A 228,879-nucleotide genomic window follows, 5' to 3' on the forward strand; every position below is an offset into this window, starting at 1 on the left:
GGGTCGTCGGCTATGAGGGCCATCAGAAAGAGGGTACTGGGGGCTGTGGGAGTGGATATAGTTATGGAAACATGGAGGAGAGAAAGGATGTCCCATCCTACTAAAGGAATGGGACACTGGGGCATAACCAGGAAGGAGTGGGAAAAAGGTATGGGATTGTCCTGGATTGTGCATAAAAGGGGAGGGGTTTTCAATGGGAAGATCTGTTTACCTCCTACCCCGACTATAGGAGTAATGGCTGGCATGGTGGGGCCCCGGTATTCTCGCAAGACCGAGAAGGTGGCTCCTGTATCTAGGAGGAAGGAGATGGGGCGACCGTCTACTGTTAAAGTAACCCTGGGCTCCTGTTTGGTGATGGAAATTGTTGGGTGAGAAGACCCCGGGCCCCGTCAATCCTCCTCCGCCAGTCCCACTACGGTGGGCTTAGGATGGGGGTTGTTCGTCCAGTCTCCCCTTCGGGTGGTTGGGCAATCAGACCCCAGTGGCCCTTTTTGTGGCATCTGGGACATGGGGTGGTAGGAGGTCTGGGGGAAGGGCACGCCCTTGACCAATGTCCCTCTTTTCTGCACTTGAAACAAGCTCCTGTGGGGGCTTGTTTGTGGAGGGGCGCCCAGGTTGTGGTTTTATCAGCTGTTCCAACATCTGAAAGTTTGCCTGATCAGCCTTTTGTTTACGGCATTCTGTCTCCTCCTCGCAGTTATGGAAGACTTGAAAGGCCACTGTTAGGATCTCAGTCTGCGGGGTAGCGGGGCCCTGATCTAACTTTTTGAGTTTAGCTTTAATGTCGGGGTAGCTTTGAGCCAGGAAGTATGTCATAAGGACATGTCTTCCGTCCGGCATTTCTGGGTCTAGGCTGGTATACTGTAATAGGGCTTGGGTGAGTCTATCTAGGAATTCGGAGGGAGTTTCTTCCTTTTTTTGAATTATGTCCTGGAGCTTTTGAAAATTGACTATTTTACGAGCTGCCTTTTTCAGACCTGCTATTAAGCAGGAGGCGAAAATATCCCGAGAGTGGAGACCCACGGCAGTGTTATAATCCCAGTGCAGGTCTTGTTCGGGGACAGCGGTGGGCCCAGTGGGATAGGTGGGGTCAGTCCTGTGGGTTTCAGTAGTGTGTGTTTGGGCGACGTCCCAAACTCCTCTACACTCTTCAGGAAGGCTAGGAGCATGAAAATTGAAAATGTCATGATGTGTGAGGCTGTAAGACTGGAGGGTCCATTGAAACTCCCTGATATATGTCGTGGGATCAGTGGAAAAGGAACCAAGGCATTTTTCAAGTTGGGCTAAATCCCCTAAGGAGAAAGGTACATGAAGTCGCACGATGCCTTCGGGTTCCGCCACCTCTCGGAGGGGGGCAATAATTTGGGGAGGCCCCCGGGATCGAGTCTGAGGGGTACTGAAGGGTTCCAGCTCAGTCTGTGGGGGAGAAACAGGTGATGAGGGCAAAGACAGAGGAGGCCCCAGGGACCTAGTTAAAGGGGGGCTGAAAGGCTCAGGCTCAATCCGTGGGGGAGGGGCAGGTGAGGGGGGCGAAGGCGGAGGAGGTGAGATGGGGGAGAAGATGGTGGGAGAGGAAGGGGGAAGGGCTGTTGTAGGAGAAGAAGGGGAAGGGAGTGGGCGGGTGGCCTCTGCTGTGGGGAGGAGGTCGAGGCAGCTGTGACGGCGGAAGAGGGGGGAGGGGTTGTAGGAGAGGGAGGGGCTGAAGGAGGAAGCCTGTATGGTGGAGGTTCGTCAGCTGGGTCAAAGGTAATCGAAGAGGGACTGGGAGTGTGTGGAGGGGAGGGAGATGGCTTGCAGGCTAGGAGAACTTGGGGCGGGGAACAGGTGGTGCAGAGGCCAGGATTTTGGGCTAGGAGGCAAAAAGCCTCGATATAGGGAATCTCCTTCCATTTTTTCAGGCGCTGGCAGTAGTTAAAAAGATCGCGAGTGATGTTAGGATCAAGAGTTCCCCCTGCAGGCCATTGGTTGTGATTGTCTAGGGGGTATGTTGGCCAATCTTGGGAGCAGTATTTACGGAGAAGTTTTGGTTTTATATCAGGCATCAGGGAGAGGGTGGCTGGATACTTGAGCAGGCATTCAAGAGGTGAATCTTTAGGGAGGGATGAGGAGGCTCCCATGGCTAAAGGACAGAAAAGGAGACAAACAGGGGAAGAGGAAAGGAGATCGTCGGACTGGGAGCAGACTGCAAGGAGACAAAGGGCGTCCCCGATGATCCTTGGTGGTCTGCGGAAACTCGTATACAAGTCAGAATTTCTTAGGAAGTGTGGGTCGTCACCCAGACTTCCCTAAGAAGGCAGAGTGCCGGAGTCACGAGGAACCTAGTACTCGGAATTTCGGTGGAAGGAACGGAAGGGGGGCGGGAAGGGAGCGTTCTCATCCGCAAAGGAGCCACCTCGTTTATGGCGGTTGGAGGAGGGGTCTGAGGGTCCACCGCAGCCGTGAAGGCCTGAGGTGGGGAGAGTTCCCTCCTCATCCCCGAGCGTCAGGGCCTTGCCGGACGGACGATCACGGTCAATGGTGCTGCGATAGCTCGGGGAAGAGTGGCCCGCTCCAGGAGAAAACTTACCCAAAGGCCAAAGAGGAGTGGTAAGTGTGAGGAGCCAGCGCCGGAAAAGAGGACAAGGGCAAGCTGCCGCTGGTGTCGGGGGAAGACGGGGCCCAGTTGAGGTGTCCCGTCTCCCGGGTTTCGGCACCAAAATGAAAGGAAGGAGCAACACAAGCAGCAATTCACCGGAGAGTTCCACTTTATTGGGGAAAAGTACTAGGTTATATAGGGAGGGACATAAGCTGATTGAGGTGCCACTTCAACGGGACTGGTGGCTATTGGCCAGGTGCTGGGATTGAGGGGGAGGGGCCAGAGGTGATTGGGCCTCGGGTGGCGCCGGTGGGAACCAAAGACCCGGAAGAGAAGCAAGTGGTTCACCATCTTATGGGTGGGGGCCCTTCAGGGTCAGTTCTTAAACCAAGGAAGATAGGACCCCAGGGGTTATCTTCTTAGATTCCCAGAACTTTCTAGGAATAAAGTACCATGCCAAGGGAGACTCTAGCTGTCAACAGCATCCCTGATATGCTGGGTGCTTGGAGAAGCTCAGGCAAAATAGAAAACATATGGCTCTGTCTCACATCTTTCTTTGGGTAAGCCAGTATATTCTCAGGAAACAGGATGAATGGCCTCAAACTACAAATTAGATAATGAAGTCATTGGAACAATGACATCATTAAAATAATAATATTAGAACATTGTGGTATTATTCACAAAGGCTTCTTGGAGGAGGTAAATATTGAGTGAAGTTTGCAGAAAAAAGGGACCCAATTAAATAGAAAGATGAGAGGTATACAGAGGCAGGCCTTCCTGCTCTGGGCCTGCCTATTTTTCCAAACTTGTTTTGTGCAGGTCTCACTGTGTTCCAGTGACATTGATCCTCTCTCAGTGTCTTGAACAGCAAGTTCTTCCCTGCCTCGTTCCTGTGCCTCTACTTCTATTGCTCTTTTGCCTCCTGCTTATCCTGTTAAACTCTGCCTTATATATGACTTCTTAGAGAGGTCTTCCCTGCCCCCCCACTCAAGTTATTGTCTCACATCACTGTTTTTTTAATTGTCACATATAATAATGTATGTTTATTTTATAATGTCTGTCTCCCTAGTAAGGGAGTAAGTTCTAAGACAGCAGTCTGTTTTGTTTTTCACTGTTCACTTAACACCCAGCCCCGCGTCTGGCACATAGCAAATAGTAAATATTTGTTGAATAAATGTAGGCTCAGAAGGCATGGGAAGTGGGAGTGAAGGAAAGAAAATGTGCTGGGCTGAGGATACAGGTGAAGTTTTATTTGGCATGGGGAGCAGAAGGAAGCCACTGGCAACATCTTCTCCCTACCTACCCATGGAGATATTTACATAGTTGAAGTTTTTTTTTTCTAATTATTAAACATACTTTTTTCAAAAAGTCTATATTGCAATATTGCAAAAAAAAAAAGATTATTACAAGTATTGGTGAGAATGAGGAACAACTAGAACTCTCATATACTACTACTAAGGATATAAATTGGTTCAAATATTTTGGAAAACCAGCAGTATCTACAAAATTTAAAAATATACTCCAAACATAGCAATTCCACTCCTCAGTATTGACCCAGGAGAAATAAATGCACATATTCCCCAAAAAGCTTGTATGAGGATGTTCAGAGCAGCTTGATCCATAAGAGACAAAAACAGGAGCAGCCCAACTGCCCATCAACAGTAGAGTGGATAAAGTGGGGTATAATTATGCAATGGAATATATACAGCAATGAAAAAAAGAACAAACAATGCTGCCAGACACATCAACATGAATCTCAAAAACATATGTTGTATGACAGAAGCCAGACACAAATGTCAGATTCCATTTGCATAAAGTTCAAGAACCAGGAAACCCAATCGATGGTGATAGAAATCCAAATAGTGGTAACTGGTTGACGTAGAGAATATAACCAAGAATACTGCAAGAACTTGACATGGTAATGGAGTAACTGGACTTACTGTGGTGAGGCTCTAGTAATGTATATAATTATCGAGTCACTATGTTGTACATCTGAAACCAATATAATACTGTATGTCAACTTCCAATAAAAACAATTCAAAAAAAGAAGACTGGTATCTTGCCAGTGGGTTTCAGCCCCTGGCAAGTTCATTATGGATTCAATGTGACCAAAGAGATGACAGTAGAATATTCTTGGGGTGAAAGGGTTATGTCCAACTTTATTTCCACGATGACAGGTCAGTCACTAAAATCCCATCCACTCAGAGCGAGTCTGCACGCAGCAAGCCGGTCTCTGCCTCTGGGCCTCTGTCCTCGGCGCTGTCACCACTCCAGCCTCTGCTCTGCTCTCCTGCAGCCTTGCAGCCATGCTGCCATGTCACCAAAAGCACTGGGCGGAGCTCTTCATATAGAGTCAACAACAATATATTGTCCATACATGTGTAGTGAGCTAGCCAACCAGGGCCAGGTGAAAATCCTGGCCACAGAAACTTTCATTTTATTCTCAAGTGGTAACTGGGGGATTATTGACTAGCCTGGAGCACAGGGGGTCTTCTCAGGTTTGGGGAATTCTCTATATTGTAGTGTGGGTGGTGATTATGTATGTAAAAATTCATCGAGTTGTTCACTTAAGATCTGTGCACTTTACTGTGTCCACGTTCCACCCCAATAAAAAATTAAACAAGCAAAAAAGTAATGTATGCTCATCAAAAATTCAAGCAGTGCAGAAGTATACATAATATAAAGGTTTCTTTTCCCAAAGAAAACAACATTTTGATATATGTCTCACTGAACCCCTTTGATATTTTTCTTCAAATTAACCTTGCTATGTCACCCAAACCATTTGATCTATCTGTGTAGCACCAAACCAAGTCACACAGACTTAAGAGTTTCTGCCTTCATGTGACAATGCTCAGAAGCAATACTGCACCCTTTCTTCACACAAAGAGCCATAGGAAATACAAAAATGAGTAAGTCATACCTGTGCTCAGGAGGAATTTACAGGCTGATGGTAAAGACCACTATATGTCAAACAAAACTCCCCAAGAGTTTGTAATACCATGACAGGTATTTAGAGTTTCCCAAGGCCATTAAATGGATTCAAACTGTTGTACAGATAATACCTTACATTTTCATTGCTTAGAGTTTTCAGTTTTCAACATCTTTTCACATATAGGTTCACTATTAAACTTCTTAAGAACCGTGTGAGGTGGTGAGTATAGATATTACCCTCATTTTATAAGTAATAAAGAAGTTAAATTACTTGCCTGGACTGCTAGTGGAAGAGTTGGAACTAAAACCTAAACATTTCGACTCCTAATCCATGGGTACTCTTAAGTCTGCCCCTAGCCCTTCTCACTCCAGGTGTAAACTGCAAACTGACAGATAGAAGCTGAGCTCCGCAGGCCAGGTACTTGTGATGCTGTCAGGCCCCCAGGAGGGAAGCTTCTGTGAGCAGGGCCTCTGGGCCTGAGTGAGCAAGCTCCAGGTGCACTGCTGGAAAAGTGCGTAGTGATGGTCTGGAGCTACTAGGTGCTGTTCCCCCTTCCCCACCTCCCCAGAAGTCTTCCCACCTTTGGGGCTTAAGGAACAGTCTGGGGAAGGCTGAGGGCTCCACGAGCATCCTCACCCTACCTCCAGCTCGTCCTAACACCACCGATTGGGGCGGCTGAGCGAACAGAGGCGGCGCAGCCTAGGCTGACAGCAGGCTGCTTCAGTGATAGGATCTGCATTCACTGGAGGGACAGAGCCTCCCTCCTGCCCAGTCAGTCCCCTCTCACTCCTTCTCTTCCCCTTTGGTCTTAAAAACTCCTTCCTCTCCCATTTGTCAACTACAGTATTCTCCGATCTGCTTTCCCTCAGCTCCAAGCTTATCGCTTCCTTTCTCTACCTTCAAAAGCCTTTAGGTAAACGAAACCTTTCCCGCCGTCCCCACCACCAGAGCAGAACGTTGTTTTTCTTCATTCCACTGCACTTTGTCTTTGGTGTTTTTTTGTTTTTACATTTCCTCGTCTACTTGGACAAGAAGGCGGCGAAGCTGTCTTTAGACCAAACAGCCCACAGCTGCCCCTGGGTGAAGGCTTGGGGGGCGTTCAGGACGTGAGTCCCCTCCCCGACAAGGGGCTGGGCGCAGCTGCTCCGGAGGTTCGACGCCGGCGGAGCGCCGAGTTCCCTCTCCCTTCTCTCCCCCGGTCCCGGCCCGGGGCTCGGGAATGGACATGAACTTGACTTTCTACGTTGAGGAGGGCATTTAACTAACCTAGAGACGAACAAGGCGGCGGCTGGGAGTCACCGCCCTCGGCTGAAGGGAATGTGGGTGGCATCGGTCCCCAGTCCCGACTCCCTGGCTCCCTCTCGTACCTTCCAAAATGAAACCACCTCAAGCGGCACCTCGAAGGGGACTGCGTGACCCGCCCCCCCGACCCTCCACTCCTGTCCCAGGAGGGCGCCTCCGGGGCCTCCCGGCGAGGCTGGGGGCCGCGGGTCCCCTCCCCGCCCCCACCCCCGGTTCTCAGCTCCCCAGATACCCTCCCTTCCTCGACTGCCCGCCCAGCCCGCCGCCCCCGGCGGCTGGCGCGCGCGATGCAGCATGCGGCAAAGCTCTTTGCATAAATTATGCTCATGACGCAGCAGCTAAAAAAATCCAAGTAGCAGAAGGAGGGGGAAAAAAAGAGGGAGGGACGGGGGGGGCTGAGAAAGGGGGGAGAGAAGAAAAATATATATACCTGACCGACCCCCCACTCAAGCTTCCCCTTCCCACTTCCCGGCCACCCCCCACCGCCCAGCGCAGCCCGCAGAGTCCCCTTGGTCTCTGTCCAGCCCGGGCTGGGGGCCCGGGGGCGGCGGCGGGTCCCGACCGGCTCCCGGGCCGAGCCCAGCCCAGCCCAGCCCAGACGTACTGGCTTCTTTGTCTGCGGGCGGCAGCCACCCCGGCCCCGGCCCTGGCCCCCGGCCCCCTGGTTCGGGCTGTGAGATGAATCCCTAATCGGTGGCCGCCCGGCACCCGGGGCGAAGGCGGCTCAAGCTCGGGCTCCGGTAAGTAGCGGGGTCCGGGGCGGGGAGGGGTTTGCACGGAGGGGGAGGGGGCCGGGCAGGGGAGGTTTCGGGTTTGGTTAATATGCAATGCCCGTAATTAGCATAATTTATATATTTATGATAAAGAGAAAAAAATGCCGCGGGGCCGAGGCGCTAGGATGCTGGGCCGCGGTGGCTGGAGCTCTGGGAGCGGGACAGCGCTCGGCCGCCCGCCTGGGGCCGCAGACCTCGGGGCCGCACCCTCGGCCGCGGGCGGGCGGGTCTGGACCCCGGGAGGGGAGGGGGCAGCCGCCAGGTGGGCTCGGTCGGGAGCTTGGACCTGGCCCCTCCCCGTTTCTGCCCCTGGAGCCCAGGTCGCGTGCAGGTAGTGGGGATTTCTGTACACAGACCCCGTAGCAACCAAGAGCGATTTCTCGCCCCATGGGAGAACCCGGACGCCTGGGTGCCCGGCGGTTAAGGTCAGCTGAGGCAGCCAGGGCGACCTGTCGCAATTCCCCCAACCGCAGTACACCGGGAGGACTGGTGGGACCCGGGGTTAGGGACCCGAGCGCAGCTGGAAGGGTGGGGGAGTAGTGGGAGGGTCACCGTGGAGAAAAAGCATGGAGCACTTCATAAATATTTAATAACGATATTATTATTAATAAAGTCATAATAATGGGCTCAATTTGTCTCCTTGGGCGTTCTCACCTGGCAAGGCAGAGGGAGCCCCACGGTGCCATGTAACCTGCACTTTGCCATCGGGACCCCCTGCTCAGTTGTGAGTGGAAGCCTAACCTTCAGAGACAGCCTCTGCTTGTAGCAACAAGGCAGGGGGAAGTGAAACAGTCCCGAAGCCTTCCTGGGCAAATGAAGATTTCATTTAGCAGAGATTTCAGCCTCAGCTCTTCCTGATTCCCTGTTCCAAAAGTAGAGGACTGGTCTTTAATTGTTCATAGACATGTATCTCTCCTCCCCTTGTCTTTGGAAGGGAAAGCAGTCAACATGCACAAGCAGGGCCTTCGGAGGAATAATTCCATATATTCCACTTTGAAGTCCTGAAGCTGGGGTGATATTTCTGTGCATATTTGCGGTAGAACTTCATTAATTTGTTCATTGATCCAACAAAAATACCCTCTATGTGCTTTCCTTAAGCCCCAAGTTCTTTCTGTGTCAAAATAAGGGTCAATGAGGCCCCAGAGGAAGTGGACCTGGGATAAACTGGCCAAGGAGGGGCAGGCTTGGGAATGAGGAGCTGGGCCAGCACCTTGGGTAGGGGTGTGGTCAGAGTTCTCCAGACTTCATTACTACTTCTTTGAAATACTTTTGAGTAGTCTTAGTACTGGGCATGGGGGCAAAAAAAAATTGAGATAGGGTATGTGTTTCAAGGGAGAAGGTAAGAAACATGAAGCAGCTAAGTGATATATGATCTGCTTTATTAATTTATGTTTTCAGCTCATATTCATCAACACCCTGTTAGGTACCAGATACTATAGGAGGCACTGGGATATGATGGGTTAGCTGGGTGCCTTCTTGGAGCTTACAGTTTAGTAGGGAGACATACCTACTTTTTATTTTTCACATTTCATTTTCCCCCTCCCTTCACCCTGCCTGGGATGAAATTAAGTTTGGGTACGAGGGAAAGGGGGCAGGAGGAGAAACTGACTCTAAATTTGTCCTTAGTGAACTAGTCTTTACTGTTTGACTATATATGTCTTAAGAGTACAAATGGTAGTTTGGAAAAGGGAGAATATAGTTGTTTTCTACTTCTTATCTTGTTCCCTTTCCCTTCCTTTTGGCTCATGTGTGTCCTAGCTGGTCTACCAATAGCTTGGCAAACAATTTATTTCTGCCCTTGGATTTGGAGCCAGGGGTGGGGGCATGAGAGTGGTGGTCTGAGCAGAACTGAGAGCTTCCATTTTCCAATATGCCCTGATCCTTGGGGGTCAGAACAGGTCCCATCAGCCTTCCTCCCATTTCTTGAGAGGAGGCTGTGTGTACTGTCAGGAGGGTAAGGTCTGGGGCAGGTGACATGGCCTTGAAATTTGAATCTGCCTATCTTCTGTGCCCTTGGGCAAGTCACTGACCTCTCTCTACCTCCATTTCCCCGTAGACAAAAATGGAGATCATCATAAGAGCACCACGATAAACATTTTACTTACATAATCTCATATCATCATTATAACAACCCCATAAGGCTTTCCCATTTAATCACCATTTGAAAGATAAAGGAAGGTAAGCTTCAGAGAGATTAAATCAAGTTGCTCAAAGATTGCACAGCTATTTATGGCCAAGCTGGAATTTGATCTAGGCTTCCCTCCAAAGCCTATAACTCTACCTCTCTTTCATCCTCAACTTTCTCATCTATAAAAATGGAGATATAATAGCTAATTGTTCTTAGTGTTTTGGACAATAATTCAAAGGTAAGCACTCTTAGTATTTATCCCTGAGAAAACAAAAAGTGAAGTAACCTGCCCACTTGTGAACAGTCATGCAACTGGACAAGCTTCAGTATGTGTTGGCTCTGTGGTCTCATGGGGCTTGTGTCAGATTGAATAATAACAGTTAACACTTCTTGAACCCTTATGCAATTTACTACAACATTATCCCCATTTGAGATACAGTCTCTGAGGCATAAGAGAGGTTGGGTCCTTGTCCAAGGTCTCACAACTAAGAAATGGTGAAATTGAAAGATGAACCTAGGTTCTGAACTGCTCCACTACATTGTAATGAGTTAATGTGTGTGAATTTTTATCATAGCTACCATTTTCTGAGCACTTAACTATGTGCCAGGCTTCGATCACTTTTTGCACACCTTAATTTATTCAATCCTTGTAACAGCCCTGTGAAGCAGATGCTATTACTCTCAGTTTTACAGATGAGGAAACTGAGGTACAAAATCCTGAGTCCCAGAGCTAGTAAATATCAAAGGTGAGATTATGAACCAGGCAATCTGTCTCCCAAAGGTGCTCACTGTAATACTATATGTAAAGGGCGCAAGTGCCAATAAACTATACATGATTATTCTTTAGCTGGTGGGAAGGGAAATCTCTGTCCTGGGGCTAGAAAAGGCGAACATGTAGAAAAATCCACCAGGCAATGACAACTTCAAAGAGATGGCCTTCCTGGAGTCTCGTGATCTAAAAACTGGGCAGATAGTGCTTGGTGTGCAGGATGGGAGGTGGTGTTCCTTCATACAAGGTACTTAAGCTGCGTGAACAAGTGTAGTAATGATAAGAAGTAGGGGATTCTGGCATATTGGAAGAGAGAGCCCGCAGGATTTGCTGAAGGACCAAATGTGAGACATAAGAGAGAAAAGGGTGGTGGGCAAGGTTTTTGGCCTGATCATCCGCGGAAAGATGAAGCTGCCATCTGCTAAGATGTGGAAGGCTACATGCAGGCAGAGCAGGTTTGGGGTGGAAATTAGGAGTTTGGTTTTGAATACGTGGAGTATGAGATGATAGCTCAATCAGTAAGCAGTTGGATATATCAATCTGAAGTTCCCAGGTGAGTACAAGCTGGAGATTCAGATTCTATAGTTGTCCAATTGGGTGAGACATCTAGGGAGGAGGTAAAGGATTGTCTGCAATTTTTGGCCCAGCTCCAGCTCCCAGTCTCCTGCTTCCTGTTATTCTGGCCATTTTGAACTACAGCTCTGCAGGAGGTAAGTGGGTGCACAATTTAAACACAAAAGTGATGTAGAGCTGGAGCTGCTGATGTCAGCAACCCACCTAGCCTGAGGGAATTATAATGTCAAAACTTTGAAAGGTGATTTCCCATAATGAATGTGACTTTCCTAAAATTGAATACCAGTAAAATTAATTTCAGCTTGACCAACCATTCCTTGGAATCTGCTGACTTCACCCAAAGTACCCTTCACCCTCTCAAAAAATGTGTAATTAGAAGGTATTTTATACCTTGAAAATCTCAACTACACTAAGTGGTAAGGGAGTGATTAAAACCACAGAAGTGAGTCTGAGTTAAAAATCTGAATCCTTTGCAAAAAGCTCCATTTTCCTCTATATGGGGTAAGATTTGTCATACATAAAAGTTCATGTCCGAAATACGTGCCACCCAGAAACAAGGGGGAAAAGCCCATGGGAGACTGCATCAGGTGTCCCTCCTGTGGGTCCTCTGCTGCCCTCTAGTCATCCAGCATACACCTAAACATACTGTATTGTAGTTACCTTTTTATTTCCTTGAGTACCAGGTTAGATGGGAGGCTTCTTCACAAAGCTGGGGAATGCGTTTTTTTCCTTGTTGTATTCCCAACACCCAGCATGCAGTAGCCACTGTAATATTGGTTGAATAAACAATAAATAAAGGATGAAGCATTTCAGTTTTCCTGCTAGAATCTCAGGCTATTCTAGGGAGTTCTGATTTGTCTGAGATTCCCCAAAGCTCCTCCTGGGTATCTTGGAATATTGCTCTAAGCCTGAAGCAGTTCTTGGAGGAGAAAGATTAACAGCATCAGGTCCTCTAGATCAGTCCCCATCCAGGGAGGGTCTTGGGGGGGGTCCTCTGGATTTTCAGGTTGTGGGCAAATGCCTCAGTACCCGCAGTTCATTCTCTCCCTGAGGTTGCCTGCACTTTTAAATGTTAGCACAGGAAAGCCAGGGACCATCTGTTAGCCAACCAGGGTGCCTTGCCAGGTTTGAGTCAGGTGTTTTCAGACTCAACTCCCTGGAGAAAGAAGGCAAAGGAGAAGGCTCTGGCTCCCTTCCTAGCTTTAACCAGAGCAGCTCTGCTGTGGTCTGTATATGTATGGAAGCTTTACTGCTGGGGTAATCACAGGTACCCTTAAAACAGACAGACAGCCTACTGTCTCTCCCCACTGACCATCAGGCTGTGGACACTACCTGGCACTGTGAGCTCAAAGGAGGCCATCCAAATGTGCTGTTTACCCCAGTCACCAGGGAAATGGTTGAAAAGCAAACAGAAGATGGCTATCTAGTCAGTGAGACCAAACCACAGCCTAAGACTTGGAAAAACTAAGGAAAGTTCCTCGCAAGGGACTGGGAACAGGCCCAGGGTAATGTCTACACAGATTCCAAGCCAGGGGAACACACAGACATAGCTCAGAGTCAAAATGCTGAGTGTCTACTTATTAGGGGTTTCTATCACATTCGTGCCTCTGATAAGAGCCATCTACAGCTAAGACTAAGGGAGATGAGTAAGGTCTGAGGTCTGGAACAGGAGAGGACTTTGCCTCTCTTCTGCCTGCATTTCTGGTGGGCTGAAGCCTGGTGGGTTAGAGGGGGCCCATGTGAGCAGGATTGACCTTGCCCTTGACACAAAGGACTGGATCCTGAGAACCTGGGTCCTTATAAGCTTGCAGAATCTCAAGGATGTTAGAATCATCTGAGCCTTCTCTACTGCTTGAATCCCTATCATTACACAGCCACAAAGTGGGTATGTGCTTAACAATTCCCTGTGAGGCCATGATTTGCAGCAAGCAACCAGTGACCACAGCAGACTATGAGCAGACTTCTAAGCCCCTCTCAAGCAGATGCTCCCTTGCTCACAATGACTAGTTACTGATACTGCCCACCTATAGGCCTTTGGAATGGGAAACTTCTTTTCCCAGTGAAATGTATGTATCAAGATATAATGGACCCTAATTCACCTTGCACACCTTTCCTCTCCGGGTTTGTCTCTGCTTTTTATTTGAATTGCAGATGACTTGCTAATTGACTTCTATATGTAACAACTTTCATGGATTATCCCAGTTCCTATCCAGAAGTGGTGGTAAATTGCTAAATTCTCTGCAAAATTCATGGCAGGGTCCCATGTACAAAATCTAAAGGAGGGTGTCACCCAGAAATGAAGCTAGAGTCCCAGTGAAATGGGCAGGTGCCCACCAGTTCTTCCAGCAAATTCTTCTGCCCCTCGTGTATCCTTGTCTCACCTGAAAAGGGGAGGCTCTTTTTTCAGATTGCTAGGGTCTTGAATTGCTTGTGCTTCCCTTCATCCCTCTAGGCAGTTAGAGAAAGGAAGGGAGGGATGGAACCTCATGGCTTTCTTGCCTCTTTGGCCAAGGAACATTCTGATAAGGGGCAAAGGCCCTAAAACCCCTGGGGTGAGCCGTGCAATGGCACTTCTAGGTATATACCCCAAAGAATTTTAAAAACAGATATTCAAAAACTTGTGCACAAAGATTGATAGAAGCACTATTCGCAAGAGCTGAAAAATAGAAACACCCACCAACTGATGAATGAATGAAATGTATATCTGCATAGTGGAAATTCTGTTTTGAACATAGGAGTTTAATTACCTGCTAGACATCCAGATGGAAATATGTGATAAATGAATGGAAACAAAGGTCATAAAATTAGGAGTGAGACAGACATTTTTAGACAGTTTAGCTTTAGACATTCACCAGGTTGGACTTTTTTTTTTAACATTTTAAATAAAACTTTACCACAGTAAACAAAGAAATGTGTTAAAACTGACTTCCAGAGTTGTCCAAATTATTTTTTAATCATTTAAAAAAAATTTTTCACATTTCTTAAGATGTGAAATTTTCTTTGGCAAATTTATCCCAAATACTAAATTTTAGAACTTAATTTGTATTTCTATAACAGAGGTGCCCTAAATTGATGGTCATCAGGGTATCTTTCCCTAAGCCCTAATGGTTTATATCTCCCCTTTAAAATACATAAGTATCTTTTAATTACCTTGTTACTCCCAAAGATACTCTAGAGAAAAAAGTTATGAATTAAGCGCCTATAAATTCTTCATTTGTGTTACAGTGGAGCAATTTATCATCTAACCCATGTGGTCCACCAACTGAGTAAGGCTGAGTTTCTTGTTCTCCTCAGACACAGGTAGCTGCAACTCAGAGAGCAATGGCGGGCCTGAGCTTTTCCACTTCTTCATTAACAACTGTAACTGAAACAGCTCATTTTTAATGTCATTTTAAAACATTAGGACTAGTTTTAGCCTCCAAAATGGTCGGTCTTCTTTCTCCTGAACCTGCTTCACCAATTCTTCTCTTTCTTCATTTAATCCTTGTTTGGGAAGATCCTCATTCACAAAATCATTCTGGAGATCACTGCATGTTCCAGTCTCAAGGGATTGAGATTCACATACATTGATTCTCTTGAAGATGTTTTTCAAACATGTACTTTCTTCAAGTTGACTAGCGATGTATTTAAAATCTTTCTGAAATTCCAAACAGTTTTCTGTTGAAGATGCTGGTTTTTCTTCATTCTTTGCTCTTCAGATGTTTTACCATGCTGTAACGGGAACTGAATGAAGATCTTGCTTTTCTTAATTGTTCTCTAAGTGCTGGACTCATAGGTGGTTTTCTTGAACTATGGGTATGGGGAGGTGGTGGATTGGCAGGCCCAAGAAATGCTGGGAAAAGCCACAGCTTTGTTCGATGGACTTTCTATCTTGGAAATGAAATCTTGGTTTTCCTCTCTCTGAGCCATCCCCAGAGAGGGTGGAAAGCCCTCCCAGTGGAGTATTATCCAGCTCTAAAAAGGATGGAAGTACTGATACAATGTACCACATAGATGACCTTGTGGACATGCTGCCAAGGAAAAGAAGCCATACACACAAGGCCGTGTTGTATGATTCCACTTAAATGAAATACTGAGAATAGGCAAATCCATAGCGAGACAACACGTGAGTAGTTGCCAGGGGCTGGGGGATGGCAAAGAAAGGGAGTAACTGCTAGTGGGTATGGGGTTTTCTTGGGGGGTGATGAAAATTTCCAGACTAAATAATGATAACAGTTGCACAGCATTGAGAATGTCTTAAATTCCACTGAGTTGTACACTTTAAGATGGTTAAAATGGTGAATTTTATGTTGTATGAGTTTTCCTTCAATCCATGAAATAATAATAAAAAAAAGAAAACCAACCAACCAACCAACCCAGGGGGGAAAAGGAGGAGGAAGGGCAAGATGAGGGACCCAGAACATTTCTCTGAGCTTAGTTTCTTCATCTGTAACATGACGGTAGTAATGCCCCCATCCCCTAGCTGGCATAAGTAATGCATATGAACTAGTGTTACCTAAATGCTTAACAGTGTAAGCACTCAAAATAAATGTTCATTGTCTTCTTTTCTACTTAAGTGTCTAAACCTGTTTGTCCCCTTTATTACCTTTATCTCTTGTGACTTTATGGTTTATGGCTCTAGTCAGACAACCTGTCCTCATAAGGGCTTTCCCACGCAGTCTCATTGCATTTGGCAGGGTGTTTCGCCATCTGGGATACTGTCCTGCCTTCCGTGTTAAAGGCCAGTATGGTCCTCAGGCCACTGCCACAGAATCACCTGAGGGCTTATTCTATGGGACACCCCTGCTGAATCAGACTCTCCGGATGTTTGGTCTGAGAGAACCTGGAGGTCTGCATTTTTAATACACGCTTCCAGTGATGATCGTGCACATCAAAGTCTGAGACTAGTGCTTTAATTTATTCCCGTCTTTATCATCTCTTTCCGGAGGCCTGCTCAGACTCTTCCTCACAGAGTCCTCCTCACCTGCGTCTGAGACTCTGCGTGGGTCCAAGTCACCTTGGGTTCGCCGGGTCTGCTGTCTTTCGTTGGACTGGGGAATTCCCGGGGACAGATACCTGGCTCTGTCTTTCCTCTTGACACCCTGATTTCTCCTGAATGTAGGTTCTCCTGGGATGCTGCAGGAGGCAACACACTTTAGTTTTAAAGTCCTTAGAATTCTGTTTACTTTACTTTTGCAGATACTTGAGGGGATAAGTAGCTTCTCTTTCTTCCAACCATTCTGCTTCTGACTTTTCAAGATGATGTAGAAATCATGTTACTGTGTCACATCAGCCTTTGCTTTTCCCATTCCATCTTACCCCACAGGATGTGCTAGGTGTGGGCCAGCCCCCACCCCAGCCACAAGGGACCATGGATCCTGGAGCCGGGCCAGAGTCATCTCTGACTATCAATGAGCAGGTATCTTCTGGGGCTGGAAGAGCCGGGCGTGAGGGTGATGGACAAGGGATGTGGGCAAGGAGGAAGACTCCATGGAGCTCCTCAAGGTCTGTTAGAAAACAGGATTTGTCAGGGACTGAGTTTGGGGATTTAAGCTGTGACTTTAAAAAGTAAAATTAAAATGTACAAATACACATACGTTTACATGGGGAATGATTTGGACATCAGGTAATTTATGTTGACTTCTTGCTTATATGTATTTTTTAATTTTTGGCAATGACCATTTATTACTATGTAATTTTTAAAAGGTAAAAAAAGGCTATTATCTCTTAAAATGTAATTGGAGTGAAGCTCCTCTAGGTCAAGTTTGAGTCAGAAAGGGAACTGCTTTGGGGGTTTATTTCACTTGTAAGCCCCTGATGGGTTGGTCATATTGTCACTTTTCCAGCAGAGTCTCTGGCTTGGTCCAATTTTCAGGCTTAAGGATGGCCTTCGGGTACAGGCCAATTGCAAGGGAGGCCTGGCAGGGAGCTTTTTAACATACAGTGTCCGTGATTATTGAATGGCCCAAGTGTAAGCACTTTAGTCTTGGAGGCAGGGAGCTGGGTGCCGGCCACGGAGCAGGGAAGATGGCCACATATTCTGAGGAGGCCCAGGGGCTGCCTGCACCGCTGGGACGTGGCAGCTGCCCTCGAGGCTGGAGCATGCCCTCCAATGGCCCAGCTGCAGCTTCCGGCCCCAAGAGCAGAGCTGCAGCCCAGGGCGGCGGTGCTAGAGGCCTCGTCATGGGGATTCCTGACCCTCGTCTCAGGAAGTTAGTTGCAGGGAAATCTTGGCTTTTACCTGAGTTTTGGAAATAAACGAATCATGAGTTTAAAAAGTTTATTCAACATTGTGGAACATTCATTTCCACCCCTTTGTCTTTGAAAACTTCTATAAGGTTTCAAGAGAAATGAAGAGGGATTTGCTTCTTGGCCCAGCTTAAAATGTGGGTATGATGTTAGGGGCCCTCAGAGCCACCCTCCCACATCCCAGCAGCCAAGAGGATGTCCTTCTAAGGCTATGAGCCGGGCCAGTTACCACTCCCTGAACTAAGTCCAGCAGGGGAAGCAAATAGAAATACCCCCAAGTGGAGTGATTCTGGGGGACTTTGTCCAGCTTGGGTAAAGCCCTTCCCCCCAGTCGCCAGGGCCCACTTTCTGTTAGCAAGACCTTCCCTGGACTCGGAGCTGCAGCCTGCCCCAGGCTCTGGAATTCTTAGAGCACACAGTCCTCTGAACAGGAGGTCTGCCCCCTCCAGTGCCCTCTCCCCTTTCCCCCAACTGTACCCCGAGCTCTGGGCCTCAGAGACCAGATCAGCACCTCCCCGCAGCAGTGTCCCCATCCTCTGTTTGCAGGTCATCGTGATGTCAGGCCACGAGACTATCCGTGTGCTGGAAGTCGGAGTGGATGCCCAGATCCCAGCTGAGGAGGAGGGCAAAGGCCTGGAGGGGGTGGCCGAAGGCGGGGAATCTGCTGGTGGATCTGGGCCAGACAACCCAGATTCGTCTGCAGAGGCAACTGGTACGAGGCCATTGCTGCCAACTGGTATTGCTCTCCTGAGTCCCCTCCTTCAGTTTCCTGGGGAGCCAGCATGAGTCCCTGGGGCCTATGTGGCATTACAGTATTGTCACCTTCCTATCCACTGGATAGCCTCTGGCCACAGCTTGTGCTTCTGGCCAGCTGCTAGGGCTATCCTGCACTCCTTGTCCCTGGAACTTAGTGCTGGTTTCAGTCACTACCAGACCTAACCTGAAATGGGTCAGGGGGAGGTGGGAAGAGGGTGGCAGGGCTCAGCAGAGGGCATTGAATTAGCCTAAGAGAGAGCTCCTAGGTCTAAACCAGACCCTCAGGCCCGATGCAGAGAGGACTATACCTCCAGTATCCTGCCAGCCTTTCCAACTCAGGATCTTTTGTGGCAGAGCTATGAGGTCCCAGGAGCTGGGGATGGGAGGGCATCTTACCCACCCTGGACTAACAATGCGAGTTAGCTAGGACTTTGCAGAATCCCAGCTTCTTACTCCCTGCTGGGCTGCCTGGGGGACTTATTGTGCCATCCTCCAAGGATGGCTTTAGGGCATTAGCTTGATTCTCCTAAACAGGGCCATGGATATGGGTGGTTCACTCACACTCTGCCCCAGTTACCCTGCCGTACAGCAGTGAGACAGCCTGGGCTGCTCTTGAGGACTGGTACCAGGCACTGCTCCCTAGCCGGGAGTGCCCATTCATTCACTTTCCTCATTAACACCTTGCAGAATAGACATCTCCTTTTGCAGGTAGCCTGGGGCCTCCCTTGCCAGTTCCCCCAGAACTCCAGGATTCATCTCCCCTTGCCTTCTGCTTATCTGCCTTTCCCTAGATTGGAGATCTGGGCTGGTGGGGGTGGGCCAGGAGAAGCCAAGAAGAGAGCAAATGAGAGCAGACAGGCTTCAGGGAAACTGCAAGGTCTCATATCCCTTGCTCTACCTGAGCAGCAGTATGCAGATTCATTTAGCACCCTAGTAAAGTGGGTTATTTTTTCCCTTTTGAAAGAAGGAATGACAAGAACGTTTCTTCTGGAAATGTTCTGCTTCCACTTTGAAGCAAGGATGGGGCATCACCTGCTTCCATGGGGCAGAGACAAGAATTTCATGGCATGGATTCTCTTTCCATTGCTTTCCATTTGTGGGGATGGAGCCCCTTTTCAGAAAATTATGGAGGTTTCCTAGGTTTATCCACAATGCCCCAATTTCCCCTTTTACCCTTCTGTCTATCTTCCTGCCTTAATTCTGCTTCTTATCCAAATTTACTCTCAGAAAGGGATCCTAAATCAACTATATCTTAGCATGAGTACTTACAGTAGTGCACATACAGACCTTCCAAAGGTTTGTGTGTTTAAGCCCTTCTCAGAAGTTCTTCTCTGTAAAGGAATTTGAGTCATCAAGCAGGTAAGGCACGTATTGTGATGGTCTCTCCCAAGAAGCTGCCATTAGATTGTGGCCTTGATATGCAATGTTAAGAAGAGTTTCTTCTTAAAACAAAACAAGACTAAGTAATAGGAAACTCTCAGGATGAAAAAAATATCTAGTGATTTGTGCCACTCTAAATTACTACCTAGTCCTTGTCACACCTGCATACTTGTGGCCACCGAGGATGGGTCATGTAGTGTGACACTTACCACCATATTATTTCATGTAGTTATTTCCTTCTTGACATAGATTCACACACCTGATTCTGGTTTGGGCTATGGTCAAACTGGCTTCAGTGCCACTTTGAATGTCTTTGGACTGGTCCCTTAAAAAGTTTTTTCTTCTTTAATTCCTTTAGAAGAGAAATAAATTACTTACATAGGAGGAAGTCATCACATGGAAAAATACAAATCTTGCTGTCAATGAGAGGGAAAGTAATTTGTTATGAGGAACCATCTGCCTGTTAACCCCAGGAAAATAGATAGCGATAAAATCTAAATTGGTTGGTACTGCAGAGAAACAGGTACATGGTTGATGGTTCTGTGAATTCACTCTTTCTGAAAAGCAGTCTAGCAGGAAGGGACAAAACCTCTAAATGTATGCAAACCCTTAGATCCCTTGGTCCTACTTTGGAAGTAATCCTAATTAAATGAACATTTCATTTCTTTAGATGGTAAGCTTTTTATCATTCATGTTTATCACATTCCTATTTTCTCTTGTTCCTTTTTATAGTCCATTACATTTTGTCAGCAAAATGTTCTGTAAATTTTCAGAGGTTCAGAGCATCCTCATCTCCTCCAATTTTTTTCAATAATTAGAAATGTATTTCCCCTCCACAGTGAAGCTAAATCTACCATTTTGTTTTCTCTTGGTATTTGATAAGGCTTTTGTTCTTGCCTGCTTGTCTCTTCAATTCCTTAAACAATCTGGATTTCTTAAAATGCTGTGTATAGTCCTGAGTTAGGTTGGTGCTTTTCCAGATTAAAACGTGGGCTGGGAATGCAGGGTCGGAAGGTTACCTAATTCAGTGGTCCCCACTGTGGCTGTGTGCTGTATCACGAGAGAGCCTGACAGGAAAAAGAGAGAGAGGAGAGATTACTGGCCTCTACTCCTGGACATTCTGTTCAGTAGGCCTAGATTAAGGGCCTGGCCATCTGTGACCAGCCAGTGTTAAGAAACCACTGATGTGGTCTGACACTCATCACCAATGCCTAGATGCCTTTTAATGTCTTGCCATATATTAAATAATAGCCCCCCTCCTTGTCGTGTGGTTTTGGAAGACGTTCCTTGATGGGGGTCCCTAATCCCTGACAAAATCAAGATAGCAAAAGGAAGCTACAACCCAGGTGGAAAGCTCTGGGTCATAGGAAGTTCCCTTAGAAGCTCATCAAAGCTGCTCATACAGCCTTCAGACCTCAGGGATGGGCAGAGAAGAGCTGTCTGGCCTGGAGAGACCCTGTGATCCTGAATGTGGCCAAGACATGGCCATTTTTCAGGAACTGTCACTTCAAGGGCTTCACCTTGCAGAATCCTTGCCCCTTTCCCAAGCCAGCACCTGCATCTGAAAAGCGGCTTGACGATGGGATGAACAGTGATGCAGTTGCTGGACGAGCCAAGGGAAGCTGCTCCCATCCATTCCAGCTCCTTCCCTCCCTGACACATGTTTATGTCAGGCCCCTCTACAGAATATGGGGTAGGTCATGGTGTCCTTTGGAGCCAGGAAATGAGAGACTGAGACCCAACTGTGCACAGGCCTGCATGTTCTTCATCTAGCTGTGGGAAGGGAGTAGTCTGCCTTCCAGGTCTGGCACAGAGACCTCCAGCCTCCTATTCTCCCAAGAGCATTTGGAGAGCTGCCTCCTGGGCCAGGGAAGGCCAGTGAGTGGTCCTGGGTTATGCAGAATTACAGCGTGGGGCTGAGTTGCCACTTCAAGCTGCAGACAAGATGCTATACACCGGTGATCCCTCCCTTCACACCAGGCTCACTCTTGTCCTCCTTTCTCTCAATGCCACATGAAGTGAAGTCACTCCCGGGGATCTCTGTGAGCCCTGCCCCCGCTGTTGCCTCCTTCAGCCAAGCCCCAAGCCAGCCTCAGGCATCGCAGACCCTCACGCCACTGGCTGTACAAGCTGCCCCCCAGGTAAGGGCCACCCCGGGGAGCTGCAGAGAGGGCAGTGGGCAGGAGCAAGGCATGGGACAGCCATATGGGGTGGCCACGGGATCTGGGAAGTTCATGGGAAAGGACAGGGAACATGCTGTGGCTTGAGGGAGGGAATAACCTACTAGGCACCCCTGGCCTCCCACCTGCCCCACATCAGGCCCACTGGGAAAAGCAGATTTGTAAGAATTGCAGAGATTCCATGAACTCTTTCATGCCACAGGCATTTCTGTTTATCTAATGGCTAACTGAGTGAATACCCTTGTCAGCCCCTCTGCTGGATGCCTGGAAGAGTTTATGGGTTGTTCACAGAGTCCTCACTGAGAGCCAGGGGATAGCCCTGCACAGTGAGAAGCTGCCTCCTGGATCATCCAGGGATGCCACGCTCCCTGTGACCTCCTGCTACATGCACAGATCTCTGAGGCATCCATCGATTGTATCCTCCATCAGGGCTTCCCAGAGGCCTCCCTGGGCCCTTGACCACTTAGTTTCACCCACTCAGGCCCTCTGCTTCCTGGCCACAAAGCACGGTCCTTTTGTCAAGGGCCAAGGGAGGGCCTGGGAGGTAGCAGACAGGGGGAAGGGGCCTGTGCCCCATTTTGCTGTCTCCAATTTGGGCTGCCTCTCTGAAGGCAGGATAGTTGGTCCAGGCACTCTACTCAGGGTTGGGCCTTGAGCTAGGGCTTGTCTCTTTCCCCCCATCACGTGGCCTTTTCCCCACTGCCCTCAGAATGCTTGTTTGTGCTCAGCTGGGTCCAAGAGACCCAGTATTTGCGCTGTCAATGTTGATTTTTTATTTTTTCTTTTCTTTTTGAAATCTTGTTTGCTTTTGCAGGTCTTGACTCAGGAAAACTTAGCCACAGTTCTGACAGGAGTTATGGTTCCAGCAGGGGCAGTTACTCAACCTCTTCTTATCCCCATCAGTATTGCAGGTCAAGTGGCTGGTCAGCAGGGGCTGGCCGTGTGGACAATTCCTACAGCAACCGTGGCTGCCCTCCCAGGACTGACCGCTGCTTCTCCTACGGGGGGAATTTTCAAGCCACCTTTGGCCGGTCTCCAAGGTAACGGCAGCTCTCCCCAGGACTGCACCAGGCCCCCCATCGCCCTACACTACCATCCCTGCACGCGTGCTTGCCATGTTGGACTCAGAATCCACAGCCCACCCAGAGCCCTGGAGTCTGGATCCAGTGTCCTGGGCACCCAGCCCCAGAGCTGCCGCGCCACCTCAGAACTCTAGGCCATGACGCCATGCTGGCCCAGCAGGCCTCTTACTTCGGCCAACTGTCTGAGACTGCCCCTCATCCCCTTCGCCAGAATTCACCCCGTGACCAGCCTCCTGAGAAGGACTGCAAGAAGATTCAACTTCCAGTTTTGAACCTGCACATCTCCAGGCCCAAGGGAGGGGGGATGAGAGATGCTGGCACGTGCCACCCCTGCGAGGACCAAGGGAACCACAGCTGCCTGTTCCCCTCTGCCCCACTGCCCCACTCCCTCATTCTTGTGCCACATCCCTTGGGATTGGAGCCGTTCTGGGCTGTGGCTAGGCATTTGAGCACCTCTGTTTCTGCCTTGCTCCATAGCAGCTGCCGTGCTGAATGCCACCCTCCCGGCACCTGTACAAGCTGCCCCACCGGCCCAGGCCTCCTCACCCGCCCAGTCCCGGCCAACAGCCCAGCCCCAGATGCTGTTCCAGAGCCAGCCGCTGCCGCAGCCCACAGCTGCCACCGCTACCGCCCCCACCCCCAAGCCAGTGGACACACCCCCACAGATCACCGTCCAGCCTGCAGGCTTCGCATTTAGCCCAGGAATCGTAAGCTGCTGCCCTCGCCCAGGGCTGACCAGGGATGGACCGAATCTTGGGCCCAGGGTGGAACTGGCCCTTCCTGCAGGGGAGAAAGGAGGTGGAGGACCGGCCCTTGAATACAGCTCTTTTCCAGCACATCAGCAGAGATGGGCTTCCTCTGATGCCTTCTGCTTGCAGCTGGCTGCTCATCCATCCCAGACAAGAGCAGACAACCTCTGCCAGGAGGGCTGGGTCTATTCTCCAGAACCTGAAGCACCGGACCAGCCTTGGAGGGTGGAATGATGTCTGGGGATTGCAAACTTGTGAGCAGTTGCTGAGGTGGAGCTAGAGGCTCACAGCTCCATGCCAGTGTCTGCTCAGTGTGGCTCCTGGCTTGGCAGTGGAGCTCTAGATGGGATAGAGTCACATCAGCCACTCTAAGTCTGGCCCTCTGCCCTCCCAAGCCTGGCCTGAGAGATGAGCCAGACTTACTCTTCAGGACTGTGGCCCCACCCTTCCCTGCTGACCCCCTGCAGCCCCAAGCCCTGGATACTATTCAGCCAGTGGATGTGGGCCTGCAGCCCACAGTCCCATCAGCCTAGCATCCCTGTCTCCCCAGCTCAATGCACTCAGTCCTCCTCCCTCTGCCTTGGGCTCTTTCTTGCCCTGAGGCCTCTGAGCAAGGCTCTTCCTCCACCTACAGATCAGTGCTGCTTCCCTCGGGGGACAGACCCAGATCCTGGGCTCCCTCACGACAACTCCCGTCATTGCCAACGCCATTCCCAGCATGCCGGGGATCAGCGGCCAGATCCTCACCAACGCTCAGGGACAGGCAAGTGCTGAAAGCCAGGGCTGAGGGCTGGGGGCTGGGGAGAAGCTGGCTCGGGGGCAGGACTTGGGCTGAGGGTTGTAGAAACTCAAGCAGGGTGTCAGGCTGCTGTGCCTATCTCCTGTGTGGGAGCTCTCTGGTGATGCTGAGCCCAGACTGGGGCCGAGCCACTGCCCTGCTCACTCCAGCTGGGGGTTTCCCTTTGCGGAGCACCCACTTGGTGGCTAAGCTCTGTGCTGGGTACTTCCTCATACATTATCTCACTTTGCTTTGAGTACAGATCTGTTAGGTGGAGATTTCTGTTCCCGTGTCTGAGAAAGTAAGCCACACAGCTAAAAGGTGGCAGAGCAGGGATTCACATCCGGGCCCTCGGTCCACATTGCAGACCTGTTTCTACTCCCCCACAGCTCTGGAGACAGAGTAAAGGAAGCTGCCCCTAGAGTGTGTATCCTTCACTGTATCAATGAGGAAGCTGAGGTCCCAGAGGTGTTAAATGATTTCAGGCCCCCCCCACCCCCGGCCAGTGTGGGGATTTGGGTTGGGGTGAGCTGGACACTGTGCTCACACCTGGGGTCCCTTCCTGTTTCCTCCCAGGTCATTGGAACACTCCCATGGGTAGTGAACTCGGCTAGTGTGACAGCCCCAGCAGCAGCCCAAAGCCTGCAGGTCCAGGCTGTGACCCCCCAGCTGTTGTTGAATGCCCAGGGCCAGGTGATTGCAACCTTGGCCAGCAGCCCCCTGCCTCCTCCTGTGGCTGTCCGGAAGCCAAGCACGCCTGAGTCCCCTGCTAAGAGTGAGGTACAAGGGCTGAGGTGGGGTGGGGTGGTGCAGGCAGTGCTGTCTCCCTGCAGACTGCTGGGCAGGACCAGGTTATTTCTGGAAGCCTCTGGGCAAGTAGGATAACTCCCCAAAGTGAGGGGAGGCCCCAGAAGAGAAGGCCCATGTGAGCCCACACACTCTGTCCAGGGAAATGACACCCACAGCCCGTTCCCCACATACACCAAAAACATGTATCTGTGCCTTTCAGAGGCCAGGGCCATTCTGAGAAGGCCAGGGAGGAGGCAGTAAAAGTAAACTGGGCCTCGAGCAGCTCCAGGATGAACAGACTGCCAGAAAAGCCCTGGGAGGTTCTGTACCCCTATTTCTCCCCTTCATCCCTCCACCTCTCCACTCAGCGCTGTGGCTCTGATTGTTCATGTATTTGTTCATTCTAGGAGCAGTTTTTGAATGCCTACTATATTCCAAGTGCTGAGATGGGGAGATGACTGAGGTGCCCTCCCTAGCATTGGGAACCCCTCCATTGGAGATAGTTATAAGCCAGCATAACAAAGACGACGCTAGGGGCTTGATAAGGTGTTTGGGGAATTCAGAGAAGGGAGCTCTCAGCAGACTGGGGAGTTCCAAGGCTTCATAGAGAAGGGACATTTAAATAATCTAAAGGGATGAAACGGTTGAGAGAGTGTTGTACCTTCCAGGAATTGCAGAAACTATAGTGTGCCAGCGCAGGGGCTCCCAAACGTGAGTGTGCGTCAGAACCCAGATTCCTACCCCCTACCCCAGAGTTCCTTATTCAGTAGGTCTGGAGTGGGGCCCAAGAATTTGCATTTCTGGCCGGTTCTCAGGTGATGTTGAGGCCCAGGGGTCTCAAATGTATGCTGCTTCCAAGCTTTCTGAATAACCTCTTAGCCTCATTTGTAAATGGGGATTAGAAGAATATTAACTTCAGAAGGTTATGAATATTAAAGGATGTGTTACACGTAAGGCAGTTATTAACACTCCGGTACACAGGAAGCACTTGGAAACCCGTGCTTTTATTGTTGCCACTATTATCAGGTAGCAGAGATTCACTGATGAGGTTTAGCAGGGGATGGCTAATTATGATGTGCATTTAAAGAAAATTCCCTCTGCTACCCAGGTGGAGCCACAACTGGACTATGGTGAGACTTGAGTCCTTGTCATCTGTTAGGAGGCAGCTTAAACAGTTCTAGCAAGAAACAGGGAGCCCTGGACTAAGTCTAAAGCCCTGGGGATGATGAGGGAACGAACTGAAGAGTTATCAGGAGGTAGAATCCAGGGAACAGGACCCATTCTAGAGAATCGAGGACCCATCCTAGAGAAATTTGCACTTTTCAGGAAGCTTTTTATTTAAAAAAACCTAAAAATACAAATTTCATATATTTATAGTTTCTTCTTATTATAAATATGATATGTGATTTTTATACAAATTCCAACATTTTGCATAATGTAAAAAAGGAAAAATCTCTTCTGATCCCACCTCCAGAGATGACTGCAGTTGACAGCTTACTTTCTTTATATGCCTCAATATTTTTTTTTTCTGGGAAATTCGTATGTACTTTCTAAAGGAATTAGTCCATAAAAACTTTTTCACCTTACTTTTTTTCACTTATGTGAGAGCTATGACTTGTAGCTCTTTCCATTTCAATAGTGGAGAGATAGACCTAGTTCTTTTTAAGGTCTACACAGTATCTCATTGTGGGGAGGTCCCATTCACTAGTACCCTATTAATGGACATTTAAGGCTTGGCAGGCTCTAGAATCAGGTTTAGGTTTCTCCTCTAAGGTCAAGGTGGACACCTGGAGGCTTTGCCCAAATGTGCACCACCTGCATCCCAGATAGCTGTGAGCCTCCAGCTTGGTGGGGCATGTTGCTGTGCTGACTTTGGAGGCCATTGTCATTGGGTGGGTGCTAATAAATAGCTTGTAGGCTTGTTTTCTGATGGTGCATAGTAGGCATGTACTAGTGAGTGAGGATTTCATGCCCATTTTTGCCCTGCCTCTGCTCCATGCGGGGACTCTAAGCCCCTGAGCTGGGCAGGTGGGCCGCAGCGGCTTGTTGGCTCTCTTCTCATAGGTGCAGCCCATCCAGCCCACGCCAGCCGTGCCCCAGCCTGCTGTGGTCATCACCAGCCCGGCCCCAGCAGCCAAGCCGTCTGCCTCGGCTCCCATCCCTATTACCTGCTCAGAGACCCCTACTGTCAGCCAGCTGGTGTCCAGTAAGTGGCTCCTGGAGAAGGTTGTAGAGAAGGGGAGAGGTATTGATTTGGACACATTGACCTCTGTAGATGCTGCTCTCCTTAATAAACTTCCTAGAATCCAAAGGGGAAGGGCAGAGGCCCAATGCCAGGAATTGGCTTTTTTAATCCCCATTCCTGCCCAGCTGGATTCCACGCATGGTGATAGTGGAGGCTGCTTAGCTGGCTATCCGACTGCCTCTCTGAGAAGCCACGCCATTGGCTGTCTCTCCTGTAGTCTCTCACCCAGTACTTGAGGAATGTAGATGGCTCACAGGTGTGCTTGGGGCCAGGCACAGGGAGAATGGGAGGATCAGCAGTTAAAGCCGGGAGAATTTGAAAATAGGACCCCACCTCCAGACCGGTTGGTTCAGGCGCCTATCCCCCAAGTCGTGTTTGTATTGGGATGGGGTGATGAGAGTCCTGAGGGTGCATGGGCCTTTTGCCAAGTGTCCTCATGCCTCATTCCTTCGCCAGGCCAGGCCAGTGGGCTAGATAAGCAGTGATGATTACCTGTCTTACACATTCACCCCTGGTCCCTTCCTCTGGCTTAGAGCCACGTACCCCGAGTCTGGATGAGGATGGTATCAACTTAGAAGAGATCCGGGAGTTTGCCAAGAACTTTAAGATCCGGCGGCTATCCTTGGGCCTCACCCAGACCCAGGTGGGTCAGGCTCTGACTGCAACGGAAGGCCCAGCCTACAGCCAGTCAGCCATCTGCCGGTGAGTGAGGCTGCCCTGGGCAAAGCCAGCTCTTGCTCAGGCACCTGGGGCCACTAAGCACTCACAGGCACCAAGGTATCTGGCCCCTTTCCCTGTTCTGCCTTGCTCCTGCCTTCTAGAAAAGGAAGGCTGATCTAAGGGTAAACATACATACCTGGAGTAGCCAAAGACTGATCCAGGGCCCTCTGAAGTTTATCCGCAAATCCTGAGCATTTATATCTCTTTTTTGGTGGGGACCCAAGACCCTAATTCACTGAGAAATTCTAGGAAGAAAGAGATACAGCTTATGAAATTAGTCACAAAAGTGGGAACTTCAGCTCTGGCTTGCCTCTCAGCTGTCACCCACCATCACTCCATCATGCTCCCATCCTCCTTCTAAGGTGTGACTATAAAGCGATGTGGCTGATTTTTCTGTGTGCAACATACAAACTGGTGCTGGTGCCAATATCAAAGGAGGGGTGGCAGATGGTCTCAAACAAGAAAGAGTGCATGGTTCAGGGATGTCTGAAAGGTTTCATCTGCCTGCCAACTCCGTAGATTAGACTAGAATGACTACGAGGCTAGAATGCCATGTTGGGAATTATGTAATCACATCCAGGCTCTGCCAGAAAGAGTAGTCTGACTTAGTGACACTGTTATGAGAGTATGATTGGAGGAGGACGGCACTCATGACATCTTTTGCCATCTCTGAAGGCCTCTCAAGATGACTTCTCAAAGGACCTCACTCCTTTGGGTGTGAAAGTTCTGAAATAGGTCTTCATAAAGCAGTCACACAGTTATCATGGCACTTCTGAACTGAGGTAGTGAGAATCACCTGGGATACAGGACAGTCTGAGGAGTCCGGGCTGCCCAAGGCCAGGGGGGTCTGGGTAGAGGTCATGAGGGGGACATTAGGTGCAGTCCCACCAGCCCTGAAAGGGGCAGCCCCTTGCAGAGAGTCTGGGTGTGCGGAGCAAGGCATCCTCACTGTCCCTTCCCGGGCTTGTGTCACCTACAGGTTTGAGAAGCTGGACATCACGCCCAAGAGTGCCCAGAAGCTGAAGCCAGTGCTGGAGAAGTGGCTGAATGAGGCCGAACTCCGGAACCAGGAGGGCCAGCAGAACCTGATGGAGTTTGTGGGAGGGGAGCCCTCCAAGAAACGCAAGCGCCGCACCTCCTTCACCCCCCAGGCCATAGAGGCGCTCAACGCCTACTTTGAGAAGAACCCACTGCCCACAGGCCAGGAGATCACCGAGATCGCAAAGGAGCTCAACTATGACCGTGAAGTGGTGCGGGTCTGGTTCTGCAATCGGCGCCAGACACTGAAGAACACCAGCAAGCTGAACGTCTTTCAGATCCCTTAGGGCTCAGCCCTCAGCCCTGTGTTCCAGCACTTTGTACTTTTCCCCTGGCACCCAGCTGCAGCCGCTGCCGTGTCGGCACCTGTCATTCCGCCATATGCAGTCGTGCTTGTCCTGGGTCGAGCGGCTCCTCTGTGTGCATGTGCGTCAGCTGCCTTCCCACCCACATCTCCCGTTGTGGAGAGGGCAGAGGGCCCACCTGGGAGCTACAGGCTGGGGGCTGGTCACGCCACGGGACCCCTCTCTTAAGTGGTATCACTTAAAGAAGCACTTTGCTAATGTGGGTTTTGAAGGATGAATTCTGGTTGGGAATCAGAAACTCATCTACTTTGAGGCAGGGCTTTAGCAGCCCCTAAGGACCTCTGGCCCTTAGCTCCTGTTTTCAGTGGCATTCTCTTTCTACCGTATCTTCTCCTTTGCTCCTCTGTGTGAGTGTGGCAGGTATGGTGCCAGTGGAATCACAGCCTCCCCCTCCCCTGCTTTGCCTGCAGGCACTCTGTCCCCATGAAAGGACCCAAGGGACACAGTTCTGAAAAATGTGATGTGCTGCTCGGAAGGTCAGACTCAGTGTCTGCCTTGACCTCAAGGTCAGCCCTAGAGCCACAATATGTGATCTCCTCTCCCACCTCTCTCTGGTTCCTTTGGGGGGACATTGCATTAAAGCAGAACCTTTTCTTTTGTAATCCACATTGGAAAGGAGCAACAGGGAACCCTAGCTATCCTGGAGGTGACTTGGGTCTGCAGCAGGTCAGGAATTTAGTAAACAAGGCCATCCTCTCAGATTTTACTCTAATCTCTTTCATGGCTATCTCACCCCAAGACAGCATGAGTTAGGAGAACTTGCAGCCTGGAAAATCTCACTGGCCAAGCAAGTAGGCACTCTGGAGAAAAATGAGGAAAAGAATTCTGACTGTTTTTCTCTTGTCCTCATGTTCACCACCAACCCAGTATGGGGATGTTCTCAGAAGGGGCAAATTAAACAGTTAACCAGACAGCAAGGCCCTAGGGGAAAGGCCAGCATCCAGAAAGAACTGATGACAGCCCAGGAAGGTCTCTTTTGGAAGGTGACTTAACTCTAATTTTCTTTGTAACTTTAAGCCTCGGATACTGGAGGAGATCTCATCTCTTATTTCATCCAGAGTCTTACACTGTGTATTTGTGTAAACAAGTGAGTCAAGAACACACCTGAACTAGGATGGGTTTTGCCTCTAGAGAGGGCAACTATGGCACATTGGGGGTTGGCATCTCAGCCAGGCTACTAAGTGAGTTTCCCAGCCTCACTGTATCTGGATGGCCCCTGGAACTCAGAATGAGACTCTAGGAGGTCAGGAGAGCATTAAGCGGTTGGCTTCAGTGAGCCCAGACTTGCTGAGCAGGCCATCCCTAAAGGGCCACAGTCACAGGGGCGAGCCACCTCCTCTCTTCACTACTTCTGTCCTTATAGAGCCAGGTCTCCAGCAGCTGCGCTCCACTGCAGCTCACATGATACACCCTGAGGCAGTGACTGTCGCGAGGGCACATTGCACCTGTGGTCACTGCACAGAGCCACCTCCTGGCCTCGCTTCCTCTGGCCCACTGTGTTTCCTCTCCTGCCTCCAGCTATTCCTTCCCAGGCCCTTCAGTGCCAGTGTGGCTGTCCCCTTGGTAGGCCTGCTAATGAAAAGACAGTTGTGTATCAAATCACCACACACACACACACTCACACTGTCTGTCTGTCTTCCCCCACTCCTGTCACACTGCGTTCAGGCCAATCAAACCTGCCGAGAATGCAGGGGGCACCTTGCCTGCCCCAGCCTTCCTGGAAAGAATATGTCTCCAAGAGGGAGGCTGTACACTCAAGTTCAAGGTTATCTACCTGTCTCAATGAGATGATAAGCTCACTTGGAGGGGCATTGTAAACAAGTTTTCAGTAAGGAGAGTTAAAGTACCAGAGTTTGTAAGGGATTCAGTGATTTACACTTCAGCAGATTAGAGAGATGCAGGTTTTCACCCTCAAACACCTGCGTTCAGCTATGCTTTCTTTTTTGGGAGATGAGTGGGTCACTGCTGGTGCCCTGGGAGTAGCATGTAATCCAGGGTGTGTCCATGGCGGTGGGTATACTGGAGGACGCTATCTGTCCTATGTCACTGCAGGAAAAAGGTAATGTACTCCTGGTCTGAATTAGGCTTGGCCACATTTCTCAGCTCCTCCATTTAAATCTGTCTTCCAAGGCTGGGCTAGAACTAAACCATTTTCTCTTCTGCAGGAAGGGTAGGCAGGTCTTTTAGAAGAACTATACCAGGGGCAGAATTTTTGCAGGTGGATTCCCCAAGCAGAGGGGTGCAGAGTGTCCCTGAAGTGTCCCCGGAACAGAGCTCAGGCCTGCCATCTCTGCTCCTGCTCCCCACCACAGGGCATCTGGGAAGCAGTGGGGGCCTGGAGTTGTGTTTCTTATTTTGTTTGTTTTGTGAGCATCAGGCTTTGAAGGTCATTTGTATAAATTTTGTTTTTAAAGCACTTTCTGGACTTAAGCCAGAGCTCAGTGGTTCTTTTACTGTGGAAAGGCAGCAGAAAGGGCAGAAATGCTTTAACTGTTTGTATGGTATTGTTTGTTTTTGTTTTAAATGAAAGAAAAGACCAAAACTCTCTATGGCCCAATGAATCACCTGGGGCCTCTGACCCCTCACTAACTATGGTGTTTTACCCAGGTGGGTCCCAGGAAAGAATCTGGCCAAATGGATTGAGGAACACACTTGAATTTGGAATAAGAGACCCTGATGTCTTGGTGTCCTTGGAAATCCCATCCCCTTCCTATTCCTATGTTCCCTTCTTGTCTCACCGGCCAGGCCCTGACACAGGTTCTGACTGTCCCCTGACATGGGGCAAAGCCTACTGAGGGCTGGAGTGAGGGCTGGGGAGGGGAGAATGGTGGTGAAGCACTTGATGTAGTTGTGTGGAATAAACAGTATTTTTCTTTTGTACTAGTCTGCTTATTTCTTCTCCACCTCTCAGGGTGGGGCTAGCTGTGTCACAAAGCAAGAGGAATCAGGGAGCTGCCTTTGCTGCCCGAGCTTGTGGCCTGGAAAATCCCATTGTGAGAGGGTGAGGGTCAGTGCCTTGGACCTCCACTTCAGCTATGACCCTCCCCGTGGGATACAGGGTCAAGGGAATGGGCTCTTTTTCCGAGACCACCTCCTGGTACCTAGGACCCCAGAATTCCCTGCCAAGCCCATTTTCTGTTCTTCTCTAGGTCCTGATGACATACTGTGTAGGTGTGCCCACTCTTAGGCCCAAGAGGTGACCAACAGGCACATGTTTGTTGGAGAGCTGGGTGGATGACGCTTGGATAAACAGGCTGGAGAGTCTATGCATATACACGAGCCTTTTGCAGGGTGAGATGAGTGCAAAGGGAAGACAAGGCAGGTTGCAGCCTAGGGACTAACCCTGGGGAAGATTCTAACACAGAACTTCAAGAACTCCTAGAAGTCGAAATTCAACCTGGCCTTCCAGTTTAAGAAAGTATGCTATCACTGTAGGAGGCAGGATCATTCACAATTAGCTTGACTTATATTTCATAAAAATGTAGGTATATGGTAAGTGGGCCTTCATTTGTGCTCCTCCCCAAGCCTGCAAACATTAGGAGCAGGCCTGCCACTTTAACTTAGAGCTAGGAGAGCAAGGCTGAAATAAAGGTCTGTGTATACTTGTCAGTTCCCTAGGAGTAGGGTTCATACCATGCTCCCTGCAGCCCTCTCTCCTCCCATCTCAACCTACCTAATATTAATGAGGTCTGGGTTACATAATGTAAACCGGTGAGAGCAAAGACATCTCCTTCAGTGATGGAACCGTGGATGTCTAAGGTTGTGATGTAACCTTAGGGATCAGAGAAATTTTACAGGGCTATGAAATGATGAGGCAAAAAATCTAATAGGAGCATCAACTTACCTCTGCATAGTTCTCATAGCCTTAATATTATCTTCCCACACCAGGCTGTGGCACCGCAGCACCCAGGCACACAGAGAGCTTGATAAATGTCAGATGACTGAATGATTTTCCTACCCTCTCCTTCAAGGAAACAAGGGGTGGAGTTCCTGGCTTCAGGCTAGGGGAGAAAGCAGGTACAGAGGATTCTGCTAGCTATGCAGGAGATAGACTGTGATATGCTGGAATCCGGCCCTGGCTGGAGAGAAGCAGCTCCCAGCAGCTTCCACCAGAAGAGTCCGTGAAAACTGATACCTCTGGCTCAGACCAGTTGAGTGTGGTTCCTGGCAGTTGGCCCAGGAAGGCTTTAAAGGAAGAGGGCTGGGTTTGTGGGGGAACTGCAGTTTCTATTCCCAGATCTGGGATGTTCTTTGGGTTCTGGGACCCAATTGCAGTGTGTGTGGAGGCATCCCCACACCAACAAGCAATTCTCAGATGCCAGCTGGGTATCCAAGAATTCAGCTCAATTCCGACACTATGTACTAGGCGACAGCATCAGATTCCACAGGTAAAGGGTTCAGGCCCACAAGACTGCCCTCTTCTTCAGATGCCTACTGCAAACCCAGGCTGTTACCTGTGCTTCTGACTGACCAGCTACAAACTGGAGGCTCCGATGACCGCCACCCACTCAGGATGCCAATCGTAACTCCAGGTCATTACCTGCACTACTGGCCGTCTGGTTATAAATCAGAGGTTCCCACGACTCTCTCTTTGGGTTCTATTAATTTGCTAGAATAGCTCACAGAACTCAGGAAAAAATGTTTACTCACTAGAAAACTGATTTACTCCAAAGGATATTAAGGGATATGAATCAATGACCTGATGAAGAGATACAGGGTACAGGCCGGAACAAAGGAGTTTCTGTCCTTGTAGAGCCTGGGGCCCTGGCACATTGGCGCATGGAAGGATTCTGGTCCCCTATCCGGGAAGCTCTCCAAACCCCCTCCTTTTGGGTTTTTATGGAGGCTTCATTACATAGGTATGGTTGATTAACTCATTGGCCAGTGGTGCTTGATTCAATCTCCAGCCCATTTCCCCTCCCCAGAAATTAGGGAATAGGACTGAACTATTTGTGCTTATTTCCCCTAACAACCAGCCTCCATCCTCAGGTGCTTTCCAAAAGTTACCTTCATTAAGATAAGCCCGGTTGTGGTGGAGGGCAGCTTGTTATGAATAATAGAACACCTGTTTCACCTTTGTGGCTCTGAAGCATTTTTGGGGGCTGAGGGCTAAAGACCAAATATAAAAAAAAGCTGCTCCCATTGCTCTTAGGAAATTCCAAGTGTTTTGGGTGCTGTGAACTGTGGATTAAGACAAATATATATGAGAAATATATTTTGGTTATCTGAACCACCCAATATATGTATTTCTTATCCACCACAAGATCCCAGATGTCCACTGTGCCGTGAACAGCTGTGATGGACCTTTTACAGACTGGAGAAGATGCGGGCTGGTTTCTAGACTAGAGTTGAGGGATTGAGAACCTGAGGTTACTGGGAGCTGTGTGGCTGGGAAAACTTTTGATTTCCTTTTCTTTCAATGTAGGGTTCTTCAAAGAAGCCAGACTGGGCCTCACACGCTCCCTGGGTGGGAAGTAGGGAAGCTATGAAGAATTGAAGCTAGATGTTCAGTGTCTCAAAAGGTCAGTGCTTCTTCCTGTACCTGGAGGAAAAGGCCCAGTGATTGACTGGAATCCAGCACCAGTGACTGACTTGAGTAAGTAAGTGAGAAGGGAAGCCTGGGGGATGGATGGGTGCTGATCCAGGGACCCGGAGCCCTCAAGCCTGAGAGAATTGATTTGTCTTGAGGTAGGCAGGATAGGTGCTAAGGTTCCCTTTTTGTCAATCCTAATGATAGCTAATCCTTACTGACCACACTGGCTGTATGCTGGGCAGTCTTCTAAAGACTTACTGTGCATTACTTCTGTTAATTCTCGCCATAATTCTATAAAATAGGAACTGTTACTATACCCACTTTACAGATGAGGAATTGAGGCACAGAGAACTTGAGAAATCTACTCAGGGTTGCTTTGTGAGCAGCGGAACCACATCTTAACCCAGTAGGCTGTGTCTAAAGCTTGTGTTCTTAACCTTAGACCATACAGGGTGGGACTTTGGGATTGCTGTCTGTCCTGATCATTCTGGTAGGACTTCCACATGTTTCCACCCACCAGGGTAAGCCCTGTTGTGTTCTGTAGGAGAGGAAGAATTTTTCCTCTACCCTTCTAGGTTCTTATAGTGGTCTATTAATTAAATTGACATAAACAGGTTAACAAGAGAAAAACAAATTTAATTATGTATGTATGGGAGGCCTGTAAGAATATGAGAACCACCAGAAGTCAGCGAATTGAGGCTCACCCCTTCTCCTGAGCTAAGGAGAAAGGGGTAGGGGTCTGAGACTTCAACAGGGAGGAAGACAATTTACAGGACGATGGGAAGAGCAAATGTTTGGAAAACACATGTTCTCTGTAGTTATTTGTGGTGATGGTTTTCTTCCTGGACCAGGCCCTCCATCTAAATTTTTTAGGTAGTCAAGGGGGAAGTAAAAGCTCTTTCTGAGTCTATTGGGCTTTGATTGACTTCAGTTCAAACTAACCCACATGCCAAAGTAGCACATTTTGGGAAAGCTCATTCTGAACCCCTTCAGTATCACTCTAAATAGTGTCTAGTTTCAGGACCTAATCTAGGGAAATGAACCCTTCACTGTGAGCTGTAAGGTCACCCAATGGTCCAGAGCACTAGATTTGGAACTGTGTGCCACAGATACTCTGGTTAATTAGTCACATTTAGTTTGTCTACTAGGGTCCATGCTTTTTGTTACAGGATGAATTTATGGGTACAAAAATTTGTTTATGGATAGGCATTGCTGGATTTGCTGGGGATCTTCTTTTGGAGGCAGAACCCTCAGAGCTTCCCCTGGGATCCCTATTTCTGGCCCTGGCACTCATTTCACTCAGAGTCACACTGGGGAAAGGAGAGGAAGGAAAAGTCCATGCCCCAGTCACAGAATCCCAGGGATGGACAGTCCGTGAAGTCTTCTCCCCTCAGGGAGCTCTGAGCTCCAGGACATATCTCATGTCTGACCTGCATTGCAATTGAGGGCAGCCTAGGCTTAGGAGTCACCTTTCGTTTCACCTCCATTTGTTTTAGAATTAATAAATGGTAAGCAGGGCGTTTGTGAAGGCTTTATTTTGGTTCAGGACTTAAACTTGGGCTTAAACATTTCCAAGAAGTACGTGTCTGTTGTTTCTAAATATTTTCCATGAGCTCCTTAGATATGGTACATTTATCTCTTCCAAACATCTAATATGAACACTCTTTGTTTTATTTTAAATCCATTTTTCCTTTGACCTATTTTTCTGCATATGAGAAAACATGCTTTGTCCAATATTCTTTTATGGGCAAAATTCTCTGAAAATTCCATATTCTTACCTCTACAAGCCCCAAAACTCATCTCAGAAAAGATGAATAGGTAGGAAGCAGATCTTTTATAGGTTATAACCATTCACAGGACAGACTGACATGATGCTTAGATGCCCAGACTACATGGTCAGTGGTCAGTCAGATGTCACTATTCTCAAGCTGGTGACCCTGGACAAGCCAATTAATTTTTCTAAGCCTCAGTTTCTTTATCTATGAAATGACTCTAATAATGGTACCTTCCTTACAGAGGTGATGTGAGGATGAAATGAGATTATATACAGAAAGCACCTAGTCAGGGCTTGGCACTTAGGAAGGGCTTAGTAAATATGAGCTTATTATTATTATTAGCTACCATTTGCTCTGTATCTGTGCATTCCTAGGGCTCTATCATCAGTGAGGAGGCATCATTGTACACAAAGCCTAGCTAAGAGAATCAGGGAGCTAGAGTGTATTTCCTGGTTCAGCTGCTACTTTATATAATATTTCTTACACATGCAAAAGTACATTAGTTTCTGCAATTTATCAAGTGTAATAATAGAACAATCAGTCATGGACCTATCACTCACTTAAGTAAACTATTACTACTGTTGGAGCTACTTTTGAGTTCTTCCCTTAGCCTGCTCCCCTAAGTTTCCTTATCCAGAGTTGTGTTAATCACTTTATTCCTTTTTGAAAGAAGGCATGTATATGTCCCTAAATGATATGTTGCTTAATTTTTCTGAGTTTTGATCTTTAAAAAGTGATGTTACACTGTATGAGGACTCTGCATTTCCCTCATAATTCTAAGATGGATTTATTCATGTGTCTGAGAGCAGCTTTATTCACTTTCACTGCTGTATAATATTCTATTACACTCCAGTTATCCTTTCTCTTGTTGATGTACATTTGTTTTGCTCTATTTGCTGCTATAAGTAGTGCCACCATGAACATTCTCCTGATATGTAGTGTGTAAAAGTTCTCTAGGTATACATGTAGTGTAGAGTTGCTGAATCACAGAATAATTTTCAGGATAATTTCTGAGAAGGCTGTAGTCTGCTTGATCACTCAGTCCTCTTTGAGTCTTGGTTTCTTCACATTAAAAAATAAGATTAAAAAGTTCTGAGGATTAAATGAGACAATATATATTAAAGTGATACTAAAACCCTAACACACCATATAAGATAAGCTAATGTCTTTAAATAGTAAATAATATTAACAGAGAAATGGAAATGAGCTAGTGGGAGACTGGAGCTAACATTTATTGAATAATTACTAATTATGTGGTATCTTGGCACTTCATCTAATCCTCACAACAATTTTAAGAGAAGGTGTTGTTTTCACTAATTTATGGATTAAAATACTGAGGTTCAGAGATGTAAAGTTACTTGCCCAGATTATGCATCTAGTGATGGAGCTGTTGTTCAAACAATGCATGGTTCTTCCTGTATTAAGTGTATTGAAATAATCTGGATACAGTGCTTGTTTACAAAAGATTTTGGTGTATGATATCTCTTTTAGTCTCTGAGCCCAGGACCCATTCCTTTACCCAAAAACACATGTTCTGATATAAAATTGGCTCAAGAGAAGAAAAAATGGCTTGAAGAGATAATGAATGTCCCAGGAATGAACCAAGACTTGAATGCCAGGGCTTATTAGTAAGGTAAGAAGATGGGTAAGCCTTATCTCAAAGAGATAAACCTGTGGCTGAAACTGCTAGCATGCTGTCAACTTATGGCAACTTCTTTCTTTTTGTAAATCAATAAGCTTTGTTAAAAAAAAGTCCTACTGAATGTGGGAACTAGGAGATGATGTTTAGAACACAATAACATAAGCCTGAAAAAGATTTATTCTCTGTTCTTTATATCATAGTCTAGTGAAAAGGCACATGTATACAACTCAAGATAAATTGTAAAAAAAATGGAATATAACAATGAACCAATACTTTCACATACAGGCAATGCCTTGTAGTGAAAATGTCAGGCTTTGTAATCAGCTCTGAAGAAGGCACACCAATTTAGCTCTGGCCAATTTAAGCCCTTAGCTTTCTCTCCTTATTGGTAAAATGAGGGTCAGAATATTTACCTTTAGAACTATAATTCTAGTTATAAGATTGTCTTGAAGATTACTGATAATGTAATAAAGTCCCTGGTATATAGTTGATGCTCAATAAACAATGGACATTACTATTCATTAAAGTTGTAAGATACAAAATCAATAAGCAGAAATCTGTTGCATTTCTACATTCTAATAATGAACTAGCAGAAACAGAAATCAATGAAATGATTCCATTTATAATTGTATAAAAAAATAGTAAAATACCTAGGAATAAGTTTAACCAAGGAGGTGAAAGATCAGTACTCTGAAAACTATGACAATGATGAAAGAAATTGAAGAAGACACAAATAAATGGACAGCTATCCATGTTCATGGATGGGAAGAGTTAATATTGTCAAAATGGCCATCCTGCCAAAAGCAATTTGCAGATTCAATGCAATACCCATTAAATACCAATTGCATTTTTCAATGAACTAGTGCAAATAATCCTAAAATTTATATGCTTTGGATATTAGCCCCTTATCAAATATATCATTTGTGAATATATTCTCCTATACAGCAGGATATATGGGAGTAACCACAAAAGACCCAGAATAGCTGAAACAATCTTGAGAAAGAACAAACCTGGGAGAGTATCATGCTCTCTGATTTCAAGCTATTCTACAAAGCTACAGTGATTAAAACAGTATGCTACTCACATGGTGTGGGGGAGATCATGGGGAAGACAGTGTAGCACAGAGAAGGCAAATAGTGACTCTATGGCATCTCACTACACTGATGGGCAGTGACTGCAATGGAGTATGGAGGGGTACTTGATAATATGGGTGAATGTAGTAACCACATTGTTTTTCATGTGAAACCTTCATAAGAGTGTATATCAATAATACCTTAATAAAAAAAATCTTTAACGAAGAAAATATAAAGCAATTTCAGATTTCAGATAAAAAAAAAAACCAGTATGTTACTGGCACAAGAATAGACCCAAAATCAATGGAATAGAATACACAATAGAGAGCCCAGAAATAAACCCATGCATATAAAGTCAATTAATATATGACAAAGGAAGCAAGAATATGTAATGGGGAAAAGTTAGCCTCTTTAACAAATGGTGTTGGGAAAACAGGAGAGCCACATGCAAGAGAATGAAACTGGATCACTATCTAATACCATACACAAAAGTAAACTTGAAATGGATTGAAGACCTAAATGTAAGACATGAAACCATAGAACTCTTAGAAGGAAACATAGGCAAAAATCTCTTGGACATGTGTGAATATTTTTTTTCTGGATATGTCTGTCTCCCTGGGCAAGGGAAACAAAAGAAAAAACAAACAAGTGGATTACATCAAACTAAAAAGCTCTGTGCCGCAAAGGAAAACATCAACAGAACAAAAAGGCAACCTGCAGTATGGGAGAATATATTCATAAATGATATATCTGAGCTAATATCTAAAATATATAAAGACTCTTACGACTCAACACCAAAAAACCCCCAAGTAACCCAATTAAAAAATAGGCAGAGGACCTGAATAGACTTTTTTTCTAAAGGAGACATACATTTGGCCAACAGGCACATGAAAAGATGCTCCACAGCACTAATCATCAGGTAAATGCAAATCAAAACTACAATGAGAAATCACTTCATACCAGTCAGAATGGCTACCATCCCAAAGACAAGAAGTAACAAGTGTTGGTGAGGATGTGGAGTAAAGGGAACCTGCCTGCACTGTTGGTGGGAATATAAATTGATCAAGCCACTATGGAAAGCAGTACAGAGGTTCCTCAAAAAACTAAAAATAGAAATATGACCCAGTAATTTCACTTCTGGGAATTTACTCAAAGAAAACAAAAATCACTGACTAGAAAAGTCATATACACTCCTATGTTTATTGCCACATTACTTACAATAGCCAAATATGGAAGCAACCAAAGTGTCCATCAGTAGATGAGTGGAAAAATATGTGGGATAATATTCAGCCATAAAAAAGAAAGAAATCCTGCCATTTGCAACAGCGTGAATGGATCTAGAGGGTATTATGCTAAGTGAAGTAAGCTAGGCAGAGAAAGACAAATACTGTATGATTCCACTTTATGTAGGATATTTAAAAAAAAGCAAAAGAACAAAACAGCAATAGACTCAAACTCTGAGAAGGGTCTGGTGTCTACCATGGGGGAGAGAAAGGAGTGGGTGGGTGAAACAGGTGAAGGGGATAGAGGTACAAAGTCTTAATCATAATATAAATTAGTCACGGGGATTAAAGTACAACATAGAGAATATAGTCAATAATTCTGTAATATCATTCTATGTTGACAGACAATAACACTATTTAGGGTGAGCATTTAATAACATAGACAACTGTTGAATCACTATGTTGTATACTTGAAACCACTATAACATTGTATATCAACTATACTTTAATAAAATATAATAGTAAAAAAAACAACAATGGACATTATTATTTAATCCTCAAAGGAGGAAGGTAGAGTAGGTAATGGTTATCACTACTTTTCAAATGAGAAAGTAAAATCTCAGTGAGATTAAACAATTACTCTGAAGTCAGCAAACTATTAACCGAAGACTGCTAGCCCAAATCGTGATCTTCAGACCACCACCTTTTAAAAATCACCACACTTTCACCATTCTCATGCTTTCCTGTTCAAATGCATGAAGGAGAATGCGGAAGATAACTTGTCTATGAGAGAATGGCATTTAAACGGAGTCTAGACCTCCGCAGAGGTGAGTTTAAGGAGAATGAAGATTTCACTAACAAACGAGAACTTTACGGAGCGTCTGGGAAACAGTCGAGTCCGCCAGAGGTGGGTATAGGTTGAGTAAGACTAGAGCGAGGTCTCCACCTACGCCTTAGGGTACAGACTTCGGTACCCAGCGGACGCCAGAACTCAGGTAGCGCTGTGGGTGATGTTTAATCCCGGACACCTGACTCATGCCGGTCAACGCCCACATCGCCCAGCCCACCTGCGCGGCGGAGAGCGGTGGCGTATCTAACCTATCCTCACTGCCCAGGCTGACGAAGTCTCTTCTTCATTGGCGAGCATCGGGATGACGTCACGTTCTCAGAGCCGGCGAAGGAAGAGGGCGCCCGTGATTGGTTGGCGCTGCGGCGGTGGGCGGTACCCGGGACTGGCGAGTCTGGGTTTCCAGCCCGTGCTAGACTTTCCCTTTCTGTGTTTTCAGGCCCCGTGGGGCTGCAGAGGGCGGGGAGTTGGCCCGGCTGCAACCTGCATTTGGTTCTAAGAGCCGTGGGGTTGAGCAGGAGTGACCGGAAGTGATCTTGGGACTGACCGGAAGCGAGGCCTGCAGGGGAAACAGAGAGTGGGTCCCGGGAGGGAGGGGGCTTCCAGCAGCAGGGGGCGGGAGGGAAGGTGCAACAGCGGCGTGGCAGCGCTGGGTAGGCTGCGGGTCGCTGCTGTTGGTCTGTTTGGAAAGCAGTGAGTGACCACCACGGGGGAGTCCGGGGCTGCCTTTGGAGAAGCAAAGGGACCCTCGCGCGGCTCCAGAGAGCTGTGTGGGAGGGATTTGGGAAGTCCCGGCAGCTTAGTTGTGCAGACTGTGCTGGTCACGCTTGTGGGTGGTTGGTGGGAGATCTTGGTTTGGAGTTTTCTACAGTTTTGCCCCCGTTGGGTAGAATCACACTACTTGCCTCTGTGCAAGAAACGGTGTCTCCTGGGGCAAGGAAGGCGCCAGGATGGCCTGGGCTCTGAAGCTGCCTCTGACCGATGAAGTGATTGAATCTGGGCTGGTGCAGGACTTTGATGCGAGTCTGTCTGGGATCGGCCAGGAACTGGGTGCTGGTGCCTATAGCATGAGGTGAGTGAGATTTTTCCCACCCTGCACCTTCGGAGAATAAGAGGGTGGCACGAGGGAGGAGGGAGGAGGTGTATAGCGTTAAAGGAGCTGTCTGCGGTGAAGGAAAAGTGACTTGTTTTGTTGCTTTGAGTAGTGAGTATTGTGGAAGAAATGGAACAGGAGATTATAGACAGTGTCAAGTCTGCTCAAGATCAGTGGAAGAAGGACAAATGACCCTTGTTTAGCAACCAGATGAATGTTGACAGGCAGTTGTGCCAATGTGGGAGACTTGGAGACTCATGGTGTATGTGTATGTGTGGGTAGGATAGAGTGGACCTCTGTCAAGAAGGGGGCACATTGAATGTGTGAGGGATGACTAGGGAGTTGGGGAGTTGAGAGCTGGAACTTAATGATGAATGTTGGTTGACCGCTTGTTGAAAGGAAATGTGAGACCTTGGTGATGAAGTTCACCCATCTGTAGCTCGCCTGCTTTAAGGCTTTACTTAATCCTAAAGTTTCTGACTTTTAAAACAAGCTATGAAATGAAAAAATGTCAAAGAGAACTTTTAGATACTTGTAGACCTTCATGTATCAAGCCAAATGTTGATAATAAATAAAAATCTCCTTTGAAGGCAGCATAACTTCCCATGTAATTTATTTATATGCATTAGCTAGTTCAGTCCCCCAGTGTAGTTTGTTTCATTTATAAGATGTATAAGAATCATGTCTGGAAATACTGAAACATCTGTATTTTAGGATTAGATGGAATATAATTGGGTTTCCAAAAGCATAGGCTTAATTTAAATAAGAGACTTAGAATTTAATACTTTAATTGGGCTTATGAGTTTAGAGGCAATAATGCTTTTTATGAGGAAAGTGGACAAATTTTGCATTGTGATAATGAGATCATCTTGAGAGTTATGTAATATAAACTTCCTTTTTTTATCCCTGCTAAATCAAAGTGGGCTCTCCTTATTGAAGTTAAATTTTGAATCAGAACTTAATACTTCATCTTCAGGAATTTTTGCTTACAGTAAGAATCATAAAGTCTATCCATGTATATGTATTTTAGTGACTTGCAAGAAAATTTGAGTGGTACCATGATACTCTTACTCTTGAGAAATTTTCACTCCAATTTTGCCTCTCCTTATTTATGTAAGTCTGACCATAAAAGTAGAGATTGACTTGGTCTGGAAGTAAATGACACAATCCTGATCTTGCACGTCAGTATCTGACATAATATTTGACAATTTATGCTCTTGTTCCTGTAAACTTTTGCAAAAAATTTGCTTTTGTGTAGGTTATCAGAATTTAGGATAAAGATAAATAAATAATTGTACTTATCAGAAAACATCATCAACCTTGTCACCAGACGTTTTGCACAACTGCTACATGTTGTCTCTATGTCTTGCCAAATGGGTTTCAGCCCTGGGCAAGTTTGCTGTGGATTCAATGTGACCAAAGAAATTGACAGCAATTTCTTTGGGGTGAAAGGATTTATTACCCAGCTTGTTCTCCCAGTGGTAGGTCGAGCACTAGCATCTCTGCCTCTGCCCAGAGCACTGGGCCGAGCTCTCTATATAGTGCAATAATAGTTTATTGCCTAAAGGTGTGGAAGTGGTAGCCTAGCAACAGGTCAGTTACATCATCAGGTGGTTTAAGTTCAGTGAGGATCCTGGCCATAGGAACCCCAACTTCCCCACACTCCACCCTTCCAGGATTCTCGCCTTACAATCTACACACTTTCAGTCTTCCTCAATGGTCCCTGTGCGAGAAAGCTGGAGCACTGTAACCAGATTCCACAACAGTGACAGGAAAACAACAACTTAGAAATAATAACAAAAATTAAGATATAACAAGATTTTGATACAGGTAACAAAAATTACAATAATCCTCAAGCCAGAGGAGGTTCCTAATAATGAAAATTATAATAATCCTCAAGCCAGAGGAAGTTCCCAATCCACAAAGACCTTAGGGGTGGTAAGATACATAGGCAAATCTTGTCCATCAGGTAGGATGCATGCAAGAGAATGGTTCTGTGATAGGACTGTAGCAGGAAGGGGGTCCCTTCCAGATCTAGTATACCATACTTTTACTCCTCTCCCCATGGGGGTTACTCAGGGGTCTGTATATAGTGTTACTGGAGGTGCATGCACTGGCCATAATGATAAAACAAAACTCCCCTGTAAGATGCTCCTACTTTCTGGCTGTTCAGGATATACTACTGTGACCTTTGGGGGCCACTCTGCTGTTATTCCAGGAATACCCAGGAGGCCAGCTTCCAGGCCATGTCCCCAGAGTGCAGGAGAGCGAGCCATCGTTGGTCCATGTATCGAAAGGTCCAAGGCCACATCCACTCAATGGAGTCTCTGGGGTTCAGTGCAGTTGTTGCTGGCAGCAAGATATTATTCTCATTCAGCCCCTGTGTCCACCAGAGCCAGGACACATTGTATGTTCACTGGAGACCAATGGATAGCTATTTCAACATGTGGCCTCCGGTGACCCCCGGTCCCTCAGAGGGAAAGATACCTCGACTTTCCCCTCAGTCAAACTGTGTTCCCCAATCATCTTCCTGTGTGGGCTTGAGTGAGGTTGGCTCACTCCAGCAGGAAGTCTTGCAAACACACAGGCTGAACTTGTGGATCTGTCTCTGACCTCGGCATTTTTGGTCTTAATGGCTGGAACTGCTGCTCTGGTTTCAGTTGTTGCCATAGCTCTAGTAAGATCCTATTTGACTTTCCATCTAATTCCCTTCCATCTGTTCCTGCTCGTATTAAATCAACCCACGTCTGGGTCCTCATAACCTTCACGAGCCCTTTAAATTCTTTGTGTGAGTGGCAGACCTTATTTCTTTCTGTGGTCTCATTGCTTCAGCTGCTCCTAAGTCTGCTACTGTATGTGTGTAGGGAAGGCCCTCCCCCTGTCCCCTACCTTTCTATGAAGACAACTGCCCGCTGCTTCACCCCAGATATGTCTGGCCTTGAGAAACCTGTTGTACCTATGGGAAAGGAGCTAGATAAGGGCCTTGAAGGCCAGATGCCTGGCCATGAAGGCCACATGCATGTGCATCTTAAAACACTTATGTAACCATGAATTAGCAGTATAGCAGTATAAGAAGTACAACTGTGTGCAGAATAAAGTGGCTTTGTTTGAGCACCCACCATGACGACTCCCACTGCCTTCTTTGCTTTTTGTGTTGCCCCAAAACCTCAAAGGCAATCCCCGGAGGTTGACAACGTGTCACCTCGCTTACGGGCTACCCTAAGTGAGGGGAAAGAATGGCCACTAGAGACCCAAAGAGGGGTGTGGGAGCCATTTGAAGCACAATATTTCTCATCCCAGTAGTGAAAATCTCTTCATCTGGGCCATAATTCTCTGGACTATAGGTGGCATTTCTTATGCCTAGCTCTGTTGGAGCTCAGTGTACATCTGCCATCTAACAGGAGAGGATGGTAGATCACCTTGATTGGGCCACACAGCACGAAGTGCAGCCATAAGCCAGTCGAGGAGGGAGTGACTCCCTGGGGTCTGATGTGCATTTTGTAATCGCTGCCTTAAGGCATGCTGCACTGTCAGGGAAGCCAGCTTTCCCATCTTGATCCCAACAGAACAATTCCATCCACCCCTAAGTCCCACAGATGCAGGAGCCAAGCTGATATTGACTCTAAGGGCTTCTGCCTAAACCACGAGCCCAAATCCTCCAGCTCAGCCTGAGTATTGGGGCAGACCATAGAGTGCTCCATGACCTGGGGAGGAGGCTGCTCCTCTCCTTGGGGAACTTTGAGCTGCTGGATCTTTATTTTCTTTACAACCACTGGGCGAGCTTTCAATACAAGAGGGGTCAGTGCTGCCGGCACCACCCCTTCATCCTTCTCCAGTTCTTCCATTTCTGGGGCTGATGGCACCTTTCTCTCCCCTCCCCCAAGTGCCTCCTCTGCTATAACCTTTACCTTTTCTACTGTGCCTCGCAGCAATGCTAGTTCACTCTTCAGCAGCTCTCTTACCTTCACCTCAATGCTTTGCAGCTGACGTTCTCGTGCCACCTCTGCCTGTGCTTCCCTCAGGAATTTCTTTTTCCTTGATGGCCTTTTCCTCCTTCAGAGCACCTGGCAGCGCTGCTGTCTCATTGTGTAAGGAATCTTTTACCTCTTCAACAGCACCTCGGTGCCAGTGTTCTCATGCTGCCTCCTCTCGCATCAATGCCATTTCCTTCTTCAGGGAATCCACAGAAGGTTGCAGCTTGCATTCACATGCCGCCATCTCTTGAGTCTTTTTCAGGAGCATGTTCTTCTCTTCTGTAGACTTTTTTAATACTGTGAGAAGCAGCCAACCCACAGTCCCTGCTGCCTCATGGGCACTCTGTCTCTCAAAAGACCTACTTACTATACCAAGGGCTATCTGTACTGCCTCAGGCAGCACCTCCACTTGCCTCCAGTCCTGGGGTGGGGCCCAGGCTTCTGAGAGGCAAGCCAGCTCAGACCACATACCCATTGGGGGACAATCCACTGTCTCCCCATTCACAGGGGCAGCCTGCTGAAGCATTCCTCCCATAAGGGAAGCCTGTCTTTTTCCTTGGTCAACAGTGAACCCTGCCGACTTCGTCAATTGTCTTGCCAATGGGTTTCAGCCCCGGGCAAGTTTGCTATGGATTCAATGTGACCAAAGAAATTGACAGCAAAACATTCTTTGGAGTGAAAGGGTTTATTACCTGGCTTGTTCTCCCAGTCGAGCACTAGCATCTCTGCCTCCGCCCAGAGCACTGGGCTGAGCTCTCTATATAGCGCAATAATAGCTTATTGCCTAAAGGTATGGAAGCAGTAGCCTAGCAACAGGCCAGTTACATCATCAGGTGGTTTAAGTTCAGTGAAGATCTTGGCCATAGCAACCCCAACTTCCCCACACTCTACCATGTAACTTTACAGCAAGGAGTGCTTTCCTCTGTCATACCCTGAATGGTCATCATAAGTATTAGTAGAAGGGCTTGCATATTTACACATTTAGAATTCTTTTCCCACATCAATGCCGTAAGAGTTTTAAAACGTCACTTTCTTCTTTCCCTGAGAGCACAATGTGCCAAACAAAATTTTAAGTATTTTTTGTTTTTTTAAATCTTCCTCTTTTTCATGATTTTGCTCTTACCACTATTCTCTTGACTCTTACTAAACATTTTTAATAATTGCATTAATCTGTGTTAATTAATTCTCAAACTCCAGTATTCATGAGAGTCATCTAAAATACTTACTAAAGATAGTTTCCAGGGTCTGTCTTTGGTGACTGGGGCACAGGAATCTTATCTTTTAAACAAACTCTAAGATGATTTTGATCCAGGTACTCCAGAGACCACATTTCAGGAAATGCTGACCAGAAGAGTTTGTATATACAAAGGCGATGATTCGTTGCTCTTCTTGTTTCTCCTTTTAATTAGACCTTGTGATTGATTTTCCCACACCTTTTTGAGGGCAAATGTTCTCTTTGACAAGCGATTTGTTTTGGAAAATACTTTCCCTAATGTATATGTTTTACCCTAATTTTGCTTATTCCCTGCTGCATCTTATAATGGTTTTGCTTCAGATGTACTGATTTGTATTTTATAAAGATTCATCTTAACTGGATTTCTGTTTTTGAGTCTTCATCTGCCATTGTATTCAGTAATATTCTTTTCATAAGTTGTGCTTTAATATTTTGCTTACTTTTTTCCTTATAATACATGGTGCAAACTTTTTTTCTTTGCTTTTTTAAATTGAAGTATCATTGGTATACAATCTTATTTTGGTTTCGAGTACATGACACAGTGGTTCCACAGTTACCCATATTACTAAATCTTCACCTTCACTAGTGCAGTTACTATCTGTCACCATAGGGAGATGTTACAGAATCACTGACTATATTCTCCAAGCTACTACCATCCCCATGACCAACTTATATTATGATTGAGAATTTTTGTGCCCTTTTAGGCACAAAATTTTAACATTAACATTTAATGTTCTTTTTGTTAATGTGGTGTGTGATACTGATTGACTTACAAATATTATACCATCCTTGCATCCCTGAAATAAGTCCTACTTGGTTGTGGTGGATAATCCTTTGGATATATTTTTGAATTAGTTTTGGTAATATTTTGTGGAGAATTTTTACATCTGTGTTCATTAGGGATTTTGGTCTGTAATTTTCTTTTTTTTGTAGTGTCTTTGCCTGGTTTCTGTATTCATGTGATGCTGGTCTCAGAATGAGTTTGGATGTACTCCCTCCTCTTCTACTTTTCGGTATACTTTAAGAAGGATGGGTATTAACTCTACTTTAAATGTTTGGTAGAATTCAGCTGTGAGTGTCCTGCCAATGGGTTTCAGCCCTGGGCAAGTTCACTATGGATTCAGTGAGACTGAGAAATGACAATGGAGCGTTCTTGGTGTGAAAGGGTTTATTACATGGCTTGTTCTCCCAGCAATAGGTTGAGTACTGGAATTATGTCTGCATCCAACAGTCTGCAGGTCTGTAATCCTCCTTCCTCTCTGCCTCAGAGCACACTGGGCAGAGCTCTTTATATAGTGACTCAGTCAATAATAGCTTATTGCCTAGGGTGTGGAAGCAGTAGCCTATCAGTAGGCTAGCACATCATCAAGTAGTTTAGGTTCAGCTGAGGATCCTGGCCAAAGGAACCTTCACTTTATCTGCAGGGAAGTTTATCTGTTTTCTCAATGAACCAGCTCTTGGTTTCATTGATTTTTTTTTCTATTGTTTTATTCTTTTCTGTTTTATTTACTTCTGCTCTGATCTTTATTATGTACGTCCTTTTACTGACATTGAATTTCATTTGTTCTTTTTCTAATTTCTTTAATTGGGAGTTTAGTCTGTTTATTTGGGATTGTTCTTCTTTCTTAAAGTAAGCCTGTATTGCTATGTACTTCCCACTTAGAACAGCCTTTGTGTTGTACTGCAAATATTGGACTGTTATATTCTTGTTTTCATTTGTCTCCATGTATTGCTTGATTTCTGTTTTAGTTTGTTCATTGATCCATTGATTATTTAGAAGCCTCCATATGTTGTAGGCTTTTTTGTTTGCTTTATGTAATTTCTGTTTTTATACCACTTGGTATGAGTAGTTGCTTGATAAAATTTCAAACTTTTTAAATTATTGAGGCTCCTTTTGTAGCCTAGTATGTGATCTATTCTGGAGAAAGTTCCATATACACTTGAGAAAAACATGTATCCTGTTGCTTTTGGCTGGAGTGTTCTGTAGATGTCTTTTAGGTCCATCTGATCTAATGTATTGTTCAGTGCCTCTGTTTCCTTATTTGTTTTCTGTCTGGTTGATCATTGATGCAGGTGGTGTATTAAAGTCTCTGACAATGAAGGTGTTATAATCTCTTTCCCCCTTTAATTCTGTTAGTGTTTGTTTTATGTATTTAGATGCTCCTATATTGGGTGCATAGATATTTATAATGGTTATATCTTCTTGTAGAACTGACCCCTTTATCAATTGTCCTTCTTTGTTTCTTGTTACTTTCTTTGTTTTGAGATCCGTTTTGTCTGATGTAAGTACTGCTATTCCTGCTTTTTTCTCATTATTTGCATGGCATATCTTCTTACATCCCTTCACTTTCAGTCTTTGTATGTCTTTCGGTCTGAAATGAGTCTCCTGTAGGTAGCATGTAGATGGGTCTTGTTTTTAATGCATTCTGCTACTCTGTCTTTTGATTGGTGGATTCAGTCCATTTACATTTAAGGAAATTATTGATAGTTATGTACTTATTTCCATTTTATTAATTGTTTTCTGGTTGTTTTTGTAGTTCCTCTCTGTTCCTTTCTTCCTCCCTATAGTCCTCTCTTGCTATTTCATCATTTTCTTTAGCACTGTGATTGGATTTCTCTTTTAAAAAGTTTTTTGTGTATCTTTTATAGGCTTTAGATTTGTGGTTACCATACCTATTATTTTTTCAGAGAGATTTTCTACCCTTTTGTCTCTTCTTCTGGTACCCCTATTATGTGAGCATTGTTTCATTTAAAGTTGTCACACAGCTCTCTTAGCATCCTTCTGTTTCTAGAGATCCCTTTCTCCTCTGTTCCTCAGCTTTGTTGTTTTTGTGTTCTCTGATTTCCATCTCATTGATTGTCTCCTCTGCTTGCAGCAATCTATTATTCATTCCCTCCAGTTAGTGTTTCTTTTCGGTTGTATTCTTCAGCTCTGAGTGGCTGTTTTTCAACTCTTCTATCTTTTGTTGAAGTCATCCCTGAGCTGAATACTTTCCTGAGGTTCAGTGACCATATTTATGACTGTTACTTTCAAATCTTTATCGAGAAGATTGGTGATCTGTTTCATTTATCCCTCTTTCTGCATCTTTGCTTTAGTTTTGTTTGGAACATATTCCTCTGCCTCCTCCTTTTGTCAGAGTTTCTGTGTTTGTCCTTTGTATTAGATAGATCTGCTATGCTTCTTGGTCTAGAGAATAATGCCTTTATAAAGAAGGCCTGCTGTGGTGCCCAGAAGCTCAGAACTATTTACTCTCCAGTGCCGAGTTGCTCTTGGTGGTTGATGGGCGGGCTCCCTTTATGTCTGTCTGCCAGGAGTGGTCTATCTCATTCCCCCATGGTTGGCAGTTCACCTCAACTGGCTCTTTGTGAGCCAAGTAGGCGTGCTTCTGTTGGGATCATTGTGGGCAGGGCTGCCCTCTGCCTGCCCAGCAGCCTTGTGGGTGAGGCAGTCATGCAGCTCTTGGGTGGGCACAGGGCTGGACCTGTGGAGGTGAGGTGTGTTGTCACCTGGCAGCAGGGTGCACTGGGGCTGGAGGTGTGGGCCTGCGGTCAATTGGCAGTGGGTTGTGCAGCAGTGAGGCACCTGGGCATGTGCTTGTGCTGCTTCAGCTGTTTCCCCAGCACTGGGCTCAGCTACCCTTGAGGAAGAAGGAGTGCCCAATGCTGGCTCTTGCAGGTGCCTCCCCAGTTGGGCTGAGGGGGCTGAGAGAGCCCAAAGTCTGATATTGCTGGGCTCAGCAGACTGGGAGTGCAGGTACACAGGGAAACACCTGGGGCTGAGTCACCAGCAAGGGGGATGGTGTGTTCAGGGCTCCCATGAGTGCCTGACCTGTCGGGCTGGAGAAGTGTCGCCTGCCTGTCCTTTCTCCTGTGGAGAGAGCTTTGTTCACCCCTCACCCTCTGGCACTGGGCTAGGCCACCCTCAAGGAGGAAGGTAAATTTTTTCACTGCTGTTAAATCTTTCAAATTGCTGCCTCTGTGTTGGGTCTCAGCGGGACCACTGGAGCATGCCTGTGCTCCACAAGCGGCGGGAGTCTCAGCCTCCCAGAGTGCTCCAAACCTCTCTGGTGTCCAGCCCCACTAATCACCAAAGGCCGATGCAATGCGGATTTGTCTTCCCAGAGCAGATCTCAGGGGCCCGCTCTGCAGAGTGTGTGAGTGCTTATCCCCTCTGGGCTCTTTTCCTCTTCCTCTAGCTTGGGCGCTGGGATGGGGGTAGGGCTGGGGTCTGGATTGCTGTGGTTCTGCCACTTTTTCCTTTTCTGTATGGTCGTTTCTTCTTCACCAGGTGAAGTTCTTCGTAGGTGGTCTGTTCTTCAGCCTTCAGGTCGTTTTTCAGGGTTAGCTGTATTTGCTGTAGTTGCTTCCTTGGTGTGTGTGTGGGAGGAGGTTTTCACACTGCCTCCTACTCCACCATCTTTTTCCCCCTCCCATGGTGCAGAGTTATTGTTAAAATAAAGGTTTCCTGAAAATATGCTGAGTGAATGAAGCCAGCCACAATGTATCACATAACGTATGACTCCATTTCTATGAAATGCCCAAGGTAGGCAAAGCAGTAGATTCAGAAAGTAGATTAGTGGTTGACTAGAGCTTAGGGGAGGAGGGAATGGGGAGTGACTGCTAATGGTACCATTTTTTTGGGGGTGTTGGTGATACAAGTGTTCTAAAATTGTGTTGATGGTTGCACAACTCTGTGACTACACTAAAGACAGTTGAATAGTATCCTTTAAATGGGCGAGTTATGTAGTATATGAATTGTACCAAAATACAGCTGTTACAAAAACCGATTAAAGAAGATAAAATTTTGTGGTCTTTAAAAAAATTTTTCCCTGTCTTTCATTTAATTTTTTGAAGTTGAAGTAGAATTCACATTACATAAAATTAATAAATTGCCACAACATGGAATTATCTAGAGGGTGTATTCTCAGTGAAATAAGCCAGGCGGAGAAAGATAAATACCATATGATTTCACTTATTTGTAGAATATAAATACAAAGCAAAATGGAGGGAATGAAACAGCAGTAGACTGACAGACACTGAGAACGGACAAGTGGTTATCAAGGGGGAGAGGGTGGGGGAGAGGTAGGGTGGGGTAAGGTAGAGGGAGGGTGAGGGGGATAAAGGGGCACAATAGTTTGCAATCACAATGTAAGTTGATCATGGGGATGGTAGTACAGCATGGAGAGTATAGTGACTGATTCTGTAACATTTTCTACATTGATAGATAGTAACTAAACTAGAGGGGTAAAGATTTGATAATGTGGGTGGGTAACTGTTGAACCACTCACTGTGTTGTACATTTGAAACCAATGTAAAATTGTAGATCAATGACACTTCAATTAAAAAAAAAAGGAAAGTGTACAATTCAGTGGCATTTAGTATGTTAACAGTGTTGTGCAACCACCACTTCTATCTGGTTCCAAAATATTTTCATCACCCCAAGAGAAAATCTTGTAACTGCTAAGCAATTACTGCCCATTTTTCCCTCCCCTCTGTTTCTGGTAATCACCGGTTTGCATTCTGTCTCTATGGATTTACCTATTCTGGATATTTCATATAAATGGAATCATGTAATGTGTGACCTTTTGTGTCTGGCTTCTTATACTTAGCATTGAATTTCAGGGTTCATCCAAGCTGTAGCCTGTATCAATACTTAAGTACCTCATTCCCTTTTATGCTGAATAATATGCCATTGTACATTATATATCACAATTTGTCCTTTCATACATTGATGGACATTTGGGTTGTTTCTACCTTTTGACTATTACAAATAATGCTAGATATAGCATTATGTTTACAATGGAAAATGATCATGAACTGTTTACAAACATTTGTGTATAAGTTTCTGTGTAGACATTTTTTATGGAAGTATTATTGACATAATTGTATTAGTTTCTTCACCAAAGTCATAGTTTACCTTAGGGTTCTCTCTCAGTGCCGTATCACTTATATTTGGTTTGGATACATATATAATGACATGTACTCATTATTATAGTATTGTACAGAGTATTATCACTGCCCTAATAATTCGGGGTTCTGCCTACTTTTTCCCCCACCCCCACCTCAACACTTAGTAACCACTGACCTTTTTATTGTCTCCATATAATTGGAATCACATGTAATCTTTTCAGATTGATTTTTTTCACTTAATAATATGCATTTAATGTTCCTCTGTATCTTTTTGTGCTGAATATTTCATTGCCTGGATGCAATACATTTTGTTTATCTATTCACATACTGAAAACTCCCATGTTTTGGCTGTTGTAAGCATCTGTGTGCAGGTTTTTGTGGAGATAATTTTTAACTTATTTGGGTACATAACAAGGAGTGTGATTGCTGAATCATATGATAATAAAATGTTTCATTTTGTAAGGAACCACCAAACTGTCCCCCAAAGTGGCTGTGCCATTTTGCATTCTCACGGGCAGTGAGAGTTCCTGTTGCTCTGCATCCTTGTCAGCATTTGGTGTTGTCAGTGTTCTGGATTTTGGTCATTCTAATAGGTATCCAGTGTGTTAACCTATTGAAGAACCATCAAGCTGTTTTACACAGCAGAGGAACGACTTTATATTCCTACCAGAAACGTTCCAATGTTCCTGTTTCTCTACACCCTTGCCAATACTTATTTTCTGTTGTTGTTATTGTTTTTTAATGAAAGCAATGCTCATGAGTATACTGTGTCATTGTGGTTTTGTGTTGTATTTTCTTAATGACCATGATGTTGAATATCTTTTCCTGGGCTTGTTGGCTATTTGTATATCTTCTTTGGGGAAGTGTCTATTCAAGTCCTTTGCCCAGTTTTAAATTGCATAGTTGTCTTTTTGTTGTTAAGTTGTAAGAGTTCTTTATGTATTCTGGATACTAGACCATTACCACATATATGGTTTGCAGATACTTTGTCCCATTCTGTAGGTCGTATTTACATTATTTTTATTTTTTTAAAATTATGGTATCATTGATATACAATCTTATGAAGATTTCACGTGAGCCACATTGTGGTTTCTACATTCACCCATATTATCAAGTCACCCCCCAATATCTCATTGCAATCAGTGTCCATCAGTGTAGTAAGATACTATAGAGTAATTACTTGTCTTCTCTGTATTCACATTGTTGATCATGTCCTTTGGTTCCCAAAAGTGTTTAATCTTGATAAAGTCCAATGTTAATCTATTTTTTGTTATTGTTGCTCATGCTTTTGGTGTCAACTTTAATAATCTGTTGCCAAATCCAAGGTGTGCAAGTTTACCCTATGGTTTCTTTGAAGAGTGTTATAGTCTAAGCTCTTATACTTAGGTTGTTGATCCATTTTGAGTTAATTTTTGTATGCAGAGTGAAGTAGGGGTCCAACTTCATTTGTTTGAAAGTGGATATCCACTTGTCTCAGCACTGTTTGTTCATTCTTTCCCCAGTGAATCTTCTTGACACCTTCATTGAAAACAAAGTGGCCACAAATGTTAAAGTCTTATTTTTGGACTCTTAGGTTTATTCCATAGGTTAATATTTCTATTCTTTGCCAGTACCACACTGTTTTGATTGCTATAGCTTTGTAATAAGTTCTCAAACTAGGAAGTGTGAGTCTTCCTACTTTTTTTTTTTTCAGTATTGTTTTTGCTACTCAGGGCCCATTGTAGTTCCATATGAATTTAAGAATGGACTTTTCTGTTCCTGCAAAACAAGCCATTGTCATTTTAGTAAGGAGTTCATCAAATTTATAAATAGCCATCTTGACAATACTAAGTTTATCAATCCATATACATGGGATGTCTTTCCATTTATTTAGGTCATCTTTAATTTCTTTCAGCAATGTTTTATAGTTTTCAGTGTGCAGATGGCTCTCACTTACAGTGGTTTAGCTTATGGTTTTTCAACTTTATGATGGTATGAAAGCAGTATGCATTCAGTGGAACTGTATTTTGAATTTTTATCTTTTCCCTGGGCTAGCAATAGATGGTAATATATTCTTCTGTGATGCTGGGCAGTGGCGGTGAGCTGCAGCTCCCAGTCAGCCATGTGATCATGAGGGTAAACAACTAATACATTTGCAACCTTATTCACCATACAACCATTCTGTTTTTTACTCTCAGTACAGTATTCAATAAAATTACATGAGATATTCAAAACTTCATTTATAAAATAGTCTTTGTGTTAGGTGATTTTGCCTAACTGTAGGCTAATATAAGTGTTTTGAGCACAGTTAAGCCGGGCTAGACTAAGCTATGATGTTCAGTAGGTTAGATGTCTTAAATGCATTTTCTACATAACAATATTTTCAACTTGATGGGTTTATTGGGACATAACTTCATTGTAAGTCAAGGAAGATCTGTACAAGTCTTTCAGATCCTTGGTTGAATTTATTCGTATGTATTCTATTCTCTGGATACTATTATAAATGGAATTGTTTTCTTTATTTCATTTTTTGATTGTTCATTGGTGTATAGAAACACAACTGAGTTTTTTATGTTGATCTCATATCCTGCAACTTTGCCAAATCCATTTATTAGCTCTAGTAGTTTTTTGGGGATTTTCTATATATAGAAACATGTCATCTGTATATATAGTTATTTCTTTTCTAATTTTTATGCCTTTTATTTCTTTTTCTTGCCTAATTATTCTGACTAGAGCTTCCAGTACTATGTTAAATAGCAGTGGTCTTAGAGGAAGTGTTTTCAGTCTTTTACCATCGAACTGTGGATTTTTTCACAAATGCCTTTTTAATGTTATGGAATGTTTTATTCTTGGTTTGCTGAGAGGGAAGTGGGAGAGAAAGAGAGAGAGAGAGAATGAATGTGTGTGTGTGTGTATGATGGTGGTAAAATGTATATAACATAAAATTTACTGTTTTAGCTATTTTTAAGTATACAATTCAGTAGCATTATGTACATTTCATTGTTGTGCAGCCATCACCACCATCTATCTCCAGAACTTTTTCATCATCCCAAACTAAAACTCTGTACCTGTTAATCACTACTTCCCCTGACCCATGGCAGCTTACCATTTTACTTTCTGTCTATGAATTTGATAACAGGAGCCTCGTATAGGAATCTCATGTATGTGGAATCATACAAATTTGTCCTTTGTAGTCACAAAGGGCTACCTTATCTCATTTAGCATAATGTCTTCAAGGTTTTGGTTTTTATCATGAAGGGTGTTGAATTTTGTCCAGTGCCTTTTCTGTATCTATTTAGATGATTATGTGGTATATCACATTGATTTCCTTATGTTGAACCACCACCCTTGCATTCCTGAGATAAATCCCACTTGGTAATAGTGTATAATTATTTTAATGTGCTATTGGATTCAGTTTACTTGTACTTTGTTTAGGATTTTTGTATCTTTATTCCTAAGGGTATTGGTCTGTAGTGTTACTTTTTCATGGCATCTTTGTCTGGCTTTGGTATCAGGATAATGCTGGCCTTGTAGAATGTTAGGAAGTAATCCCTGCTCTTTTCTTTTTTGGAAGATTTTGAGTAAGATTGATATTAATTCTTTAGCTGTTTGGTAGAATTCGCCAATGAAGGCATCTGGTGCTAGAATTTTGTTTGTTGGGAGGTTTTGATTACTGATTCAATCTCTTATAGATCTATTGAGATTTTTTTATTTCTTTTTAAGTCAGTTTTGGTACTTTGTGTATTTCTAGAAGTTTGTATTATCTAAATGATCTAATTTTTTTGGTGGATAAACAGTATTCTCTCTTTAAAATATTTTTTTATTAAGGTATCATTGATAAACAATCTTATGAAGGTTTTACAAGAAAAACAATGTGTTTACTACATTCACCCTTATTATAGAGTCCCGCCCCATACCCCATTGCAGTCACTGTCCATCAGTGTAGTAAGATGCCACAGAGTCAGTACTTGTATCATCTATTGCTGGCTAGCTTGCTTTATCTTTTTAAGTTGCCCTATCATTAGTTGTCTTTACTGAAGGTACATGGGATTTTCTTTGCTTTATTAGTTTTCTTGCCCTCTTATAATTTTTATGCAAGATAATCTATTATCCAACAATGTTGTCACTCCTTCCTTCCAATTTGTTACCTTCTTCCTTTTTCCACCTCCTGCTGTCCTGCTCACATTTTTATCTGCTTTGTTCCAGTAGTTTCCATTTGTTACTGATAGTTGACTGACTATGCAGCACCAGGCTAGAATCTAAGAAAAAAATTTGGGACATTGGATACACAGGTGTGATGTTCTGATTTTCCTTTCACTGCTAGTTCATGTTTTTCTTAAAATTGATATTAGTTTCAATTGTACAACACAGTGGTTCAAAACAGTTTGGCACTGGCATATTCTTAAATCCTCACCCTCACTAGTACAGCTACTATCTGTCAACATAGGAAGATGTTACAGAATCATTGGCTGTATACTTCATGCTGTACTACTATCCCTGTGACCAGCCAACATTATGATTGAGAATTTTTCTTCCCCTTTACCCCCTCACTCTCCCCACTCACCCACCCCAGCCCCTCCCCAGTGGTAACCACAAGCCCATTCTCATTGTCTGTGAGTATACTGCTGTTTTGTTCATTCTGTTTTGCTTTGTATTTATATTCCACAAATAAGTGAAATCATATGGTATTTGTCATTCCCTGCCTGGCTTTCACTGAGTGTAATACCTTCTAGATCCATCCATGTTGCAAATGGCAGGATTTCTTTTCTTTCTATGACTGAATAATATTCCATTGTGTATATGTACCACCTCTTCTTTATCCATTCATCTACTGATGGACACTTGCATTGCTTCCATATTTGGCTATTGTAAATAGTGCAGCAGTAAACATAGGGGTGCATATATCTTTTTGAATAAGGCATTTTGTTTTCTTTGGGTAAATTCCTAGAAGTGGAATTGCTCGGTCAAATGGTATTTCTAATTTTAGTTTTCTGAGGGATCTCCATACTGCTTTCCACAGTGGCTGCACCAATTGACATTCCCACCAACGGTGTAGGAGGGTTCCCTTTTCTCCACATCCTCACCAACACTTGTTATTTCTTGTCTTTTGGATAGTGGACATTCTGACTATTGTGAGCTGATGTCTTATTGTGGTTTTGATTTGCATTTCCCTGATGATTGGCGATGTGGACCATCTTGTCATGTATTTCTTTGGAGAAATGTCTATTCAGGTCCTCTGCCCATTTTTTTATTGCATTATTTGTTTTTTTTGTGTTGGGGGCCTATAAGCTCTTTATATATTTTGGATGTTAACCCCTTATTGGATAAATTGTTTATGAATATATTCTCTTATACTGTAGGTTCCTTTTTTGTTCTGCTGGTGGTGTCCATGGTTGTATAGAAGCCTTTTAGTTTGATGTAGTTCCACTTGTTCATTTTTTTATTTTGTTTCCCTTCCCAAGGAGATTTGTCCAAGAAAAAATTGCTCATATTTACATTCAAGAGATTTTTGCCCATGTTTTCTTCTAAGACTTTTATGGTTTTGTGTCTTACATTTAGGTCTTTGCTCCATTTCTTAAAATTGATATTAGTTTCAATGATACAACACAGTGTTTCAAAACAGTTTGGCACTGGCATATTCTTAAATCTTCACCCCCACTAGTTACCCATATTCTTAAATCCTCACCCCCCTAGTATAGCTGCTATCTGAGTTTACTTTTTTTTTTTTAAGATGTAATCATTTATTATTGAAATTTTCAAATACATACAAACGTAGACCAAAATGTATAATGAACTCCTGTGTATGTTATCTCCCAATTTCTGCAGTTATCAACTCAAGGCCAGCCTTGTCTCATCTCTACCCCACTCATTCCCAATGTCTGCTTAATTCTGATGCAAATCTCATATATAAGAACATTCCATTTGTATATATTTTGGAATCTCTAAAAGAAGGGGCCTTTAGGAAAAAAACAAAACAATACCAATTAACTCACCTAAAAAATTAACAATAATTCCTTAATATCTTCAAGAATCCAGTTTGTGTTTCCATTTCCCTAGAGTATCATACATTTTTAAAGAACATAAACTTTACCTAGAAAGTTAATTGACTAAGGTTTATATACTTGATTTCCTAATAAATTATAAATTGCTTGAGCAGAGGGGACTGTATTTTGTTTATGCCTGCCTCTGAGTGCTTTGCCAATACTTATGCCCAGATTTCACAATAAACGTAATTAACTGAATATATGAAAAATGATGAAAAGCTTTATTATACAATTACTCACAAATCAGAAAAAAATCATCATCTTACCTGCCCAGATTTTTGGTACAGAAAATCAGGACAATATAGATTCTCAATTTCTTGAATGAAGTCAGAATGAAAATGTCATACAGAGCGTGATTGGACAATTGCAAATCTGAAACATCTGGCTTCTAAGAATCTTTCTTGATAGCTATCATAATTTCTGGTAATGTGAGAAGTGGATTCTCCAGACAGTGACCTATTTTTTGTCAGTATTTGCACAATATCCACAGTCACCAAATAAAAGAGAAATCCCTGATAGGAGAAAGAGGTGTTCCATGACTTTTAATACACAAATTGAAGGTTTGTCTTAAACCAATGTAAATATTTTTTTTTTTTGAGAGGGCATCTCTCATATTTATTGATCAAATGGTTGTTAACAACAATAAAATTCAGTATAGGGGGGTCAACGCTCAATGTACAATCATTAATCCATCTCAAGCCTAATTCTCGTCAGTCTCCAATCTTCTGAAGCATAACGAACAAGTTCTTACATGGTGAACGAATTCTTACATAGTGAATAAATTCTTACATGGTGAACAGTACAAGGGCATTCATCACAGAAACTTTCGGTTTTGATCACGCATTATGAACTATAGACAATCAGGTCAAATATGAATATTCGTTTGATTTTTGTACTTGATTTATATGTTGATCCCACATTTCTCCTATTATTATTATTATTTTTATTTTTAATAAAATGCTGAAGTGGTAGGTAGATGCAAGATAAAGGTAGAAAACATAGTTTAGTGCTGTAAGAAGGCAAATGTAGATGATCAGATGATCAGGTGTGTGCCTATGGACTAAGTATTAATCCAGGCTAGACAAGGGCAGCAAGACATCCACGGATGCAGAAGATTTCTCTCAAAGCAGGGGGGGTGAGGTTCTGAGCCTCACCTCTGTTGATCCCCAAATTCTCACCTGATGGCCCCCCTGCGACTGTGCCTGTCTTAGGTTGTTCCTCCCTTGAGGAGTCTTACCCGTCTCTGGCTAACCAGTCATCTTCCGGGGCCATACAGGGAGATGTAAAGTTGGTAAGTGAGAGAGAAGCCATATTGTTTGAAAAGGTTAGCTTTTTACTTCTTTGCAGATTTATGCCCTGTGGCTTCTATGCCCAGCACTTGTCTCGAGGTATCTTTACCACCTGGAGGAATTATGATACTCAGTAAATTCGATATGAGGCACAAATTCTATTTAAGGGTTGTAATTAGGAAGGAAGAAGAAAAGCTATAGATGTAGCATATGAAGGAAACATGGGAGGATTGATTATTTCTTTGACATATCTTCTTGTATAGTACCTTAAGTATGTATAGGTTTTAAACTACGAACTAATTTGCACACACATATTAACATAATAGGAATACGGTGACATAAACAAAGCAAATCTATAATTACCATCCATCTCCAGTGAAGCCAAGAAAACCATTTAGGCACCCTAGGCATTTGTGAAAATTTATCTATGATATGATGGATATTGTCCAACTGTATTTGAACCATCAGACAAATTAAAGCAGCCCATTTCTGGGATCTGTTCACATCCCATATGTTCTTTTAACCGTAGATAGTCTATAGTCATGAGATTTTGGAGTGCTACAACTTGCACCCCTCCCAACTCCTGGTTGAGTTCCAACAGTACAGATCCGGTCAAATTCGTTGTCTCACTGTATGCACATGCCAGCCTAGACATCTCCCTCCTCATTTCTATGGCAAGTCCAGGAGACGGTGGGCTGGATGCAGCCACAACCGCAGCATCGTCCGGATCCCTGTGGAGGCTTTTTGATGATCATCCCCCGGCACAAGTCCTCCAGAGAGTGCTGATGCTGGAAGCTCCTCCTCATATCGTATCTTAGTTCATTTTCTGGGTATCCAAGCTAGGCCTTGATCTTCTGCATAGAAACAAACAGACCCTTTGCCCACACTTTGACATGCCCTCTATACCACTGTGCAGAACTCATTGGAGGTCAGCACACAGTAACTGCTTTTTTTTTTTTTTTTTTAATTAAGAGAAAGGAATATTATCAGAAAAGAGTACCTCCATAGCTGATCATCTGACACCCTTTAAGTGATCAACATTAAGGATATTTAAAGCATGCGTTGATCTTTGATTTACCAATAGTTTTATCCTGTTAAGGAGTAATCCCCCTTTTCTTTCTTTCTTTTTTTTTTTTTTTTTTTTAAATTTTTAATCTACACTTACATGAAGAATACTATGTTTACTATGCTCTCCCCTATATCAGGTCCCCCCTAACAACCACATTACGGTTACTGTCCATCAGCTTAGCAAAATGTTGTAGAGTCACTACTTGTCCTCTCTGTGTTGTGCAGCCCACCCTCCCCTTTTTCCCTCCCCCCCATGCATGCTAATCTTAATACCCCCCTTCTTCTTCCCCCCCTTATCCCTCCCTGCCCACCCATCCTCCCCAGTTCCTTTCCCTTTGGTACCTGTTAGTCCATTTTTGGGTTCTGTAATTCCACTGCTGTTTTGTTCCTTCAGTTTTTCCTTTGTTCCTATACTCCTCAGATGAGTGAAATCATTTGGTATTTCTCTTTCTCCGCTTGACTTATTTCACTGAGCATAATACTCTCCAGCTCCATCCATGTTGCTGCAAATGGTTGGATTTTTCCACTTCTTATGGCTGAGTAGTATTCCATTGTGTATATGTACCACATCTTCTTTATCCATTCATCTACCGATGGACATTTAGGTTGCTTCCAATTCTTGGCTATTGTAAATAGTGCTGCGATAAACATAGGAGTGCATCTGTCTTTCTCAAACTTGATTGCTGCGTTCATAGGGTAAATTCCTAGGAGTGGAATTCCTGGGTCAAATGGTAGGTCTGTTTTGAGCATTTTGATGCACCTCCATACTGCTTTCCACAATGGTTGAACTAATTTACATTCCCACCAGCAGTGTAGGAGGGTTCCCCTTTCTCCACAGCCTCACCAACATTTGTTGTTGTTTGTCCTTTGGATGGCAGCTATCCTTACTGGTGTGAGGTGATACCTCATTGTAGTTTTAATTTGCATTTCTCTGATAATTAGCGATGTGGAGCATCTTTTCATGTGTCTCTTGGCCATCTGTATTTCTTTTTTGGAGAACTGTCTGTTCAGTTCCTCTGCCCATTTTTTAATTGGGTTATTTGTTTTTTGTTTGTTGAGGCGTGTGAGCTCTTTATATATTCTGGACGTCAAGCCTTTATCGGATCTGTCATTTTCAAATATATTCTCCCATACTGTAGGGTTCCTTTTTGTTCTATTGATGGTGTCTTTCGCTGTACAGAAGCTTTTCAGCTTAATGTAGTCCCACTTGCTCATTTTTGCTGTTGTTTTCCTTGCCCGGGGAGATATGTTCAAGAAGAGATCACTCATGTTTATGTCTAAGAGGTTTTTGCCTATGTTTTTTTCCAAGAGTTTAATGGTTTCATGACTTACATTCAGGTCTTTGATCCATTTTGAGTTTACCTTTGTATATGGGGTTAGACAATGGTCCAGTTTCATTCTCCTACATGTAGCTGTCCAGTTTTGCCAGCACCATCTGTTGAAGAGACTCTCATTTTGCCATTGTATGTCCAATGAGTTTACTTTTGTGTATGGAGTTAGACAGTAATCCAGTTTCATTCTCTTGCATGTAGCTGTCCAATTTTCCCAACATCAGTTGTTGAAGAGGCTGTCTTCTCCCATTGTATATTCACAGCTCCTTTATTGTATATTAATTGACCAAAATGTATGGGTTTATATCTGGGTTCTCTATTCTGTTCCATTATTCTATAGGTCTGTTCTTGTGCCAGTGACAGACTGTTTTGGTTACTGTAGCTTTGTATTAGAGCTTGAAGTCAGGGAGTGTAATCACCCCAGCTTTGTTCTTCTTGCTCAGGATCGCTTTGGGTATTCAGGGTCTTTTGTGGCTCCACATGAATTTTAGAAATATTTGTTCTAGCTAATTGAAAAATGCTGTTGGAATTTTGATAGGGATTGCATTGAATCTGTAAATTGCTTGTACAGCATTTTGACAATATTAATTCTTCCTATCCATGTGCATGGGATAGATTTCCAACTGTGTCTTTTAATTTTTCTCATGAGTGTCTTGTTTTCAGAGTATAGGTCTTTCACTTCCTTGGTTAGGTTTATTTCTAGGTATTTTATTCTTTTTGATGCCATTGTAAATGGAATTGGTTTCCTGATTTCTCTTTCTGCTACTTCATTGTTGGTACATAAAAATGCAACACCTTTCTGTGTATTAATTTTGTATTCTGCAACTTTGCTGAACCCAGTTATTAGTTCTTACAGTTTTTTTGGTAAAGTCTTTAAGGTTTTCTATGTATAATACCATGTCATCTGCAGACAATGACAGTTTAACTTTTTCCTTACCAATCTGGATGCCTTTTATCTCATTGTGTTGTCTAATTGCCATGGCTAGGACCTCAAATACTATGTTGACTAACAGTGGTGAGAGTGGATATCCTTGTTCCTGATCTTAGAGGAAAACCTTTTGGCTTTTCACCATTGACTATGTAAGCTGTGGGTTTGTTGTATATAGCATTTATTATGTTTACTTACATACCCTGTGTACCCATTTTGTTGACAGTTTTTATCATGAATGGGTGTGTAATTTGCTCAAATATTTTTTCAGCATCTATTGAGATGATTATATGGTTTTTATCCTTTTTGTTAATGTGGTATGTGTATTGATTGATTTATGAATATTACAGCATCCATGCATCCCTGAAATAAATCCCACTTGGTCTTGATGGATGATCCTTTTGGTATATTTTTGAACTTGGTTTGATAATATTTTGTTGAAGATTTTTGCATCTGTATTCATCGGGGATGTTGGTCTATAATTTTTTTTTTGTAGTGTCTTTGGTTTTTGCATTTGAGTGATGCTGGCCTCATAGAATGGGTTTGGATGTATTCCCTCTTCTACTTGTTGGAATACTTTGAAAAGGATGGGTATTAGCTCTTTTTTAAATGTTTGGTAGAATTCAGCATGAAGCCATCTGGTCCTGGAATTTTGTTTTTTGGGAGGTTTTTGATTACCAGTTCAATTTCATTGCTGGTGATTGATCTGTTCAGATTTTCTGTTTCTTCCTGGGTCAGTCTTGGAAGGTTGTATTTTTCTAGGATGTTGTCCATTTGTTTTAGGTTATCTAATTTGTTGGCATATAATTTTTCACAGTATTTTCTAGTAATCCTTTATTTTTCTTGGTATCCGTTGTGACTATTCCTTCTTCATTTCTGATTTTGTTTATTTGTGTACTCTTTCTTTTTTTCTTGATAAGTCTGGCTAAGGGGTTATCTATTTTGTTTATTAAAGAACCAGCTCTTAATTTCATTAATTTTTTTCTATTGTTTTATTCTTCTGTTTTATTTATTTCTGCTCTGATCTTTATTATTTCCCTCCTTCTACTGACTTCGGATTTCATTTGTTCTTCTTTTTCTAATTTCTTTAATTGTGTGTTTAGATTGTTTATTTGGGATTGTTCTTTTTTCTTAAGGTAGCCTGTATTGCTATGTACTTACCGCTTAGAACATCCTTTGTTGTGTACCACAAATACTGGACTGTTGTATTTTTGTTTTCATTTGTCTCCATGTATTGCTTGATTTCTGTTTTAGTTTGTTCATTGATCCATTGTTTATTTAGAAGCATGTTATTTAGCCTCCACATGTTGTAGGTTTTTTTGTTTTGTGTAATTTCTGTTTTCATACCACTTGGTATGAGAAGTTGCTTGATAGAATTTCAAACTTTTTAAATTTATTGAGACTCTTTTTGTGGCCTAGTATGTAATCTGTTCTGGAGAAAGTTCCATGTACACTTGAGAAAAATACGTATCCTGCTGCTTTGGGGTGGAGTGTTCTGTAGATGTCCATTAAGTCCATCTGATCTAATGTATTGTTCAGTGCCTCTGTTTCCTTATTTGTTTTCTGTCTGTTTGATCTGTCTGTTGATGTGAGTGGTGTATTAAAGTCTCCGACAATGAAGGTGTTGTAATCTCTTTCCCCCTTTAATTCTGTTAGTATTTGTTTTACATATGTAGGTGCTCCTGTGTTGGGTGTGTAGGTATTTATAATGGTTATATCTTCTTGTAGAAGTGACCCCTTTATCATTCTGTAGTGTCCTTCTTTGTCTATTGTTACTTTCTTTGTTTTGAAATCGATTTTGTCTGATATAAGTACTGCTACTCCTACTTTTTCTCTCCCTATTGTTTGCATGAAATATCTTCTTCCACTCTGGAAGAAGCCTTTGTATGTCTTTGGGTCTGAAATCAGTCTCCTGTAGGTGTGATATAGATGGGTCTTGTTTCTTTATACATTCTGCTACTCTGTGTCTTTCAATTGGTGCATTCAGTCTGTTTACATTTAAGGTAATTCTTGATAGGTATGTACTCATTGCTGTTTTGTTTTTATAGCTCCTCTCTGTTCCTTTTTTCCTCTCTTGTACTCTTCTCTTGTTATTTGATGGTTTTCTTTAGTATTGTGGTTGGATTTCTCTTTTTTAATTTTTTGTGTATCTATCATAGGCTTTAGGTTTTTGGTTACCAAAGTTTCAAGGGTAGCTTCCTGACTATAGAACAGTCTATATTAAGTTGCTGATTGCTCTATTTCAAACGCAATCTAAAAGTACTTATTTTCTTCTTCCTCCTCCATACTTTATATAGCAGATGTCATAATCAAAACTATTTAGCTGTAGGAACATTTCCATCTACAGCAGTCTTTTTAACATATCCTGTAATGCTGGTCTTGTTGGTATAAATTCTTTCAGCCTTTGTTTATCTGGAAATTGTTTAATCCCTGCTTCAGATTTAAATGATAATCTTTTTGGGTAGAAGATTCTTGGTTGATGGTCCTTCTGTTTCAGTACATCAAATATTACATGTGCTCCCTTCTGGCCTGTAAAGTTTCTGCTGAAAAGTCTGCTGATAGCCTGATGGGGTTTCCCTTATAAGCAATCCCTTTTCTCTCTCTGGCTGATTTCAGTACTCTCCCCTTATTCTTAATCTTTACCATTTTAATTATTATATGTCTTGATGTTTTCTTCCTAGGGTTCCTTTTGTTAGGGGTTCTCTGTGTTTCCATTACTTGAGTGTCTATTTTCTTTCCCAGACTGGGGAAGTTTCCAACAATTATTTCCTCAAAGAGACTTTCTATCCCTTTGTTTCTCTCTTCTCTTTCTGGTACCCTTATTATGCAAATGTTGTTTTGTTTGGATTGGTCACACAACTCTCTTACCATTCTTTCATTCCTAGAGATCCTTTTTTCTCTCTGCTCTTCAACGTCGTTGTTTTCCTCTTCTAATTTCCATTTCATTGATTGTCTCCTCTACTTGCAGCAATGTATTATTCATTCCTTCCATTTTGTTTCATTTCAGTTATTGTGTCCTTCAGCTCTTGTATCTTCATTGAAGTCTTCCCTGAGATCTTTAATACAATTTCTGCAGATCAGTGAGCATATTTATGACTTTTAGTTTGAAATCTTTATCAAGAGGATGAGTGATCTCTGTTTCATTTAGCCTTCTTTCTGGTGTTTCATCCTGTAGTTTTGTTTGGAACATATTCCTCTGCCTCCTCATTTTGTCGGGGTTTCTGTGTTTCTTCCTTTGTATTAGATTGATCTGGTATTCTTCCTGATCTAGAGAGTAATGGCTTTATGAAGAAGGTATCCTGTGGTGCCCAGAAGCTCAGGACTCTTTCCTTTCCAGAGCCTGCTTGTCCTTTGTTATGGAGTCCCTGTTGCTGTTAGTGGACAATGGGCATGTTTGCCTTGTTATCTGTCTGCTGGCAGTGGTTTATCTTAGTCTGCTGAGGCTGGTGGTTTGCCTCAGCTGGGCCTATGTGATCAGAGCAGTGGTTTCTACTGGGGTGGGTGTGGACGGGACCACCCTCTGCCTGCCCTGCAGTGATGGTAGTGCTGCTTGGTTAACAGGGTGGGCAGGGCTGTTTCAGGGTGAGTTGCACAATAGCAGAGTGCATGGGCTCGCATTAGTGACAAGTCACCCTGTTGCAGAGCCCTGAGCTGCTCAGCAATGGCAGCAAGCCATGCAATGGGAGGGCATGTAGGCACGCAGCAGTGGCAGAGGGATATGCAGCACCTGGGGCTCCTGAGAGCTCTCCACTGTGCTCCATTGAGGGAAGGCTGGGGAGGTATCTCCACCTGTCCTTTCCCCTGAGGAGACAGCCCCATCCAACTCTTGCCCCTTTGGCTACCTTCCCACTGCTGGAAAGTCTTTCAAACTGTTGCCTCTATGTTGGATATCAGCCAGACCAGTGGAATGTGCCTGTCCTCCATAGATGGCTATTGTCTCAGCATCCTAGGGTGTTCCAGATGTCCATGGGGTCCAGTCCTGCTAATCACCAGAACCTAATGCAATATGGACTTGTGTTCCTAGAGCAGATCTCTAGGGCCAGGTGTGCAGAGTTCCTGGGCACCTAACTCCTCCCCTTTCCATTCCTCTTCCTCCTGCCTGTGGGCTGGGATGGGGGAACGGCTTGGGTCCTGCTCAGTCACAGCTCTCCCACTCTATCCTTTTCTATGTGGTCTTCTCTTCTTCCCCAAGTATAGATCGTCTGCAGTCTTCAGTTCATTTTCAGGTTTAGTTGTATTTGCAGTAGTTGCGTCCTTGGTGTGTGTGGGGGGGAGAGAAGGTTTCCATCTTGACTTCCTATTCTGCCATCTTGGGGTTGTTAGTTCATGTTTTGTATGCACAGCAAGTCCTGGTTGAGTCACTCAGTTACTAAGCATATTTTTATTCATTCTATAAATATTTGAGTGTCTACTACATGTTAGGTTTTATACAGCTTGATTTTGTAGCTTTAAGTCTTTACCATATGTTCCTATGTGCAGCTGCTGTGTCTAGTGCTATAGTGATTAAAAGACAAATCAGATTCTTGTCCTCTACTTGTGAAATCTTGTGTATTTATATGCAAGTCTATAGCAAAGATAAGACTTGTATATGAATAGATATGATGCACTGTACTGATGTACTGCCCCCTCCCCTGCCCAAAAAAATGCGGTAGGAGTTCAGAATGTAGAAATTTACTTCTACCTCCTGAAGGTGGTGTCTGAAAGAAGAGTAAGATTTGAGCATGTCAAGATGGAAAAGAAGATATTTCAGGCAGAGGATTGTAGGAATTGTGGAACTGATGGATTGTGAAGTTTGCATATCTTCACACAAAATAATGGTAAATTATTTTTCCTGGTATACCTGTAGTTTAAGTGTTTTGGTCATTCTATATATTAGCCGGTACTCTATTTAGTCAGTGTTTTAATCTAGTGGGTGTAGATTTTATTATGGTTTTAATTTGTGTTTTCCTGAATGAGTCTGAGCACCTTTTCATAATTTAATAGCCATTCATGTGTTCTCCTGAGAAGCAAGTATTCAATTTTTTAAAAATTTGGTGGGTGTGGGGTATTGTTTTTCACATTAATTTATAGGAATTTTGAATATGTTTTGGATCCTCATCTATCTTTTGTCAGTTATGTGTATAGCCAGTATCTTCTCCCAGGTTATGGCTTGTCCTTTCACTTTATGTCTTTGGTTCCAAAGTTCTTAACTTAGTGTATTATAATTTATCAATCTTTTCCTTTATGGTGTGACTTTTATGTCTTGTCTAAGAAATTCTCCCTATTCTAAGACTGTAGTGTTATTCTTCTATATTGTCTTATAAAAGTTGTACATTTCTGTTTTTCATACTTAAGTCTTTAATCTACTTAAAACTTATTTTTTTCAAAAATTGATTTTTGTATGGGTGTCAGTAGAAATCCAATTCCATTTTTTTCCATATACATACCCAGTTTTTTCAACATTATTTTTAGAAAATTCCATCCTTTCTTCATAGAGCAGAAATTCATCTTTTCTTATCCTTGTCATAAATCAAATTTCTGTATATGTGGGATCAGTTTTGAGTTCTATATTGTTATATACGTTAATTTGTCTATCTGAGTCAATACCCTACTGTCTCAATTACTGAAGCTTTGAAGTAATTCTTGATATCTGTCAGGGTAAATCTCTTACCTTGTTCATCTTCAGAAATATATTGGCTATTCTTAGTTTTGCTCATTGATAGAAATTTTCAAATCAGCTTGTCAAGTTTGAATCTTTTAGGGTATTGATTGGAATTGAATCTATAGATCAATGTGGGAAAAATTGACATCTTTATAATATTTCATCTTTGAACCGTTGAGCATGATCTGTGAGTCCATTTACATTGTGTAGATCTGGAAGGAGTTTCTGCTCCCGAGTATGAGCTTAATCCTTTAGGTAGTAGGTCTCAGTCTCTACTTGCTCCCACCGTCGGGGCTTAATTATCCAGGAGCACCTGGGCTCCATGGCTCTCTCTGCTCTCCCTGCCCTGCTACCCTTCCCACCCCTCACTCCAGGAGGAACGCTGTTGGCGGGTCGCTGTTGACTGGCAGATGCCTGACCAATTACATACAAGGAACTGAGGGAAGGAAAGAATGGGTGTGTCCTCTTTACCCCTCACCTGGGCAGATACTCCCATGACTGACCAGCAGCTCTGTTGCAGGTTAACATACCATACATGTGTGAATAGACTTTTATTATATACACAATGGGCACTGTTAAGGCCAGGTGGAAATCCTGGTCAGAAAGTTCCATTTTTCCCCAGTGTCACAACTGGTTATTTCTTCAGTTTGTCTCCTTTGTATCCCTACTTTCATTGTTAGTTCAGATTCCCATCATTTCCTCTAAACTATACTGTTGCATTAGTTTTGAACTGATCTCACCATCTTTCATCTCCTTTTTCCTAGAGTCATCCTGGCATAGTGAACTCAGGAACCAGATTTGTTTGAATTCTGGTTCCATCAGGATTGGTCACTTAACCTCTCTTGCTTTTATTTAAAATGGAGATAATATACTTGACCTCATGAGAGGTTGTTTGAAGACTGAATGAGTTGATACATATCAGGTAATTAAGACAATGCTCAGCTGTTATTATTGCTGTGGTTTAAATTCTAGCAGTCTGAATCCAGAGTGTTCCCTTTTAATTCCTATGCTCTGTTGAAAAGAAGATGAACTTGAGATACATTTTATAGGTAAAAATCCATAGGACTTGTTAATGACAATAAGGGAAATGTATAACTCTAGGATGCCTCCAAGAATTCTGGTGTGAGCCTTTCGATAGATTGTGTTGCCATCCAATACAAGGGTGAATAGTGCAGGGAGGAAGGACAGGCCTCCCCAAAATATGCCACTTTGACCTGCAGGTTATTTTGAGTTGAAAACCATCAAGACCCAAAAGACTCAGAAAGCTAGTTTGACAACCCCCTCCCACCCCCCACAGACACACAGATACACACACACAAAGTGCATAAAAAGGATTTGGTGGAGGAACTGCTCCGGAGGAGAGCTACCGCCATAGACAGCTATATTATAATGTAAACTTAGGGGTAGGAGACTGGGAGGGATGTGGCCAAGTTTGTTAAAATTCCTCTCTGTGCCCCATTGTTTCTGTGTAGCTCATCAAGTATTTTGTTTACCAGACATTTGCTCTTTTCATATTCCCATGAATTATCTCCTGTTTCCTTTGAAGTATCAGATGCCTACCCTCATATCCTTGGGTCAGGATGATATTATATACCTCATTCTCTCTGTCTTTGGAATCCATGTCTATGGCTTCCTTGTATGTATGTAATTAAACTTTGTTTTTTTCACCTATTTTTCTGTCTCATGTCAGTTTTATTTTTAAACGGCTAGAAGAACCTGGAGAGTAGAGGAAATTTTTTCTTCCCCAACAAGAGCATGGAGGGAGGCAGACTGGCCAGGTTTGGAGGAAGACAAAGAGTTCTTTTTTGGACCTGGTCCATTTGATATCCCTGGGAGATATCAAAGAGGCAAAGTTAAGTAGGTATTTAAATATGCAAATCTGGAGCTCAAAATAGAAATCTGACCTAGTAAATATGTTTGGGAGTCATCAGAAGAAGGTGATATTTAAATACATGGGCCCTAATGAGATATCTGGGAATATAGAAAGAGAAGAGCCAAAATCAAGTCCTGAGGTTTTGTAGAGGAAGGGGTGTTGCTGCAACGGAGTTGAGGAGATGCTGCTGGTGAGGTAAGAGGAAAATCAGGAGGCCAGAGACAAAGAGTGGTAAATGCAGGAGTCAGAGCTGGGCTGAGTGCTGCTGAGAGTCAGAGTCAGATGAACGCTGAGAAGTGACCATTGACTTGCCAAATGGAAGTCATGGTGACCATGACAAGCACTCGGTGGAGGGACGGTGTGAAAGCCTGACTGTCACCGTCTAAGCAATGAGCCAGAGGTAAGGGAATGGAGGCTCTGTATACAGGGAGACAGAGTTTACAAAAGGTACACACAAGTGTAGCGCCAGTTGAAGGCGAATTTTTTGTAAAACACAGAAGACCTTTTTGTAAAGACAGGAGATATGCAAACATGGTTATTTGCCAATGGGTATAATCCAGTAGGGGAGATTGATGGTACATGCATTGTAACAGTCAAGAGAATAAAGTTCTTGAAACTGAGAATAGACAGATTCTAAGTCCATGGATAAGGATCAACCTTTCCTAGGAGGAGGAACTTTGCCTTCATTGTACTAGGAGCAAAAGGGAAGACAGTTTCAAGTGACTAATCAAAAACTATAGACTGAGAGATCTCTGAAATAAAAGGATTTAGTTAGTCTTTACAGATTAGCCAGATAAGGACTGAGTCCTGGGACAGGAAGTTTCTGCTTCATCAGCAACAATGCCAGTTAACAGAAACAACTTGTCACCAGGCTCAAGAAACAGGGCACATTTATGAGGAGTGTCAAGAAAAGAAAGTTGTTTAAATTCACGTTGGCTACAGATAAGGAAGGCGGGCTAACTCAAAGTGGGGAAAGTCCGGAGATAGGTGGGTTAGTCCATAGACAAGACGTGTAGATTGGTCAGACCTGGTCACATGGAGACGGATGGCGTGGTCCTAGAGTCCTTCTAGGTCATTGTTGAAAAGACTTACAACGTGGAGTTTCTAGTTAGCTACAGCCCACGGCTGTTGACTGATGACTTCCCTTTTCTCTCTCCCTCATCCTCTGGCCCTTATGTCACTTAGTTTAGGACATTTCAGGATTTTTCCCTATCACAAGGTTAGGTAGGTTTGTAGGTTTAGTAGTGGAAGATGCTTAAAAATGTTGTATGAGAGATTTCATTAGTTACATTGTATGAGGAGAGGCAAATGCAAGTAACATGGAAATACTTGGGAGCTCTTCACAGGGGTTGTAGATACCCAAGTGCTCAAGGCAGATTTGATAATAAATGAGAGCAGCATTTTGTGAACTGTTCATCCACAAGTGTAACCCAGTCATATTTGCTGAGTATCCTGACTATAGAGACCCAGATTTTCTAATGGGCTTATTATTATTATTTTAATTATTAATTTAACAATATTTATTGAGTACCTACTGTGCCAGGCCTTGTTGATGCTAGAGAGTGAGAAGACAAATGAAGTCCTGTACTTGTGGAGCTTACATTTTTATAGGAGGAATAGTAAATTGGTAGGTAGACAGATAAGGAAATTTCAGAAAGAAGTGCCATGGTGAAAATGCATGGGATTTGCTTTAGGTAGAGTGACCAGGAATGTCTCTTGGTAAATGTGACAGTTAAGGCCTGAACTGATGTAAAAGAACATCTGTAGATGTGATAATTTAGCAGAGGCTTGAATTGATGAAAAAGAAGCAGCCAGGCAGTAATCTGGAAATTTAATTTCTGGGAAGGTGAATCAACCATTGTGAAGCTTTGTGTCCTTTTACTGGAATCAGTTAATTGACACTGTCATTCTTTAGTATGTATTACACAGATAGCCATGTGCAAGTGTTGGAGTGTATTCCCTCCCAGCCTTAGAAATATGTTTGGAGGGTGAACAGGAGGTTATGATTATATTTTTTCCCCTAAGGAATTTTTTGAACAGGTGCTGCTTTCTGCCAGGCATTGAGTAATAATAAAGATAAATTTAGATAAAACTTGTCTGTTTTCTGCCTCCCCACTGGCTAACAGTACCAGTCACAGAAGTACTCACAAGTACTTAATTGAATGAATGGATGAATAAACTTGGATTTATATCTGCTATTTGCTTGCTGTGTAATTAACCTTGAGCCGCAATAACATTTCAAATTATTTAACATCTCAAGTTACCTGAGCTGCAGTTTCTTCAACTGGTAAAGGAGGAGGGGGAGCCAGTTCCTCCTACCCCACAACATTGTGGTGGATTAAACGTGCATTTATGTTAACAATCAGCGTTGGTAGTTGACTGGGGGTGGAGGAGATCAAGGAAAAGGAGCTAGTTTGCCTGCGGGCAGTTTTAAAAAACGAAAAGAGAGGTGGCTAAGTGTAATGAGAGATGAGTCTGAGAGGTAAGCTGGGTCCACTTTGGAGGTGTCTTGAGAACCCTGTTGGGGAGTCAGCACTTAATCATGAGTTCATTGGGAAGCTACTGAAGCATTGTAAACAGTCGTGACATTTTAGATTTACATTTTTAAAGGTTACTCTGGCTGCACATTGGAAGATAATGAGAAAAATTTATTCTCTTTTTAAATTTTGGTATCATTAATGTACAATTACATGAGCAATATTATGGTTACTAGACTCCCCCCATTATCAAGTACCCTCCACATACCCCATTAGAGTCACTGTCCATCAGCATATTAAGATGCTGTAGAATCACTACTTGTCTTCTCTGTGTTGCACAGCCCTCCCGGTGCCCCCCCTACATTATGTCTGCTAATCGTAATGCCCCCTTTTCCCCTTGTCCCTCCCTTCCCACTCATCCTCCCCAGTCCCTTTCCTTTTAGGAACTGTTAGTCCATTCTTGAGTTCTGTCAGTCTGCTGCTATTCTGTTGCTTCAGTTTTTTTCTTTGTTTTTATACTCCACAGATGAGTGAAATCATTTGGTACTTGTCTTTCTCAGCCTAGCTTATTTCACTGAGCATAATACCCTCTAGCTCCATCCATGTTGTTGCGAATGGTAGGATTTGTTTTCTTCTTATGGCTGAATAGTATTCCATTATGTATATGTACCACATCTTCTTTATCCATTCATCTACTGATAGACACTTAGGTTGCTTCCATTTCTTGGCTATTGTAAATAGTGCTATGATAAACATGGGGGTGCATCTGTCTTTTTCAAACTGGGCTGCTGCATTCTTAGAGTAAATTCCTAAGAGTGGAATTCCTGGGTCAAATGGTATTTCTATTTTGAGCTTTTTGAGGAACCTCCATACTGCTTTCCACAATGGTTGAACTGATTTACATTCCCACCAGCAGTGTAGGAGGGTTCCCCTTTCTCCACATCCTTGCCAACATTTGTTGTTGTTTGTCTTTTGGATGGTGGCCATCCTTACTGGTGTGAGGTGATATCTCATTGAGGTTTTAATTTGCATTTCTCTGATGACTAGCGATGTGGAGCATCTGTTCATGTACTTGTTGGCCATCTGAATTTCTTCTTTGGAGAACTGTCTGTTCATGTCCTCTGCCCGTTTTTTAATTGGCTTATTTGCTTTTTGTTTGTTGAGGTGTGTGAGCTCTTTATATAGTTTGGATGTCAACCCTTTACTGGATCTGTCATTTATGAATATATTCTCCAATACTGTAGCATGTCTTTTTGTTCTATTCATCATGTCCTTTGCTGTATAGAAGCTTTTCAGCTTGATATAGTCCCACTTGTTCACTTTTGCTTTTGTTTCCCTTGCCCGGGGATATATGTTCATGAAGAAGATGCTCATGTTTATGTCCAAGAGATTTTTTGCCTATAGTTTTTTCTAAGAGTTTTATGGTTTCATGGCTTACATTCAGGTCTTTGATCCATTTTGAATTCACTTTTGCATATGGGTTAGACAATAATCCAGTTTCATTCTGTTGCATGTAGCTGTCCAGTTTTGCCAACACAAGTTGTTGAAGAGGCTGTCATTTCCCCATTGTATGTCCATGGCTCCTTTATCATATATTAATTGACCATATATGTTTGGGTTAATATCTGGACTCTCTATTGTATTCCACTGGTCTGTGGCTCTGTTCTTGTGCCAGTACCAAATTGTCTTGATTACTGTGGCTTTGTAGTAGAGCTTGAAGTTGGGAAGCGAGATCCCCCGAACTTTATTCTTCCTTCTCAGGATTGCTTTGGCTATTCAGGGTCTTTGGTGGTTCCATATGAATGTTCCAGTTCGTTGAACAATGCTGTTGGTAATTTGATAGGGATTGCATTGAATCTGTAGATTGCTTTAGGTAGGATGGCCATTTTGATAATATTAGTTCTTCCTACCCAAGAGCATGGGATGAATTTGCATTTGTTAGTGTCCTCTTTAATTTCTCTTTAGAGTGTCTTGTAGTTTTCAGGGTACCTTCCTTGGTTAGGTTTATTCCTAGGTATTTTATTCTTTTTGATGCAATTGTGAATGGAATTGTTTTCCTGATTTTTCTTTCTGCTAGTTCATCATTAGTGTATAGGAATGCAACAGATTTCTGTGTATTAATTTTGTATCCTGCAACTTTGCTGAATTCAGATATTAGTTCTAGTAGTTTTTGGAGTGGAGTCTTTAGGGTTTTTTATGTACAATATCATGTCATCTGCAAATAGTGACAGTTTGACTTCTTCCTTACCAATCTGGATGCCTTTTATATTTTTGTTTTGTCTGATGGCCATGGCTACGACCTCCAGTACTATGTAGAATAACAGTGGGGAGAGTGGGCATCCCTGTCTTGTTCCCGATCTTAGGTGAAAAGCTTTCAGCTTTTCTCTGTTAACTGTGATGTTGGCTGTGGGTTTGTCATATATGGCATTTATTATGTTGAGGTACTTGCCCTCTATACCCATTTTATTGAGAGTTTTTATCATGAATGGTTGTTGAACTTTGTCAAATGCTTTTTCGGCATCTGTGGAGGTGATCATGTGGTTTTTGTCCTTTTTGTTGTGGTGGTGGATGATGTTGATGGGTTTTTGAATGTTGCACCATCCTTGCATCCCTGAGATGAATCCCACTTGATCATGGTGTATGATCCTCTTGATGTATTTTTGAATTGAGTGTGCTAATATTTTGTTGAGTATTTGTACATCCGTGTTCATCAGGGATATTGGTATGTAATTTTCTTCTTTTGTGGGTTCTTTTCCTGGTTTTGGTATTAGAGTGATGCTGACTTCATAGATTGAGTTTGGAAGTATTCCCTCCTCTTCTATGTTTTGGAAATTTTAAGGAGAATGGGTATTATGTTTTTTCTAAATGTCTGATAAAATTCAGTGCTGAATCCATCTGGTCCTGGCATTTTGTTCTTGGGTTGTTTTTTGATTACAGATTCAGTTTTGTTGCTGGTAATTGGTCTGTTTAGATTTTCTGTTTCTTCCTTTGTCAGTCTTGGGAAGTTGTATTTTCATAGAAAGTTGTTCATTTCTTCTAGGTTATCCAGTTTGTTAGCATATAGATTTTCATAATATTCTCTAATAATTCTTTTTTATTTCTATGGTGTCCATCTTGATTTTTCCTTTCTCATTTCTGATTCTGTTTTATGTATATAGATTCTCTTTTTCTCTTAATAAGTCTGGCTAGGGGTTTATCTATTTTGTTTATTTTCTCAAAGAACCAGCTCTTGGTTTCATAGATTTTTTTCTGTTGTGTTATTCTTCTCAATTTTATTTATTTCTTCTCTGATCTTTATTATGTCCCTCCTTCTGCTGATTTTAGGCCTCATTTGTTCTTCTTTTTCCAGTTTCAATAATTGTCACTTTAGACTATTCATTTGGGATTTGTCCTTCTTTAAGTATGTCTGGATTGCTATATACTTTCCTCTTAGAACTGCCTTCACTGTGTCCCACAGAAGTTGGGGCCTTGTGCTGTTGTTGTCATTTGTCTCCATATATTGCTTGATCTCTGTTTTAATTTGGTCATTGATCCATTGATTATTTAGGAGCAAGTTGTTAAACCTCCATGTGTTTGTGAGGCTTTTTGCTTTCTTTGTACAATTTATTTCTAGTTTTATACCTTTGTGATCTGAGAAGTTGGTTGGTAGAAATTCAATCTTTTTAAATTTACTGAGGGTCTTCTTGTGGCCTAGTATGTGGTCTATTCTGGAAAATGTTCCATGTGTACTTGAGAAGAATGTGTATCCTACTGCTTTTAGGTGTAGAGTTCTGTAGATGTCTATTAGGTCCATCTGTTCTAGTGTGTTGTTCAATGCCTGTGTGTCCTTACTTATTTTCTGTCTGGTTGATCTGTCCTTTAGAGTGAGTGGTGTGTTGAAGTCTCCTAAAATGAATGCATTGCATTCTATTTTGTCTTTTAATTCTGTTAGTATTTGTTTCACATATGTGGGTGCTCCTGTGTTGGGTGCATATATATTTATAATTGTTATATCCTCTTGTTGGGCTGACCCCTTTATCATTATGTAATGTCCTTCTTTATCTCTTGTTACTTTCTTTGTTTTGAAGTCTATTTTGTCTGAAAGAAACTGCAACACCTGCTTTTTTTCTCCCTATTGTTTGCAATAAATGTCTTTTTCCTTCCCTTCACTTTTAGTCTATGTGTCTTTGGGTTTGAGGTGAGTCTCTTGTAAGCAGCATATAGATGGGTCTTGCTTTTCTATCCATTCCATTACTCTGTGTCTTTTGATTGGTACATTCATGCCATTTACATTTAGGGTGACTATTGGTAGATATGTACTTATTGCCATTGCAGGCTTTGGATTCATGGATACCAAAGGTTCAAGGTTAGCTTCTTTCCCATCTAACCATCTAACTTTAATTCACTTATTACACTATTATAAACACAGTCTGATGATTCTTTATTTCTCTCCCTTCTTTTTCTTCCTCCTCCACTCTTTATATTTTAGGTGTTTTATTCTGTACTCTTTTGTATTTCCCTTGACTGCTTTTGTGGATAACTGATTTTATTTTTTAGCTTTAATTAATACTTGGTTGTTCTGCTTTCTTTGGTGTGATTTTGTTTTCTCTGGTGACATCTGTTTAGCCTTAGGAGTACTTCCATCTGGAGCAGTACCTTTAAAATATACTGTAGAGGTGGTTTGTGGGAGGTAAATTCCCTCAACTTTTGCTTGTCTGGGAATTGCTTAATCCCTCCTTCAAATTTAAATGATAATTGTGCTGGATACAGTATTCTTGGTTCAAGGTCCTTCTGTTTCATTGCATTAAATATATCATGCCATTCTCTTCTGGCCTGTAAGGTTTCTGTTGAGAAGTCTGATGATAGCCTGATGGGTTTTCCTTTATAGGTGATCTTTTTTCTCTCTCTGGCTGCTTTTAATACTCTGTCCTTGTCTTTGATCATTGCCATTTTAATTATTATATGTGTTTGTGTTATCTTCCTTGGGTCCCTTGTGTTGGGAGATCTGTGGCCTTCCTTGGTCTGAGAGACTCTTTCCTTCCCCAGCTTGGGGATGTTTTCAGCAATTACCTCCTCAATGAGACTTTCTATCCCTTTTTCTCTCTCTTCTTCTTCTGGTACCCCTATAATGCGAATATTGTTCCGTTTGGATTGGTCACACAGTTCTCTTAATATTCTTTCATTCTTAGAGATCCTTTTATCTCTCTCTGCCTCAGCTTCTCTCTATTCCTGTTCTCTGATTTCTATACCATTAACAGTCTCTTGCTCCTCATAGAGTCTGCTCTTAAGTCCTTCCATTGTTTGTTTCATTTCTGTTATCTACCTCTGGAGTTCATCCCTTAGCTCTTGCATATTTCTCTGCAGCTCCATCAGCATAGTTATGACTTTTATTTTGAATTCTTTTTTAGGAAGATTGGTTATATTGGTCTCACCAGGCCCTCTGTCTGGCGTTTGAGTGATTTTTGACCGGACCAGGATTCTTCTGCCTTTTAATGGCGATGGAAGTGATTGCCGGCAAGTAGTGCGTTTATCAGCTGGGAGAACAAAGTCCCTTCCTGCTTGTTGGTCGCCTTGCCCTTCTCCACTGCCTGTGCTAGTTAACTGCACACAGGGAGCAGTCTCTGGGTTAATTCCCTGAGCTGCTATGGGCGGGGCAGTCCTCGTGATAGCCTAGGGCACTGGTGGGGTCGTAGGTGAGTGGTGTGTGTTCTCCTGTGAGAATGGCACCCCTTCATGCCTTCTGGACTTTGTGCCAGCTTCCTTTGCCTGTGCCAGGCAGCTGTGCATAGGGGGCGTCCTCTGGGTCTGGCCCAGTTAGCTGTGCACTGGGAGAAGACTCTGTGGCTCGTCCACAGCAATGGCGGGTCAGCTGGTTTGCTTACAGTGCCAATGGGGGGGAATGAACGGCAGGCTGCTTATCGCCATGATGTGCTTCAGAACTGCGTTGCCAAACAGGGTGTTATGGTGCCTAAAGTTCTGATTATTTAGCAGTCCTGTGCTTCCACTTCCTCCCCACTCTGATTCTTTTCCTCCCGCTGGTGAACTGGTGTTGGGGGAGTGCTCGGGTCCTGCCGGGTCACGGCTTTGTATTTTACCCTTTTTATGAAATGCTGAGTTTTTGCATATGTAGATGTAGCCTGACTGTTGTACTCTATCTTCTGGTCTCTCTTTTAGGAATAGTAGTGTTTGCTGTATTTTCAAAATATATATGGTTTTTGGAGGAGATTTCTGCCACCCTTCTCATGCCACTATCTTGAGAAAATCCTCCAGAAAAAGTTATTCTTGAAAGAGATTGAAGGTTAATGAACTGGGTATCTTCTGCTGTGCATATCCGTAGAAATGCAAATTAATCTTTCTATCTCTAGAAAGGGACCAAATACAGTTCTGCTTTATTGCATCTTTATGGAATATGTTGGCCATTTTAGAGGAAAAGGCCTTTATCAAACAAATGGGCTGAAGGAGTAGGAGGAAAATTTTTCATAAGTCCTACCACTTATGAACATAAAGGGGAAAGGGATAGCTAACATCTTTTTGCCATTTCGTGTACTAGTGTTCTGGTACTTCTATGGTTTTCCAAAACTCATTAGTAGTTAGAGCCTTAAAAAACCGAAAAATGTCTGTGCTTGTCTTTTAGTATATGGAAGAGTGGAGGGACTAGGGAGCCTGGCTTTGGAGCTAAGCATAGTAGCGGAGATGGAATGAGCAAGGCGGAAGAACCCCAAAGGATAGAGAGGTGGTGAGCGATGCTTGCCAGTGAAGGGGAAGGGAAGTTTAACTACAAAAAAAAAAAAAAAAACCCTCAAAACCCAAAAAACTGGTAGATATGTTTTGCACCTGAAAAGAAGCTTTGAGGCTTAGTACTATAAGGGGCTAAGTGTGGTTTCCTTTACTCACAGGAAATTGGAAACAAAAGAGTGTTGTTTTCCCATTTAGGGCATACTGTGATGGTAGACCTCAGATCTTTGGTACTAAAATGGGAGTTCTACTTTCTATGTTAAAATTATCAGATACCCTGGATTATGTAACCCATATTGTTGTAGGGTGCCATTCATCACCTAAATGAGAAGAGTATGTGATTTCAGAAATTTAATAAAACAGCCTGGTACTAATGATGGCACAGGTGATGTTTTCAATTAGTGGTGTTTTAATGAGATTTGTAGGTTGGTAAGAGCTAATCCTGTATTGTAGGAAAAAAACTGAGAAAGCAGGCCTATATCTGGCAAATCTCCTGAGGTAGGGCTTTACTGCTTCAGATTTCTTTGATTAAACTTTGATAAGCTCTCTGAAGTGAATTTGTATCTGACGTTGGTCAGATAGTTTTCAGCTTCCAAAATAAATAAGGCTTGCAGACAAGTTTGAAATGAGAAGTTTTTAGTGACTTTCTAAAGGAAAAGAAAAAGCACATTGCTTATGGTCATAAGTGGTAACTGGTGAGTAATTCAGCAGAGTAGAAATGAGGGAGGTTGAAAGACTTGGTTATGAGGTGGTGGTGGGGGTTCATATTTTGATAAACTCTGAGATGTACATAATGAATGACAATTCCTCAAACCTCTGCTGTCTCATAACTGCTGAAGAAATAGGATGGTTTACACCTAGACATAACTCTTTTTTTAAATTTATTTTTTTATTAAACTATCATTGATATGCAATCTTTTTTTTATTAAGGTGTAATTGATATACAATCTTATGAAGGTTTCACATGAGCAACATTGTGGTTACTACATTCAACCATATTATCAAGTACCCCTCCCCCCCCGGATCCCATTGCTGTAACTGTCCATCAGCACAGAAGGATGCTGTAGAGTCACTACACCTTGCCTAGATGTACTTCTTAAAGTGCTTAGAGAACATTAAGCCCAGTATTGAGATCTGGGAAAAAGTTCCAGAAACAGCTTTCCTAAGGAAACATTGTCAGATGATCAATATCTCTGTTGGGCAGCATCAGCATAAAATCCAGATACGGTGTTTTTTCTCTACTGCTCACTTGTGTTTTGACATCACACTCAACAGTCTATGGTCCAGATTTGAAGTTGGAGGGAAGTAGAGAGAAGCTACTCAGGGCAGAGCTGTATAAAATACCCACTGGAAACATACCAAACCCTTTCAAGTTCCATCATTTTTACTATGTATTTTTTATTTATTTATGTTTCCTTGAATATTGGTAATACAATAAGGACAATGAACTGGGATGTAGGAAAACAACAGGGTTTACAGAATAGTATGATTTGTTGTTGTACAGAGGAGAAATCTAGGTGACAATGCTGTGCTCTGTAAGGGGACCTTATCTATAACTTGTTTATTGCTATATCCCTGCCACCTAAAATAGGGCCTGGAACATAGTAGGTGCTGAAGGACTATTTGCTGAATAAGGTGTTACTGATCCATTGTCAAGTAGAGTGTTTTCTCTTCAGTAATGGTGATAATATGCATAGACTTGAATAAACTCCCTTACCCTTAGTGGTAATGTTTCAAGATGGATGACTCAGGAGGGACCTCTGTAAAATCAGGTTTTGGTAGAAAGGTGTTCATCTTAGATAACATAGAAATCAAACCCCTTACCTTGGCTTATTAAGACATAGCACTAAGTAATTGAGCTTACCCACCTCTGCTCTCAGTTCTGATTTAATTGGCATGGGTTATGGCCTAGAAGGGATTTTTAAAAACTCCCCAGGTGACACTTAATATGCATTTGAAAGCCACTGGTATTTATGTGCCTTAGATACAGATATGATTCCTTTAACTTAGTAGTTTAGTCTACAAGTACAGCAGATGACTTGAAAACTATTTTTTTTCCAAATATTTTCTGACTTAAAAAGCAGGATTTGGATTGCTGTTTTTGAGACAGTCTTCAGTGTGAATATATTGGTCAAAAGATTTAGCAACATTCTTTGTTGTTTTGCAGTGGGAATTATGTGCTATATGAGTTTAAAAATGAGAGAGCCAAAAGGGCCCAATAAGGATGAGTTGGAAGAAGAGTCACTTTTCTGTTGAGTACTGTGGTTACTCTATGTGAGAGCCTCTGTAAGTATTTGTTTAATTATCCAAGTAGATAATATCCCTGTTCTTAAACAGCTGAATTATAGTCTGATCTGGAAGACTTATTTATCTATTTATCTGGCTATTTATTTGACTTATTGTTGGTCAAGTATACAACAAGTATATAGTGGTTTCAAGTATAAACAGTAATTCAACACTTATCTACATTATTAAATACTCACCCCAACTAGTGTGATTACTATCTGTCAGTGTAGAATGATGTTACAGAATTACTGACTATGTTCTCTATGCTGTACTTTCATTCCCGTGACTAATTTATAATATGATTGAGATTTTGTGCCCCTTTATTCCACTCACCTATTTCACCCACAGGCTCCCTTTTTCTCCCCCATGGTAACCATCAGTCACTTCTTAGTGTCTATGAGTCTCTAATTCCGGGGAGAAAAATCCCAGGGCAAAATACCTTTGAAGCTGAAATTAGTCAAAGAGAGAAATAAAGTGGGAGAAACCTGTTTATTTCTTACAAGCAATTGCCCACTTCTGCTCCCTGGTGTCTCTCACGACCCTGCTGCAGAAAAAAAGGCCTCACCCAACCTCTCGGTCCAAATATGCCCTGCACCCCCTTGTAATTACCTATTGATTTGGAGATGGACTACTTCTCTCCACCCCTTGGAAACATGTGTTGATATGGAAATACACTAAGGCCAGACATGAGATTCTGGAAATGTTGCAGTTTTACCCACAGAGTCTATTGCTGTTCTGTTCGTTTGTTTTGTCTTTTTAGATTCCACATATAAATGAAATCATATGGTATTTGTCTTTCTTTGCCTGCCTCATTTCACCTAGCATAATACTGCCTATGTCCATCTATGTTGTTAAAAATGGCAGGGTTTCCCAAGCATATATGGTCAATTAATATATGATTAAGGAGTTATGGAAATACAATGGGGAAATGACAGCCTCTTCAACAACTGGTATTGGCAAAACTGGACAGCTACATGCAAGAGAATGAAACTGGATTATTGTCTAACCCCAACACAAAAGTAAACTCGAAATGGATCAAAGACCTGAATGTAAGCCATGAAACCATAAAACTCTTAGAAGACAACATAGGCAAAAATCTCCTGAATATAAACATGAGCAACTTTTTCCTGAATGCATCTCCTCGAGCAAGAGAAACAAAAGCAAAAATGAACAAGTGGGACTACATCAAACTAAAAAGCTTCTGTACAGCAGAGGACACCATCAGCAGAAGAAAAGGCATCCTACAGTACGGGAGAATATGTTTGTAAATGACATATCCAACAAGGGGTTAACACCCAAAATATATAAAGAACTCACACACCTCAACACCCAGAAAGCAAATAACCTGATTAAAATATGGGTGGAGGATATGAACAGACACTTCTCCAAAGAAGAAATTCAGATGGCCAACAGGCACATGAAAAGATGCTCCACATCATTAATTATCAGGGAAATGCAAATAAAAACCACATGGAGATAACACCTCACACCACTTAAGATGGCTAGCATTGAAAAGACTAAGAAAAACAAATGCTGGCAAGGATGCAGAGAAAGGGGAACCCTCCTGCACTGCTGGTGGGAATGTAAGCTAGTTCAACCATTGTGGAAAGCATTATGGAGGGTCCTCAAAAAATGAAAAATAGAAATACCATTTGACCCGGAAATTCCACTCCTAGGAATTTACCCAAAGAATAAAATTTCTCAGATTCAAAAAGACATATGACCCCTATGTTTATCGCAGCTCTATTTACAATAGCCAAGAAATGGAAGCAACCCAAGTGTCCATCAGTAGATGAATGGATAAAGAAGAAGTGGTACATATACACAATGGAATACTATTCAGCCATAAGAAAGAAACAAATCCTACCATTTGCAACAACGTGGATGGAGCTGGAGGATATGCTCAGTGAAATAAGCCAGGTAGAGAAAGACAAGTACCAAATGATTTCCCTCATTTGTAGAGTATAACAACGAAGCAAAACTGAAGGAACATAACAGCAACAGACTCCCAAGACTCCAAGACTCCAAGAAGGGACTAGTGGTTACCAAGGGGGAGGGATCGGGGAAGGTGGGTGGGGAGGGAAGGAGAAGGGGGTTGGGGGGTATTATGATCGGCATACATGGTATGGGGGGGATCATGGGGAAGACAGTGTAGCACAGAGGAGACAAATAGTGACTCTGTGGCATCTTACTACACTGATGGGCAGTGACTGCAATGAGGTATTGGGGGGACACAATAATATGGGTGATGTAGTAACCACAACGTTTTTTCATGTGAAACCTTCATAAGAGTGTATATCAATAATACCTTAATAAAAAAAAAAGAAAGTGGCAGGGTTTCCTTCTTTTTTATGGCTGAATAATAGTCCATCATGTATATGTACCACTTCTTTTTTATTTATTCATGGGCACTTTGGTTGCTTCCATATCTTGGCTATTGTAAATAATGCAGCAGTTGACATAGGAATGCGTGCATTTTTTTGAACCGGTGATTTCGTTTCTTTGGGTAAATTCCCAGAACTGGAATTACGGGGTTCTATTTTTACTTTTTTGAGAAGCCTCTATACTGTGTTCCACACTGGCTGGACCAATTGACATTCCTACCAATAGCACAGGAGGGTTCCCTTTTCTCCACATCCTTGCCAACACTTGTTTTTCTTGAGGAACACTTGTCTTTTATTGTATTACTGTTTTGAATACTAATGAAGGGACTGTAAGGAAACGATTTAATTTAGTGCAAAGTTCTAAGGGAAAAACTAGAACAGTGTTTCTGAAACGGTAAGCTGTGGTCAGCATTTTAAAAAATGAAGTCAAATAGAAATTACCAAAACAAATTAGTATTGTTCTGTGAAATTGTTTCAGTTCTGGAGACACTCAAGCGTATGTATTTGTGTACTGGGTCTTAATATAGAAATGACTCAATTAAATGAATAGTATTCAAAAAAGTTTGAAGGCCACAGGACAAGAGCATGTGAAAAGATGGAGGGAAAAGCTGGTTGTCTCATTCCCTTACTGAGACCAGATTATTATGCACATTTTTGTCCCTTTTCTCTTACTGTCCCTCATACTTTATTTATTTATTTTTTAATCTAGGTTCTTATTCTTTGTGTCTGGTTGCATTGTTCAAATTCTTTACTATTGTTTCTTTACCTGAAGAGTGAAACTAAGAATGTTTTGTTGGCAATGTAGTTTTTAATAGCATTCCTTTCTTGTTTTAAACAGTAATATAAGTAAAGCAGAGTTGGCATATTGTGTTTTGAGGTTCTTATGTGCTTTGTTGTTTATTTTTCCTTAAATACCACACATCGGCTTTTGGAATGTATTCTTTTGTCTTTTCTGTGTGCGCATGCACAGGTGTGTGTATAAATAGAGCTAACAATTAAAATTCCAAGGATGATTTAGTATCTTCCTTTACATATTCACCGCTACTAAGTTTTGTTGTAAATAATTCTAAAGAAACATTGAAACAGAGGCCTATGCCTCTATGTTATTACTTAATAAACTATCCCCAAAAATGTAGGGACTTGAAACAGCAATTTATGACTTCTCATGAATCTGTGAACTGACTGTGCAGAGCTGCTTCATGTGGTGGCATAAGGCTGCAGTCATCTGGGGCCTGGGCTGGAACATCACAAGATGGCTCACTGGCATGTCTGATGCTGGGCACTGCAGGGACATCTCTCTCTCTTCACACTAGATCAGGGCCTGTCCCTCCCCACTTAGCCACTCCTCGTGAGCTCTCCAGCAGAGTAGGCCAGGCTTCTTACCTGGCAGTTCAGGGTTCCCCAAAGCACAAAAATGAAAGCTGGCAATCCTTCTTAAACATCAGTCCCTAGGCCAGAACTGGCACACTGCTTGGCCCTCCACATTGTCTTTGTTAAAGCAACTTACCAGCCCAGATTCCAGGTGGAAGGAAGGCCGGGTACAGATGTGAGTACCAGGAAGTGTGGGTCATCAGAGGCCATCTGTGGAGATTAGCTACCAAAAGGACATTTAATAGCCTAGTCATGAAATCTCATGTAATTTTTCTGGCATATAAAACTTAAGGCTACATTTGAATTATCTAGATTTTATTTATTTTCATTTTTTTCCCCAAGCTCTCTTTCAACATTTGCCCTGTTACAGTTAGATAGGAACTCTCCAATTATTTAGCTATTAGTTAAGCATAAATGAAAAAGGACTTAGTAAATTGTGAATCAGTTGGGGAGAAGTGAGTGCAGAATGGGGACTAGATAATGTCATAAACGGATTAAAAAAATGAGTAGGAACTAAAAAAAAAAATACTGTTTACTGACAATTGCTGAAACATGGAAGACCAAAGGAAAAAGAGGAAAAAAGAAAAATAAAATAATTTTGTTAAAAGAAAAACTGATAGGTGGATTTTAGTACTTAGAATAGAGTCTGGCCTAGTAGGTACTCAATGAATATTTGAACGAATGGTTGAAGTTTCTTTTTAAAAGGAAATTATCAGTACCTCAGGAAACTTGTATTCCACTTACTTGGCTAGTTCATACAAAGTTCATTAGAATCAATTTTGGCCAAATGGGTAAGATGTAGATTTTGTCAAAGAATTGAAAACTTTTTTATGTCTTCCCTTTAACACAGAATACTATTTTTAGGAATTGTCTGTTTCAGAAAAAAACCTACATTGATAAGTCTTTTGGATTTGGTATACAGAAGGTTTAGAATGTCCGGATGTTATCTGTGCCTTTATTACAATTTTGTCCAGTCCTTGTTTTGTCTTGACAAATACACAAAGTTAAAAATGAAAGTTTTTAAAAGAATGTAGACAGGTTTATAAGCCAGTTGGTCTAGCCAGTGTTCAGGCTTTTAAAGTGATCATTTGGCTGCTGCCTTCTGTAGTAGATGCTATAGAATATGGTTTGGAGTATGAAAGCTGTGAAGTAGTGGTATTTCCTGTCTACTAAAGGGCACTATATACTAGTTTTTATTTTTTACTAATGCATAAGATCCCTAGGCCTATGCCAGTGCGGCTTCTAAAACATGAACAGGCTTAAAACATTTAGCCCTGTTAGAATAATAAAATCATAGAATCGATTTGGAGGACATTTAAAAAAGATAAACTTGTCCAACCCTGAACTGATAATTGATCTACTCTTTAGGGAGTAGATCTAACAAGACTTCTTTTGCTTCAGACATCCTCATTTCCTTCACTTACTCTTCAAATGGCATGACTCTAGGTCTCCTCACACATTCTTACCTGTTTTTTCAGATTTTTAAGGTCCTCACTTTACATTTCCACACTCAGAATTTAGCACAGTTCTCGAGTGTAGTCTGATTTGCATAGCAAAGAATGTCATTTCCCTTATTAGACTTTGTTTTTAATGAAACCCAATATCAGCATTTTTGCAGCCATATCACACTGTTTGTCTCACTGAAAAAGATTTTTTTAAAAGCCCTAGGCTTTCCCACATGTATTGGGCCATTTTGTTTTTTTTGCTTCCAAGTGGATAACTTTATATTTATTCTTATTAAATCTTACCCCATTAGATTTAGCCTCCTGTTCCAACCAAATAGATTTACTTGAAAAGTTGATTGTACCATTCAGGAGTTTTGCTTTCCCATCCCAGATTCCTGTCATTTACATATTTAATTATCATCCTCTTCAGTGTCCTCATCCAAGTCATTTTAAAGAAGTGTTGCAGAGGACAGGTTTCTCTGGGGTCTTGTGACATATGCCACTAAACCTTTTTTTAGACTTATCTACTTTTCTAGTATGGTTGAATAGTTGTCTGTGAAGCCACTTAACTATTACAAAATTCTATTTTTCACTTTGAACAGGATGTCAAGAGAGACTTTATTGTATGCATTGCTGATGTCCAGAAATATTTATGTCTACAGCATTCCCTGGTCAAACCATATAAAAAAGGGAAATGAATTAATTTGGTTACTGCTCCTAGTGATCCCTGAGGCCCCGCCCACATACTTGTAAATTGTTCTTGTAATAACCTGCTCTACAGTCTTGGCTGGACTTCATGTCAGATCATTCTGGTGTAAGGTATGGTGAATATAGATACCCTCTCCTCCTTTTGAAAATTGCTACTACAGATATAAAAAGTTAATGTGATATGTGGTATTCTCAGAATCTTGAGATATGCCAAAGTTTACAAAGTGTAACTCATGGATTTTTGTCTGCAGATTCTTTAATTCTCCTGGTATATAATTCATCCAGCAGATTTTCATCCATGTAGACATATAGGTACTTTTTGATAGTCTCCGTATTGATCTTAGTTGTTAATCACTTTTCACAATATTTGGTGTTCTCTTTCTACTTCAAGATGATTTTTCTTTACAGAAAAGATAGAAGAAAAACAGGAATTAAGATGTCATTCTGTCTGTGCTTTAATATTAGTTAATAATATGCCATTTACATCAAATAGTGGACTTGTGCAAGTCTCAGCATGTTCTGGCTTTAGGTCAAGCTTGCTTCTAATACATATCAGCGTCATTTAAAAAAATAGTTCTTTTCCTTTTGTACATATTTTTCCTGTCCCTCCAATTCTGAGTTGACTTCCTGTATAGCCTCTTTAGATATTTCCCTTCTTTTTCCCCCTCTATCTCAGATAATGTGAGAATTTCACTTTTGAAATCCTCAAAACTGTTGTCTTCCCTTTGAGCATCTCAGACGATGGGCTTGGGTCTTGTCTTCACTGAAGCCGGCTCTGTTAGGGCTCCTGGAACCACGTCTCTCTGTGTTCCTTCTTTCTGCCTGGTTTGGTTGCTTTCTTTTAAAGCTTCTACCACTTCCTTTTTCTGACCAGTTTCTTCTTAGTGAAAATAGGTTCAGAATTATAATTTCACTCATTTTTCTGCCTTCTAGGTGGTAGAATAGTTAGCAAGTCAACATTTTAAACTATATATACTGCTTTTTAGTTTAATGAGATTTTTTTCAGTACATGTTCAGGTAGCAGAAATCTTTGATCACTTCTTGTGACAAGGCCCTACCAAGAAACTAACTCATTTTGCTATTATTTGGTAGTCAGGACCTCCCACTAGTTTTCTGTTAAAACTTGCAGGGCCATGTCTCCTTGCCAGATCTCCACCCTGATCTGCCCGTCCATCTTCCCACAAATCCCAGGAAATCAGTTGACTGTCCTTTCCTTTTATGACTAGTCATTTATTGGATAGTTTTCCTTTTGAAGCTAACCCTTGGAGTGGAGTGTAGCATCTTCAGTCCGTGCCCCTTCTTCATGTTGTAACTAATGCTGGGATATGGGCATGTTTTGTTTCAGACGTTTACTTTCATTGTGGTGGAGCCTAAATGAGGATAATAAATAGGGAGGTTCATGACGTCTTATTGTCCCAGGTTAGTATCTAATTTTCATAGTTGCTATGGATACCTGTTTGCTTGCCTCTCTTACTGGAGTTGGAGCTCAACAAACCTCTCCCTCTCGTCTCAGGCTCTCAGGCATTCAACAAACAACTGGTAGGCCTGAAGGAGAAGGTTAAACCATAGTTGTAAATTATTAGGAACCATTCAGAGGCTGCCTTATCTCAAAAAGGTGATTTATGCCTTAGGGGACCATGAGGCAGCTGCTCCTGGAACCCCCAATTACAGATAGGAAACGGCACTCCTGATAGTGCTTCTGTTAGTCTGTAACTTCCACTCATAGGCTTTCTGCTGTGCCTCCACTCTGAGCTGTTCCACTAAGTGGGGCACATATTTAACATATACTCAACTTACCTTTTTAACAAGTAAAATTTCTGTACCCTTATATTTGATGAGAGAGATGTTGAAATGCTGAGAATTCCAAAATGATCAGTGTATTAGCACTGAGTATCCTGGAGAATGCAAACAGACAAAAATATAAATCATAAAACAACTATTTACTAAGCACAGAAGAGAGAGATTACCCCTTCAAATTGCTGATATTTCACTGGAATGAATTAAATACATGAAACAATTAGAGAATATAATAAAATGCTAAATTATATCTTGGTAGTAGCTACTTAAAGTCCATCTGAGTAGGTTTTCCTGGTCTGTGTTCAGCTTGAATGTGAGAAGGAGCAGACTTGTATTTCCAAAATTGTTTCCTGCTGAATCTGTATGTTATTGTTTTGGGAGAAGCAGGGGCCTAGAACTGTATTTACCAGTGACCTTTAGCCTCCACCACTAGGAATGTGGAACTGAATGGTACTCTTACTCCCACAGCAGAGTAAAAGAAATGCAGTGTAGCAAGAACATGAGTAATTCAAATAAATTTGAGGTGTTTGAATCTTAAAATCTCTAGGGAGAAAATTTTTTTTTGTGTATTTAGTTCGGCTGTACTGTTCTGAATTAATTTTAGAGGTAACTTTTGGAATCAATTTTAGAATTCCAGCCTCAAATTATAGTCCTTTGCTTAGTCATGAGGGATTAGGCATAATGCCACATTATATTGAGAAGACTAGGAACTGTTGCTATATACTAACCTTAGTAGGGAGTGACATTTGAGAAGGAAAAAAAAAATTCATCCTACATTTGTAAAGGTTGAATTGTTGCTATGTTGCAAAATCCGATTTGCCTTGATTCACAGTAATCTGCACTAATCTTTCAAGGAATCATCATATGTGTTGTATTTGATAATGATATGTGTAAAGAATGATATGGCAACATAGTCTCCCAAAGACTAATGTCATATTCTTAAGTTTCATAGTGTTTTGCTTTATTTTCTATACTATTTGTTATGGGAACAGTGGTAGCTTCCTGAGTTTGAGAAGTGGAAGAACTGGGACAAAGTACTTTTCTGGGAAACCTGGTGCTTCTACAGGTTTATGTCGTCTCAAGGGAACACTAGTATGTTTCACCTGACAAATTAATATGGACAGAAATGATTCCCCATCTTCTCTACTCCTAACCCTACCCATATAAACAAAGCACACACACCCCTCCGAGCCTAAGGAAGAGGAAAGGCACCCTTTGGTTTTTCCTGGCCTAGACATACTTTTTGCAACAAGAAACCTGTGTTTCATAAAAACTGATTTGCATCTCAGCTAAACTGATTTGCATCTCAGCTAAACTGATTTGCATCTCTGCTGCATGGATTTAATGAATAACATATAGCCTTGCTATGTAAACATCAGCAGAAAGAGAAATTCTTTTTTTCCTCTCTCCTCCATTTTTTAAGCAATTATGCTGTTAAATTTTTACTGCTTTTGTGTGGATTATTAGGTCAATAATCAGAACATTTGCTGCCTGTCTTGTTCCCCAGTAATAATTTGTAATGTTGTCTTTAAGACTCACACGAGTACAATAATTTCTCTATCAGTGGTTTTTCTTGCCTGACTGTAATGCCCCTATAATCTAATGTTTGGGAAGAATGTTTGTATACTGCTGAGGGATATAGGTGCATGTAAGTAATTGCCTTTTCATCTGTGGTTAGTAAAATTGATTTTGGTCTCTTTGTTTTATATTATAAGCATAATATCTAAATTACAGTAAAGGTTTGAGTGAATTTTATTTTGAATGTGGGGATGTTGCCAAGTGTCACTAGATCGCTGACCTCTAACCTTTTGGGGGAATCTCAGTTGTTTATTTCAAGTATTTTTTGCTTTTTCTTTCTAACCTGGAAGTACTCTGTGTGGTCTGTACATATTTTGTCTATTAAAATAAACCTTTTTATTATAGAAAATTTCAAACATATAAACAATCATGTAATGAGCCATTTTATACTCATCCCTCAGTTTTAAAATTTATAACATACTACTACCTTTTTTTATCATTTATATTATTTCCCATCCTCCATTCAGTATTTTGTTTTTTAGGTAAAATTTGTGTACATTGAATGCACAAATTTCAGCTGTGCAATTACAACCATGTAAACCACGTGCTTAACATAATATAGAACATTTTTATCTCTCCAGAAGGTTCCTCTGTCCTGCCAGGAAACCACAGTTCTTAGTTTTGCCTGTTTTAGAACATCGTTTAAATGAAATCATACAGCCACAATGAGATATCACCTCACATCACTAAGATGGCCAGCATAGAAAAGACTAAGAACAACAAATGTTGGCGAGGATGCTGAGAAAGGGGAACCCTCCTACACTGCTGGTGGGAATGTAAGCTAGTTCAACCATTGTGGAAAGCAATATGGAGGTTCCTCAAGAAACTAAAAATAGAAATACCATTTGGCCCTGGAATCCTACTTCTTGGAATATACCCAAAGAATAGAACTTCTCAGATTCAAAAAGACATATGCACCCCTATGTTCATCACAGCACTTTTTACAATAGCCAAGATATGGAAGCAACCTAAGTGTCCATCTGTAGATGAACAGATAAAGAAGATGTGGTACATATATACAATGGAATATTATTCAGCCATAAGAAAGAAACAAATCCTACCATTTGCAACAACATGGATGGAGCTGGAGGACATTATACTCAGTGAAATAAGCCAGGCAGAGAAAGACAGATGCCAAATGATTTCCCTCATTTGTGGAATATAACAATGAAGCAAAACTGAAGGAACAAAATGTCAGCAGACTTACAGACTCCAAGAATGAACTAGTGGTTACCAAAGGGGAGGGGTGTGGGGGGGAGTGGGGGAGGGAGGGAGAAGGGGACTGAGGGGTATTATGTTTAGTACATATGGTGTGGGGGATCACGGGGAGTACAGTGTGTCACAGAGAAGGGACACAGTGGATCTGTGGCATCTTGCTGCACTGATGGACAGTGACTGCATTGGGGTATGGGTGGGGACTTGATAATATGGGTAAATGTAGTAACCACATTGTTTTTTTCGTGTGAAACCTTCATAAGAGTGTATATCAATCATACCTTAATAAAAAATTTTAATAAATAAATAAATGGAATCATACATTATATAATCGCCTTGTCTGGCTTGTTCAGTATTAAGTCTGTTAGATTGATCTATGTTGTTGGATTCCTTTGTTTTGCTGAGAGATATTCCATTGTATGAATGTAATAGAATTTGTGCATCTATTCTCTTAATTAGGAACATTTGGATTCTTTCCAGTTTTTGCTTTTATGCCGTGAACATTCATGTACATGTCTTTGGGTGGACTTGTGTTTTCATTTCGTTTAGATGAACACTTATGAGTGAAATTGCTGGATCAAAAGACAGATGCGTTACTTTTATAACAAACTGCCAAACCTTTTTCTAAAGTGATTGTATCATTTTGCATTCCTACTGGCAAAGTATAAGAGTTCTGATTGCTCCATATCCCTGCCAACATTTGGGTTGTCATTCTTTTTAATTTTTGCTATTGTAGTGAGTATATGTACATACTCTTTAAAGTAAATTAAAATACATCTTTTTTTAGAATCTTGCAGCATGTCTTGAAATAATTGGAAATACTCCTTAATTTGGCACATCTCATAAGATCCTTTTGAAGTTTGGTCTGGGTGAATGCTGATCATGACAGTAGTTCTCCAAGGCCCAAGATACTCTTTCCCACTAATCCACAGCTAGAGTTCATGAAGGAAAATTATTATTAATCCTTTGTATCCATTTTAGCCACTAGTTTTTCAAAATATTTTTTCATATACTTACTCTGGACAGCAAATATGGTTCCCATTGATGAAGCAATGAAGACTCAAGAAAGCTTGCCCTAAGATTTGCCTAAGGTTCCTGGTCTAGTACGCTTCCACTTGCACCTCCGAATGAGTAGTGTTGGATGTGTGCCTTTGGTTTCAGGTTTAAGATACTCTGATAAAAGACAGAAGAAGTTTTTTCTAGGAGGAGGTAGCTGGCAAAGATATCTCAATATTGGTTGTATTCTGCAGAATGTAAGCTGACCTTGAAATATATAGTGAGCATTGATTTGTCCTGTTTATGTGGCTTCTAGGAATTCTGACTCTTGTCTTAGCCCTTAAGTAGATTAGCTGATATGGTTATAAAATACTGCAGTTGGTACCTTTCTGAGACAAATACATTTCTGAATGTCCTAAATTGACATTTTGGAACCCTGCATACAATTTTCAGAGCCCTTATAAGAATCCCTATGATTCCTAGAACTGTTCTTTTTGAACACTTAGGTGGTTTTAGCAGTGAATCTCTGGCATTTCCCGTATTGTTGTGGTCAGGGGAATATCATAGCAGGTTATCTGAATGACTGGAAAGAAATTTAACCAAAGTGAGTAATACTTATGGATTTCCAAAAGCAAATTGCAGTTAAATTGTTCTAATAATAAATCTGCTCATGCACATTGTCAGATGTTAAGTCATTTGTTTGTTTTATTTTAGTGATGTCCTCGCATTGCCCATTTTCAAGCAAGAAGAGTCAAGTTTACCCCCTGATAATGAGAATAAAATCCTACCATTTCAATATGTGCTTTGCGCTGCCACCTCTCCAGCAGTGAAACTCCATGACGAAACCCTGACATATCTCAATCAAGGTTAGATGCTACCTTACTCATTGCAGACCTGATGGATTCATGATATTTTATTAGGTATAATTATATGTAAGAAGTGTATCTTTCTAGTGTGACTTGTCAAAGTTGAAGCCTTACATCAGATATTTTTGTTTTAATGTCATAGTTGATATATATTTATGGCTTCTTTTGTCTACCTGCCCATGTCTAGTTCCTTTTTCCTTCTTTCTATCTAAACCATATTCCCTAGACTTCTCTGTTACAACAATTACTGTCTGAGAAGTATTATTCTGTCCAGCTCTGTTATTTACTACTTATGTGACTTTGGACAAGTTGTTCATACTCTTTATGTTTTAAGTTCCATAGCTGTGAAACTAGGATTGATAATACCTTAAAGAGTTGTATCAACTAAATGGTATAATGCATGAAAACACTTAGCATGGTGCCTAGCATATGCTAAAGGATTATAGTTGTTGTTACCAAGACTGATAATATTATATCCTTGTATATTCAATCAGCTGAATTCTATTCTTTCTGAATCCTGCAAAGTTAATTTATGATAATATAATACATAGTTACTTTTTCTTTCAGGACAGTCTTATGAAATTCGTATGCTAGACAATAGGAAACTTGGAGAGCTCCCAGAAATTAATGGCAAGTTGGTGAAGGTAAAAGAAAATGAGTAAATTATTCCCTCTGCATAATATCCTTTTCCCAACTCTATTTGGATAATTTGATTTTGCTTCCATCAAGGGCTTGGTGGTGTCTCTTACCTGCTACAATTTACTAGCAGAGTGGTAAACTGTTGTGTTATTTCTTTGGGGTCAAGGTAAGCCCCCCATTCACATGGACTTATCAAAGCTGCAGAAACAGAAGGCTAATCGTTCCATGTTGTGGTATTCTGGCTCAGTGAGGTTCTTATCAGGTGGAATAAAATAACTCCCTTGAGATCTTTAGAGAAGCTCTAATGTCTTGGGATACTTGGTCTAATATCAAAGTAAACAGAAGCTACTACTGATAATAGCAGTTTTCTTAGGCTAGACTGACAGTAATGCATTCACAGCACGATTGGACAGAGGAATTTAGTCAGCAGTGGTAAAAGGTAGTGGAAGGGATATTAATAAGCACCTCCACAAAGTAAGAGTAACAAAAGGAAGGTGATGGAAATAGTTCCTACTGCCCTCTGTGTTTACAGGTTGTATGGTAGTTTGCAAGCAGAGGACGTGAGTTTTCCATACACATCCGAACTGCTGAACTAAGTATTATGTGACCGGACATAGAAATGCTACCAGTAACAGCCCTTTATGCCTAGTTACCATAGGCCTGATGTTTAAGCCAAGTTTTAAATATGGTATCAGTTAACTATAAAGGTTATATCTGAGCATTTATAAAGTTTTCCCTGAAATAGACATTGGTATGATGTGAGTTTAGAAGGAAACAGGTCTTAAGAAAAGTAATTTTAGGTTGTATCTAGAAACCCAAATGGGAGTGACTCTTGCTAGCTTTCCTTTGTCAGCACTGATTATTAAGGGATCTTGTTATCATTTGATTTTTTTGCCTCCTTTCAGAGTATATTCCGTGTAGTGTTCCATGACAGACGGCTACAATACACCGAGCATCAGCAGCTGGAGGGCTGGAGGTGGAACCGACCTGGAGATAGAATTCTTGACATAGGTGAATTAAGAGAATCTGTTGCCCTGGAAAGCCTATTAGCATGGTCTGAGAGTTGGCTTTCTTTTCTTGATGTTTACCTTGATTCAAATGCTTCAGGGGCTCAATTAGCATGAACCTGGAAGTGGTTATACACTAAGCATAAAAAATTACCAGTATGACAATACTAAAATCAAAGTTGGAAATATAGATATATCAGTTTCATAACAGTTACATTCATTACCTCAGGGTGATTTTGTTTTTTTAAAAAATTTATTTGTGATAAAATATATATAACAAAATTTTAACTATTTTAACTATTTTTACTATTTTTAAGTATACAGGTCAGTGGCATTAAGTACATTTACATTGTTGTGCAGCCACCAGCTACCAACCATCTCCAGAGCTTTTTTCATCTTACAAAACTGGAACTGTGTACTCATGAAATAATAACTGCGTTTCTTCCTTTCCCCAGCCCCTGGTAACCACCATTCTACCCTTTGTCTGTATGGATTTGATTATTCTTGGTGCTCATATAAGTAAAATCATCCAGCATTTGTCTTTTTGTGATTGGCTTATTTCACTTAGTGTAGTCTTCAGGGTTTATCCATGTAGTAGCATGTGTCAGAGTTTCTTCCCTTTTTAAGGCTGAGTAATATTCCTTTGTGTACATGTTTATCTCCATTCATCCCTCAGCAGACATTTGGGTTGACTCCACCTTTGGGCTATTGTGAATAATGCTGCTGTGAACATGGGTGTACGAATATTTGTTCCATATTTCAGTTCTTTCAGACATACAACCAGAAGTGGAATTGCTAGATCATACAGTACCTATTTTTAATTTTTTGAGGAGCCACTGAATTGTTCTCCAAAGCAGCTGCATATTTTACATTCCCATCAGAAGTGAACAGGATTCTAATTATTACTCTACCTCCTTGTCAACACTTGCTTGCTCTTTCTTTTGTTCTTTCTTTTGTTCTTTCCTTTCATTCTTTCTTGCCATTGTAATAAATGTAAAATGATGATTAGTGATGTTGGGCATCCTTTCTTGTGCTGATTGGTTATTTGTATGTCTTCTTTGGAGAAATGTGTATTCAAGTCCTTTGCCCATTTTTGGATCTGGTTGGTTGGTTTTGTTGTTGAGTTATGGAAGTTTTTTGTATTTTATGGATAATAATCCCATATCAGATACATGATTTGTAATCTTTTCTCCCATCCTGTGTGGGTTGTCTTTTCACTGTGTTGTAATATCCTTTAATGCGCAAAAATTTTTAATTATGATGTAATACAGTTTACTTTTTTTTTAAATTGCTTGTGCTTTTCGTGTTAGCTAAGAAATCGAGGCAAAATCCAGTGTCTGGAAGCTTTTCCTGGTGTGCTTTCTCCTGAGAGTTTTACAGTTTCAGATCTTAAATTTAGATGTTTGATCCAATTTTTAGTTAATTTTTGTAAATGGTGTAAAGGGTTTGACTTCATTGCTTGCATATGAATACCCAGTTTTCCCAACACCATTTGTTGAAAAGACTATTCTTTCCCCATGGAATGCTCTTGGCACCTTTGTAGAAAATCATTTGATCATATGTGTGAGGATTTATTTCTGGACCCTTTATTCTGTTCTGTTTGTCTGTATGGCCACCTTTATGCCAGTACCACACTGTTTTTTAATTTTTAATTTTTTTATTGAAGTATTATTGGTATACAATCTTATGTTGGTTTCAATTATACAACACAATGGTTCAACAGTTATCCATATTATTAAATCCTTACCCTTCTAGTGTAGTCACTATCTGTCAACATAATAAGATATTACAGAATCATTAACTGTATTCTCAATGCTGTACTACCATCCCTGTGACCAGCTTATACTGTGGTTGTGAATTATTGTTCCTCTTTATCCCCTTCCTTCCCTCTCCCCCACCCCTTTCCCTTGATAGCCAGTAGTCCTTTCTCAGTGTCTATGAGTCTACTGCTGTTTTGTTCCTTCTGTTTTGCTTTGTTATTATACTCCACAAATAAGTGACATCATTTGGTATTTGTCTTTCTCCACCTGGCTTATTTCACTGAGCATAATACCCTCTAGATCCATACATGTTGTTGCAAATGGGAGGATTTCTTTTCTTTTTATGGCTGAATAGTATTCCATTGTATATATGTACCACATCTTTATCCATTCATCTACTGATGAACACTTAGGTTGCTTCCATTTCTTGGCTATTATAAATAGTGCTGCAATAAACATAGGGGTGCATATGTCTTTTTGATTCAGGGACTATGTTTTTTTTGGGTAAATTTCTAGGAGTGGAATTAACTGGAGTACCACACTGTTTTGATAATGGTAACTTTGTAGTAAGTTTTGAAATTGGGACATTTAAGACCTCCAACTTCGTTATTGTTCAAGATTGTTTTGTCTTTTCTGGTGTGATACTTATTTTGAGTAGTATGTAAAGGAGCCAGGTATTTTCCCAAAATGCTGTAAGTTCTTTTATGTTACTGATACCTGAGAGCCAGATTGGTGGTTTGTCTTACCTAAAGTAAAGAGACCTGGAATTAGATTCTATGTCTCTTGGTTTGCAGTTCAGGTTTTTTTCCTGCAATTTTGCTACACATAGTAGAATTTGTTTTTCTTAAATCATATGACATGAGGGAAGGCTCTTTGCAAACATACATGCAGTCTTCTCTTCATGAATGTCCTTTTACTCCCAGCATCTGTGTCTTTGATATCCTATTGGTTATTATCTCCTATTATTAAATCTAGTTGTTAAATCTAAATACTAATTTTGCCTGAGAAAACACTGTTTCTCATGCAGATATCCCGATATCTATTTGATGAGTTGACCTTAGGATGAATCCAACACAACTAACATTGTCAGACCCACCTAATGCTTTCTTGTTTGAATCATTGATCCTAAAACAGGAGTATAGTTATAGCGTGGTTATGATAATGATAATAAATACCAGGCTGGCCACATCCCCCAGTTTGAATATTAATAGGAGAAGTCAGAGAATGATATTTGAGTACATGCCATGTGGAATGGAAAGCCAGATTCCACTAAAACACTTTCATTTTTGCTTCCCTCTTGAATGTAAAGCTTGTCACTCTGTTACAACATTATTTGATGGCTCCATAAGTCAGCATTATTCTTTATGTTTAATTATTCCTACTTCTATCTGTGATTCAATGCATTCTGCCTTTTTTCACACACTCTGCTTTATCCTTCTCCAGCAGTCCTTTAGTGTACTTCTAATAGTAACACTAATCTTAAGACTCTAAGTGGAGCAGATTATATTACAATATTCATGACACTAGAGCTAGTATGTAGACTGAATCTACCTTTAAGTAGAATTCTGGCAAACCACTTTTAAATTGTCTTATTTTAAAGTCTTTTCAAAGTGGCAAAAAGACTCAAAAGGAAACTACTTAGATCAATTTTAGCTCTAGTCAAACCCTTTTCATTGGCAAAAAGAAGTTTTGGGTGTGATTCATAAACACTTTGGTAACTGGGGACCAAGTAATACAGAAATCAGTGTTCTCTTCTTTAATTCCAGTAGCCCTCAGAATTTTTCACTAATTGCCAATTTATTTCTCAGATATACCAATGTCTGTGGGTATAATCGATCCTAGGGCTAATCCAACCCAACTGAACACAGTGGAATTCCTTTGGGACCCTGCAAAGAGGACATCTGTGTTTATTCAGGTAAGGCATAGCAGATGGGGTTCCACTTACGAAGAGCATTTCTTACTACCAGTTTGTTTCTTGAAGGATAAAACATGTTGAATTTGAAATCTCTACAGGGTTGCAGCCTGTCAAGTCCAGACTCTTCAATATATGCCTGAGAGCAGTGAGGAATTTCTGAATTGCCCTTCTAATATCCCCAGTTTATTTATTTGTATCACCCAAAAATGCTTTATCATATTGTATTCTTTGGATATACCATAACTCCCCTGTTATGTAGCATTTAGGTTGTCCTAAATTTCCACTGTTATCCATAAAGCTATTTTCAACATCTTTACACTTAAAATTTATTTGCCTATCTGATTATGTCCATTGGGTGGAGTCCTTAAAAATTCTTATTTCTAATAATGATAAGTATGGTTTATTGAGTAGTTCCCATGAGATAGTCACTGTGTTAAGTAAATACTTCATATACATAATTTTATTTAAGACTTTGAACAATAAGGATATAGTCTTTGAGGCTTAGAGAAATTAACAACTTGCCCATGCTAGTTTGTGGTTGATCAAGGTTCTGCTGTTAAGATTTACCAAGCTCTTAGACTTTACTCAGTTGCCAAGCACACTATTTTTCCCTTTATTGCCCATGAGCTTTCACATTTACTATTTTCCCAGCATGGACAATGACTCTACTTTCTAAAATCTACCTTTTAGTCCAGAAACCTTTTACTAACAGAAGTCATTTCTCTTTTATATTAACTCTATTATCCAAAGCAGTTAATGAGTTTAGTTCCTCACAGTAGCTTTTGTTAGCATTAGATCTGTACATTTACTTTGTTTGCATTTGTGAGTCATTTAAGTTTTACTTATTTTGTCCATTAAATTCTTCAATATCAAAAAGGGACTCGATGTTTTCTTGTAGGTGTTTTGGGGGATTTTTTTAAGGTTTTGGTGTGAGTAGTTGCTCAGAACTGTTGCTAACTGGTTTGGCTAGCTAGCAGTACTGAAACTTGGATGTTGAATTCTTTTCAGGTGCACTGTATTAGCACAGAATTCACTATGAGGAAACATGGTGGAGAAAAGGGAGTGCCATTCCGAGTACAAATAGATACCTTCAAGGAGAATGAAAACGGGGAATATACAGAGCACTTACACTCAGCTAGCTGCCAGATCAAAGTCTTCAAGGTTTTTCTGGGCATTGTGTTGGTCCTTGTATCCTTTTTTCTTATCTTTCAAATTTAACATTAGCTACCAAGTCAGAAAGTCAACTTGTCTTTTTAAAAAAGCTATGAAAACTCAGTCTAAGCTAGAGTTATTGAAATAATTACTCAGATGCCTGGTAAAGAAATGTAAATGGGGATTGTCATGGGAGAAAGGGGAACTTGGATAAGGGAGCTAGAGGCAAAAACATGGATTTTCATTGAAAGCTCTTAAAGCTTGCTGAAATTATAAGCTCTTATAAAAACTCACAAAAATTATGAAAAGTTAAGTTTTGATTATATTCATACTTGATCTTCTTTCCTTATTTTGGTCTTTATTTTTATCACATGGATAAATATGTTCTCATTATAAAATATTCATTAATACAAAATTAATCAGAGCATGATACTGAAGTCCCTCTTTACCATTCCCCAACCTCTTCCCAGAGGTAACTGCTGCCATAATTTAGTATGTATTCTTCTAGTCCCCTTCTATACTTTTATATATTCATATATGTAGATATTACATTTTTTTTAAACATAAATAGGTTTGTACTGTATGAATTATTTGAGGCTTGCTTTGTTCAGTTAACTATGTGCTTTAGAGATCTTTCTATATCTATAGCTGTAGATCTTGTTCTTTTTCAACTCCATCAAACATTTAAATTTCTGATTTTCAAACTTAGGTGCAATGATGCATCTTGTCTCTGTGTCAGTGCACATATAACTTTGTTTCACATGTGACTGTTTAAGTTTTTGACACGTAACAAAATATTTCTCATTTCAGCCTAAAGGTGCAGATAGAAAACAAAAAACAGATAGAGAAAAAATGGAGAAACGGACACCTCATGAAAAGGAGAAATATCAACCTTCCTATGAGACAACTATCCTCACAGAGGTAAAAGGATTTCTTTTGGTGACAGTTTCAATCAATACTTTTTATTTTTAAAAGAAAAAATCCAATAATTTCCACAATAAACATGTATCTAATCATTATTTGTAACCTAACACTAGTATGGTGTTATATGTAAATTAGAAAAAAAACAAAACTTACCACTTTCCAGCCTTGTCAAAACTTACTGATCCTGAGTATATTCTCTTTTACTTACTAAACTAAGATTTGATCAAGATACGCTGTTCAAGTAATAATGTTTAAGTGTTCAGTGGAACACTACAGTTAAATGTACTTTTACATATTTAAGTTGTCATTTGTTTTTAGTGTTCTCCATGGCCTGAGATCACATATGTCAATAATTCCCCATCACCTGGCTTCAATAGTTCCCATAGCAGTTTTTCTCTTGGGGAAGGGTAAGTCTGGGAAATGGAATTATGTTGTATTTGTCCTAAGTATATATTCTTCCATTATTTTTCCATGAACAAAATTTTTCTAAATTAATAAGCAGTTGTATTTGGTCAGTCTTTGATGGGTTTATGTATTATCTTTACAAGAGACTGAGAGTTTTATGTAGTCCTTTCACCTCTTTTTTCCTCCCATTAGAAAATAGCATTTATGGTTAGTTTTTAGTGATTAAGGGACTGATTTTTCTAGATCTTTCACTTCTCCCTATTACTGCTCATCTTGTGGTCATTTCACTTCCTAATCATACTTTCACCAGAATGGTCATTAGGAATTGAAACACAGTTGTATGAACACTAAAACTGTTTGGTGCTTATTAAGAATGATCCTTACACTTAATTTCTATGAATCTTTGATTGGAAAAGAAGGTTGAAAATGAGCTAAAATGAAGGTTTGGAATTATCTATGGGATGCATTTAATCTTGTCTTACTGTCTTTTACCATCAAGATAATTGAAAGTTGGTTCAGGTGCCTACTCCATTTAAAATAAGTTGTCTTATAGTCTTAGCATTTCTCACATATTCTATATACGCCATAATGAAATTTGAAATAGGCTACATAATGATCAAGTATATTGTTCGGTGGTAATGTTTGTTTTTTAATTTATGTAGGCTCTATGTTCAGTCTTCTAAAAATTTTAAGGTAGCTTAAATATTCAAAATGTAACAATTAAGAATAAAAATAGGTAGAAGTTATAGAAGATAACTAGGGCCCTGAGATAAGTTAATTACTAAATTTGATCCTGAATTTGAATTTTGCAGCTAAGGTGAAAAAAGGAGAAAAAGATCTATTTTGAAAGAAAAGTCTCTTACCATTCAAATGGCTTATGCAGTCTACTTATAGGCAATTTAAAATAATATATAGGATTTACAATTTGTGTTCTTAAAATTCTTCTCTTCGTCATCACTTCATTAATAGGCTCACATTTTTCTCCTATAAAAGAACTAAGCATTATGGAAAGAGACATCCTATAGAGCAAAGGAAAGTATAGGGAAAAACCAAAGATGTGGGGACAGCCTGTAGATCACAAATTAGCAGTAGTTTTTGAAGCTGCTTAAAAAATAATGAGGTGTTTTCCATTATAAAAGTATGCAGTCACATTGCACTGCATAAGCTTTCTTCCAGTACTTTTTTCTGTATATGTTTGTATGTATCTTGGTATATTTAATATAGTAGTAATACATTGATTATGTTTATGTTCCGATACTTTTAGTTTCTATTCTTATATATTTCTTAAGTTAAATATCATTTATGCCATAACTTATCTAATCAGTCCCAACTTAAGAAATTTTGATATTTATTCAATTTCCCCAATAATAAAAAATGCTGCAAATGACTCTCCCCTTCTCCCTATAAAGTCTTTACATTAAGTTAACAGATAATAGAAATGTTGGGTCTAAGAGTAGGAATGTTTTATGAGAGCACAGATTCCTTTCAATCTCTAACTTAAAATTTATGAGGATGAGGAATGAGATGATGAATCCTAGTATGTGTCATGGACTCATCCTTTCATTTACAATGTCTCTTTAGAAATGGTTCACCAAATCACCAACCAGAGCCACCCCCACCAGTCACAGATGTAAGTCTAAAGTTAAATGTAAGTGATTTGCAATGTCTAATAATACTTTGATGACTGTGCAATGCAGTAGAAATGCTCAACTATTGTAAGTTATTATCTACAATAGTAAATGTCTTATTCACTCATTATACAAACATTTATTGAATTTTGACTATGAACCAGACACTATGCTAGGGACTGGAGATAAGAAACAAGTAATACAGGGCCCTTGCATTTAAGGAACTTAGAATCTGGTGGGGAAATAACGGTGGAATTCCATGGACATCTTGCATGGTTGAAGAAGACTTATGTGGTATAAACAACTTCCAAGCAAACTAGGCCTGCCTGAGTATGGGTGTGTTTGGCTGTGTGCTACCTAATGATGTAACAGATGAATCTTTTTAATTACCGCCCCCCTCCAAAAAAATGGTTTCTTTCTTTCAGAACCTCTTGCCAACAACCACACCTCAGGAAGCTCAGCAGTGGTTGCATCGAAATCGTTTTTCTACATTCACAAGGCTTTTTACAAACTTCTCAGGTTAAATTTGCTTGTTCTTTTGTTTTTCTAAGCACAGGATATTCTTTTATGTTCTAGAGCCTCCTGGTATCCATGTGTGTCTCTGTGTGTGATCTTAGTGCATTTTTCTGATTAAATGAATTTCATAGAACCTTTCAGACTTTCTCACCAGCTGCATCTGTGCTGTGAAATACTTTAAAAAGGCATGTTAGTTTAAACCCAGTTTAACTTAAAAATGTTTATTCTGTGTAACTTTTTAAAATGCATATTCCATACAGTATTTTATCAAGGCAGCATTTGCAGGTAGCCTGAAATTTCCCCCTTTTATCACTATATTGTATTTCATTTGTACATTCTACTTTTATTTAGCATTTTCTGTGCACCAGGGATGGTAGAAATACACTAATGGATAAGGCATACTTCCTCATTATTCACCATCTAGTATCAAAAAAATAAGCCAAACTAAACCAAAATATAACCCTGAAAAAATAGTTGTGATGCAGTAGATAAGTGGTACAAAATTTGGGGAAGGGTCTGGAGTTAGGGAATGTGTTGCAGGAGGTGAATCTTGGGGGACAAGGAGGAGTCTGTTGGACAGACAGTTGGAGGATATTTCAAGGCAGGAGGAACAATTTGCTTATTAGACATGGTCAGTATGATGAAAGCATAGGGCTGAGTGGAGAGGTTAATTAGGTGGGAATGGAGGCAGGAGAGGAAGCAGGAGCCAGGTCATGGAGGGCCTTATACACCATGCGAAAGATTATAGACTATATAGCATACTAGTAATGAGGTGCCCTTGTAAAAGCCCATTTTAATAGTCATTAACAAAGAGAATCTTTGCCTTTATCACCCATTTTTTTAATATTTATTCCAGGGGCAGATTTATTGAAACTAACTAGAGATGATGTAATCCAAATCTGTGGCCCCGCAGATGGGATCAGACTTTTTAATGCACTAAAAGGCCGGTATGTAATTAGTGTTAAAATATTAATGCAGTTGGATTTCAGATGGGTTTGAATTTAGGGACTCTTCACATTACTCTTTGCACAGCTAAATACAGCTTGTCAAAACATTCTTTTGAATGCCAGCAATGTACCAAATAAACAAAGATGAAAACTGTTCTTTTCTACATTTGATCCAGGGAATTACCCATAATATCCCATTTTTCATTTTTAGGTAGTTTTTTCATTCAGTAAATATTCATTGTCCTTATTATGAACCAAGTATTGTTATAGGCTCTGGGGGCACACTGGTGAGCAAAATAGACAAGTTGACCACTATAGTGGAGTTTACTTTCTAATAGGGAGAGAGATAAAGATAGAAACAGTAAGTGTTATGACTAATGATTAGTGCTTTGAAGGAAAACAAACAAAAGAAGGCTGTCCCCTATGGAGTACCCAGCATAAGGTCAGAAAAGACCTCTTTGAGAAGTGGGTATTTCAACTGAATTATGAGAAGATTGGAAGCTGTGGGGTCATATGAGGGAAGAGTGTTCTAGGCAGAAGTAACAACACGTGCAAAATCCTTGAATCAGTTTTAAGTGGAGGTGAGGTGATTCTTAAGTTTGGACAGGAATTACTTAAGTGTCTACTTTCAAATACTACTTATAATACAGAGTAAATTGTAGTTCCTATTTGGGATTTACATTTCGAATAGGTACTAGTAATATTGATGGGAAAAACATGTGGGTTAATAATGCCACAGAACCAAAGCAGTGACTAAATAATGAAACACATAGTGAAGTATTAATGTTTGGGAACATCACAAAAGATATTGAATCAGGTTGGCTGTAATCTTGGAATATTTAAAGAAAGAGGTGAAATTCAGGAGTTGATGTGGAGACAAAAGAATGGCTCTTTCATTTTTTAGTGTGTTACCTAAAGAGTGTTGAGAAATAGGAAGGAATAAGATGATCCAAATTAGAGGTGATTGAATATCATTGTCAAAGAAGAAAGAACAGGAGGAAAGCTTCAGCTACTTAGGAGAAGGTAATGAAGGAAATAGATTCTCCAGTTTACTATATTAGTGTTTCTAAGTAAAAGGTCTATCTTGAACCTGACCCATGAAACAGTGACTCATACATTTTGAATATTGTTCACCTTTAATCAAAGTTCACAAACTCAAAATGACTGCAGAGGCCCCATGGAAATGAGTGGCAGTCAGGTCTGGGGTACACTGAAGAATGCATGCACCATGCAAGGAGAACAGCTGATTATTTTATTGTAAGAATGGGGCTCAGACTGCAGATCTGAGTTTTCAAAAACCCCAAATTCAGAGGTTCACATGCTGTTGTTGGAATGAATTTAAACACACATGTATCCCCGACAATGGCAAGCTAATAAAGCAAATGAGCTGTGCTGGCCCAAGGGCTGCCAGTTTTCAACCCTTGCTCTACAGTAGTAATTTAGACACACAAGTTCTTCCCTAAAATGTGCTTGTCATGAAGCATACAAGACTCACAACCTGTGATTTTCCTTCTTAGGATGGTGCGCCCGCGGCTGACCATTTATGTTTGTCAGGAATCCTTGCAGCTGAGGGAGCAGCAGCGGAAACGTGAGGATGGAGACTCAGACGGTACTTTCTTCGGTAGGTCATTCTGGACAGGCCGGGACAGATAGGAAGAGGTGACATATGACTTAGAGAATGTGTGGCGGGAATTCATCAAACAGATTCAGCATTTGCTGGAAGTAATGGTAACTGCTAATGTTCATAAGTTCCTAATACATAGCAGGCACTACTCTCAGCACATCTGCAAGCTTTAACTTGTACAACTAGTATCTGCTCTTTGCAGTAGATTTTGTTGTTATTGCTAACATTTAGATGAGGAAAATGAGGCTTAAGGATGTTAAGTAGTTGCCTCAGATCATATCGCTGAGGCATGATTTGAACTCAGGCAGTGTGCCTCTGAGTCCTGCAGACAGCTGGGCATTCTGAGTGACCAGACCTCTGAGAGCAGAGAAACTTTGTACTGACTGGCCTTGCTCTCTCCCTTTTGCAGTGTACCATGCCATCTATCTTGAAGAACTGACAGCTGCTGAACTGACAGAAAAAATTGCTCAGCTTTTCAGCATTTCCCCTTGCCAGATCAGCCAGATCTACAAGCAGGGGCCAACAGGAATCCACGTGCTCATTAGTGATGAGGTAGATTTTCAGCGCAGCCGAGTCACCAAGAACAGTTTGTCAGGGCATGTGACAAGAGCAAGAGCAGTTCTCCTCGGGTAGAGTGCTCTGCTTTCCTGCACCAGGGCTTTTCAAGTGTTTTCACCTGCTTACTTTCTAAAATAATTTTTGAATACCATGTATCCCTTGCACATTTTTAAGTTTACTTAAGAGTTTTTAAGTAGTTGCAAAAGGTGTTGTTTCTGGGCATATGATATTTAAAAATGAAATGGTTACATTACTCTATTGTGTATTCCATGTAAGCTAAATATAAGCATGATTTAATATCACCTTCTTCCGTTTTAAAGTATACATGAATATACTTTTCTTTAACAGAATTTTTATAACATTTCTTTGTTTCCTTGAACTCATATTCCCATTTACTTCCTCTATAGAATTTTGTCTTACCATAACCTATTTTTATGTTTGAATATCTTTTATTAATTTTGCTACCATGTTGCTTTGAAACAAATGTTTGTTTCAGAAAAAAACTTATTTCAACTGAAATTGAAAAATTATCTTTTCTGAATAGAATTATCACCAATTAATATAAACATATTACATATTTTGATAAGTGATTATTAAACATTAAGAAAAGAACATTAAGAATTGACCTATTAATGAGATGGCTGAGATTGTTTGATTCCCTACCCCCAATCCTACCCATAATTAATTAATCTATAGGTGAATACTCTTTTATTGCTAGAATGAAATAGATTCAGCATTGACTCCATTCTGTTTTTTCCCCTAGTTCTAAGTGCTGTTGAACCCGATTCACATAAACTGATAGACAAGAATGGATATAATAGCATCACTGGATATTTTTTTTAACTTCTGAGCTGTGTGCCAAAAATTATATAATGATGTTATAAAAATTATTTTGAATCACTTGTCATATGGCAATTTGTGATTAGATCATTTTTCCATCATAGTGGAAGGAAAGAATTGGAAACCACATGTCTCACACAAGAGTTAGTTACACAGTCAGTAGAGTTCACGTTTGCAGTTACACTTTGGCTTCCTGAAGACTGTTATACCCCAGCACAGTGCATTTTGGTAGGATTCCAGGAGGGTGGAACTCATGCCTTTATTTTATAAAATGGGAGAAGAAATTTTGAGAAGGGAAAATGGGAAAGGAAAACTCAAGATGTTTTCAGGCAGTTTTAGGAAAGAATACATACAGAAGTTGAAGACCTGGAAGTCACTCCTTCCCCGTGGGCCTGTCAGTATCCTGTCCCTTGGAAAGGTTAACCCAGGAAAATGCACACTACAATTTTAAGACCACTGTTTTAGACTGCTTAGCTTTTAAGAATAAAAACGAAATAGGGGAGAAACAAAGGATTATTTTTCGATTAAATTCAATGTAATAAAAAGCCACATAGTCCAAATATGTGCAACAAACCAAAGTACTTAGTAATCAGCAAATTTTCTTGCTTTTTTCAGATGATACAAAACTTTCAGGAAGAAGCCTGTTTTATTCTGGATACAATGAAAGGTAATAAAATACTAAGACAAATGCCTCTCTCTAAGAAGTTTGAGAATTTTTTTTCCTACTTCACTTCTTTGAGGAGAGAGGGAAAGTATCAACCACAATATTTGAGGAGACAAAGTGACATTTTTAAGAGATTGTTCCTTTGTGTGTTTGACTTCTTGCCATTATCAGAGTAGAACAGGTGTAACTGATGACTCTCCGCCATGCTCTTCCACCTTCCATGGACAAATGAGGAAATTGAGGCATGTTGTTTTTATAGTGCAATTTATTATAAGTATTCTGTGATAACTAGTAAGTATGCTGCCCTTTGTCCTGTTGAGGTTATTTTTTCCTTCTCAAAAGAACCTTGCCATGTTTTTTTAAAATCCCACTGTGATTTAGAGGTGACTGAAGATTATTCTCTCTCTCTCTCTCTCTTTTTCTTACAGCAGAAACCAGTGATAGCTATCATATCATATTGAAGTAGGTGTGGGCATTCCAGACCTCAGTGGCTGCTGCTTCCTTTACCTTTTGGAAACTCCACTCTTGAAGGGATCACTAATGGAGATTTGAAGGTCTGCAGGAACCTGGCCCATTTGACTGTGGGGTTGTCCAAGCCATGGAGACAGAATCTATGCCATCTGTGTTGGTCCAAGCTCTTGTGGCATGCACAGATTATTGCCCAACATGCATTTCTGCAGCTATTTCTTAGTTAAAATTTCTGGACCCTGTTGTTGAATATCAGTAGAAACTCCCCATCATTTAGGGTGTATGTAGGGCATAATGATGATGAAACTTGTGTAATGTTGAATGGAAAGATGTTAAATGTTGTGATATGAAGCCATATAACTTTTTTCCTAATATAAAAGTGAACATCTATATTCCTAGGACTAGATTAGATCATCTTCAATCTCTTTTGCATCAAACATACTAGCTTTTTGCAACAATTGGCCCCTGCTCCTGAAAACCTCATCAAAGAGAAGAAATACACAGATAGAATAGAATTTTTCCTTGGTTCCCCAGTTATACTATGACTAATAGTAATAGCTAACCTTCATTTAGCATTTACTTATTCCAGGTAGTGTGGTAAATTCTTTAAATGGATTATCTTGTTTAAACCCTCTTAATAAGCCTGTGTGAAGGAGCTAATAATGATCCCTAAGTGAAGGTGAGGAAATGGAGACATATAGTGGCTGAGCAGTTTGCTAAAGTAACAGGCAGCTAGCAAGTAGAGACACTGACACCCAGCACAAGGCTGCCTGGCTCTTACCAACCGCCATCCCTTACTGCCACCCTTGCAGTTCCCTGTTAAGTCATTGTTCTTACTGTGACTCTGCTGGTGACTAGGACATGACACTAAGTGAGAGGTGAGGAATCAACTACTGAAAGGGACAAACCACACCTAAATAATGATGAACACATCAAGACCTACAAAAAAATGAGAACATAGATGCCCTTTAAGCATCATCAGTGAACAGATTCACAGAATTTGAGGTGTGAAAACTAGGGATTATCTGTAACTCCCAAAACTCACTGTTCTTGAATGACCTTTTCAAACTGTTTATTCATGAGTTAGGCTAACCCCTACTTTCTGTTTCCCCCCTGCATCTTCTCTTGGTATAAGAAGTTCTTTTACTCACATAGTGTTCTCTTACATAAGCATTACAAGGTATTCATTCCAATCCCAGTCACATTTTACCATATATTTTTGTTGTTTTTAAAGAATGATCGCACGTGTGTGTGTGTGTGTGTGTGTGTGTGTGTGTGTGTGTGTACAGTGTGTGTGTGCGACTATGGGTCTTCTTTTTTCACATACAAAGTTTTATCTAGAAATCCCTTTACCCATTATGTTGAAGCGAAAAAGACAATGCTCAAAGATTATGTATTGAAATGGGATCAGTGTGTATGTGTTTTTAAAACATTTGATAAAATTTAAATGTTTTTATCAGAGATTTTTGTTCATTAAAATCAACCTGCAACATGGTCTGATTTCTTTTGGTTTGAGACATTTCTAGTCGTATTAAATTCCTAGGACTGGTTCTCAGCTTCAGGGTAGTCCGCTCTCTCCTTGGCAGGCTGCTGGGGTTGGCTGGCTGGTTGTTTTCCTATTTTACCTGAATAATTGGCTGGGAGGCTTGGACTAGATCACTTTTAAAATTTCTTCTAAATCTTAATCTATGCCTCTACTGCAAATTATATTCATATACTTACTATCAGTTATACTTAATAATTCTTACTTGGAGTTAGTTTTTTTTTAGAGTAGACTTCAAATTTATAGAAATAAATGTATGCAAACTTGTTAGTCTACAGGTCCTTAATTAACCTGAAAATCTCTTCTGCTTTCTTTAGCTCCAAAAAATTATTTAAAATGCCAATGCCATATAAGTGTTAAGAATTGGTATAGTGATAGAACGTGATGATTCAACTTGCCTTAAAAAAAAAATCACATCCATTTACTATTGATTTTTCAATTAAATGAAAAATTTTAAACTAGCATTTTCATTGTGAAAGTACTATACAAAGTGGTAAGTTCAAACAATAAATAAGGGTGTAACTTTGTCTACTTACCTCCTAGTCCCACTCTATGGAGTAATCATTGCAAAAAAAGTTTCTTTCCCCCATTTCCCCCTTCTCTCTCTCACACGCACACAAATACTTAGAAGCACTCATCTTACACTAATCATCTGTAATTTGCTTTTTGCATTTAATGTATCTTGAGCATCTTCCTATATTAGAATTTATAGTTCTATACCATTCTTTTTAAAATTGACATTCCTCTTGTGGATGCCATTTAGGTTAAGCCATTGAACATGCATCTTCATAAGTTCTTTGCATATATCTCTGAGATACAGCCTGAGAAATACAATTTGCTGGATTGTACCTTTTTAACAAAGTGATAATTGATATTTAAAATAAAGTTAGATGGTTTAATGTTTCTCTTTGTGTGAGGGTACAAGAGGAGAGTGGTTAGATTTCAGGCCTTCCTGAGAAGCAGAGTAGCCTATTTTCCTTATATTGTCTGTTCTGTTTCATTGAACTATAATAGGTCCCATGTATAACAATCAGCTGTATAAAGACTTGATAGGTAAAATAGAATTAACTGGAAAATAAAAGGAGGGAGATCATCGCAGGTCTGTAAGTATTAAGTACTAAATATGGCTAGTAAGTAATAAGATTGTCCAATATAATGGCCCAGTAAGAATGTTTGCCCACATAAATGATTTATTTAAGAAGCCATTAAAGGGAGGGGAAATGGAGATGGTCAGATTGTCAGGAAACAGATTATAGTACAACAAATACAAGACAACCAGAGTCTGAAAAATCTAAGACAGGTCTACATGATGGGGCAGATTGTTCTGATTCCTGGAAGTCAGGTAGAGTCAGGCACTTGGTATGTAGTGAAGGGTAGAGCATGATCTTACCACCATGAGTCAGAGGAGCATGGGGAAGCCTGGCAGCTTGGTATAATGAAACTAGCCATTTCTAATTTATGCCTAATGAAGGAGTGTTCTGAAAACCCTTTGTGACCCCAAGTATTCTGAGAAAATATTTTGTAAAGGGTTACTGCGGAGATTTGGGCTGTCTTGCAAACTACCACGAGGGATTGAATGATGCTTCAGCATTCAGCTTTGAAAGCAGCACAAATATGGGATGCAAATACTTGGTCAGTCAGGACTAAGCTTATCCCTCTCTGCTATAGCTTTTTCTCTGGCCAGCACCTACAATTCTGGATAGCTTGGGACTGGAAAGCTAAAGTGAGCCAATTTATCATTTTATTGAATCCTTAGTTGGCTTCCTTAACCATGGATGGTTCTTCTATGGGAATGTGATCTGTTATGGCCTCTACTGGTCTGTTAATGAGAACTCAACAGGAATGGCAGTCTCAACAGGAATGACACAAATGCCCCACCTAGCTGCCTTCATATGATGGTTAATCTGGAGTAATTCCTCATCATTCTGCTTCTCCTAAAATACTCTGTTTTCTTAGTTGTGGGCTAAGAATTTTTCTGCCAGAATATTATTTTTAGTTCGTGATTAATTTTTTGTTTCATTATATGAATTCCAAGGCTGAAATGAGGAATGTGTTACCACTCCAAAATGAAATGAGCTAGAAAAGATGCCCTACATGACATGAGATTAGTGCCATCACCATGTTTTTTCTGTATTGTTAATATTTTATTTCTCCTCCTTGCTTCTTCTGATGACCTCATTTTACCTTTGACCTTAAACTTTCATCTATTTACACTTTCCTTTTCACTTCCAGATGTCCTCTGTGTTGTTCCTTGTGAACATAAGCCTATTCAACCAGTTACCTTGAAAACTGCAAGTAAGTTTTCTAAGTAACTAAGATAAGTCTATCATTTGCATTCTTAAATTCAGAGATTTAAAAGTTGTACACAAATATCACAGTTGGATTAATGTTAATTATAACGTAACTTGCTATTTAAAAACTGATAAATATTATATTATTTTGTACTGTATGGGATCTTTTGGGACATAAGTAGTAACCAGTTATCCATTATAATCTGTGTTTTCATATATTTTATAAGATGAGGTACACATTCCTCACTTTAATCATTATAGATTCCTGTTTTCTACCTGAGTTGTAATGTCTCATTTTTCATTTAAGGATTTAGTTAATATCTTTCCCTATACACCCTGGTAACTTTATTTCAAACTTTCATTCCCTATCTTTAGGCTTATTAAACTTGCCCTCTAAATTCACCTCTGTACTCTACTCCTCAAATCTGATGGTTATTTTGCTTTTTTAATAGGGCGTGTTTTATGGACATGTATAGATTAATTTGTGTATGTCCTACCTGAAACCTTCCTTAATGACATACATCTTCATTGTTTGTACTTTACAATTTCTGTAGCACTGGTTTTCCCAGATTTGCACATACTGATCTCTTTTTGTTAATAGCAGTTAGTCACAGAAGGTGCCTATCTCTCTAGATCTGGATTATAATTAAATGTAAGTTAGTAAAGTAGCATACAACTTCAGAGCTAAATCTGTAGGTTCCACATCCGAGAAACAAATACATTGCCTTAGATTTTTAATCTTAACTCTTTTTCTCTAAGAGGCTCATCACATACTTTATCTATTAATTTTCAACCCCCAACCCCAGAGAGTGTATTCTTATCTTTTGGTGGTAAAGAATAGTGGATACAATATATTTGGGGTTTTATAAGCCTGTGTTCAAGTCCCAGATCTTATTCTTCCTGGATATGACCTTGGACAAAATAATCTCTTAAATCTCAAGTTTCTCTTCTTAAAAAGGAAATAATACTTAATTCATAGAGTTGTTGGGGAGATTAAAAAGAATAAGACACAGTTTTATTTGTATGTAGCATTCTTATTTACTTGCTCAATAAACTTAGGATAATATTGACCACATGATCACTTCACATGTAGACATAATTGTGAGACAGGTGTGTAAACATCTTCTAGGACATGAAATCTGAGCTTCAGTTTTCATCTGTGGCTGCTGTTCTTGGTCATATGTCTTTTCTTCCTATTCTTTGATTTTTTTATGCTTAAAACAAACCACCCATCTGTGATTTGTGTGTTCTGAGCTAGTTCATACATATGTTGCAGTATGGTCTGGAACAAAGTAACATTTAGAATGAGATGTCCAATGTTATTTGCATATAATACATAATATATAATAATATTTCTTTTCATTTTTCTTTGTAGTTTCTATTCTACTACACTTGAACTTCCTGGTCATTGGCTTTCCACAAGCCCTACTTAGGCTGGAGGCAGATTGCAGTTGCTAGGGGTGAACTGACTCTATTATAGTAACTTATGATTCTATCAAGGTGATGAAATATGGTGAATAAGTGACTCTGTGGTAAGTTGTTGAGATGTTTGTTAGAAGTCCGGATGATCTTTTGACCTATCTCAGGCTTATTGCCAAATGGGATTCTACTACTCACACCCTTCTCAAAGGATATTATAACTTTGGTTTGACTGCTTTCTAGTTTGGTGTCATTAAACCTACGAAGCTTGGGCATTGAGGCTGATGGCACCTTGATGAATTTCTATGACTCAAAGGATCTGTAGGTATATGAGACACTTTTTTTAGCCTGCCCAGCATGGCCTTTAGGCAGATTTTTGTTGTTGTTGTTGTTAACTCATTGCAGAGTGGTCTGGATTCTCTTTTTGTCTTCTCTGTGTCCAGGAGAAACAGAATCATGAACATTTATACAGCACTGACTGTATTGTAAACATTTTATAGCATATTAACTAATCGTCACACAAAACCCTATCAGATACATACAGATGAGGAAACTAAAACACAGGGAAGTTCTGTAACTTGCCAAGGGTCATACTGCTAATGAGTGGAGGAGTTGGGGTTTACATTCAGGCAGTGTGGCTCCAGGATCCATGCTCTTGACTACACATTATATACCATTCCCAAATTTCAGCAAATAGGAATGGTTGGTGTATGCTACTCTGAGGATTGCTGTTTTGTGATCTGTTGCTTTTTCATCTTGTCTTTTTCCTAGCCTCTTGGAGTCTCTGATGTCATCTATGGGGGAGACTGGAATTCTTGGCATTTTTTCCCAAGGCACCCAACTTCTCTTAATTCTAAAACTCAGAAGGCTTGGTAGTGTAGCCAGTAGATAAGATACGGCTCCACAGTTTCTAGTTGCAGTGAAAAGTGCACTAGACTTTGGAACCAGCCTAATTGAGTTTAAATCCTGCCATCCATCCAATAATGTAGTAATTATCTACTGAGCTCCTCAGTGGCATTTACCAGGCTTTGTATTAGGTGCTGAGGATACAGGAAACAAAACAATTCCTTGCTCTCAAATGAGAGAAAACTGAAAAATATGTGTCAGGTGGTAAATACTAATAAGAAATAATAAAGGCGAGGGTGTAGAGACTATGAGAAAGCACCGTTTTAGAAATATGGTTAGAGAAGTTCTCTGATGAGGGGACGTTTGAACAAATACTAAGTGAAGGAGTAAGTGTGGCTTGCTGGGGAAAGTATTCCAGGCAAAAGGCCCAGAGGCGAGAGCGTGGTTGTCCTGTTTAAGGAACTGCAAGGCCAGTGGGCCAGTGTGGTTAAGCAGAGTTTGGGAGGGGAAGGGCAGAAGGAAACAGATGGCGGCTATGTCTTGTAGGGCCTTATAGGTTAAGGAAGAGATGTTCTATTCTGACTGAAGTAGGAAACAAAGGCTGGGTGCCCTTGGCAAATAACATTCTGACCTCAGGGTCTTCGTTTTCCCCATTTTAAAAATGGGTTGCGAAGTTGTGAAGATCAGACATCTCGTAAAGAAAAAAATTTAACAGGGAGCAGTTAACGCGTCAATGCATGTTGCCATAACTCAATGCATTGCTTGTATTTTCTTTTTTATACCATGGGCTGGCTGCAGCACGCCATGCTGTTTAAGACTCAGATCCCATGTGCGAGATAAGGGGATTATGTTCTTTAAGCATGGGAGTGTGGCCCTGGCGAAAGGAAAAGGGGGGCTTTGGAAGAGAATTCGTTCAGTCATTGAAGATATGTAGCTGAGGGTCTCCCCTCATCCTCTTCAAAAGGCTGCAGCGCCGCCGAACTCGTTTTCCCAGGGTCCGCTGCAGCTGCCACCGCCTTCAGAGCCTGTCTGCCGGCAATTTATGGCTGTGCACCCGTCGCGCCTCCAACTCCCGGCATGCCGCTGGACGCAGGGCAGGCGCGTAGACTCTATTTCCCAGTCTGCCTCGGGGCTCGGTCAGTACGTGCTGGCGCCTATAAGAGCCAGCGCGCTGCGGCCGCAGCCTATTGTTAGCCGGAGCCGGGGCGGTTCTGGGCGTCTGCTACCGGGGGCGCCCGTGTTGCCGGAGCCGCCCGCCCTCCGCCGCCTGCCGGCCGATCTGCCCACCCTCCCTGCCTTCCTGGGAACTCCCCGACCGTCGCCGCAGGCCCTGGACTTGCTTTCTCCGCCCTCATTCCCACCCGAGCTAGGGCAGCGGCGGCGGCGGCGGCAGCGGGGGCGGCAGAGAACAGCGCGGGAGGAGGCAGCTGCGGCGGGGCCGGTAATGGGCCTGCGGGTGCGGGGCGGACGGTACCGCCTCGTCCTTTTTCGGGATCAGTCCTCGGGCGGCTGTGGAGGAGTGGTCAAACCAGAGCCGCGCGGGTGGAGGGGTCAAAAACGAGGGAGGCTCCGACGGGAGCGGTCGGGGGCCGGGAGCGAAGGCGCCGCAGGGAAGGGAATGAGTCGTGGGAGCCAGGGGCTCGGAGGACACGGCCGGGACTGCGGGGGCAGCCCGGGGCCGGCTGGTGGGCGTCTGGGAGCCGGCAGCATTGCGGATGAGGGTTGAGCTCGGCATGGAGTGGAGATGATGTAGGATGGGGGGAAGTGAAGGAAGGGGAGGGGGAAATAGAGGAAAATGTGGGAGGAGTGGTTGGGAATTTGTGAGTAGCAGCAGGAAGGGATGAGGAAGGCTGGGTAGGGGCTGCAGAGGACTGGAATGAGCGGGAAGCCTAGCAGGAATCAGAAATGGGCCGGGAGCTGGAGGGCTCAGCAAGGGACCCCATTAATGGGAACTGGTGACTTGACATGTCCTTTTAGCTCAGGTTCCTGATGTCTCCTATTTTTCTGACGTTGTGTGGGAAAATGAAAGCATCGCCTGCCCTGGTTTGCTAGCTTGATCTTTTCTCACAGGCCCAAACACGCACCTGACTGTCATCCTTGCCTTTTAGTGCCATGATCTTGATTCATCCTTTTAAAGGGGTTTAGAGTGGCAGCGTGACACACAAAGCATTCTTCAATATGAAATGTTAGAAGTTATCCCCAGGAGACCCAGTGTCCCCTTGTCCTGCAGTTTTCAGTTCAAGGTAAATCTGTAGTTGCTTCAGATTTTCCTTTTCTTTACTGACTTTCCATCTTGCAAAGCTCCAAAGCCAGGAGGATGTTCGAGTGTGCTAGAGTTACAAATGACTGGATATCATTGAGAATTAATGGTTCCTGCAGCATCATGTTCCTGTACTCCCACAAAGATGTGTCCCTTCAGAGGATGTGTCCTCCAGGGGCACATGAAAGCCAAATTCTAACCTTGTATCAGCCAATGGATAAAAACGAGGGAGTAAGGGTTTGGGTGGTGGTGGTGGTGGTAAATTCCCAATTCCCTTGAAATACCTACCTTAAACAGGAGTCACATGAGTGCTTTATAAGTGACCTGGTAATCACAAGGACCCATGGACCCACAAAATTCATAGCATTTTTCGAATCAACCACAGTATTTTGTAAAAGGAGAAACAGGACTGGTCACCTTACTCAGGTTTATCATAACACTTAGCAGCAAGCCTACCTTCCTCTAACCCAGCTACAGATGAGAGGCCTGATGATCTTACTAGCAGTTTTAGTCCCTTGACCTTTAGCAGAAGATTGGGTTCCAGGGTTCCAGTCCAGTGGAGAGGCTTTCTCCTGTGAGATGTACTTTATCTTAGTATTTTGGGCTCATTTAAGAAAGAGGCTTTTTGTGCCCTAAACTTTGCAAATACATTCTGCATCCATGAAGAGACCATGAGACACATAGCCACCGAATGTCAGCAGACCTTTTTCTGGGCAGTCCGGCTTGTGCTAGTCCTATGTATGCTGCTTTTTGTTTTGGGGGGTTGTTAATAGGAATCCTACAGGTCTGAAAAAGCTTAGATCTAGAACTAAAATACACATATGCTGCCAATCTAGTGTATTTGGTGCTAGCCTATTATCTCCTATATATATGTGTATACTGTGGAGCTGAATTACTCCATGTACATTTGGGGAATGTTCAGCTAGCAACACTTGAGAAAAGACCACAAAGCATGTAGCCAGAAAACGTCTGCAGACCTTTCATTTCCCTGACATTTAAAAGCTCTAATAAAGGTTTGCATTCTTTTCTCCAAAATCATTTGTTGTTTGAGTTGGTCATTTGACAGTTAACTGTCAGTTATGAACTGTCAGTTATGATCTACATTTCCAATCTCACCTTGATTATTTCTGTATGGGTTTAAGGTGCTTAGAGTACAACTTAGAAGTGTTTCTCTTGAACATATGCATTGATCCTCTGCTAATGAGTAGTTGAGAGAGGTTGGAATGACTGATTTCTACTTCTGGTTTGAAAAGAGGTTGATTTGATGAACTGGAAAGTGTGGAACCTATTCTAGTTGTTGCTGTTGCGAAGTAGGATCTCTTTGGACCACTGTGGAAATGGATGGGAGATTTGTTCTTGGTGCCCAGTGAATATCTTTAACAAGTTAACACCAGTGAGTTGGACATGGAGATCTGGGTTGAAACTTAAACTTACACTGGTTGTCAGTATGGAATTAGATTTTGCTTTTTTAATGTAAGGGAGTTAATGTCAGAGCAAGTGATGCTAACAGATCTTGGGTAGGGTGAGGAGAGCTAAATCAGTATGCACATTATTTACACAGATAGTCATAGACTCAGATTATTCTCAGGCATTTAAGGAAACTCTCTCCTAGGTGTCAGTGTTTTTTTGTTTTTTTTCTCCTTTCTTACCTACCTCCTGTCATTGCCCAGAAACCACTATTCCAGAAGTGGAAGTAGGGAAAATCTAGAAAAAAGGGTGGAGGAGACTGGAGGAAGCAGCCAGCAATTGTTGCTGCACCAGAGTGCACAAAAAGTAACCTGTGAAGAAATGATAGCCCTGAGGGTGACTGGATTAAGACAGAATTTTAATAATAAATAAGATTTTGGGACCAGACCCAACTTCAGGCAGGGCTTAAGGAGAAATACTCAAAGAGAATGCACACTCCCTGGAAGCAAAGGAGCACCCAGGGGAGGACAGAAGTGCACATTCGCTTCTGGTCACAAACCCCGGAGTGCTTCCAGGCTGAGGAAAAAGCCACTTTCCTAGCAGTAACACTAACTGAATCTCAGCTAAAACTGAAGCTGTATTTCAGCTCTTTCTCAGAAAGCAGATTTTTCAGCTCAATCTGAGTTTTCATGTGGTTGATAAGGTTTTCAGTGGGGAGGAAAAATTTAATTCAGTAGTCAACATCATTCTCTTTTTTTTTTTTAAATCCCACCGACATAAGTACTCAATAGTAAAGTTTCCCCCCTCACCCCAATAATAGAATGGAATTAGAAATTTGTTAGTTAATAGGTATCTTTAAATCCAGCTGAAATCTTAACTCATAAAAAGGCCCAGGCTCTCTCCATTCTTTCTGTGTCCTAGGAATGTGACCTCTGATAGGAAGATCAGTCACCTGAAGAACATAATTGATAGGTTGGGCTCATTTTAAAATTTAATTATAATTCTTATCAAGTACTTGATTATTTTTTCCTCCCTGGCCAAATTTATTCCAGGAGCATGCTTGTCTGAGACTTGTGATAGCTGAGGTTTTGTAGGTACATCTTGTGACTTGAATGCAGAATTTTGATGAGCTCTAGATAGATAGGTGGGGAAATATCTTCTCTAAACTACTGAGTAGGCCTGGTTGACTATGCAGAGCTGATCTAAGAGCAGGCAAATTGCTTCTAAAGACACAGTCCAGAAAAACAGCTCTGTAGCAGGCATCTCTTGACCCCACAGTATATTCTGGTAGCTGCTCTGCAGCAATGCAGCCCTGTCTTTCTGGGCAGTGTTGTTATTCCTGCTGCATAATTAGCAATAGTGAGATCATAGTCTGGGGAGATTCTGGCATTACTGAGGCAAAGCAGGGAGACTTCATATTATCACATGTGGCGTCAGCTCTGACAACATTTCTGTCGAGCAGATTTATATACTTGGGAACTTAATTCCAAAGACAGAGAAGGAGAAAGATCTGTCCCTGGGAAATGGACTGTCCCGGACTTCCCCATTGTGTGACAGCATGTTGAAAACACTGTCTGCTTTACTAATGTAACCAGAGTAAATTGTCCCTTCTTTTGCCTTCCTGATTTCTTTACAGAGGGCAAAGACTGTAAAGCTAAGCCTTCCTTGCAAAGAGGATGATGATAGACCACCCGAGCCCTATTTTATGTAGCAGTATGAGACTGGGAAAGATTCTCGGTTTTGAAGCCAGTGCAGATTTTAATCTTCAGTCCATTCTTTAGAACCAAATTTGACCTTTTTAGGACCTGGTGAGACACTCTACACTTGTCAAGATCAGGGTAAAGCATTTCCCTGGCTGCCAATGTACTTTGAATTTGGGAGCCTAGAGCAGTATTTCCCAAAGTATGTTCCAAGGATCTTTGGCCTAACTAAGATATCCTGGAAACAAAGGGTTCCATAATCAGGTGTGTGAAAAATGCATTTTTTTCTCCTACCCTTTACCATGCTCATTAGCATATTAAAAACCTCTAAGAGGTCCTCCCATAAGCAGTTTTCTAAACTATTTTGACACAGCAGTCCTATTTCCATGTAAAAGCTATTAATATCCATGGGACTGGTTTAATATATACACATTGGGAAATAGCAGGCTATATTTTCACTAGGAAAAATAATTGGCTCTAGTGTAGGCTTGGGCCCAGACTAATTCTGCGTTTGATCCCCAGTCCTCCTGCTGGCCCTTTGGAGAGCTCTCCGCTGTGATCAGGAGAGCAGCCACTGTTATCTCCAGCTCATGAAGCCTAGAGCCCAGCTGGCTTGGAACCAAAGGCCTTCACTCCATTGGGAAGGGTGCTATTGTTACTCATCTCATTATTCTAAGGGTGACTGAGACTGGAGGGGCTAAAGAGAAACAAAAGTAGGAGAATATTGGCTGGAATAAGTAGAAAAATGGCCTGGTCTCAAGAGACCAGACATCAGTGCTAGCTCAGGTGCTTGCTTTCTTCAGCTGGAGAGCCATGTGTATATAGACTTGGGAAAGGTCTGTCTTAGGACAGGAATGCTGATTCCTCTTTTCCCCTGGGCAGAATCCTAATGCACCTGGCTAACTGGTGGTGAGCAGGGGCTTTGGGGCCAACTTGGTGGGCTCCCCAAGGAAACCCCTTTGAAACCAATGGATGCATTCACGGGCTCGGGTCTCAAGAGGAAGTTTGACGATGTGGATGTGGGCTCATCAGTTCCCAACTCAGACGATGAGATCTCCAGTAGTGACAGTGCTGACAGCTGCGACAGCCTCAACCCTCCTACAACAGCCAGCTTCGCACGTGAGTGAGCGGTTCCCTCTGTGCCAACTCCCACGTCCCCCAGGCACCAGACCCCACGGGTGCTCTTGAGAGAGCTTCTTCTCTCCAGCTACGGGATTTGCCTTTCAGCATCAGCTTTCCCACTCTTAGTTCAGTCTTGCTCTTTGGAGGACCTCATGACTATAATACCATAAACTTAAGTCTGATATTATTCTAGCTGATTTTACTTGTGCTGTGGTTTGTGGGTCCCCAGAGTGGTTTGAATTAAATTGAAGAAGGGGAGGAGTCCAGGATTCTACCTTTTCCCACCAGAGTCCCATAGTTTCAGCAAATTGCAGCTCTAGCAGGACATAAATGCTTACTGCCTGGATCACTCGGCAACTCAAGATTGCTTAATTTTTATGGCTCAGTTAGGAAGAACTGAGTCTATATTATCAGGGTTTGCCATTTTTGTAAATAAAGTTTTATTGGAACACAGCTCCACCCATTGTCTCTGATTGCTTTCATGCTACAATGGCCAAGTTGAATAGTTGCAACAGAGACTTGATGGCCTTCAAAGCCTAAAATATTTACTCTCTGGCCCTTTACAGTTTGCCATCCCCTGCTATAGATCAACACTGTCCAATATTATAATAGAAATGTTCTATATTCTACACTGTCCAATATGGTAGCCATTAGCCACATGTGGCTATTGAGCATTTGAAATGTGTTAGTGCAACTGAGGAGCTGAATTTTAAATTTTACTTCAATTTTAATTACGTTTAAATTGCCACATGTGGCTAGTAGATGTTGTATTGGACGGTGAAGCTATATAGATGTTATATCCTGGGAAGATTACCTAGAGGTCCTCTTCTCAGCTGATGTCTAAAAATGGATTTTGTGGTCATGAGTTTAAAGTCAGTCCAGAGGCAGTGATATGGACCAGCTGGTGTTCAAGGTCCCTTCCAACTGTGCATTTATGATTTGAAAATGAGAAGTCTCCAGGTACAAGGAACACCTTTGAAGAAGAGTTGAGAGCCTAGGTGAATGAGGTCCCCAACTAGGCCATCTCTCAGTTAATAAAACTGTTCTGTACTCCCTTCTCAGCTACATCCATCCTGAAGCGGCAGAAGCAGCTGCGGAGGAAGAATGTGCGCTTTGACCAGGTGACTGTGTACTACTTTGCCCGGCGCCAGGGTTTCACCAGTGTGCCCAGCCAGGGTGGCAGCTCTCTGGGCATGGCCCAGCGCCATAACTCTGTACGCAGCTACACACTCTGTGAGTTTGCTCAGGAGCAAGAGGTGAACCACCGGGAGATTCTTCGTGAGCACCTGAAGGAGGAGAAGCTCCATGCCAAGAAGATGAAGGTGCCTAAGGGGTCTGGGGTCTGGTACTTTCCATGTGTCAAGATGAAAGCAGGAAACCATCTAGGTCTATTTATTTTATTTTATTTTTTAATTAGACTATTACCATTGGCACATAGAGAGTCCAAATCTTTCTAATGAGAAGTCTCAGATTTGGAACCAAATTTCAGTTTGAGAACCATTCCTTTTGTCTCTGGTGGGGAGTCTACCAGAGATAGTGAAATATAGCCTGCCTGAAAACAAAAAGTTGAAAATGTGAGTATTTGGAAACATCGAAGTCTCCACCCCTGATGCACGATATTTCAGTTTCTTGCCGGATCATCATCCATTGCCCTGGTGCACAGAACAGGTTTTGGCTTTTACATTCTCTGAAAGGCTCCTTTTTATTTCTATCACCCCTATTGCCTCTAGGTGATAAAGAGTCTTGTAGGTGTAAACAATGGCATTGCCAAATTGTTGTTTTGATTTGTTTAGTACCAGCCTACCATCTGATACCACATCAGCTCTTCAAGTTTAGGAGGAAAGTGGGCCTGGAAGAAGATCCATCTCAGATGGCTCTTTATAGCTACCCATTTGTTCCCTCCGAGTGCCTCGTTCCAGATTTGGAGAACACTGGTCAAGTTTAGGCCTGGTCAAATTTCTTAAGGGCCCAAAGTATGCTGACCCATATTAAAACAGGTGGCTGCATTATTTCCAGTCTTGAAGGTGAAATCCTAATGAGACAGCAAAATGTAGGGTTGGAGAACTGGGAGCAGAAGATAGAGGCTGACTAGACCTCATTCCTTTCTCCCCTTTGAGAGGAGAGCTGTGTCTGCTTCCCCCAGCCTACTTCTTAAGCCTAACACCTGTTTTTCTAACTAGAATGACATCTAGACTTCCCTTTTTTCCATTGGAGGAATTCCATCACTGACCCTATCACCTTCCTGCTGCCATAGCAACAGCTGGGCAAATAAATAGTTCTCATCATGAAGGCTTTCTTCCCTTTTCCTAAAAGAGACCTCTCTCCTAAGTCTGGTAGAGGAATGACTTGTCAAAGGATACCATCCTGTTGTAGAGGCAAAGCCAAGCAAACACGGCTGAAATACAGGATTCCTCCTTATTAGCAGATGTAATGAGCACCAGCAGTAGTGGCATTTCATAGATCTTTCTGTGTCAAGAGAAAACCCTTACTTTGACCTCCCCAGGACCAGTTTACTCTTTACTTAAAAATTTTTCCTATCTTTAGCACTCTTTGGGGAAGGCATTTGGTTTCAAAAATACATACTTTGCATCTCCCATAAGCCATTTAATTGTCCTTTGGGCTGCCACCAAAAAGGAAAGCTGCTGGTGCTCTGTAGCTTTAGTTACCTATAATTTTTCTAATGTTACAATTTTTTAAAAAAATTCGGTCTTTTAACCATATGGAATTTGTTATTAATGGTATGAATTGGGAACCTATTTTTTTCAAAAGAATGTCCAGTTGTTCTAGTACCATTTAGTGATTAGAAGATTTTTTCTGATTTGAAATGTCACCTCAATAATGGTGCATTAAATTCTCGTATCTACATGGGTTTCTTTCTGTTGCATCTCTAATCTCTTTCCTTTGAGAGGAGAGCAGGAGGGAGGTGATTAGGAGGAGGCCAGCCCAGGTGAAATAGACAGGAGCAACCCTAAGGCCCCTTGTAGTTGGTCTGCCTGGCACAGAAATAACAGACTAGAAAACCCCCAAAGGCACCACTTTATTTCTCTCATTTTTCCACCAGCTCCCCACAAACAAACAAAAAAACAGGTTATTACCCAGGTCTGTTGCATCACATCTCTCACAGGAGTTGTTCCTTTACCAGCACTACTCTGGCTGTCTGATGAAATAAGCCCAACCCTCCAGTAGCTTGGCTTTCATCCTACTAGTAGCTTCCAGAGCCCCAGGGATTAGAAGGCCTCATTTTCTTTCTTGAATTCTCTAGGGAGTTTTCAAAACTCATTCAGCCACAGATTGTCTTTAACTTGTCCTTCCACTGAGGTTCCCTTTTCCAGCTGTCTACCCTTAGCCCAAAGAACCAGGATTTCTGCACTTCTGATATCAAATAAAAAGGGGTTAGGAAAGAGGAAGAATGTATTTCTAGGCTATGGGTTGGAGAGCAGGGCTTTCTTTGATAAAATGCTGTTTTGTACACGCACAGGTAATTGTTCACACTGTGGGGATTCAGTTTCATTGACAGACCTGGGAGCCTTGTACTACACTTGAATGTACTCTTCTTCCCAGAATGGTTTTGGGTCCTTTGGGGTACAAATGGAAGGGTGTTTTGCAAGCTATCTGTACATCCAAGGAACATCCAACCATTGATGTACCTTCTCCTGTGTTAGAACTGGGGATGAAGTGCATATTTAGGGGAAGAGGTTGTCTCCTAGGAGAGAAGATGAGACAAAGGTTTTGAGAAACTTCAATCCAGAAAGATGATGTCCCTTGTGCTGACAGAGTGCGTTTAGCTCTGCAGGAGGCTTCTGGTCTTCCTGCTCTAGATTTATCCTCTTGACCTACACTATCCAGTATGGTTAGCCACTAGTTATATCTGGCTATTTGTAAGTAATTAGAATCAAATAAACTGAAAAATCATTTTCTCAGCCACATTTACAATGCTCAGTAGCCACCTGCACTGGGGGAAACGTGGATATTTCCATCATCACAGAAAATTCAGATGCACCGTACTGCTCTAGATGCCCACTGTGAGAAGGCTGGTAATATTCTCGAGGCTAACCTTTCCTTGTCTCTTGGCAGCTGACCAAGAATGGGACAGTGGAGTCAGTGGAGGCTGATGGCCTGACACTGGATGATGTTTCAGATGAAGATATTGATGTAGAAAACGTGGAGGTGGACGATTACTTCTTCCTGCAGCCTCTGCCCACCAAACGGCGACGGGCCCTGTTGAGGGCTTCTGGGGTCCACCGCATTGATGCTGAAGAGAAGCAAGAACTTCGAGCCATCCGCCTGTCACGGGAAGAGTGTGGTTGTGACTGTCGGCTGTACTGTGACCCAGAAGCATGTGCCTGTAGCCAGGCTGGGATTAAATGCCAGGTCAGTACAAGCTGGCCTGAGATGGTGTATCTACACTAGTCAGGGGGATGTGATGTGGGATGCCAGTGAGCATGGGAGGCTGCCTACCATGAGTGGAATCCCCATGACTGAACACTCCCCAGCTCCACAACCCTCTTCCACTAAGAAAGAAAATAAGCATGACAGGATTCTTAGGCTGTAAAACAGCAATTATCTTTTCTGTGTTTCTCACCTCAGAGATGATGAGCAGCAGCTGTCAGCAAATTGAAGGCACAGGGGTTAGTAAGTTTAACATTTAATAGCTGACCCTTAAATACAGACTGATTCCTTGAGATAAAAGCAGAGAAATGAGGTAGGCCTTTGGATTTTATCTTGCAAACACTTAACAGTACCTCTATTCCGGTTTTATAAAAAATCAAAAGAATTGTCAAATCCTATAATTCGGGATCAGATTTGGCCTGGCAGAGCTTATAGTGTTCTAGAAGATAAAGCATCACCCTCTAGCTGGCCTTCTGACAAGGGACAGTTTGAAGGACACATCTCAGTTGAAAACAGCAATACCATCCCAGAGAAGTCAGTTTATCTGGACCTTATATATGGAAGATATGAGTGCTGAGTCCTTGGGGTTGAATTTACCCTAACCAAACTTTTCTTATTTTTAGGTAGGTACTAGCTGTAGGAGATCTGGCCAAATAGTGCTTTCCAGATTGAAGTTCCATAGTGAATCAGTCTTGTTATACATAGACCTGAGAATAGTTCTAAGAATTGGACTATTCCTAAGAGCCAGATGGAGAGTTCTAAAAGTTTATATCATAGGAAGATAATGTCTATTTCTATGTATTTATTTGCTCACCCACATTTAAATTTTTAATTGTATTTTTGGCATGTGGGTTGTTTTGGGGGATCCAAAAGGGAGGTAAGGAGGTAGGTAGAAAGCATCTCCTTTACAGATCTCCCTGGTCTGTTAATTACGTTGGTATCTGCTTCATAACTAAACTGGTCAACTATCAGGGGAAGATGAAGGAGGTAGTGAAAAGCTGGCCATTACTTGGTTTGCACCTTCATTTCGGCACCTTAGCAAACTAAGGCACTTTTGCTTCGTTTTCCCGGAATGTATTGTCTCAGACTAGCTATATCGTCTACTCCTTTTCTCATGCCTGTCATTGTAGAAGGCCACAGGCTTTGTTTTCTCAATCAGCCAGGTAAGTTCTAGAAGTCTCTGAGGCACATAAATTTTCTCTCTGAGCAAACTGTTATCAGAAACATGTCTGGACTTTTTACTGGAAAAGGCCCTTTGACATAATCTGGGTCTACATTTTGTTTAGAAGAGGAAACAGAGCTCCAGAGAGGTAAATGACTTCCTTGAGGTCACACTACTAATTAGCCACTCTGCTGGAATGAAAATGCAAGCCGTCTGATGACTACCATCTAGTTCTCTGTTAGCTAGTGCTGCGTTACATTTTCATTTGGTTTTCTCTCTTGGGAGAAGACCTCAAATCCCAACTACCCATGCTTGCCAGCTAAGGTCTACCTCGAGTGTTAGATCTATTGGTCTCATCTTGCCTCAACCTGCTTGTCCCCTCCTCAGGTGGATCGCATGTCCTTTCCATGCGGCTGCTCCCGGGATGGCTGTGGGAACATGGCTGGACGCATTGAATTTAATCCAATTCGGGTCCGGACTCATTACCTCCACACCATCATGAAACTGGAGCTGGAGAGCAAGCGGCAAGTGAGCCGCCCACCAGCCCCAGATGAGGAGCCCTCGCTCACTGCCAGTTGCAGCCTGCCAGGAGCCCAGGGCTCTGAGACACAGGACTTCCAGGAGTTCATTGCTGAGAATGAGACAGCAGTGATGCACCTGCAGAGTGCAGAGGAGCTGGAGCGGCTCAAGGCGGAGGAAGACTCCAGTGGCTCCAGCGCCAGCCTGGACTCCAGCATAGAGAGCCTGGGTGTGTGCATCCTGGAGGAGCCGCTGGCTGTTCCTGAAGAGCTGTGCCCAGGCCTTACAGCACCCATTCTCATCCAGGCCCAGCTGCCCCCAGGCTCCTCCGTGCTCTGTTTTGCCGAGAACTCGGACCACCCAACTGCCTCAGCAGTGAACAGCCCATCCTACTTGAACAGTGGGCCCCTGGTCTATTATCAGGTGGAGCAGAGACCAGTCGTTGGGGTGAAAGGAGAGCCTAGCACAGAAGAAGGCCCACCCACCTTCCCCAAGGAGAAGGAGCTGAATGTCTTCTCTCTCCCTGTTACCTCACTGGTGGCTTGCAGCCCCGCAGACCCAGCTGCCCTCTGTAAATCAGAGGTGGGGAAAACAGCCACTCTAGAAGCGCTAGTGCCCGAAGACTATAACCCTGAGGAGCCTGCGAATGAAAACTTACGCCCCTCTTGGTCCCCCTCGAACCTCCCCTTCCGCACGGACAATGAAGAGGGCTGTGGGGTGGAAGAGACTTCACAGCAGAGCGAGGACCGGCCCCCTGAAGAGTCTCCCCTGGAGCTCCCGCTGGCAGTGTGACACAGGGTTGGAGATTCTGCCTCTTACCCACTCTCTATTTATTCCCTTATTTTATCTAATGCCATTTCAAAACAGAACTGTAGAAGCAGCTGCTACTCCCTTGTTATTTTATTGGGGTCTTTGGGGAATGGGTGGGAAAGGATTGTTTGTACAAGTATTTTCTAAAGGGTAAACAGAACCAAGGAGACCAGCCCCAGCTAGATCTGGGAATAGTTTTGGGGCAAAGGAGGCTGCATAGTGCTGAATACTGAGCTTTTTGGGCCATTGGAACAAAGAACTAGGAACTCACAGGAGAAACTGGGTAATTCAAGCAGCTTTCTTTATGTAGGGACCAGAACACAATAATTTGAATAACATGGCGAAGCCACTTCTCCTGTCCTGAGCTCCAGGTGGGATACAAGCTCATTTTTCTCAAGTGGTTACTCGGATAGCCCACTTTGGTGTATCATAATACAGCAGGACGTGTCACCTGGTTAAATCTAGAGAGGAGGGGGTAGAAGGGTCTCTGCTTCCGTATAACACCTCCAGGATTTACAAAAATTTAACCTTTCTTCCCTGGCCCCCTATTTGGTAAATAAGTTGATATTTGACGTGTTTGCTGTTCTCTGACCTGTTCCCCACACTGGGGATTCCTGGTCTGTAACTTGAATTCTTTCACATGTTCTTAGGTACTAGAGTTTAACATGTCTGTCTTTTTCCCCTCCTTTTTCCTTTGAAGAAAAGCAAATTGGGGATTTGGTGTAAAGAGCCTGCTGCGTCTTCTGTGTGTGTCCAGCATTAGCTCTGTCAATCAGCTTTTCACCCAGGTTTTCTTTTCCCCATTTTGGAAGATTTGAGCTTTATAAAGGAATGTAGGATGTGGCAACCTAAAGTCACTAACTGGTTTATGTTCTTTTTCTGTGGCTTCCCTCGTGATCCTTCTTGGATATACAGGTTAGAGAGTTCTTATACTATTCCATTTCATCCCCACGAACTGCAAATGCTCATCTTGCATCTTGATACATAAAAATCGGAAGCCACACCAATTCTTAAGTGCTACATACAACTCCTGGGTTCCAAAGAATTTGAGTTCTGATTATAACCTTTGAGGTCTATAGAGTGGGATTCAAATTCAGTTCTTACCTCTTAACGGGGGATATGGTTCCTGTTCCTCAAATGTCCAGCTTATGTTCCAGGATGTGCTCCTCTGAACACTTTATTAGCACAGTTATCTTTGCCTCTGTTTTAAAATGGAGACAGTAGGGAGCAAAACACTCTTCTCTAGCATCCTTTATACCATGCTTCACTTCTGCTGCGGTTTATTACCCAGGAAAGAAAAAGTGAGAAACTGTTTTTTTTTTTTTTGTGGGATAGAGAATTGTTCCTATTTACCTTTATCTGTGGGATGTTAAGGCCCTGGTGTCTTAAAGCAACCTTCATATATGTTGCAGCAGCATTTTACCTATAAAAATCTCTAAACTGAGCCTGAAAGGCTACCTTATATTTAACACACATACACCCTTTAACACATTCTGTCTCTCCTGTTCACTTGTTTTTGCTTGGTTTTACATTTGAAGCAGAGTTCTTAATTAAGTACATAGGTCCTCATCTGTCCCCATCTTCTAATCACACTAAACACTTGAGAGTCTTAAATACTGGAGATCTAGATGTTATCCCAAACTGAGCTATATTCCCTCTCCTTGGGCTGGTTCCCTCAAATACAAGATTAAAGCTTCATTGGAATTTGACTCTATAGAGAAGGATTTTTCTGAAAATTGGTATTGGAATGGGAGGCTCTACATATACCCTCCTTAGGAAAGGTACAGTCTAATCTAGGAAGTGGATTCCAGTTGCTCAACAAGAGACATTGGGATCAAACCAAGAATTTGAATCTAAATATTAAGCTCATTGCCAATCCCCAATATTTGATTTTTCCAAAAAACTAGTTTCTTAATCTAAGTTCCTCCCTTCATTAACTCTATAATTCTCACACTGATCCCAATGCTAAATATTAATATTAATATTTAGCATTAACTGTCTTGTCAAGCAAAGGGCCTTCTCTACAACCTAGTCCATCTCGTTTCTGGTGCTACCTGAGTTGGACAGAATTATAGCTCATTGTTGCTCAAAAAGCTAGGCCTTGATCACAGAAGCAGACAGCTTCAGTCCTGCTCACTCTAGGCCTAGATAAAAGAAATGACTTGTTATTTTCCAATTTTTTTCTCACATACTATACACAGGTAGTATTTTCAATGTGAATCCAAAGCTTGTTCGGTTCTCTGAAAACTTTTTTTTCCCCCCTTTTAGGTCCTTTACATTGTGATAATGCTGTATTTAAAAAGAATATTTAAATGTAATATTAAAGAAATATTCAAAGAATGGTGTGTTATTCTTTATCTTGGCAGGCCACAATTCAGTTACTTGTTAGATAAAAGGATGCTTCTCCAGCACTGTATATAAAACTAATTAGGTCAGTTAGGGATTAATGTTAACAATGGAAATGTTCTATGGTAGAAAAATAGAACATTCTCTTTGGAGTGTCAAGACCTTGAGTTGCATCATATACCCTTAGGCACCTCTTCAGCTGAAGCAGGCCTTGATCCTGCCCCGCTGGAGCTTTCTCTATGTCCTCCTTGCCCCTGGAGCCCATTTTCCAATTCTATTACTTTGTATATATGTATGAGTGGGTTTGTGCATGTGTGTGTGTGTGTATATATATATGTATGTGTATGTATATGTATATGTATATATGTACATGAAATTCTATTCCTAGTTACCATCTTAAAATCCAGCAGGAGGGTCATCAAATCAGTTCCCTTATGACTTCCATCAGAAGGTTCTATTCCAACCCCATTAGTCAGGTTATGTGAGTCTTGTAAAAGGAGCCTTAGCAAAAGAATTAGAGAATGCATAAGTAATTTCCAGCAACTGGTTTCAGGCAGTCTTTACTTGGGTTTAAGGACAGTGCTTCATGCATTTACAGTAAGTTACTACAGGTCACTGATGTACATAGACAAAAGCTAAACTCAACTTCCTCATCTTGTTGCACACCTTTCCTGGTCTCCTGGGGTAGGCAATAATTAGTACCTTACAGGTTTACTCCATGGCCCAAAGAAGGCAGCCACTGTCAGTTGCAGTTGGAATGCTGCGACACAGTGGAGGTAGCAAAGAGTTTTGAGTAAAGGCTATAAATGCTGGGGAAAGGGTCAAGAAACGCCTGTATTTCCTTTATCTTTTCCATTAGAAAGTTGTTTGTTAAAAAACAAAAGTTAAGGTGATCAAAGGAGTGCTTGCCTTGGGGATAAGGAAAAAAACTTTTGGTAGTACCAGGATTGAGGGGCGTATCCAAGTGCATGCATGCAGCTAAACGCTCCAGGTTAAGTAGTGCTGTTCCCCTCACCAGCCAGTCTTTAAAACAAAAACACGGCTGTAAAGAATATGGCAGTGGAGCAGTCCTAGGCCACTGAGGATTCCCACCTGGGGCAAAAGCTTACTTCCTATGATCCTAATGTAAGACAACACAGTAAAAGTCCAGAAAAGGCTGCTACCAATTCTGAGGAAGCTGGGATGACACCTCACCTGGGCCACCCCGGGGAAGGGTTTGTTCAGTTCCAGCTCCCACGTGGGTACCACACTGGGAAGCCTGTGGCACCCGCTCCTCTGCTCCCGCACACCTAAGTGCGCAGACTTTGTGACAAGTGCTGTTTGGTCCCTCGCAGCTGTGCTATGTGACTGCAGGACAATGCCATCCACTCCATGTCCAGTCAGCGCCTTATCCCAGTGTAGTTGGTGGAAAGCAGGACCACGTTGTGTAGCAAAAGGGACAGCTCAGCTTCTGCAAACACCATCACTGTTAATGATTTGGCCAGGGAAGTTAGCCTTCTAATTGCCTTGATGTACAGGGCTTGATTCCAGAGGTGGAAAGCCAAGTGCAGGGTGGTGTGGTTTTAAGGGACTACTGTTCTCAAAGTTCCCTGCTTCCTTGCAGTCCAGGCATGTCTACTTTCCTTTCCTTCCACCACATATTCCTATCTACTCACCCTCATTTCTTGATTCTCAGGTGATAGCAGTAGAAAATTCAGAGATGGTAAAGGTACTAAAACACCACTCTTACCCCTGGGATTCTTCTGGGAGAAGCTGGTGCTCAGGGGACATTTCTCAGCTCCAAGGAGATTAGTAGGCCTACCCTGACATTCACAGGCCTAGAAAACATCAACACCTAGCCAGAGTTTCCAACCTGGGAGGCCCATAGGCCTAACACCCACCCTTAGATACTTTTTTGTTTAGCCAACTGAGTGTTCTGCTTTTGAAGTTGAATGCCTTTAGTGCTTCTCAACTAGGACAATTCTGCTGGCACCCCACTCCCTGCCCCAGACATTCGGCAATGTCGAGGTATTTTTGGTGGTCAGAACTGGGTTGAGGGGTTGCTACTGGCTTCAAGTTGGTAAGGCTATAGATAGTGCTAAACACCCTATAATGTACAGGATAGCCCCCCAAAATACAGCACCAGTAGTGCCAAGATTGAGAAAGTGCTGCAGACTAGCATGCATGCACTCTGGTCTCCCACAATCCCCACCACTCCCTCTTGTCTTGCAGTCTACTTCACCACCTGCTTTACCCCTGTAGGCAAATAAGTGTGCCCTTTTCAATCAGACATATATATTAGATAAGGGTCTTACAGTACTCAATAATTAACTCCAAAGCAAGCTTAGAATAAAATACAAAAATGAGTTGGACTTTAGTGGCACAACCACAGGGATTTGTCTCACCTTTTAGGCGGCAGGAAATCTGCAGCCATTCTCCCAGCCAAGTTCGACACCTCTCTTCAGCAATATGCATAGAATTCAGGCCACGAAGGTAACAAGCCTATATCACACAGAAGAGAAATGGTCCTTTATAATCACAGAGCAAATATGCCACAAAACAGTAAACCCACAAATAATCTAAAATTTACTTCCAATAAGCTGTAACCTCATCCCCACAAGAAACCTTTCACTTGGTAATTTAAACCATGATGGATAAGATGATAAGCAAACGCCTCCAAAAATGAAAACAGTAGGTCTGAAGAGTAGGGTCTTTGGTTTTGGTAAGGCCAGAAGAGAAGAAACATAAACCAAAATTACTACAGCAATTCCTTCCCATAAGTTTAGTTCACTGAGAAAAAAGACATAGAAATGAGGGGAGAGAATGAAGAGCTTGGGCTTTGCTCTAACAAGCAAGACAAAGAGCTCTCTGGAAGCTCCCAGCCCCGTGAGCTGAAAAACCCATCCAGGACTAAGGATGACACGGCAATCAAGCTCTTACCGATCTGACTTCCTGAGCAGATAGCTGGCCAATCCCCAGCTTTGCCAAAGCCTTGTCCAACTGGTGAATCACAATGGTGTGAGTCTTCAAGCGGTGTCTCAACAAGAGAGAAGGCAGATAAGGTGTGAGAAGCATGGCTCGGCTCAAGGCTTTCTGTGGCACGACAGTATAGGAGAAAATCAATGTAGTGTTACCGCAGGCAAAGACCCGAAGCAAGGTGAGGCTCTGGAAAAGAGAAGGCCTCAAAGCGCTCACCATTTGCAAAGCATGGAGTTGGTTCATGCCCAGAGGATGGTTGGAGAAACATTCTCTCAGAGCCAGGATTTCATGTATCGCTGGGTGGGTACCATGCTGTATCTTGGATGAGGTAAGAGATTGGTAGATGTCAGGAAGGTCCTGACTAGTCTACTTTCTTAGTTTTAGTGCAAACTGGATCTAACAGGATTCCTCGTTTGCAGGAAGGGAGAACCAGAGGAACATACCTTAGTGCACAGTTCTGTCATATGCCACCGGAGTCCAGCATCAGAAATGAGAGGGATAACACTTTCTAAGTAACAAATGATTTCTGGGTGAGACTGCTTCCGGAGAGCATGATAGATATCTAAGAAATCAATTTGTTGCTTCGGGGTCCAGAAATGTTGGATCAGTAGCTGCCTAGGAAACAGGTACCTCAAAGGAAAAGAAATCATAAAGTCACTTGCTAAAACTGGCATCTTTCAAAGTAAGCCAAGAAAGCAGAGGGTAGACATGAATACTAGGAGGAAAAGATGGAGACACTATTTCCCTACCTCGCCATCCTTTCTTGTACATCTCTCACCAAGGTTTAAAGATACACTGGAGCACAATGCCAAGCAAAATTACAGATGTTATGTGAGAGGAAGCAGTGGTGGGAAAGCCTTGCATGAAACAATCAGATAAAATAACTCTTTCTGAACTAAAGTAGATGAAGAACATATTTTGGATAGAGTTACAGAAAGCTGGATGCTGTATGTGATGCTGACACACATCATTATGTGTATACAAAATGCAAAAGGGAAATTTGTTTTCTAATTCATTGCTCTACATGTGTGGTGGTTTTTAAACATGGTCACAAATTCTTTGGCACTCCTCTTATTACGAGGTGAGGGCTACATCTCCCGTTTTTAGTCTGGTGACTGACTCAGCAGAGTAGAAGTGGGTTTTTGTAACTTCCCAGGCTAAGTTACAAAAGGCCACACAGAGTCTTAATTGCTGGAACACTCACTCTTGGAGCCCGGAGCTGCCATGTAAGAAGTCCCACTATGCTGCAGCCACCACAGTAAAGAGGCCACATGCAGGCACTCTGGTTGATGGTTTATCTTTGAGCCATCCCCGCCTGGGCACCAGACATAGAGTGACTTTTCACCATCCAGACTAGTCCATTCACCAGCTAAATATCACTGAGGGACTTTTATTTTAAGGTATTAAGCTTTGAGGTTGTTTGTTACACAACAGATAACTAGAACAACATGCAAGGCCACAATTTAAAAGTGCCATCTTCAGATACAAAGTAAAGTAATAAAGACTTAAGTTATCAGAATAATTCTTAAATGGAAAGCATTTCTCTCATGAAGAAAAACGTTTGTCCCAAATTGTTATGCCTCTCAGGGAGTGGGCTGCTGCCTCTAGGGTGATGAGAAAGGTCATTATCTTATTTCACATCACACAGAGGCAGCTAAGAGATGGGGAGAGTCTAGGCCACCTACACCCACACTGTCTCAGTAACCCAGGTGTTACTGAGTGGCTTTTATGAACCTTGGGCTAAAGAGAAGATTGGAGCAGGAAGTCTGACAATGTCTACCGAGCTTCTGAAAGGGAAAGTTCTCAAAATAATTTGTAATTAAAAAAATATTTATTTTCAATATGCTGTGGAGCTAGAAATCTGTACTCACATTAGCAAGAAGACCAGGTAGTTGGCAAAGGGTGGAATGGAAACAATACCTAGGAAAAGACACTTGGTGACATCTCGACGGAACTAAGTGGAAATAAACACAGACGACATTTTAACCCAAGTAATGTGACAGACAATCCCTCCAACCCTGTGCAGTAAAGTATTACAACCCAGAAGGAACTGAGGTTATTTCTATCTACCTCTAGTTGGTAAGCTCCTTGAGGACAGGAGCCCTGACTTGTTCACATTTGTATCCCAAATATGTCTCATACAGGGCCTGTCACTATACCAGATCCCTCAGTGAATTCTTCCTGACCTGCCAAATAGGTCCTAGATTCTTATTTTCAGCTTCAAAACTACCCATCAAGTCACCACCAAATATTACTTTCATGCTACCTTTCAGATCTTAAGAGATTTTTATATGTTCAGAACCAAATTAAATTTTAAGAGTTTACAACTTTAATTCAGAAAGCGTGCCAAAAACTCTATGAAGCTCTGCTATGGCAAGGCTACACCTCTGAATGGACCTAATTTTGACAATCTTGATACTCTCATTTAGTTCAATACTTTGATCTCCCAGCAAAGGGCAAATTTTGGTCAGTGGTGAATAAGATAGGAAAGAAAAAATGAGATCCTGGTTAACTTCAATTACCTTACCATGAACTTCTGGGTATCTGCCCCCAGCCCATACCTGTCTCAAATGCTCCATCTCCCGGTATGAAAGTTGATGAAACTTTATATTGTGCTTCCACATATTTGTCTTTATTCTTCTAGCCTTTTTGGCATCAGCCCATAACATCTGCAATCCTGCCTCATTAAAGTAGAGGACAGAGTGTGATGTCACCCGTTTGAATCTTACCACAGCTTCCTATTCCATGTTCACCCACAACACACACTTGTCCCTCCTCAGCACTCGTCTAAATCAAAAGCTTTAAACTAGCTCACTTGAAACTCTTACGAGGCCAACCTATTGTCTCCTTCTCATCCTTTCCCCCACAGCACATCACCTCTCTCCTAGCCAAGTTGGCCTTCTGTGATCTACTATGGGACAGTCTTCCTCTTTTGGTTCATTACTCACTCGCTTTTTAAAATAAAAATTTAAAGTTCCCTAACCTGAGGAATTCTTGCTCAATTAACCCTATGTATTCCCCAACCAGATAACTTATCTCCTTTCTGAAACACTTTTATAACTACTGTAATTCAACATATTTCTATGATTGCATTTTCCTCTTCATTCTATAATTCTTAACACTTATCTAGGACTTTTGTTTTTTTAAAAATGCTCCCATATTTATGAATGAAATTATATAATGTCTAGGTTAGCTTCAAAATAACATAGAAGGCAAGTATATAAATGAAATAAGATTGGCAGCAATGAGCTGATAATTGTTGAAGTGAGGTTGAATACATGCAGTATACTATATTTTTCTTTCTGCTTTTGGGTATGTTTAAAATTTTCCATATTAAAAGACATAAACCAACCAAAATGCTTTCAGATCCTTTTCACATTTGATGCTGGTTATAAACCAGGGAGCAATCAATGCAGTCATTCTTATCTCCACTTTACAGACTTTGCAAGTCTATGAAGCTAGTAATCATTATGAAAATATTCAGAACTGACAATGTAGTTTACTATAATTGGTGTTACAATAAAAGCAGAGGGTATAACAATAGTTATAGCTACACCTATTGAGCACTTACTGTATCAGGCCCTAAGCACTTTACCTATATTAATTTATTTAATCTTCACAACAACGTGGTGAATGGGGAGATTCTATTATTACATTCATTTTATAGATGAGAAAATAAAAGGGCAGAGATTAAGTAATTAGTCCAATCACACAGAGGCAACAGTGATAAGCTGGGATTTTAAACCAGGCAGTCTGGCTCCAGTGGACACCTGACACTATACCATCTCCTAGAAACTAACAGGGCTGACTTGGACCAAAACATTCAGAAACCAAGTGCATGTAGTGCCATTTCCACAACATTCTTACCCAGAATACATTTGTGACAAGCATCAGACCATATTTTCTCATGAACCAAGTCAACTGATAAATCACAGGGTGCATCTGTGCATAGATCCCTGCCTTTATGCATGACAAAGATTTTCTATTACAGCAGGGTGTGTGGTTAAGAAAATACCTATATTCCCCAACAGTGTTGTAAGAAATTGTTTTTTATAATACCTCCCTAGAAATAGCCTCAAGAAGTGCTAATTTATATAAATTAGTTTAATGCTCAAGTATTTATGAAACAACATCCCAGCTTACAGCCCCAGAGCAGAACCTGCAAATGATCTTACTTATTCTAATATTCTGACAATGTCCGAGAGTTGATTCAGGAGATTTCTATTTTACTTTTGTTTTTACCTTTCATGAAGACTGTGTACAGGACATAGAAGCGGGGGAAATGACGACCCAAGAAACGATGGTACTTCCCACTAATCACTTTTGTCTTGGTCATCACATAAGAGATCAAGCTCTTCACATCTGCCTTTGGAGATAGGTGAAGCTTTGAAGACCTACAAGGGAGATCAAAGAGACTATCTGGGAATCAGTCTCCTTCCCACCAGAGTCCCTAATAGAAAACACCAGCCTAAGAGAATGTATGCTAGGACCTGAAACTTCTGAAACCCAAAGATCTTGAGGCCTAGGAAAGATAAGGAATCAAATTGATAAAAACAAATTAGGCAGATGAGAGGCCCGGCAGGAATGTAGGGGAGTGGTACGGGTCTGGAGAGAGCGCAGGCCCGAGGAGCAATGTCAGCGGCAGGTTAAGGTCAGAGAAACGTGGGACCCAGGTGGACAGCGATAAAACCTGAACCGAAAATGGGAGGCTGAAAGATGAACTCAGGCTACGCGGAAAATTCACACGCTACGGGGCACGGAGTTGGGAAGATGAAGAAGCCGGGTCACTAGCGGGGATCCGGATGCGAATTCTAAGCAGAATAAATATCCCAGAGGGCCGAGGCGTGGAACCCTGAGAATTAAAAGACAGCATGCAAACAAAGTTGAGACACTGGAAGGGCCTGAACGACAAAAATGCCTTTCTCTCTCCGGGTCCCTCACCGAGGGGCCCCCAGGGCCAGGCAAGAGTGAACTATTTGCAGCCTCCGGGTCACATAAGGTCCAGGGCTGACCGCCGAACGCCACAGAGCAGCCCGAGCCCAGCACACCCTGGAGAGCGCCATCTTCACACAGAAGGAGGTGGGGAAAAGACGAGGTCGCCTTCGGGTCAAAGTTCACCGTACGTCTCCACACACACACACACACACACACACACACACACCCTCCTTCCTTCGACAACGCATGCGCCTGAGACCTGATTGGTAACCGCGGACTGCTTTCCTCGCGCTACCCCGGCCAGGAACGGGCGCTAAGACGAAGTGCGAAAGAAGGGCCAGGATTGGACGCAGCCAGTACTTCCTGGTTTAAAGGCGCCGGAAACGAGCTTTCTCCAGGGGAGCGAGGACTTCTGCCAGTGCTGGGGCTTGTGGTTTGTAGGACGTCCTGGCTTTGAGGGCCCAGTGACCTCTCGCGATTCCTCAAGGCCTCAGGGCTGCCTAGCGCCTCACTTGCTCTCGGAGCGTATCCCGGGCTTCCGGCCTGACTCGTAGGTGACAGACGGCGATGTGACAGCGCCCGGACCCTGGGCGCCCTCTAGTGGCCTGCCTAGGCCTGAACTGTCCTTAGCCAGACCTCGGGGCAAAGCCTGGAGGCCAAGTGAGCGCTTTTTCCTTTTGTCGCGGATTCCGAAAACTAGGTTTGTGGGAAAATGCCTTGTTCAGTGTCTGCTGAATACCAAACTCTGTTCTCATATGTCACTTTTCTGAAAGGTTTTCTCTGACCACCCTATCTAAAGTAACGGCCACAGAAAGTACGTTTTCTCCCGTCACCCTCTATTTATGGCACTTGCCAACTCACGTCATTTATACACTTGTTTCCTTGTTTGACCGGTTCCAGAACTAGACTGAGGGCAAGTGCTTCTTGTCTTGTTTACTGCTGTATCCTACCCCCAAACCTACCTGCGTAGTAGGTGCTCAATAAACGTTTGTGAATAAATCAATAACTAAAACTGGAAGAAATTCCCAGAAGTGGCATTCAGTTGCCTCCCAAGAGTTAACAGCCCTCTTGAGTACATACGCGTATTTACCCTGCGAGGAGAGGAGTAGAAAGAGCATCCCACTGAAACTAGGGGACCTAGGTTCAAATGTTAGCACTGCCATTTCCGTTAGTGTGTATGACCTTGAACACACCATTTTAGCTCCGTTTGTTTCTTATATAATAGCACACGTTTTATACAAGTTCTGTGAAGATCCAGTAAGAAAAATAGTGTAAAAGCTCCTACATCTGTATAATGCTTTAAGGGTCACAGAGCTTTATGTTAGCATAGGCTGTTTATGATTGTATATTCGTAGTTAGTGTACAGAATATTCTGTAAGTAAGGACATCTAGAAGGGTAGATGGGAGAGGATAGAAAGTTGACTAAAACTTAATCTCTGCCTTCAGGCAGTTTCTAAGTCCTCTCAACTACTATGTATCTCAAAAATGTTCAACTCTAAAGTTCTAGAACACCCCCAGAAAGAAGGGGACAAGATCAATGAGAGACAGTTTTGTGGAGGAAATGGGAAGGAATTGTGCCTGGAAAGATACAGTAGAGGGAAGGCACTTTAAAACAATATGACAAGAACACGGGAATGCCTTCCTTCCTTCTTGAAAGAGTTGTTGACTGTTTCTTCCTCTCCCTCCCTGTCCCCTCACCCCACCACACACGAAGTCTTGTTGGTTCTGCCTTTTATTCCTAAAATCAGTTTCCTTCTCTTCTGCTCCACTCCCCTAGTCTAAGCTACAACCCTCTGGTCTAGACTGGTCAAGGAGCTTCATTACTGGTTTCCCTGTCATCTGTTTTGGTCCCCCCACCCAGCTATTTCTCCATGCCAGAGGCAGAGAAAATGCTAAAATTGCAAGCCTAAGCTTGTCACTCCCCTTCATAAAAGCTTTCAAGTTTCCTCTGACTCCTAGGATAAAGTTCAGACTCCTTAACCTAGCCTACCTTCCCAGCCTCATCTCATATCTCATGGTATCTCTTTTCCCTTAGCTTTCTGTATAGCTAAGAAACATTGGCCTTTGAGTCCTACAATAGGCCAAGCAACTTTACCCCTCTGAGTTTTTGACATGTTGCTCTTTCCTGGGAGTTTCTTTCCGCTTCCTTTCTGCCTAGCTTGTCTTTCAGGTTCCAGCTGAAATAATAGCTAACATTTTTGAGCAGGCACTATGTGCCATCATTGTTTCTTAATGCTTTATGTGTATTGTCATTTAACCCTCATTATAACTTAATAAGGTAGATACTGTTGTTTGCTCCACTTTATAAATGAGTAAAGTGAAGTAAGCTACACAGAGGGACTAGGCATATAAATTAACTGCTGCACTGTGTATAAACTGTTACAAGAAACTTTCTTAATCGTACAGCCTTAGGTTCCCCTGTTACTCATCTTGTACTCAGCTATACATATCCTTTATAATACTTAAAATGATCAGAATGAATTAGCTGTGTCACTATACATTTAATGTCTGTCTTCTCCATGGGATTCTAAGGTCACTGTGTTTCTAATCCTTAGCACAGTGGTTGTCACACAAGAGGTACTCATTAAATATTTATTAAATGAATTAATCTTACATACCCAAATATAAAGTAATATTTTTCCTCTCAAAATAATTCCTCAAAATGGAAGTTGCCTTATAGTCTGTGTTTTTACAACATCTGTTTTTATAGTCCACAATGTCTGATTTTTCTAATATTATATTTTGTTTTGAATCAAAGTACTGTTTGGGGAAGATGCAGCCTGAACAAAAAAAAAAAACGTCAATTGATATTACTTCTGCAAGCTTATAGAGGTCACTCGGAATAACTTTAAAAAAAAATAGGAGTTTGTGGGTAAAATTGTAGTATTTCCAGAATATCTCGTCTGGCTCTAGTGCACCCTCAGGGTTGGAGAGAAGTATGGCTTTAGTACATCTACATATCAATAAGCGTGACTCAGGGGTGGAGAGAAGTTCATCTCCAAATCAGTGGGTAATTACCTGGGCAACAGAGGGCTTATCTGAACCTGAGAGGTTAAGGGGAGGGCTGGTTGGCTTTTGCTGGAGTAGGGGAGAGAAACAGCTTGACTGCAATTTGTAAGCAATAAATGGGTTCTAAACTTTATTTCTCCCTTTGACTGATTTCGGTTTTAGAGATATTTTGCCCCGGGATTTCCTTTCCCCAGATTTACATCGGCAAAAAAATTTAACACAGATTTAGTGAATTATTATGGGGTTAGGACCTCACAGTTTCAAGTGTTGATGTTGCTAATAAGCCTTTTAAAAAGCAACAGGAAACTCATCTGTGGAGTATAAGAACAAAGAAAAAACTGAAGGAACAAAACAGCAGCAGACTCACAAAACCCAAGAATGGACTAACAGTTACCAAAGGGAAAAAGGGACTGGGGAGGATGGGTGGGAAGGGAGGGATAAGGGGAAAAAGGGGCATTACGATTAGCACACATAAAGTAGCTGGGGAATTAGGGGGGTGGGGGAGGCGGGGACACGGAAAGGCACTATATACAGAGAAGACAAGTAATGATTCTATAGCATCTTACTACACTGACGGACAGTGACTGTAATGGGGTATGTGGGGGGGACTTGATAATAGGGGGAGTCTAGTAACCATAATGTTCAAGTAATTGTACATTAATGATATCAAAATAAAAAAATATAAAGCAACAGGAAGAGGTTATATAGTGAATGTCAGGAATATACAAGCATAACATGAATTAAAAAGAAAAACAACTTTCCTCAATTTAACTATATATGAGGAGGACATGATATTGCAAATTGGGCTTAAATGATAAAGGCATTGATAGTTTGAAATTGTGTTATAAAATTTGAAAAAGCATTATCTCTATTCACATGTGATTTAAAATGTTACATAAATAATACTAAGTTTTCATTAAATTAGTACTTAAAGTAGACATTTGAGTATTTCATATATATTAGGTTGCCCAAAAACTATTTTTTTTTTTTAGTTCTTCTCTTTGGGAAAATAAGGCATTGCCTTATACTTGGGCACATACATTAAAATCTGCAATACTAATAGTATTGTTTGTTAGGAGTTAATGGGCACAAAGATGGACTGATAAGACTGGTGCATATAGAGAACAAGAAGAAAGCTAACTTGGCTGAAACAAATAGTTATATGTTAGGAATAGTTCATTTATTCATTAATTCCACAATTACTGAGCATCTCACCCAGGCCAGGCATTGTTCCTGTTGCTTGGAATACATAACAGGTGTTAAGAAAAAAAAAACAGGCCCACCTTGGTGTCACTTCTGCTAGGCCAAATCACTAAACTGGGACTTAATACCTAAGTCTAATTACAGTTTCAACCTCCCATAAATGTAGTCTCAGGAATTTTCTGGGCAGCATCATTGATAAGATCACATGAGCCTTCTCCACCCACCCTAAGTCAGCATTATAGATTCCCCTGGTCTTTCCCCTAAGAGAAAGTGACCTTGCCTGAAACAGTCCCTTCTTTTTTATTTTTCGCTAATAATTTCCCCTGCCCTTGCCTATGGTTAAAAACCTTCCATTTTGCACAGTTCCTCAGAGCATCTCTCTACTTGCTGAGGAGATGTTGCTTGATTCATGAGTTGCCTAATAAAGCCAATTAGATCTTCAAATTTACTTGGATGAATTTTGTGCTTTAACAGAGGCCACATAGATAAAGATTCTAGCCCTAGTATAGTTCACATTATAAAATGACTGAGAGATATGTTTGGAATACTAAAGCCAGAAAGGACAGTTGGAGGCCTTGTGTGAAGATTAGAGATTTGGATTTGATTTGAAAGACATTAGGGAATCATAATGCATTTTGCCCAACAGAATGAAAAGATGAAGGTGATGTTTTATGAAAATTAGTCTAAAGTGGTATCCAGGATGGATTAAAGTGGGAAGAGACTGGAAGTTAAGGATACCAATAAGGTTATAGGATCTGGACAAGAGATAAGAGGACCCAGCAGACTGCCCCAAAGTGATGACCATCACTTAAATGGCCCCAGATTTGTGGTGCAATAAATGGGAACCAGATTTGAGCTCCCTGATCCCATTATGTCATTAGCTTGTCATCAACGTTTGCTGTTGATTTGGTAGACATTTGAGGGCCTGCTCTGTAGACATTTTGTTAGGTTCCAGAAAAACAAAGGCAATTAAGAGGTAGGCCTTCCCCTCAAAAAGCTCAGTTTAATAGAAAAGATTGACATTCAAAAATAATTGTGTTATCACGTGATAGATCCTGTAACAGAAATGTCCAAGGTACAGTGAAAGAAGTCAGGTTTGAATTAGATTGTGGAGGATAAATTGGAGTTTGCCTGTCAGACAAGTAACTGGGTGGAAAGGCTTTCTGGAAAGAAGGAACAGCATATGCAAAGATAGGAAAGACTGAAACTTAAGGGAAAAGTAAATCACTTGCTAATAGAGATAGTAACTCCAGGGATTTGTCACCTTTATATACTTATTCATTGATTTGGTCAGGTTGGTTTGGGGCAGGTTCTTCTTAAGGCACTGGAAAAAAAAACAGGATAAAAGAGTTTTAATAACCAATGGTTAATACAATTTTATGACACAGAATTGCGAGCAAGATTAAAACTTCTTAATTGCATGTCTTTTTTCTTATGTATTCAAAATATTTTAAAAGGAAGAGAATAAAGAATGCTATAACATTCATTTATGTTATCTACCACCCAAAATTAATAAATGGTGTCAAGTCTATTTTTCTCTCAAGCATATTTCTGATACACGTATACATTGCAGATATCTTCTCCCCATCTGTCACTTGAATTTTAACCTTGTTTAAGATGTTTCTTATGTAGGAATTTGTAAAATTTTGGGTCTATTTTGTCATTATTATCCATTATGACTCCAGCTTTTTCATAATTTAAGAAATTCTATCTGAAGATCATAAAGATATTTTTTTTTTCAGATTTTTAAAGGTTCTGTTTCACAACTTCAAGTCTTTTAATTCACCTGCAGTTTATTTTTGCCGGTTCCTTTTTTGTCTTCTGAAACTTCTGGAGCTCACCATGTGACTCTTTACCACATTTCACACTGTAGTAATTATCTTTGGCATTCTGGGCATCCTCCTCCCTCAGTCTTTCTCTTAGAAATAACAGAATGGGAATATATATATGAGGCTCCAGGCTTAGCAAAGTAGCTCTTTGAAGGCCTGTAAAGAATCAGCAAGTGGCAAAGATGAGGTAAAGTGAGCCACTGGGAGGAATCTCTGCAAAAGATGACATACAAGGGTGGTTTGTCATCCTTTACACCAGGAACCTGAGGATCCTGGAAGAATTATGCTTGTGAGGAGAAAGAAGAGTGTCAGAAGGCTGGCCCTGAAAGGAAGAAGGTAAAGACTGCTGTCAGGGTCCTCATGTCCTACTTTTAAAGCCCTTCTACATCTATTTTTCCTATTTTACCTCTCTTCCTGACCTGCAAATCCTATGAGCTTTTTCTGTCTTGCAGTAGATGATTGTGAAACAGAGGCATGTAGAATCACACAGTTGCTGGTGAATCTAAGATTAGAACCCAGGTCTCCTGACCACCAAACCGAAAGGTTCCAGGCAAGTCCAGCTGAAACCAGTTTGTGTGAAACAACTTATTATTATTTATTTTTGAAGATATGTCTTTATTAAGAGAGGCAGTAAACCATAACAGTCTAATGGCAAAACAAACAAAACACTGGGAAAAACATAGTACCTGTAGGAATGATCGTGAGATTCTAACTTGTGGAAAAAATGATAAAAGCAATACCCGAAATCACTATTTCCTATAATCTTGAGAGTTTCAGAAGGCCCTTTATAATACTGTACCAATTCCAGGAATGTTTAGCTAATGTTAACTTGCTTACTCAGTAATTTCAAAGTCCATAATTTCCTTTGAAAACTCAACATCAGAAGTTAGGCAGGCTTGACTTTCTGAATTTCATCTTTGAATTCTTAGTTGGTTTCCTCACTATAGGGTATATGTTCTGACTTTTTCCTGTTAGTAGAGTAGAAATATATTGCGAGTGGTCACCTCTTATAAAGATTGCACTTTAATGAGGGATTACTCCTGGGTTTAATGCCAGTAATCATTATAGAAGCCCTGTGTTTTTTTTTTTAATTTAAGTATGATTGATATACACTCTTATGATGGTTTCACACACAAAAAACAGTGGTTCAACATTCACCCATATTATCAAGCCCTCACCTCCTCCATTGCAGTCACTGCCGATTAATGCAGCAAGATGTTATAGGGTCACCAATGGTGTTCTCCATGCTGCACTACCTTCCCCATGACCCACCCATGTTGTGATTGCGATGAGACAACTTACTAAGAGAGGAGGTTAGCATTTCTATAGGATTCCAAAATTATAAGATGTAGCCTTTGATTTCTAGTGTAATCACTACAGTCATAACCATCAAAAAGCTTTTATCACTGCCTGCTTGTAACTGGCAATGAAGGTAGACACTGATTTAAATTTCGAATGTGTCATTCACACTCTGAAAGTTAATATAAACAGATAAGCAAAGGACATATCCATATGGCAGTAAAAAAGGTAGATCCATCTAGCTACTGTGGACAGTAAGAGATTAACATCAAACATGTCAGAAGTTGATGCCTTCAAGGAAAAGGGCATCACTGGGTGAAGAGCAGTGCCTAGTAGGCCTTGGTTATAGGGGTCCCAAGTTCAAGGAAACTTTTGCCCACAATTAGGGAGGGTGGGTCTCTTGCCTTCTGGCTTCTCCCACTCACGTTCAACCCTCCACACACATGCCCCACCCCAATCTGTTCCTCTTCCCGGCAACATAACCCTTGCTAATGCTTGAGATCAGAGGAATTTTTCTTTGTGTTAATCCTTGGCTCTGAATAAGGGGACCTTTACCCAGCACCAGAAGGAACCACCCTCAGGAGCCACTTTGTGCTGCCTGGCACGTCTACAGCAATTAGAGCAAAAGGACAGAGGTAAGAAAACTTCTGGAGGGAAGTTCTCCCCACCCAGCTTTGACAGGGTCACCTGGAGCACCATCAGTCTTTATATTCACTGTGGTAAATGGCTATCCCGCTCACACCATTTACTGATCTTCCCCTGCATTCAGGTTCTCATGGAAAAAAAACCCGGCCTCAAGGCACCCTCAGTTTAGGCACATCTGTGCACTCAGCAAGTTTGACTTATGTCATACCTAGTAGAAAGGCTTCAAGAATTTTGCAGTTCAATGTCATTGTCATAAAACTGTTCTTTTAATGTAAGAAAATAAAGGACTACCACAACCACATACGAAAAATGTACCTACTGTGCCAGGGGGAGCTTTTTGGCCCTGTCTCAGAGTCTTTGCACTTGCTGTTCCCTCTACCTGCAAGTTCTTCCTCAGATAACTATTCATGTGACTTGCTCTCTCACTTCGGTCAGATTTATGTTTCAAAGTCACTGAGTGAGTCTGCACTATCCCTTCCTTCTGAAATAGTTCTTATCACCTGCCTCTGGTTCTTGCTGCTCCTTGCCTTGCTTTTTTAATAAAAAAAAAAAATAGAATTGATCATTCCCTGATATATACTGATTGACTTATTATCAGTCTTCCCCATAGAATGTAAGTTCTCTGAGAGGAGGAACTGTGTATATATATCTTGATCCTTACTATATTCCAGTGCCTAGAACAGTACCTGGCAGATAGGAGATCCTCGGTGCTGTATTTATTAAATGAATGAAACGAAATGGAACAAACATACATGTTCATGTATCTTTAATGTATGATGAAGTTAAGCACAAGAGACCAAGAAGTCTTTCTAAACTAATCCTATTCAGCTTTAGAAACTCAGTCATTCTGAATCTCTGACCCCACCCCTTGAAAAGACTCCCCACCACACTTTTTCAGACCAGGTGATTCAGGTGGTGCTGACTGCATCCCCTAGATCCCAGGGTCCGCTTGTGTCCCCGGCACTCCTGGCCTCTGTTTTCAGTTTGGGACTTGGCTCATGACCCAAAGGACAGGGCCCTCCCTGAGACTTTTGCTGGAATGATAGGGAAAGAGACTCTTCCTGTTAGTGCAAGGGTCATGTCAGCCCGGGTAGCTGGTGGCCGTCATTCCATCATGTGGGGAGATCCTGCCTGAGAATAAAGCCATGCTGGGACTGAAGCTCAGAGTGAGAGTTACAAATGTGGACAGTGGCTTGGTGATATTTTCTGAGCCCCCAGATACAACCCTACCCAAAGCTAGCCATACCACTGGATTCCCCGTTACGTTGATTCAATTTCTTTTGAGCGCAACTAGTTTGGCAGTCAAAAAGCAAAACAACAAAAATCATACCTAATGCACACTTAGCTGTATAACTTGTACATCAGTTTTCATTTGTTTACTGATTGACACATGCAGGATTTTGCATAAAACTTTCGAACATTTTTTTAGTTTACAGATCTTATACATACGTATCAATTATGTGAGGCAGCTATATCTTATCCTTTTAGTTGGTTAAACTGAAGCTTAAAGAAATCAATTTATCCAACATCACACAGCTAATAAATAGCAGAACAAGAACTCTAATGTAGGTCTTTTGGCTCTAACTTCAAAGCCTAGCCTGCAGCTCTTCAGCTGCTCTTGTAAGCATTTGCAGAGTTTCTTCATGAATTTACTTTTTGTTTCTCTTAATAGAAGAGAAGCTCACTTATGAACAGGCTCACTTACTGCCATATGCCTTGAGTCTTTCTTAGTTCCCTGAGCAGCTTCCTGGAATGAGTGGGACTCAGAGTAGGAGGTTGGCTCTCATTGATTAGAAGGTTCAAATTTGCCAGATCTTTGTTTTCTCTCATCAAGGAACCTGTAATCAACTGACTGAAATATGAATTTCAGTGGTGTTTTTCAGCTTTTTTGACTGCTACAGTAAGAAACTTGGTTTACATGAATGCAGTATTCAACACATGCTCACACACATTAAAGTTTCACAGAAGAGTCCCTACCTTAGTACTTGTGACATTCTGTGATATTTCCTATTTCATTCCTTAAAAATTCTGGTTGTAACCCACTAAACTGATTTTACAATCTAATAATGGGTTGAAACCCAGTTTGAAAAGTATTGTTACAGGTCACATATATGTAAGATCCAATCCAAGCTAAAGTTCCGTATCACAAATGCTTATTGGGTGTTGAAGATGTGCCAAATATATTGCTAGGTACAGTGAATGATAAAAAAATAATATACATCCACCTTTATGAAGCTCACAATCTAATGGCAAATTAGAGAATAAACTCAAATAATAAATATGAGCCTAAAACACACAAGATTCAGGAGCAGAAGAGGTTATATTCTGTGAGAATCAGGAAAGGCTTTAAGGAACAGGTGGCATTTGAGTCAGATGTTGAAAAATGGACAGGATTTCAATACTAGGAGAGGATGAGGTAAGAGCAGGAACCAAGGCATAGGGTCAGGCAAGCCCAGGGTATGTTCAGGAAAAAGAATATGAAATCCAATGGGAATAAGAGTTTACATGGTGGAGAGGAGGGAGATGAGGTGGGAAGATGGCTAGGACCATGGCATGGGGAAACTTGAATGTCAGGTGAAAAGTCTATTCTGTATTGAAATGTGATAATGTGTGCAGAACATCCTCCACATGGCATGAAGTAGCACTCAACTTACATAAAATCCCTTCCCCTTTTTTCTTTACTCTGTAGGTAATAGGGAGCCACTGGAAGTTTCTAAGTGGGGAAGAGAAATGATCAGATAGACTAGGAGAATCCTGAGGTGGTTGAGGTTGGAGCAGTAGAAGCCTAAGCAGGAAGGTGGTGGTTGAGATAAAAAGGGGACAACTGACCTTGTATAAGTAGGCTATAGTAACTGACATTATTTGATTGGTACGGGATGCAGAATCCACAATGACTTTCAGTTTATAAATCCTAGAAAATGGGAATGTAGGGAACGTGTAAGAACAAGCTGGTCTGAGTAGAGAGGATGGTTTGGGATACAGTAATGTTCACTTTCTAGCTGGGTATCCAGGGAGAAAGTCCAAGGGGTGGCTGTAGCTCAGGTAAAGAGGCTACAGAGAGTGGCCTTTAGGAATCATCATCAAGAAAGTGAAATGATGCCACAGCTGTGAAGGGATGCTGCCAGCCTTAGAATCCTCCCTCAGGGAGGATTGTATCAACAGTGAAAAGGACAAAGTCCTGACCTTGAAAGGATAGATACAAACACATAAACAGCAAAAGCAGTTCAACGGGATAGTGCTACAGGAAGGGGAACAACATGGTATAGTGTGCCATACGACTACACAGAAGACATACCTCACTCAGACAGACGCTGGGATCATGGAAGGCTTTTTGGAGAAATTGAAACCTCAGTGGTGTGAGTAGGAGTTAGTCAGGTGAAGGGTGGGTAGAGCAAGAATGTTCCACTTATGCACAACATGTGAAAAGACAGGCAAGAAGAAGATTGTTACATTTGTGAAACAATAGGGAGCATCCTTCTGAGGATAGTGTCATACCCACTTCAGATAAAGTACAGGCTATGCCTGGTACATAGTAGGTTAGAAGTGCTTGGGGGACAGACTGGAGGGCTAATGCTGCCTGGAGGAGTCAGTGAAAGATTTACTAACATATTCACAGTTTCCCAACTGGCTAGACCTGGAATCCAGGTTTACTCTTTGTTCTTTCTGTTACTTCAAACTGTCTCATGAATGTCTGTAATGCTGGGTGGGTCCCAACAGTATTACATTGAAATTGCAGAGAGATCATGTAGCATTAGAAGAGGACTAAGGATTGAATCTAAAGACTGCCTTCATTTAAGGAGTAGGAGGAAGAGGAAGAAAAGTGGTAATTGAAGAAGTACAGAAAGAGTCATTCAAGTGGGAAACTACTCAGAGAGCACATTAGGATGGAAGCCAAAGAAAGAGTTGGAAGAAGAATGGTATAGTATTCCAAATACGGAGAAAGTTGAAGAGTTTGTGACCCAGGGTACTGGGTTGGCTAATGATCATCTCATTTAGTTAATGAGAAAGTGATTTCCAGGGAGGATCACAACATGTGGGAAAATAAGTGCGTAAGGAAGTAGAGTGCAGATCCCTTTTTCAGAAATACTAATTAGAATTAAGGGAAGCCAACTCTGAGATGGAGGCAGTAGGTTTATTAGGAAGTGATCTTGGGATCAACATTCAGGGGAAGGACCGAAGCAAGTCTGCACAGAAGTTGGGATATGAGGCAGGACAAAGTCTCAGCCAACCTTCAGAGCTGTGCCTGGTTCAGGTGAGAGGGAAGACTTCATACTCCCACACAGCTCAGTCATTTGATGTGGGGTGCCTGAGAAAGAGGTGTGATGTGACAGCTGAGGGCCATCTGCCAGCAGCATTCCCACTCCAAATAGCTGGGGTATTAATTCCTTCATTCTCAAAGAGGGTCCTGTCTGTGCACTTAAGCGTCTGTCACAGGAATAGTTTGCAAGGCTATTACAAGCACAGTCAAGGGAGAAGGATTTTTAGGATAGATTAAGACTCAACTTTGGAAATAGATACAGAAATATAAACAGACATATCTTAATTATTATTCTTTATTTCCTGAGAGCTATAACATATTTAAAAATGGGATAATCCATTTATGGAACATCTATGTATCTGGGCTTTGTTAGCACCAGTTGTACAGAAATAAGATGATCTCCTATGGAGAAGCTCACAACTTGGAAGAAAGCATAAAAAACACTAACCCTGGAAGGCGCTGTGCTAATCTTATTTGTGGGTTTATCTCTACCACCCAGGCTATGCCTGGTACATAGTAGGTTCTCAATAAATATATACAGCGTGACTTAGCACCTGAGCAGGTAAGAAGTGCTTGGGTGACAGACTGTAGGGCTAACGCTGCCTGGAGGAGTCAGTGAATGCATCACAAGGGATACTTTAAGGGAAACTGAAATAATATTAATAATAACAATGAGGAGTTTTCCACGTAGGGAATGGGAGAGGTGGGAGGAGTTAATTCTAGGCAGATTGTTTCAGGGAAAACAAAAGCATGAAAAACAAGACTTGGAGAGGGTGGAAAGTAAGCACCAAAGAAAAGTCTCCTATTTAAAGGCATATACGATGCAGACACATAGTAACAAATGATATGGCCATTGTGGTAATGTAGAATGTTCAGTGAATTTACATTAATAGGATTTTATGAAAGAGATTAATTTTGAACTAGATTTGAGTGGAAGGGAATTGATTTAGGTGTACAAGATGGAGGTGGTATGGTATGGTAGCTGAGTGCTAGTTCTCGGTTCTAACAGATTTATGTTCAAAGCCTGGCTCCACCATTAACTAGCTATGTGACCTTAGGCAAATTACTTAGGTTGTTAATTTGCAAAATGAAGATTAAAGTTCCTGTTTCACAAATTTGTTCTGAGGATTAATTCATGTTTGTGACATGTTGAATATGGTGTTTGATACATTATAAGAATTCAATTAGCGTGTCAGTTACTATAAGTGAAAATATGGAACCTAGAAGGGCGTTGGGGGTATATGTTGGGAGAAACTGAGTAAAGGAAACAATGGAGCTATGGTAGAGTCCCAGTGTAAAATCCATTCTTATTTTTGAATTCCTAAACTAAAATAGGGCTTTGTCCTCCAATACTTTGCTGATTATTTCATATGCACTTCTATTTTCCCATGAAGGAGGGAGGATGAACTGGCACCCAACCCAATTTAAGGCAGCTTTGCCTTAGGAAACTTGTCTGATATAGAAGAGAGACAAGGAGACATATCAGTGTGTAATGATATGACTTCAGGGCTTGATGGCCCCTGGAGTAAAGAGATCTGCATCTGGGGTCCAGGGCAGAAGGATGGTTCTGTGTAGGGACCAGAGCCATTTGCTGGAAGCCTACCTTGCCTAATACGAACTGACTGTGCTTTACATTCGTTCTTTTCCATTCTAAGGTATTTATTTCTATCACACTTAGTTGCAGGTTTTATGATACTAAGCAGATTTTCTTTAAGACTACCAGAAAACTTCCTGAAGGCATCAACTTCCTTTCAGTATATTACCCACTTATCACCCTGCCCCCAAAGCTCTCCTTTCCAGTTTGTCCTATTAAACTACTATTTGCCGGAGGCAAAATTTCCCCATTCTTTCAATTCTCCTCTCAGGAAGTTCTGGGCTTGTTCTGGATTTATTTTTCGCAGTCTCAGGATAGTTTCTCTTGTTTTTTAAAAATCTTTTTCACAAGGCAGAGTACTGGGTTTGCGTGGCTTTGTTGTCTGCCTGTGAATCACTGATTGATTGACCCGGTGGACGCCCGCGGTCCTTCAGATCCCAAGGCACAGACCTGGCGGCATATTCATCCACTCTGGGACTCCTCGTAATTGCGTCGGTGCTGCACGTACCTATGGAGAAAATATGTTTGGACTGTCAGGCTTGGGGTTAATTGGTTTCAGCTCACGTCTCGGGGAGCAGAGTCCTAGCACACCTGGAGCTAGTACAAGTGCCCAAACAGCTTCCCTCTAAGGGGAGTGGTATCCTGAAGAAAAGCAATTCCTTTTACTCCACCCCTTCCATGCACTGGCACTCACAGGCCCGCTTCCAGCTTCTGCCGAAAGGGACAAAGACAAAATCTTAAAAGTTTTCAAACTCAATTAATTGTTTATTAATATCCAGTAAGGGCACATATATGATGCTTCCCTTTTCATGGCAGGTCAAAGATGAAATTTGCGCTCTGAAGGGTGTGGTTTGCCTTTTGAAATTGCCTGCTACGTCTCTTACGTTGAGCCGCTTTGGAGCAGCCTAAAGTGCCCTTATCTAACCAAGGGAGGCGCACTTGTCCTCATATATAGAGGCAGGAGCCTGCTCTAGGTAGGAAAAGTCAAACCCAGTTTGCACGATGAAGAAGGAGCGGCAGACGGAGGCAGCCCCACACTGTGAACTAAGTGAGTAGCTAGCAAATACGCAAGAGCCCAGAAGTTGCCCAGATGAGCAGACCTGCAAGGGCGATCGATAAGAATGCCTCCAGCCATTTTATTTTCTAGTTGCAGCCGAGGTTCTCAAAGGAATTTTTTTGATTTAGAGAGACTCCATCAAGCCTTTCTGAAACTCCCCAGATGTGTAGAGAGATTCACCGAACTAATTTGTGCATTTTCTTTTCTCTCCAGGAGAAATTCTGTATGGAAACCAGCCTGTACCAGATAACTGATGATGTTCAGCCCAGTTTTTTTGGGTCTCTGAGTTTGTTTTTACTTTGTGCTTTCTTTTTGGACCTTTCTTTTTGCAGTTCACTCCCCTTTCCTCCTGTTTTGGACTCTTACCAACTAATAGTTTTCTCCGAGCAAGTTTTTACATGAAGAAGGAACTTGGAGGGGTTTATGCTTTTCCTCTCTAGACCTACGACTTGGCTAGATAAGTGGTTATCTTTAAGCGGTAGGGGGAATCTAAGAATGTTTCTGGTAGTTCTAAATGACACTGTGGAACATTGGGATGGTTTGTTAGAATATTTATTTTCTTCCTTCTAAAGCACCACTAGTTTGGCCGTTATCTGAGAAAGACTCTGGGGTGTTAGGTTGAGGCTGGGGATGGCGTGGGATTGCTTTTGGGTAGGTGGAGATACAGTTTGGGGAAAGGAGGCGGCAGCTGGGTGTGATGGAGGGAAACAATTCATTACCGAGGCTTGAGAACAGGGCATCTGATGTGGTAAAACTGGCTGCACTGGCTGAGGTTTCGCGGTTCCTCCTAGGTGTGGGGTGCTCTTGGTGGGGCAGCAGATACTATGATCTGGCTCTGTGGGCGAGAGGAAATGGTCCTGCCGGGAGGCTATACTTTATAGGGTGGAGCTGTACCTGACAAAGCCACGTCTCCAGAAGAAAGGGGCTAGACTGCCAGTACCTAACGTGAAGCCGCGGAGAACTATGATAGGAAACTTACCTATCTCCCAGCTCCCCGCGGGATGGGAGCCTCCAAATCCACTTTCTGTGGGTTGGACCAGCATCAACACCAGCTCTGCAGGATGCAACTCCCGCGTAGTTTGCCGTGGCCCCGCCTCCAGCCTGACGTCAGGGTGAGCGGAGCTTCGTGACTGCCGGCTGGCCATGCGCGCCGGCAGCTGTGGAGTACGGACAGGCCAGCCAATAGGAGTGCGCGGTTGCCGACCTGTTGGCCAATTGCAGAGGGTGTAGGGGGTTGGTCGGCTTGGCGCTGGCCCCAGGGATATGGACTCACCCGCGCGGGGACACCCTGGCAAGTGGTGGCAGAACGGGTAAGGCGACGGGCAAGCGAGGTTAGGGGTCACGCGGTCGCGCCACTCACTCCAGGCCGGCGGGGAGGGTGCTGGGCGGCTCGGGACAGTTTGGGGCACGCGGGGCGCCTTGTGGCACTGTGAGGGACGGTGAGGCTTGGAGGGCCTGAGGCGCGGGGTCCAGATGGGGCCGCATTATTTGAAGGAAGACCGAGAGGAGGGCTCCGGGAACGGGTGCCGGGGAGGGAGCGCTAGAGGTCGTGGGGGTCTCGCTCCTCCCCCGCGGCCTGGGAAAAAAAGGCCGGACCCTGCTGGACCTGCTGTCGCACCGGGACTGGTTGTCGAGGGTGCGCTGACCCGCCTCACGCCGCGGGAGAGGCCGCCGGGCCTAGGTCAAGGTCCCCGCTGCCGTCTTCTAGTCTAAGGAGCCTTGGGGCCCCGTCGGACCCCGGGCCCCCCGCTGCCCTACTTAAACAATAAAATTCTCTTGAGTACAGCCGACATTCCTGGGGCACCTTCGGGTGAAGGGCCTGGGCGAGCCGCTCAGTGCATACTTGTGTGTAGATTGGTTTTAGGGCTGTTTGTGCAGCTCCCAGGCTCCAGGTAGTTTTGCAGGTGACATTTTATTGCACACCGTGTGTAAGTGGGGTGGATGCTGTCCACCTGTACCGTTTCATGTGCCCCTACTTTTAAAGCTGTGCCTTTGGATTCCTTTTCACTTTGGGTTTCCCCAAATTACCTACCACATGTATCAGACTATTTCAAAGAGCATTATTGAAGGAGAAGTTCAGTAACCTGGGCTTGAGTTTTCCTGTGTGTAAAATGTACATACTCTCATACTGTCCACTGCTTTCAAAGGAGTGTTAGGAAGTTAGAGGAATGTGACATCTCTTTTAAAGTGGAAAGCAAAAGCAAAAATTATATGAAAGGAGAGACAAGGGGAGATAGCCCTCCAGGAACTTTTGCTGAGATATTGGTGAAACAAGGGGACACTATCTTGACTCCAGTGGAATCTGAAACTCTATGAGTTTGCACCACTTCTTGGCTGTGTGAACCTTTGAGCGAGTGGCTTAGCCTCTTTGTTCATTTGTTTACACATGCTTAAAATGGCCATTGATGATTATGTTCATCTTACAGGGTTGTTGGTGAATATTAAATGAGTTAATTCACGAAGTGCTTAGAAGAGTTCTGGCATAATAGAGTTTTTGTAATGATTGCCTACATGTGCCTTCTTTCCCCTCAAAGACTCCAAACAAAGAGTTCTGACCTTATTACTTACCCTCTTTGCTCAGAATCCTGTGAGCCTACTGCCAGTCCATGTTTTGCATCCACATCATTGATCTGAGGGCATTGTATCATTCATTACCTGTGATGAGAGGCTTTCTGCTGGGTGTTTATTTTTATCATTAAATAAGGTTTAATACTAGGCGTGTCTGTGAAATGAAATCTGAGAACTTCTTTGGCTGTTCGGTTTTTCATCGATGACACTTCATTTACCTATGGCCTATGCGCAGTTTATTTTGGACCCAGTACCAAAAAGGCCATGATTCAACATATCTGGTTTCTCATGTTTCTGGAATGGCTGTGGGACTTGGGAGGGGAATTTCTAGGCAGTCTGGTAGTACTTCCTGTTAATGAATAGGGAAGCTTGGTATGAGTCTCATCTTACTCTACTGTTAGGAAATCAGCAGTGGTCCCTTGGATTATTCTGTAGAGGTATTGAGCAGCTTTGGCTCAGTTTGATTCAGCAAAATAAAGGTTAGAGCTTGGAAAATGGTATCCACAAAGCATCTTTTTTGTTGACTTATATAGTGCTAAGAGCTTGGGTGGGTTCTGTGGAGTCAAAGACATCTTTATTCCCTGCCTCTGTGCACATAAATACAAATTGCTGACAGATTTAAGCCCTTTCTATGAGCTTAAAAGCCTTTCTCACAATCTCTTGGTGCTATCCAGAAGGCTGTAATGGAAGACTTGTCTTCCAGTTCTCCCCTTTCAAGGAAGCTGCTTTTCATACATATAGCATTATTGGGGACAAGTCACAAAGTGAGAAACTTTGAATTTATGAAAAAGAATATTGTATACTGCAGTAGTGTGCTGTCCCCATTTGGTTGAAGTACAGATGGTATAAATTTAGTTAGCTTGGGAATAAGACAATTTAGGGTTGAAAGCTGGGTGTTGCCTTGATGAGCATGGAGGACTGTGTCTTTGCAAAACGTGACTATCTGTGCTTGAATAAGGGAGAAAGGAGGTGACATCTTTTAAATAGTTGAGTATTTGAGGCCGAAAGGGAAGCCTTTTGCCCTAATATTGTTGTCATCTTTATTATCTGAGTCTCTGTGGTTTGAACCAAGTATCTTGGAAAAGAAGGCAAGGAGCATTTGAATGTGCAGAATACAAAGAGTTAGAAGACTTAGACCCTTGTTGTCCTACTCATTGTTGAGATATCTATTCTTTTGAAAATTTAACATATATTGAACAATTAACCTTTATTGGCCCCTGGAGACACAAAGAACAACCTTCCAGATATCATCAGGCTTACCATGGATAAAATAAAACAACATGTTTGTATTATAAACTGTATTTTAACAAAACAGAATGGAATATGAAACAGTTGGCTAGTTTCAAAGAAAAATATAAGCAAATAAAAATGTGTTTGTCTTAATTCCTCTTCTACTTTTAGTTTAAGCTGAGAGTAACTTTGATTTTTTAGTGTAAGGACCAGTTTCCAGTAGACTTAAACTGGGAAATTAGGATTCTCAGTTCTTGTCTTTGTGCATATTGCTAGTAGGTCCTCTTGTATAGTTTCTTTTCGGTTTGTTTTGTTCCCATTTATTGCTAATAATCAACTGTCTGTTAAAACTCCTAGGTAATGAAAGGAGACAGCTACCAGTTAATTGTTAAAGAATTAACAGGTTCCAGAGAGCAGAAGGAGGCATGTATGAGGCTGGAGAATCTTGTAGTATGCATTGTTTGTCTTTACATACAATTTTTCTTTGCTTTAAGAATGTTGAAATATGTGTTTAAAATTGTTAAGGCCAGGCTCCACCTGGGAGGCCAATGTCTGTCACTGGAATCAATGGGTTGAATGTAACCTAATGATAATCATTCTTCACATTTGCCAGAGAAAAGCTACTTAAGCAAGTATGAGGGAAAACTTTTTTCTGAGGCACAAAGTGGGAATAATAGGCTGATTTAATAGACTTTCTTATTTCAGTATTAAGAGGTCTTTGAAATTGTTCACAGAGCTTGAAATTGTATTCCAGGATAGATGTGTCAGGCCAGGGAGACCAAGTTGGTCCCCCAAAAGGAAATGCACTGCTATAAACTTCTGATTCGATGTGGAAATCAGAGGAAGCTTACACTGTGAGAGTTGGGAGGAATAAAGACCAAGTTATAGCTAGAGTTTGTAAGTTAAGACTTTTAATGATCAGAAGTTCTATGAGCAGTCAAGGAAGTTTGGAAGTTGGTTAAGCCTCAGAGGACCGAGCAGAGAAAATGAAGAGCTCTGTTTAGTGGGTATCAGGCCCTTGTGAGTCTGAAGTGTCTGGTTGATTAGTGATAATTTTTGTCTTAAAGATCAGTACTTCTTGACAGCCTGGCAACTGTAATCGGCTCTGACACCCAGGCAGCCAGTTTCATTATCAGCTTACTCTTTCTCCCCCTATCTTACTCCCTCTCTCCTCTTATTGCTGTGTAATATTTTCTCTTTTTCTTCTTTCTTTATCATCATGTTCTCAATGTCAGGTTTTTCTTTGAGCTATAAAACAGATTCTCAAACATCTAGCTCAGATGAGAAACAGCAAACTTGATGTTGAGTTGAAACTGTGTTTTTCTGGTAGACTAAACATGATGTCTCTGATTTGGGGAGTATTACTGTGGCATGCAAAGTCAGTAAAACGAAGAACAGTCCTAGGCTGATACCTCAACGGCCCTTGCACCAGAGGGGGAGAGTGAGAGGTGGGTGGGGGACACACACACATGCAGAGGCCCTAATGCATACTGAGCAATATACAACAGCAGCATTGTTTGTACGTTGTGAACTGAGCGTGTTGTGTGGCTTTCAGTTGAAGACATTCTAATATTACCCACTTAGGTAGAGAGGATTAGAGTTTCGAGGCCTTTTCTTAAACTTAACACCAGAGGGATTTTTCACTTTTTTCTTTCTGTCAGGAAATAGATATAGTCAGTCTACAACATCTTTTTCATTTTATATCAAATTCATTTTCATAAGTGAAAAATAGGATACACTTAAATTGAAAAAATAATTCCAGACTTCACCTCCTCAAGAATAATTTAGAAATTCATACAGCTTGTCTAAACTGGTTAACTTCCCTCACCCTCAGTGGGGGGCAAATTGAATTTTGAAACTAATTAAATTAGATGGATATTCTGAATGGAAAGACTCAGAAAATGGTGCTGCTTCATTAACCTGGAATGGAAAAACAGAGGAAGTAATAACCCCTCATTTAAAAAAAAAAAGTGACTAGTAATCTTCCTTATTAAAATATATGGAATTCAGAAAATGATTAGCTCTTTGAACCACTCAAGAATTTTAGAGTTTTGTTGACTCCCAGACATTTAGGAACAGGAGTTTACCTTCATGAAGAATGTCTTGTACAACACAAGTGTTAGATTAATAGTAATGGTTTAGTAGGAATATCAAGGAAATTAGCCTTAAAGTGGATATTTAGGGAGAAGGGAATTTTAGAAGGAGCTGAAATCTTTACATTATCTTCAGGGCAAGTAGAATTTTTAAAATCACAACTCCTTGTTATTTCCGAATACACGACTCAGTTACCACTTTTTAAAGCCTTGATCTGTACATCTGGCAGTTTCCACTTGGTCACCAGCATGTGGCTCGCATTGAATGAGGGAAGCGTCAAGAAGGAGAAGAGGTGGCTTGGCCCATCAACTTGAAACATTCCTATTGACATGAATCAACTGCTTTTCTGCAAACATGCCAACACTTTTCTGGGTGCCTCTGTGAAAATTCTTTTCCTCTTTAATGCTGTCTTTGATTTTATTTATATAGAGGAGGGGACAGAAAAAGAGAAGAATTAGAGGACTGTTCAAAAACATTCCTCTCTAACCTTTATTAGGGAGATCTTTGCGACAGAGTATAGCTCTAAGTGAAGTGGTTTTGAGTTCCTTTGCTCTCTGCAGGTGAATTTTGTAAGAAAAAATTCTTTCAAATTCAAACTTTTTTAAAACCATAGATGGAAAAAGTTTAAATTAAATTAATATCTATTTTAATAGTGAATATTTCAAACTTTTCTTCGGGGCAATTGTTAAAACAGGTTTGGGCTATCCAGATTGTTTTTCCAGAGTTCTTGTAAGTGCTTAGAGAACACACAGAATTGCTGTCAATTAGATATTCAGAATTTATTATAGCTAGTATGTGTTTGGGGGAATAACTTTATTTTGACATAATTTAAACTTAAAGAAATGTTGCAACAATAGCACCAGAGAATGCATGATTTCAAGGTAAGATAAGACTAATGGTAGTGGTAAGCCATAGTGTCTGGGGGAACCTGGAGGAGGGCCATTTACTTAAATTAGAGTCAGGAAATGCTTTCCTGAGGAGGTGGCTTCTAATTCTCTGCATTCAGGTGAAACTCCTTTGAAATTTTGGGAGAAGTAGTAAGTTAAGTTTAAGACAATATATGCCTGTCAACTGGACAGTTGGAAATCTCTGATTATTCATTAGAGAAGCTTTATCAGAGAGAGTTCAACTGAACACCCCTAAAGTGTTCGTTGATAGGCTGAGTGACTCCATGTGACATTTACATTAAAAAAAACACATGTACATGGTAAAATTATTTTTTACGTGCAAAACAGTATGCACTGTATATTCAGTGAGAGGTCTTCTTTCATCTGACCTCGTTTGCGCTCCCTCACTCCTCCCTCTTAAGGACAGCATTACTGGTTTTTGGTGTGTCCTTTGGAGATAGTCTGTACATGTACAGGTACATATTCTCTCTTTTTTTTTTCCTTTTTGCTACATAGATGATACTCCTCTGTACACTGGGTTTTAATTTGACAACGTATCTAGGAAATTGTTTCCTATAAATATATATAGACCTGCTTTATTTATGACAGCTATATGGTATTCCAGCCTATGAATGTAGCTAGTTTATTTTACCAGTGTACTACTAATTAGACATTAGTAGTTGTTTTTAGTCTTTTGATACTACAAACAATGCTATGGGAAATATTGTGTGAGAATTTCTTTAGGATGTATTCTTGGAAGTGGAATTGCTGGATCAAAGGATATGTAGGCTTTGACATTTTAGACATAAAATGTAATTTTATTAGCATTTTTATCTTGTAAAACTGTCTTACAACTTTTGATAAAGAATGGGGTGAGATAGGTATGTTAAATTTAACCAGGAGTGCCATTTTTTCTGTTGTTGATTGCTATTTGATAGGAAATTTACTGGCTCTAAGAGAAGGTGATGCTTTATGGTTGGGGGTGAGCTAGAATTTCAAAGCAGTATTACTCATACTTATCAAAGTATTGCTGAGTTGGTTTTGACTGCTTGTAACTCAACTTGACCTTTTTGTTAATATAATAGAATGATGGAACAACCTGGTGGTAGAGTGAGTCCTAGAGTGCAAAACTGTCTCACTGTAACTTACTGCTTCCTTCCATATTGGTCTTCAGTTTTCATGGCAGTTTAAATTCTGTGCTCTCACACCAGGCGTAGCTGATCCTTTCTATTCCCTGCCCTGGTTATGTTCTGTGGACGCTGCAAACAATGAAGCTTACAATTTGTTGAGTAAAAGTTTTGATGAGAAAGTTGGAGTCTGGAATCCACTTTCTCTTTTGGAATAATACATTCCTGAGTTTTCAGAGAGAAGATCAGAATTTTATTGGCTCTGTATGTAGTTAGGATAGAAATGATCACTTAGAATACTAATGACAATTATTAAAAATTTACTGTGAAATATTTCTGTATAAAATTATTTAACTGCCACCTTTGGAGACTATAGCTTGGGGAGAAACACACTACTACCACATTGTTTGCTTTTTAAATATAACGTTTAAAAGCTTGTTTTGGAGAGGAATCTTCCTCAAATGTATTAAACACTTCTGTGCCTTAAATAGGATATCCATCATCACTACAAAAAACATCTGATTTGATCAGTTCTTGATGAGTAGGGCCACAATCAGAAACTTGAGTTATTTTTTATAATAATAATTTAATAATAATATTTTTCTTAATAATAGTGTTCTCAGAACTGATCAAAGCATAAGGAATGGCTCTTTGCCTCATACCAAGTGGCCCAAGACCTTTACCTGTAAGAGCCATAAAGCCAGATAGGATTTGTGGATTCTAATTTATTGTGGGATAACATAAACTGATAACCTGGCTTCTCAGAATTATATGTGAAATAAAAGTAAAAAGACTCTGAGTGGGGCCAAGGGGCTGTACATGGTTGGAATCTGAGTGATGAGATATGTAAATAACACCTCCCACTCAGGTGAGATGCTGTTGTAACTGCCTGAAAAAGAGGTTGAATTTAGTCAATGTTATTTGGGTCTGTTGTTGGGTGTTTAGTGTTTAGTCATCTGATGGGAAGGACATGTCTAGTTGTCATTATAACAAAATACTTGATATTGGTTGACTATAGAGGTGAAGGATTATGTTTTCTATATTAGCAAAGGTGGTATATTTTACACTCTAGAGTTTGAAACCTAAAACCCTCTTTAGGTCTGAATTCTACAATCCTGTAAAATAAGTATAGAATATGTTGGTTCTGGAATCTGGAAAGGGAAGGATTATCTTAAAAAAGAAAGTAGAGGGCTGTTCTGATAGGACCAAAAGAAGGACCAGTGGAAGAAGACTAAGCAGTAAAAGTAGCTAAGGGGAGGCCTTATACCTTTTCAGTAGGATAGTTATTATTTGGATTTAAGTGAGGGGAGTGCTAACAATAAATATCACCGTGTCTTTTTACATTTGGAATCAGAGAAGAGGTAGATTCTTGAATCAGTAGATCAAAATTTTTTAAAAGTCAACCTTATTTGTGGTATTGACTGGAGAATATGCCATAGATCTGTGGTCAAATGAGCTTACTAATTAATACCTGCTTCCTCCCAATTAAACTTAACTCGACAGGATGCTGGCCCCTGGGATGTCCCCTCACCCCCATACCTGCTTATTGCTGGTTGGAGAGAAATGGCCATATCCTGCTGGCCATGCCTGGGACTCCTGCTGGCCTAGTGTCTTAGCACTCCGTGAGAGCCCAGGAGGGGAGGGCCATGCTTATTAGTTTTTCTTCCCAGTTGTTGAAGGGTTGGGGAAACATAACATTACAGGTGAAGTCTGTCCTCAGGGAACTATTAGGCTGGGAAATAGTGGCCCTCCACTACTGGTATGCTGGTGAGGTGCTTTCTCCCCACTTGCCAGAAAACTGAAGTACGAACTTAAGTTGTTACATCAAAGAGAGTTATGGATCTCTGTCCTTAAAAACTCATCAAAGGATCAGTCTGGTTTTAAATATTTGGGTTAATTTGTAAGCAAAGGCAGAAACTGGGTGATAGTTTAGTAGCCTCTCTGTGGATGCTTATTAAAAAGTATTTGCTTACTTCCCTGAAATACCTTTTGCTTCAATTTGGTTTTGAAGTCTTGCCAGCAAAAATAGGATTAAGACTTTTATATTTATTAAATATCTCTTAATCATATTCTGAAAACTAATTATTTTCAAGATTATCCAATTCAGTAGAAGAATTATTTGTTTCAGATGGTAAGGAATTAGTCATATTCATACTGAGTAACGAAATGCTGGTTCTGAATTTGTTAGTTTGTTCTTGCTAATTTCTCTCCCTCCCTTCTCTCCTTTCTAGAATCCTATTCTAAGAACTCAGGCACTCAGGTATCCACCATGGTGCTGGGTCCTGAACAGAAGCTTCCGGATGGTAACTTACAGCTTTTGGTCATTTTCTAACTTTCATTTGGTATTAGACTTACGTTAGTAAGAGAAATTTACCATGTTTTCCTTTTTGTCATCTATTCCAACAAAAATTGTCCCCGTCTCCCCTCCCCAGCCAACAGTATCATCATTGAGTCCTGCATTCAGAAGTCACCATCTGGTGACTTAGGCTGTAAATGAAAATGTGTTTATAACCACAGAGACTGGCCTCATATCTTCTTTCCACTTCAGAGATGAGCCATGATTACCTACAAGTTTGGTTTCTATAGCAGTGATGCTTTCAGGGGCGGTATTAGTCACAGACCTGGCTTAAAAATCTCTCCTGCTTTGGCCGCTTGTGGCACTTCAGAAACGTATGGAGCTGTGAAGTGCTGAGTGAGCACTTTATACTGTGTATTTGATTAGAGCTTTTTCAGTGCTTTGTCAAGTCCCTCCTAGTTCTAAATTTCTCCTTTAGAATTACCATCCCTTAGAATTTCCATTCTTTTTCTATTTCCTCATCAGTTCAGGGCCACTTAAGGTGAAATGGGTCAACTCCCTATAGAAAGAAAGCTTATGTTTTTCTAGTTAGAGGTTGCAAGGATTTCTTGGAAACACTGAAATTAGAGCTTTGTTGTTCAAAATAGCATTTGATGTCTACAGCAAACTGGGCTTTGTATCTTTCTGAAAGATTAGCCTTATTTTCCCTCCTTCGTTTAAGATTAAAATAGCATTTGATGGCTACAGCAAACTGGGCTTTGTATCTTTCTGAAAGATTAGCCTTATTTTCCCTCCTTCATTTAAGATTAACTGCAAAATGCAGGACTCGGGGAAACCCTGATAATCAGTTTGCAGTGAGCTCTCCTGTCACGAGGGTAAGGGTGCCGACACCCTGTGACCTGGAGTTCTTCACTGTAGGCCTTAGTCAGAAGGCAAAGGGTTCCTGTTTGGTGGTTCCCTGTGGTTTCAGATATTAGCTTGAACTGCGGCAGGATTTTGTAACTACCACATTTTTTGAGACGCCTAACAGAGATAAAATGTCCAAGGATGATTCTTTGAGTAAGTCCTACCAAATGGTGGGGGTCGGGGTGTCCTGTTAGACTGAACAGTTTCCTTTCTTCTGAAAGTTAGGATTTTTAGGTTCCCAGTGGAGCTAGTCAGGAAATGTTATATTTTGAACCCTAGACATCAGTGTTTTTAGAAGAAAATGAAATGGTCCTAAAAATTACCAAGAGGGAATAAAAGTGTGAAATTAGGAAAACTGTTGTGAGATTAATTTTAGAATTGATCTAGTGCTGAGTGACCAGGAAAAAGGGATAAGAGGGAACTCTTTTGTACTTATTGGATTTTCCATTGTGAGAATGTATTGCCTATTCAAAAGTTAATCTATTAAAAATATAAGTAAAAGTATTATAAATAAATTAAGATAGGGTCAGGTTGGTCTTGTGCATTCAGATATAAAAAGAATTAATAACAATTCAATATTATTAATTAATATTAATTAATAATCATTAATAATTTCAGTATCATTAAGGGTGAGCTGTTACTGTATTTTGTTCTTCTTTGTTAATTTCTTCTCAAATCTGTTAATTGAGATGACACTTCTGGAGATGGTGGGGACTCTGCCAGTCTCGGTGCTGTCAACCCTGCCTACAGCGACTCCTCCCTCCCACAGTCCTCGGGGCGCGCGGAGGAGCCCTTCACCACCTACTTTGATGAGAAGATCACCATTCCTGAGGAGGTTAGTGACAGGTTCTTGGAGGAAAACATTATTACCCAGGGGAAAAGTCCGCTGGACAACTCTTGATCAACAGCCTTATCTACTTTTGGCAAGCAGTTTCTGAAGACTGAATTTTTGTTATCAGAATAAGTAGAAACTGTTAATGAAAATGGGGGCCTTGAACAGTTGCCAAGTTGTACTAGTGTTTTCTTTGGTTAAGGAAATATGAATTCCATGTTCCTTTTTCTACAGGAGCTTTTGCCCATGTAACCACGTTTAAGTAGTGGTTGGACACAGAGGAGTACTTACTAATGTTACTCAGGCTCTCGAATGAGAGGCTAGTAGAGCAGGGATGGGAAGGGCTCTTACTCAGACAGAGAAGCAGCCAGCATATTGATAAGTGGCTATGGTGGAAGTGAAACTTGGGCACATCCAGTAACCAACATCCTAAATCCTTTGTTTCTGTGAAGCTGATATTGTTGCTTTATATGTGATAAAATAACAGTTAATTAGATCAGTAGTTTGGAGGTGATAGTCAGTTTGATGTCTGTTCCTTTCTTGTATAGCACTCTTGTTTCAGCTTCCGTAAACTCTGGGCTTTCACGGGACCGGGCTTCCTTATGAGCATTGCCTACCTGGATCCAGGAAACATCGAATCTGATTTGCAGTCTGGAGCCGTGGCTGGATTTAAGGTGAACTTCTTGGTGTTGCCCCTGTTCCTTTTAAACACACATACCACACCCTCACATCCTTTTTGTCTATTCTGCATATTGGATATCAGCCTCAGGGGCATATACTTCACTGGTGGCAACACTTAGATGAAAAGTACTTTCCCATCTGGTTTTTTATTTTATTTTAGTTACATAGTTTTCTTGAACAAAGGAGAAACTGCAGCTGAGAGAAACTAAGTCTCAGAAAGTACACAGTGACCCAGCAGGGTATATGAAGAACCCAATTCAGACCGTAGGTCATTTGATTCCTGACCTGGGCTCTTGCCTGAATGTAGTGTTTCTCATTCACATTTCTAAACAAACCAAAGTCCCCAGTTGTCTAATGAGTGTTACATGGGGTGTGTTTTTTTGTAGCTGCTCTGGGTTCTTCTGTTGGCCACCATTGTGGGGCTCCTGCTCCAGCGCCTTGCAGCTAGACTGGGAGTGGTCACGGGGCTGCATCTTGCTGAAGTATGTCATCGTCAGTATCCCAAGGTGAGCAATGTAGTGTCCTTCCTGTCACTCATATATATCTTAGGAATCTGTATGTCTGGCAGTATGTGCTGGCTCCAGTGTATACGGAGCCAGTGGAGGACTTGGTGGTCAATGGCGCTGAGGACCGGGAGTTTCAAAGGAAATTCTACAGCCCTTTTTGCTGCCAAGTCATGTTATAGAGTTCCTTCAAAATCTAACTTGAGATTCATTTTTTCCCAGAAAGTTTCCTTAGGAAAATTACATTTGAGTAAGCATTTACCATTCACTGTGCCTTCTGGAATCCAGCAGTACCTAGACCATGGAAGGGCTGGGGGTGTGCTCTTCAAGCACTTTCATTCATATATCCATATTACTCCATTACTTTGCATTATACATATTTTTGTTTGACTTGGCCATCAATTTGAAAAAAGTAAGTTTTTTCCTTTTACTATAAACAACATGACAATGTCTTTGGATTTGCTAATAATCACTTTTCAATTTACCCTCACCTTAGAGGTTACACTGTCTTCTACAGCTTCCTTTTGGACATTCTGGGCCTTTCTTCCTGCACCCTAAGGCAGGAATGGACCCTGTGTCTGGAAGACAGCTTTGACCTAGAGTCATCTTTAGATAAGACACTGATCTACCTCTGGTTTGTCCTAAATATTTAATCTCCTATTCTGCTGTGAGTAGGTATCCTTACCTATTTGGTTTTTATCCTTATTTGTTTCTCAAAAAGACCTTGGTAATTTATCATTTCTTTTAGCCTCTCTTTCTTTATGTATTTTAAAAGTTGTCTTTTGTGGCAAATTTTTTGGGTAGCAGGTACCTGGAGGTGTTTTGTTTCTGGCCTCAGTGAACTAGCATTAATTTAACTAACTTTGTCTTTCAGCTGGATTGTTAGACCAAATCAATTTCCCACCTTGTTGTATATCACCCATTTCCAGTCACTCTACCCTGGGTCCATTTGCATACCTATCCTTTTTCATTTGCGTGTGTATTATCATTATGTTAAGGTTGACCCCAGCCTTTTCATGTTTATTTTGTCTCTTCAATTGTCTTGAAGGGTATTTTCTTCTTTCTATTCGTTTTCTATTCTTTCCTGAACAATGTTGACCATATTTGCATCCTCATTTTTACCTAAAACTTTTAGGCTTGTTTTTAGGCAGGAAATTAAATGGAAATGAATGAATGAAAATTCCATTCCTCTCTTGAATGGAAGGGAAAGAGACAAAATTAGGATCAGCTCTTGCCCTGATCTTGGTGCATAGGGCCTGCCACATAGAAGCCCCCCTACCTTCTCTAACTAGGGGCCTAAGTGCAATGATGGGCCAAATGGTGCCAGGTTCTGGTACTTCCATCTCTAGAGTGAAGGCTTGTAAAGGTTTATATATGGGTCAGTACTGAAATGTAAATTCCAAACTCTGGAGGAAGTTCTTAGAAATGACTAATTAGAACCATGTCTTTCTGCTGTTTTGTGTTTAGGTCCCACGAATTATTCTGTGGCTGATGGTGGAGTTGGCTATCATTGGCTCAGATATGCAAGAAGTTATTGGCTCAGCTATTGCTATCAATCTCCTGTCTGTAGGAAGGTGAGGGGGTTTTCCTCTAGAAAGCAGTCAATGTTTTGGCTAGATTTAAAAGCGTTGTAAAAACAAAAAAACCCACCTCATTTTCAATTTTAAAAGATTCAACTCAAGTATTATTTTCTCTGTAGAATCTTTCTGGAACCACCCTCTTTCCTCCTGGCAGATACAGGGTCTGTATCTTCCATGTTCTCATGTCGGTTCATATATATCTACTATACAGTGTGTGGCATTGTGTATAACATTTATTTGTATATCCGTTTACCCCACTTGACAGTGAGCTCCTTGAAGGGTGAGACCCATACTTTTCAGCTTCATATCCTAAGTGTGTGACATAGTAGACAGTCATGGTTTGGATGACTGTAATTCAGTTAGTGCTGTGATCCTAAACTACCCTGACCTCCTGCCATTGTCCCCTCCCCCCAAGTCCTTACTTCTCCGCCTAGTATGTATGTGGAAAGCTGTTCCGAAGAACAAGAACGGGTTTCTCATGTTTCATTTATTTCCTTTAATCTCTATTTATCTCTGACCTAGGATTCCTCTGTGGGGTGGAGTTCTCATCACCATTGCAGATACCTTTGTATTTCTCTTTTTGGACAAATACGGTAAGGAGAGTGGGAATGGAGGCATCAGTCAAAGGAGCTGCTTTCCGTGCTGTGGCTGATGGCGAGGTCTGCCTCCTGTCATCTCACGGCTGCATTTTTCCCCTTCAGGCTTACGGAAGCTAGAAGCATTTTTTGGCTTTCTCATCACCGTTATGGCCCTCACATTTGGATATGAGGCAAGTGTTACAGGCTATTCATTAGCTTTATGACAAAAATTTTTTTTTGCCTTTTATTATAAAAGATGCTAGGATAGTTTAATTGTATTGCATGTGTTAACAAAGAGTCAAGTTAGCCCTGGGCCAATTCTGAAAGCAAAGAGTTGTGTCCATGAAGGCCTTCAGGGGCTCTTAGGTCAAAAAAGACTAGACTTCCTAGGACTCTCCGGACTAGACTCCCTGGTTCCAAGCTGGCCATCCTGACAGCTGAACACTCTTGGAGAAGGTTAGGAAGGAGGCGGCAAGGTTATTCTTGGCTCTTAATTTAGAAAGGTTCTCTTTTTGCTTATCCTGGTTTTACTAACTGCACCTTGAACTTTCTCTATATTGTAATATTTAGTGAACTATTGGGTGTTTCCTGGTTTGTGCTCCAATCCAGACTCTCCTAGGAATCAGTATCTCTATATGCAGTAATAGTATCTTTCTTTGTCTACCTGTTATAAAGTGATTTCTGTTTATTGACCTGGCTAAATTTTAAAATATATATCTAATCTATGAGTAGATTATGTAGCTTAGTCTAAGGCTTCTAAAAGAAATGCTGAACCAGGAAAAAATATGTATGAGAAGTGGTTATGAATGAGTCTTAGCATACACTAGTGACAAACATGTGATTTTCAGGTAAATGTAGGTGAACAGAAGCCTGATAAGTCTGAGTAATCAAGAATTGACTCTGTGACTCTGTATTCTTAGATCTGTCTCACAGGAGCTACTGTGAAGCTAATATCAATAAGGGCCTTAGCAGCCATTTTAGTTCTTTAGAATATTAATTACGTTCTGTTCACATCTATTTTGTGTATCTAAACTATGATGTGAAATATCTGGATCCCCCAGTCCTGAATTCTCTGACCTCTGGTAGCAAGCCCCTTATGCTGCTTGGTTTTTTGATGGTTCTGTGTCCCTTGTTTTACTAGTAGGTGTTGAAGAAGAAAGGATTGTAAGAGTAAAGGATGTTGAATGCTTCTTAGTACCATGTTACTCCTGTGACCTCATATTCCAGTAAAAGCTAATAGTTGTTACGTTTGTATGTAGTATGTTACAGTGAAACCCAGCCAGAGCCAGGTGCTCAAAGGCATGTTCGTGCCGTCCTGCTCGGGCTGCCGCACCCCACAGATTGAGCAAGCCGTGGGCATCGTGGGAGCTGTCATCATGCCACACAACATGTACCTACATTCTGCTTTAGTCAAGGTGAGCAAGGCCCTTACCTCTGGGTAGTTCACGGCATCTTTTCCTTTCATTGCAAGAGACACACATTTAGTTTTACAACTGTTAGACCCTAAAGGAACAAGGTATTTTTCCATTGTCGAATATGTATAAGCTCAACATACTTGGGCTCTGTTTTTATCACCAAGGTGACCAGTGATAACTAACACCACAGAGAAACCAGGACTAAAGGTCTTCATTGAAGGTGTGAAAGTGTACCTTGTGTTTAAACCTCCAAAGCCTTAGGGGCCTTGAGGAAGTCAGGAGTAAAGAACCCAGCTAGACTTTACCAGTTGGGCTTAAAACAATAGTTTGTTGGGAGGTATCAGAGAACTTTATAAATTAAGGTTATACTCCTCTTAGGACTGAAATTGGGTTGTTTTTGCAGGTTATTAGATCTAGCCACAATTACTGACAGCTCATTGGTCACTTAGTCACTCTTTCCTATTTGGGGAATGTGCAGTGTCGTCAAAGGGTCATGCAGTTCTTACTCACTTAATGAACTTGGATGTAAGCAAGTTATCTCATATTTCATTTGGTCAATCATTTGCCCTCTAAATCTTTCAGCTGACTCCAAACTCATGAAATATTACAAGGAAACTTGTCCAACTAGTTAAAAAATGACTGCTGCTGTTATGTTTTTAGTCCAGACAGGTAAACCGAGCCAGTAAGCAGGAAGTTCAAGAAGCTAATAAGTACTTTTTCATCGAATCCTGCATTGCTCTCTTTGTCTCCTTCATCATCAATGTCTTTGTTGTCTCAGTCTTTGGCGAAGCATTTTTTGAGAAAACCAACAACCAGGTGGTGAGTAGCCAGGGTCATGGGTGGTCGTGAATGGCAGGGTGAAGTGAAGGCTGGAACGGGTAGGAAAATGGGACAGTGACTTGGAGCTCAGGGGCAGTGTGGAGCTTTAGCCTCAGTTCTGCCCCCTAAGCCAGTGCACGTGTCAGGGCCTAGAGTCCGGGGGCTGACCAAGCCTAGCCCCACCTTTCCCAGCTGTGGGCTGAGAAGGGGACTTGCCTCAGACTAAATATTGCCTGTGTTGTTGTGTTAATGGCTTCACATCTCTTTGGCTCTTTGGCATCCCCTTTTGTTTCCTGTATCAGCTGCCAGCCTAGTTTCCTGGCATTTGTGATGAGGACAGGTTGGGAGGAGTCAACAGGCAAACCAGAAACTGAGGCTGGGGCAGACTCCTTTGCATTTTGAATTCTCTATAATCTCAATTACTGATTGCCTGTCTAGTTTTGATCACTTTGTTTCCTATCTCTAGGACCTCTGACTTCTGCTTTGACTAAAGACTCCCTATTCTGGGTGTCCTCTCATATTTGAAGCCTTCCTAAGCAGGGTCAACTCCTCCTGTCATCATTTAAAATGACCCCACATTCATGTATTACCATGCACCCTCTAACTCCGTAAATAGTTTTGATGACACGGGAGTGTAGAAAGATTATGGTGACATTACTACCAGTCTCTGCTCCTATCACAACCTGTATCCAGTGTCTTACTCCAGCCAGTGTCTTACAGATGACTTGTTTGTGATATATAGGAGAACTCTTCTTATATAGTCCTCACCTCAAAAATAACATTTGCTCTTCAACTGCTCTGTGTTCCAGGTTGAAGTCTGTAGAAATAGCAGCAGTTCCCATACTAGTCTTTTCCCTGATGATAATTCAACACTGGCTGTGGATATCTACAAAGGGGTAATGCTATTCAGATTTGTGATCTTTTCTCCTGAATCAATGTTCTTGGCATAGTATCTGGTCTCTTCAGAGCTGAGCATATCTTCTTTGGAGTGTCATTTATTTCAGAGGTCCAGATGTCAGACAAGCAGTTTAGATTCCATGGGAGGGAATAGACACTCAGCTGAAAGATGAGGTGTTCCAGCAGTCTCCAGCTTTGTGCTGATCTTATATTGTTCTACAGATGTTGGGATGACTGAAGAAGCATTCCTAGTTAAGTGTTTTTTGTTGAGCCTCGGTCCTTTTGTGCTGGGTACATTGTGAACCTCCAAGAGTAGGATATATAGTATGTAGCATTTCCCAAATACATTTGACCTTTTTCTTCACTCCTCTTAACATCTTCCAGAATAATAGGTTAAGGAATATAATTTGGGAGATGTGGTATGACCCTTGTTTTTTTTTAAGTACTTTGAATACTTAAAAGGTTGAAGATGAAGGCTTTAGGAGCTTGGAGAAGAGAAAAGACTAGGTTGAGGAATGAAAGAACACCCAGCAAAATTTAAGTGGAAAGTGTCTGAATGAGGTCAGGTCCTGAGTGCTTCTAGGACAGTGCCCAGCACAGCACTTGGTATAGGTGGGTGCATAGCAAAGAGGGAGAAAAGACGTTGTTTTAGGTGCCATCTAAGCAGATTGTGGATACAGACCTCTCCCTTGCCTCTCCCAGGGTGTTGTGCTGGGATGTTACTTCGGGCCTGCTGCACTCTACATCTGGGCAGTGGGGATTCTGGCTGCAGGACAGAGCTCCACCATGACAGGAACCTATTCTGGCCAGTTTGTCATGGAGGTATGTGCTGCGGTGACTGGTGTAGAGTAGAAGAAGAGGAAATTGCCCTTTTGTGACTTCTGATTAACCCCATGTTTCTAAGGTCTTCCTGAACCTCCTGACCTTTTCCTGTCACGCGTTCCTGACATTCATCCTGCTTCTGTGTGTTCTCAGGGATTCCTGAACCTAAAATGGTCACGCTTTGCCCGAGTGATTCTAACCCGCTCTATTGCCATTATCCCCACTCTGTGTGTTGCCGTCTTCCAAGATGTAGAGCATCTAACAGGGATGAATGACTTCCTGAATGTGCTGCAGAGCTTACAGGTGAGGAGGGAGCTGGGGACACTCACATCGCATGTAGTCAGGCAGCTCTATGTATTGCCCAGAGGTATCAAACCTGGTGCTGGGAAAAATTCAGAAGAAAGAGGCACAATCTTAGTCTGCAATAAATGTGTATGAAATCTCTGGTATCTAAAAGGTTTTTACAAATAGCTTGATTTTTTTAAGCCTGTTGAATGGGAATTATAAGCTGTCATTACATATAGAACACAAAATTATAGTTCATTAATCCAAGAAAACATTAAATAACAAAAGATACTAAGTTAATGGAGGTTGAGAAGACAAGGCAGATACAAATATTTGTAGAGACACTTATGATCATAATTGATGACTGACTAATGACAGGTCTACAGATTTCAGCATACAATGCTTGAGCGTGTTGGGATGATGGAGTAACTTCTCCTGGAGTAGACAAGGAGTGTTTCCCTTTTGCTAACAGTGCTGCTCCCTGGGGTGATGCAGGGGCCCCCAGTCATCCCACCTGATCTTAGTTCTTTCTTTTCCAGCTTCCCTTTGCTCTCATACCGATCCTCACGTTCACGAGCTTGCGGCCGGTAATGAGTGACTTTGCCAATGGAATGTGAGTGTCCTCCTCTGAGTTCCCCAACGATGTGGGGGGAAGGGTATCTTCACCAAACTGGCTGGTCAGAAAGTGAGTCATTCGGGGAACTATGTATTTTGACAGGTGACTACTAGGGCTTCCCCCTCAGTCTTTGGCTTAGAAAATGGACACTGTGAATGTAATAAAGGAGGGCAAGCATGTTTTTTACTTCTTTCTGCAGGGGGAAGTGCAATTTATAGGGCTTTCACTTCAACTTCAGCCATTAACGTTTAAATCATGTTAATTCCATGTTAAGTGATCTTAATAAGAAGGGCATAAGCTAAACCTCTTAAATGTGTCTTTAAAGGCTATAGGTATTTGAAATAATTTGTTGCATCTCTAGTAACTCTCAAGACTTGTTGGATTTTTAGGACTTGTTGCATTTCTAGGGACTTAAATAGGGATTATTTGATAGTATTTTTTTTCCCTCTTTCTCCCTGTCAGTGTCTGACTTGGCTCATTTACCCTAATCTGGGACATACTAAGAACCACTTTCATTTCATTTTGAAATACCTCTTAACTCCTGTCTACCCAAGAAGACACAGTGTCCTTTTCTGTTTGTGGATAGGTTGGAATATTCCACCAGTGATTTTGGATGATTCTTTTTACAGAGGCTGGAGGATTGCAGGCGGGATTTTGGTCCTCATTGTCTGTTCCATCAACATGTACTTTGTCGTGGTTTATGTCCGGGAACTAGGGCATGTGACATTGTATGTGGTGGCTGCTGTGGTCAGCGTGGCTTACCTGGGCTTTGTGTTTTACTTGGTAAGTGCACTTGGGAGGGGCAAAGGCATAGGTGTCAGGGATGGTAGAGGTTGGGGGGGCTGGCTAACACTCAGAAATGAAAGGATTTTCAAAAGGCAAAAAGCAGTCTGTCTCCAGGTTATTGAGACAATTTACATGAAATTGTTAAATCAGCTATAGTTCAACAATATTTTTAACCATAAAATTTATTTTGCTTCCTAAGAGTTATCACTTTTCAGTTTCTGTCACTTCTCTCTGGTTTCCATTCTTAATTCCTAATGAAAGTGTAGCATGTTTGAGGAACTAAAAAAAGAGCAGCAGTAAAGGAAGTAGAGGGTGGTAGAAGATGGGGCTAGAGCAGGGGGCCATGCACTGTGATTTTCTCAGTGATATTCTTGCAGTGAATTATTCTAGAGTTATTTTAAAATGATGGTTATAAAAACAAAGCTACATAGAAAAGCAATGCAGAATTATGTATACCCAGATAGTAAAAAATGTTTTCAGAAGTCTAGAGTAAATTACATTAAAATGTTATTAGCGGTGTCTTAGGATGGTGGGATTATGGATATAGTCTTTCTCAATTTTCCACGTCTTTTCTTACATTATTTTTATTAATGGAAACAGCTATAGTAACATCAGCAAATCCACCTCTCTATTCTATACAGGTTTCTGTGAAAAATGCAAGGGTTGAGCTTTAGGGACAGCAGAATTTATACTGTATCTGCTGCAGAGAATGATTAAGATGGAGGTGGAAACCTGACACTGATCTTAACGTTTACCTAGTCCCCACTCCAGTGTCTGCCACGGGTTAGGTATTTGATGGAGAAAATCACTTTTGTGAATTTTGAAAAATTATGTCCTGATTGTTATATCTTTTTTTTCCTGCTCCCTAAACTTTGGACATGCTAGGATTATGCTAGGGACTTACTCCAAGGAAACCTAAGTGACTGAATATGCCCTTGACAAGGAATCGTTATAAAAATTCGCTGTAAAGTTAAGGGAATCCTTCCTTCATACAAATTGGTTTTGAAGGTGCCAGATTGTCCCCATTCAGCCTGAGACTGTTGAGCCTGAGAAACTATTCCAGCTCTATTAGTCTGTCACTCCCCCAACAGGAGGAATGGGGTAGGACTGAAGAAAAGTGGTCTTTAGGGAACTTCCAGTTGGAAGGATTCAGTTGACAAATTAAATAGAAGTTTCTGATCTGCCACTGACAAATATAATACTGGTCTTGAGGGCATGGTAAGATCTCCATCATTCCTTTTTTTCCCCCACTGAAACTGAGGTCTTACCTGCTTGTTTTTGTTCCTTATAAGATATCAAGACAACCCGGCTCTATTAGTTTGTCACTCCCCCAACAGGAGGAATGGGGTAGGACTGAAGAAAAGTGGTCTTTAGGGAACTCCCAGTTGGATAAAAGAAACAAACCACAAAGACAAAGTGGTAGGAACAAAGGGAACTCAGTACTGAAAATAGTATTTAAAAACTTTGTTGAGGAAAGCAGAATCCAGATGTCTTGAAGGGGATATAGGATTTAAAGATTGACTTGTACAACCTTGGTGGTAGAAGATAGGCAAAGCTTGGTGTTCCGGAAAGAGAGCAGGTTCTTCTCTGAGCAGTGCAGTGTGAGCAGTCACGGTGGGAGGATGGTGAATGATGACCATATTTTATCTTTCAGAGTTGGCAATGTTTGATTGCACTGGGCATGTCCTTCCTGGACTGTGGGCACACGGTAAGCATCTCTAAAGTCCTGCTGGCGGAAGAAGCCACCGGTGGCTCTTCTAAGTAAACACTGGGTCAGTCTGTCTGTTTTCCGCAGGTAGCCATCAGAGCCAGTGTGTTTCTATGGTTTACTGTGTGAACAAAGCCAAAAGTATGTGCTGTTGCACAGACTGCATTTAGGACTCAACTGTTTGTTGGGAAAAACTTTGTTTCAGTGTGTGTTTGAAAGATAGAATTTTTTTCTTCCTGACTTCCTGGAAACTGAATTAGATAGGATCTTTTAAAAGCTGACACTTGCTGCTATCATTCTAACACTAAACTCTTAGGTAAGCTGCCCAAGGTCCGGTTTGTCTTATCCTTTTGAGAGATAATCCTTTATGCATGATTCTTAACCAGGTTAAATAATGAAAAACACTTGGAAATGCAATAAATATTTCATAATACAAATTACCGAATGAGTACACAAGTTTCATTTATCAAAAGATAATGGATGTTAAAAGGCTGACAAATGCTTTTTTTATGCATATCCTTTCACTTGTTTTAATTATAAAAAGTAAAATCTCAACTACAGTGGTTTCATCCATATTAAATATAAAATGATGAGACATCTGCCTCTGTCAGGTTCAGGATTCTCTTAACTTATTTCCACCTCAAATTTCTCAGTGGAAGTTAAGAGGGGTGAGAAAGCATAAAGAGGATAATAAATGGACAAATAGAAAAACTTACTGTTGATGGTTATTAATCACCTTGAAAATCACTTAGATTGTCCTCAGAGATTGAAAGTTTATCAGGAATTTCTTGGGAGTCCTGATTTTAGTAACTTTCACATTAGTACAGAGCTTTCCTAATGATGTTTATTCTTGAGCACATGTAGTTCTAAAATCTTCACCTTCCTCCTCCAAGAGGGTAGTGATAGAAAAGATGGTAGCATTTATGAACAGACATTCTCAAAAAGACTTAAAAGGGGAAGAGACATTGTTTTATTCCTAAAGCCACCTCCTACCAGAATCATCATGTTTTTCTGAAGCATGCTCAAGATGACTTGCCAGGCAATCTCAGGAGCTGTAGACCTAACAGTTGCAAAGCTCTCTTTCTCTCACCGAGTTCAGCATGCTTGCCAAGTTCTCGCTCAGCAAGGTTGCCCTGGGTTACCTCTCTTCAGCCATTCCCTCAGAGGGAAAAACTCTCTGAGACCAGATGGTGGAGCTCTGGAGTCAGAGGAAACGGGTCCCTTGCGCTTGAAGCTGCTGCTCTTCAGCTACTTATGACATTTTTACATTTGGAGTCTGAGAGTGTGTGAATATCTTAGATCAAATCACATTTGTCTGGTGGAGAAAAATAAGTCTTTTATAGCCGTTGCCTTGGTGAGAACAGTAACGGGAGTGGCATTGAAAGACTCGTTTTTGGATCTTTCCTTCTGGAGTCCTGGCTGATTGACACTGTTCATCTGAGCCCCTGAGCATTTTTGCTGATATTTGCACATAATCAAAAGCACAGACTGTGTGGATCGTCTTTTATAAGGCATTATGGGGAACTACTGTGTGTCACTGACCATACTTTTATCTTACCTCTCAAGGAGTACATTGTGGGATCATGAAAGGCTTATTTCCCTAACCATCCTCATAGCTGCCCCTGTCCCCTACCATCCTTCCCCAAAGTAATCATAAGGGCAATCTGAAGATACTGGGGACTAACATCCTAAACACTTGTCTGGTTCCAGTAAGTGAAAGCCAACTTGACAAAAACATTCTTTGTAAAGATGGTACAGTAACGGTTACCCTTGTCCTGAGTCTGGGTGGATCTAGTCTCAGATTCCCAAGTACTGAGAAGCCCAGGTAAAAGCTGCTAGTTTTTTTTTTTTTAAGGTTGTATTATGACTTGCAATGATGGAAAATTTCTTCGCAGTTAAATGGCGTTTTATAATGCTATGTGAGCAGTATGTAAAAAACACTACTATCCTGTAATCCATTTGATCCTCTTGGAAGCTAAGTATACTTCAACCCATATTCTGGGTGCAATAAACAATGCTTAGAACTTAAGTCTTCCAGTGCCAGCATTTGCGGTGTGTTTTGACAGTGAGTTTCTGTGGAATGTTAAGGATATTCGATTGTATGTTATGTAAGCTGGTCCTTGTTCTCCATAAATGTGACATGAAATAATTGTGCTGCTATGGCATATGGGGACTTAACGGGGATGGGGAAGAGCTGCAGATTGGCTCCTGTGAGGTCCTCCTAGTGGCATTAGGAGTGGTGACAACTGAGCTTTAGTGACCATTTAACAATATGTAAACCTGGTTTGTAATTAAAAATTTTTTTCTTTTTCCAGTTTGGTTTCTTGAGTATTTTTTTTAACCTTGGAATACTATATTAATGGGGTTGCAACAGCTTTGAAATACTGAAACACCAACTACCACCTGGAATGACATAGGAAGCCTGCATTGTTAGTGCTTTTCTCTTTAGAAGGGATAGATACAGTTTTAGTCCCCAGAAGACTTGATGAATTTTAGACACCAAACACTTAACTTCTGTTAATCCACTTAGTCATATAGTTTTGCTATTGCTAAAGGTCACATCATTATCATATTTAAACTTGAAAAAAATTGTTATTCTGCTTTTCTCTATTTTAAACTATTTTACTATCTGTAGTCTTGTTTCACCATTGAAATAGGCTTTTATATTCTATACATGATGCCAATAAAAAGTTGGAGTATTTGAAACTAAAATTGTGTAGCTTAAAAGTGAGTGAACCTTTGGTAGATCTAATATAAATGGAAATATTGGCACCATTTAATGAAAACAAAGACAAAGTTTAGGCATTGTGAACTACTAGCCCTTCACCAGATGCATGGCAAGAAAAGCTGAGTCAGCACTTCATTTTCCCTTTCTCTGTTGCAAGCTTTCCCTGTCTGTCTTACAGGAGCTGAATACTGTAAGTAACACCATAGAAGTAATCTGGGAATTCTTCATGCTGTTCTCCCTCATTTAGCTCTCCCTTCTTAATTTGGGTTTAATCAGAACTAAAGTAGGATGTATAACAATTTGGAGATCCTAATTTGAGACATTTCCTTGAGCTCTGCCTTCTTGAATGCTTTCTGCTCCTTCATTGGATAGGACTAGTGAATTTAAATGTATCAGCTTTTCTTGGCACCTATTAGTTTAGGAATGTTAAAAATGACCAACACTTATTACCATGTGCTACTCCTGGTCTGAGCACTCATATGATCTCATTTCATTCTTATAACAAGAGGATAAGTCTTTAAGTAGATGAGGCAGCTGAAAGGCCAAGAAGTGAAATCACATCACTTAATAAATGGGCAATTGGCATTTGAATATGAATAGCTTAACTCCAGAGCCCACGTTACCATTAGCAAACCATCTTATGTAACATACAGTACACCCTTCATGCAAAGAAACCAAGCTTTGGTGTTTAGGAGCACCAGGAACATCAGCACATTGAAGTATTCGCTTGATACTCTGATTATCACTAGAAGAGTTGCAACTCAGAAGTTGACAGCTGGTAGGCTCATATTTTAAAAACTGACTTTGATGTTTTATGGCAGGCATAGAAAATGGAATAGGTCCCCTGTGATCCTTCCCCAGCGGTAGCTAAGAACTAATAGTAATATTCATTTGTGGTACCTCTCTGCCACTGAGTGTTTTAGCCCATTCCTGTGCAATCTAGCTCCATCTCTCTGTCTCAGAGCAATATGACCAACCAGTGATGGAGTTCTGTCTACTAACTCATCTAAGTGATACACTCTAAGGATCATGGGACTATTAATGCAATCTTTGCTTACTACATAATGAGGAAGCCTATCCACCTTTGCTTGCTTGAGAAAAGGCTACAATTAATTTACATTGTATCTGACAATTGCTCTTGCTTACTAAAACTAGGGACATAAGGACCTAAAGTGAGTAAGCGATCTGAAGTCTGAAGAGCTGTTTCTCTGCCCTCAGGCCAGTGTGACGCTGATTTCCTAGTCCACTGGTTGAGAATAATTTTATCTTGGGCTCCAGCTGGTCTCATCTTCACACAGTCATCAGAAGCTTGTGAGGTGTACAATTGCAGTGACTTTTCCACTACAGCTGACCCTTGAACAGCAGGAGTTTGAACTGCAGGGGTCCTTAATATAGTATGTAATACATATAACATACAAAAGATATGTGTTAATCAACTGTTATACATTATCAGTAAAGCTTCCATTCAACATGAGCTATTAGTAAACTTTTGGGGGAGTCAAAGTTACTTGTAGACTTGGCTGCGGGGGTCAGTGCCCCTAACCCTGACACTGTTCAAGGATTAGCTTTATACTATAATAGGATATTTTCCTCTGGTAGATTTATAGCCTGCATTCTGTGTTAACTCACAGGCTGTTGGTGCCAAGGGGCAATAACATTCCTAAAACCCTAAGTAATAATCATAGGGCTAAAATGAGACTCAGTGGTTGTCCCACAGCATATGCAGAGGAGAGAAAAACAGTAAAATACAACTCCACAGATCCCAACATAAACCATTTGGTTTCAGGTCTCCAGGATTGGGGTCTGGCAATGTGTTAAAAGTAGCTGAAATCATTTTGACTCAGCCTGACAAACATTTGGAACCCAGAGATCATCTCCCTCTCTCTTAGCACATGCCATTTTATTTTATTTTTGAATGAAGGGCTTTCCTCTGCTTAGGTGCCAAAAGATAATGGGGCCCAGATCGAAGGACTTAGGATTTAGACCATTTGAAATTTTATTTCTAACACACACAGTACTAAAGTAAAACACAATGCCCTTGCCCTTAGAGTCCTGATCAGGAGACTCATCCTGAGGCAGTGTCAACAAGAGTAGCCAAAGTGCAAATTTTGCTGAGGGCATTTGGTACTCCTCAGTCTAACTATTTCAGCTCTTAGCTACTAATACCATAAACCATTCATGTGTCCAAGCCATGTCTTTTCTGAAATAAAAATCATGTAGCAGTACGAAAAGTCTACACTGATATGCCGATTATAGGTACTTAAGTGCCAGTTTCGATATTTAAATAGTTGCAAATCAGCCTAATGCTTTCCCATCTTTTTGTCCTTAGTACCATCTTGGATTGACAGCTCAGCCTGAACTCTACCTTCTGAACACCGTGGATGCTGACTCACTTGTGTCTAGATGACTGACAGCCTGAGAGACTGTATAAGAACCATTTATTCTTAGTCCTTTTGTGCCAAGTATCCTGTTAACATATCTCTGTTAGTTCAGAGGTGAGTTTTGTTCAAATGTTTTGAACAAAAAGCAAAGATTTCCTCATGGGAAGGGTGTTAAAAGCTGACAGCTATAAGTGTAGGTCAGAGACCACCCCCCTCAACCAAAGTCCTTCAACAGAGTCAAATGACAGGCCTGTGATGGCCACACACCCCTATGGGTTTGTGTTTTCTGGAATTTAAAAAATATTTATGTGTATATATTTATGTAAACCTGAACAGACCAGTTTGGGTAGAGTTTTAAGGTTATATAAAACTGATAGATCTGTTTTGTATTTTTTTAAAAAAGTATCATTCAAATAAATTAGATATTCAGGTAGATTTGTCTGGAGCAGAATTAAGAAAGGGGGTAATGCTCTTTTTCTGAATGAACTGAGAAAAATTGACTTACTTTTTAAAGTGATGCTTGACTATGGCCAGTTAAATTTCCCTTTGATTTTAACTGACGAGATCCTTAGTAACACTGGTACTAGCACATCACATCTAAAGACAACATTTCTTTTATTTGGTAATCATAGTTAATCCTGGTTATTGGCATACTTTGTAATTACTGATTCTCTTTGTTAACACTCTTCTTGAATTTTTTTTCAGAGATATGATGGTGTTTTCCAAAGAGCTTAACGCCTAGTAGCAAGATCCGCAAACCGTACTTTAACCGATAATCGGTTTTCCATGCTGCATTGTCATTGAGCCCATTCTAGCATTCAGGTTTTAGGTAGGAAAGATGAAACTTATAATACTTAATTTTTAAGTCCCGACAGACGATAAGAGAGATATTTTTTTTCTTTATAATATTGGTATAGTCCCACCATGTCTTTTCTTCCCACTTTTCCCATTAATACTCCAAACACCATTTCTAGGTCCAAAGTCTATTTCCAGGAGTGGCTAATAGTCCTAATGTTGAATCACCCAAGGAACGCTGTCTTTTATTTTATTTATACAACTAGTATGAGATTAGCACTTAATTAGTAATATGCAGATTAGTCCACATCACAGACTGCCTGTCTGCATGTGGGTTAAAGATTTTTTTTTACCCCTTTTCCTAAACAGGACTTTTTTCTTACGTTTTTTTATAATAAAAAGTTAATATTTAATAATTGAAAGTTTTTGCAGAATTATCTGATTGAAAAGTCAGAAAATTTTCAACACTGGGCTCACATTCCTGCATGGAAATGCAGCTGGCTGGAACTGAATGGCAGCTACCATTTTTTATTGAATGTACTCCAGATGGTATACACCCCTTCATTCATTTCCTTCCAGCCTCCAAGGCATTGAGTTTCCAAACAGTGTAGCCTTTACAGGACTTTAAGCATCATTTTCCTCTTTCAGTATAAAAGTTAAATATCTGACTTATTTTATCTGCCTTATTTTAAAACTTGGTACCTTTCAGTAAGATTTTTTTAAAAAATTCAGACATTGCCTATCTTCATTTATAGTGACATGGCCCTCTTAAGTGGCAGGGATTTTTCTATGATACTTTCAGATTCCCTCATTTCTACGTAAGGGGCCCTTGAAACTCCTGTATGAGCAGCAGTCTTGCAATTCAGGTTAGAGTCCTTCTGATCTTAAAAATGAAACTGAATTAACATCACTTACCAGTTTTCTCTTGAAAAAGAGATTTTTAAAAATGGGTTTTAAAGTGTTTTGGTTTCTTTATACACAGAGAACAACTCTAGATGGATTTTTCTTTCCCCCTGGGCAATTTCATCTGTCAGCAGTTTTATTACCAGAAAAGGTTTGCGGAAAGAAAAGGAAAGAAACCGTGTTTTGTGACTCTCATAAAAAGATGAGGTGGTTGGTCAAATTGGTCAAACAGATTAAGTACTTGGGGAATTTCTGTAGCTTGTCTCCATTCTTTAACTATATGTTAGCCACAGACTAGAGTTTACAAAAGTTTATAAGTATACCTGTCGAGTCATACAGCTCCTATAATCAGAAAATTTTATAATAAAGCAAACTGAATCATGCTGAAACTAGTAGAAGAGATTGATGTCTAAAGACTGAATCTTGGGTACACATTTTTGCTAAATTAAGGACATTTAATCATTTTCTAATTAGTCATTTACAGATCTGGATTCCTATATTATACCCTTATATAGATGTTAATATATACAGTATACAGTGTTAAGATTAACCTAAATGCTAACACTCACTCAATTCCTGGATTTAACACTATGGAGTCCATTTGTAAAAGGATGCTCTGACAATAGATACCCAGAATGTCAGAAAAACAGAAATAATTGTTACCAAGCAGTTACTGCTATATAACTGTGTGTCTGCCTAATAAAAAAGGCAGGCAGAGCATATCCAGGCACATGACATAGTTATTTATTTATTTATTATTTTGGTATCATTAATATACAATTACATGAGCAACACTGTGGTTACTAGATTACCCCCATTATCAAGTCCCCACCACATACCCAATTACGGTCGCTGTCCATCAGCGTAGTAAGGTGCTATAGAGTCACTACTCATCTTCTCTGTGCCCCCATGACATAGTTTAATTAGCAAGCAAGGCATCAGGGGTTACAGGAGCCAATGAAAACAGCCTTCTCAATTTTAAACATGATATTAAACCACCAAAGCTTTGCCCTCTAGAAGAATTGTGCAAATTCAGGTACTGTATATTATCTATAGGTCCTTCTGCAGTGACTCTTCTGCTTTACCCAAGCTGGTGTGGGTGAATGAATGTCCTGCTTACCTAACTTTTCTGTATATATGATTTTACATTTTAATTTAAACACAATTTGTGAGTTCTCATGCATAGCTACTCTTAGTAAATAAAACTGGGTTTTTTTCAAACAATAAATATATTCAGTTCTCTCAGAGTAAGATTAGAAAAACCTGGAACCTATTGGGTTTGTGAGAACAGCCCATTTCTAATTAAACACTTGAGTTAACTTACTTCTAATGATGAGCATATATTGAGAGACTGGAATCTCCCCAGTGGCCTTATTAGAAATATCTTTTCATTGTGTAATTATCATGAAGGATGCCATTCCTAGGCCAGCTGTTCTCAGTTTTCCTGACCTATATGGAACATGTTAGATCCGGCTGCTGGAATATTTAGTCTAGGGGAATAAAGTAGTTGTATTCTCTTCTTGCCCATTTTCCAAAAATGACAGTGTTCATCAAATATGTGTACTTGTTGGTGGCACTGGAAGAGCCTCGTAATAGGTACAAATGATAACTTTCAAATTAATTACATGGGCCAATGGAGAAAAGTGTATACAATACACAGAACAGTGGGTTAATATCTAGAATGTAGACATATTTTCAGATATTTCTACATCTTTCCTTTCCTAAGTATTAGACCTCACCTTCTTGCCAGAGTAGCCCTTCACTACAGAAAACATCAAGGGAGAAACCATCACAAATCATCTTGCAGTGCATTCTTCATTTTATCTTAGTGAATACTTTGTTTTTGTTTTCTTTCCCAGGCTTAGAGTTTTAGGTGGTAAATCTGAGTCACAACAGTTAGGACTACAACAAAACTAATTTTTGAGAACCTTGGGCAGTTAAGAGGAGTTGGAGGCCATAGGCATACTTAACATTTAATGTTATTTTGGTTTCTTTTGTTTTCTACAGTGTCATGCCAGATTAGCAGTAGCATGTCTGGACCAAATCCTTCCACCCAAACAGTGTCAAAGGGATTGATTTTTTTTTAAGCAATTTACCTTGTACTTCTAGAAATGGTTTCAAGAAGTATAAAAATAAATACAAAGATATTCAAATGTTTAGACATTTATGTTTGTGGTAAAATAGTCAAATTTTTATGTAAGAGTGAGGTGTACAATGGTGAACCAAATTTAAGTAATATGATCATTCTCTGATGTAATTGTTGCCCCTTCTAAAAAGAAGTTTATGAAGATCTTATTTGGGCAGAATTAGGCAATGACTTAGAATATCATATTTAATATGGATATAGAAAAATTTTGCATAGCCACTGTATAACTCCTAATTTTCGTAGTGGCTTGGCATAATATGGATTATTTTCTGCCACTAACTAGAAAATAAACATTTTAAATAAGTCGAACAGTCATGTCCTAGGTTATGAAAGATATTGACAAGGATATTTTTTGATTTGACTATGATTGTTGATTTAGAAATCAACTTCTTAAACAACAGACTATACAAGGCTATGAGAATTCTGTCTGATACTTCTGCAGTATAATTTGCTACATATTGAAAATTCATTCTTTATAATAAATGTTTTCAGAAGCCTTCTTGTTTTTCTTGTATGCAGTTTCATTTTTTGAACACATTGAAGAATCGAGGCCTAACGTAATCCTTATACATAGAACAGAGAACACCTAGGAACAAAGAGATGTATATCAATAGAGTATCCATAGGAAACAAACACTGAATTTCTTCCACTTACATTTTCCAAAACTACAGCCCACAATGTAAAAACAAGCAAACAAACTCCTTCCATCTTACCAGTTTTTGGCTTGAATCATACAAATGGCTCCAGAAAAAAAACAAAACAGTGAGAGCCATTTAAGATCAGTATAAATCTGAATTTATGATATTACCATGACACCCTAAAGTTTGGATTTTTTAAAAAATTGGTGTAAAAGAAAAGTGGGAAGATTTGGCTAATATTAAGATAAAAATAACAGGCACCTCAATTTAGCAAATATCTATTCAGTGCCTACTTGTGCTCAGTATCCAAGGAAAAGGTGAATGGATTTAATCTCTGCTTTTTGGGATTTACAGTCTAGTGGATGAATTAGCTATGAGTTTAGGCAGCTGAGATGAATGTATATCTCCCCCCAGGGATGAGGTCCTACGGCTATGCAGAAAGGAGGAAGTAGCCTGGGGAATAGAGGAGCTCTTTCAGTGAATTCCAGGGGTGTCAGTAAATGTTCATACCCAAAGCTGTTCAAACCCAAAGTGTTCATACCTGTTCATATAAATTATCAAGGCATCAGCTATCTAGTAGATCATTTAAACTAAATCCTTTACTTCATCTGCTTTCTGACTTTCTGCTTCTGCTTTTCTTGTTAATGTCAGAGTGCACAGAGGATAAAGGATCAGCAAGTTATCTCAGCTAATGACAGCAAAGTTAAACAGATGTCTGCATGATTTTCCAGTTAAATAGTACTAAACAGATGCATTCAAGGCAGAATATTTTAAATTTGAATCATTGTGGTATCTATGGAAATAACATTTTCAGATTTAGAATCATAGGACTCACCTCCTGTGCTTAATAGACACACAAAATTCTCACCTCTTGCCTACCTCTTAAATGTTGGTGTTTCCTGGAGTTCTGATCTCAACTGTTTCTCCCCTAATTCACACCTGTTGCTTCACTCATAAGCAAGTTAGATCTCTCTTCTGAGAGATCTAATATATATTCATTATACTATGAATTATAATGTGACATTTCCACATCCTATAGGTAGGTCCTATAGGTAGGTGGTCTCCAAACTTAAATTGTGCATAAGTAAATATGTTGACTGTGCCCCTCAAAATGTACATTTATTTATAAACAAGGTAAATGTATGATGGTCAGTCTATGTACATATTAGAAACCATTTTTTGTTTTTAAGATAATATGTTCTTTCCCAATAGATCTCCTTATATATCTCCTAGGGTATGAGTACTTTAATTTAGAGATGACTGCTATAGGCATCTTAGTATAATTTAAAATTAAGAGTTCAGGCTCTGGAGTAGATTGCCCATGTGACTGTGAACAAGTAACTTCTCTATGCCTCCGTTTCCTTATTTGTAAAATGAGATGATAACAGTACCTATCCTCATAGGGTATTGTTGTTTAATAAAGACTGGGTTTTATCTGGAGTTCCTGGCTAAGAGCTTCTAAAATGCTTGAAATTTCCCAACTAAGAGGAGTGTCTGTTTCTCATGAGCCCCTTGGCTCATACCTGAATTTAAGCTTAAGAGGTAGACCTTGGTGGGCTCCTACCTAGTTTCAGAATGTGGTTAGTCATGTCAGAAAGACCAGCCATGTGATTAGAGGCTTCCTAGACCTTTAGAGAGGAGAGTAGTACTAGAGATTCAGTTTAGTCACATGGCCAATGATCCAATTCATTCATCATACCTACCTATGAAGCCCCAGTAAAAACTCGGGACACTGAAGCTCTGTGAAGTTTCTTGGTAAACACACTAATGTGCTGGGAGGGTGACATGCCCTGATTCCTGTGAGAGGGCACAGAAGCTTTGAGTTGGGGACCCTCCCACGCCTACCCTATGTGTCTACTTGGCTGATCCTGATTTGTATAGTTTATAACAAAACTTGTAAGTATAGCACTTTCCTGAGTTCTGTAAGTAGTTCTAGTGTAATATCAAATGGGAACCCCTGAATTTGTAGCCAGTTGGTTAGAAGTGGGTGACCTGGGAACCCCAAATAGCTAGTGTCTGAAGGGCACTCTGTTCAGGAACCATGTCCTTAAAACTTGTGACATCTGATGTGAGCTCCAGGTGGTCAGCATCAGTGTTGAATTGTATTGCAGTATACCAGGTGGTGTCAAAAACAGTTATTTATTTAAAGAAACAATATATAAAGCAGAGACCGTTCCACATCATAAGCGCTCATCAAATTAAGTGTCAGCTATTGTTCTATCCTTTGCACTCATTGTTCCAACATACCTGTTCTTTTTTCTTTGTTCTTTATGTTAGTGAAAGGCACACCTCTCACCTGTTTGCCCAAGCCAACCTAGGAATCATCCTTGATTCCTCCTTTACTTTTCCCAATCACATAGTTGCTGAGTTTTCAATATTTCTAGAATATATCTCCTATTTCCACTGTTCCCGCCTTTAGATCCAATTCCTCATCTAATTGGATCCTCGGTCTTAATTTTCTCCCCTCCTTTGCAAATCATCTCTAATCATTTTCTTTTTCCTCTCAACATTTTTTTTTCATGGGGAAATATGATATACATGGAAAATAGTACATAAAATGTAAATGACCAGATTAATAAAGAGCTGTAAAGCAAACACATGTAATTATGGGTCAAGAAATAGAATACTGCAGGCATCCTAGAAGCTTCCCAGGTTTCCCTTTCTGGCACCGAGTTTTATGACATTAGTTTTCTTCCTTGTCTTTATAGTGTGATCATCTGTATCCCTAAGCAAACAGTTTCATATTGCCTGTTTTTGATCCTTTTATAAAGCAGGCATAATTCTAAACTGCCATTCTATGTTACTTCCCTGTTTAAAACCCTCACTGGCTCAGTTAATCTAGTTACTCCTCAGTTTACAGCCATATACATCTATTGTGGATTTGTTTATATCATTTTAGCTAAATTATAACTTTTCCAGAATTCCGTTCTCTGCATTGTTTTTGGCTCCTAAGAGACATTTTGCTTGAGATTTGAAGGTCCAGGTTGAAGCAGCAGCTGCCATATTCTCCGTGCATGTGGAAGGCTTGGGGCAGGGCAGCAGGTGCTGTTACAGCTTGCGTATGGTGGTGTTTATCTGCTCCCACCTCACCGTTTTGGGGCAGTAGCCCAGCCCGTAAATCCTTCAGCTCTTTCTGAATCGTCTCCTTTAGCTCCTGTGGCTCCTGTGGCTCCTGATAAAGGGTGCCAGCTTCTCCTGTAGGGCACGCTGTGATCAAAGCTGGAATCAGTAAGAGACTGACTCAAGTCTCCACCTACTTGTCTTTGTGATTTCCTGCCCATCCTTGCAGGTTCCAGGTTATTTTTCTTCAGCAGCTGCTGCCTTGCAGCATGTTTGAACAATAAGTGCAAAGGACAGAACAATAGCTGACACTTAATTTAATGAGCGCTTATGATGTGCAACGAGCTCTGCTTTATATATTGTTTCTTTAAATAAATACCTGTTTTGATACCCCCTGGTATACTGCAATACAATTCAACACTGCTGCTGACCACCTGGAGCTCACATCAGATGTCACAAGTTTTAAGGACATGGTTCCTGAACAGAGTGCCCTTCAGACACTAGCTATTTGGGGTTCCCAGGTTACCCACTTCTAACCAACTGGCTACAAATTCAGGGGTTTTCATTTGATATTACACTAGAACTACTTACAGAACTCAGGAAAGTGCTATACTTACAAGTTTTGTTATAAACTATACAAATCAGGATCAGCCAAGTAGACACATAGGCTTCAGCATTGGAAACATAAGCAAAAGCCCAACGTGGACTGTTTAAACAGCTCCCCAAATTGCTTACAGTCATATCTCTGTAATAATTCCCTTTTTACATATCACTACTAGTAGTTTTGCTTCTCTGGTTAAACCCTGACTGACACAGAATTAGGTATTGGAAGCTTCTGGAGGAACATAACCGTGTGGTTCTCTGAATTGGTTCTGGGTTATCTGGAATTGATTCCCTGGTCTGATTAAAGATATTATGGCCACTTTTTTCAGAAGCAAAGATGATGCTTGCAGTCTATGGCTTAAAACTATCGCCTGTAGATTATTCTTAGGTCAGATGCCTATACTAAAAAGCAAGGCTTTTGGTGATCAGGTGTTTACTGACATAGAACATTTACTGGAGATAAGGGGTGTAGTAAGGTTGGTTACCTCTAAGTGTGCTGGAGAACTTGGGCGAACAAAATGATGGGCTCAGGGCTTTTAATTCCTAGCTCAAGGTCCTGTGAGGGAATTGAAAGCTTTATGATTTTCCAAAAGACACTCTTAACTCCTTAGCCATGAGGCTGATATTTTTAAAAAACATACATGGAAACCAATCCTGTGAGTAGCTAATCATAACCCAAAATTCCCAGCCTCACAAAGTTCCTTATCTTAAAGTTAGGGCATTGCTTTGGAAGTAGTGGACCCTGAAAACTGGGATGGGAACATACGGGCAGATTTCAGTGAAACTGGCTCCTTGGCCCTCAATATTTTACTGAGACTTCTTTGCCAGTAGAAACAGTCCTTCCATCACTGTCTGAGAATGATTAAAACTTGGACCAAAGGTAATCTCCACTAAATGAAGTTGAACTTGCAGAACCTCCTCCGTGTATTTGTGACAGAGCAGTGATTCTTCTTTACTGGGGCAGTTTTGTTTCCGAGGGAAATCTGACAGTATCTGGAGACGTTTTTGGTTACCGTGGGAGTGGGTGGGTACTATTGGCATCTCACGGGCAGGGATGCTGTTGAACATTCTCTAATACACAGAACAGCCCACAACAAATCATGCCTTTTGGGGGATTCCTTAGTACACCCATGTCCTGTGATTAAAAACAGTGGAAAACTACACTTAGTACAGGCAGGCTGACTAATGACCCAGACCATCTTGGATTGAAGGCTTGGGTTACCTCACCAGGCAAATAACCAAGGTGCTTGCTAAAGGCAACTGGAATAGGAAATGGCTGATAGAAGAGCATAGTTATAATACCAGTCATGACCATTTGACCAGTTGCAGAAAGACAGACTGATAGTTCTGTGTATTTCTTCCTTATTTTGATATGAATATACTTGTGTAGACATTAGCCAATTTCTTTTATATTTGCCACTTTCATTTACCTATGATCTAAAATAAGAAGTGTTAATAGTAGTTAACTGTATTCCTCCAAATTTAAGTCACAGGATGTCAAAGGAGAAAGTGACTCAGCTCAAAGATAAATCAACATCACCCAAAGATGGATAAAGAGGTTTTGTATCCTCTTTTAGGAGAGAATTAACATGTTTCTGGTTATGCAAGGGGTGGTTGATTTTGCCAAAGTCTCTACTTTAAAGTTAAGTGTATTAAAAGAGGTGTATGTGGATGCCAAGTTGACAAGGGGTGGACAGTGATGTATTTGTGTCAACTTAGCTAAAGTGTAATTACATTTTCCATAATACTTTTCCTTCTATTCCAAATTATTGTACTAGAGACTAGAAGGCAGAAGTGAAGCAGCAGCCAAATTCTCTTTATGCCTGGAGCATTTTTGTACTCATCTGCTGACCCACCTTGTCAGCATGGGAAGCAGTCAGGAGTACAACTACTGTGGGTCCTACTGAATTTCCTCCTTCCCCTTCACTGACTTCTTGGCCAGGTCCATGTTTAGCTCCAGGATGAAGGATATCTGCTTTTTCTATGTCACTGCCATCATTGAATTTGGAGTCTTAGAGACGGTAAGAAATCCATAAGGGTTCCAGTCCATCCTGTGTTCTAGTTCATCCTTGCAGGTTCTAGGTTTTTCTTGCTTCTACCACTTTACATCTGTTTTCTTTCTAATTCCATGCCCTGCCTTCTTTGGGCCCCATCTCCTGATACATAAACAAAAACCTCACAATTACATAAGTCCAAAAGCCTATAGTAAACCTTTTTTTTTCTGTTAGTACTAGTAATTCTGCTTCTTTCATCAAACACTGATTGATGCACTTCCCATACCAAGCTATGTAGAGTTCCACTAACACTCCATGTCTCTCTGCCTGTTTTTTCCTATGTCTAGAGTCACACTTCTCTGCCTAGTGAAATCCTCCACATTCTTGGCTCACCACATGGTTTCATCCCGAGAGAAGCCTCGTCTGGACCCTCAGCCCTGTTGTTCACAGCCTCTATTTGGGCCTGTGCTTCCATACCAACCTGGGCTACCTCTGTAATAGTACCTGAGGTTTTATGTTGTCTTCTTCTGTTCTTGGTCTCTCTCCCTAAGAACACTAAAGTATTTGAGGGCAGGGGCTGAGTCTTATCTCTGTATCTCTAGATCAGCACAGTGCCTTGAACATAGCAAGTGCTCAATAAATGTTTGCTGAATGATTTAAAAATGAGCACAGTAACTTTGTAGTAAAGTTTCATGTTGTATTTTGTTCAAGACTCATGTACCACAACCCATAGTAATGTGATAATTACCATATAACTTCCGGTATGCCAGCCCCTCACCCATCATTCCATAATCATAGACCTATTCTTAGGCTAATTCTATTCTACACAGCAGGAAGCGGGTTAAGAACACTGTGACTTGTTCTTATTGATATAGGCCCCACAAAAACTGGATGGTTTAGGTCCCAAAGTCAACTTGTGAGAACTATCTGATTAATCTGTTGATATAACCTGATTTAACTGATAATTTGACACCTCTTCTTTGGATTTGATTATGTAAGTATTGCCTAATTTATAGACTTAAAAAAAGTTTTGCCTATTCATTGAACTTGGAATAAAAGGAAAATAGGGATATTGAGACTTGTGGGCTCTAAAAATGTTTTCTTCCCAGTTTAAATTACTTTAGTAATTATATCTACTGTTCAGATAGCCTAGGAACTATGACTTGCGCTCTTACATGATAAAGGCTGGGATCTGTACCCACTGCTTTTAGCTGAGTTATATACGGTATGAACTATTCCCTACTCCTTTCACTATAGAGGATAACAGAACCTGTAACCTAGTTTGTTCTTTTTTTAAATGAAGTATAATTGAGATACAACATTATATTCATTTCAGGTATACAACATAATGATTTAGTATTTGTACATATTGTGGGATAACCACAATAAGTCTAGTTTACATCCACCATCATACATAATTACAGAATTTTTTTTCTTGTGATGAGAACTTTTAAAATCTACTTCCTTAGCAACTTTAAAATATGGAATAATATATACAGTATTATTAACTAGTCACCATGCTGTTGTTATATACTCAGACTTATTTATTTTTTAACTGGAAGTTTGTACCTTTTGTTTACTGTTTGAAATACTAAGAAATTAAGCCTATATAGCAGCAGACTCAACCAAGTGAAGATCACTGTCTTTCTTAGCATTCCTCCTCCATTATATCATCTTGATACAATATTCATCTTCTAATATGAATGAATAAAATAAATAAAAGTACTCTCAAAGCTGAACACAAGATACAAATCAAGCAGGTTACCTAGAGTCACAGCTCCTACAACAAATCCTTGGGCAGCAACTCTCATGTGGATAAGATGAATTGACATTTTCTTATCTTTTTTGTACTTTAACTTGTAAAGCCCATAGGATACCACAGTCATAAAGCCTGCTATCCCTGTGAATTAAAAGAGTAAGGGTTATACAAGTAATAGGCGAGAATTCCAAGAGCTGAGAGAACTGAATAAAAGACTTTTCAAAGGATCAGTACTTAGAAGATAAGTAGGAAAGATACTGAAGAATACTTTATAAAGAGAACCGTGCTGGCTTTGATCCACCAAATTTAAAAATGGACCCTTCACATTCATGGATTCAATATTTTCAGTTTTGGCTCTTCCCAGGAAAACCTGAACCCTATAGTATAGTAACTTGTCTAGCAAATGCTGATTTATTTGAGGTGTGATTTTGAATTGGGCATGCTGCCAGGCTTTTATCTAGAGTAAGTCATTAACCAGTGAGCAAACCAACCAAACAACCCAGCAGCCATAGCTTTTGAGTGTTTGTTTGGCTTTACTCCTCTCTACTTGTTGTGAAATAAGAAACAAATCTGGTAAAGTGATAAAACTTCAATCATCTGTAAAAATGAGACATTAAACTTTAATGAGAGATGAAAAGGTAGGAATGAATATTTTGCACAAGAAGTATGTGACTCTGGGGAGAACTGTGATTCTAGAAAACTCCAGAAGGCCACATACATATTTCTGTATTCCCTGCAAATGTCAAGGGGTGAATGTACTGCTGTGATGATCAAGATCCTATGTAATTGTCTCTAAAACAAAACGGATCAAATTTAATAAGAAAGATTCTGGGAAGAGATTTAAAACACAGAGAACTTAATCCATTATAAATCAAAATAACCAAAATAACAGATAAAGGAGTAATTATTTAATAAATACTATTAGTATAATTTACTGGTGTAGAGAACTAACTTGGATTTGTATCTCACACCAGACCCGATAAAAAAAAATTATAGACAAGTGAGAATAAATGTAAAACAGAGCAAAAATAACAAAAATGAGAATGTAGAATAGCATATTTGTAACATCTAACAGAGGGTAAGGTAGTCTTTAAGAGAACATGACAAGGACAGAATGCTATGTTTGACATAAGAATATAGAAAACTTTTGCTTAATAAAAGTGTGGGTCTGTTTTTGGGTTCTCTCTTCTAGCCTATTGATCTGTGCTTCTAACCCTCCATCAATACTGCAGTGTCTTGATTACTGTAGCAATGTATACATAATAAGATTTACTATCAGGTGGGTGATTTTTCCCACTTTATCTTTTAAAAAAAGAAGATTGTTTAGTCATGCTAAGACTTGTGCTTTCCATATACATTTTAGAATAAGCTTGTCTATGTCTACAAAACACCTTGCTGGGATTTTGGGAGGAATTACACTAAACCTATAGACCAATTTGGGGAGAACAGACATCTTTACTATATATTGAGTCTTGTAATCCATTAACACAGTGGTGTCTACATTTATTTAGGTCTTTGAGTTCTTCAATTAGCACTTTGTAATTTTTGGCATACAGATTCTGTACACGTTAAGCATATACCTAAGCATTTCATTTTCTTTGGAGTGATTGTAAATGGTACCATGTTTTTAATTTCAGTGTCTATATGTTTGCTAGCATATAGAAGTACAATTGATATTTATATAGGATAGTAAGTTTTGATTAACTGTTGGCACATGTGTGTCTCTGGGTGGGTGATGATATATTCTCACAGGATCCATTTAATAAATGGAAATAAGAATCAGTAAATAATCACATTTATATGTATGTCTTATGGGCTGATTAGCAATAAATGAAATTGAAATAAAACAGCAAACATAAAAACAGCAAAAAACAAGTAACAATAAAGTGATGATAGGCACGTTGAGAACTAGGTATAATGCTGAAAGCTCTTAAAGTTTAGCCAAATTGTTCTGGAAAGAGCTCTGGTCATATATTAGTGGTATAAAACTGAACATGCTTCCTGCCCTGGAAATTTATACTCTAGAAACAAGCAAAACAAAAGTCGAGTTCACACAAAAGTGTTTATGGCTACACTATGTATGTGGAAAAACTAAACAATCTAAATAGTCCAGAGGAAAAATTGCCATAGTTACTTAAAAACAAAATTTGGGGATCAAAAGTTATATGTGGATTTTCAACTGCATGGGGGATTGACTCCCTAGATCCTGTGTAGTTCAGGGATCATTTGTATGTATAAAATACAGCACAGACCTTAACAGTGATCATAAGGTAATTTTAAACAAGATAAATAGGTTATAATGATGTAAGTCATTTAAAATGACAAAAATATTTTGTAATTTATGTGCATAGGATATTGCATCCTGCAGCAGGAAATATAGTATTGTTAAAATAACAATAGCTATACAAAGTATTCAATAACATATACACAAATTTTATTGTTATTTTTCTAACAGAAACTTGGCTCTCTTCCCTTATCAAATCAATGCTCTGTTATGACTTAAATTGGTTTTGTTTCTTTTTGAGATTAAAGTCTGAACCTTTCTGTTTTCCATATAGTGTCTTTGTAGTTTGTATATAATTGAATTTATTCAATTAGCTGGAAACACTTTTATCTTTCTCCTTTAATCAACCTAAATGTCTCTGGCAAAATAATTTAACTTACAACAGGCACAGGATTAATCTCTGAGAGTGATCTGTTCAGGTGGCATTGAATTCTTGAATTGTTTTTCTAGTTAAAAATATTAAGACGAATAAATCATTATAAAATTATTTGCTTTAATTTTCTGTGGGTGCCTTTATAAGTTTTAATCACATTAGGTAAAACTTCTAACCATAGGAGTAACTAGTTAGTTATTAGTAACTATTAAGTAAATTTTGATTCTTTTTGATATATCGATAATGATGCTTACGAAGTTGCAGTGACACTTAATGGAAACATATGACTTATACCTGTTTAGAAGGTTTTATGGAATTAATTGCAAACATATGTAAGTCTCATTTAAATAAATTATTTTAATAGTTTCCAGACAAAATAAACACAAGAAAGAGGCCTGGCTGCAGTACACAGTAATAATGATTAATAATGATTAGGGCAGCTTGACCATCCAAAAGAGAACAAGAAAGCTTAGATCTTGAAATATAATATTGGATTTTGTTGTTTTTTTCTTTCCTTTTTGGATTTTGTGGGTTTTTTTTTAATCCACACATACATATGGTATTTATTTGAATGTAAACTTAGTAAATACATGTTAGGTAAGAATGAGGCTAAGACTCTAAGTCTAATTATAATACCACTTTCTTAATCTAGTTTACTTAACCATCAACCTTGACATCTGGAACACATGAGGAAGCCTGCAAACAGGGCCACTGGGTATGAGCACCACAAAGCTCATGCTCTCAATGGCAGGTAGGTAGGCCTAGGCCTTCACTCAGAGCTTCTTTACCCTGAGTTGATTCACAGTGCTTTTAAGCTTGTGTGTCTAGCTTTTGTTACCACAGGACTCTAGAAGCAGAAGTTTTTGATGGTACCCAACAGTAATGGAAGAAACAGAAAAATCTAACATCAGACACAAGAAGTTAAAGGTTGGAGTTGCTTAAAGGACAAAGAGACATACACATCTCAATAGTCCCCAATAGACTTTCAGTATAATAAACTGATGGTGCTGAGTCATCACAGGGAAGTTGAAGTCCAGACCACTGCATTTAGATTGGCTGGGAACTAATAATTTTTGATAGGCCTTTAATGAAAATGGATTAAGTAGAATAAAATTTGATGCTTCATAATAATAATAGCTACCATTTATTGGCAATTTACCATAGACTAGAAACTATTCTGAAAGTTTAACTCATGCTTAGAGGGGGTTAACTTCAATTATCTGAAAACATGCAATTATATAAAACATTTCAGTGCATTCACACTGGATATGGGCATTGTGTTACTACAGTTTTCCAGTATCCAGTCAAGGCTTGTACTTACCTATAGGGACAAAAGGGGAGTCCCTAGATTTCCTGATGAGTCGGGATAATTGGCCTTCATCCTCATTTGCTGACCACTGGTTATCTGAAGACATTTTTCTCTCTACTCTGAGTAGGAGATAAATGTGGTTGCTGTAAATCATTAAAAATAATCTGTTTACCATCTCCCAGTATACTCCTGATTATGTCTTCTGTCTTCATTTGCTTGACATGCCTGTCTGCTCAGCTGAAATTAACAGTCATCTTTCCTTCACCCTTTTCATTATGGAAGCCTTTCATTTTGTTTGGAGGGATGTAAAAGAAAAATATATAAAGAGAGGTAATGATATCCATGAATACAGAGTAAAAACACAGATCATAATTATATTATTCAGTTTCCTTTCACTGCTCAGCATTTGAGATCTTTGTGAACCTCAGAACTCCATCCACAAGCAGTTAAGAACACATTTTCTTCTACACAATTTAATTTTAAAGAATGATGGAAGTGCCAACACAGACAAAAATACTTTCAGATTTACAGGTAATGGGAGAACAATCACTTCAATTCTGCAGAATGTGCAGGGTATTATAAAGGCATTGAGATTTACCAAGCACCTGCCATGGACCAGGTGCTGTATTAGAGAATGGGAATAATCCTCCTTGTTTACACAGGATGAATGAAGAAACTGGCAAGAGCAACTGTAATCACAATCGATGCATTTTAGCAGCACCTCAGTCTGTTATCTGTGCAACCCACTATTTGCACCTCAAAATTCAAATATGATGGTTTCATCCTATGAATCAACTTTGATCAGAAAACATAACCCGGTAAGTGGCAGAAGCACAGTACCTTTGGTGTATCCCATTAGCTGTTAGTCTGTCTCCTGGTGTCCCTTGAGCAGGAAGCTGTAGATCAGAACAGGCTCTGTAAGGTCAGGACACATCTACATGCAATTTCCAACTAATTGATAATGGGAAAGCCCAGAAACACACACCCTAGGGGGAGTGGCCAGCTCGTATTGGCCAAGGTTTCCACAGCCTTGCTGGAAACTCACTGGCAGCACCTGGACCACATACATCTTGCTTTCAGAGACAACATTAAAGCACTTGAAGAAGCCTTTACTTAATTCTGCCTTCACAGGGGAGCTCCCAACTCCCCTCTGTGGCTGGGAATCCTGCTATCCGACTCCAGGGCCCCAGATTGAGAGGGAAGGGCTCAGTTACACACTGGATTTGTGAGTGATGGTTGGCTATCTGAGGCCAAGATTCTTGACTTGTAGGAATATGTGCTTGCCAAGGGCCAACAACTGCAGTACGGATCTTGGGCTGAGCTACTGCGAGCCTGGTCAAGTGAGGAGCCTGCCGGGGGTCACCGGGCCATGAGGCCTTGGCACCTGCAGCTCATACAGATCCTTGAACAGCACGTGCTCCCTGCAAGGAAGTCGTGAAGTAACTGCGCCCTGGGCCAATCTGAGGACAGGAAGGGCTCGTGCTGAGCGAGCCGCTGCCAGACGCCTGCGTGCACCTTGACGCTACTGTGGGTCCCGGGGCAGGTGGGAAGCGGACGCAGCTTTAGCTTCTGTTGTACGAAGCAGCCTTGGGCCCCTTGAGAAGTCCCGGCTCACTGCCTCCTTCCACCTGCAGCCACAAAGGCCGGAGCATGAGGGCAGAGGACCAGGTAGTGTTCGCGTTTTTTTCTTAATAGCTTTTAATTTTTAAATAATTTAGGATTTACAGAAAAGTTCCCAAAATAACACAAAGAACTATATGTCTGACACCTGGATTCCCCTTTGTTAACATTTAGCCTCATTTGTTTAACTTTCTCTCTAGAAAGGATTCTTTTCCTCCTCCATGTGAACCATCTCAGAGAAAGTTACATACTAATGTGACTTTACTCCTGTATATTTTTGTATGCATTTGGGGCACTCTATTACATAACCATAGTACAGTGATTAAAATCAGGAAATTAACATGCCTATATTACCATAATCTAAATATTTTATTCATCTTTCACCAGTCTTCCCTATAATGTCCTTAATAGCAAAGAAAATAACACCTTTTTTTCTGGTCTAGGATCCAATCAGGGTTACATATTACATTTGGTTCACAAATCTCTTTAATCGTCTTTAATTTCAAACATTTCCTTAGGGGTTGCATTAGTTAAGGTTATCAAGAGAAATTGAGCCTAAAGATATATGAACATATAAGCATATCTAATCAGACATATGTATACACCCATGACATATGTATAAGATTTATTATAGGAATTGGCTCACACTATTATGGGGGCCAAGAAGTCCTGTGATCTGCAAGCTGGCAATGGTGTAAATTTCTGTCCCAAAGTCCTGACAATCAGGGTAGTTGAAGTCTGTGGGCAGGAGAAAATGAATATCCCAGCTCAGGCAGAGAGCAAATTTACCTTTCCTCTACGTTTTTGTTCTGTTTAGGCCCTCAATAGATTGTATGATGCTCACCTGTATTAGTGAGGGTGCTCTTTATTTAGTCTGCCAATTCAAATGCTAATCTCTTTCAGAAACACCTGTACAGACACACCCAGAAATAATGTTTCACTAGCTATCTGGGCATCCGTTAGCCCAGCTGACATGTAAAATAAACTATCACAATCATCTTCTGTCTTTCATGACTCTGATGTTTGCTAATGCAATGCCAGTTACTTGTAGGATGTCTCTCAATTTAGTGTTTTTCTGATGCATTCTCAACATTAGATTGAGGTTATGCATTTTGGGCAGGATACCATAAAAGTGATGTTGTGTTCTTCTTGGCGTGTAGTATCAGTAGGCATGTTACGTCAACTAGTTTGGTGGTAGTAACTTTGATCCAATATTATGCTAATAAATGTCTAACAATTAGTTCTCCTGGGGCAAAAAAAAATTCTGATTTATAAAATTTGCTGATTTCCATGGTGTGAGTACTTCCACCCTGGTAGGTTTCAAGCTGAACATAAAACTGGGAAGAGATGTGCCTTGTCTGAGTTGGTGTGAGTTGGCTTTCGCACCCTGCTGCTGCTTTGATCCCTTGGATTAGGTGGTGTCTGCTAATTTCTCCACTGTAAAGTTACTGTTTTTTCCTTTTATAATTAATAAGCATATTATGAGGAGATACTATAATATTATACAAATAAGCTGTTATTTATCAGACTGTAATCCATCCATTGATGATCCTTGCCTGAATCAATATTATGTTTGCCAGATGGTAGTTTTCTAAATCCGCCATTCCTTTTATATTTTTCAGTTGGCACTGTACTAGAAGGAGTTGTTTTCCCTTCTTCCCTATTTAATTATTCACTTATTTATATTATTTTGCACTCATGAATTTCTATTCAGTGGTTTATAATCCATTACTATAATTATTTATTTTGATGGTCAGATAGTCCCAGATTGAATTGGTGGGAGCCCCCTTCAAGCTGGTTCCAGTGTCCTCTTGACCCCATCGTGCTTCAAACACTCCTTTATGTCCTGGCAAAACAAGTTGTTCAGGTTGAACTTGTACTTTTTCTCCTCCAGCCATGAAATCAGCCATTTCTCCAAGGAGTTCTGATTCATTTTGGTGGAGAGCAGTTTTTAGAAACCAAGTTCTGGGCACTAGAGATGCTCATTGTTACTGGAGTGTTTTTTACTTCTAGGCCCTCTGGGCAGACAGTTAGGATTTATATTCTAAGTCTATATCTATTTCTATTAAGACTGTGAATTCACAATAGTACCTCCAATTTCAACTCAGTTCTACTCTTACCCTTTTCATAGTTGTGATTCCTTTGTGAGAGACTTAGCTCCCACTATCCTCAGGATATTTATTTATTTACTTAATTCTAGAATACACAAAAGTAGTTTCAGAATTTCTAGCCATACCTCTGTGAAAAATAAATATTAAATATTTTTAATATTAAATATCTTTAAATAATTTTTTTTGTCAGAAAGAATACAGACAAAATACTGTCTTCAAAAATAGGAAAAGGAGGCATGGATAGGGGAGTGATGGTGGGTTGATTCACTCCGTCGCGGAGCCTGGTTGGAGAAGGGAGTCAGAGTCTTTGGTAACCAGAGACAGACCAAGGCGGGGTGGAGGCCATGGAGGTGGGAGAACCGGTTTTGTGGAAGAGGAAAAGGCTAGGAGGCTGTGTTTGTGTTTCAAGAATGAGGCTTAATAGTTCAAATTTCATGTGTGGTGCTTTGGAGGTATGACAGTATGCTTGGACAGGTGCGTGGCATATCTGGTTTCCTCCAGAAATGGTGTTTATATGTAGGAGCATTTTTTCTAGGGAGAAGATCTATTCCTTTCATCAGATTCTGGAGTCACTTAGGACCCCCATAAAACTTAAGAAGTAGGAACGGATTGGGTGGTAGCATTTTCATCTAATTCTCACATTTTCATGAATACCTGTCGTCCAAATGCTGTGTAAGCAGAAGGCAAATGTTCCTTATAGAATTTTACTCAGGATGCCAGAAGTGCTCCTACCCAAATTATGCAAGGAAGAAAATAAAAGCACAATAGTAAAACTTTGGACTGGCCGGTTAACTATTTACTAATAGTGTTCACTTTCTCCATTGTTTCCTTCCACTAAGTTTGGACAGATGGGCAAGGCATTTGGCAAATAATTTGGTATATGGCATCATTCATATTTATAAATAAGTATAAATTTATTTTTATGTTGCAGCTTTTGTTTCTTTTAAGAGAATTTTACAATTTACAGAGTGCCCTTTGCATTGATCTCATTTCATCCTCACAAGAATCCTGGGAGATTAGGTGGTGTCGCGCGCCCCGTCCTCGCCGGCAAGAACAGCACGCAACAACAGCAGGATTCTTCTGCAGAAAGCTTTATTCTTCAGCTCTTTGTGAAACAAATGAGTTGGGCAGGACCCAGAGGGGAAGGAGAGGCTTGCTTATATAGTTCTCATGCTCTGACCTGGTTGGTGCGGCTCCATATGCCTTATTAGCATAACCATTTGGTGGGTCTCATTGGTCCTTATGCCAAGGCGCAATTAGCATGTAGTTTAGTGGTGTGGGATGATTTGTCATTAGGAAGTTCGGGGCCTTCCGGCTGCCCTGCATTGGGCGCTATTTTCTGAGCGCGGCTGCCAACATCTCCCCCTTTTTTGTCTAACAGAAGCTCAAGGCGGAACTTGCCAGCAGAGGCGGAGACAGAGGCCTGACCTCCATCATACTTCCTGATGCCCCCTTTTTGGAGAGGGGTTCTGGGCATCTACCCCTATGCAGTCAGGCATGCCTCTCAGAGGGGTCCAAGACCTCTTGCAGTGCTTTGCCTCGCATCCTCTGGCTGGCGTTGGGACCGCTTGGTACAAAGGGTTTGGACCCTTTTTCTCAACCCTCTTGCACCATGAGTTTCTTAAAGAAAGCTGTGATTAAGCATTGAGGTACTCGGGCCTGGTGCAGTGCCACATGGGCTCAGGGTGCAAGAGCTACCTCAAGCTAAAGCCGAGCTTCCTTCTTAAGCATGTTGAGCCACACTTGGGGAGAGGCGCCAACGTCTATCGCCATTAGGGCTTGAGCAAGGATCACCTTGTCCTGCTTATGTTGGTTGCGGAGTCTGCATAACAACCAGAGTAAGAGCATGAGACCTCCAAGCAGGAACACGCCCATCCCAGCCATGCCCGCCCACTCCTTGACGTGGGAGAGAGCTCTGAGGAACCAGGAAGAGAGTCCTTCCGCTACGGAGATATCTAGACGGGTGGAGTTGATGTGGATAATTTCTCGCCGCAGCTCTTCTAGTGTCCCATCGAAGTCTTGGGACCAGTTTCCTGAAAGATACTGGGACAGGTCTCGTGACAGATTAGCTGCCCGTGTAAAATTTTTATATTGAATGCTAGTGATGCAGAGGGCACGATATTTCCGCTCACATCCCATTTGGGCCATTTGCCAGAGCACCTCCATTTGTTCCTCCACGAGATCTATGCGTTGATTGAGGATCATTATTCCTCCTTTCAGTTTGCCATCAAGTGTGGACTGTTGGTCCAGGGCAGAAGCTACTGAGGCTGCAAGGTTATTGAGCTCTGTAGCCGATTTGATGGAGGTGTCTAAAGCTATACCAGCGGCGGTGGCTGCGACCGCAGTCGCGGAGATCAGGAGCACTATGGCGGCTGTAACACCGAAATCGCGCCTTTCTCGAAACAGAGTCATGGTGTTAGGGGCGTCTATGGGAACAGGGACCCAACGGGGGATGCGGACTACCAAAGCGTTGGTAAAGTTACGCGCATCCCAACACTGAGACAGAAAGCAGGTTTCATTGGAGCAGGAGTCAAAGCTACTATTGGATAAGATAAACAGAAATGGGGGGTATACGCATACTGGAGAAGGTGGAAAAAGGGAATTAGGTGACTCTGGACCTGATTTTGCTGAACACGTGTAGTTCTCGTTGTTATGGGTCATGATCATGTTCCAGTGTGCGCGCATGTGGTTATTCTCGCACCAAAAGGTGATATTTTTTACACCGATTCCCCCACCCTGGAGGGCGGAAAAGGGGGAGAGGTCGGTACACGAGCCATTGACTCCACACAGCATCCATTTATGGAAGGGGTTCATGCTCAGCTGCTGATGAAACTCGCCTTCGAGCACCTTTACTGGCCACCAAGCCTCATTGGCTGGCCGTCCCTCCATATCTGGGGAGATGGTAAACTCCTGCCTCTCAGTTGCCCATGTTACTACAGTTGACTGACAGTCAGTCCAGGGCCACAGCTCTCCCTCATAGTCGCCCACACAATGGGAGGCATATTTGGGTTGACGAGGCCTGTCGGTGGAATTGTTCCTGGGAGAGTGTACAAATGTGCCATTGATCCAGAGAACCATCTGGTGGATAGTCATGTTCTTATAGGATGGGCTCCCTTCCTTATTAGGCCCTTCAAATTTAGCTGACATAACGGGGAGGCTACTGGCCTCTAGAATTATGTCACTGAACCATCCGTATTTCCTCCGTTTCAGGGAGATACAGCCAGCTAGATTCTGAGTGGTGAAGCATAATGACCCATTAGTTACGAAGGATCGGTTTTCTCCCAGGGGAGCTACTAGGGTGTCTTTAACTAAGTAGGGCAAGTTCATACTAGTATTGGTAGTGAAAAAGCGCGGAAAAACGGCTGCATTGAAACGGACAGGCATAGGCTTAGGAAAGGCAGACAGGATTCCCCATCTCAATACTCCCTGAGTCGGGGTCTCCAGTGTCAGGAGCAGGGTCAGGAGGTACAGCGAAGTCATCTCCTTTGTTTAGGACTTTCCTCGTTAGGCGCTCTGGGATCCAGAAGGGATTTTCTTCACCCTGGGGGAAAACACACACAGCTCCCCTGGATCTGATTATGATTGGATCCGGGCCCTTCCATTGGTTAGATAACACGTCCTTCCATTTTACTAGTTCTTGTGGGTCTTTTGGCCACTGATTATGGCGATCCGCTGCTGTATGGCTTTGAGCATCCAGATTCAAAAAATTTATAGTGAAAAGTGCTAGGGCTATGGCAGTTTTTGGTGTGGGGGGTATATCTTCAATTCCCCCTTTTTGTTTAAGTAAATAGGATTTGAGCGTGCGGTTCGCGCGTTCCACAATCCCTTGACCCTGTGGGTTGTAGGGAAGGCCAGTGATATGTTTTATCCCCATGTGATGACAAAATTGAGCAAATTTTGTAGAGGTATAGGCTGGGCCATTGTCTGTTTTCAGAATCTGCGGTAACCCCCATGCGCTCCAAGCTTCAAGGCAGTGCTGGATGACATGGGAAGCTTTCTCTCCTGACAATGGGGAGGCAAAGATGACTCCTGAACAAGTATCCACGGATACATGTACATATTTCAGTTTCCCAAAAGACGAAATATGCGTCACATCCATTTGCCAAACTTGTAAAGGCCTAATACCTCTGGGGTTGATCCCAACATGAGGTGTGGGAAGGAAGCTGCAGCAATGTTGGCAGCTAAGGACAATGTTCCTAGCTTCGGCCCTGGTTATGCTAAACCGCTTGCGCAGTGTTTCGGCAGTGACATGAAATTGTGTGTGGAATTTTGAAGCTGTGGTGATAGGGTCTAGCAGGGGAAAGGCTATGCTTCTGGTTGCGAGGTCTGCCAGGTGGTTGCCTTGGGTCATAGGCCCGGGAAGGCCTGAATGTGCTCTGATATGAGTTATATACAAAGGAGATTGCCTATGAAGTAGTGCTGATTGTATCTGTTTGAACAAAGTGGCTACTGGGCTGGACGCTTTAATTAGCCCGGCCACTTCTAGAGATTTGACTGCATTAACTACATAACAGGAGTCAGACACAATATTTAAAGGTTCAGGAAAGATTTGTAGGACCTCTAAGACTATGCGACATTCCACTATTTGTGGAGTGTCAGGCGTGTAGCCTTTTGTCACAACTTTGCCATCATGGACATAGGCACCTGTGCCTGTCTTAGACCCGTCCGTGTAAACTGTTTTTCCATGAGGCAGCGGGGTTAGGCTAGTGACCCAAGGGAATACTAGGAGATGATTTTTGGCGAAGTTGATGAGGGGATGTTTAGGGAAATGATTATCAAAGGTTCCTGAGAAACTGTAAGCAAGTATGGCCCAATCATCATTCATAGCACATAATACTTGTATCTGTTCTACGCTGTAAGGGGTTATAATTTTAGCTGGAGCCTCTCCGAAATGTGTCATGGAGGTTTTTACTCCTCTCAAAGCAAGTTTGGCCACGGCTGCCGGATAGTACTCTATTGTCCTAGCCTGAGAGGCTTGGGGATGGATCCAGATCAGTGGGTCGTGCTGCCATAAAACTGCTGTTGGCAGCTCCGGGGTGGGAAGCACACACAACTCAAAGGGTTCATTCGATTGCACTCTATTTAATTGTGCTGTCATCAAAGCCTGTTCTACTTTGCGAATGGCTTGTAATGCCTCAGGTGTGAGGGAGCGCGGTGACGTTAGTTGTGGGTCTCCTTCTAGGGTTTTAAATAGTGGAGTCAATTCAGTGGTGGGTATCTTTAAGTATGGGCGCAACCAATTAATATCCCCTAGGAGTTTTTGGAAGTCATTCAAATTTCGCAATTGATTATGTCTTATCTCAAGCTTTTGGGGGCAAATTACATCTGTGTAAATGGTTGCTCCTAGGAATTTGCTAACACTAGATTTTTGGACCTTCTCGCTTGCTATATTCAGTCTCCAATTTTCTAGGGATCTAGTGAGATCTATATATGCTTCTTCTATTTCCGCTGGTTGTGGGGAGCAAAGAAGGATGTCATCCATGTAATGGATGATCTTTAGCGTGGGATAGGTCTTACGAATTGGGTCTAGCGCTCGCTGAACGTACAGTTGACATATGGTGGGGCTATTTGCCATTCCTTGAGGGAGGACCTTCCACTGAAATCTGGCATTGGGTTGTTCATGGTTAATAGCTGGCAAAGTAAAAGCAAATCTTTCCCTGTCCTTGGAGCTTAGAGGTATAGAAAAGAAACAATCTTTAATATCTATTATGAGCACTTTCCATTCTTTGGGTAAGGCAGAGAGGAGTGGCAGTCCCCGCTGTACGGGTCCAAGCATTCTCATTTGAGCATTTACTGCTCTCAGATCATGAAGCAACCTCCATGATCCTGACTTTTTCCTGATTACAAATATGGGTGTGTTCCATGGGGACACAGAGGGTTCTAGGTGTCCCACTTGGAGCTGCTCTTGCACTAAGCAATGAGCTGCTTCTAATTTTTCAGAGGATAGGGGCCACTGAGGAACCCATACGGCCTCCTCTGTGAGCCAAGGTATGGGCATGGCATCTTCAATGGCCCCTATGAAAAACCCAGGCCGTGACGGTCATTCTTTACTTTGGGCAGGATGGGCTCTATGTGTCCCTGTTGGTGTTTCCCCAGCCCTTTGCCAGGGATGTATCCCATGTCCATCATCATGCCTTGGGCGGGGGTGGAGTATTCATTAATGAGTTTGAGGCCTAAGTCTCTCATGACATCCCTCCCCCATAAATTGACCGGTAGAGGGAGTACATAAGGGGTGACTGTACCCTCTTGTCCTTCAGGGGCTCGCCATTTCAATGGTTTGGCACTAATTGAAGGGCTTGACTCATATCCTAAACCTTGTAATGAATGTGAGGATTGGGTCACAGGCCACTTGGAGGGCCACCAGGTTGCAGAGATAATACTTTTATCTGCTCCAGTGTCTAGGATTCCCTCAAAGCTCTTTCCCTCTATTTGAAGAGTTAATTTTGGTCTGTCTGCTAAATCTAATACTATGAAGGCTGAATCCCAGTCAGAGGAGCCGAAGCCCCTTTCTCCCCTCTCCGTGTTGGTAGCAGGATAATTGGCGTGGAGACTAGGTAAAACTAAGAGCTGGGCTATGCGGTCTCCCGGGGATATAGGATAGATTCCTCTGGGAGCCGAACACATGATTTTTACCTGTCCTTCATAATCTTGATCTATAACTCCGGGATGAACTACCAGGCCTTTCAATGCAGCAGAAGAGCGCCCTAGGAGTAACCCAATGGTATTTGGTGGTAGGGGGCCTTTAAAGTCTGAAGGGATAGGCTGAACTCCCATCTGTGGAGTCAACACTATTCTGGTGGTGGCACGGATGTCCAATCCCGCGGAACTTGAAGTGGCTCTCCTTGGGGGGCCTGGTTGTTCCCGAATGACACTTGCGTGCTGGTTGCCCCATATATTTGCGGGCCCTGGTGACGGGGGCCCCTCTGGGCGTTTTTTGGCAGTTCTAAGGGTTTCCCTTCTATATCTTTAATAGACCGGCACTCATTAGCCCAATGCCTGCCTTTCTTACACTTAGGGCACAACTCAGGGGTCTTTTGGGTTGTTTGTTCTGAAGCTGGGCTCCTACACTCTCTCTTTATATGTCCTAATTTCCCGCATTGAAAGCATTTGATACTTCTGTTAGTGATCCTGGCTTGTTTGTGGCTCTGTAATATGGCCGCGGCTAGGCCCGCATTGGTGAGTGGCCCTCCTATTTCTCTACAGGCTTTCAACCAGGCATGTATCCCTTTTTGTTTCCAGGGTGTTATCGCCTGTCTGCATTCCTTGGTACATTGTTCAAACACTAATTGCTCCACTAGGGGCATTGCTTGTTCCTGATCTCCAAATATTCTGCCTGCGGCCTCTATCATACGAGCGACAAAGTCAGAAAATGGCTCGCTCAGCCCCTGAATAATTTTTGTCAAATTGCCTGATACTTCTCCTTTGTTGGTGAGGGCTTTCCATGCCTTGGCGGCGCACGTGTTTATTTGTGCATATACCTGTAAGGGGAAGGCGGTCTGGTCGGCTACCCACTGTCCTTGGCCCGTCAGCATATCATATGACCATGCAGGCTGTCCTTCGGCCGCGTTTGCGCGTGCCTGGGTCATGCTGATATCATGCCACAATGCCTTCCATTCTATGTATTGCCCCATACTAGAAAGGCATGCCTTAGTTACATATTGCCAGTCTGCGGGTGTCATGGCTGTCTCTGTTAATCTCTCAACTTGTGCTATGGTATAGTTAGCACTGACTCCATAAGCCCGAACGGATTCTGCTAACTCCTTAACTTGTTTATGGCTCAGGGGCTGGTGAGAGCGTACACCGTTATCCTCAAATACAGGAAACATTTGTCTAATTGCCTGAAGAGTATCTGGGTGGCAAAAGGAGAGTGCGCCACTCACGTAAGGTGGCGGGGCAAAGGGCGTCGGGGGACACCCTGCTTTCATTTTTTCCTTGGTCCGCTTTTCAACTTTGCTGGTTCCCTTACTTCTACACTCTGCGGTTTTATTTTCTTCCCCTTCCTCTGCGGACGTTAATTCCTCCTCAGATTCCCTATTGGAGAGTTGGAGGTCCCTCAACTCTTTCCAGGGGTATTTACTATTTTCTCCGAGGCGATTGTCACTCGCTTCTCGGGGCTCTTTCGCTTTTGCCCTAGGCGGGCTTTCTCCCTCACTCTGAGGTTTCTTTACCTTCGTTTTTGTGGCCTTTTTTCGGCCGCGCGCGCTCTCTGTTTCCCGTTCCGTTTCTGACATGCTCTCTTGGATATCTGTCAATGCTCTCTGACCTTCTTTTATTACCTTTTCACATCTCTCATCTTGCAGACAAGCTCTAATCAGTTTCCAGAGGGGCCTGGTGCCTCCCCTCAGGCTACCCTCCTCCTCCTCTCTATCAAGATCTTTCCCCAGTTTGTCCCAGCTCGGGATTGAGAGGGACCCTGAACAAATGAACCAGGGGGCCACACGGTCTATCTCCTTCACAAAAGATCCTAAGACTTTGCTGGAGACCTTCAAGTTTCGCTCTTTGAGAGCTGTCTGCAGCGCCGTGACTAATGACGGTGCATTCCCCATGGTGCCTCCTTATTTACAGAGAACCATCAACCATCATCCTAAAAAGCAGGGGCCTCTCGGAACTTACCCCTCCGGGCTTTCTTCTGACCTGCAGTTCTGAATCCTCTCCAGATGTCTGAAGGGTCCTCCCTGTGCCGGTGATGTTCTGGTTCCCGGGATTCGGCACCACTTGTTGCGCGCCCCGTCCTCGCCGGCAAGAACAGCACGCAACAACAGCAGGATTCTTCTGCAGAAAGCTTTATTCTTCAGCTCTTTGTGAAACAAATGAGTTGGGCAGGACCCAGAGGGGAAGGAGAGGCTTGCTTATATAGTTCTCATGCTCTGACCTGGTTGGTGCGGCTCCATATGCCTTATTAGCATAACCATTTGGTGGGTCTCATTGGTCCTTATGCCAAGGCGCAATTAGCATGTAGTTTAGTGGTGTGGGATGATTTGTCATTAGGAAGTTCGGGGCCTTCCGGCTGCCCTGCATTGGGCGCTATTTTCTGAGCGCGGCTGCCAACAAGGTGGTACTATCCTTTATATGAAGTGGATAAAATATTATTAAGATGCAATGATGAGATCTGGATTCAAACATTCTGACTCCAAACTTCATGATTTTTCTACTGGACCACAAAGCTGGGAAAAGTGTTGAAGTGTCAGCTGACAGATGGCCCTAAATGCAGAGCTGAGGATAAATTCAGTCTTATGCTGAGTTGGTTCCTTCATAAGGTCGAGTTGTGGGAATAGCCAGATTAGACTGTTCTGAAAATTATGAGCATGAAAACAGGGGTGGTAAAACATGGAGACCAGTTTGAAGCATTTTCTCCTATGATTGGATCTGATACTGGTGCTGCCTAGGAAGCCACTTCTTTGTACCAATATCAAAAGTTGATATTGTTGTACCAAAAGCTGAGCTTTTATTTTTCCATGCTTTGTGAGTGGGGTGAATTGGATGAAGGAGGGCAAAGAAGGTTAAATCAGTTGCAAAAAGAGTGTTGACTATATCCAGATGTAATATCTGTACCCACCTTAGAGCTACTTTTCTTTCATACCCTTGAATTGTGCAGTAATGCAAGTTCCTACATAAATGGTGTGTCATTCCAGCCATCCTAACTCCATTTATATATGTCATCCAGGCATTAGTTTTCAGACTAAGATGTTGGCCATGGAAGTGCAGTAGAAGGCACCAGTTGAGAGGTAGGTAGAAGAGTCAGGACTTGATGAATTAATCAGTAAATACTTTTTGTGCACCTGCTACGCAGTAAGCACTGTGTTTGCCATGTCAAAGAAAGGAAGAAGAGACTGGTGATGTAAAATTACACCAGTGGCTATTAGTGAGTGCTACGAGATTTCTCAGAGATGAAGCTTCTTGAAACAGCCAGTGAATGCTTTCTAGAAGGGCATCACTTTGGTCCTTGGGAAGTACTCATAGGTATTCAGGAAGTTGCAAAGTGTTGTTTATTTAGGGAAGGACACCGTGAATTCTGGTTTTGATATGCTAAATTCTGAATATCAAAGAGATGGCAAGAGTGTGAGTTTTAGGAATCTTTTGCACACAGGCGATGGTTCATGAACTTAGAGTCTAAGAAAGGCTCAAGGGATTGAACATGGGCCAAATGAGTCTTAGGGGACCATTCACAGTGAAGTGGTCGAAGAAGGAGGAGAAAGAATTACAGGGACTTGGATCCAGAAGACCTTGAGAAGTGTAACAGTGTTGTGGGGAGGTGTGGGCTTCGGAGTCAGATCAACACTGGGAACACCAGTGTGGCCACTCACTGTGTGGCTTTTGGCATGTGACTGAATATCCATTGGTCTGCTTTCTCATTGTCATTTGCAGACACTTCTACCTGCCTTCTAGAGATCTGTATACTATATGAATTGTGTAAAGTAGTGGCTGGTGTAAGGAAGGCATGTAATAAACAAATCTTTATTATTAACTACTGAGTTGATGCCGGGGTTCTTGTTTGTGGAGTCGAAGAATGAACTTTGGAAACACTCAAGGTAGGAAAGCAAGGGAGAGGCTTTTATTTAGAGATAAGGTGAGAGGACAGAGCTGCTGGTGCACACTAGGAGGGGACAAGAGAGTCCATGGTTGAGTGTTGTCTAGGGGTTCATATCTTTAGGTTTAACTGAGTGTTTAGTTATTATTGGTCCCAGCCTGAATGCTGCCTTTTTTGTTTTAACCAATCCCACTGAAAATTGCCTGTATTCCTAATTTGGTATTTCTCTCCTAAAGAATTTGTGGGATTCTGACTTTGCTTAATGTTTAGGAGAGTTTTGATAGGAGCTTCTCTGCACATTGTTACATTGACCATAATTATTCTGTTTTGCTTCTCCCGGAGGCCCTCACCCAACTCCGTCTAAACCGGCAGTTGCTGGCTCAGAGTCATGGAATATAAGGATCTCTGCAGGATAAGGGTGTCATCACTGCCAGACACGTTTTAAAGATTGAGAAGGCTGAGCCTGAGTGCATGTGACAGATGTTTACTTTTGGAATGGTAAGTTTTGAAGGGTAATTTTCCCTGTTCCCATGTAGTTCTCTATAGGTTCCAAATAGTCTCTTAAAAATAAAATAATACCTCGCTTGATCAGTATATTACCTTTTTTTTTTAAACTAAGGTAGAAAATGGGAACATTGGCTATTCTGTGTTCATTTCATGTGCCTTTAGTATAACATGACCTCTGCCTCAATTCTCTGGCCATTCCCTGGTTTAGAGAATTCTAATTATTCTTAATGTAGCCTGAAGGCTCTTAGTTTTAAATATTGAGATAAGTAAAGTGACATTTACTGAGCAGTTATATTTTTTGCTTTTGTTGATATTAGTCTGCTTGATTCATTATACTCTCAGTTGCCTTAGATTAACAGGAATTGGATTTTTAGTTATGTTGATTCTGTTTCCTAAAGCAATACCAAAGGAAAAGACTTGTGCGAGGGTCAAAAGTACAAAAGGTACTATTATGCAATGTTTGCTTCACTTTCTATTCAAGTATGAAATATGTAGGCATTCAGGAAAAACAATTCGAATATTAGAATTTAGAAACAGAATCTTTTAAAACATAGATATAAGAAATCTTAGTGAGATTTTTTGTTAGCCATTAAAATAAGTGTTGGGCTCATGGGCTCAGGGTCTTAATAAAATTAGGATAAAGTTGATGGTAATAGCCATCGCCAGATCGGCCCCTCAGGCTCTTGGCCAGTGCTCTGCTTGCTTGCTTACGTTCACATACTGTATTTCTTGCTTTTACTTGTCTGTGGCACAAGCTGTTTCATTAGGCTGAAATAATACATTCATTCTCTGGAATTCAGCTCAGATGTCACTTCCTCAAGGAAGCCTCTGGTCCTCCCCCTAGGTGAGACTCTGTTCTCCTGGTGCCCTGCCCCTCACCCTCACAGGTAGCATTTTTCACGTGAGGGCAGGGACCAAGGCTGGCTTATTCAGGACTCTCAGCCAAGCACCAAGAGCAGAGTATGCAGGAGGCACTCAACACATATTTGCTGAATGAAGTCTCACATTTATTAAGTTACCAAGTTCTTCATTTATTGACTCCTCACAGTAACCCTTTAGATAGATATTATCCCCCTTAACAGCTGAGGAAAGTGATTCATTGAGAAGTAACTTGCCCAAGGTCACATGGTGGGTGAATGACACAGCCAGGACTTGACCTAGGTCATGTTGACACCCAAGCCACCGTGGTTCTGCCTCTGTGTTTCCCCACTGTGTGCAGCTATCCCCTGGGAAGCCAGTGTTCAAAGCCCGGTGCTCTGCGATCTACCAAAGGCAGGCAGAAAGGGTGTGATCACAGTGCGGCGGTGTACTTATAATTGTCATTTGTTGTGTGCCTTCCCAGCATCCACCCCTGCGTTCCCCAGTCACAGGCCGTTTTTGTTTGGAGGTCATGCAGCTCTCCTTGTAGCAGTACATGTGGTCAGGGTGTGCTTGGCCCCAGGGATGAAGCACCGTGACCTGTACTTGAGCCAAGCAGCATAATCGTTCCATCGGAACATTGTAATTGGTTCAGGGATTGGCTTGTGACCCAGTATTGCCAATAAGAGCCAGCTGAGATTCAATCCAGAACTTTAGTTGGAGTTTTTGCAAGAGAGGATTTGATCTTTCCAACGGGCTTTGGGCCCTGGAAGCATGAAGATGGGCACAATTGCCGCAGACTCACCACTGGATGCCGAGAACAGAGAGAAAGGCAGATGTGTCCCTAGACACTGTCTGGCTCCTGATAACATTATCCGAGTCCTGCCCAAGCTGTGTGCCCAAGGATTTCTGCCCCTATGCCACTAATTTGAGTCAGTAAAGTCCTTTTCCTGCTTTAGCCTTTTTGGGTTGGGAGTTCTGTCATTTGCAATCGAAGGATGCTAACCAACACAGGACCTTAAATGCATCGGACATATTTTGCCCTTTTTCAGTTTCCATTTTGCATAGTCTTAGATCACTTTCACAGGCTCTTGGAATGAGCATAAACCTGTATTTTCTGGGTGTGGGGGAGAAAGCAGTGAGAAGGTGATGCGGCAGCGATGATTGTCGAGCCAGGTTTGTGGTTTGGGGAATTAGGGCTCCTAAGACTTGCTCAGTAACTTATGCAACGTTAAGAAAGTTCATTTATTTATTTCTCTGCACCTCAGTTTTGTCTATAGGAAGTGAGGATGATATTTCCCACACCACTTAGATGAGACAGAATTGATAGGAATGTGCTTTGTGCTTTGGTATTTATTTCCAGCATGCCCAGACATTTCACCATGTTAAGGCTTTTCATATTTCTCCGTCACTAGACGGACCTACCCAGTAGCAAGGTGGATAGATGGAGGAGGTAGATGGAGGAGGTTCCTGCTTTGGGGAGGCTGTAGAGGGAGGGGATTCATGTTCCATAGCTCAGAAGGCCTTAGATAAAGATCCTAACTCACCATAACAGTTACTACTTTCATGTTCAAGAGAGAATAGTAAGTTTCCTTTTTGCTCTATGGATTTCACAAATGGGGTCTTTGGACTTGAACTTTTCAAAACCCTTTCTGATCCTTCCAAATTGTGTTTTCCAAAATCTACTAGCTGTGTTTAGTTACCTGACTGTAGAAAGAAAAATCTTTGTGTTCAAAAAACTTAATTTTCCACAATGAAGGAAAGCCCTCCCAGGGACAATAAGAAAAATGAAACCAAGATAGCAAAGATATAAAAACCATTTTTGTTCATTCCTAAAATGCATATGACTTTATTGATTTGATGTTTAAAATAGTATCTTTGCAAATTCATCTTAGAAAATATACTAAACTTATTAAAATACTGCAAACTGCTGCTGAAAATATTCTGGAACCCTCTGACTGACCAACCTAAACCTCATTCTCAAAGTACTTGTGGTGATTTTCAGAGTTTCCCATGATTGCAAGGAACAAAGAAATCATCTTGGAACAGGAATGGAAATTTGATCAGAAAAAAACCAAAAAATACTTGTCTACTTTACAGACTCACAGTCTGTCTGGTGTTTAGGGGCTCTTACCTAGCATACCTAATATGCAAGGCTTTCTTAATTACAGTGGACCTTTCTTTGCCTGCAATTTACTACGGTCAGCAAAGTATATGCTAGATAATGAGGGGAATGAACCCAAGAACCTTAACTGCCTCAGATATGTTAGGATATGCTAAAGTGCCAAGTACAATCTTCATCTTAAAAACTGAAGACCAGAATGCAGGAAAACAAACTTTGGTGGAATATGTAATGAAAGACACAACAAAGCTGGGCAGGCCGGGGTGTGGCATTCTCCTATGTTACTTTGAAAGCCAGCCCAGTGATACTAAGACAGCAGATAGATTCAGATTTCTTTTTTGGAAAATCTGTGCTATTTAGATTTGGATTTTTCAGCTAGTTAGTATTCCCTTACTCAGTTCTGAAGTATTAAGGTCTTTTTACGTCTCCATTTTCAAAGTTTTCTTTCAAGTGATTTAACTGCTTGTTAATGCCAAGCTCTCAAAGAGGGGGTGAGATTAAAATCTGTGAATAACAATTTAAATAAGATAGTTGGAAAAATTTTGAAGTCACTGAATAAACTAAGGTTTGGGGATAATGGTAGACTTCAATTATGAAAGCCCACTGTTTCCTTTTAAGGGGGAGTTCAAAGCTGTTTTTTTCATTTTGTTTGAGATTCTTTGGGAGACAATAAAAAAGGCTAAATAGAACAACATAAACTTTTAGGGATGAACTAAAAAAAGTCTCCCTTCTCCCAACTACTATTTTAAGTGTAAAACTGAAGCCTTAAAATATTCAACTCATTCAGCTCTCTGCTCCCCACTCACACTATTTCACAGCATATCCACAGATGTGTGGGCGTATCAGCTGCCAGGACAGAGGGGCCTGTAGGTGCCGCAGCTGCAGCTTGGAGAAGCTGGCCTGCTCCAGGGCCTTCCAGCTCTCTCTGGTCAGGTTGCACCCATCAAACAGAAGGTTCCAGGCAGGATCCAGGACCTGCTGCCAGAAGTAATTCCAGGTTGAATACTCGGCTGCTACATGCTCCATGAAATAAAAAGCCCCTCCCTGAGAAAGAAAAAAAAAAACATTTCAAGGATTTTAGCTTTGGAAAAACAAATTTATAAGATGATTAGTGTCAGATATCATTGGCCCCAGAGGCTAACTTTATGAGAAGACATAGATAAACTAAAACTTTACTGAGACACCATTTTAACCCATAGTTTCATCTTCTGTCAAATGTTATACAAAGCTGACATTCTAAAGCAAGTAAATGTATTATCTGATGGTAGAAGTAATATATAGGAATAGCGAATACTTAAAGTAGTTACTGCATGCAGGCTGCTATCCACTAATTCACTGAATACTCACACTAAATATATTTGGTAAGTATTATTATCATTCCTGTTTTTACAGATGAGGAAACTAAACCACATAGAAAATAAACAACTTATCCAATGTCACACAGCCTGAAAAATGTCAGAATCAGGTTTTGAACCTGGGTGGTCTGGCTCCAGAGGCTGGTAGTACTACCCCACCAATATGTTTACTTTAGAAAATTTAGAAAATACAGAAAATTGTAAAAAGAAAAACAATCACAGAACTATACAAGGTCTAAAATGAAAAAGAATTCTTGCCTCACATTCAATCCCATTCCCAGGAGGTAACCACTGTTAATAGTTTCTTGTCTGCCATTTCCATTAACATATATACATACATAGGTATCCTCTTAAGCCCCCCTCATACAAATGGGCTGTTACTCTATGTAATATTCTATTCTTCAATTGCTTTTTAAAATTTAACATTATCTCTTGGAGATATTTTCATATCAAGGTATATAACTTCCTTATTCTTATTAACAGAATTCCTTTATGTAATGTGACAATTTACGTGAACAGCCTCCTTTTGATGGATGTTTACTTATTTCCAATTTGTGCTCTTATAAATGTTGTAATGAATATCCTTGTGTATGGATGAATTTGTGCACATTTATTATAGGATATATTCCTAACCTGGATAAGAGAGTATATGCACTTAAAATTTTGATATTACCAAATTGTCCTCCCAAGAGGGCGCTTCCTCCAGTGGATGTGGAGGTTTTCATTCTTCCAGGCCCACCCTAATACCATGTTTTCCTTAAAAGTCTCTAATAATGTAATAGGTAAAAATGTTATATCGCTTGGTTCTTTAATTGCAAGTAAGGTTGAGCATTTTTATAATAAGCTATTTATTTATATTTCTGTTGCGGCTCTTTGCCCATTTTTCTCATTGATTTAAATAATCCTACTGACTTAATCCTTATTTCTTATTGATTTTAAAAACCTTATTGATATATAGTGTCTTTTAATATGAAGGAAGCTAACCCTTTGTCTATCATCCCTGACAAATACTTTTTCCAAGTTTGTTTTGTATTTTAACTTTCTTATAGCACCTCTTTTTTCTGCAGAAGTTTTACAGTTTTATGTATTCAGATTTATCAATCTTTCCCTTTATAGCTTCTTTCCCACTCTAAGATTTTTAAAAATTCAGCAGTGTCTTCTCTAGTAGTTTCACTTTTTATATTTAAGTGTCTGATCCATCTGAAATTGACAGGACTGCCCTTGGGGATTGTGGTTGGTCCTAAACAGTCCTCCTGACACCCCCTCACTCACCGGCCTCAGCACTCTGCACACCTCCTGGAGGATCTGCTTCTGGTTCTTCACGGAGCACAGGACCAGGGTGCACACCACTACATCCATGGAGCCGTCAGCCACCTGGTGCATGTTCTCCCCAGCAGCCACCACGAAGCGCTCGAACTGCAGGTGTTGGTTCTCAGCAATGCTCTTGATCAAGAACTTCTCAAAGTTGGGATTCGGGTCAATACAGGTCACCCTGCTTCCAGGCGGATAGAACTTGAAGTTGGTCCCGGTGCCACAGCCTACCTCCAGCAGGGAGAGCTCCCCAGAGGGGCCCACAAAGTCCTTCAGGTTACTGAAGAGCTCCCGCTTCTTGCTCGCCATCTGTTCATTGTATATCACAGAGAACTTCATCAAGAAGTAGGGGAACCATTGTTGGCATATCCAGCTCCACAAACCCAGAAAGTTCAGCAGGTACATAGGAGATGCCAGGATGCAAATAGCCAGCCGGAGGATAAAGATGGTAAGCGCCATCACTCAGAAGAGAAAAAAAAAGAACAGTGGTTAGAGTTCTGACTCTAATTGCAGGCGGTAGGTTTCTGGCCACACTCCAAGGTCAGTCAGCCTCAGGGGAAGAACTGGCTGTACAGGAAAGATGCAGCTGAAGTCAAATCGTGGGTGAAGAGGCTCATTTCATCCATTTAATAGACATTTGGCAAAAGCTAACTCATAGCATAATTTTCATGAAGCAAAATGAGAAGGTCCCGAACTTTTCCTTAGAAGGAAATTTAATTGCAATCCCTTATTCCAAGGCGATTCCTGTTTTCCCTTCTGTAGGCTCAGAGACCAGTTGCCAGTTGCCTGCTGGAGTTTTATACACACGGTGCACTCACACCCTCTTGGGATGCTCCAATGACCTTTGAAAGGAAAATCGAATCTGTGGGTGGAGCCTGGTTAAGCCGTACCAGGAGACTGCTGCCGCCAAGTTCCTTTTATTGCAAGGTGCTCTCCTCCCACTTTCCCTCCTCTTGCCCCATTTTTTTAAAAAAGGAGGTGAAAGGGCATGCCTGTTTGGCCACAGTTAACAAGAACTCCCCCTTTTGCATTCTGGGCTGAGGCTCTCAGATTTTCCTAACTCAACAATAAGATTATTTTTCAGTCACTCTTTTGGGCTGTCCATCTTGTAAAGGACAAGTTTCAACTTCAGATTGTTCCAATTACTACATTACTCAGGTGATTTAGATAAAAATTCCCAGAATATTGTTTGGGAACCTAAAATATTCAGGAAATCATTTCAAACATTCACCTGCTTTTAGCAAGAAAGCCTGGACTTTAGGGTGGTCGGGGAACTCAGAAATTATTTTAAAAAATATTTTATTAAAAAAAATAATGGTAACATTTTTTCAAACTGGGTGGTGGATACAGGGAGTGTTCTTTTCTGTTATTGGTTGTATTCTACACATATTTTATAAATACTATATTCCATTTTTAACAGCTTTTTGAAGTGGAATTGACATCAATAAACTACACATTTAAAGTGTACAGTGTAAGTTTTGACATATGTACATACCAGTGAAGCCATCAATTTAATCAAGATAATGAACATATTCATCACCCACAAGTTTCCTCATGCCCCGCTGAGATCCCTCCCTCCTGCCTTCTGCATTCCAAGGCAGCCACTGATCTGTTTTCTGTCACTGGAGATTAGTTTGCTTTTACTAGAATTTTATATAAATGATGCATTATATACTTTGTCTAGCTTCTTTCACTTTAACATAATTGAGAGTCATCTATATTGTTGCATGTATCTATTGATTTTATTTCTGAGTAGTAGTCTATTTTATTGTTAACAAGTCTGTAAAACAGGAAATTTAATCAAGGAGAACCTTTTTTTCTTTTTTTCTTTTTTGTTATCATTAATGTACAATTACATGAAGAACATTATGTTTACTGGGGTCCCCCCTTCATCAAGTCCCCCCCACAAACCCCATTAGTCACTGTCCATCAGCGTAAGATGTTGTAGAATCACTACTTCTCTGTGTTGCACAGCCCTCCCCATGCCCCCACCCCCCACATTATACATGCTAATTGTAATACCTCCTTTCTTTTTCCCTGCCCTTATCCCTCCCTACACTCCCATTCTCCCGTCTCTTTCCCTTTGGTAACTGTTAGTCCATTCTTGGGTTCTGTGATATACTGCTGCTGTTTTGTTCCTTCAGTTTTTCTTTTGCTCTTATACTCCACATATGAGTGAAATCATTTGGTATTTGTCTTTCTCTGCCTGGCTTATTTCATTGAGCATAATACCCTCTAGCTCTATCTATGTTGTTGCAAATGGTAGGATTTGTTTTCTTCCTATGGCTGAATAATATTCCATTGTGTGTATGTACCACATCTTCTTTATCCATTCATGTACTGATGGACACTTAGGTTGCTTCCATTTCTTGGCTATTGTAAATAGTGCTGTGATAAACATAGGGGTGCATCTGTCTTTTTCAAACTGGGCTACTGCATTTTTAGGGTAAATTCCTAAAAGTGGAATTCCTGGGTCAAATGGTATTTCTATTTTGAGCTTTTTGAGGACCCTTCATACTGTTTTCCATAGTGGTTGAACTAATTTACATTCCCACCAGCAGTGCAGGAGGGTTCCCCTTTCTCCACAACCTCACCAACATTTGTTTTTGTTTGTCTTTTGGATGATAGCCATCCTAACTGGTGTGAGGTGATAGCTCATTGTGGTTTTAATTTGCATTTCTCTGATGACAAGTGATGTGGAGCATCTTTTCATGTGTCTGTTGGCCATCTGAATTTCTTCTTTGGAGAAGTGTCTGTTCAGCTCCTTTGCCCATTTTTTAATTGGATTATTTGCTTTTTGTTGAGGTGCCTGAGCTCTTTATATATTTTGGATGTCAAGCCCTTATCAGAACTGTCATTTTTGAATATATTTTCCCCATACTGTAGGGTACCTTTTTGTTCTGTTGATGGTGTCCTTTGCTGTACAGAAGCTTTTCAGCTTGATGTAGTCCCACTTGTTCATTTTTGCTTTTGTTTCCCTTGCCCCGGGAGATATGTTCATGAAGAAGTTGCTCATGTTTATGTCCAAGAGATTTTTTTTTTCCCTTTATTATTATTATTATTATTATTTTTATTTATTTTTATTTTTTTTTGAGAGGGCATCTTTCATATTTATTGATAAAATGGTTGTTAACAACAATAAAATTCAGTATAGGGGGGTCAACGCTCAATGTACAATCATTAATCCATCTCAAGCCTAATTCTCGTCAGTCTCCAATCTTCTGAAGCATAACGAACAAGTTCTTACATGGTGAACGAATTCTTACATAGTGAATAAATTCTTACATGGTGAACAGTACAAGGGCATTCATCACAGAAACTTTCGGTTTTGATCATGCATTATGACCTATAAACAATCAGGTCAAATATGAATATTCGTTTGATTTTTGTACTTGATTTATATGTTGATCCCACATTTCTCCTATTATTATTATTATTTTTATTTTTAATAAAATGCTGAAGTGGTAGGTAGATGCAAGATAAAGGTAGAAAACATAGTTTAGTGCTGTAAGAAGGCAAATGTAGATGATCAGATGATCAGGTGTGTGCCTATGGACTAAGTATTAATCCAGGCTAGACAAGGGCAGCAAGACATCCACGGATGCAGAAGATTTCTCTCAAAGCAGGGGGGGTGAGGTTCTGAGCCTCACCTCTGTTGATCCCCAAATTCTCACCTGATGGCCCCCCTGCGACTGTGCCTGTCTTAGGTTGTTCCTCCCTTGAGGAGTCTTACCCGTCTCTGGCTAACCAGTCATCTTCCGGGGCCATACAGGGAAATGTAAAGTCGGTAAGTGAGAGAGAAGCCATATTGTTTGCAAAGGTTAGCTTTTTACTTCTTTGCAGATTTATGCCCTGTGGCTTCTATGCCCAGCACTTGTCTCGAGGTATCTTTACCACCTGGAGGAATTATGATACTCGGTAAATTCGATATGAGGCACGAATTCTATTTAAGGGTTGTAATTAGGAAGGAAGAAGAAAAGCTATAGATGTAGCATATGAAGGAAACATGGGAGGATTGATTATTTCTTTGACATATCTTCTTGTATAGTACCTTAAGTATGTATAGGTTTTAAACTACGAACTAATTTGCACACACTTATTAACATAATAGGAATACGGTGACATAAACAAAGCAAATCTATAATTACCATCCATCTCCAGTGAAGCCAAGAAAACCATTTAGGCACCCTAGGCATTTGTGAAAATTTATCCTTGATATGATGGATATTGTCCAACTGTACTTGAACCATCAGACAAATTAAAGCAGCCCATTTCTGGGATCTGTTCACATCCCATATGTTCTTTTAACCATAGATAGTCTATAGTCATGAGATTTTGGAGTGCTACAACTTGCACCCCTCCCAACTCCTGGTTGAGTTCCAACAGTACAGATCCGGTCAAATTCGTTGTCTCACTGTATGCACATGCCAGCCTAGACATCTCCCTCCTCATTCCTATGGCAAGTCCAGGAGACGGTGGGCTGGATGCAGCCACAACCGCAGCATCGTCCGGATCCCTGTGGAGGCTTTTTGATGATCATCCCCCTGCACAAGTCCTCCAGAGAGTGCTGGTGCCGGAAGCTCCTCCTCATATCATATCTTAGTTCATTTTCTGGGTATCCAAGCTAGGCCTTGATCTTCTGCGTAGAAACAAACAGACTCTTTGCCCACACTTTGACATGCCCTCTATACCACTGTGCAGAACTCATTGGAGGTCAGCACACAGTAACTGCTTTTTTTTTTTTTTTAATTAAGAGAAAGGAATATTATCAGAAAAGAGTACCTCCATAGCTGATCCTCTGACACCCTTTAAGTGATCAACATTAAGGATATTTAAAGCATGCGTTGATCTTTGATTTACCAATAGTTTTATCCTGTTAAGGAGTAATCCCCCTTTTCTTTCTTTCTTTTTTTTTTTTTTTTTTTTTTTTAATTTTTAATCTACACTTACCTGAAGAATACTATGTTTACTATGCTCTCCCCTATATCAGGTCCCCCCTAACAACCACATTACGGTTACTGTCCATCAGCTTAGCAAAATGTTGTAGAGTCACTACTTGTCCTCTCTGTGTTGTGCAGCCCACCCTCCCCTTTCTCCCTCCCCCCCATGCATGCTAATCTTAATAACCCCCTTCTTCTTCCCCCCCCCTTATCCCTCCCTGCCCACCCATCCTCCCCAGTTCCGTTCCCTTTGGTACCTGTTAGTCCATTTTTGGGTTCTGTAATTCCACTGCTGTTTTGTTCCTTCAGTTTTTCCTTTGTTCCTATACTCCTCAGATGAGTGAAATCATTTGGTATTTCTCTTTCTCCACTTGGCTTATTTCACTGAGCATAATACTCTCCAGCTCCATCCATGTTGCTGCAAATGGTTGGATTTTTCCACTTCTTATGGCTGAGTAGTATTCCATTGTGTATATGTACCACATCTTCTTTATCCATTCATCTACCGATGGACATTTAGGTTGCTTCCAATTCTTGGCTATTGTAAATAGTGCTGCGATAAACATAGGAGTGCATCTGTCTTTCTCAAACTTGATTGCTGCGTTCTTAGGGTAAATTCCTAGGAGTGGAATTCCTGGGTCAAATGGTAGGTCTGTTTTGAGCATTTTGATGCACCTCCATACTGCTTTCCACAATGGTTGAACTAATTTACATTCCCACCAGCAGTGTAGGAGGGTTCCCCTTTCTCCACAGCCTCGCCAACATTTGTTGTTGTTTGTCTTTTGGATGGCAGCTATCCTTACTGGTGTGAGGTGATACCTCATTGTAGTTTTAATTTGCATTTCTCTGATAATTAGCGATGTGGAGCATCTTTTCATGTGTCTCTTGGCCATCTGTATTTCTTTTTTGGAGAACTGTCTGTTCAGTTCCTCTGCCCATTTTTTAATTGGGTTATTTGTTTTTTGTTTGTTGAGGCGTGTGAGCTCTTTATATATTCTGGACGTCAAGCCTTTATCGGATCTGTCATTTTCAAATATATTCTCCCATACTGTAGGGTTCCTTTTTGTTCTATTGATGGTGTCTTTCGCTGTACAGAAGCTTTTCAGCTTAATGTAGTCCCACTTGCTCATTTTTGCTGTTGTTTTCCTTGCCCGGGGAGATATGTTCAAGAAGAGATCACTCATGTTTATGTCTAAGAGGTTTTTGCCTATGTTTTTTTCCAAGAGTTTAATGGTTTCATGACTTACATTCAGGTCTTTGATCCATTTTGAGTTTACCTTTGTATATGGGGTTAGACAATGGTCCAGTTTCATTCTTCTACATGTAGCTGTCCAGTTTTGCCAGCACCATCTGTTGAAGAGACTGTCATTTTGCCATTGTATGTCCATGGCTCCTTTATCAAATATTAATTGACCATATATGTTTGGGTTAATTTCTGGGGTCTCTAATCTGTTCCACTGGTCTGTGGCTCTGTTCTTGTGCCAGTACCAAATTGTCTTGATTACTATGGCTTTGTAGTAGAGCTTGAAGTTGGGGAGTGAGATCCCCCCTACTTTATTCTTCTTTTTCAGGATTGCTTTGGCTATTCGGGGTCTTTGGTGTTTCCATATGAATTTTTGAATTATTTGTTCCAATTCATTGAAGAATGTTGCTGGTAATTTGAGAGGGATTGCATCAAATCTGTATATTGCTTTGGGCAGGATGGCCATTTTGACGATATTAATTCTTCCTAGCCAGGAGCATGGGATGAGTTTCCATTTATTAGTGTCCCCTTTAATTTCTCTTAAGAGTGACTTGTAGTTTTCAGAGTATAAGTCTTTCACTTCTTTGGTTAGGTTTATTCCTAGGTATTTTATTCTTTTTGATGCAATGGTGAATGGAATTGTTTTCCTGATTTCTCTTTCTATTGGCTCATTGTTAGTGTATAGGAAAGCTACAGATTTCTGTGTGTTAATTTTGTATCTTGCAACTTTGCTGTATTCCGATATCAGTTCTAGTAGTTTTGGAGTGGAGTCTTTAGGGTTTTTTATGTACAGTATCATATCATCTGCAAATAGTGACAGTTTAACTTCTTCTTTACCAATCTGGATTCCTTGTATTTCTTTGTTTTGTCTGATTGCCGTGGCTAGGACCTCCAGTACTATGTTAAATAACAGTGGGGAGAGTGGGCATCCCTGTCTGGTTCCCGATCTCAGAGGAAATGCTTTCAGCTTCTCGCTGTTCAGTATAATGCTGGCTGTGGGTTTATCATATATGGCCTTTATTATGTTGAGGTACTTGCCCTCTATTCCCATTTTGCTGAGAGTTTTTATCATGAATGGATGTTGAATTTTGTCAAATGCTTTTTCAGCATCTATGGAGATGATCATGTGGTTTTTGTCTTTCTTTTTGTTGATGTGGTGGATGATGTTGATGGATTTTCGAATGTTGTACCATCCTTGCATCCCTGGGATGAACCCCACTTGGTCATGGTGTATGATCCTTTTGATATACTGTTGAATTCTGTTTGCTAATATTTTATTGAGTATTTTTGCATCTACATTCATCAGGGATATTGGTCTGTAATTTTCTTTTTTGGTGGGGTCTTTGCCTGGTTTTGGTATTAGGGTGATGTTGGCCTCATAGAATGAGTTTGGGAGTATTCCCTCTTCTTCTATTTTGTGGAACACTTTAAGGAGAATGGGTGTTATGTCTTCTCTGTGTGTCTGATAAAATTCCGAGGTAAATCTGTCCGGCCCCGGGGTTTTGTTCTTGGGTAGTTTTTTGATTATTGTTTCAATTTCTTTGCTTGTAATTGGTTTGCTTAACTTTTGTGTTTCTTCCTTGGTCAGTCTTGGGAGATTGTATATTTCTAGGAAGTTGTCCATTTCTTCTAGGTTTTCCAGCTTGTTGGCATATAGGTTTTCATAGTAGTCTTTAATAATTCTTTGTATTTCTGTGGAGTCTGTCGTGATTTTTCCATTCTCATTTCTGATTATGTTGATTTGTGTTGACTCTCTTTTTCTCTTAATAAGTTGGGCTAGAGGCTTATCTATTTTGTTTATTTTCTCAAAGAACCAGCTCTTGGTTTCGTTGATTTTTGCTATTGTTTTATTCTTCTCAATTTTGTTTATTTCTTCTCTGATCTTTATTATGTCCCTCCTTCTGCTGACTTTAGGCCTCATTTGTTCTTCTTTTTCCAGTTTTAATAATTGTGATGTTAGACTATTCATTTGGGATTGTTCTTCCTTCTTCAAGTGTGCCTGGATTGCTATATACTTTCCTCTTAAGACTGCTTTCGCTGCATCCCACAGAAGTTGGGGCTTAGTGTTGTTGTTGTCATTTGTTTCTATATATTCCTTGATCTCTATTTTGATTTGTTCATTGATCCATTGATTATTTAGTAGCATGTTGTTAAGCCTCCATGTGTTTGTGAGCCTTTTTGTTTTCTTTGTAGAATTTATTTCTACTTTCATACCTTTGTGGTCTGAAAAATTGGTTGGTAGAATTTCAATATTGTGGAATTTACTGAGGCTCTTTTTGTGAGCTAGTATGTGGTCTATTCTGGAGAATGTTCCATGTGCACTTGAGAAGAATGTATATCCTGTTGCTTTTGGATGTAGAGTTCTATAGATGTCTATTAGATCCATCTGTTCTAGTGTGTTGTTCAGTGCCTGTGTGTCTTTACTTATTTTCTGCCCAGTGGATCTATCCTTTGGGGTGAGTGGTGTGTTGAAGTCTCCTACAATGAATGCATTGCAGTCTATTTCCCTCTTTAGTTCTGTTAGTATTTGCTTCACATATGCTGGTGCTCCTGTATTGGGTGCATATATATTTAGAATGGTTATATCCTCTTGTTGGACTGAGCCCTTTATCATTATGTAGTATCCTTCTTTATCTCTTGTTACTTTCTTTGTTTTGAAGTCTATTTTGTCTGATATTAGTACTGCAACCCCTGCTTTCTTCTCACTGTTGTTTGCCTGAAATATGTTTTTCCATCCCTTGACTTTTAGTCTATGCTTATCTGTGGGTTTAAGGTGAGTTTCTTGTAAGCAGCATATAGATGGGTCTTGCTTTTTTATCCATTCTATTACTCTGTGTCTTTTGATTGGTGCATTAAGTCCATTTACATTTAGGGTGACTATTGAGAGATATGTACTTATTGCCATTGCAGGCTTTAGATTCGTGGTTACCAAAGGTTCAAGGTTAGCTTCTTTAGTATCTTACTGCCTAACTTAGCTCGCTTATTGAGCTGTTATATACACTGTCTGGAGATTCTTTTCTTCTCTCCCTTATTATTCCTCCTCCTCCATTCTTCATATGTTGTGTGTTTTGTTCTGTGCTCTTTTTAGGGGTGCTCCCATCTAGAGCAGTCCCTGTAGGATGCCCTGTAGAGGTGGTTTGTGGGAAGCAAATTCCCTCAGCTTTTGCTTGTCTGGGAATTGTTTAATCCCGCCATCATATTTAAATGATAGTCGTGCTGGATACAGTATCCTTGGTTCAAGGCCCTTCTGTTTCATTGCATTAAGTATATCATGCCATTCTCTTCTGGCCTGTAGGGTTTCTGTCGAGAAGTCTGATGTTAGCCTGATGGGTTTTCCTTTACAGGTGACCTTTTTCTCTCTAGCTGCCTTTAAAACT

General features: G+C 41.3%; 8 protein-coding genes and 1 pseudogene across 33 annotated transcripts; 4 read left to right on the forward strand and 5 right to left on the reverse strand.

The window, feature by feature from the left end:
- Positions 1–7,224: 7,224 nt before the first annotated feature.
- On the forward strand, positions 7,225–32,242 carry POU6F1 (POU class 6 homeobox 1). Of its 3 annotated transcripts, none has more exons than XM_073213513.1 (11): positions 7,225–7,549; positions 16,358–16,450; positions 17,827–17,992; positions 21,397–21,557; positions 22,411–22,636; positions 23,159–23,385; positions 24,062–24,190; positions 24,782–24,985; positions 27,059–27,200; positions 27,773–27,941; positions 28,939–32,242. In XM_073213513.1, exons 2-11 carry the CDS (start codon positions 16,403–16,405, stop codon positions 29,282–29,284), a joined length of 1,818 nt encoding a protein of 605 aa, XP_073069614.1. In that variant the 5' UTR covers positions 7,225–7,549; positions 16,358–16,402; the 3' UTR covers positions 29,285–32,242. The 3 variants fall into 3 exon arrangements, with proteins under 3 accessions (XP_073069614.1, XP_073069613.1, XP_036848327.1); XM_073213512.1 differs by having other exon boundaries at positions 7,227–7,549; positions 23,156–23,385; XM_036992432.2 differs by having other exon boundaries at positions 7,231–7,549; positions 21,436–21,557; positions 23,156–23,385.
- On the reverse strand, positions 7,572–16,349 carry LOC108401520 (swi5-dependent recombination DNA repair protein 1 homolog pseudogene; annotated as a pseudogene).
- A 9,589-nt stretch (positions 32,243–41,831) lies between the features above and the next one.
- TFCP2 (transcription factor CP2) lies at positions 41,832–112,198 on the forward strand. 7 transcript variants are annotated; one of them, XM_017667692.3, is made up of 15 exons: positions 41,832–42,527; positions 95,505–95,656; positions 96,224–96,300; positions 97,201–97,306; positions 100,871–100,977; positions 101,986–102,138; positions 102,940–103,050; positions 103,372–103,460; positions 105,040–105,106; positions 105,512–105,605; positions 106,459–106,549; positions 108,067–108,170; positions 108,583–108,725; positions 110,187–110,238; positions 110,667–112,198. In XM_017667692.3, exons 1-15 carry the CDS (start codon positions 42,406–42,408, stop codon positions 110,699–110,701), a joined length of 1,503 nt encoding a protein of 500 aa, XP_017523181.1. In that variant the 5' UTR covers positions 41,832–42,405; the 3' UTR covers positions 110,702–112,198. The 7 variants fall into 7 exon arrangements, with proteins under 7 accessions (XP_017523181.1, XP_036848340.1, XP_036848341.1 ...); XM_017667683.3 differs by having other exon boundaries at positions 41,833–42,527; positions 110,664–112,198; XM_017667706.3 differs by having other exon boundaries at positions 41,833–42,527; positions 105,040–105,088.
- A 5,771-nt stretch (positions 112,199–117,969) lies between these two features.
- Positions 117,970–131,603, forward strand: CSRNP2 (cysteine and serine rich nuclear protein 2). Of its 3 annotated transcripts, XM_036992280.2 has the most exons (6): positions 117,973–118,243; positions 118,911–119,045; positions 123,052–123,288; positions 124,354–124,613; positions 127,366–127,662; positions 129,230–131,603. In XM_036992280.2, exons 3-6 carry the CDS (start codon positions 123,138–123,140, stop codon positions 130,151–130,153), a joined length of 1,632 nt encoding a protein of 543 aa, XP_036848175.1. In that variant the 5' UTR covers positions 117,973–118,243; positions 118,911–119,045; positions 123,052–123,137; the 3' UTR covers positions 130,154–131,603. The 3 variants fall into 3 exon arrangements, with proteins under 3 accessions (XP_073069617.1, XP_036848175.1, XP_017523120.1); XM_073213516.1 differs by lacking the exon at positions 118,911–119,045 and having other exon boundaries at positions 117,970–118,243; positions 124,354–124,412; XM_017667631.3 differs by lacking the exon at positions 118,911–119,045 and having other exon boundaries at positions 117,974–118,243.
- Positions 126,895–140,927, reverse strand: LETMD1 (LETM1 domain containing 1). 13 transcript variants are annotated; one of them, XR_012121493.1, is made up of 13 exons: positions 140,417–140,625; positions 139,718–139,890; positions 138,037–138,152; positions 137,347–137,429; positions 135,919–136,105; positions 135,692–135,793; positions 135,437–135,589; positions 134,902–134,998; positions 133,712–133,982; positions 132,910–133,018; positions 131,276–131,444; positions 127,346–127,575; positions 126,895–126,994 (listed from the first exon to the last, which is right to left on the reverse strand). XR_012121493.1 is itself a non-coding variant. In XM_073213522.1 (9 exons), the coding sequence occupies exons 2-9, from the start codon at positions 139,809–139,811 to the stop codon at positions 133,897–133,899; spliced, it is 918 nt and encodes a 305-aa protein (XP_073069623.1). In that variant the 5' UTR covers positions 139,812–139,869; positions 140,771–140,927; the 3' UTR covers positions 133,048–133,896. The 13 variants fall into 13 exon arrangements, 8 of the variants coding, with proteins under 8 accessions (XP_073069623.1, XP_073069620.1, XP_073069621.1 ...); XR_012121494.1 differs by having other exon boundaries at positions 126,897–126,994; positions 131,276–131,372; XR_012121492.1 differs by lacking the exons at positions 126,895–126,994; positions 127,346–127,575 and having other exon boundaries at positions 130,954–131,372.
- A 14,288-nt stretch (positions 140,928–155,215) lies between these two features.
- SLC11A2 (solute carrier family 11 member 2) lies at positions 155,216–188,965 on the forward strand. Of its 4 annotated transcripts, XR_005054178.2 has the most exons (19): positions 155,216–155,295; positions 165,442–165,513; positions 167,102–167,247; positions 167,793–167,918; positions 168,312–168,431; positions 169,896–170,002; positions 170,531–170,601; positions 170,710–170,777; positions 171,846–172,001; positions 172,662–172,820; positions 173,630–173,716; positions 174,420–174,539; positions 174,693–174,842; positions 175,364–175,437; positions 176,070–176,223; positions 177,881–177,934; positions 180,820–180,852; positions 182,992–183,157; positions 183,749–188,965. XR_005054178.2 is itself a non-coding variant. In XM_017667549.3 (18 exons), exons 1-18 carry the CDS (start codon positions 155,250–155,252, stop codon positions 183,067–183,069), a joined length of 1,821 nt encoding a protein of 606 aa, XP_017523038.3. In that variant the 5' UTR covers positions 155,216–155,249; the 3' UTR covers positions 183,070–188,965. The 4 variants fall into 4 exon arrangements, 3 of the variants coding, with proteins under 3 accessions (XP_017523038.3, XP_017523047.3, XP_017523056.1); XM_017667549.3 differs by having other exon boundaries at positions 182,992–188,965; XM_017667567.3 differs by lacking the exon at positions 155,216–155,295 and adding an exon at positions 156,472–156,614 and having other exon boundaries at positions 182,992–188,965.
- Positions 187,313–195,077, reverse strand: HIGD1C (HIG1 hypoxia inducible domain family member 1C). The gene is made up of 2 exons (XM_073213523.1): positions 194,948–195,077; positions 187,313–187,473 (listed from the first exon to the last, which is right to left on the reverse strand). The coding sequence occupies exons 1-2, from the start codon at positions 195,066–195,068 to the stop codon at positions 187,409–187,411; spliced, it is 186 nt and encodes a 61-aa protein (XP_073069624.1). The 5' UTR covers positions 195,069–195,077; the 3' UTR covers positions 187,313–187,408.
- A 5,166-nt stretch (positions 195,078–200,243) lies between these two features.
- On the reverse strand, positions 200,244–213,754 carry LOC140843891 (uncharacterized). Its single transcript, XM_073214301.1, has 4 exons — positions 211,252–213,754; positions 204,629–206,179; positions 200,434–200,535; positions 200,244–200,328 (listed from the first exon to the last, which is right to left on the reverse strand). The coding sequence occupies exons 2-4, from the start codon at positions 206,116–206,118 to the stop codon at positions 200,244–200,246; spliced, it is 1,677 nt and encodes a 558-aa protein (XP_073070402.1). The 5' UTR covers positions 206,119–206,179; positions 211,252–213,754.
- A 2,596-nt stretch (positions 213,755–216,350) lies between these two features.
- On the reverse strand, positions 216,351–220,752 carry TMT1A (thiol methyltransferase 1A). The gene is given in 3 exon segments (XM_036992286.2): positions 216,351–217,511; positions 217,514–217,697; positions 219,281–220,752. Coding segments are annotated over 3 exon segments (738 nt in total). The 5' UTR covers positions 219,779–220,752; the 3' UTR covers positions 216,351–217,455.
- Between the last annotated feature and the right edge of the window lie 8,127 nt (positions 220,753–228,879).

This window comes from Manis javanica, chromosome 10, assembly GCF_040802235.1.
Source record: "Manis javanica isolate MJ-LG chromosome 10, MJ_LKY, whole genome shotgun sequence".
Taxonomy (NCBI): domain Eukaryota; kingdom Metazoa; phylum Chordata; class Mammalia; order Pholidota; family Manidae; genus Manis; species Manis javanica.

What these genes read in the sequence shown, in the direction of transcription:
- POU6F1 (XM_073213512.1), top strand. Translation starts at nt 16,403, where the DNA reads ATGGATCCTGGAGCCGGGCCAGAGTCATCTCTGACTATCAATGAGCAG. An exon ending in ACCTTTGGCCGGTCTCCAAG is followed by an intron (nt 22,637 to 23,155) that starts GTAACGGCAGCT and finishes CTTGCTCCATAG; the next exon opens with CAGCTGCCGTGCTGAATGCC. An exon ending in TGTCAGCCAGCTGGTGTCCA is followed by an intron (nt 27,201 to 27,772) that starts GTAAGTGGCTCC and finishes CCTCTGGCTTAG; the next exon opens with AGCCACGTACCCCGAGTCTG.
- TFCP2 (XM_017667683.3), top strand. Translation starts at nt 42,406, where the DNA reads ATGGCCTGGGCTCTGAAGCTGCCTCTGACCGATGAAGTGATTGAATCT. An exon ending in TTAATGGCAAGTTGGTGAAG is followed by an intron (nt 96,301 to 97,200) that starts GTAAAAGAAAAT and finishes GCCTCCTTTCAG; the next exon opens with AGTATATTCCGTGTAGTGTT. An exon ending in TATTCTGGATACAATGAAAG is followed by an intron (nt 110,239 to 110,663) that starts GTAATAAAATAC and finishes TTTTTCTTACAG; the next exon opens with CAGAAACCAGTGATAGCTAT.
- CSRNP2 (XM_036992280.2), top strand. Translation starts at nt 123,138, where the DNA reads ATGGATGCATTCACGGGCTCGGGTCTCAAGAGGAAGTTTGACGATGTG. An exon ending in TCCATGCCAAGAAGATGAAG is followed by an intron (nt 124,614 to 127,365) that starts GTGCCTAAGGGG and finishes GTCTCTTGGCAG; the next exon opens with CTGACCAAGAATGGGACAGT. An exon ending in AGGCTGGGATTAAATGCCAG is followed by an intron (nt 127,663 to 129,229) that starts GTCAGTACAAGC and finishes TCCCCTCCTCAG; the next exon opens with GTGGATCGCATGTCCTTTCC.
- LETMD1 (XM_073213517.1), bottom strand. Translation starts at nt 140,538, where the DNA reads ATGGCGCTCTCCAGGGTGTGCTGGGCTCGGGCTGCTCTGTGGCGTTCG. An exon ending in TACCTGGTCTTCTTGCTAAT is followed by an intron (nt 136,106 to 137,346) that starts GTGAGTACAGAT and finishes TTTTCCTTTGAG; the next exon opens with GTACCTGTTTCCTAGGCAGC. An exon ending in GATTTCCTGCCGCCTAAAAG is followed by an intron (nt 133,983 to 134,901) that starts GTGAGACAAATC and finishes AATCATTAACAG; the next exon opens with TGATGGTGTTTGCAGAAGCT.
- SLC11A2 (XM_017667549.3), top strand. Translation starts at nt 155,250, where the DNA reads ATGAAGAAGGAGCGGCAGACGGAGGCAGCCCCACACTGTGAACTAA. An exon ending in AGAAAACCAACAACCAGGTG is followed by an intron (nt 172,821 to 173,629) that starts GTGAGTAGCCAG and finishes TCTGTGTTCCAG; the next exon opens with GTTGAAGTCTGTAGAAATAG. An exon ending in TGGGCTTTGTGTTTTACTTG is followed by an intron (nt 176,224 to 177,880) that starts GTAAGTGCACTT and finishes TTTATCTTTCAG; the next exon opens with AGTTGGCAATGTTTGATTGC.
- HIGD1C (XM_073213523.1), bottom strand. Translation starts at nt 195,068, where the DNA reads ATGACTGTGGTATCCTATGGGCTTTACAAGTTAAAGTACAAAAAAGAT. An exon ending in TGTAGGAGCTGTGACTCTAG is followed by an intron (nt 187,474 to 194,947) that starts GTAACCTGCTTG and finishes CTTTGTTCCTAG; the next exon opens with GTGTTCTCTGTTCTATGTAT.
- LOC140843891 (XM_073214301.1), bottom strand. Translation starts at nt 206,118, where the DNA reads ATGACTTCGCTGTACCTCCTGACCCTGCTCCTGACACTGGAGACCCCG. An exon ending in GGGACACTAGAAGAGCTGCG is followed by an intron (nt 200,536 to 204,628) that starts GCGAGAAATTAT and finishes TTGTGGCTGCAG; the next exon opens with GTGGAAGGAGGCAGTGAGCC. An exon ending in CACCTGCCCCGGGACCCACA is followed by an intron (nt 200,329 to 200,433) that starts GTAGCGTCAAGG and finishes ACTTCCTTGCAG; the next exon opens with GGAGCACGTGCTGTTCAAGG.